General features: G+C 36.8%; 9 protein-coding genes across 10 annotated transcripts; 3 read left to right on the top strand and 6 right to left on the bottom strand.

Moving 5' to 3' along the window:
• Nucleotides 1–3905: 3905 nt before the first annotated feature.
• Nucleotides 3906–8212, top strand: LOC126368315 (androgen-dependent TFPI-regulating protein-like). The gene is made up of 4 exons (XM_050012223.1): nt 3906–4115; nt 4794–4934; nt 6124–6344; nt 8002–8212. Exons 1-4 carry the CDS (start codon nt 3906–3908, stop codon nt 8210–8212), a joined length of 783 nt encoding a protein of 260 aa, XP_049868180.1.
• Nucleotides 8213–10774: 2562 nt separating this feature from the next.
• On the top strand, nt 10775–12196 carry LOC126368314 (uncharacterized). The gene has a single exon (XM_050012222.1). The coding sequence runs from the start codon at nt 10775–10777 to the stop codon at nt 12194–12196; it is 1422 nt and encodes a 473-aa protein (XP_049868179.1).
• Nucleotides 12197–24218: 12022 nt separating this feature from the next.
• Nucleotides 24219–28270, bottom strand: LOC126368466 (lipase member I-like). The gene is made up of 6 exons (XM_050012480.1): nt 28202–28270; nt 27731–27812; nt 26191–26336; nt 25712–25960; nt 24850–25192; nt 24219–24403 (listed from the first exon to the last, which is right to left on the bottom strand). The coding sequence occupies exons 1-6, from the start codon at nt 28239–28241 to the stop codon at nt 24310–24312; spliced, it is 954 nt and encodes a 317-aa protein (XP_049868437.1). The 5' UTR covers nt 28242–28270; the 3' UTR covers nt 24219–24309.
• Nucleotides 28271–32244: 3974 nt separating this feature from the next.
• Nucleotides 32245–35533, bottom strand: LOC126368463 (endothelial lipase-like). The gene is made up of 6 exons (XM_050012476.1): nt 35398–35533; nt 34911–34995; nt 34233–34378; nt 33710–33955; nt 32725–33091; nt 32245–32379 (listed from the first exon to the last, which is right to left on the bottom strand). Exons 1-6 carry the CDS (start codon nt 35435–35437, stop codon nt 32280–32282), a joined length of 984 nt encoding a protein of 327 aa, XP_049868433.1. The 5' UTR covers nt 35438–35533; the 3' UTR covers nt 32245–32279.
• Nucleotides 35534–38069: 2536 nt separating this feature from the next.
• Nucleotides 38070–43297, bottom strand: LOC126368472 (pancreatic lipase-related protein 2-like). Its single transcript, XM_050012490.1, has 6 exons — nt 43190–43297; nt 42829–42910; nt 41550–41695; nt 40999–41244; nt 40092–40431; nt 38070–38383 (listed from the first exon to the last, which is right to left on the bottom strand). The coding sequence occupies exons 1-6, from the start codon at nt 43230–43232 to the stop codon at nt 38326–38328; spliced, it is 915 nt and encodes a 304-aa protein (XP_049868447.1). The 5' UTR covers nt 43233–43297; the 3' UTR covers nt 38070–38325.
• Nucleotides 43298–44338: 1041 nt separating this feature from the next.
• Nucleotides 44339–50163, bottom strand: LOC126368469 (pancreatic triacylglycerol lipase-like). 2 transcript variants are annotated; one of them, XM_050012485.1, is made up of 6 exons: nt 50011–50163; nt 49095–49173; nt 48291–48436; nt 47368–47613; nt 46516–46855; nt 44339–45699 (listed from the first exon to the last, which is right to left on the bottom strand). In XM_050012485.1, exons 1-6 carry the CDS (start codon nt 50051–50053, stop codon nt 45612–45614), a joined length of 942 nt encoding a protein of 313 aa, XP_049868442.1. In that variant the 5' UTR covers nt 50054–50163; the 3' UTR covers nt 44339–45611. The 2 variants fall into 2 exon arrangements, with proteins under 2 accessions (XP_049868442.1, XP_049868443.1); XM_050012486.1 differs by having other exon boundaries at nt 45582–45699; nt 46547–46855.
• Nucleotides 50164–55100: 4937 nt separating this feature from the next.
• Nucleotides 55101–60994, bottom strand: LOC126368473 (lipase member I-like). Its single transcript, XM_050012492.1, has 6 exons — nt 60908–60994; nt 60329–60398; nt 58855–59000; nt 56223–56468; nt 55430–55769; nt 55101–55251 (listed from the first exon to the last, which is right to left on the bottom strand). Exons 1-6 carry the CDS (start codon nt 60945–60947, stop codon nt 55206–55208), a joined length of 888 nt encoding a protein of 295 aa, XP_049868449.1. The 5' UTR covers nt 60948–60994; the 3' UTR covers nt 55101–55205.
• Nucleotides 60995–65196: 4202 nt separating this feature from the next.
• On the top strand, nt 65197–249442 carry LOC126368430 (neural cell adhesion molecule 1-like). The gene is made up of 11 exons (XM_050012428.1): nt 65197–65393; nt 241641–241753; nt 242076–242268; nt 242692–242823; nt 243104–243256; nt 243931–244030; nt 244116–244215; nt 244412–244570; nt 244967–245084; nt 245342–245434; nt 245723–249442. Exons 1-11 carry the CDS (start codon nt 65345–65347, stop codon nt 245911–245913), a joined length of 1401 nt encoding a protein of 466 aa, XP_049868385.1. The 5' UTR covers nt 65197–65344; the 3' UTR covers nt 245914–249442.
• A 142-nt stretch (nt 249443–249584) lies between these two features.
• Nucleotides 249585–256900, bottom strand: LOC126368424 (Down syndrome cell adhesion molecule homolog). The gene is made up of 10 exons (XM_050012420.1): nt 256753–256900; nt 256003–256145; nt 255546–255747; nt 253140–253271; nt 252523–252705; nt 252096–252156; nt 251495–251750; nt 250915–250996; nt 250554–250670; nt 249585–250143 (listed from the first exon to the last, which is right to left on the bottom strand). Exons 1-10 carry the CDS (start codon nt 256805–256807, stop codon nt 249857–249859), a joined length of 1518 nt encoding a protein of 505 aa, XP_049868377.1. The 5' UTR covers nt 256808–256900; the 3' UTR covers nt 249585–249856.
• Between the last annotated feature and the right edge of the window lie 6363 nt (nt 256901–263263).

The following is a 263263-nucleotide window of genomic DNA, read 5'->3' as shown; positions in this document are numbered from 1 at the left end:
ATAAGGTAATGAGAATTAATTTAAATTTTTGTTGTTCTTCAAATGTTTCTAAGTATATTAGCTACCAAGATATTAGAAGTTATACAAGAAGTTAGAAAATTTGATAATTAATGAATCAGAATTCCTGAAATGTTTGTTGTCACGAGCTGATTAGCCGTCTCTACGTGTATAGCTAGAGTAGACGGGTTATTGAGATCGTATTATTTCGTCCCTTGGGAGCCGATATTTTTCAGTACAGGAGGTAGGTGGCGGGAGGCATTCGAAAGCGGGATCTATATATTTGCAATATATACGTGGCGGTCAAACGCATAACTCTCATTATTGCTTCGACGCAGTCGGGTAAAAATAGTGACTACACCACCATGTTTTACTAGTAACAAAACTGTTTTGTTAGATTTTATCAAAGTTTATGAACTAAAGAGTTTAATTTTTAGCAATTAAATTACACATTAATATGCACTTTTTTGTAAATAATGACTAAGTAATCATTTTTTTTTCGATATGGCAGCTGGACCATCGCCCAATTATTATTGTCCATGACGATCTCACAGCTAAACATGAAATAAAAAAAGCTTTCATATAAGTTTAAAGGTCATAGAAGCTGAAGTACTTCTAAAAACCGTAGTGGAAAACCATACTACCTCATGCTGTAAAATCACATTTGAAACCGCCCCTCTAAAACCTTTGTGAGCTGAACTTTCGCTTAACGCCCTGCTAGTTCTATCCAAAGTGCTTGTCTATTTGAATATACCTCAAAGTTTTCTTTTTAAAATATCGACTGGAGTCTGTTTTCCTCGAAAATATTAAGGTTAAATGTCTCATCTTTTATCAATATGGAATTATTATTTATTTGAAATGCTAAAGCTTGTCACTGTTATGTTCAACAGATGTATTATTACTAACCTAACCTAAACGCTAGATATACCGATAAAAAGTTTTTGAATTTAGTTTATCGGATTTAAAAGTTTTATAATACCGAGACTTGTTATCACAATAATTCAAAATATTTATGGCACTAAAATACAGAATAAAAATATAAAATATAGAATTTAAAAATAAGTTTTTCAATGCCGAGACATAATTACTGTTAAAATGGTGCTAATTCCTGTAAACACCATCTAATTTTATTTTAAGTTATATCTGTCATTTTCTTATCCGCCGAAAAAGGAAAGCGACGGGTAATCGACAAGCATAAAATTTATGGAACACACGTCAATTTTAAGCACAAACCTAAACCAACCGTCTAAAAATTTTACATCCGTCAATAACCCGACACAGGTAAGTAGACAGCACGTCAAACGGATTGCATACCAGGGACGTACCTTTTGATTCGCCCGGGTTATTCATTCATTTACTCATTCTTCCTAAAATTAAGAGCTGTGAATCATCCGTCCCTTTCCTTTTCGACGGATATGAAAATGACGGATATAACTTAAAATAAAATTAGGCGGTGTCTGCAGGAATCGGGGCCAATGTGTGTATAATATAAACACACACACATTTTAACGCTTATTTATGACGATAACAAAAGTGATGTAGCATTTTATTTTTGTAGCATGTAGAAGAGTCGTCTCGGCATTAACTTCGTTGAATGTCGCGCACATCCTTGCAATTGGACAGTGTAGGCCTAGAACGAATAAAAGTGTCCAATACTTCTTTTCATAGAGCAAAACGGACCTCCGTTCATTCGACGCAAGAATTTCGAAATTTAATATTGGAAAAGGCCATTGAGGGATCTGTGAGTAGTACACGTGACGAAGACAGTTTTCCTGAACATGCGACCTTATCACAGTGCCATTTGGTATCTACAAAATTACATTGATTGCAGATATCGCACCAATACGCGGCCTCAGGAAATGTACCAGACAATAGCAAACGTGTCATAATACAAACGTGCGATCTGAGGAAATCGCTCACAGATATACAGTCTGTTAGTGACACCGTACAAAATATTGAAAATAATATTATATGCGGAAAATTCCACCCAAAATAATGACCTGAATCATCGACCTCAATATTCGTTACGATGTCACTTACACCCCGTACAGTTTATAAGTGCGCAATGCAAACGAATCTCAAATAGCAATATTGCTTTCTTGGATGAATTGCTTCGATGTGCCCATTTTAAGTAATTTTATCCCCCCAATTTTCGAGTTTGTTTTCGAATTCATGTATGGATCATAAATGATTATCACCTGCTCAGCGGTGCAGGAAAACATCGTGACGAAACCCACATTCCTGAGAAATGTATTTCGGGGGTATGTGACTTAACCTACATTGTGGTGGTTTTCCTTTCGCAGGTTGGAAGGTCAGACAGGCAGTCGCTTCTGCAAAAAACTTTACCTGTCATGTGTTCAGGTTAAGTAAGCGGACCCCGTGAAAAACGGGATAACGGGAGATAATGATTATTTCTTTACATAAGCAATAGTATGGCAATAAGTATTATAAAAAAATATTATTTTATTATGATTACTATTTATTATAATCATGACGACAGAAGAGATTTTTCCATCAATTTATCAAGCCTTTGCTATCTCGCTTAAAAACACTCGTACGTTTTGTTTTTGATATGATTTGTTTAATTTTATATTGAATGCAATTCATTCGTTACCTTGCGGTTTACTAGACTAGAAGTACCTAAAGTAAATACCTGAAATACTTCCATACATAGGTACAAATATAAACAGACGTCTATTTTCCACCAGGGCAAGCCCAGACTACTTATGGCTCCCAAAATCCATTTGCTCCCAAAATACTTTCACACACATCAGTAATTTAAGAGCCACGCTCTTGTCGGTGTAGCATTCTCCATGCTTCTTTTTTAGGGAAAAATAGGGCAGTGGTTTCCTTCTTGATTTGCGCCCGAGAGTCGTGAGACGCGAGTGGGATGGCGCCCAGAGTAGTCTATTTCAAAGCCGTACTAGGACTCTTGACCTCCAAAATAATGTAATTCTGCATTATAGTCTCATGCGTGTCGTCATGAAAAGTCCTCTTAATATCAAATCAACGAATGACCCAAAAAGGCCCATTTCATTATTGCTGCGCATCGTTACGCATGCTCGTTTTGCTCCTTATCATGCATGGAACATAAAACTGTAATCTTATAATTATTGATATAATGTAGGTAGTAATGATTTTTAGGATTCCCTATTCATACCAAGGGTCTTACTAAGCATACACCGTCCACCTATTCATCTGTCTGTCTGAACTTAAGAAGGTTCTTGGGTAGTAAAGTACAGTAATGACGAAATATGTGTTATTAAAATGGTTAATAACACATTATTTTAAAGAAGCATTTTTTTATTATAGTTGTACCAGGAGGTAAGGAGCCCTCTGTGCGTGATTCCAACTCGCACTTTACCCGTTTCTTGAGATTATTGTAGGTATTTCCATTTCTTAAAAAGTTAAGCTGTCTCTACCTGATAACAAATTAGATTTATACTCGCAATACTTTAATATGATCGCGACAGTAAACCATATAGGTAGGGTCAATTATTGAAAGTGCGTTTAACGAAATTTTAGTGGCGAATTGTTCGCGTATTTTTTGGAGTGTTGTCTACAAATAAGGACTCTTGATATACAATTCTTCTACCATTACCATTATACCAAACCATACCATCCATTACCATACCATACCATACCATTGATGTACCATTTGAAACGATGGAAAAAAAATTACCTTGATCCGCAACTCGAGTCGCTTTATATTGGAGAAAATAATATGCGTCACTGAAGTTACACAATTACGTTCAAAATATTCATACGATCTTTTTTGCCGTGACTTATTGTAGATTTGTCGCAAATGGCATTAACTACTTGGCCGGACAAATGGAGAGCGCTGAAGGCTCTCACCCGATAAACTAATATTCATACGATTCTCTCTTAGATCCAGTAAAAAAATAAAGATGATGAATTCATATTGGGAGAACAAAGTTCCTGCAAAATTTGAACACAGTTTAATAAAACTTAGACTTTGGTTCTACATTATAGCGTTAGTTCATTTGGCTTTAATATCATGGTATTTGCTTGTGATTGTGGACTTTTCAACTAGTGATGACCAAAATATAAGAAAATATAACCAGGTTAGATGGCGACTGCTCACGACATGGTTTAATGTAAGTTAAAAAATATTATACTTATAAAACTGGGAAATATTTGCGTCTTTCATTCAGATAATAGGTACCCTATTTTTTTCGGATAAATTATTTATTTATTTCTTACTACCACACACAAAACAGTATTACAGTAAAATACTAAAGCGCTATACAGGTGTCAAAAACAAACCTAAACGCCGCAAGAGGCTACCCAAGTTGCAAATGCTTGGCATAGATGAATTGAGAAAATAACAATTGAGTACCCTATATATTGAAATAATTTTGAGGCACACAATGGCCCTGATTCCTGCAGTCACCTTCTATGTTTATTTTAAGTTATACCCGTCATTTTCTTATCCGCCGAAAAGGAAACGGTTGATTGACAACTGTTAATTTTAAAACGAATGAGTTAATGAATGAATAACCCAAGCGAATCAAATAGGTATCTTGCTGGTATAACTTAATTCTGTCGGATTATTGGCCGATGTAAAGTTTTAGAGGGTTGTTTTAGGATTCTGCCTAAAATTGACGCGTGTCCCATAAATTTTATGCCTGTCGATTACTCGTCTTTTTCAGCAGATAAGAAAGTGACAGGTATAACTTAAAATAAAATTAGATGGTGTGTAGAGTAATTAGTACTTTTTAAGAATAATATTTTAGTAAAGCGTGTAAATAATAAAATATAACATTATTTTTCAGTTATTATTTTACATACATCTTCCTGTCAGCGTGTATTGCGAGTGGAAAGCGTTGAGAGGTGAAGCCAGTAGGAAACATGTGCAAATACTGAATGACATAAGGTCAACGAGCTTCTCCAGTATTCTTCTGCCAACTGCAACGGTATGAATATTTTGGCGAATCTCAATCTGCCTGTCGCGTCGGCGCGGTGAGAAGATTTTGCAGCAGTTCACCGCGCGACGAGGCAGGAAGCTCACTTGTCTGCGCGGGTTACTCGCCGTGCGGGTTGATTTTCTCATGGTATAAGAAGACCAGGTATGCTCAATCCTATGTCAAGCCGCCATTGCTAGCCCTAGATGACGTAAGTGTTACCATTAAACTGGTATCTCCAACATTCCAAGAACGTATTTTTTTTTATTGAAAATAATGTGAATTACTGACTAATGTATTTAATTAGTATTATTTGTCACATATACAAAAATCTTTAAAACCTTGCAAAGTAAATTAAAAACATTGGAAGTGGGTAATTACTTTTTTACGGCAACGTAGGGTAGGATGACGTCAGCTCGGCTAACCTTGAAATGCTAGCTGTCAGTTTTGAGCATACCTCATTTTCTTATACTATGGATTTTCTTGTGTTACGAATCAACGGATTTCATAGAAGTCAGCGACTTTAAAATCACTTCATCGCCAACGGCGTCGGTTCGCGGTGTCCTGTGAGAATCACTTTTCTCTCTCGACGATCGACGATACAACTTCTAGACTCCTAACAGACGGACGGGTTCTATCAAAACATCTGACTACATCTGTTTATGGACTACGACGTGTTTATGATTTTGAATGAGCCAATTAAAACGCAGCCGCCGTCCCTTACCTCAGCTAGTAGACAAAATGAATTCTATGCGTAAACTCAGGCATTACGCGTCTATTTGGTTGTATCGTCGATGTATTTAGCAAGCAGGCAATTAGATCAAACAAACAAATAAATTACCACGTATGACAATAGTTCAAAAGTTTAATGCGGTCTACTCTGAACGGTGCGTGTAAGAATCGATTTTTGAATGTGGAGGAAGCAAGAGAAGTGTGTCAGGATCGAAGCAAATGAAATTCCATAGTCTTTGTTTACCCCGGTGGGAAAAAGACGTGAGTTTATGTATGTATGTATGACAATAGTAAGATGACAAAATTATCTGTTAATAATTTTTAGGACATTAAAGATCCCAAAGTTAGGTCCCTAAGTGTTTAATCCAAGTACAAAAAAACATACTAGGCGTTTGAGAATCAGCCAAACAAAATAAGCACAATAATTTTAGGCGTTTCAATGATCACCCATTGAATTGTTTAATTACAGTTTGCAGATTTGTTGTTCTGGAGGTTGTGGTACAAAAATCCAGTGTTGTTAGCACCAATGGCCATCCTTGATGCTGTACCATTCTGGTCACAGCACTGTACACACACCGTGTCCTTAATTGTGGTCATTATGGACATTCTCCTCGTCCCACGTCAAACACCAAGGAGTCTAAAAAATGGATCGATGCTACTAGCAGCCTTCGTTGGAACCTACACGTTAATGTAAGTCAACCACTGACATCCTATAAACAAATAGAGTCACATTCACTATGGAGATTTTCTAAATAAATATCCGAACCGTGTTGTAAAAAGTATACATTAAGTTATGAGATTATTGACAATTACTTCCGCACAATATCCCAGGAAGGAGAAATGACTGAAAACCAGCGCTGGATGGCGCCATAGCATGGCTCCATCACAGCACAAGCTGAGCCATTTCCTTTTGCCCGTATTCGTAATATTCATAATTACCTAGTTCTTACAGCGAATGTAAATTGTTACTGGCAATCAATTTATTTTATTCTTATTTATTCTTATTAGATAGTATAAATTCCCTCAAATTAAGATGTTGTGGCAATTCAAACAATATCGGTTGTACAGTGTAGTTACACGCCGTAGCTTGTGACCAGATGCGTCGTGGACACGTCTTTACAGTGGTTGGATGTCTATTTGTGTTCTATTTTATAATAAACGTTTCTTTCTTTCTTTCTATTTGTTATACGAGGTCTAATTCATCTTGAAGTTCTCAAAGATAAAATGAATAGGCATTAGTTAGGTGAGTATGTTCTACCTTCGTCACATCGTAGCTTACCATCTTGGACTTTAGCCAAGTTGCAGACGATTATGAAAAACGTCATTAACAACAGTCTGACAGCCATAAAAATGGATGGGTTTGACAGTTACATACATAAGGTGACAGTCGCTTTTTCACTAAATACTAGTCGAAGGGGATAAAATCCCTTTAATCGATATTTATGAGAATAAAATATAGTGGCATTATGTTCATTCATATTACTTTCAGTCCAGTAGCAAAAAATAAGGAATAATACTACGTATAAAATGTTAACTCTCCGCTCCCCACTAGCGGCTGAGCTAGGTTTACCTCACCCCCTCTCGGTCTTACTTCAATCTGCAATCGCATGGGCATTAGACGTCACACACACAGATATGCGTGTACGATAACGTCAATGTGTAGTGTCTGTGTAAAACGAGGATTTTTGTATTAAGTGTCCGTGATGCGCCAGTAGTCACTTGATACCTATCTATGTTACTATAGTCTGATGCATCACAGTGAAGGAAAGTATCGTGAGATAACCTAATTCTATGATAGATCATTAGCAACACGATAACTTTGTCATTTATCGTCGTGATGACTGACGTTATAGATAAAAATACTAATTATATTAGAAAGGATTTGCTAAGATAAGATAATAATTTTTATTAAATGTTACATAAGAAGGAAATAATCGAGTCTGTTTCCGACTGTCCGGTTCATACATAATTATTGATTGAGTTTCACAAGTAATGGAATCCAAAACTGTGTTATCTGAAATAAATAGGTATTACGAGTTGTGTGTAGTAATAATATGATAAACATTTTATCTTTATTAATTATAAATATTTTGGCGCTAAAAATAAATATAGACTTTGAAATCGCTTTTTCATTAAACTATTTTTTCTAACTAATACTGTTTTGGATTTGTTATAATAATTTGACAGACGCAGAGACATCCACACTAATAGACTGTCTGTTACCATTGTAAAACATGGGATAGTTTTAATCCCAGAAATCACTCACACACAAGCAGATGAAAGTAATGGTGGGCAAAAAAATACATTTAATAAAAACACCATCTTAACCGTTTTTTTTTCTTTTCAGGTTTTTGTACAGTATAGCAATCGAAGACGAATATATTTATTCATTCACCAAAACATTTTCATATTACCAACTGGCGACGTTTGTGCTATATATGTTTGCTGAACATTTATTTTACTTCACTAGCCAGTGGATAATTGTAGACATGCTTTGGGGAAATGAGAAGAATAGAGGAATTTACAAACGTTATTTGGAAAAAGTGAAGTTATCATAGAAGTTTTAAAAAACCGCTACCACGCACAGTTTATTTTTAATTTTATGATTAGATATTTTTATTTTTATGATTTGGTAATGATTAGGGTGAATATCAAAATGTGCCAAGTTTCGTGGCGAACTTTCATATAATTTTTTCGTGAAAAATTGGATCCTTTTGGACCCAGGATCCTTTTGGATCTTTTTCATGTCGGAACCCAATTTTTCACGAAAAAAGAATATGAAATTTCGCCACCAAACTTGAAATTTTGATATTCACCCATTAAGGTAAAGACTATTACTACCTTTCAAAAAGGTATCATACTTACTATACATGCCGTTAGTGACATCGTGACGAATACTGAGGGGAATGATTCAGACCATGATTCGCAAATATCAAGTGGAATATCCGTCGCAAAATTCATGTTATTTTTAGTTGTTTTTTTTTTTTAACTCTTTTATACGTTTGCGATAGAAAATTCCACTTGAAATTAATTCAGAATAATGAGCTGAATCACAGCCCTCAGTATTCGTTACGATGTTACTTATACCCCATATAAGTATGTAGTAGCCATACAAGTTTATGGGTGTTAGTGACACCGTAACAAATACTAAGGGGAATGTTTCAGACCATGATTCTGAGTTGTTATCAAGTGGAATTTACCGTCGGAAAATGCATGAAAATTTTAATATTTTTCTAATTATTTTCAAAATTTCACTTGATCTCAACTCAGAATCATGTTCTGAATCATATCGTTGCGATGTCTCTACCTTCCTGTGTAATAAATTAAAGTCGTTTCAAAATGACCCGGACACGGTGTCCTTGAACGTGTGGCTATAATTTGAAATTTCAATGTAATAGGTGTGGGTTGAAAGATCAATGACCGACACCATCAACCATAGTGTCAAGGTCGTGGTATAAGTAATAGACCTGTATGTTAATATAGCGTCCCCATGGAAATGAATGTTTTTCTTTTTAAATAAGAGCAATATATCACCATATTACCTAATAAATAACTTAAGTAATGAATTTAAATACTCTGTAATGATTATATCAGAGGGGCTGTCCCGAGGTTTGGGTCTGATCGGGGTGGTTAAAAAGGCCACATCGAAGCATTCATCTAAAAAGCAATATTGCAATTTGATATGAAAGTAATCGCGCAATGTCAAGAAATGTCTAATAGCAATATTGCTTTTTAGATGAATTGCCTTGATGAGCCTTGTTAAACTCCTGGTCTAATGCCTATCAGTGGCTGTACCACGCGGTAAAGCTGCTCGTTCATTTAGTTTGAACCAGCTTCGGCTCAGAACTCTTGAACACCCAACAAAAATGTGATGTAAGTAGTTAGATTTCTGATTATTTTTAATTTGTATTTAATTATATGTATAGGTACTCCATTGTGTCCAAGGTGTGTATCTTGTGAAATAAATGTTATTTCAAACAGTTCAGTTAAGTGAATAAATATGTTTACTCAAATGTATTTCAAGGCCCAAGACTATGTAATAACTAGGCTTGTTGTAACATTTAAATGATCGTATTGTCATATACTTAGAATATTTTCGCGCTTAGTTAATCTATAGGCATAGGAATACATAGCAGTAGGTGGAAGTGGTAGCTTTTAAGTGAAATTTTAAATCCCCAAATTCTCAATCTTTTTAGACCCTGAAAAAAATAGTATAAACGACGAATAAAAATATGGTTTAAACTCTACTTTCACCTTTGATAGGAAAAACGGAATTTAATGACTGCTTGTTAAATATAACGATCGGACCCACTACGCAGTTTTACTTTTTTTTTTAATGAAAACGGTAGTTTATGAAAAACCTGTGGAAACACCACAAGTAAATTCTATTCAGAGAGAACTATAATTAGAAAGTGACGTAAGAAAAGATAACCAGGACCAATTGCAGATAATAACACTTCTACAGCACTTTACTGACTTATTATTTGTTACATTAATGTGAGTGTCAACTTGAGCTTGAGGGTGGACAAGGAAACAGATAAAGCTTCGAAGCTATAGAAAATTTAGAAATGATACACATAGAAAATGAGTATGAAGAAAGACCAATGCTTAGAAGGATGTCATCTCGATATCGTAACTTAATACTGCTGACTACTACTATATTTTTCCTCAGCACCTTTTTTATGTTTATTAGAATTTCAATTATCAATCGTGTCATAATTCGCCAAAAAAGTGATAAATATGATGTGTACGATGCAAAATTTTCTATTAAAACAAAGGGATGTGCCATACCTGCAATGAATCCTTTTGACGAATCTATTAAAGAGTTCATAAATTATCCCGATAGCTTAAAACCGTGTCCCAACACTGGTTACTCATTGCTAGAGCGCAACAGAACACATATTCAGGTAACCAAGAATAAAAAAACTCTTCTGCACTACAAAATTAGAGATGAAAGAAAACTTATGTGTTGCTATTATGGATTTTATCGTCCAAATGAAGTTGAAAACATAAATGCGTGGATGATTGATAACAGGGTAAAATATACCGACTGTGTCTTGTTTAAAAGTGACATAAAAGTTGCAGATGAATTCGTTCGAGTTGCATGTTACTATAGACATATGAAAATATACGACCAGTATTACATGTTTGCTATTGCTAAGGAGTTAATAACATATGACGACATATGGGAAATTCCAAAACCCAAGTCTGCGTATAACGTTTTGGTGATGGGAATAGATAATTTATCAAGACTAAATTTTCTTCGCACAATGCCAAAAACTTATACATACCTGAAAGATAATGGTGCTATTGAGTTACTGGGTTATAACAAAGTAGGCGATAACTCACTTCCAAATATAGCCGCTCTTCTACTAGGACATCATGAATCAGAACTAAAGAAAATGTGTCATCCAGTGAAACACACAAATTTTGACGATTGTCCTTTTATTTGGCATTGGTATAAAGAGGCCGGTTACTACACAGCGTTTGGTGAAGACAGCTCTTACCTCGGCACATTCAATTATTTTGAATATGGATTTAGAAAAATGCCTACTGATTATTATTTACATCCCTATTTTGTTGAAGCAGAAAATTACGCTGCAGAAAACATGGTCTTTAGCTCGTACTTATGCATGGGAGAGCACTATTTTTACAAAATTCTTTTAGAATACATTGAAAACCTAACCATTACGTTAGAGGATAAGAAGTATTTTGGATTTTTCTGGGAAACAACTATGTCACATGACGACTTGAACTACCCAATGGTGATGGATGACAGCTATGTACAGTTCTTTAAAAGTTTAGAATCTAAAAATAAATTGGATACCACAATCATATTTCTAATTAGCGATCACGGTATGAGGTGGGGTCCTATAAGGTCAACAGAACAAGGTCGCTTGGAAGAACGACTGCCTTTTGTATACTTTCTGGCGCCAGAATCTTTTCGAAACAACTATAGCTTAGCTTTTAATAATTTGAGATATAATGCTTTACGATTAACTACTCCTTTTGATATGCATGAGACGTTGCTTGATTTAATTGATTTAGAAAACATTGAAAATGAAAGCATCGAAAAGCGAAGTAGAGAAGATTATGAAAATAATCGAGGAATTAGTTTATTTCTGCCCATATCAGGTAATAGAACATGCAGATCAGCGTCAATTGCCGACCACTGGTGCACTTGCCATAGAGGTAAACAAATTCCTAACTGGAGTGATGTAGCTGTAAGTGCCGCGTCTAATTTGATACAGCAGCTAAACGCATTGCTTCAGAAATATCCGCAGTGCGCTCGATTAGAAATAGAGAAAATAGTGGGAGCGTCAGAAATAATATCTGAAACACTAAAGACAAATGAAAGTGATTGGCAAGATTTTCTAGTAGTTGTTACAACAAAACCTGGAGGTGGTATGTTTGAAGCCACACTACGTTTTGATAAGAAGACGTGGACACTTACGGGCACGGCAAGTCGGTTGAACCTATATGGAGAGCAAAGTCACTGCGTGCAAGATGCTCATGTTAAATTGTATTGCTACTGTAAATAAGACTAAGTTTGTTTAAGTGATTTTGTGAAATTTATTATTAAACTATAACACCAAAGATTGTGTATATTTGCCTAAAATATTAATTTGCTATTTTTAAAATAAAGGTACCTACTTCTTATGGTTATTTCTGTATTACACGATCCGTCACCATTAGTATCTCCTATCCAATTTTAGGGAAGATATTTATAATGTAAAATGTACAAGTAGGAAAATATTTGAGTTTAGGTGGTCGTATATACATACAGGATGTAAATGACGTCGTACCGAATACAGAGGTGAATGATTTAGCTCATAATTCTGAGTGAATATAAAGTTGAAAATAGAAAAAAATGCGTCGCAAAAGTATGGATCTGAAAATAATTAACATTGTATTATGTATGTTTAATTCACTTCGTATAGAATAAAATCACACCTGAATCACCAAGAAAAATTGAAGTACTTAAATGGCATGACTTCTTAGTAATTGTTAGGCCTCTGATATGACTCCTAATGTTGTGTAGTTTAGTATTTGACCGTAATTAAAAGGTGTAAGGGAAGCAAAGTTATGTACATGAATAGATTAATTACTATTTCGAAACTATATTGCAGGTATAACATAATATACATAAGATTGAATTAGTGTCATGCAAAACATTCGAAACTACTATTATGAATTAAGTATTTCATTGTTCTGATAACGAATAAAATTATTGCTATTTCTAAAAGCAAAGAAAAGTGAACATTAATCAACTCTATACTAAGATCCACTATCTAATTTAGGTAAATAAATGTACCGCTATAATTCCGATCTATAAAGCAGTTATATTAACTCGATGTAGGGTTTTTTTTTACGTGACTTATTGTAGATTTGCCACAGATGGCATTAACTAGTTGTCCTGGTTTAAGACAACAGGCCTGAGGGTGCCCAGTTGGGCGCGAACCTCGGATCAGGGCGTCGTCTGAGAGGAAAAATATTTGAAAGAATTAATCGACCCTAGTGGGTCGATAGCGATAAGCTCTGATTGAGGGAAATGGTTGACCACGCCGCCGGCGGGGTCGGTATCGGGGTCCTGAAGTATTTGGTGTCGCGGGCTGATTGGCTGCCTCTATGGCCAGAGTAATGGGGTCGACGGGATCGTATCTTACGTCCTTCGGACGCCGATACTTTTCAGTACCGTCCCTAAGCGGGATGTATTCGGAAGCCGCAACTACCAGGGGATTTGGGTGACTCGATGTAGGCCACAAACATTGCATTTGCATTAATTATTATTATTATTGTCTTTATTATAACTAATTTGTTTTTATTTAATATCAAAATACTTGAACACCATTATTGAACTCAATAACAGCTTGTCTTAACGCAAGTAGAAATACAATACTTCATCATACATCATTAGCAGGCAACATTAGAAACATTTGTTCCAGGCAAGTACAAACATTATAATACACTTAATTGATAAAAAAACACGTGTGGAATTATAAGTACGACTAGATATATAACTGAATACCTATGGCGTAAGCGTGAAAGATTAGCCGACCTTACCGATCTCCGTAAAATTTCTATTAGCCATGCCTCTACCGTCCAGTAATACCTAATTACTTATGAGGATAACAAAACTCATATGTCTCAAATGTAAGTGGCAGTGTCTTCGTGAAGTTGCGCGAGTGATGTAGATATCTACAAATATTATCAGAATTAGCAGATGTGACCCTCCAGTTATGAAAATCGTTTTGGTGTTACAGTGACGTCTGAATTTTGAAATGGTGCACATGAACATTTTTTATGAAGAGAGATCTATCTTTAGAAGGATGTCGTCCCGACACCGCTATTTGATAGTGTTGACTACTTTGTTGCTTCTGAGTACCTTCTTTATTTCCGTCAGAATAACAATTGTCAATCCTGATTTTTTTCACCAAAACAGTAATTCTTACGGTGCATCCGATGCAAAGTTCGCTATCAAAACAGAAGGCTGTACTATACCTGCTATGAAACCTTTCGATGAATCGATTAAAGAGTTCGTATATTATCCCACTAGTTTAAAACAGTGTCCCAACTCTGATTATTCGTTGTTAGAGCGCAATAGAACACATATTCGGGTTACCAAAAATAAAAACATTATTCTGCACTACAACATTACAGATGTAAGCAAACTTATGTGTTGCTATAGTGGATTTTATCGTCCGAAATTTGTTGAAAATATCAATTCATGGATAATTGATAACCGCGTAGTATATAACGACTGCGTGTTTTTCAGTAATGATATTACGGTTACTGATGAATTTGTTAGAGTAACATGTTATTATAACAGTGCGGAAGTATATGACCAGTATTTCATGTTTGCAGTTATTAAAAATTTTATGACATATGACAACATAAAGGAAATTTCAAAAACTAAACCTGCGTATAACGTTTTAGTGATGGGAATAGATAATTTATCAAGGTTAAATTTTCATCGCACAATGCCGAAAACTTATACGTATTTGAAAGATAAAGGTGCTATTGAATTATTAGGATATAATAAAATAGGTGATAATTCTTTTCCAAACATAGTCGCTCTTTTACTAGGACGTCATGAATCAGAACTAAAAAAAATGTGTCATCCGATGAAATATACAAATTTTGACGATTGTCCGTTTATTTGGCATTGGTATAAAGAGGCCGGTTACTACACAGCGTTTGGTGAAGACAGCTCTTACCTCGGCACATTCAATTACTTGGAAGGTGGATTTAGAAAAATGCCTACTGATTATTATTTACATCCCTATTTTGTGGAAGCAGAAAATAATGCTGGAGAAAACAAAGACTTTAACTCGTACTTATGCATGAAAGAGCACTATTTTTACAAAATTCTTTTAGAATACATAGAAAACCTTACCATGACTTTAGAGGAGACTAAATATTTTGGATTTTTCTGGGAATCGACAATGTCACATGACTTCTTGAACTACCCAATGGTGATGGATGACAGCTATGTACAGTTCTTTAAAAGTTTAGAATCTAACAAATATTTGGACACCACTGTTATATTTTTAATTAGCGATCACGGTATTAGGTGGGGTCCTATAAGGTCAACAAAACAAGGGCGTTTGGAAGAACGACTGCCTTTTGTATACGTTCTAACGCCGGAATCTTTCCGAAAAAAGTATACATTAGCTTTTAATAATCTGAGATATAATTCTTTGAAATTAACTACTCCTTTTGATATGCATGAGACTTTTCTCGATTTAATTGATTTAGAAAACATCAAAAATGAAATAATTGAAAACCGAAGTAGACAAGATTACAAAAACAATCGAGGCATTAGTTTATTTTTGCCCATACCAAGCAACAGAACGTGCAAATCAGCGTCTATTGCTGACCACTGGTGCACTTGCCATAGAGGTAAGCGAATTCCTAACTGGAGTGTTGTAGCAGTAAGTGCCGTGTCTAACTTGATACAGCAACTAAACGCATTGCTTCAGAAATATCCGCAATGCGCTCGATTAGAAATAGAGGAAATAGTGGAAGCGTCAGAAATGGTACCTGAAACACCAAGGAAAAATGAAAGTGATTGGCAAGACTTTCTAGTCGTTGTTAAAACTAAACCTGGAGGTGGTATATTTGAAGCCACACTACGTTTTGATAAGAAGACGTGGACGCTGACGGGCACAGCGAGTCGGCTGAACCTCTATGGGGAGCAGAGTCACTGCGTGCAAGATGCTCATGCTAAATTATATTGCTATTGTAAATAAGACTTAAATTGGTTTAGTGATGCCCATTCATGAGATATTTTGTGAAGGTTTAGTATTAATAAATTGTAGCACCAAAGATAATGTATATTTTATCAAAAATTTAAGATGTTGATTTTTTAATATAAGAACAGTGTCCATCTGATGGTTATTTTTACGTTTCTTGACCCGACACCATTATTCATCTTCTATAATTAGGAAGATATTTATAGGTCGAATGTATAAGTAAGTATGTAAATATTGGCCTTAATGTGTTTGTGGTTAGTACCTAAATATTACTTAGCTTGTATAGTGTAAAATTATGTAAAACAGTGTTACTGTCCTAATTTTTGACTGACTTTCAATCTCTCTGGTTTCCCCGTATGTTTATGAAACTAATATTGATTTTTATTTGTCAGTAGCTATTTTGTTTAATTATATTACCCTTAAAAGACACAAAGGCCAAAATATTATTTTTGGTTAAAAAAACATGTTGTTAATAATATCTTGGATTAATGATACCTCAATGTCAGATTTTCATAAAAATACAATAAATAGAAATTAGAGAGATTTGAAACAATGATTTAATGGATGAATAGTTATTGTATCTATTCACGTAGTGAGTACCTATGGAATTCAAATTCTTTCAGGTTATATATAAAGTTATTAATGTCATTGTGTTTTATTATAATTATGTACTTATTAAAAAAAATGTTGTGTGTTCTAAACTTTATTTTCCCTTACTTTCTATAAAAAATAATAAATAAAATTACACTTACTTCATTCAAATTAACAATCGTTTCTATGCTTTCTATACGAACATACATACATACATAAACTCACGCCCGTAATCCCTAATGGGGTGGGCAGAGCCACAAGTAATCAAAGACAACTTGCAGCCACTGTTGATACGAAGTCCAAAGATGGATATGATGAACCTTATGGTGATAAGGGATCAGCCTATCGCCCATAACATTAGTCCATCATGTTTCTATACGAAATGGGTGCATTTTAGTCTTGCCCGTGTTGGGCTAGACTCATAAATGAAGACAACCTGCAGTTATTCTTGACATATCCCAAAGTGGATAAGTGTGATCAATAAACCGTATGGTGACAGTTTATTTTGGAAAAGGTAAGTACCTATTTCTAGCTAAATTAACTGTATATTAAGCACGTAAGTTATTAATACTACGAAGTAAGTACTTCGTAGTATTAATCAGATAATTGACTCTGTATAGGTATCTATACCTACCAAATTTATTTCTCTGACGTGACTTTTTGTATGGCATCAACTACTTGGCCGGAACCTACACCAATCGATGGTTCGACATCAAAGTAGAATATGAGTTTATGCTTTTTATCATCAATGTTGAGGAGCGTGGCGGGAGCGCCGCGGGGTCGAAGCGGAGTAACCGTGCCGCGACGTCGCTTCTACCGTGCCGCGACGTCGCTACTACCGTGCCGCAACGTCGCTTCGACCGTGCCGCGACGTTGCTTCTACTGTGCCGAGACGTCGCTACTATCGTGCCGCAATGTCGCTTCGACCGTGGCACGACGATGCTTCGACCGTCTCGCGACGTCGTTGCTACGACCCTGACAATACAAGCTGATCACCCGATTGTCCAAAAGTAAGATTTTCCGAGCTTCACAAGCATTCAAGTGTTGCTAGCACGTCAACCCGTTGGTCCCGTTAATAAAAGGCAACAGGTACTAAATAAAGATATAAATTCGCAGTCGTTACATGAGCCATAGCAGGACCTTTGGTAGCTCAATAATAACCCTGACACCAAGGTTGCTAAGGTTGGTCATCTACCCCACAACCAACACGATAGATGTATAAGCGGTTAAAACATAATCAGTTTCTGATAATAAATTAACATAACTAAATTATAGTAAGGATAGTTAACTACTTAATCGTAGGTCAGACATTGCAACTGACATTTCATTAAATTCATTTGCAATCAAAAGCTTTGTTTACGCTTTTGAAAATGTTTATCTGTTTGGTCTTTGGCCTGAAATGAATTCATTTTCATAAATTCCTCATTAAGCGTCTATTGTGCGTTTCATATTGATAGTTGATTCATTTTATTGTCATACTGAGTTTTAAAGAATTTTAATAGAAAATTAAATCGAAAAATTCTGACTAGGATAGGACTTGAACCCGTAGCTTTTGTCAGGCAAATTACAAATTATGAATATTTCCAAGGCGAGGCATGTCCTTCTTATTTTAGAGCAAATAACTGTCATAGACACTTTCCAATTTTTATTTTTAAGTATAACATTTTAGGTCTACTCTGTGTAAGAAAATTTCATAAAAGTTCAGTGATCAGCTGTTAAGGTCAAGTAATATTAAGTTAAATTTTCGATCGCAAAAGTATAGAATTGAAAATACCTAATTAAAAAATAATAAAAAAAATCATGAATTTTGCGACGGAAAATTCCACTTGATATTAACTCAGAATCATGGTCTAAATCATCCCCCTCAGTATTTGTTACGATGTCACTAACACCCAGTATTTATAGTCTATCGTCTATAAAATATAGCTGTTGTAAGCAAACGAACGCCTGAAATTAATATGAAAGCAATAACGTCATTCATTACATTATCCTCTATAATATGTGACAGTATTAAAAACACACTTCCGCTGGTTGACTTTAAAGTCTACAAAGTTTCAATAATGTAATAAGTTTGCATTGTTGTTTAATTGTGGTTTTTAGAAATTAAAAGATTGTTAAATAAGAAAATAAAATTGTTAATTGTTGTGAAATAAGATTGTTATTTAATAAATTCACTTCTAAATATTCACCAAATAATGTTGGTACTTAGAAATGTATAGACGGGCTATTCCTATGTAATAAGTGCACTAACGTAACATAAATAAGTAAACTTACATATTATAGTAAAAAGAAATCAGTTAAAAATATTTCCATACAGAGCGGCAAACTCGCTATTTATGACTGAGTTCTAAAATAGTAAGTACCATAATAATTCTTAGTTTTATACAGAATTATTATTATTATGGCACTGTTAAAGTGTTGTTATTGTTAGGTTGTTATTATCTTTTTAAAACAAACGACAATGACTATTTTAGAACTCAGTCACAAATAGTGACCGTGTCGCTCTGGGAATATTTTAAATTAATTTCAATTATTTTTTGATTTTTGATATACTTATAGAATTTAATTATTAAGTTTTTACTTTTTTATTATTTTTTCAAACACAATTTTATTGTTAACCAATAATAAAATAAAATTGTCCCTGTTAATATCCCTTAGACTTAACTTGTAATCCACTTTTAACTTTATAACTTGAAAAATTCTTCACGTAGGAAGCACGAAACTCTTTACAAACTTGTAAGGACGAGTTTCACTCCAAAACTTTTGGCTGGATATTGAAACAATGACGTACAACAAAATGAGGGCCCATTCATAACCATGCCTTACCTCTTACGTGAGTAAAGTTAAACTTTATACGCGTATCAGTCTACGTGATATGAAAGACACTCGACTTATTTAAATATGTCATAGCAATTACAAAACTAAATATAATGGCAACAAATGTAGAATTTCGTTGCTTACATTCTCAATTGCTTTTAAAAACATTTTTGTTTTTAAAATAAATTTAGAAATTCTCATAACTGAATAAAGACAGATGTTTTTTATGACGTCACAGTGTGCTTTTTCATAAAAATTCCGCAGTAATTTCGTATTTTGACGTTTATTAAAAAGTAATTGATTTGACTAGTTGGAAACTAGCCTATTGTTTTTTGTTTCAATGATGAACTATTTATAGGGTCTTAGTGACACCTTATCGATTACTAGAGGGATGATTCGGCTCATGATTCTGAGTTAATTTCATGATTCAGTTCATGAAATTCTTTGCGTTTTTAAAATAATTTTCATTTCCGTACTTTTGCGATGGAAAATTTTACTTAGTAACAAAAACATTCTACCAGGTCTATGAGCTGACAACCTGTCATTGTCACTTGTCATTTTTCATACAGCGCATTGGCTTACACTGTAATGTTGTAAGTATATTTTTTTTATAAATAAATAAATATTGTACGGGCGAGTGCCACGCTCTTACATGTTATAAATATATGTGTATAGCCATGTATATTTTAAATCATCTTTGATAAATTTTCGATAGTAGAGAGATTTGAGATTTTACTTCAAGGTTGATTAAATATTATTGTGACGTTTTTAGTTAGGACCATCATTCGTCACAGTGAAGTTACAAAAAATCAAGTTAAATCTTCCAAGCCGTTTGAACAGTTGTAGGTCAAGTACAAGATCTTTACACAGTTATAAATGTGATAAAATGGCAACAGAAAACGTAGAATTAACAGGTCAACTTGCATTGTTTTAAGTTTACGCGGTTATTATCATAATTAAAGCACATAATAACGGGTTCTTACCGCGTTTGTGTTTCTCATCAGTCATCCCGTGATCATGGCACTTGCAACAGTGTCGAAATATCGGGAGTCTCATATCCCCATTTAAATGCGGTTAGAACCCGTTATTATGTGCTTTAATTAGGTCAACTTGCTCCACTCGACTCGGCCTCACCTGAGCATTTTGGTATTTTAAGTTGACATTTACATTTTTGACTTGAGGAGTTTTCTCACTGGAGTCAAGCATTTCATAATGCCAACAAAATAAAACTAAAATAAAGTAAGTAAAAGTAGACTCGGTATTCTTAGAGAGCTAAGAATACCGATTTAGAGCTGAGTTCTAGCTGTTCCTTAAGATCGCCTTAATTTGGGACGACGTCGAGGAAGGTTTGAGAGAATATCTTAGAATACGGGTTTAAACCCGTAACCCTTAATTGTTCCTTTTTATAAATAACAAGTTCAGTAACAGAGTTGCCATTCAGACTACCAAATTTAGAAGTAATCTTCTTCTTCTTATCGTGTGGGTTGTGAGCTGGAATAGCAACCTCATCAACCCTGGTGTCATGGTTATTACTGAGCCGCCAAAGGCCCCTGACAAGGCTCATGTAACGACTACAAACGAGCAGTAACTAATAACCGGGACCAACGGCTTAACGTGCCTTCCGAAGCACGGATCATCTTACTTTCGAACAATCAGGCGATCAGCCTGTGATGTCCTAACCAAAGTAGGGATCACAAAGTGATTTTTGTGATATGTTCCGACCGGCATTCAAACCTGGGGCCTCCGGATCGTGAGCCCAATGCTCAACAATTGGACCACGGAGGCCGTTTTTAGAAGTAATTAATGAATTAATATGGATGGATCGTGGCGTTTGGCGATAGGTACTGTTATTTGTCCCAGTGCTGAACAAACAGCACTGGGACATATAACAGTATTAGTACCAGCCTTTGGGCTGCTGCTGGATGCTGTGCTGTATTCATGTGTTATGTCTGATTGTTGAAATTTAGCTCTGTGCAATAAAATATATTTGATTTGATTTGAAAGGCTTCCCCTTCTCCTTGCAGCTGCCTCTGTCTCTTGTACGTGTGAGGCATGTGTTATTGAAGTGTGAATATCATGTTAGTTTAAAACCAAGTTGAAGGGCCGATTGAAGGCTGAAGCCACATTACCCTATCATAATAGAACCAAGATGTCACCCTAACGATTGTTCTAAATTGTACTTGCGAACTATTCCAATCAAAAACACATCAACCCCTATAGTGATATTGTCGCAGACTATCACACAATTAAATTAATCTTGTTTACCTTATACATTTGATTAGTTTGTATGTTGGATGGGGAAGGGTAAATGGAGGATATCGAAATAGATTAGACTGTAAGTAATTATAATAATAATAATAAAGGCGTAGGGATGTGACGACTCCATCGACCCCTGGTGTATTCAACAGTGCAGTCAGTTTCCGCAGGCCAGCTTGTGGCGAGCTGTTGGTGAGAAACGACACCACGGAGCTGTGATCTCCCGAGAGTCAGTCAGGCCCTTTGTCTCCAGCTTACCTTTACTGGCCGGTCGGAGCAACTAGGACAAGAGCCATCTAGCGCATATTTTAGGAAACAATGAGATCGCTTCTTTCGTTCGTTTTTATCTCAATGTCAAGATATTTGAAAATGTAATTTAGTAACCAAAAAATGTAAATGATGTCGCCAATAACTGACGTCATTGAAAATAAATACCAAGATGGAGTGACGCCGAAACACGGTTTTTATTTTCCGCTCCCGATTACTATTACTACGAACCAATCTATTTCTTCATCTACCTTTGATATAAATTAACTTAGAAAACGGTAACAGAAGCTATCGTGGCTTGTCGCACCTAAGTACTGTGAGAAAGAAAACCTTACGCCGCCGTTCCTTTAATCCTTACGGGTAAGTTTACTCACTTAACCTGGCTTCTTACTTATCTCACTTAATGCCTTTTAGCTGGTCACTGAACTGAAGGTGGAAATTCTTGATATTTTTATTCCTCCAGCTAACTCCTTAAGATCTAAAATGAACTTTTCAACTAAGATGTTAAGATATATTTGTAAGGTAAGTTTTCTTTACGTGGAACTTAAAAAATATCCAAGTAAGCAAGGTTTGAGTAGTTTCACTAAGTGTTGGTAAAATCTTCAGACTATAGATTCCATTTTTTATTGCCTGAATAGAAATTCTTAAAGTAACTGACAAGTTTATGTTCACTCCACTAAATATATCAATGCAATATAAGAATTTCAATATGTAAGTATTGTCAGGATATTTATCTAGATATAATAATTTCTGGGGCGATATAGTGACTAAGATTGAGAAGGAAATGTGAAGTTGGTTTAGACATATAGAGCGAAAGTTGGTGGTAAGGCTGACAGTGGAAGACCTAGAAGGACATACATTGACTAAATTCAAAATCTCCTCTGAACCGGCATGCGTGTATGAAAGGATTGATGAATGTGGAGGGATCAAGAGAAGTATATTAGGATCAGTTACCTCCGAGCAAATGAAATTCCATAGTCTCTGCTTACCCCGGTGGGAAATAGGCGTGAGTTTATGTATGTATATGTTAATTATTAGATTATTCGGGTAATGGAACTATATTGTTTATCTTCGCTTTCTTATTATTCATTGTAAAAATTAACAATAGGGGGAAAGCTTTAGTAAAAAATATAAAGAATCAACCTGGTCCTAGGCCCATGACGCCGTAGACAATAAAAATTGCTTGTCTAAAGGTCAGTGAAAGAATTACTCACCTGATGCCTAGAGGAGGTCACATCATCACAGTATCATTGTTTAAGTTATAATTTTCCCTCTTTTGATCTGTGTATCATAATGATACGCTTACATGTAAGTACGTAGGTACCTAAGTATTGTCTAAGTAAAAATATAATTTGGTACTAAAACGAACTCTATCGGATTTGCGTTCTGGAATTTTGTAGAGAAAGAAAATAATTATAAATAACTATTATTACTTGTATGTTGTTTGAGGTTTACACGGTTATTATCATAATTAAAACACATAATACTGGGTTCTTACCGCGTTATTATCAGGGATATGATACTCCCGATATTTCAACACTGTTGCCATGATCAGGGGACGACTGGATGAGTCTCATATCTCTGATAATAAACGCAGTAAGAACCCGGTATTATGTGTTTTAATTATTTGTATGTTGTTTCATAAGCTCAGGCCTATGGAGGACTATGGAGAGCCGGACTTTCGGGAGGCGTATGCGGAGCTGAAGCCAACACGGTTTAATTTAAATATAGTGTGACATCAACCGGCGATTAACCCTGTGTGTACATTGATAGTGCATCCAATGGTAATCCCACGTACGTGTCTTGCAGATTGTGGGAATATAGTGAACTGGGTTAATGGATTGGGGTTTGTAGACCAGAATACTGGGGTTATGGGAGACCATGGCGCCTGCTCGACCATTGTTAATAAACAAAGATATAATGGGCAGGCGGCGACTATTACACATACAGGGTGTTAGTGGGGCATGATTCAGATCATGATCAAGTGGGTTAAAATGGCCACATCGAAGCAATTCATCTAAGATAGCAATATTGCAATTTGACATTTGTGCATATAAAACTAAGTGCGCCTTGCAAACAAATGTCAATATTGCTTTCTTAGATGAATTGCTTCGATGTGGCCATTTTAACCCCCCCCCCCCCCAGATCATTCAGATATTCGTCTTACTACTCATATCTATCAAGCATGCCATGTTCATGATCATATGTATGTGTAGGACTAAGAATAACTTGTTAACAATTCTTTCAGCATTACAGAGTCCTGTACATCTGTCAGATGGCACCAATCAGTCGTGAAAGAATTGTTGAAATTGTAATCTCTTGGTGCTCTCACTTCCTTTAAATATTTTGAAGGGCAACACAAATACGCTGTTTCAGTTGTTTGCGATAATTTATTAACCAATACAATCGTCAAAAACTCTAACACAATTTTTTCTGTTAGGTGTGTGAGTCATAAGTAGTTATACATATTATGTACTTTCGGAGTCTGGTATTTCCGGTGTAAGAAGATAGAGTTGTTCGAATGACGTGATATTAGATGTGTCTACATAGAATGATCCTGATCTGTAAGAGAAAGAATTAAAATTTAAAAAAATTAAAACAAAATAAAAAATAATTATATAATAATCTGTTTCCCAAAAAATTCAAGGGCAAAACAGGAGTGAATTTCTAGGTGAACGTGTAAGTATGTGAGATTGTAGTCAAATGCTTGAGTTCTACCATTAAAAATATCTATCTATCTACTATCTACTCAGCCTGTATTCACCAACTGCTGGGTCTATCTATACCCAGCCTCCTCACTTTCACGCTATCCTTTCCGGTCCTTTTGCAAGTCTCATCCATTGCTTTCCGGCATACGTCACAATGATATCCGACCACCGGGCTGGTGGTCTGCCTCGATATTGCATACAAGCCCTTGGACGCCATTAAAAGAATATGGATGTTTGATTCTTCGCCTAAATTATTATGATAAATTAAGTACTTAAGTATATCGAAATAGTAATCCTTACCCGTATTTGATCAAAACATTTTCACCCATCGCTAGGTCATACCCGCGGCAATTTCCTGATGATATCTCCACATTTTGAGGGCATCGTTGTCCAATCAGGCTTACGCCGTGTATAGAGGCAGCGAATAGTTCATAAGCCCTTCTGTGATTGCATTCGTTATCTATAGTACGATGACCGCATCCAGGCTGGAGAGTTCCACCATTCGGGAAGAAGTCCACATTGCCAATGGGTGTGCCCATACCAATGCCATCTCCATCTGTATGGATCACTTCAACGTACACTGCATCACCGCGCTTCAAATAATCATGAAAGAAAGCTCCTTGAAGAACAGACGGATTCAAGCCTGAAACGTTTAAATTACTTAGGGCGCTTAACTAATGACAGTCGGTCGGCATAGCCTCCGACAATCTAAGCCCTCGCGGCACGGCAACTGCGCCGCGCGCGGCGCGAATTATATCGAGGGCTTCGATCAATAGCTGTAGGATATTTATTAACGTAGATAGCATTCGAGTGGTTCGACTGTCATGCAGACCCTGCTGATGTCTCTTGTGAAGTGACGTAAATTCAAATAACGTAAAATTGACTTTCACCGAGTTTATCTATAATAACGTTGAATAGATTCTGATTTATTATTTATTTGCTACATAAAGATTTGTTTAATTTATATATTATGTGAAAAATAAATGTTTTAATTAAACTGCTACTAGAAAAAATTTGCTACTTTGTAGTCCGTAGATAATCTTCATGTATTTCTTTATATTAAAAAGACCTAATTTCAAGAATATTGTACAATTTTGATTGCACATTTTGGAACCAAGATATTTGTTAGGATTTTAAATGGCAGATTTTTTTTGTAACTTACCGGTTATCCTTGCGACAACGCCGCCATCTATTTGCCTAGCAGCAAAAGCAACGACATGAGCACCAAGGCCAAATCCAATCATGTGTAGGTTGGCATATGTGACTCGGTTGTGCACAAGCAGGACTCGAATGAGTTCAGCTATGTTGAGGGCAACACTATCAGCTCGAAAAACAGAGTTCCAATACTGCCATCCCGCAACAACAGACCAATCAACCACTATGATTGTAACGTCCTCAGCTGCCAACAGTGCTGCAACAATAGAAGCTGACGTTACTCACTGTTTTTTTTTATTATTTCACTCCGTAACATAACATAAGCTTAATGAATTTAACACTGAATAACCCAACGGGTTCAGTGTTAAATTCATTTCTAGATGAACTAAGTACCCACACCTCACCGAGCTTTCTGTTAGACCACCGTGACACCGTGGGGCTAGTGAATTTTGTTTCTTTTTTAGGTATATTTATATCAAAACATACCATATCTGATAGTAGCGTCGAATGAACTGGCGTGACTCTGCCCGTGGTCATGTACAAGGATCACAACCTTGCTACGGAAGTCGCGAGCGTCAACATCCGCAGACTCCAAAGTCGGATAGATCCTTTTTGGCACAAACGTGTTATCACTAGAAAAAAAAAGTGTTCATAGCAATGGAAATGCATTTAAATCGACAGCGTTACACTTTTTCAATGCAAATAAATTACTTTAGCCTCCGCAGCACAGCAACCGTGCCGCGCGCGGTGCGAATAATTGAAAGCTTCCACCAATAGCCGTACGACGTTTATCTATGTAGATACCATTCGTTGCGTCTATAGGTCGTGCGCGGTTGCTGTGCCGCAGGGGCAGAGGTAATAGATAAGTATTATTTTTTTTATAAAAACAAACTTTTTCTTTGAATTATGTGGTTACACAAATTACATGATCTTACTAATCAGGACTATAGTAATAAAAACGGAAGAAGAGAACACGAGATATTATCTTAACGAGCTGATTGACCTGATTACCTCTGTATAGGTATGCCTAGAGTATTCAAGGCTTCATGGTTGTAGGATGACATTTTTTATTACCATTTGCTTTGTTATTTATTTTTTAAGTCTTTCTAAAGTATTCCTTACAATAAGGCCCTCCACTCCATTCCATACTCCATTTTATACTACTCCATTCGATTTTATCGTCAAGAAAAAGTTGCTAATGCGCAATTATTGTCATTTTACCGTTCAGAATATATCAGATTTCTGAATGTTCAGAATGTTCAGATTATTTGGTATCCCAAATCACAGGACCTTCCTAGTTTTGGTTCCTATCTCCCTCATAATGTAAGCTAATGTTAACTGATGAGAGCGAGAAACATAAACTTCTTTTTACATTTTACTCTTTGCTTATATATCTATAAGCAACAGACGTATAAGGCCAATGATGATGATGATGATGATATATCTATAGAGGCACCGGCACTTTCAAAAATTTAACCAAGTAAGTTTTGATACTTAAAAACCGTAAAGCTTCATGGCCTTAGTTTAGATCGATCAACAACTATAGTAACATTATCAATGAATCATCAATGGATTGACTTATGAAAATTGACATAAATATACAGCACAAGTTACTCAGGGACTCTCCAATCGGCGTTCCCCAAAAACACGATAGATGGCGTTGTTAAGTTTTTCTTAGTTTAAACTTCTAATTTTATGGATAAAAGATATATGCATCTTTTATCTTTGTTTTTGGGTATAAGTAAATGATGGCCCTTTTTATTACACCAAGGTACAATTACAACTTCCACCCATTATTATTCTGATCAAAATAAAGTGAAGCAATATAAGTAGCATCATCATTCTATACATAATGTGATCCAAATATCAAACAACAATTAGATTTATGTATGCTTCTGCCATTATATTACATTTTTGATTAATTATGTACCCCTAGCAATGAGAAAATAAGTAATTATCACGTTAAAAGTGAACAATGCCATCTATCGTGTGTTTGGGGAACGGCGATTAGAAAGTCCGTCCTTACCGTGAGTAAACATAATACTGATTTAACTGCCCCCAGCCACTGTCTTTTGTTCCAAGATCCGTCCCATAGCAAGTGTAGCAAGCTGAAAAGGTAATTCATACGGATATGGTAACCATTTTCTTTGAAAATAAGTCAACAGTAGACTGTAAGTATTATAATAACAAATTAAATTTGGTGTTAAGTGTACGTTTTTACAATAAAATACCATACTTACTACAATTTTACAAGATTAATACAATTTTATTATAAAAATGCCTGATATTGAAATATGTTCCTCTAGTTATTAAATAACTTGTTATAAATTACTTATACATTGACTTAAAGCTGTGTTGCTTTTGCAGTTTCTTGTCATTTCTTCTCCTCAGCCATAACACCGTGGGAAATGACTTACATAAAAAAAATACCTACAATAAGTTACACGTATGATAAATTATGATTTTAACTTTGACATTGAAAATAGTACTTACTTACCCAAGAAGATGACTGCCAAACACAAAAGTATTTTGCCCATTTATGTTTTTTATTCTTAACAACAATTTGATATGTAAGAAGTGACATACTTTTCAATTAAATCAGTATCTTATATACCAATAGTTAATCATACGCAACGATAAAGAAAAGTCCCTGTAGAAAACTAGCCTTTACAAAAATATAATATACCTATGCATAATGAGATAGTGATAAAAGTTAATACCTTAATCCGTTTTGTTAAGTCACTTAAAAGCCGGATAAGATTACAATCAATCGTTTGTATATGTCACCGTAAAATTGTAAATAACGTTAGATTATAATCTATCGATTTGAATCTCGAATAATTATGAATCGTATCATATTGCTTACAATTTAACGTATTATTTTTCGGTAGATTATAATTTATCGAAGTGAAACCGTCAAATTGTGATACGAAACGCACCTCGCGTGCTATACCATAGAGTTACAAAACTATTAGAGTGAGCATAATGTTAATTTGGGATTCTCTTAAAATGCATAAATGTTTTTGTCATAATTTTAATTATCATAATCCTTTTTGCATAACGTTTTTTAGCATAATAGTTTTACTTTCCCATAATGACATCTAGGAATACTGGTTTGTTAGGTATAACTTATTTTTGGGATTAATAAATAGATATCCATAATTCTTTTTTAGAATAATAGTGTTTTGTCATAATTTTTACAAGGCATAACAGTAGGTTAGGGTGCGGCGGGGGTGGCCCTTGGGCCACCCCTATGCCGCCAGCATGTTTATCTTACACACGAAAAGTATACTGAATGATACGTTTCAGATTTTTTAATTTTGATACATTTTTTCTTACCATGTGATGTCAGAATTATTGATTACTTACTAAATAATTAATAAATACGTACTTGATTTCACAATCTTGAAGAGCATTTATTTTATTTGACTGACACCTGTGTTTTATTCCTAACTCTATGGACACAGAACGGTCTACTGTAAGGCCGACCAATCAGGGACAGCCGTCGGACAGTTGAAAATTTGACAATTGTAAGATTGTGATTTAACAGTTTTACTTCGATAGATTATAATCTGACGAATAATAATACGTTAAATTGTAAGCAGTATATTACGTTTCACAATTTTTCGACAGTTCACAATCTCGCGAGATAGATTATAATCTAACGTTATTTACAATTTTACGGTGACATATATATTCTTAGATTAAAAATATTGATTACGTAGGCCATCGATGTTTTCAATTTGATGTAACGGCCTCCGTGGTCCAGTGATTGAGCGTTAGGCTTATTTAATCCCGGTGGGGAAATATCACAAAAAATACTTTGTGATCCCTAGTTTGGTAAGGACATTACAGGCTGATCACTCATTGTCCGAAAGTAAGATGATCCGTGCTTTGGAAGGCACAAGGCATAAAAAATATGTCTGCGCAAGTAGGTTGATTTGCATGTTCCACTTAAAACAGTCCGGAATGTGCAGGGATTGCTAATTACGAAGATTATACAGAGCGTTAGAGACATCGTAACGAAAACTTTGGGGGATGATTCAGTCCATGATTCTCAGTCGATGTCAAGTGGAATTTTCCGCCGCAAAAGTATGGATCTGAAAAAAAAAAACATGAATTTTGCGACGGAAAATTATTTTTGATACTCAGAATCGTGGTCTGAATCATCCCCTTCAGTATTCCTAACGATGTCACAAACACCCTGTATTTTATTAGCTGTGCTGACTTTAGAACTTAAATTGTAATATTGTAATCAACAAACTAATTTCTTTTATTACTTTTTATTGGACAGATTTATAACAACATAACACTAAGCTCACGACTACATCATTCATTTTTTTTTATATCCCAATTGGGATAGGCAGAGGTACGAGAAGAGAAGACAGAGGGGGAGGAGTGTTATTTTTTTAATTTATCTTGAAAGTATCATAATTATATTATTTTGGAACTAAGTAAGCGACTATGATGAAACTTGTACTGTTTCCTAATTTGAAAGGTACTTTTAACCACCAATAAAAGTCTTCTTATCGTGTGCGTTGTGAGGTGGAATACCAGCCTCATCAACCGTGGTATCAAGGTTATAATTGAGCCGCCAAAGGCCCTATAAAATCACCCCTAGGCGAAATCACTTTGTGATCCCTAGTTTGGTTAGGACATTACAGGCTGTTCGCCTGATTGTCCGAAAGTATGATGACGGATCATCGCTTCGGAAGGCACTGTTAACAACCCGTTGGTCCCGGTTAGTATTTACTGATGTATGTGAGTAATCGTTACATGAGCCATGCAAAAGTATAACTGCCATTGGGTTGTGTACTAGGTTGAAGATAAATTATGATATTCTGATTACTAAATAAAGACAGATCTAGTACTATCGGAAAACATTTTCTTTTTTTATTTAACTTATTTATGAATTTTAATCAAGAAAAACGTAATAATAAGAATAAGTCCGACATATTATCACCTTCTTCTATGACGTCACAGTGTCCTTTTTCATACAAATACCAAAGTAATTTCGTGTTTTGACGTTTAATAAAAATTAATTGTTTTGATTGGTTGGAAATTAGCCTATTCTATAGTAGTAGTATAGTTCCTTTAAAATATTCTTTTAACATATGTGCTAACAACCCACCCCACATAGGTTAACACTCAAATATTGTATAATTTCAATAAAATTTGAATAGGTCAAATTGATAACCTAATTTTTTGATGTCGGTTAAAAATGAATAACTTATGTTTAGTCTATTCTCCGTGAGCCGTGGTAGCCCAGTTGGTCTCTCACATTGAGGTCGCAGGTTAGAATCCCAGCACAGGCCTAAACCAATGTATGTTGAAATTTTTTTCGAATTCATGCTCGGATCATAAGTGCCCACGTGCCCAGCTGTGAAGGAAAACATCGTCAGGAAACCCCTATTCCCGAGAAATGTATTTTCGTAGGTATATGACCTGACCCGTATTGGGCTGGTTTTCCCTTCGCGGGTTGGAAGGCCAGACAGGCCGTCGCTTTTATAAAAAAACGGTCCGATCAATTCTTCAGGTTAGGTAAGCGGACCCTGTGAAAAACGGGGCAATGCTAGGGAGATGACCAGATGATGATGAAGTTCTGTCAAATCTTTAGGTCATGTACACGGAAAAAAACCGCCGTTCCCCGTTCACACCATTTACCTAACGGGACGATTTGACGGGTCTGGGTTTTTACAGAAACGACTGCCTGTCTGACTTTATTTATGTCTGGCTTGTCTGAATACTCATTCTGCACATTAATCGTTCTCGTTATAAGTCTCTAAGTATCTCAGTCTTCAAGGCTACAGTGAATAGGCATTTGCTAGGTAAGCGTGATCCACCCTCAACCACATCGTAACTTACCATCAGGTGAGATTGTGGTCAGACGCGAGCCTATATTATTTAAAAAGAATTTCTGTATGTGGGATCGTCGGTCGAAAATGAAACACTGTACCTTTGAATAGTGTTTAGGTATTTTAATTTTCCCTTGTATATTTAACACACTATTTTACTGAATCGCAAAAAAACTCCTATTCACTGTAACTCTCACCCAACGTCTCCTTCTTTCAAAGTCACTCTTCCCAATCCGTAGACTCCGTTCATTTCAACTCAATCATCAATCTTTTCTCTATTAGTCTTCGTTCAAAAACCTACATTCAGCCTCTTACTTATCCCACATGTATCAATATCATGTCAAATAAATTCATTTTAACAATGGTCTGCCTCAACTGACGTTATAAAAGATGTAATTGCTGAACACTGCTCCCTGAGATACAGGTCTCCTAGTTCAGGTAGCAGGGTTATACTTCTGTAGCATTTGTGTGTCCTAGCTATAGTATCCATTGTTGTGTCGATCTTTTTCTTAGACAATAAACAATTTTTAATTTAAAAAAAAAACAAAAAAAGTAAGTATAATAATATGTGATTGTGTTACTATTAAACTATTGAAGTGTTTGTTTTTATTTATAAAGGGTTAGTCTAAATACGCTGTTTTCAATTGCTTACTATTTTATTTATTAAGTCAAATAAGCAGACAGGTACGGTATAGTTGTAGGTTTATTTATTGTTAATGATTATAATATAGTTTCGCCGTCCGGCTTAGATTCGAAGTGAAGTTTTCCAATATGATAATCAATATCTGCTATGTCCACTGCAAGGAAGAATGACCCTTGTCTGTAAATTAAAAAATATAACAGTAAATAATCACAAGTCATTGGTGGTTGATGACCAAATAATCAAGTCATTTTCGGCCAAGTAGTAGAAATTATACCGATAGTCCAGCGGCAGGTATGGGAGCTTACTCCTTCCAGTTACAATCCATAGATTATAGTCCACCACGCTGCTTCATTGCGGGTTGGTGACATAGGACAGTCTCACAAACTGATTTCGACAATGTCTCCATTGGGAATTGAACCCGTACCTCCAGTTCATGAGCCCAACCACTAGACCACGGAGGCTATTAAAGACTCTAGGTACTTTTAAAAATTGTGTATTAAATAAAATACCGTTTATGCTTACCCAAATTTCACCATATCATTTGTACCCATTCGCAAAGAATATCCTCTACATGTCTCCTCACTCACTACAGTTGTGGTGCACGCTCTTCCGAATAGATTTACATAAATGGAGATAGCGAATAGTTCAAAAGCTCGATTATGGTTACACGCTTCATCAATTGTTATTGGAGCAACCGTTGTTCCACCCTCGCTGTCGTCACTACATCCAGGCTGTATTATGCCACCATTTGGGAAGAAGTCTGCATTGCCAATAGCTGTTCCCATTCCCATACCATCTCCATCTGTATGGATGACTTCAACGTATCCTGCATCGCCGGGCTTCAAGTAAGAATGAAGCAAGCTACCTTCAAGCGGAGACGGATCCAACCCTGGAAGGTTAAAATTTATATTTTAACCTATTATTAATATTTATATTATTTATATTTTTACCTTTTTTTTTTATTTTTTTTTTTTTATTTTTATTTTTTAGATAAATATAATGCTCTAAATATTGTCTTTTTTCTTTCTTGACATACATAAACACAAGCTCGTGATTCCTAATCGGGTGAGCAGATCGACAGGTTATCTAAAATGAACAGACGTAACTAGCCACTTTTAATACAAAATCTTAACATGGAAGTGATGATCCGTATAAGTCACATGTGCAAAGAAAATAATCACTGGCGGTTTTTACGACATGCAGACAAACAGTTGAACGCGGTCTTTATTTATATTCGCTCCCAGTCCGGCATAAAAGTTCCTTTTTCACTGTATTTTTATTTTCAATGAAACCTAAGTTGCACGCACTGAGAATTCTTATTTAGAACACACTTATTATGTTCAGGTTTATTTGCCAATGCAGTAGGTTACTAGGGAATTCGACTTACTACAATTCTGGCCCCCCTCTTCGCCTTTTCACCTCTCATCCAAAGCTTCATAATAATAATATGCTCGTCGTTTTAGAGTACTCCTATTCCTTTAAAACAAGTAGAATATTCACAACGTACCTGTTATCCTTGCAACTACGCCGTTAACACTCCTAGCAGCAAACGCAGCGACATGAGCGCCAAGGCCAAATCCGACTATGTGTAGGTTGGCCAAGGTGATTCGCCTGTATTGGAGTAGTAGCCGAATGAGTTCAGCTATGTTGGCACCAACATTGGGAACACTACTAACAGCGTTCGAATATGCGAGACTGGCGGGTAAAGACCAGTCAACCACTATGATGGTAACGTCCTCGTTGTTCAAAAGTGCTGTAACAATACAAAAGAAACATTATCTTTCGTTATTTTAGTTACTTCCATTTTTATTTGCTATTTGGAGTTAATAAAAAAAAATGTACTTATGGAAATAAAATACTTTACTACTTAGTGAGTGTACCACCCTTTGTATTTTGTGTGTTCTCGCAAATAAATTGATTTGATTTGATTTAATTTTTAGATATATTTTATGTTTTAAATATTACATCTGTCGTGTTTTCTAGTAAACTTTTCGTGAATGTTTGTCCAGTTGTGTTTTTATTAAACATACCAAATCTGACAGAGGTGTCGAATAACGAGCCGTGTCTCCCCTGATGATCATGGACAAGGATTACAACTTTGCTACGGAAGTCGCGAGCATCAAGATTAGCAGACGCCAAAGTTGGATAGATCTGTTTCGGTGCATACGGGTAGTCACTGCAAAGAAAGTCATTGTATTATAATTAATGGCAACAATACAGGGAGTTAGTGCCATCGACTAAAACTTTGAGGGATGATTCAGACCATGATTCTGAGGTGATGTCAAGTGGAATTTTCCGTCGCCAAAGTCCTCACAGATGATGTCGCAGACTGAACGCTGCTTTACAATAATTTAGATCAACAGAACATATCAATAGTCTTCAACAGATATATCGGACCCTACAAACGTACTAGAAGTCCTCAGCCAGCAATACCATGTCTCTAACAAAAGAGGTTAACCATGCGTACCCTCCGTGACAGAATGTTTCTTTTCACTTCCATTTTTCTTCTCTTATTTTGTTGTTATGTAGTAATTAACCACTTTTTAGCATTTAACTGCGACTAATTTCACGTTACACGTTTTGGGTTTCAATCTAGTTATTACCCACATCTGCAACCTTTAAATTTCTCATGCCATGATTGATACCTGTTGTGTGTATCTTTTAAATAAATAAATGAATAAAATAGTATGTATTTTACAGTAACTTACCGTGAGTAAACGTAATACGCGTTAAATGTGCCCCAATTGCGAGTTGCTTTTGCGCCTATTTCTGCACCATCAGTTAAGTAGCAAGCTGAAAATATATTTTTTAGTAATATCATAGATGCAATAGTAACTCTGCCTGTCTTTTAGCTTTTTACGCCTTCATCGTTGAACGGATTCAAATGAAAGTTGGCATATATAGAAGGACAAGGATGGATAAAGGGTACTTTCCATAACCGGACTTAAAATAAGACTTGCTAATGTCCGAACCGAAGGCCACACGGATGGGAAAGAAGTATATAAATAGTGATTTCAACAATTTTATTGCCTTCATCGTAAATATAACGGACCATAAAATTTGAAGAAAATATACAGTCATTCAGATTTATTTTAATTTTTTAAAGTCATTATAATGCACCCAGTGATAGGTAGTCACAGTAACATACATTTAGCACATAAATACAAAATAGAAAAAGAAAGTAGCGACACGTACCCAATATGATGGCCGCCAAACACAAGAGAAGTTTTCCCATATTTTTATTCTTACCAATAATTTGACAAGCCGGAAATGGTATCCTTTCAAATTAAAACAGTTTCTTTTATACCAATTTCTAATCACACCCTCAAAGATCTATAAATGATAAAGGTAATGTCCCCGTCAAAAAATTGTCTTCATATAAAATGCATCTGATTAAAAGATATCAGATAGTGATAAAAGTTATTTTTTAACGTTTTAATTATAAAAAACATTGATTGTCGGATAAGATCACTATCGGAGGGTAGATAGGATAGTACTGCCATATAATAGAATAGCATCCGAAGCAAAACAGCAAGTCATAAAGCATATTACTGAAAATCTAGTCGATACCGTGAGTGCATACGTGATTTCAAATGTTTAATCAGGTAAAACCCATTACGTACTTAACTTATTAATATAATATTCCCGACGTTACAATTAAGCGACTCGAGAAAAAACCGCACATGTGCGACTCGGACTTGGGTACCAAGGCTTCAATAACACCAAAAATCTCCGATCGATCCGGAGGACCTGGGTTCGAATCCCGGGGGGGACATATCGCAAAAATCACTTTGTGATCCCTAGTTTGGTTAGGACATTACAGGCTGATCACCTGATTGTCCGAAAGTAAGATGATCGGTGCTTCGGAAGGCACGTTACGCCGTTGCAGCCGGTTACTATTTAGTGATGTAAGTGAGTAACCGTTACATGAGCCATATCAGGGGCCTTTGGCGGCTCAGTTATAACCCTGACACCAGGGTTGATGACGCTGGTATTCCACCTCACAACCCACACGACAAGAAGAAGAATACCAAACAGAAACAGAAATATAATAATTTCATTAATTATTTATTAAATAAAAAAACTAACTACTATCATTTTAAATGCGTAAACCATTGAAGGAGCATGTCGGAACTTAAAGGTTCTTAATGCATCAGGAGTTAGTTAAAGTTCTCAAACGACTGTAAATCCATCCGATAATTTGTAAAACTAGACACTCAAAGGTTACAACCAGTCTAAGGTGGTCCCTCAAACGAGCATAATAGACGACTATACCTCATAATCTAACGAACCTTGACAAGAACTGTGAACGGTTATTCTTTGTAAAAAAAATGTGAAAATATTATTACCAAGTATCGGGTCCGTCCGTTTAATTACTATCGAAACATTATGTATTTTTCTTCTTGCTCACTTATAAGTACAATCAGAGGGTAAAAGATCAATCACAGTCTAAGAATCATATTGGAGTGCAGAATGCATCGTATTTTTTCAAAATTCAATTTAGAATTTCAAAATTCTAGATTACAAAATTAAATTCATCTTTTTTGCGGTTATGTACACGTTTTTACAATAAAATTCCAGATAATGGTTGGTTGCCTGGAAGAAATTGCTCTAGAGCAATAAGGCCGCCCAAATTGTACTGTATTCATGTGTTATGTCTGATTGTTGAAATTTTAGTTCTGTGCAATAAAGTATATTTGATTTGATTTGATAATATTTCTCATAAAATAAATTTAAAGCTCATGTGAAGCTTATTTTATGTAAAAAAGCTTATTATAAGATTAATGATTACCTAAATGATAAAAATGTCTGGTATTGAACGTGTTCCTCTAGTTATTAAATAACTTGTTATACTGTATACCCTCATTGATTTAAAAGATGTGTTGCTGTTGCAGTTTCTTGTCATTTCTTCTCTCGTAAAAACATGCGAAATGACGTAAATTCAAAAATGTTTACAGATACCTCATCTTCCTAGCGTAATCGTGTGTTTTATTGTGTCCGCTTACCTAACTTGAAGGTATAAGAGGTCCAGTTTTTTACAGAATTTGAATTTACTCACGATACGTGATAATTATTTATGATTCAAACATGAATTCGATTCGAAAATCATTGGTTTAAGTTCATGTTGGGATTCGAACCTGCGACCTCGCAGTGAGAGTCTACGTGCTTCCAACTAGGCACGCTCATTTACTATCAGTAAATGTAACTGTTTCCAGTTATCGGAAAATGCAATAAGTATATTAGTTTTTGGTCGACAGCAGCTGCCAACGCGCTAAAGTTTGCTGCCGAGACGTCTCGATGTTTTCTGTGCCGGCCTACGTTTCAAATGGCCACTGTAGTTGACGAGCGCTGCGCGTTAGGTCGACAGCAAGTGCAGCTCGTGTGTAAGAGAGCTAACACTCTCTCTTACTCAGTATAAAAGTAGCACTAAGCGGAACATAAGCTCACGACTGTATCATAATTAGGGTAGGTATTTAGAGGTCCATCGCAAGATACCCCGACGTGATAGTTGAGCCGTACCGCCGTCTATAATGGTCGTGCCAATTGTGGAACTGCACACGACTAATCTCGCGAACTGCTAAATGAATATGCTTATGGTAATTTTACTTGTGAGTTCCTCTAAGTATTCTTAAGTGTCAAAAATTTCCTAAGCTATGCAAGACAAGTAAGTAAAAAAACATAACATAACATAAACTGCCTATATACGTCCCACTGCTGGGCACAGGCCTCCCCTCAATCAACCGGAGGGGGTATGGAGCATACTCCACCACGCTGCTCCACTGCGGGTTGGTGGAGGTGTTTTTACGGCTAATAGCCGGGACCAACGGCTTAACGTGCCCTCCGAAGCACGCAAAAAGTAAAAAAAATCGATGAAAAATATTTTATTGCGCAAAAGAAATAAGTACCCATAAAATGCAATAATACAGATAAAATACAAATAAAATAAATATCAAACAGGTTGTAAAATATACAGCTTTACCGATAAGGTAGAAAATTCTTGGATGTATAATACAATTAGAGTATGACAATATACAAATAGGATAGCAAATCTCCCATTACACCCAACCCTATTTCTTTTTAATTAATATCACCATCATTACCATCTATACGATCATCGTCATCTTAATCAAGTTCATCATAAGGATATGTGCTGCCAGTTTGTAGAAAGAATGACCCAGCGCTGTAAGCAAAATGAACAAAGATATTTAATTTACTCACCCAATTGGAAGTCGCAAGTTTATGTAAAGTACCCATTTAAGGTTGCACTCGACTTGACCCAACCGCTGGATTATGCGAAATAACTGATACCTACACGGAATAAGGAAAAATAGGGCAGTGGTTTCCTTCTTGCCTTCCACCCCGCAGTTCTCTGTTTAACGCGAGTGGAACGCCCAGAGGACTTTTCATAAGATAATGCATACAAAAGTATTTTTTTGATAAATAGCCGATCATACTAAGGTTTTTAGCTTTCCTGTGATGAGAAAGGAACTCCTTGCATGATCGTCAATATTTGACTTATTGCTCTGCAGGACGAGCTTTTAATACATTTATTCGCAGAGCTCCTAGTGTCGTAAAGTTTGCGGAGTGGAGTGCAAAGCTGAAGTATGAATTATTTGCTCATACATGTGTATGAGCACTTAGCCCTTCCAACGTCTTTCTTCTAACCCCTGGATACCAATACTTTGATATTTAACGTACAGATGTTATCAGCAGCTTCCACTTTGGACTGGGAGCGACCAAACATATCTATCATCTATCTACCATGTCCTAAAATCCGACAAAGGGATAACGTATCTCCTTTTTTGAACCATTATAATCAAGCATTATAAGGCGATCATCTGTCTGTTAGGACTTCGTATCAAAAATGGCTGCAATTTGTTTCCCAAAATCATTTACGGCTCTGCCATGCTCCTGGCAGCGTCATGCTACCGAGATGATATAAACCATGATGCAGCAGAATGAATTTCCATTAAAGACTATCATTGCCTCTGACAAATGAATGAATAAACACGTTGTTGTACCCACAAACACAGAATAGGCGGCCTTATCGCTGCGAAAGATCATGTCAAGAAAAATGGAATGAGCGTTGAAATTCCTTGTTTTATACTGTTATCTTGACTATATATATTATCGCAATGCCTACTACTCTAAGAGGTGGCGCATATCCACACTTTATCGTGATATACATAGAACATGTCCACATCTTCATGTCTATCGCTTTCACGCCCTCAACGTGGAAATTCACTGCACCATGTGGCCAGTGTAAATTGCCATGTTTCACGTTGAGGTTAATGTGAATTACTCTCAACGTTATGACACTGTGATGTGAAGATATTTTTCTTGTTACCAGCCTTGGCATGAAACTTATACTATCATGTCCAACCTATTTCACTCGTGTGCCTTTATTATCTTGTATTAATTGAAAAAATAATAAAAATAAATGCGCTTTACCATCATTATCTTCTTATTCGTCGCTTTATCGTCGGGTTTTTTATTATTAGTGTCCTAACCGAACTGAGGCTACGCACATAGTGATTTTGACGGTTACCCTTCTAGGAATTGAAAACAGAATCTCTTCTTCGTAAGATGATCCGTGAAGGCACGTAAAGCTGTTGGTCCCAGTTACTACTTACTAATGTAAGTAAGTAGTCGTTACATGAGCCATGTCAATTACATGAGCCTTTGGCGGCTCAATAGTAAGGGTTACTATTGAGCCGCCAAAGGCAGGTCAGGGTTGATGGGGTTGGTAATCCACCTCACACCCCACATGATAGAAGAAGAAGAGAATCTCTTAATCACAGCCGATGCTTCGGTCATCACACTATGGAGCCACGAATTCTTAAATCAAAGAATGTTCGATGGTATATTTGAAAGTCAATAATCCTTACTTGTATTTAATCAATGTATTTGTGCCCAAAGCAAGTCTACTTCCAGGACAGTTTTCTAATGATGGCTCCACATTCAAGCGGCATAGTCTTCCGAATAGATTTCCGTCAGATATAGAAGCAGCAAACAGTTCATATGATCTTATGTGGTTGCAAGCATTATCGGTGCATCCAGGCTGATTAGTGCCCCAATTAGGGAAGAAATCTACATTGCCAATAGGTATTCCAATGTCATTAGCGTCTTCGCCTTCTCCATCAGTGTGAATCACTTCCACATAAGCAGCATCACCAGGCCTCAAATATGCATGATTCAAAACTCCTTGGGGTTTAGATGGGTCCAATCCTGGAAGATTTGAGTTTAAATTTAATTCATTTTGTTAACAATATATTTTAACAATATTATGTGATTTATTTAACATAACACATATAACATATGGCAGAGGTACGTTTATCGCAAGATGAACTTAGTACCCACACCTAACTGAGCTTTCTGTTAGACCAACGTAAGATGTGGTGAGTCGTATCGCCGTCTATAACGGTCGAGTCAGCTGTGTTAGCGAATACTGCGAAGGAATTCAGTTTAATGAACCTTAAACTGAAAAAGGCCACATCGAAGCAATTCCTTTAGAAAAGCAATATTGCAATTTGAAATTTGCGCATATAAAAGTGAGTGCGTAATGCAAACAAATGTCGAATAGCAATATTGCTTTTTCAGATGAATTGCTTCGTTGTTTTTAAACCACCTGATCTCCGTGTTTGAGCTTGGTTGATTTGTCTTGATGAGCACTCCGGATTAATAACTCATTGGTGCAAGTCCGGTACCGGGATTCGAAGCATGCGAATGTACCACATGCCACAGTGAATTTTAAAATATCTTTTCACAAGATTATGTGGTTTATTTGATTCTCACCAGTAATCCTTGCGACTACGCCATTTACGCTTCTAGCAGCAAGAGCCACGATGTGAGCGCCGAGGCCAAAACCAACCATGTGCAGGTTGGCCAAGGTGACTCGTCTGCGCTGAACCAGGACTTGAAGGAGTTGAGCTATGTTTTCACCGACACTGGGCGCTTGCGCTACAGCGTTCGCATATGACATACTAGCAACCAATGACCAGTCGACCACTATGATCGTGACGTCCTCGGTAGACAATAGTGCTGCAACAATAGTGAATACATTACATCAGTCTTTGTTAATTGATGAATTTGTATGACATTTTAAAGAGAGGCCCTCATACGTATAATATGTATGGCTTTCTTTAAAACACCCTGGAACTGATCGCGGTATTTGATCAGCCTGTAATATCCTAACCAAACTAGGGATCACAAAGTGATTTTTGTGATATGTCCCCACCGGGATTCGAATCCGTGGTATCCGGAACGTGAGCCCAACGCTCAATCAGTCAACCACTGGACCACAGAGGCCAATTAAGTAAGATTGTAGTAAGACTTGTAAAATATACCAAATTTTACATAGTTGTCCAATGCAGTTCCATGACTCCCCCCATGGTCATGCACCAGGACTACAACCATGCTACGGAAGTCGCGAGCGTCAATGTTTGCCGACTGCACAGTGGGATATACCCTAGTGGGCAAATGTGGATTATCACTGGAAATAAAAAAAAACTTTTATTTACCTACTACTTAACACAATATAAGCTCACGACTTCATCCCAATTGGAGTAGTCAGAGGCACATCAATCGTAAGATGCACTAAACCCTACCTACTAAACACTTAGCTTGAAGAAAACCTTCGTAATAAAATAGATAACAACGGGGAAGAAGCAAATACTCCTCCTCCAAATATTACAACATACATAAACTGCCTATATACGTCCCACTGCTGGGCACAGGCCTCCCCTCAATCCTCCCGGAAGGGGTATGGAGCATACTCCACCACGCTGCTCCAATGCGGGTTAGTGGAGGTGTTTTTACGGCTATTAGCCGGGACCAACGGCTTGACGTGCCCTCCAAAGCACGGAATCATCTTAATTTTTCGGACAATCAGGTGATTCAAGTCTGAAAAGTCCTTACCAAACAAAGGACAGTCGCACAAAGTGATTTCGACAATGTCCCCATCGGAAATCGAACCCGGACCTCCAGATTGTGAGCCTAACGCTCTAACCACTAGACCACGGAGGCTACAACAATAAAATCTTTATTTAAGAGCTATTTCTATTCATCGAAAATCGCTCTAAAAGTAGGCAATATAAATAAGTGATTTTGCCAGCCTACGTAAAATTAAATTTTGCATCAAACTACATCTAAAACTCGATTTGCATAAAAATTAAAGATACGAGTATTTGTTTCTTCCCCGTCGATAAGTCACATATTTATATTTTTTTTATAAAGCAGTCTCTTTAGGGGAAATTAGGTAGGCTGACCCTATTATGTTTTAGTACAGCTGTAAATTTTATTATTATTTTTCGATAGTTACAAAGAAAAATGCTACATAATTCTAAAATTAGATATTGAACAAAGCCATGAAAATATCTCGTTTTGTGTTAAAAATAATACAAAATTAAAGAAAAAATAATTGATCAAATAATAAACCGAATGAGCCAGAATATTCAAAATCAAATTATAAAATATCTTTGTTCAGTAAGTAACATAGTTATACTTAGAATCGTCAATTTTTACATAACATAAAACTCATTTATTTTTAATGTAATAAAAAATCGCAAAGAAATACATAGAAATATGAACAAATATAAATAAATAGGTATTAATATGGCAACTGACCGTGAGTAAACGTAGTACATGTTAAACTCGCCCCTGCGAGTTGCTAATGCGCCAATTTCTGCTCCATCACACGAGCAGCTAACTGAAAATAGTATTTGTACACAAATTATTTTTTTATAAAGACAGAGACAGACAGTCCACGCGCGCTCCCTTTCTCATTACGTGGCCCTCATCACGGGATACGGTAAATCAAGCTCGATCCCAGCTCCTATTTGGTGCGGGGCAGAGAGTGTACCCTCTACACGTAGAACTATTGCATATTTTATGCCTTCAGTGACACCGATATTCTAAGGACAATCATCAACAACTTTGCCATGACGACGCGATATGGGCTTGTCTACGAAAAATTAATACAAGTTACCAATGAAAACCGCAGCCAAACATACGAAGAGCACTTTTCCCATATTTATTAGTCTGACAATATAATTAGATATGTTATAAGCACTATGAAGGAATGGATTATCAACAAAATGAGCGATATGGAATACTTTTAAGTTAAAACATGCTCTTATATACTTATACTAAAACTTATGACTAATAAAACATGAATGCCAAGATAAAAATAAATATGTACTTACCTAATCCTGGATAAAATTAACACCCATAAAAAGTACAATCTAGAGTGGTTTTATTTAATTTCTGATCGTTGGATAAGATCATTATCAGTGTGCTGTTATTCAAATAAAATGCATGTAAGTATTATTTATCTGTAGCAGCGTGGTGGGTAGTAATGAGCCGTTCGCGGGAATGGTCCCATTTAGGCGCAAATCTTATGTAAAAAGAGCTTTATTATCAAACTTTTACGCAGATAAAACCAGAGTACAAGAAAGAACAATTTGAAAAAGAAAAGCAGCTAGTGTCCTTGCTACTAAAGGGTTTTGCAACGGGAATATTGCCACTTTAGTCACATTCTCGGAATCGGAACGTCACTGGTGGTGGGGTATGAGCCATACTCCCCGGTTGGTTAAGGGAAGGCCTGTGCACAGCAGTAAGTATACTTTCATGCTGCTTATGTATGTTATGTAGGTCTATTATTTATCAAAAAGGTTTGGTTTCCACTCTTACGATACATTGTCAGGGAAATGTCCCACAATGTTTGAGCTTATTATCACTAATATTCACTAGTGTCCACTTAGTTAGGCGCTATGATCTTGACACACAGAGTTCGCTTATTACTCCTCTTACTTAGGCGTGGCCTTATGTATCTATGCGCTATTGTACCTTGGGCCTTTCGTCACTTTTACTCTTCTATAACAAGTGAATTGCACTCTGGTCTTTCTTGTACCCTATAGTCTAATCTACAGCGCCAACCTACCTTTAGAAAGGTATATTCTTTTATTTATTTAAGTATTAAACTACAACCACATTATGATGTGGTATAATGTTATAATATATGTATTATAACATTATAATTTATCATACAATAGGTAACGGTATTTTAAGTAATATATGTGACAATTACGGCGTACATAACATTCACAATTAGGGGGTAAGTAATTAAAAGTAAATATAAAATTTAAAATAACTTTAATTTTACAAAACACAAAATGTTAACACAAAATTATGGCTTATAAAAATAAATAATAATAATATAATCTTCTACAGGGACCTACGATGTTCGCGTCTGATCGTAAGTTATTTAAAATACCACTATCATGTACAATGAAGGTAAGTAAGTAATTATAGTCTAATCATATTTTAATACTATTAGGAAGTATATAGTTATTATGTTTTATATGTCTTGACCAGATACGATTTCCAATAAAACAATCGGTTTATTTGTAGATAGATATCAGAATGACACAAGTGATTATAAAGATAAAGTAAACGATAAAACTGATTTCAATCTTGTTAGCGGTACTTATTTTCTTTATTGTTTAACACGTTAAATGATGAGACAAATGCACCAGGACCAAAATATATTGGGTAAAACATGGGTGGAGGTCTATATTATATATTCGTTCAAATCCGCACACACACTAACTCGAAACACATTCTAAGATTTATAACATTATTTATCTTTTATAGGCATTATAGGATGTATTCATAGTAGATGTTGCATTTGTGGAAGATACGATTTCCGTGCCTCACTCAGCAGGGTCCACAGAATTCCAGCGTAGTGGCTCGCGCCGCGGCTTATGCTGAGTGAGGCCCTTTTATAAAGGACACCACCACCATTGTTGACCAGTCTATACACTCAATTACAATTTGCCTTAATGTTAACTGTCTATTTATTTGTACTTTCTTGTACAAGTTGTTTTTGTTACGTGTTTTGATTGTAAGTTATGTGTTATTCCATATTTTGTTTTTTATCTGTTTTGTACTGTCCCTTTATAATAAATGTTTCTTTCTTTCTTTGTACATATACGCAGGTGGGTTCCCCGAAGAGGTAGGCCTCAGTCTGCGATACAGGCGTGACGCCATTTTATGTTGTTACGGCCTCCGTGATTCAGTGGTTTGAGTGTTGTTTGAGCGCTCACGATTGAGGTCCCGGGTTTAACTTCGGGTGGGGACATTGCACAAAAATCATTTTGTGATCCCTAGTTTGGTTAGGACATTACAGACTGATCATCCGATTGACCGAAAGTAAGATGATCCGTGCTTCGGTGCACCAAAGTTTTCGTTACGATGTCACTAACACCCTCTATTATTATCTTTTGATTAATAAGTCAGATATGTTGTCAGAATTGCTTTGTCGGGTATTCGGAGTGAAAAGGTTGGTTGATAGGAGTCAATAATAAATTAAAACGATATTGAAATTGCTTTTTGTAATTTACCAGATTCTACAACTCGTCCGGTACATCGGGTATCAAGTCTAGAGTTATACTGTAAGGATAAGTTCGGCCAGTTTCTAAGAAGTATGATCCTGATCTGCAACGAAAGAAACAGATACATTTTAATACACATAAATACAACATAAAGGACGATTACAAAATGACAGCAGAAGTACAATCGACGACCTTATTGGTAAACAGCAATACTTTATACAATACAAAAACTCTTTATAGCACTTAAATCATATTAAAATACATAAGGTATTATAATTAATTAATTAGATAGGTAGTACAACAGACGGCTTTATTGCTAAGGTAGAAATCTCATTCAGGCAACCTTTAGGTATAGGAAATGAATTTAATAAAAAGCGTAGCGGAATATACAGTGCAAAATAAAAAGTTGATAAATATAAGTACGTATATACCTAGATAATAAATTATATAAAAACAATACATAGGAGACAGATAGGTTCCTGTAGGTTGGTATATCCAACTGGACAATATGGATAGAGCTGAGAACTCTCGCCTGGTACAAAAACGTCCGTTATATACAGGGTGTTAGTGACATCATAACGAATACTGAGGGGGATGATTCAGACCATGATTCTGAGTTAATATTCAGTGGAATTTTTCATGATAAATTTTATTGTTTTTTTTATTGATTTCAGTTCCATACTGAATTATCCCTCAAAATTTTCGTTACGATGTCATTAACACCCAGTATAATCGATACTGGTGAAATTGTGTTTATTTTATCACTTTATTCATATTTATAGGTATACTATTCGTCTCGTATTTCCATTATGTTTTACAGCGAAATTGCAATTATTCGTAAACTGTTATTATTTACAGAAAATAATTTTAATAACACCACTCACTCCGGAGGATCCAGGAGGTAAAAATCATTGCTTACCCATATTTAACCAAATTGTTTGTGCCCATACCAAGAGTGAAGCCGTGACAATCATTCAGTGACGGTACCACGTCTGAAGGGCATCGATTCCCGATACGACTTTCGTGAGTTATAGAAGCAGCAAACAGTTCGTAAGCTCGTCTGTGGTTGCAAGCGTTATCACGGCAACCAGGTTGATCAGTGCCACCATTCGGGAAGAAGTCTACATGGCCAAGTGGTATTCCTACACCAATGGCTTCGTCCCCCTGTCCGTCTGTATGGATCACTTCAACATACGCTGCGTCACTCGCTTTCAAATGACCAGTGTTCAAAATCCCCTCCATACGAGATGGATCCAGTCCTGGAAAATTAATATTTATTTATTCCGTTTTAAGTTACAGTTATTCAAATTCAAATTCAAAAATATCTTTATTCAGTAGGTAACATAGTTACACTTTGAATCGTCAATTATATATTTTGCACAGGATCCCGATTGGGGTAGTCAGAGGTACATCCATCGCAAGAAGAACTAAGTACCCACACCGCACCGAGCTTTCTGTTAGACCAACGTAATAGGTGAGGAATCGTATCGCCATCTACAATGGTCGAGTCAACTGTGTTAGTTAAAACTGCTGAGATAATGTAATTTGGTACATTTTCGGTACCGGGATTCGAACTTGTGCTCCCCGATTGAGAAGCAAACTGGTGTACCTCAGGACCACAGTGACTATAAGATGACTGATTTCACACTAGACAGACAAACGCTTCACGTTATTTTTAGTAAAAATGTCTTCCAGCTGAGGAACAAGATATTATTTTTGTTTCGATCGAAATAGTTTCATAGATCTAACATTAACATAGATCATAGCTCACCGGTTATCCTTGCGACATCGCCATTTGTACTTCTTGCAGCGTATCCAACGATGTGAGCGCCAAGCCCAAATCCAACCAAGTGTAGGTTGGCCAAAGTGAACCGTCTGTATTGAAGCAGGATTCGAATGAGTTCAGCTATATTGGCACCTATATTGGCAACTTGTGCTACAGCGTTCGCGTACGGTTGACTAGCTACTAAAGACCAGTCGACCACTATGACTGTAACGTCTTCTGTTGACAAAAGTGCTGCAACAGGAAATTATTACATGAATTACCAGATTTCTTGATTATAACCTATAATAGGTATAAATTATTCATAATCTAAGCTTGAAGGATTAGTTGAAGGTATGTGCTTGGTAGCTTGGTAGATATTTTCTCTTAGTTTAATCTGGTTTCCAAGAGTTACTACGAAAATTATTATTTAAAAATGACTAAGTATAATAAGGCATCCGAGGCATAAGTGGATAAATTCACGATATGGTGTGAACGTGTATATTTCTGTAGAGTAAATTCACTTTAAACCCGCAAAAAATGCGCCACCAAAATTACAAGTATTCCGGTGCTGTAACTTCACCTGAGCATCAGCAGTCAGTAATTCTATCGTGTGGGTGAGAAGCGGATTACCAACCTCAGCAACTCTGGTGTCAGGGTTATAACTGATCCAACAAAGCCCGTGATATGGCTAATGTAACGACTGCGTACTTGCATCAGTTAATAGTAACAGGGACGGATAATCTTACTTTCGGACAATCGGGTGATCAACTTGTAATGTCTTAACCAAACCAGGTCTCACAAAGTGATTTTTGTGATATATCCCCACCGGGACCTTCAGATCGCGAGCCCAACGCTCAACCACCAGAGGCCGTTACTCTATTAAAACATCTTGTTATGTAGAAGTATAGAAATGGTCTGGTTTATTTTACCGTCAGTAACAACAGTATCCAATGAAGTTCCGAGCATCTCCCCATGGTCATGAACAAGAAGAACAACCTTGCTACGGAAGGTGCGAGTGTCAAGGTTCACAGACTGCACAGTGGGATAGATTCTAGTAGGTTGCCTCGGGTTATCACTGGAAATAAAATAAGTTGCCATAGTAAGCATAAGTTAGAGGGAGCCGCGGCATCACTGTGTAACATCGAAGGTTGGAATTGGAAAAATCATTGGTTGAAAAAATCAATGATTTTTGAGTCACATGTCCAGCAATGAAGGAAAACAATGTGAGGAATACGATATTCCCAATAAATACGTTTCGAAGAAATGTGACCTAACCTGTATTGGGTTGGTTTTGCCTTCGTATTAGAAGTTCAGACTGAGCCACTCTGGCCTCAGTAAAAAACTGGATCTGTCAAATCTTCGGATTGGAAAACGGACCTTGTGAAAACGAGATAATGCTAAAGACAGTTTTCACTACAAGGCGATGAAATGTGCATGCATTTTGCATTTCAACAAAGACCAGTAAATGCACATCGATGAATAATGCACATTATTTACTTAAATCGTGTGGGTTGTGAGGTATATTGCCAACCCCATCTACGGCGTCACTATACTAGTCGCCAATGTCTCGTGTAACGACTACTAACTTACATCAGTAAGTAGTAAACGGGACCAGCGGCTTAACGTGCCTTCCGAAGCACGGATCATCTTACTTTCGGACAATCAGGTGATCAACCTCTAAAGATGTATATATTATATAAGATTTGGTAAAATAAGTTTGTAGTACAACGTACCGGGAGTAAACATAATATGAATTGAGTTCCCCATAGCGACTAACTTGCTTGCTTATTTCTATTGGACTGCTGGAACAACCTTAAATTAGAAAAAAATAGCATCATCTAAATATATAAAAGGAGAAACTGACTGACTGACATATCAACGCACAGCCTAAACGGCTAAACGTAGGCACTTGAAATTTGGAAGGGACGTAGCTTAGGTACCGTAGAGGTGCACTAAGAAAGGAATTCCCGAAATTCCCACGGGAACGGGAATTAGCGGGAAAATCCTTTTGTATGAAAAATCTAAACCACTCAAGTTAAACATTTGAAATTTGACATGCAGGTACCTTAGTAAACTTAAAGCTTAGTTGCAACAGGATATTGCAAAATTCCCACGGAAACGGGAGTTAGCGGTAAAAAACGTTTGTATGAAAAAATCTAAACCGCGTAAGATACGAGTAGATGTTTTTAATCTAGCATGCATGCATACCTAAGTTTAGTTATGGCTGTATTTTGAAAAATGGGAGTTAGCGGGGAAAAAATGTTGTATGAAAAAATCTAAACTGCATAAGTTAGATGCTTGAAAGTTGACATGCACTCCCACACACACAAAGATCTCTCTTTTATAACACGCCACGCGGACGAAGTCGCGGGCAAAAGCTAGTAGTAGATAGATAGATAAAGTATTAATTTACCTACTAGCTTTTGCCCGCGGCTTCGTTCGCGTTAAATTCGGGGTAGCACAGTTTCCCTCTCCCAATATATCAATTTTCTTTATTAAAATTCATAAATTGGTTTAATAAAAAAAAAGAAAACGTCTTTTGTCACCTTAAGATCAGAATTTCATAATTTATCTTTGACCTAGGAATCTTTCCAATTATGACTGTATAGGTCTTATTTAAGAATGTTAAATATTGATATTAAAACTTACTTGATAAGATGGCAGCCAAACACAATAAAAGCACTTTGCTCATATTTGTCTAATTAATTTTATGATACTTAACCAAATAAAATATTCCAAAGTATTTCTATACTTTCCAAATTAATACTAGGTAATCGCAGACGCGCATACCCCGACGATAATAAGTACCTACCAGGAATCGTTAGTCAAGAATTTGAATATTTAAAAATATACATAAAAGCCAAGCGCGAGATTCATTTATTTATTTTTAGTGTTCCGTATCATGATAGTTTTTATATTAGATATTATCTCGGGTTTGAATCCCGGTGGAGGCATATTACAAAATCGTTTTGGATCCCTAGTTTGACTAGGACATTTCAGACTGATCACCCGATAATCCAAAAGTAGGATGATCCGTACCGGAAAGCACGTTAAGCAATTAGTCTCGGCTACTACTTACTGGGAGGTTAAAAAGGCCACATCGAAGCAATTCATCTAAAAAAGCAATATTGCAATTTGAAATTTGCGCATATAAAAGTAAGTGCGCAATGCACACAAATGACAAATAGCAATATTGCTTTTTTACATATAGGATATTTGCAAAAAATAGCGATCGGCACATTGTTAATACCAGGAATAAAAATAAACTTGCTTTACAAGTCAGTCGATTACATAAGATTACTAAATCTTTTAAGGGGCAATGTATACGTTTTTACAATAAGATTCCCATTGACATTCAGAATTTGCCTTTCAACTGTTTTAAGACAGTAGTTAAACAAAAACTTTACAAAAAAGCTTATTATAAAGTTAGTGATTATTTAGAAGATATGAATGCATGGGATTAACTGTCTGAGAACTGATATTAGGCAGCTAAATTATTCAATTGTATACCAATATTTTATGTTTATTTTTATTTTTTTAAAGAACGTCTAGGGCCCTGTGCCGAGGTTTTTCTTGCAGCTTCTTTTCCCCGGCTATACAGGTTGTGAGAAGCTGCAGTAGTTTTAGGCGGATGAGACCATCGTTATGTAAAATTGACGATTCAAAGTGTAAGTATGTTACCTACTGAATAAAGATATTTTTGAATTTGAATTTGAATTTGAATTAGATGAAATGCTTCGATGTGGCCTCTTTAACCCCCCTGATGTAAGTATGTAGACGTTTCATGAGCCATGTCAGGGACCATTTGCGGCTCAATAATAATTTTCAGATATTAGCTCCTTACAACCCACATACATGAAAAATAAAGGTGCTATCACCATATTTTTCGTTCATATGGTGCAAGTAACTGTACGTAGTATTTCGATGTTATATTCATAATTCACCTTGTTTACTATCGGTTAATCTATACCACCTACCTTATTGATAATAATCTGATTCCAATGTTATCTGTATTTTTACTTTCGAAATCCTCTCCTCTCCTCTTTTTATTTTGGTGCAATAAAATGTATTTGTATTGTATTGTAAAACATTGGCTACGCTACGTCATTCCTTGGTATTGGTCGCGGGTGTGGGAGTGTACATTCACCGTGTCGACACTCACTACGCATTGATCGCTGCTTTCTGCAATTGTATCTGCTTAGTAAGCAGGCGTCACGCCGTCACACGTCTCACAGGATAAAAAAAAATCACGGGTGTTTGTTTATCAGTGTCAGTTTCAAAGGTTTTCTAATTTTGATACGGATCACCAAACAATACTGAATGACGACAGCAGTAAATCTTTTGAATAGTTTTATCAAATCGCTGATATGATCTTGAGATAAATAATTAAGTTATCAATTCTTCTTGAAACGTCACGCGTAAAGTAAATGACCTTTGTAAAAGTATCGTAGTTTTAACCGACTTCAGAAAGAAGGAGTTTTTGTGCGATTACTTATATGATTTTTTCGTTTACGTATGTACATCAATTTCCACCACCCCACGTCAGTGACTGAGAGCTCGGTGAAGTGTGGGTACTAAGTTTATCTTGCGATGGATGTATTTCTGCCTACCCCATTGGGATATCCCACGTAACGTCTATGCCTATACTTGTGAGCTTATGTTATGTAATATTCACCAATTTAATTTGAAGGAAAGTGACACTTCTTATGTTTAAGTTTTAGTTCATAAACATAAATTTTCTAGTATCCCGAATTCCCGAGACACAGATAATAATAAAAGATAGGCTAGTTTCCAACTAATCAAATCAGTTACTTTTTACTAAACGTCAAAACACGAAATTACCATGGAATTTGTATGAAAAAACACACTGTGACGTCATAGAAAAACGTGATAAAATGTAGGACTTATTATTACGTTTTTCCTAATTAAAATTCATAAATAAATTAAAAAGAAAAACGAAAATGTTTTTGCCAGTTTTAGATCTGTCTTTTTGAAGTAATTTTTATGAATTTCATAATTTATATTTCACCTAGGATACTACCCAATTTTAATGTATTAATAAGAGGTACATGCGATGGATGTACCTCTGCCTACCCCAATCGGGATATAGTAGTCGTGAGCTTATATTATGTCTTATAAGAGGTGGATGTGACATTTAATAAAAAATCTTCCTCCAATCTTCAAGACGTGTAAGTTGTAATAACATCTTTTCACGAAGAAATCTTTTTATGAAAGTCGCTGGGCGGTCGTCATTGGGGACCTAAACTTCCCTCGTGTGCCATAATGGAAACTTTTAACTGAAATCCACTCCTCCCGAATGTGTTATAATGAAGTTTCTCATTTAAATTGAACGGAAACTATGCAATAGAGCCCTAAATACCATAGCGCGTTAACAATGTCGAAAGCAATTTGTGTCCGAATGAATTCATGAATATTAAACCCGTATTCTGTTGGTGAAACGTAAAACGTAATTTGTTGAAATTAAAACTAATTTGGTATTAAATGTATTTAATTTGCGAAAACTATTGAGATATAATAATTATAACAACATAGTATGAAAGAAAGATTTAAAGCGCGGTAATCTCCCCAACCACTGAATGACCACCACCATCATGATGTGGTGGCTATTTTCCGTGTGGTTTGTGTCCTTAAATGTAATGTAGGTACCTGTCTGTCTGTGTCTGTTGTGTCCGAAAATAATATTTGTTACTTTCTTTCTTTATTTGAATGGTCGTATGTGTTTCTTTAACTGTTATAATCTGCATTTAATTAAGAATCAAATAACTACAACTCTTAGTATTACTTGACATTGTAATATTATAAAAAAAACTATATAGTTGTAATCTGGGTATTTTTTGGGTTTAGCCATAGTAAAGGCCAGCGCAGTATTTTATAAATTATAATGTTAATAAAATTATGTATTTTAGGTAAAGGTTTATATTGTATCGGTCTTGTTACCTGATATTCTACATATACCTACATAATTTAATACGTCAAATCTTGTTAAAAAACATAACATTCTTAATTATTTGCATCAGTCTAGGTAGTCTGGTGCCTACCTTGCAATTCGCCTACTTGTTTAATGATATTTATTTTCTAAATAATACTATTAGCAAATAAAATAAAAAAGAAGTAGGTACCTCGTCTCTAGCGTATCATTGTTATCAATGTTTTCTGATAGTCATCATGAAAATGTTGATAATAATTATTGATTACCTCTAAGTGATAACTGATAACGCACCTACTCGTTATCAATCGACTATTGGTTGCCTTAAGTAGTTTAAGTGTTTCTTTTAGACCTTTTTTATGAATATTTTGGGCGCTAACCTCCCCCACTTCGGATCATACTTTGGTCATAATATGGCCGTAAGACGCTAAGGATAGCGAGGGAGAGCACGCAGAGAGTGTCTCGCGCGCACATTCGCGTTACACACGCAGTATAAATCACGGCATAAGAAAACCAGGTATGCTCAATCCTATGACAAGCCACCATTGCTAGTCCATTGATGACGTTAGTGTTACCATTCAATTGGTATCTCCAACATTCCAAGGACGTAAATTTAATTATTGAAAATTAAGTGAATTACTGACTGATGTATTTAATTACTATTATTTGTTACATAAATCTTTTACTAAAAGTTCTAAATTTCCTTGCAAAGTAAATTAAAAACATTGGACGTGGGTAATTTATTTTTTTACGAAATGGCAACGCAGGGTCAGATGACGTTTGCTGGGCTAACCTTGAAATTCTAGCTGTCAGTTTTGAGCATACCTGGTCTTCTTATACCATGGTATAAATTACATGTGTGTATGGAGTGTCCAGGGTGTGCCTGCGGCCATACCCAGAATAAGGAAAAATACTACGTATAGAAAGACAACTCTCCACTTCCCACCAGCGACTGAGATAGATTTACCTCACCCCCTTGGACTTACTTTAGTCTTCAATCGTATGGGAGTCAGACGTCACACCCAGATGCGCGTTTAAGATAACGTTAATGTGTAGTGTCTGTGTAAAACGAAGTGTTTTGCATGAAGTTTCCGGGGTGTGCCGTGGCCTAAATTAAAAAAAAGCACGTACTTTGCTCTACCTGGACAGGGCCTTAGAGCTCACGTCGAATACGTTTAATCTTAGTTTGCCATCCTACAGTATAATAATATATGAGCGACTGAGCTTGGAAAGGTCAATCTTTTTAGGTCAGCGGTTTTAGTACAGACGGCTATGGTAAGAAATTTGGCAGGGCGTCCTCTTTCGCTCGTCCAAGTGGCACAACTTATGAACTCCACTAGCTGACTCAAAATTACTTGGCAGAAGATCTCTATATGCCTTCTATGTTATACATACGTAATGACCTCACTCCCGTAACCCCCATTGGGATGGACAGAGCCAAAGGTTATGTAAAAAATATTTGACACCATACAACTTTCCCAAAGAATCGCACGGAAGGCATTAACTACTTGACCGGACAAATGGGGAGCGCTGAGGGCTGTCACTCTGTACAAAAAAATTAAGATAACAGGCCTGAGGGTGCCCAGTACGGCGTAAACCTCGACTTAGGGCTTCATCTGGGAGGATTATATTTGAAAGAATTAAAAATCTATAACCGCTGAATGAGGGAAATCGTCAACAACGTGTCGGTATCAGGGATTGAAGTGTAGTTGTCGCAAGCTAATGATCAAGTAGATGTTAAAACATTATTACAAGGTTGCAACAACGTGTAATCTAAAAAGGAAAAGATCTATTATGGATATACCATTTATTATCATAGTAATTTTTAAAAAGTACTCTTATCTATTATCGAAAAGATTTTATAAATAACAGTCAGTTTGGCTGTATTACGTGGAAATTAATAAGGAAATGTTCGTCCAGTGTTGACACGGAATATTCCAGATCTGTAAAAAAGGAAATTTAAATCAATGCATGTAAATTTTTGCCAATACGCCCCAGAGAAAGAAACACGGGAATTGACGTTCTGTTGCGTCGTCACAACGTTATGATTTCACCGAATCTATAAATTTTATGTTATAATCGTACCTATACCTAACGACGCGAAATTTTTTGAAGTCTCACCCGTATTTGATCAAGCTGTTGTTGCCCATGTGCAGAGAGTACCCGCGGCAGAGGTTCCAGTTCAACTGCGAACTGCTGTTGCACAGATTCCCGATGAGGTGGTTATGCAAGAGACTGGCTCCAAAGAGCTCCCATGCTCTGTTATGACTGCAAGAATGCGTGAGGCAGCCAGGCTGGCTCCCACCACCGTTGGCGAAGAAATCCACGTCACCAAGAGCTGTTCCGATCCCGTTGGCAGTCAGACCATTCCCATCTGTGTGAATAAGTTCGACGTATTCGGCGTCAGAAGCCGTCAGACGCTGAGAATTGCTGCCCCATTGGCTGCCATTTGGATCCAGTCCTGGAAAATAAAGCAAGGAATAAGTAATTTCGAAACTGTGTTCTTTCCTAAAACATAAACTATACTAAAACCGTAGCATGTGCTAAAACTAATATTATTATGTTGCAAAGCGTCTCATTTAAATACATGATGCGCTTAAAAAATTGAAAGAACTAGGTATCATCATCAGCCTTTCATATCTTTATCAGTAGTTCATACAGGGTTCTGCTACCAATGTTTAGAACGGCTGTTTAATCTGATGCGGTACAACTGGCGTGGCGTGGCGTGCGGTGCAACTGCGTTGGTGGCTTCCAACCTCTTCTTTGTCTACAATGTTGCTGATCTGAGAAGAGCGTCACCTACTTACTTAATATGTATGAACGACTTTAATATTTTTTGTAACATACAATAAATTAATATGAATAACTTGTTAGGCATTGGTGCTTGCTTAAAACGGCATCGTATATCAATTACCTGTGATCCTAGCAACTTGTCCATTCAACGATCTGCCCGTGAAGCCAACAACGTGTGCGCCGAGATCAAAACCAACGAGGTGCAGCCTGTCAAGGGAGATCCTGTTGTATGTGACCAGGAGTCTGATCATGTCAGCAATAGCAACGCCCACGCTCGGCACGGCATTGACAGCATTGGAGTAGCTCTGCCCGGCGTAAGTAGACCAGTCCACAACAATGACGGTCACGTCTTCACTGGATATGAATGCTGGAATGTTAAAATATAAGTAGTTTATTGTTCTCATTATATGTTTTGTGCAAAGTTAATAGATAAAAAGAAAAATGTTGAATGTTCAATTGACTAAATGTATGAAATTAATTTATTTTTGACGTGACTTAAAGTAGATTTGTCGCAGGAGGAGCGAGGAGCGCTGAATGCTCTAACCTAGTACAACATTTAAGACAACAGCCCTGAGGGTGCCCAGTTGGGCGCGAACCTCAACTCAGGGCGTCGTGTGAGAGGACAATATTTGAAAGAATTAATCTACCCCGACTAAGCCGGCGGGGTCGGTATCGGAGGTATGAATTTCTATCGATGGCAAAACTTGGCTTAAAGACATTCCTTTCTATAAATCTAGTGAAATGTTTGCGTAGGGATATGTTTGTTTACATACCATTGACAGTGCGCATCCACTATTTAGAGAGGTAACTGGTTAGTGTGTTTATTTTTATGTCTTATTAAATGAATATTATAATGTGTAGGTACATGGTAGATGTTCTTTATTGATACAGCAACGCGGTGGTGTAAGTCCTTTGAGAAGTCCTTTCACTCAAAGAAGTGGCTGTGCAATTCATTTACCAATATACGGTGTAATCTGAATTGCACATTTACAGATAAATAACTAACTCTTAATCGCACAAACGGTTACACAACATCCACAGGATCCAAGTTAAGAATAATGAACCAAAGTTTGCGCATTCATTTCACTCGTTTGTTTTCATTTAAAGTGAGAGAGCTGAACTAACGACGTCCTGGAAGACTTAATATGTAAATAAGGATTACCTACTTAGTAAGACGATACGCACACAAACTCACGCTGCTATCCGTCTAAGCCTTAGCAAAATAACAATGTATTACCATTCATCAACAAAGGATTACTATTCAATGGAATACAATTTTTCTTGTCTAGTAATCTCTTGATCTGCATAAATAAACTCTATTTTTATTCAAATCGTCAATCGATATATTATATTTTGTTGCAAAAATGACATAGTTATAAAAATGTTTGGATTGATTGAAAAAATCCAAAGGTTTATATCAATTATATAGGTTCTAAAGTATAAATTTAAACGTGATTTTAAAAGTGAAACGCGAAAAGATACATCTAAGCCTTTTATTTTTTCATTTACTTTAGATCCATTTTGCTTTCTTGTAATGAAACTATTGACTCAAGAATTTATATAGCTTTCATAATGATACCGATAACGCGGATTATCGGGGTTCTGAACTAGCACAATGTAAATGGTCACACAGACAGTATATCTATAATAACTGCCCTTTGAGTCGGAGGGTAATGTCCAGTGAGGTGTGAAGAGCGGTACTAACAGTGTCATATTAATATTATCTCGTAAGGACGCGAATAAAATTTTTGTTAACTTATTTATGTTTTAACCATTAAATATATAACATTTATTTACATTTGATTTTGTTGTTTTAGCACTTTCTTTGCTTACGGAAAACTTTCAAAGAAAACCATCTGAATTTTTAAAATGTATTTTCTTTGTGTGTTATTTTCTCTTTTTAAACGATTTAGCTAATGGCTTACTGATGCTAGAAGTAGAAATGTTTTATTGCGACCATATCTTCGTATAAAATGGTAGTGTTATAAAAATACAGAAGTTAGTATTACATTATCAACATGGATCCGGTAAGGGATATAGCTTAAAAAGTAATTCATTCCAAATGCTACTAATGTTATAAATGCAAAAGTTTGTTATTCTTGCACGCTAAGCATATTGAACAGATTTTGATAAAACCTCACAGTAATACATCAATAACAATAGCACAGAATTGGGTCTATATTAAAATCCATAATTGAAAATCCGTAATCATTTAAACACATAAACATTAAAATCCATAACTTTAAAATATATATATTTGAAAAGTATATCTTTAATATACATAATGTCAATATAAATAACGATTAAAAATATATAATTAACACCCTTAATTTTAATACCCATAAAAGTTGAAACCCATACTCTTAATATAATTTATAAGCAAACAAGTGCCTGACAAAACGTTAAAAGCAACCATCCACATTTAATAAAATAAATAATATTATTCATTCTAATTAGTATGCAAATTACAGTTATGTCAAGTCTGTTATGGATTTTCAAAATAGAGTTATTAATTTTATGCAACGTAAAGGACACCCCACAGGATTAATATTCATATTCGTTTGCGCGCGTTACCTATCGCGGTGATGTAACAGAGAGCTCGGTAAGGTGCGGGTAATCTTACAATGGATGTAGTTCTGGCTACCCCAATTGAGATAAAGTTGTGAGCTTATGTTATATGCGCGCGTGCACTATTTAGTCGCTGGCGACCGCTAGTACAAACATAACTTTTCTTTGTGTTGAAAAATACTTACAATCTTTGACAACAGGGTTTAAACTGGTGAAAGCACTTCCTTGGTGCCCATGGACTATGATAGCAGTATAGGGACGAAAGAGTGCGGGGCTTTCAATCACAGAGTTGAAATCGGGCTGGATCTGAATAGGTTCTCGAGGATTATCCCTGTAACAAAGAAGTACAGATAATTATGGTGTGATATTACTTATAATGTATCTCGAATATGTTTTAGAATACAATTTTGGATCATACATGATTATCACGTGCTCAGCGGTGAAGGAACATCGTGAGGAAACCAGAGAAATGCATTTTCGGAGGTATGTGACCTAAATTGTATTGGGCTGGTTTTCCTTTCGCGGGTTGGAAGGCCAGACAGGTAGTCGCTTCAGTAATAGATTCCGATCAAATCTTCAGGTTAGGTAAGCGGACCCTGTGAAAAACGGGAAAATGCTAGGGACATGACGTTAGTGATGAATCATGGTGTGACATTATGATATCCCTAAAAAGAGTAATAGACTAACCTTCATAACTATGATATTTTTATCATAATTTACATAACAAAACATAAGGTCACAACTGTCTATCTATCAACTATATAATCCTAATGGGTATAGTCAGAGGTAAACCATCGCAAGATGAACTAAGTACCTGCACCTCACCGAGCTTTCTTTTAAAGTAACGTAATAAGTGGTGAGCCGTATCGCCGTCTATAATATTATTATTTAGCTTACAGAGAACATTAGGAGCCCTGTGGGTTTTCATATTATTGTCTTGTGGCTCTGCCTAGGAAGGGATTATATACAATGCATAATTATGATGCAGAAAAACGTTTTTTCTATTCACAGCTCTAACGGCCGTATACTCTACTATAGTTTACGTTTTGTAATATGACCGTGTTACAAAAAGTAGACTAACGATAATACCAGGTTAAAAATATAGACGAAATAAGTTTTTTCGTTGGATTTCAGTATTCAGTGGAGCTAATTGACAAGTCATAATAATTCTGGATGCTGAATCTGCGGTATTAGCGATCGTGGCGCAGACTATATTTTAAACCTGATTTATCTTTAGTCTTCGTTTTGTAATTAGACGGTTTTAAGTCCAACTTGTATTTGAAAGACCAGTATCATTGAAGGATTGGAATTAATAAGGCAAGCGAAATAGAATTACGCTAGTAATTAGGTACCGATCTAGGTACAGTTCCGTAATTAGGCACCGATCTGGGTGCATTTCCGTAATTAGGCACCGATCTGGGTGCATTTCCGTAATTAGGCAACGATCTGGGTGCATTTCCGTAATTAGGCAACGATCTGGGTGCATTTCCGTAATTAGGCAACAATCTGGATGCAGTTCCGTTGATAAATACTTTTATATTGTTTGTAATTAACAATATCACAGCATTTCGTAAGAGAGATTGAGCACTTACATTTTTTTGACGTGACTTATTGTAGATTTTTCACAAATGGCATGACAAATAGGGAGCGCGCACTTACCGTGAGTATATGAAATAGAGATTGAGATTGCCATGACGAGCGTCTTCTGGTGTAGCGATAACTTGGCAACCTGAAAAAGATGATTATCCATACTAATATAATTATAAATGCGAAAGTGTGTGTGTCTGTTTGTTTGTCCATCTTTCAGGGCAAAACGGAGCAAGGAATTGACGTACATTTTAAGTGGAGATAGTTGAAGTGATGGAGAGTGACATAGGCTATTTTTTATTCTATGAAAATTCTACTTGATATCAACTCAGAAACATGGTCTGAATCATCTCTCAAATATTTCGTTATTATGTCACTAACACACACTAAAATACGTTAAAACACATAAAAACACACAAATGAATAAGTAAAACATATCAGGCGTCAAAAAGCCCTCCAGAAAGCGAGCCCTGTCCGAACGTATCCATTATGCTTGCACCGTTGCCTCTCTGGACCGCAAGTGACATACGCTGAGCGAGGAAAAAGCCTGCTCAAGGATCTCCGTTTCCAACCCTTATACGTTGTTTAATTATTATATCTGGACATCTCGGACTTAGCAGGTTAAATCGAAAATTAAATTTAGGCACTTACCGAAAAAAGCAGCAACGAATAACAAGATGATTTTCAACATGGTGAATTTTTAACTAACTGATTGTGCGTGTAGTTGACACCAGCTATATATTTTGCGTGCTTTATATATTAGTATTGAATAATCTGATAAATATAATGGGTTACAAACAAAGTGTTTTAGTACATTGTTTTCGTTTATAGTCGTAGATGGTATCTTTCAAAGCGATTGGATTAGTTCATTGATAGTTTTAAGTCCTTGCTAATGTATAAGATTGCAAAAAATATGTTTACTGAGAAATCTTTCAGGGAATGTCAGATGCAAAAATATGGTTGATAATGTTATCTATTTCCTTGTATTTTATTGTGAAATTAAGCGACCTTTACGCTTTGTGACCTCTGAATGTTACGGTTATTTAATATTTTTTTCTTAAATATAGATCAACAAAACCGAACAGGGAGAAATAACCAATAAATACAATTCGTATTCTTCACTTGCCTTCTTTATTTATTTATGGTCAGTTGCTACGAGCCTATAATGGCGCTGATTCCTGCAGACAACTTCTAATTTTATTTTAACTTATACCTGTCGTTTTTTTATCCGCCGAAAAGGAAAGGGACGTATGAGACTCCCCATTTAAACGCGGTAAGAACCCGTTATTATGTGTTTTAATTATGACAATAACCGCGTAAACTTAAAACAATGTATAAGGGACGTATGATTGACAAAAGTTACGTTATTTAATTCTACCCACCACCATAATAATATTACACTACAATTACCTACACTCTTACTGCATGTACATAGAGACAGACTTTATGTACACGTTATATTATATCTGTTGGAGATGTCCTTAGAAAAAGTTTATACGATCTACTCTGAACCGGCACACGTTTACGAAACGATTGATGAATGCGGAAGAAGCAAGAGAAGTGTGTAAGGACCGAAGCTAATGGAATTCCAAACACTGCTTACCCCGGTGGAAAATAGGCATGAGTTTATGTATGTATGAACGAAATCATAATTATCCGCGGAATGCAGATTCACTCGCGTCGAAATGAAGTCCAAGTTCAATGAACGGTTTAATCATTTTGGAGTACCAGATTGGCAAGGAATTGCCAAGATGACTTAATAAAATTGGCGCATTTCGGAGGCGAAGATCCGCTTCGACTCAGTGAGCTAACGAAATACTTGGGTACCAAAGTCAGTAAGTACTGTAATACTTGTCAAAAATTTAGATACTTATATAGAATATCCTCAGAAAACTTATTCCTAATGGGGTGAGCAGAGTAATCAGAAAATAACTTCTAGCTACTTTTGATACGAATTCATCCGGTCACTTATCCAGCTCACTCGTCTATTACCAGTCTTTTTTGTTATGTACGGGATAACATACAACCACCTGAATGCACTCTGTCTTTTTTCTATAATCCCTTTTGTAACGTGAGTTATTGTAGGTTTGCCGTCATATATCTTTAACTACACGGCTAGATACTTCCATATCACCAGTCTTATATTATCTAGCCTGAGGTGTTCCACTGCTGGGCAAAGGCCTCCCTCCATTTCTTCCAGGATTCTCTCTACATTGCTTCTCCGCCTCGGTCTGCCACGCTTGCGTCTGTCTCTACTCGGAAACCATCCATATTCCTAGATCAGCAGATAAATAGGTAGTTATATAGACAACGGGGCATGCATTGCAAAATCTTGTAAACTCCAAGCATTATTACATTTTGCTAAGTAAGCGTCTCCTAAACTAAACCGCATCATTACTTATCAGGCAGTGTGGTGGAACACGAAACTGTTGCAAAACAATACAACATAACATAAGCTCACGACTATATCCCAATCGGGGTAGTCAGAGCTACATCAATCGCAAGATGAACTAAGTACCCACACTTCACATATACCTGAAAATTGAAAAAAATATATAAAACAATATGGATTTCGAGACGGAAATTTCCACTTGGTATTATTCAGAATCATGGTCTGAATCATCCCCCTCAGTATTCGTTACGATGTCACTACAATCCTGTATATACATATATCTATTTCAATACACCTACTTATTAAGGTAAAGTAAGAATACAATCGTGACTAACTGTACTGACCTTAAAATGAGTTACTTATAATTATTCACACTTTCTAGTAGGTAAATAAATGAGTCACAATCACTTTAGATTTTTATCTTTTCATCACATTACATGAGACACTAATTAATTTTACATGTAATATTCTTATCCTGTCTATTCAATTCTTATCTTGTTTAGTAAATTCTTTGTTTCAATGTTTCATTTATCAGTTTCTAACCCAGGAATAAAATAGTTACCGATATAAAACAATATTTTAATATATCGCGGAATAGAAGAAAGATGATGGAAAAGCCTTAACTCGCAATTTTGTATGAGAACCGCTGTCGCCGGTTCAATCCCGCTCTCTTTTACTACTCCGAAAACATATAACTACGATAGCTCTACTGCTTCTCAAATTCCATAGCCATTTTACCGGCAATATAATTATATATTTTATGTGATATGCTGCAATTATATTATCATGACTTTTCATATGAATGCATACAAAAGTATTATTTTTGGTAAATAGCCGATCATACTAAGGTTTTCTGGTTTCCTGTGATTGTAGGGAGCGCTGGTAAATTGTAATAAAACCCCACACAAACAATTGAATGAACTGTATTACTTAGGATATTAATTAAATTACAAGATCCAAATATTGAGACGCGTTGGCTTGCTCGCGCTAGAGATGTGACTGACCATAAATGGTAGACTATTAGGTATGTCCCATACAGTGATAAGGAGGTAGGTTGTAATTCACAAGACGACCTTTTGATATACTATCGGGGAGCTCTGTGTGTCGTAAAGTTTGTGGATGAGCACTTCTAAAGTGGAAGTATGCACTATTTGCTCATATGGCATGGCGCGAGTTTTACGCTCACTTGGCCCTTCCAACCTCTTTCTTTTATTCCGTATAATATATTTATTTATTTATTTATTGTTACTTGCATACTTTACAGCTAACATAATTTATATCATTACAATAGCTTAAATTCTTGTTGGCCAATTAAAAAGTATGACAAATCAAATTTTACATTATAATAAGAGCGAATACATAAGACTTACACTTAATTAAAAACAGCTGATAAGATGAGATGAAATGGAATAAAAAAAATTAAAAAGAAAAAAAAATACAGGAATACACATGTTGCACAAAGAGATCGGTGTGTGAGATAAGATATAATGTGGCCCTTATGAACTAAAGCCATATCTCACCTTGTAACTTAAGAAATCCAATTTTTATGACTGCAAATCACTATTGACACTAAAGTAGGTACAGCTATTTGCTTCTAAAACGTACTTACATACAAGATAAACAGCCTATATACGTCCCATTGCCGGGCACAAGCCTCCTCAATCAACCTGAGGGGGTATTAAACATCAAATCAAAATCAAATATACTTTATTGCACAGAACTAAATTTCAACAATCAGACATAATACATGAATACAGTACAATTTGGGCGGCCTTATTGCTCTAGAGCAATTTCTTCCAGGCAACCACCAAAAGGAAAAAACATTTACAAACCACTTGGATGTGGGATGGCAGCATCTACCACGCTGCTCCATTGCGGGTTGGCGGATACATTTCTCATCAGAGTTAACCCTTTAACGCATTAATTAATTCTAAACTTGATGAGTGGGCCAAATGTCATAATAGCGTGTCGCTAGTAGCTTTCAGACATGCCCAATGCCCCCAAAAATTTCAACTAGTATTAAAGTATAAGCCATCGGAGACCATAAATAATGGTAGAGTAGACCAGGCCACATCAGAGGCACTGTTAACCTAGTATTCTGTTTGCCAATAAAGTTACAAGCCCCTTAACGCCCTAGTTCTTTCGGCGCCGTCAGACAGACATTCTACATTTTATTGTTATTACATTTAAACCCTTATATCCATATTAATTAATTCGGATGATATAGGTTATTATCTATGGTTGTTGTTATATAAATGTAGTCTTGTCCATACTAACTTTATAAACACGAAAGTAACTGTTTAAAAAAAATGCGAAAGATTGCGAATCAAAATTGCGAATATCAGACCTGAGTACCTATTCGTAGAATTACTAAAATTGAATTATTGCAAGTTTGAAAATAATTTTATTATTATTAAAATAACAGATTCAAAATGGAACTCTATTTGAAATTAAACAAAATGTTTTAACTAAGTAGAGGTCGCGCACGCATGCGCTTTGGGGTCGCCTGTTGTATCGCGGCTCCAACTGACGGTAGTTCGTCGTTTGAACCCGATCCCCGCTGGCGCATCGAACGTTTCTCATTAGAGTTCCCGCGTAAAAGTTTGCACTCTCATCCATTGCTATTAAAAAAAGTAAAGTAGTTTCTCAGTGAATCTATGTTTAGTGGTGTGCAAGTTTCGTGAGTAAACAGCAGAATGCGGTGGGTTACGCTGGCCGTTGTATTCTTCAGCTTAGTATGTTCAGGTAAGAAGTATTTACTATGACTGTTTAGAGTTATAAAAGGATTAACAATAGATTTTTTTGCATGCAAAATACGTTCCTATTTATTGTCTGCTTACGTTTACGAGAAGTACCCAACATTTACCAAGTACAACCAAAGCGGCATAAAATGTGTGTACATAAGTAACTGGTTTTCTTATTAAAATAGTTTTTAATATTAAGTAATTAGGTATATTGCATATTATGTACTTATACTTACTTAGGTTAAGTCTACGATACGCAACAGACAAACGCAGACAGGCAGATTAAAAATAGCAATTATATCATACGTCAATTTTCTAAATACCTATTAGCTGCAAGGAACGAGACCGAAACAAACGCCTATTTAATAACAATGTTATATTGAAACATTTGCGAGTATTTAATATTCTCAACTTTTTATAGAAATTTATCTCTTTTGATACCTCCACCAACCCGCAGTGGAGCAGCGTGGTGGAGTATGCTCCATACCCCCTCCGGTTGATTGAGGGGAGGCCTGTGCCCAGCATTGGGACGTATATAGGCTGTTGATGATGATCTCTTTTGATATAGTTTTTTATTCTTTTTGGCTTCGTATTTTGATATATGACTTTGTATTTGGCTTCTTAGAAGAGGTCTTTGGATATAGTTTCTTTTCAGCAATAAAGTGCCCGATTCTCGTGCAAATCATAATATATTAAATCATATATTATATATATTTCTAGACAGCAGAAGATAGCACAATTTTTTATACAAATCTAGGTAGATTACAATGACAATGACAATGTACGTCTGTGTGTACTATATTATATAGAGTAGTCTTGACTAGCCCTTTCTTTAAAACATCCTGGATTTGATCGCGTATCAACTTTAACACTTACACCCGCACCATATTATATTTTCCTACGTACTAATACACCTAATTACAGAAAATTAAACACATTTATCACAATTACTGGTCCTAGTATAATAAATAGGAGCACTAGCATTCAACGCACGCCTCTGGAAGCAATGTCCCGGCAATATTAAAGGGGAAATCTAGTTCCATTAAGAGGCAAGAAAAATCTCAGCCTGAACCTAATGGGTAAAGATAGAAGCATTCTTCGGCTTTTCGCTTGTTTAAACAACTAGAAAAGTGTAATAAGTCTGCTTAAAAAAATAAATGTTCGGAAAATGTTGGCCATTCATAATGATGCAACCATAGAGCAAGAAAAACGGTCTGTTTTTGTGTCGCTATAGTCTTTGTAAAACAGAATAATAGTTAAAAATTATAACTTCAAATAACTTTTTAATTTAAGTTGTTTATGACAGCAGAATTGCTACTTTAGAAAGTTTAAATGGTCTCGTAGGATCGTAGATACAACTTTTGTAGAGCTCCTAATAGACTCATCATTTTTTTTCTACCCTTAACTTCATAGATGAATCTATAGGAATAAAACGTTATTTTCAATGGAACTTTCCCTTTTGTGGGGTTAATTGGACGTGGAATTTATGTGTGGCAATATCTTGAACCGCCATACAGTAGGAGGTAGGATTGTTACGTGTTTCTTGTCAGTTTATCCTCTTAGTCTCCGGAGGGTTGCAGGGAATTGTAACCACAATATAGTTCTTAGTACGAAATCAATCCGTATTCTTATATCCAAATAGATATAAGAGCCAAAAGTCAATAAACTTTCAGACACTCTGGGTATTGGCGTCTCTAAATAGATTATAAAGAACTTAACACAGAATCAAAGGAGTAGGAAGAGGTGTATAGTATATGCACCCATTCCTTGCCAGCTATGTTCAAGTCGTATGTAATACGGGGCGAGCCTATTGCCATTAACCGGGCACATGCCCTGGAAACCACGTGATTTCAGGTTGAAGAAATCTTTATTCTCAAAAGAAATTTACATTTCACTTCAACTCATAAACTAACTTAATGTAAACAAAATATAAACGGTGAGCGTGCAGGAGTTGTAATAGGCTACTTGACACTCAGTGACACGATACACCTTGAGTAATTTAAATAAATAACTCAAAGGAAAAAAATCAATTATCTATGATGCTAACATGAATTCAAACTCGTAACGAAATTATGGAATTCTGATTACTAAGTAAAGACAGATCTAATGGTGACAAAAAACGTTTTTTTTTTGTTCTATTTAACTTATTAGAATTTTAATAAAGAAAAAAGTCTTTACCCAACAAAGGACAGTCTTACAAAGTGATTTCGACAATGTCCCAATCGTACCCGGACCTCCAGATCGCCAGCCTAACGTGTATAAAATAATAATTTTATAATTATTTTATTATTAATTTTATAATAATTTCATTAAATTCAAATTCAAATTCAAAAATACCTTTATTCAGTAGGTAACATAGTTACACTTTGAATCGTCAATTTTTACATAACGAACGTCTCATCCGCCTAAAACTACTGCAGCTTCTCACAACCTGTATAGCCGGGGAAAAGAAGCTGCAAGAAAAACCTCGGCACAGGGCCCTAGACGTTCTTTAAAAAAAATAAAAATAATCATAAAATATTGGTATACAATTGAGTAATTTAGCTGCCTAATATCAGTTCTCAGACAGTTAATCCCATGAATTCATATCTTCTAAATAATCACTAACTTTAACCTTTTTTGTAAAGTTTTTGTTTAACTACTGTCTTAAAACAGTTGAAAGGAAAATTCTGTTTATTATTTTATACACCCTATTTTAAGTCTTGTTACCAAAAAAAGGCATTTCTGATATACATCTGCATTGTATTTAAACTATATTTAACACAAAAAATAGCTATGACACTGGCGCAGTCTTCCGTTTAATTGGCGGGTCAGCCGTTGACTCAATTATGGCTCGTTCAACTGATGAGGTTACGCATCAATAAGCGCACACTCCACGTAGTGTGTCCACTATGTCATCTATCTGAAAATTATGCCCTAACATGCTCCACTGTAGTTTGATATTTGCTCAATTTACAGGAGAACTGCACGAAAATTAGGTTTCATATGATTAAGTAAAAATTCAGGGGCGCATCCAGCTTTTATGTCATTCACTACGTTGCAGACAGCCTATCTCTGTAAAGAATTAGATAGAATTTGCAGTGGCCACCCATGACACAACCATGGCCCAGGGAGGGGTTATGACCCCAATGACCATCGTACGAATACGTGAGTCATAGTTTTCCATCGAAAAGTATAAAATTGAAATTAATTGAAAACAACATAAAAAGAATATGAATTTTGCGAGGGAATATTCCGCTTGATATTAACTCAGAATCATTGTCTGAATCATACCCCTCAGTATCCGTTACGATGTCACTAACACCCTGTATACATTCAAAAGAACTCGCCTATTTTCCACTTTGTCCTTTTTTACGAATTTCCACTTACTAAGAGACTGAACCACTTTCGCTTCGGGCATTCTCATTAAAATCTTACTTGCTTGCTGGTTTAGAATATTCCTGACCTTTCTGTAAAGAAAGCCTTTTTGAAACATTTATGTAGTTACATACTCTATGCTTTTTAGAATCTAGAAAAGTTCGTATGCCACAAACATAAAGCAACACGGACCTCCGGGGACCGGGGCACAAATCGCAAATGCTACTCTTGAATTTATGTGTTTTAAATTACTTAGGATAATCGAGGAACAATGAGTAGATTTCGCAGGTAACACTAAGAAAGTAGAGAGAACTAAGAAAATAAAGAAAATAAACTAGATATCCTCTTCCCGTTGTTATACTCGCACTGTGAAAAACAAACTAAACAATGAGATTTTATCAGCGTTGATGTTTAGTTATTTATTATTAGGTAATTACTTTTTACCTAATTAAAACACATAATAACGGGTACTTACCGCGTTTAAAGTAGGGATACACTCCAATCTCATCAGTCATTCCGTGATCATGGCACTTGCAACAGTGTCGAAATATCGGGAGTTTCATATCCCTACTTTAAACGCGTTAAGAACCCGTTATTATGTGTTTTAATCATGATAATAACCGCGTAAACTTAAAACAATGTACTTTTTACCTCTTTCACAACTCTAAACATTTCCAGAGAAAATTAGACACTTACCTTGTCTTGTATTTATGAATTTGAATTTGTAGCTTGGCGTGCCTCGTATTAAATAAACCTTCTATAAACTTCTGTCTACCGTTTCGGGAATATTGGCGTGATGCTATGTTAGCCAAGTATTTTATAAAATTATTCAGCAAAATAAATCTGCGACGTCGTCGAGAAATTCATAGTTTATTTTACTAGAGAGGAAAATCTCTATTCACTCTGGCATGAAAACACTATAAAGTAGTGGACTAAAACGTAAAACAAGTTCTATCCTCGTCCATATATTTCATTGGTCATTAAATTCTTAAGAGGCAGGCAAGATGAATTTCCTGGTAACTAATAAAAAAATCAGAAATATAAATAAGGAAGACTACAGATAAAACCAGGTTTATACGAAAGAAGTTTACGAATTTGAAAGGAACTAATTGACAAGTCATAATTTGATATGTAAGGTATTTTTGAACCTATTACAAAAACTAATTTGAATATTTCTGCTTTTCATGCAGTTTTTAATTTAAGAACTAGTAATCTTCATTATTACTGAAGTTATTTCATTTTTGTTAACCGCACACTCGTAGGACACCCTACCCGAGTGAGTGATGACAAAATTACTAACTAACAGTAAATTATGTTTTTGTTTAAAAGAACTTCATAATCCACCAACCCGCATTGGAGCAGCGTGGTGGATTATGCTCACCCCCTCCGGTTGATAGAGGAGAGGCTTGTGCCCAGCAGTGGGACGTATATAGGCTGTTTATGTTATGTTATGTTAAAAGAACTTCTAGGGCCGTGTGCCGAGGTGTTTCTTGCAGCTCCTTTTCCCCGGCTATACAGGTTGTAAATATTGCAATTTGACATTTGCGCATATACTATGCAAACAAATGTCAAATAGCTTTATTAAATCCCCTGATATCAGGTTCATTTCATTTAACTTTGTTTTATATTACTTTGTTTTGTTGAGTTGATCCACTATATGGTCGGAAATTAATTTTACTGTAAGTACAGACCTTTTCACATGCCCATCTCAGGAGTTCAATATCAAGAGAGGTAACCTCCTGTTCTATAATGATTATTATCTTGTTACCTAAAATTCTGGACACTTTTCTCGTTTGATCAAATTGGCAGTCGACCGAGAGCGCAAAAAAACGTTTTTCCTTCGTCAGTTTTATCTTCGCGGACAATCAATTAGGTTTCCATTGGAAACTTTTTTAGGAACTTTCATGTTGACTTTTATTCCGAGGTTTGTCATCGTCATCACATTTTTAAAGTTCCGCACCTATAATTGTCAATTTGAAACTCGTAAGTTGGTACTAAAACACAAAGAGTGCCTAATTAAGATTGATAGTGATCATTGTCGTCTTATATGTTAATTGATTTTAATTGTTTTATCTGATTCTATTTTATTTTATTTATTATTTTAAGTTATTTGAATGAATGTTTTATTATGTAAATTATGGATCAGTGATATCTGAAATAAAGAAATTTTAATTTTAATTCTTAATAGCCTTCTTCTTCTTTCGTGTGGGATGTGGGATCAATGACCGACCTGATCAAATCTGGTGTCAGGGTTACTATAGAGCCACCAAAGGCTCCTGAAATGGTTCATGTAACGACTACATGATTAAGTAAATTGCATCTGAGACAGACTGCTTTCCCTCCGAAGCATGGATCATCTGATGCGCGGTGATCCAGCAATATCCTAAACAAACTAGGGATCACAATTGGAATTTTGTGATATACCCCCACCGTGATTCGAGCCTGATACCTCCAGGCCGTGAGCCCAAAGCTGTCCCACTGGACTACAGAGGCCATTAGATTGATAGTAGAATAAGGATAACAAAGTACAGTATAACAAATTGGTACGGAACCCACAATAGGCGACTCTGACCTGTAGTACCGACTTGGCTGGTTTTATTATTAATAGGGCGCGGGGACCAATAGGTATCAAAACGGAAATAAAAGAGATAGTGCCGACGTAAAATGTGTTCGGTACTGGGATTACATTTATCACACTTTTACAACGTTTCGCGCGGCTAGGGGGAATTGGTCGTATCATGATAAATTCCATCGGTCGTAATGTACTGTGGGCGTGGTAGCGGCGAGCCCTCAAGGACAATAATGGTTAAGTCCGAGGGCTAATGACCCTGTGCAAACTGGCTAAGTAATTGAAACTTCAATTAGCATTCTTCCAATTAAGCTCGCGTTCCTGGTGCAGCGCACCTGCCATCGCCAATAAAATGCAGTTGCGGCTTATCTATTGCCGTAAACATTTTAAAGTCAGTCTCGAAATTAAATTTACAATTTAAAACGTTCGCTCCAAAGAGAAATTGTCTTTGTAAAATGTTTCCGGGCGACAAACTTTTTTTTGCTTTGCAAAATGGTTGTTTGCCTTTTCTCTACTAGTTATGAGCACAGTTTTATTAAATTGCTAATTACCTAATGTGAACCAGTAGATTTTATATTATATTTAAGATTGTAACATAAGTTAACCTTTTGACAAATCGGTTATTCGTCAACCTACTTACTCTGGATTTTTTTATGTGTTTCTTAACACTTTCAATGACCCCAAGTGTCATACAATTATGAATTAAAGGTCAATGGCTCGTGTTTGGTGTCTGTACAATTGGCACTAGCAAAGCTACACTGATGCAGCCGTAAAATGCTTCTGAAATAGTATACCTATTGAGGGTACTTTTACAATTTTTACAAGAAAGTATATTTGTTATGTTCCTTACACAAGGAAACCAGTACTTTAACAACATTGTATCAGACGATTCTCTGATTCATTCGTGCAATCAGATCATATTATAGTCTCGTTTCAACTTTATGAAATCTGAGGGTTTGGATACATTGAAACAATTCATCTAAAAAGCAATATCGCAATTTGACATTAACTGACTTAAACTTTTATATGCATAAAAGTTAGTGCGCAATATCAACAATTGACAAATTTAGCAGTGTAATTCCTTTCAAATCAAATAAATTTTATTGCACAGAACTTAATTTTAACAGTCAGACTTAACACATAAATATGTACAGTAAAACACAGTACAGTACAGGGGGGTTAAAATGGCCACATCGAAGCAATTCATCTAAGAAAGCAATATTACTATCTGATATTTATTTGCATTGCGCACTTACTTTTATATACGCAAATGTCAAATTGCAACATTGCTTTCTTAGATGAATTGCTTAGGTTTTTTAACCCCCAGATCTTTATGACTAATGAAGAAGCTGGTTGCTTCAAATGTGGTAATGAAAATAACAATAATCTTTATTAAGGCATAAAACACCCATAAAATTTCATCCAATATTTTACATTAATGTTTAATGTTAATAAATATAAATGAATGTTTTTTTTGCCGTGACTTATTGTAGATTTGCTGCAGATGGCATTAACTACTTGGCCGGACAAATGGGGAGCGCTGAAGGCTCTCACCCGGTACAACATTTAAGACAACAGGCCTGAGGGTGCCCAGTTGGGCGCGAACCTCGGCTCAGGGCGTCGTCTGAGAGGAAAAATATTTGAAAGAATTAATCGACCCTAGTGGGTCGATAGCGATAAGCGCTGAATGAGGGAAATCGTCGACCACGCCGGCGGGGTTGGTATCGGGGCCCTAATAAATGAATGAGGCTGCAAGTATAAATTCTGAGAAATTGTGGCTCTACTTTTCTCGATGAGGATTTCTACATAATGTACAGTCGTGAGTAATATTATTATATACCCACTTTAGAACTCTGTCGCATTAACTTGTCATTTTAGTGAGACTGTCAGTTCAATTTGTCAAATAAGTGAATATGACATGGTACTTAACTACCGTATGTGCTACAGGTTCATCATTGTGGCTATTTTCAATTCTTCCCGTACAGCCGCCAAGTTAAAATGGGGCTGGGATAGCCACGTCTCGGTAATGCCAAATGATTTGTGGTCAAAGATTACCACAGAATGGCCGCCTGTAAACTGAGCTAGACAGCGAACCCAAATTTACGCCTTTCTAAAATGGCTTCGCGATGCAGACAGAACAAAGAATTAGAGATTCTGTATTGAAATACAAAAGAGAACTTTAACTTAAAGTACTTAGAATTTACTTAGAAGTTACTTTTGGCGCTATTATAATACATTAACGCCTAAAGACAAAACTGGCATCTGCATGGTGGCATGGTGCCTGCGTGATATGTGACCGAACCTGTATTGTGCTGGTTTTCCCTTCGCGGTTTGGAAGGTTAGACAGGCAGTCGTTTCTATAAAAACCGGACCTGACAAATCGTCAGGTTAGGTAAGCGGACCCTGTGAAAAACGGGATAATGCTAGTGGGACGATGATGAGTTAGGTACCTGCATACCTACTATAATAGTGACAATAAAATACGTCTTCTAACACTACCATTTGTCAGATCAGTACTTCCGTAATTAGGTCCAGTAATTCAGCTACATTCATTTACGACCCGAATACTCTGGCCATAGAGGTGGCCACTCAGCTCGCGACAACAAACACTCAATCCCAATATTGACTTCGCCGACGTGGTCTACGATTTCCCTCAATCATTGTTATACGGTCGATTAATTCTTTCAAATTCTATCTGACGACGATGCTCGCGCCCAACTGGGCACCCTCAGGCCTGTTGACTTAAACATTGCACCTCAGCACTCCCCATTTGTCCGGCCAAGTAGTGAATGATATGTGGCAAATCTACAATAAATCACGCCAAAAACACAAAAGCTACATTAATTTACATTTTGCTTAATAATGTGTTGCGTTAACATAGCCGAGTCATTTATATTTTATGCTCTATTAGAGACTGGCAGAACTATTATTACAAAGTTATTACCTATTTATAGATTACAATAGGTAGATCAAGTTTGAGGTTGTTAACTTGCTCATATATAGTAGGAATATTGTTCAAATAATCCACACTAATTACTTATTTCAATGCGAAAAAAACTCTGTCTGTCTGTTACCTTTTTACGCGTAAACCACTGAACGGATAAAGAAGGAAATATAATATTTTTTATCCCGGAAATCACCCACTGAGGGAATGAAACAACAAATAAAAATCATTCAAATTATTATGAAAAGAGTCAAAGTTGCGGGCGGAAAGTTAGCAGGTTGCCTGGAAGAGATTGCTACTTAGCAATATGGCCGCCTATTGTACTCATTCTATTTCTCTTTTGTTTTTTTCCTGTTTGTGCAATAACCCGGTTGCAGTATTTGTTATGTTATGTTAGGTTCCCAGAAATGATACGAGTAAGAGAGTAAGGTAATGTGCTTTTGAATTTCAAGGAGTCTCTTGCGACTCTTTTTCTTCTAAAAAGGCCACAACGAAGCAATTCATCTAAAAAAGGAATAATGCTATTTGACGTTTGTTTAACCGATGGCCGCTGGGGCGGAAGGGTTCTGGAGTGGCGGCCGCGTGTCGGACGACGCTCAGTGGGTAGGCCCGCTACAAGGTGGACCGACGATCTGGTGAAGGTCGCGGGAAGCCGCTGGATGCGGGCAGCGCAGGACCGATCGTCGTGGAGATCCTTGGGGGAGGCCTATGCCCAGCAGTGGGCGTCATACGGCTGATGATGATGACATTTGTTTGCATTGCGCACTTACTTTTACGTATATGTGCAAACGTCAAATTGCAAATTCCTTTTTTAGATGAATTGCTTCGTTGTGGCCTTTTAACCCCCCAGGTTCGTCTTGCTCTATGCTCATAATAGGTATTGTGGTGTGAAGTTAATCCCTTTTAAAAACAAAATTATTTCCTAAAGACTCTTGTTAATAGGTCGCTTAAATTTAAAACAAAGTTTTCTAACGTCTGGCGTGATCGACCATTAGATGGATGATGGTTTAATAACTTTAATTTTCAAGCTATTTAATCCTTTCGGGATCACGTAATACCATCGTTTTCGGCTCCTCACGCACGAGTGACCATTAACGAAATCACTAGTATTTTGTGGTGACTTTGAAAAACTTTCAAACAGATGTCATGTTTCGAAGAATATATCATAAGTATTTTCTCTTGAACCTTGACGTTGGCAGAATCATCGTTTCTGAACGATGCAGCCACAAACAAAGAAAATAGAATAGAATAGAAGAATATATCATTACCCATACAAGTAGCTATATAACCTCTCAAACAACTGCACATCTTATCATTTAGAAGAGATCTTATTTTGTCTGACTATTGCCTGTGTTGCCAAAAAAGGCCCGGATTTTCCTGGAATTTGAACTTTTATCCGACTGTAGCGAAGCAAAAAGGAGAGTCATTTTTCTATAAGTAAATCTTAAGTCATTATTGTCCTTTGTGTCACCAGCTTGTTCTCAAACGGGGACCACCGGTCTATCCCCGGTGGCGGACTTGCACCAATATGTTGTTCATTTACTTTACGTGCAATTTTCAATTACACAGTTGGCTCGGCCATTATAGACGGCGATACAGCTCACCACTTATCACGGTGGTCTAACAGAAAGCTCGGTGGGTACTTAGTTCATCATGCGATTAATCTACCTCTTAGTTGCTGTTATGTTATGTGTATGTCTCTCTTTGTTTATTTTAGAGCTGCGCTCTTGTCGGCGGAGTAATTGCCTTCATTACTCCATAGATAGGGCGTGTAGAACGGCGGTTGCCCCAATCGCCTTCCGTTCCGCAGTACATCGACCAATTTCTCAATCGGTGATGTTCTAGCTAAAGCCCTACCAGAATCCACTTCCTCGGCCTCCAACCAGTACTGATACCGCTGCTGCCCGGCATCAGGGGTGCGCTTTTGAAGTAGCGGCGCCTACTCGCTAAGCCTAAGTAGCATTTTATAGGTTAACCCATCCAAGTGAGCTACCCACTACGTTCTGCTAATCCTGTCGTTGTTTGGTCGGGGACTGCTTATTTTTATATTCGCAGCTAACCATCATATCTGATGACCGTTCCACTATCCGCCATCTGTGGACCCCGTAGATGGCCTACAGCTCAGCCTACTACATAATATGTGTGTGTACTATGTGAATTATTTATAAAATATGAAGGTAGACGAGGTAGTTGTACTGTAAATAATTTATTTGTTTGAAACACAGATATAATCCGAAAGCTTTTAAATGAGGAGAGAACGGATTTCCAACGAAGCTCTTAATTTAACGCTCTTATAAAAATAAATCAAAAAAGAAATACTAGTTTATTCATAGAACATCCAATTTATAACATAACATAAATATAAACAGCCTATACCTACACGTCCCACTGCAGGGCACAGGCTTTCCCTCAATCAACCGGAGGAGGATATGGACCATCCTCCACCACGCTGCTCCACTGCGGGTTGATCATTTAGTTCAATCATCCAGTTTATACTCTTTATTTATTTATCAATTACACATAAATCCATAAACTCACGCTTATTTCCCACTGGGGTAAGCAGAGACTGAAATTCCATGTGCAGATAAAGTACGACCTACTCTAAATCGGCGTATGTATAATGCAACGATTGATGAATGTGGAGGAAGCAAGATAAGTATGTCAGTTTCAATTAATGATTTAAATTGTAAGTATGTTTCCAAGGCGCGACATGTTTGCAAATCATGAAATATGGAATAAATGTTATAGAATATGTGATATCGAGCCGTAGATCAACACGGACCTCCACGGAATCAAGCAGATGACACAGTGCATTTTCCATTAGAATATCTTGGGCATCTAGCTGGTGGCGGCTAGTGGTGGTGGCTGGTGGCAGGAGGTGATAAATCTCTTTTGATTTTTTTTTTATGCTTCTCACAGTGTGTTGATATAGAATAATACAGCCGGACAATGTTGTCGACAACACTTTTATTAATTTTAACACACGATACACCTTATCGCAGATTGTAAAAGAGACAAGTATTGCCATACTTAAATATAAAATAATATTTTGTAATAGATGGTTTATCAACTTTTTTATTGTATGTCTATACATACAATCACCATCCCACGCATACATCGACTTCTTTCAACCTAAGGCTGCGTGGGAGAAATTGCTGTTTAGCAATAAGGCCGCCTACTGTGCTGTTTTTTTTCCGTTTGTACCTGTCTTTTATGTTATTTGTGCATTATGTCATATTGGCCACAACCCATCAGTCGACTTAACTTACACGGTATAAAAAGCAGCAAAACGCATTATTTTTTTCTTTACTCCCACTAGTCCTGGTACATCAAAGATGAGAGAAATAAATCATAAAACTTTGATTTCCGTAGGCCCAAACTCCAAGTGCCTACTAACATGTAAATGATGCTTGAAACATGTCTTACACATAAAGCAGACGCAAATGTAAACACTCCACCGACTGCGTCACAAATCTTCACATGAAGCCAATCACAATATAGAGTTCGAAGCGTACTGACGAAGTTTCCTCTATTGGTTGCATAAATATTAGTTCCGACTCGGTACAGTCGAACTGTGTTCTGCAACACATACTGAAGCGAAGTATCAATTCCTTACATAAATTCTTGCATGAGTTGTTCAAAGTTTGTTATTTATAATTATACTAATTATATGTATAACTATACGCGTCTTCGTCCGCGTGGCGTGTTATAAAAGAGAGATCTTTGTGTGTGTGGGAGTGCATATCAAATTTCAAGCATCTAACTTATGCAGTTTAGATTTTTTCATACAAATGTTTCTTCGCTAACTCCCGTTTCCGTGGGAATTTTGCAATATCCTGTTGCAACTAAGCTTTAAGTTAACTAAGGTACTTGCGTGCCAAATTTCAAGCGTCTAACTTAAGCGGTTTAGATTTTTCATACAAAAGGATTTTCCCGCTAATTCCCGTTCCCGTGAGAATTTTGGGAATTCCTTTCTTAGTGCACCTCTACGGTACCTATGGTACCTGCATACCAAATTTCAAACGTCTAACTTAAGCGGTTTAGATTTTTCATACAAAAGGATTTTCCCGCTAATTCCCGTTCCCGTGGGAATTCCGAGAATTCCTTTCTTAGTGCACCTCTACGGTACCTAAGCTACGTCCCTTCCAAATTTCAACTGCCTACGTTTAGCCGTTTAGGCTGTGCGTTGATATGTCAGTCAGTCTGTTTCTCCTTTTACATATTTAGATTTTTATCAGAACATTGATTTAATTAGTTTGGTGCTCAGTGGTGGAAAAAACATAGTGAGGAAACCTACATTCCTCGGAAAATCGGATGTGACCTACAATATATTTTTGAATAGTTATGTACTAACCCGAGTAATGAGAAAATAGGTAATTATTACGTTGAATCTGTACAACGCCATCTATATTGTTTTTGGGGAACCTAGCCTGGAAAGTTCCTCATTTAGGTTGTAGGCTAACACTACGTAATTTCGCGATTACGTACCAACTTGCTTACTCGGTACACATGCCACGTTAATGTACTCGCTAACACATGCTTTTGTCGCGGGCAACAATGAAATTAGCTCCACTATCGTCCTCTGTTAAACAGAGTCCCAAACGGTGCTCTCTGTCAATAGACGACACTAATTTGACCTACGATATTACCCTAATTCCGCCCCTTTTAGAACCAGCTAACAAAACGTTGCTTGCTCTGACACTAATTACTTTTGAGTTATTTTTTTAATATATATTTTTTCTCAAGCTGTCATATTCAAGTGCTTTTAGTATCCAGCTATGTTGTTGTGAGATAGCAATACTTTCTCACGTAATGCATGAATAGCTTAGTAGTAGTCGTTACGTGAGCCATGTCAGGGGCCTTTGCCGGTTCAATAGTAACCCTGACACCAGGGTTGATGAGGTTGGTACTCCACCTCACAACCCACACGATAGAAGAAGAAGATCAGAACATATCGTGGCCTTATACTGAAAACCACGTAAGCATTTTTTTTATTAAATCACATTCTGATGTGTGTGATGTGTGTGTGTTTTCAAAAACAAAATCTAGATTTCTTTCAATGTATTTCATTCGAAGTAAAATTTGAGGCCACGATTTTTTACCTGCGGGCTTAGCACCGTAAGCGCGCGACTCTTTCTCGCTTCGACATACGTCACCCGTCACTCTCACACAGTACTGCACAGAAAGTGACAGACGATCTCTGTCGCGGCGGAAAAGAGTCGCGTGCTTACGGTGCTAGGCCCGCTGGATTCAAACTAACTTGTCTGTTGCGAGGTTTTATTAACAAAAATCACTTCTGAATCCTTTTACAAAATGGCGCTTACGTATATTTCACTTTAGGCTGATAATAAGCAACCACGTTACTTGCCCCAATAGTGCCATAATGTGTAATATATTTATGTTAATATGTACTTAGGTACATTGACTGTACCTACGGAAGTTCAACATGTGCAAAAGTTGTTTGAGGATAAAGATCAGATTACGTTCACTTGTTCTCTACACCCTGAGTTTAGTAACTTGTTAGACATTGTAAGCTTCAACCGTTGCAATTAGTTTGGATAAACAAAGCGAGGGATATACAGTGTCATGATCTTAGCACGTCTTCTATCGTATCACGATGTAGCTGTGATATAGTAACACTAAGGGCCGTATCTCACTAGGACACCATGGTGGTGCCATAGTGATGCATGCAGTTTGCGGTGAAGTAGCGTTTATAGAATTGCATACGCTTCGTTGATTACTTGCACCTAGTATTTGCGGCTTCCAAATACATCCCGCTCAGGGACGGTACTGAAAAGTATCGGCCTCCGAAGGACGTAATATATGAACCCGACGACCCGGTTACTCTAGCCATAGAGGCGGCCAATCAGCTCGCGACAACAAACACTTACAGAACCCAGATACCGACCTCGTCGGCGATTTTCCTCATTCAGCGATTATCGCTATCGACCCACAAGGGTAGAATAATTCTTTCAAATATTATTCCTCTCAGACGACGCCCTGAGCTGAGGTTCGCGCCCAACTGGGCACCCACAGGTCTGTTGTCTTAAACTTTGTACCAAGTGTGAGCCCTCAGCGCTTCCCATTTGTCCGGCCAAGTAAGTAAATGCCATCTGCGGCAAATCTACAATAAGTCATGTAAAAAAAAAGTTGATTACACGATGTACTAGTTAGATAGGGCCCTAACTGCAAATAAAATGTGAAAAAACATAATTTTAAATGCTAATAAGTATAGACTTTTGTGAAGGTAAATTCTATTTTCCAAAAACGGCAAAGAAATAATTATTACTTATGAATTTAACAAAATATAAAATTCAAAACGTTGGCAAATATTCATTATTAGTGATAAATAGGTATAATAGGTATACTTATCCAATATTATTCATTTAAAATTTATTCAATTTCTAGTTTTCAAAAGTTATAATGAGAGTTCCGTAACGAATTTTCACGGGTCCGGATAAACAAGAGAACATACGTTGACCGCGTGGTCTCGTTAAAATTTCTGCACTGTGTCATTGAACTAACTGTGCTGACGCATTGGTTCCATTGCTAGCGAATAGGAGTTATCACCTAGATGCCATGCGGCGAGACTCTAGCCATAGAGGCGGCCAATCGGCACGCGACAACACTTCGAGACGGGGTAGTCTAATATTTCCATCATTCAATCGGCCCACTAAGGTCGATTAATTTTTTTAAATAATATAATCTTCTAAGACGACGCCCCGACCTGATATTCGCGCTCAACTGGGTACCCTCAGGCCTGTTGTCTTAAATTTTGTAAACTTTGTTTCGTAGGATTTAGCTGCCGTACAAATAACTTTTTGTTGTTGTATAATAAGTACTTAAGACTACTTTCGTCGATTCTTGACAACGTTGCGTATTTCGTACGCGTTGTATAATGTGCTAGAATCCGGATTAAAATCTTAACGGCAAATAAACCCTCTGTCTTAGCATACCATCCTGGTCTAATTCATCTTACAAGGTTGTTTGCCAGTAACCTCTGGTGCTATAATAATCCACCATCACTAATTTAAGAACCACGCTCTTGTCGGTATAGCATTCTTCATGCTACTTTTTAGGGAAAAACAGGGCAGTGATTTCCGTTGAGGTGTTCACCCGTATCCCTGGGCAAGGGTTCTACGTTATACCCCGTAGGTAAGAGGTGCTCACCCCCGTGGCAAGGAAATATTTATTTATATAATAATCGCCAAATCGCTAGCAATAGAACAGATACCAGACATAGAATAGAACGACTATAACGAATAAAAGTTGAACACAACGCTCGGACCAGACGGAGCGCGCCATTTGAATCACACGTATATTGGAAATATCAAACGAAGTTGAACCACAAACGTGAGTACTAGCAGACGTATATTAATACTGAATTATTTAGAAAAAAAAAACAGAAACGATTCAAATTATTTATATTTGGATGAATTTTCTGTCTATTTCAGTTCCTAATTTTCCTCTAAAGATTCGCTTTACAAAATTTGAAGAACATTTTCTGACATTAAAATAACGTAAATTATTAAACAGAAGTAATGACGGATAAGTAATTATTATAATTTATTACATGATTTTATTATATTCTAATTATTAAGTATATTCAAAATAAATTGCAAACTTAGAATAAATAAATAATTGTAAGATTTATTTATAAGGTGTTCTGCAATTTTCCTTAACACAGTTGGGTCGATCATTATAGAAGGCGATACGACTCACCACCTTTCACGTTGGTGCAACTGAAAGCTTGGTGGGATATAGGCGCTTAGTTCATCCTGCTATCTACGCCTGACTACCCCGGTCGGGATGTAGTCGTGAACCTTATGTTATTAGGTAAGTATTAATAAGGAAATACCTCTACTAAACTAAATCCCTATACTTATAAGAAATACATCCGTTTGTAAAGAGCATTTTTTCAGAAACTGCTACCAATTAGTATTGACTTAGGATTTGTGTTGTTTATATTTATTCTGTCTAAAGGGGAAGTGGAGGAAAAACATTCAAAGCGTTTAGTTGCATGAATTTTTCTCAGTCCAGTTTACAAAATTTTCTGTGCGCTGCGTTTTGAATCGCTGTGGGCTTTAGAAATCATAATCCTCTGGTATTTCGCCCCCAACTTTCCGCTATTATTTACACTTTTTGGCGCAGAGCTCCACTGCCACAGACCGGGGACTGTGAATTAATGGCGTTTTCGGTTTGGTTTTGACATCGTCCAACGTAAGTTTATCTCTGTCTGTCGAGTTGACGACATTTCACCGATTGTTCTGCTGTTAAACGTCATAAATACTAACGAAAGATACTTAGTTTATGTTTAGTAAAGAAGAATATTATGCTATTTTCAAGCCCGTAAATCGTAGTTACGATATGAAAGTCTGTCTGTCTTTTTCTATCTTACTTTGTTATCTTTTCTTTATTTATCTTTATCTTAAATGTTATCCAACAGTCGGTACTCTTACTATGTAGGTACTCGTATCGATTCGGGCAACCACCAATTTAATTTTAATTTAATTTGACAGGATTAAAACGAATCGCATCATTTTCTTGCACGTATTGTGAAGGACGGCAATAATTTAAGAGCTGTCAAAGTAAAATTAGGTTAAGTTAGTGTGCACCCGAATAGCTCCCACTGCATACCTAATAAAGGTTACCCGTACTTTCGTCCATTAGACATAAACATAAACAGCCTATATACGTCCCAATGCTGGGCACAGGCCTCCCCTCTATTCGGAGGGTATATGGGGCATACTCCACCACGCGGCTTCACTGCGAGTTGGTGGAGGGTTTTTACGGCTAATAGCCGCGATCATCAGCTTAACGTGCCCTCCGTAGCACGGAATCATCTTATTTTTCGGACAATCAGGGGATTCAAGCCTGCAATGTCCTTACCAAACAAAGATCAGTCTCACAAAGTGGTTTCGATGATGTCCCCGTCGGGAATCGAACCTGGACTTCCAGATCGTCCGTCAGCCCATTAGATGTCTGTTATAAATAGTCACAAAGTAACGCCTCTCTTGTCTTAGATTCGTATACAATTGGACGTTCACTACATTAATTGACGGCAAAAATCTTAATTTAAAACACGCGCTGAAACGAGTCAATTCGATTTCATTAGTATTCCCTCTCACATTCTATAAAGACCCAAAAAACAGAAATGTCTGTTGTTTGTATCCCTAAAAGCGCCCCGTCCCATTTTAGCAGGAAATTTACATTTATAGGCATATCTACCTATAACGCTATGTTCGTGTTTCATACTAACTTAAATCGCTTTGATGTTATAATTAAGGAGGCATCTATAACTAAAGGAATCTTCGGCCTAATTTTATTAGACCGGGTCGGGAGGTTAAGTGGCGATCTGACTCTCTTAGACCGTACCCAATTTCTCCCAGTGGTTATTGAGTTAAAATAATTTGATTACGAAGCACGTAGTACGTAGTTTATGATAACTGTTACCGACTAGATTTCAGATTAAGATTTTGATTCTAGATTTTCGCTCGCGGCTATGCTCCCTTTGCGAAGTACTTAATAGGTAGTAGTGTTATATGAGATAGGTGTTCCACTTTAGAAGAAGTAGAATTAGTTATACTATGAGAGCAGATCTGCAAATATTTCTAAGAAGTTTGTATAATTTCGGTACGTAGGTGAGCTGGAAGAAACGTGTATTTGTTAAAGAATGTTTTGGTTCTTTGGTCTTTGGTTCTTTCTTTTGTCTGACTATGTGTAATTGACTCCTAAAATATCTAACGACTTGATCTAATGCAGACGTGCACAGCATTTGCACTTAATATGCATACATTCAGATGACAATACTTTAAACAATTAGGTAACAACTATTAAAATGCACAATAGGAAAAAAACACAAGTTAGAATACGTATCACACATCCATCCGTACATTATACATCTGTTCAACACATAATATTATACTAAATAGATATGCCAAATGTACATTAAACTTAATAAATCAAAATTTGCCTCACCAGATATTTTGAACTAAAAGTTCACAGATAAATTTGCAGCTTGACCGGTTTTACGTCTAACTAATGCCGAATTTCTAAAATCAATAATGAGGAAAGTTGTACATATTTACTCATGTTCTGTTAGAACTATGTATTGTAAAATTGTAGTACTTACTACTGTTTCAACTATAATAATTTTAGACACTACCAGGCCAATGCTCTTCCATTATTAATTTAGATTCAACTATAATTGGTGAAACATCAGTCGATTCAAAAATTCAATGTATTCTCAATATTTCGTAGACATACGTATACATTACATACCTAATATAAACAGCCAATATATTATGTTCCACTGCTGGGCACAGGCCACCCCTCAATCCACCGGAGGGGGTATGAAGCATACTCCACCACGCTCCACTGTGGGTTGATGGAGATATTTTTACGGCTAATAGCCGAGACCAACGGCTTAACGTGCCTTCCCTTTAGAACAACGCAATCATATTACTTTCAAGCCTGCAAACTGCTTACCAAACAAAGGACTATCTCACAAAGCGATTTCGACAATGGCTCCGTAGGGAATCGAACCAAGACCTCCAGACCGTGAGCCTAACGCTCTAAGTACTAGACTGCAGAAGCTATTTTCATATTTCATAGACATCTATGGTATTTTTGTAGTCTATTATTGTCAGAAGTTGGGGTAGGCAGGTACCATGAAATTCCACTCACTCACTGCCTCCTCTTCGATCTTATATATGTATGTATTATTGTCTTGCAGATTACCAACTAATGTGTGGTTATTCTCTCGCCTACCCTATCCTCCCCACACGCCCGCGAGGGGAGATAAGTACTTTTAAGTTTCCTCTTTAAGCACTCTAGAGCTCACCTGGCCTAAGTAAGTGTATCTTAATTAGCCCCATTTCGCCTATCACATACTTTCGCATCGTACACTCTCTGATGCTAAGACATAAATTTAAACTTGGAAACACACCCTTGCATAACAGCACGTGTGCATTGCCTTTAGGGTGAACTTATATGGCGTAAGACATCTGTCAAGTTGGCCTTCTTTGAATAAGTACATTTTTTACAAATAAGAGCTTTATTACTAAAAAGTGACCGACCTGTTTGAGTTTCCATAATCACTTTTAAAGCCACCCTAAACAATAGGACCTAAACTTGAGTGAAAATGTCGACACCTAATTGTATAAAAAATATTTATTGAAGTTATAAATAAAATTTATCATTCCAAATAACCCTTGTTGATGTTTTCAGCAAGATCCAAAATTACTCTAAATATTTAATGATTTTTAGCTTACAAAAGGATTTGTGTCCAGTCAAATTTATTCTGCGCAAACTTAATAAAGTACGATTTCGCCTCTTCCGAAATGCAATCTTCCTTGAATACGGCATAATTGATAACGATTAATTTTTAATTAATTAAATTGGATTCAGAGGTGAGAATATTTGTTTTACACAAAGCTGCTCAGAGGGTCGTAATTAAATTTGGGTGTCTTAGCATTTAGAAAAGGGCATTATGTAGGATTAATTTACTTACTGAAAATAGAAAAACTTGAAAACCTTTTGTGGATTTCTGCGAAAGTAATCGTGTAGCTGGTTTTTATTACAAAAGGGAAATTACAGAGTAGCAGATTAGTCTAGTTGAAGCAGCTTAGAGGAGCAAGCTTCATACTATCTACATAAATAAACTTTATCATCAATCATAACTTTCGCATCTCTGGCTGCAGATCGGAGGACGCTTGTGAGATAGTCACCAAGGCATTTGTAACAGTTTTAAACCAACTTCAATTTGTAACTTGAATCTGCCTTTAGCTAGTAAGTACCACTCACGCGCCCATTGTAGCGCAAATGAGTTCAAAGAAATCTCAACTTATGAAATTTGAATCTCATTTGAAGTCTCAAATTATGTAAGTCTCAAATTATATAACTTGGACAGGATTATTAAAATGGTACCTATGTACCTCCAGCGGTGGAACGTATATATAGGCTGTTTATGTTGTGTTGTGTTGGGTTACCTACGCACCATTTTAACAACCATTAACTAACATAGAATAACTTTTAGAACCGTAATCACTTTCCCAATCCCTCCTAAGCTCCCAGCTCATCTCGTAAGATAATTGTGAATGTTTCATGCATATCACCACTAGAATTTGGTAAGTATAAAAAAATACTAAAAAAGCTGTTACTAAAAACATTAACCATCTTCCCTTCTGAATTCTATGCAAGAATTCAGTGAAAAAACTCGACGTGGATAATATAAGAGCATATTCGTATTTCGTAAACGGATTGCGCATCTTAAACAGAGGCAGAGGGCCGGAGCACCAAGTTATCGCTTACTCCAGATGTTTTCGATGGTGATGCCAGATGCCGTCGATAACAATAAAAAAACCTTTAAAAACTTACGTGATATACATAAGATCTCTTTTTGCACCAAATTTTGTGTTTACTTCGGAAACGTGGTTTTTACTTTTACAGTGGGTCATCATCATCATCATCAGCCCATTAACGTCCCCACTGCGTGGGCACGGGCCTTACCTATGGATAGATAGGGAGATCGGGCCTTAAATCATTGCCGACTGCCAATGCAGCCGGGACCAACGGCTTAACGTGCCTTCCGAAGCACGGAGGAGCTCGAGATAAAAACTTTTTTTTTTGTAGTCACCCATCCTATGACCGGCCTTTGCGAAAGTTGCTTAACTTCAACAATCGCAGACCGAGCGCGTTTACCGCTGCGCCACCGAGCTCCTCAGTACAGTGGGTATTATACTTAAAACTCGTATAAGGTTTATATTAATAGCCATGGGAAATAGTGCATGACTCTGCGACAATGATAGTCATGAAACGTCTGAAACAGACGTGTGAGGATTTCTTACCTGAATGTTGCCCTGACACCAGGTTTGATGAGGTTGGTATTCAACCCACACGATAGAAGAAGACCTGAATGTTAAAGATCTAAATTTCAAAAACTTTATTCAACTCGTGTTTTGTTAAACGAAAACTCTGAAAAGTGCGTAAATTTTTATGATGCAAAGTTTTTATATGGATTAAACTTGACAGTTATCTTTGAAGACAGACAAGAATCCGTCGTTGACAGTTCGACGGCTAAAGTTCGGGCGAGTTGCTTTGACAGAATCGTATAGCAGGTCGCAAACATCAAGAATAGCAGGTCCTAAACCGCTTACTAGTCTCAAGTTAGTCTGGGATGGCTCCAGACAAGATTGATTACTTATTCTTGGAAAATTGTTATAGGTAACATCTTGTCCGGCTTCGTTCTCCGTTTTTCATTATAAAATACTGACAATTTAGTAAGACAAGTAGGTACGTACAAGTAAGTACCTGTGAAAGTAGTAGTGCTTGACAAACAGACTTCACATTACGGCTTAAAATCCAATCTCCAATGAATAACTATGTGTCCGTAAATCTCGGCCTTAGAAACTTAAGCGTCACGAGCTGATTGGCCGCCTCTATAGCTAGAGCTATCGGTCTGATTCCACTATAAATAAATCGATTGAAAACTCGTCATGTGTAACTATCCCATAAAAAAAGGGAATGGATCTAATTATGATTGTTTCAAGTAAGTATGTATTAAGAAATACAATCAATTAAAAACAGTCAATTGTAAAAAAATGTATTAAGTACTGTACTTATTTTTAATAAATAAAATAAATAAATAAATAATCAATAATCTCTAAAGAAATCCAAGAGTGATTAACATCGAGACACAATGTAAGTTCCCTTAAGTAGAAGTAGGTCACCAAATTAATTTCTTAGCACAATAGAACGGAACATTGTTTCCCATTGCCCTGCCACCGGGAAGTTCCTTTATTCAAGTTTTGAAAACGTTATTCGAAATTGAATTTTAATATTCGTATTTCGCAATAGAAGTTGTAATCCGTCAGATAGCTTAATAGCGAAGGCTCGGGCAGAGCTAAGCTGGGATAGCGAGTTGTACGCAAAACGGAGGCTCAATAATTTGAGAACCACTTTGTAGAAGCTGAAGTGAACCACAAATAGATTAACATTCTGGTATTTGCTGAGTGACAAGTGGATTTGAACAATGTTAATGAATTTATCTCAAATGTCAACGATTACATGCTGAATATGTAGATATAAAATTAATACCTATCTATATTTTTTAAGGCTGTTAAAAAGCCAGTTTGTTTAAATGAAAATATTGACCTTACAATTGTTGATTTCTAGAATGGTATACATAACATGCATAAACCGGCTATATAAGTCCTAATGCTGGGCACAGGCCTCCCCTCAATCAACCGGAAGGGGTATGGAGCATACTCCACCACGCTGCTCCCATGCGGGTTGGTGGAGGTGTTTTTACGGCTAATAGCCGGGATCAACGGCTTAACGTACCCTGCGAAGCTTGGAATCATCTTACTTTTTCGGACAATCAGGTGATTCAGGTCTGAGAAGGCCTTACCAAACAAAGGACAGTCTCACAAAGTGATTTTGACAATGTCCCCATCAGGAATCGAACCCGAACCTCGAGATCGTGAGCCTATCACTCTAACCACTACACCACGAAGGCTGTTGCGTGAATGGTATAAGATGTATAAATATGTATGTTTAAATACGAGTAGTCATTTAAAAAAGGTACTTAAACGAAATACTGTGATGTCTGATGAAGGTGTCGTTTTGTCTGAACGTGTGGTGATAAGCAGCATGGATTTTAAGTTACGACTTTAAATAAGTATTACGAGTATATAACATTGAGTGTCATGCTCTAGAGTATTTCTGATACAACGATCTACCTTATTGGGAAGTTATGTTGAGATTGCTTCTTATCCAGCTGAGATGCGGCAGCTCCTGAAAGGGATTCTTTGATCAAACATTCAACAATTCATTTCAACATTCTATTGGAGAACAGGCAATATCGATTTTCTTTAAGTATTTTGATCCGTTTCCTGCTTTGGACAAAAGTAATATAGAGTGTTGTTTGTGATTTAAATTAGATTAGTACAAACAATTACTTGAGGGATGTTTGTTCTTTATTTAAATGTCTTACTAAGAACTTAATGTTTATACAGGGTGTTAGAGACATCGTAACGAAAACTTTGAGGGTTGGTTCAAACCATGATTCTGAGTTGATATCAAGTGGAATTTTCCGTCGCAAAAGTATGGAAATGAAAATAATTAAATAACACAAAAACATTGTCATTAATTTTCCGACAGGAAATTCCACTTGATATTAACTAAAAACATCATCATCATCTATCATGGTCTGAATCATCCCCCTGAGTATTCGTTACGGTGTCACTAACACCCATACTTACTTGTTTGGCTACCTGTATGTACTTGGACGGGTTGCAAGTGACATCGTAACGAATACTGAGACGGATGATTCAGCTCATTATACTGAGTTAAAATCAAGTGGATTTTTCCATCACAAAAGTATAGAATTGAAAATATTTAAAAATAAAAATAAAGAAGTCATGAATTTTGCGACGGGAAATTCTACTTGATATTAACTCAGAATCATGGTCTGAATCATCCCCTTAGTATTTGTTACGATGTCACTAATACCCTGTATTTATGTGTTTGCTCGATTTGTAACTAGCAGCAACGATCTCATCGGGAAGGAAAACTGAATAAAATCAGCTTATTGAAAATAAACTGGCCAAAGCTTTGACAAACTATCGAAACTCAGAAAGGTAGAATGTGGAATATGAAACTCGTTGAACATCTCAAAAGGACTTACGAAAAGATTTTTTATCGTAAATATGTGGTAATAATTACCAGTAGTAAAATAAGTTGGAAGCAAATCTTAAATGGGCAGCAATTTCTGAGCACCATTTCAACCTAAAATACGCCGACAAAATACGAGTGACCGGCGATTCTGACGGACATTATACTTTTGTCAGATAAGTGATCAAGCCATAATAATACTTATCTTAAAGAATTTAGATTTTAAAACTAAGCACACAACTTATAAGATATCTAATTCGTAGAGCAAACGCGTTGTGTCCAACTTTTTCCGCGCACGAGGAAGGCAAAGTTTATATTGCGTCTTAACACACCCGACCTGTGTTAAAAACTTATCCAATAAGACTGTCGTACAACTTGACCCTTATTCTTTTTAAGACCCCAAGAAGGCTCGAAGCTAATATCCGCTGTCAATAATGCAGATGTCTGTGTCTTTGACGAACCCTTTGAAGCCAAGCATTATATTTTCACAAACACTTATCTACTGTTCTATTTCTGGCGTGCAAATCTTCCTCATTTATGAGGATAACGGAGGATAAGCATCTCTTATCCTGTATCAGAAGGGTCAGATTATAAATTATAATGTAGTAGCTGGCGAGTAGCGTCTCTTGAATTCCTTTTTTTGTAAGTACATTTATTTATATCTTATACGAAGTTATATCACAGAAAATAATTACACGTACTTACAATTAATTTACCGTGTTCACTGTGTATGAACCACATATGAAGCAATACATTAGAAACTCATACGTGAATGTCCCATATGTGTCCCACTAGGGAAAATGGGAAAATACGACGGGAGGCTTTTCAGATTGTTTTTTCTTGCTATAGTGTATAATGTCTATGTACATTATGTTTATCGAAAAATATCATTGCATGTGAGGGGACGATATCTAATTTCCAGTTACACAGTGAACTTGTTAAGTTTCCGATACTAGTTGCCAACCATTATTAGGTGCTAGAAGCCATTTTTATAAACAGACTTAATTACATGATCCGCAGTGAAACATGATTATGTACGCGCATGCTTTTTAATTCATTCACGCACGAGTGTAGTTGGTAGGGTGTGTTCTATATTACCTCACTATAGAAGTTTTTCCATCTTTCTAGAAGAACGAAAATAGATACTGTGAATAAATAAACCGTTGTAAATATCATTTCATTAAAATATCTGCTAATTAACTAAAGATAACATAAAAAGAAATTTGCGCGCCATTGCAGCCTATTTTCACAAATATTCAAAGTTCTTATTTTGAAATTGTATTTATTTAATTAATTATTTATTAAAGACAAGATAATACAATATGACAACAAGAAGAGAGACTAAAGACAAAAAATATTTCTAACAAATATTTCTTCTATTAGGCCTTTGAGAGCGGAAGATTATTATTAAGATTATGATTATATTACATTTTATTAATTATTTCAAAAATATTTTGTTTCTTTATCTTACTATTTTTAGATAAGCATTTTATAATTTATTTTGGACCCTCTCAAATACCCAATCACTCTAAATGCGGCTGCAAATAACCTTCTGATAATTTGTCCCTCTGTCGACCTCGTGCGTTTATACACCTGCCTATTTTATTCTTACCTTTTATCGTGAGTTTTTCTCAAAGGTATATGTCTGAACGTTATGATCATCTGTTGGTATCGATCGTATGACGTCACGGCGCCAGTCAGTCGCGACAGGCCGACGCCACATCCCTTGGCTCTCTCCCCGGCCTCCAACCTAGATTTCAGTTTACGATTCACTGCTGCGGGCCATAAATCCAAGCTATTAATGTTACTAGAAGTCTCTGTCAATACTGCAGCAGACCTTGGACACTTCATACAAAAAACCTTGTTTTACACAGACACTACACATTGACGTTATCTTACACGCGCATTTGTGTGAGTGACGTCTGACGCCCGGGTGCGTAAGGAGCCAGCTCAGCCGCTGGTGGCGAACGCAGAGTTGCCGTTCTATACGAAGTGTTATTCCTTATTCTATGACTGCAGTATTCAATTTACAAGTGATTTATTTATTTACAGATAACATAAAATCACGACTATATTTCCAATATGGCCTAATCAGAGCTGCATAAACCATTGCAGGATGAACTGAGTACCTACCCACTTATAGCTTTCTGTGAGACGAACATGATAGTATGCTGGATCGCCATCTATAATGGTCGAGTCAACTGTGTTAGTAATTATTGCACTGATAAATTAATTACTCTTGGGTGCAAGTCGCGGCGCTTTCCGACTAAGAAGCAAACCGGTAAGTAACTGGACCATAGTGACTTTTTTCACAAATAAGTATTAAAATAAGTTATATATACACGGAACGGAACGGAACGGAAGGCGATTGGGGCAACCACCGTTCTACAAGCCCTATCTATGGAGTAATGAAGGAGATTACTCCACCGACAAGAGCGCAGCTCTTAAATAAAGAGAGAGATATATACATCACGCCTGTCTTCCATTGAGGTAGGCAGAGACCACACAACAACAACAAGCAACAAGTTATATAGAACCGTTTAAAAATAGGTACCTACTAAACAGCTTCAATGACTATAAAAGCAGGTACTTGTCTGCACCGCTATTCATTGACACAGGCATATGATCCTGACTACGAAATTACTCCAGCCTTACGATACGACACCTAATTACGACCGCAAACAGTTGATATCCACATATACCGTGGAGGAAGACGTTTAGTGTTTCAACGCTTATTGTAATCGGAATATTTCAGATCGCTTCTGTTGGACTACCCTTTTAGACAAATGGGTAATTTCCTAATCCAAAGATAAATTATGAAATTCTGATTACTAAATAAAAACAAATCTAAAGATGACAAAAACGTTTTCTTTTTTCTATCTAACTTATTTATTAATTTATTATTATTATTATTAATAGCCCTCAATGTCCCATTTATTAATTTAAAAAAGAAAAATGTAATAATAAGTGCGACATTTTGACACGTTTTTCTATGACGTCACAGGTTGCTTTTTTGTACAAATTCTATTGTAATTTCGTGTTTCGACGTTTAGTAAAAAGTTACTGATTTGACTAGTTGGAAACTATCCTATTCCTTGAGCCGAGGTTCACCGACTACCTAGGCACAGTCAGCCATGCTATATTGTTTTAACAAAGTGGCTTAGCGCGCAGGTCCCTTCGATGCAAAAATGGAATTAAGTTTCAGCCATACCTCCCTGGACGTCTTTCAACCTCTGACATGCCGCAGTTCGCTGGGGCTTATCGATATAATTAGATCTGCCTTCGCCTTCGCATCAGCAGTTTCCCAATCGTCAGCTTGTTCTGTGGCTTTCGGTTTATTACCATTGACGTAATCCCATGCATATTCTTTATAAGTAAAGCTTCGACCTGTAGACGCTAACTTTCATAGTTTTCATTATTTAGGTATTCGATTGTGCCTTCTTGTGCCTTGTGCCTTCGACGCTCTTCTCTACGTTCGCGCACACACTACGTTCGTACACGCAATTAACTTTATTTTCATATCAAAAATACACTCGCATTTCTACTTTTATGGGATTTTTATTCGCCTGTAACCATTGTTAAGATAGAAACACGGTTGGTTGACAGAAAGTAAATAAAAATTCAAATAAGTACATGACCATAAACTATCTGGCCAAATACAGTTTCATTATTTCAGGCGTATATTTACGAGGATTTGCGCCCACTAAAAATACTTAACTGCCTAGTGGGCGGAGAGCCTTAAAATGAAATTTCACCCGGCAGTAGGTAATTAGAGTAGAAAAGAGCAATCCGTTTAAAAAATTAAACTTCTTGTGTTACTTAGTTAACTAATTAAATCTGTTCTATTTAATTATTTTTTTTATTTTCACTAAAGAGGTCACTCATTTATTTACTCTCATTTCAGTAGAGTAGCGATATAAAATAAAGTGTATGTGCTAACAGTTAGACGGAGTGATCGATCGACTAGGAACGTCACCAATCACCAGTGACTATCGGTCGAAGAAATCGTCGCCCCGTGTCGACCAGTGTTGTCAACTTAGTGGATATTCCACTACATCTGGTGGTTTAGACATGTGGTTCGGCGAAAAAATATTAGTTTTAGTGGTTAGTGGATTTTTTTTGTGGATCAGAGTCCTTCCAGTTAGCGGTAAGTGACGAATTTAACCACTAACACTACCGAATACTTACTCGAGCGAAAGAACCAATATGATGTTTATTTATTAGTAATACATACAATTAGTTTCATATTGAGTAAGATCAAGATGCCTAAGCCATAAGTACATCCAAAAGTTTCGTGATTGTTGGTTACGTGACCCAGTTTTAAAGGATTGGTTGCAAATAGTCGAAAGCACTGGTGGTCCAGTTGCTAAGTGAAAATTATGTGGTAACATTATTAATAATAATTGAATAATTTACCCTGTCTCTAGCACGTCTTTACCTACGACGCGGCGCTAAAGAGGGGGAAAAAACATCCCACGATCTGATTGCACTGATTCGGCTTTGGGTTATCTAGTAAAATTCTGGTGGTTTCAGAGACCGCTCAGTTTTAGTGGTTTCTGGTGGTTTGCACGGCCGCATTTGGTGGGCTGGTAAAAATAAAGTTGGCAACACTGGTGTCGACGATGCAGTCGACCGAATGTCGTTGGTTTGTAAGCGCCCTAACGCGTGACCTTACAATGGGACACTGACTAATGAGGGACTGTCCAGGCTACGTTCACCAAAAACAATATAGATGGCGTTATACAGTTTCAACGTGATATTTACCTCATCATCATCAGCCGTACGACGCCCACTGCTGGGCATAGACCTCCCCCAAGGATCTCCACGACGATCGGTCCTGCGCTGCCCGCATCCAGCGGCTTCCCGCGACCTTCACCAGATCGTCGATCCACCTTGTAGCGGGCCTACCCACTGAGCGTCGTCCGACACGTGGTCGCTATTCTAGAACCTTTCCGCCTCAGCGGCCATCGGTTCTCCTCGCTATGTGTCCTGCCCACTGCCACTTCAGCTTTGCAATTCTCCGAGCTATGTCGGTGACTTTAGTTCTCCTGCGGATCTCCTCATATTTACCTACTTTCTCATTACTCGGGTACATAATTAATTATGCAATGTAATGGCAGAAGCAAAAATAAATGTTGCTTGACATTTGGATCATATTACTTATATATAGAAATACGTTGCTACCTATATTGCTTCTCCTTATTTTGATCAGAATAATAATGGGTGGAAGATGTAATTATGCCTGGGTGTGATAAAAAGGGTCATTATTCTTATCTAAAAACAAGGATAAAGGATTCACATGTCCGTTATCCATGAAATTAGAAGGTTAGACGAAGAAAAATATGTACAGTGCCATCTATATTGTTTTATTATATTGAGGAACATAGCCTGGAAAATCCATCATTTGTAGGCGATATAATAATAATATTATGTATCTACGAACATGTTCAAAGATACAGTTTAGTTTTTGATGACCCTTTTTATTACACCAAGGTACAATTACAACTTCCACCCATTATTATTCAGACCAAAATAAAGAGTACCAATATACAGGGTGTTAGTGACATGGTAACGAAAACTTTGAGGGGTGATAGAGGCCATGATTCTGAGTTGATATCAAGTGGAATTTTCGCGCAAAAGTATGGAACTGAAAATAATTAAAAAAATACACAAAAAAATCATGAATATTCCGATTGAAAATTCCACTTAATTTCAACTCAGATTCATGGTCTGAACCATCCCCTTCAGTATTCGTTACGGTGTCACTAACGCCCATACCTACTTGTATGGCTACCGTATGTACTTTTACCCACACTTCACCAAGCTCTATGAAAGGTAAGATTTTTAAGGAAATCCCTTTTCAGAAAAGGATGGTCAAATCGGCAAATTGATTTTACATCATGTATATCACTCAACATACACAGATAAATGCACAAACCATTCTCTTTGTTCCGATATCATATTCACTAAAATTACCTGGGCTACTTCACGAACCAAACAGTTGTTTTTTAATTATAGGTAGACATCCACCCTAACAACTATAAGCTACGCTCAATTTACTGCGATACGTATATTTTCTCTGAACAAGGTTTTATATACAGGGAAAATACGTTGAAACAAAACTCAGGCTTTATTTATAAAGAGACTTATGAACAAATAGTAAATTGACCTAGCTTGACCTGCGTCATAGAATAATGAATATATTACGTATAGAATGGCAACTCTCCGCTCCCCACCAGCGGCTAAGCTAGATTTACCTCATCCCCCTCGGTCTTACTTTAGTCTTCAATCGTATGGGCGTAAAACTTCACACACAGATGCGCGTGTACGATAACGTCAATGTGTAGCGTCTGCGTAAAACGAAGCGTTTTGTATGAAGTGTTCGGAGTGTGCCTGCGTATAATTTTTAACCTTTAATTTGGAAATACTTAGATCGTGCTACTTCGCTAGATAAGCCTGAATACACAAGAGCTATTTACAAGACTGTATCTTATAGGTAAGTAAGTATTATGTATTGATGAGGTTCTATGCTGTTCTTGGAGCGAATAATAAAATAGAATACATTCAGTTGCTTGTCTTCCCGGGCATGTCCTTTCTAATTTGACAAGTAATTGGGTAGTTTCCTAGGTCAAAGATAAATTATGAAATTCTTACTAAATGAAGACAGATCTGAAGGTGACAAAAATATTTTCTTTTTTCTATTTAACCTATTTATGAATTTTAATAAAGAAACATGTAATAATAAGCCGGACATTTTATCACGTTTTTTTACGGTTGATTTTTCATACAAATTGCACGGTAATTTTGTGTTTTGACGGTCAGTAAAAAGTAACTGATTTGACGAGTCGAAACTAGTCAATTGATGGGCGATAGGTTGATCCATGTCATCATAAGGTTCATCATATCCATTTAGGCCTTCGTATGAATAGTGGCTGCAAGTTGTCTTGTAATTACTGAGTTCTTTAGGGGTTACGGGCGTGGATTTATGAATATATACAGGATGTTAGTCACATCGTAACGAAAACTTGAAGGGATGATTCAGACCATGATTCTGAGTAGTTATAAACTGAATGTTTCCGTAGCAAAAATTATGCAACCGAAAATAATAAAAAAAAAAACTAAAATTTTCATGAATTTTCTGACAGAAAATTTTATTTGATATCAACTCAGAATCATGATCTGACTCATCCCCCTCAGTATTTATTACGGTGTCACTGACACGCATACGCACTTGTATGGGTAAATTGTACACTTAAATTATTTTCTGACAGGAAATTCTACTTTATATCAACTCAGAATCATAGTCTGAATCATCCCTCTCATTATTCGTTACAGTGTCACTAACAAACCATACGTACTTATTTGACAACCTGTACGTACTTGTACGAGGTGTAAGTGACATCGTAACGAATACTGAGGGGGGTGATTCAGTTCATAATTCTGAGTTAACGTCCAGCGGATTTTTCCACCGCAAAAGTATAGAATAAAAATAATAAAAGAGAAAACCAAAAACAAAAAATAGTTTAGCGACGGAAAATTCCACCTCAATATTTGTTACGATGTCACTAGCACCCTGCGTATTGATGATTAGTATTGATTGATTACGTATCCCATATTGTAAGGTCAGTGATATAACTTATTCTTGACGTAACCTATTGTACCTCCGATAATGCATTTCTCGTGAATATGGGAATCCTTACGATGTTTTCCTTCACCGCTGAGCATGTCGAGGGTTGAAAGGCAAATGGGTTTAAGCGACATTTTGGGCGAAATTGACTTATATATATATTCGGAATCAGCGAATTTTTCCGCGTCGACTGATCTTGGTTTCAGATCAATCGAAGCTACTTTTTGGCGCTTCAACCAATTAGCACTTTGGGTACATTTTTAAAAACCCGTGCTTTAACCGACAAAAAATTGCACAAAATTCTGGGCGGGTGGCATATCAGTCGTATTCCGGGATATGAGTCGGTCACATAAGCTGTTATGTCTTTTCATTTTCATGATTCGAAGTCTGTTAAAGCGTTTTCCCTGACAGTGTTTTGTTATAGATAAGTCGGTTAAATCATTTGTCCTTAGACGAAACGAAAATAGATTTGGCGCTTAAATCTTTTTGCTTTAATCTAGATTTTATAAATATTGTCGCTTCAACCGTTTTGCCTTCGACAGTTTATAAGTAAAATTGGCACTTGAACTGTTTTGCCTTTACCGAAAATATTCATAGAATTTGACTTCAGCTATTTATGCTACATTTTTTTTATGATTTTTGTCGTATAAGACAACTATAATTTTCTTTTGAAAGGACTTAATACGTTTTTCCAAAACCAAAAAGAAATAATGTTTACATTTCAGTCATCGCAAGTTTGTATGAAACCTTGTGCCCGCATCACTTCAACATATCAAAATAAGTATGGGCAGGTCCTGGTTGGGCGGTTCACACAGCTAAAAATTACGATTGGGAAGACCGGGAGTGTGCGTGTCATCATGTCACCCAAGCCTTATCCGTTGATGGTGACTTCTATTTGTGTCTATCCCGAGTCATTGTTGTGGTAGGCTTTGATGTGGCTAGCGGAACCGAACTTTGAATTGAAGATCAGTCACATGGCATACAATCAAGCTGGCCAGCAGAGTTTACCGTGTAATTGTAGGAAGGTTTCCGTTGAGTTTTCCGTATTTGGCGTCTTCGACTAAGATTTTCGAGGACCATATCACGCGCCATTCCAAGTTCAGACACGCTCATCCCAACTCTCAGTTGGCATGTCGAAAGCCACATGGTTGCGCTTGATTACTTCTTTGTACCGCAGGTCTTGTCCACCTTGTTTACATTTCCTTCTAGACACCTCGAAATAGAAAACCTTTCTGTCATCCATTCGCATGACGTGACCGCACCATCTTAAGTGATGTCTTATGATGTGAGCTTCTATTCCGAATATGCCAGAACGACTTAATACTTCTGTTATTGGAAAACCATCTTGCCGCTTTATGCGAAGGATGGACCTTAGACATTTAAAGTGTTACGTAGACTTTGTACACTAATATTTTAAGTTTTCCAAAGGCTGTCACCGTATCTATTATCTGGGCTGGCAACTCCGATGACTTTGGAGTTATTTCATATTTTAATTTTGAAACTTACTCCAGCTCAGCGCCCTTTAAAGCAACATTAGAAGAAGCTACATCCTCGGACCATCCTCTGGATGGTTATTTTAAGAGGGTCTTGCGGATGCATTAAGAATTTCTTATAAATGTCACAATACTATGAATATTCTGGTGTGTGACTCAATTGAATTGGCCATTCCTCCGCAAGTTTGGTTAACTGACACATAGATGTGAGACGTGAGAGATCAAAAATGATCTTATTCATTTTAGCCTTCATTTCAATTAAGCTATAAATTACAATTCCACAGAGCATCCCACTTATGCGTGATACAGAAGCGATATATAAGGAAAATAGACTAGGAACCATGGCTCCATGTGTTATGATACAGCCTTGTTTCGCGCCGTAGGTAACGACGAATAGGTCTGAAAAGTTACTTCTAAATCAAACTGTCGTCATCATGTCGTCATGATATTGTCGTATCAAGATAAGTTATAACTTTGCAACACAATCTGTTTCCTTTAGAGCAATCCACAAGCCGCGTGACGCCTCACGCAGCACATAACAAAGGCCAATGTTGTTCAAGCCTAAAAAGGCTTGAACAACAAAAAAAAAGCCTGAATCTGTTTAATAACAAAACCGTACGTACCCCCATATCTCTGTCCGGACAAAGTCATCAATGGGTTTCCGGGAGTACCATTTCTGCATCACGGGATAGAATAACGTTCAAAGAAGAAGAAGGCTAAAATCATTCCAGCAGCTGACTCCCATATCTTCAGGATGAGTTTGTAAAACAAGTTATTAATGTGTAGGCATATTATACAGTTCAGATGGTATTTTTGATGTGTTGGTATTCGTCATCCTTCTTAGCGCGGTAAGAAGTTCTTCAAAGGTCGGGGGTGCCGCTAGATCTTAAGCGAAACCCTCGAGCTTGTTGTAACAAACTAGACCTATTTGTTGTAACAAACAAGTCAGTGGTATTACTATTGGGATTTAAAACATCGTCAAAATGTGCCCAAAGCGCTGCTAATAAGTCTTTTTGATCAGTGAGGCGTTGGGTCTTTTCCTTGTTGTAGATTGAAACTCTCTTCAAAGTTTGTGGCCGAAAACAGTCTTGAAGCTGTCGAAATATAGAGCTGAATTTCACAAGCTTATTCCACCCGGCATTTGTTTTTGAGACATATGGTGACAGAAAAGCCCGCCTGTAATTCCCCACGAGCTGATTTTCACGTTGGAACCATCGCACCAATCTTAGTTTTGCGGTCTGGTTTACCAACCAATAACTTTGGTAGAGCAGAGCATAGCTATGGAAATGCTCGGCAAAAGAACACCATCTATTTATTATTATTATCATCTATATTATCTCATCGACAGATGTGTCTGCTGCGATGTCCGACGTATCTCGGCTCTAAAAGCATGATCGAGATCTGTTATTGTTTGTCGCGGATTAACTTTACACAAACCAACTTCGACGGTATCTTATGGCCAGCTGGACGTGGAGGTCTTAGGCGCAAATGTAACAGAAATTTTGATCAAACAAGTCGCTGATCAGTCCACCCCTGGCTGCCTCTTAGTATGAGAGCAATCAGTACTTCACTGAAGTCTCTCCTAGTACCGCGTACCATCTAGTAGGAGCCAGTGCTTGGAACTTGCATCCAGCCACGTGGTCTTAAATTTTTCAGTGAATCGGAAACAGGTTGTGATAGTGAGATTAAACTTAACACAGAGTATAAGCATATTAAGACTTTTTCAAAAGCTATTTGTTTCTTTTATTGCCCGCATTCAGTTGGTGACAGTCATCTGTCATCCGCCATCATACGCTGTTTACCATTTGCTTGAAAAGTCGAATTAAGCATGTGTAACAATCTGTATGGTTATAGTCTAGATCCTGTTTCTTAATGAATTCGATTTACTCATTATATCCGCCGTGATTTTTCCTAATATTGTAAGGTACAAAGATCTATAAATGCCTTGCCCGAATAAAATCTCTCCCAGGAAAAACGGCTTAAGGACCGACTTTATTTCCGATCTTACTAATATTTGGATTTCATACAATTGAAATTAGTAGCGGATGGTCACTTAAGATATTTTCCTTCCCTGTCATACAACCTTTTATGGAGTTTAAGCTGCTTTGCCTCTAGTCTTCTTTTTTTTAAGAAGTCGTTTAACTCATTTAGCTTTAGTCAAACTAATAAGTGAAAGGTTTCTTAAAGCATTTTGCTTTTAGCCAATATTTGGCTCTAGTGGATATCAACCGTTTTCCTTCAACTGTAATTTAGTTCAATTGAGGCATTTTGTATTAAGCGACTTCTAAAATCTATAACTGATGTATTTTTCGAACCAAATAAATACAGAATTGTGCAACGTTTAATTTAAAATCATACTTAGCATTTTGAACACTTTTGATTCAGTAGTTTTTTTTATATAATTTTTTTTCGAAAAAATAAAACTTTAAATGGCTCTCCTGTAAAGTTCACAAAATGTCGCTTAAACCCATTTGCCTTTCAACCCTCGATGTGATAATCATTTAAGATCCAAACATGAATTCGAAAAAAAATTCGACAATAATTGATTTAGGCCTGTGCTGGATTCGAACCTGCGACCTCAAAGTGAGAAGCAAGCGTTCTACCAACTGGGCTACCACAGCTTTTAATCTTTGAATAAAATGTAAAAATAAAAAGAAAAATGATTTGATCTGAAACCCTTAGCAATTTTATCTAACTTTCACCGTGTACCGCGTAGACCTTGAGTCCGCCCCAGTAACCCAGGGACTTTCACCGTGACGTCCCAGGCGCCATCTTGCCGCGCCTGTCTGTCGCCTGACTCCAGCGACCCCCTTACTTCTGCAACTATGGATAATGGCTTTACTGCGGCAATATAAAGACCATCCACCCTACCTATTCTGAGATTGCAATAACCCATTTTTTTGAGTACCTATAGCGATAATGTGTTTTCTGTTGGCATTTATAATAGATATTATATTACACTTAATAATAAGTTATAGGGAGATAAACGATCTTAAGCTATAATATAGATATTATAGCTTTATATTATAGCGTGACGATTGTTAGAACAAACGCTTAAAATTTAGTACAATGATCAATATCATTACTCTGCCAAAGCAAAATCTTTATTCAAGCGTCAATTAGTAAAATTACTTATTTACTTATTTTGGAAATTACTCGTATGTATTTCGTTTCTAATGTAACACGATTATTAGTCGACAACCCATCAGGTTGGTCAGTAAGGTATACACTTTACTTGAGCATATATGAAATAAAGTTCAAATTAATAAATAAATCTATTTCCATCTCTGAAAGTTTATTTTATAATAAAGTCAAAGCAAATTTAAATTTCGTATTACGGTGCCGTATTTTCGAATTAAGACTCGGCCAATCGTTGGATTCCATTTTTAAATTTTGAATAATGGCGACCATTAATTATGGAACGGGAAAGTTTTAGTGGAAACGGCTTTTTCGTTCATCTGTTGCACCCGATCTTTTCAACGGCTGTTTATCTGACTGAACTTTGGGCATTACGGATGGAAAATTGAAAGTGTTAATTTGCTAAAGTGTACTTTTCGTTACGAGTGTGTGCGTGTGTCCACTTCGGCGACCTTTAGGTATAGAACTTCTCTACCGAATATTAAAAGTTACATTAGTGGAATTAGTTTAGAGTTTTTTATTGTTTTAAAGAATTTTTGCAAGAAAAGAGATACCAGTACATAATATTACCGCAGTAAGTACCTAAGTTTTTAACTATGTACTACCAATGACTGATTTATTACCTGCCTAATACTAATAAATACTTAAAGACAAGTAAATAATACTGCTTTTTTTAAACCAAAGACAAATGATTCATAAAATATTCAGGGATTCACGTAAAACATAAAATATTTCCATTTAGAAGCAGGTATTATCAAAAAAATATGATCCAGTCGTGGCGATTGTTAATAATGAATTCCAAATTAATTGGATTTCCAAAAAGGTATCTGCATTCTACTGGAATAATGCAATTTACCTCACTTATGTATCTGGGAGGGTGAAATTAAATTACCTCTTATACTTTCTACCATTCTATTTTGCGCTGGAGCTCGATAGCTATTAACCTCTCATATGCCGAGATACCAGACACAATAGATTTTACATTGTGTCTGGTCGAGATCCGCGTTCCGGCGTTTAAGGGGTTAAGTTATAGTCAAAATAAAGCTGATTGTAAACCCAAATTTCCGTATACAAAAATAATCGCGATCTAAAAAGCATGAAACAAGAACACATTTATCTGAAATTCTTCCGAATAATAATGTTTAGGTGATAGCCGTGGTCATAATATGCCGTGGTAAGAGAACTCTACGAACAGATTGGCATACAACCATTTTTGCTTCCCCGCAGGGTAAAAAGGAAGTCTGCGTTCGGGCTAATCTTTAGAACTCAATATGGCTTGCTTACGGCTTCTACTATTATGATTTGTATTTCTGCAATAAGACAGAGTAAACTACGTTGAATCGGATCACTTCGCTAATACCTAAATATAAACAAAGGTCTTGTGGCCTTATGTTGAATCGCTTGCGTCCAACTCACGGGGCATTGCAGACTCAATAAGCACCTAAACAGAATGGAGCTGACCCTTTATGCAGATTATGCTTAAGGTAGGATGAGACGCCACTACATCTGTTGTGCAGCGGTGAGGCTCTCATACATAGTAGAAGCCGTACACTTGGGGGCCACATAATGGACCCCCGTGAAGTCATAGAGCTTTCTCCCAAAAAGACGCTGGATCTCTTCGAACGGATTGGCCTAGAGGAGGATTTTTAAATTTAGGGATTTAGGGCAAAATAGATCTGACAAGGTCGCAGTGATCTCGCGGGCTGTATCAGTTCGGCCCTCACAATTCTCAAATAATAATAATAATAACTCACGTGCGAAAATATGTACTGTCTCATCTTGCAAATGACAAATTCTGATATGTTACGTGAAATGTATTATTTTCGAGCTTGAGTTGAAGGTGATTCAATTCAAAAATAAATCCCCTGTACTTCACAGTCACTTCATCGCATGAAGATAAAGCAAAGTACCTACTCTACAAACCTATTAAACAAGGGATTGGTGTAGGTGTCTGGCCCTCTAACCAGTTCTCCAAAAAGTCTTTAAGCCTCTCAGGACTTATAGACTAATTACGTCCATCGGCGTCGATTGCTAGGCTAAAATGAACGTACCATAGAAACAAAATAAAACTATCTACATGACCTTATCACAGGCAATGAACCTTTTTTAGTCAATTCGTCTAAAATATACGTCAGGGTATAAGAAAAGGTCGATGAAAGAGAATTAATTCCATTTTGAATTTAATAATTGTTATTGTCTTATAGGTTATGATTCTGCCAACCTCGCCGGGATTACAGGCGTTGTTTCCTTTTTTTATATGATGTCAATTCCTAGTCTATTTTTTATCATGTAGATCTTCGAAATGTGAATCATAAATAGGTATACAATACTGACTTACAGTTAACGGCCTCCGTGGTCTAGTGGTTGAGCGTTGGGCTCACGATCCGGAGATTCCGGGTTCGAATCCCGGTGGGGACATATCACAAAAATCACTTTGTGATCCCTAGTTTGGTTAGGACATTACAGGCTAATCACCTGATTGTCCAAATAGTAAGATGATCCGTGGTTCGAAAGGCATGTTAAGCCGTTGGTTCCTTACTTACTGATGTAAGTAAGTAGTCGTTACATGAGCCATGTCAGGGGTCTTTGGCGGCTCAATAATAAACCTGACCCCAGGGTTGATGAAGTTGGTAATTCACCTCACAACCCATACGATAGAATAAGAAGACTTACAGTTAATACCATAACAACATAACATAGCATCACGTTTGCATCCCCAAAGGGGTAGGAAAAGAGTGTTTACAATTATATAAATGCCTGACAGACAAATATTGTTTTCTATATATTAACATAAAAAGCAACCAACGCTTAGGTACAGATGAACAAACTTTATCTTACTTTCATTACTTACTGCCTCAACACACTCGAAGTAGTCGATTGAACAACACAGAGCAAATAGTACTTTATTGAAGAAAACAAACTGGTAAGTGTAATTTAAACTTAAACAATATTAACAATGGAGAGATATCAACTCCCTCTATAGATACACAAGTTTAGGATGTCGCGTTTAAATGCCGGTTTATACAATATCTGGGTTTATTCAACGCCATTTCTGAATTGATACAGAATTCACGCGGCCAGAGAGATGGCTGATTATTCTTCTCTTTCTATCAGGTTTCTGGTGTCAGGGTTATGAGCCGCCATAAGCCCCTGACATAACTCGTGTAACGACTACATACTTACATCAGTAAGTAGTAACCGGGACCAACGGCTTAACGTGCCTTCTGATCAGCCTGTAATATCCTTACTAAACTAGTAATGGATGACCAATCTCAGCAACCCTCGTGTCAGGGTTATTATTGAGCCGCCTAAGGCCCCTGAAATGGCTCGTGTAACGACTACATACTTACATCAGTAAGTAGTAACCGGGACCAACGGCTTAACGTGCCCTGCCAAGCACAGGTCATCTTACTTTCGGTCAATCGGGTGATCTACCTGTAATGTCTTAACCAAACTTGTGATCCCTCCGGATCGTGAACCCGACGGTCAACCACAGGACCACGGTGATTATTTAGTAAGAAGAAATGTCATTTGGCCCTAGAGTTTATCCCGTTTTCATAAATTCAGCTTACTTAACTAATCTTCTAACCCGAAGCGCAAACCGGCTCAATTAATTGGTTAGGCCCAGAAATCCTTTCTAGAACAAAGGTGCATTTATGTCCAGTTCACATTACAGATCACACATTACCATTAATATAATAAATCGTCATGACAAACAATATAAAATTAACAGGTTTTTTTTATTTAATTTGAAAAATGCTTTTATCAAAGGCGAAACTTTTTCATTTGTAACTTATTCAATTTGTTATCCTTTGTTCTCTAGCCAGGTTAAGGGCGTCATGTGTCACGTGGGATATACCGAGTGTTAGGGACACTGTACCAAATACTCAATTTTCCATCGCAAAATTCATCTTTTTTTTCGTTTTTTTTATATTATTTTCGATAGGCTAATTTCCTACCTGTCAATCAGTTACTTTTTACTAAACGTCAAAACACGAACGAAAGTGGAATTTTCCATCGCAAAAGTATAGAATTGAAAATAATTTTAAAAAACTAAAAAAAAAACATGAATTTTGCGACGGAAAAATCCACTTGATATTGACTCAGAATCGTGGTCTGAATCATCCCTCAAAGTTTTCGTTACGATGTCACTAACACCCTGTATATTATGAAAAAGCACACTGTGACGTCGTAGAAAGATGATGAAATTTCGGACTTATTATTACGTTTTCTTGATTAAAATTTAAAAATAAGTTAAAATAAAACTAAAAAAATCTTCGAAAAAATTAATAGTTTTAAGCGTTAGTTTTAGATCTGTCTCTATTTAGTGATCCCAATTTCATAATTTATCTTGTACCGCGTACACGACCCGATTCTACTTGAAAAAAAAAAATCTACTTGACATTAGTAACTCAGAATCATGATCCCCGAAAGTTTTCATTACGGTGTCAATAACATCCTGTATATTCTGACAAGGATCTTTAGCGTGTTGATGGCATTGTCAGGAGCCAGTGTACTCCATCTCCACACATTCTAATTAAAGGACTATAAACATAGGTACTATGTCTTGGTCGTTCGTTATTCCACTGCGCACAATATGGAGATATAACAGCCCTTGGAAGGAAGGGTTCCACCTTCGTCTTGACACAGATTACTTAGTATGTAGCGGTAAACTACACTCTTGTGATAAATTATATTTAATATATATGATAATTGATAAAAATTATATAGAAAACGGCGTTTGAAGGAAATGATATAAAACGACCGCTCGATAGAGAGCGTCTAATTGCACTGATTTTAAAGTGATATAATATGATACATCAAACGATAGATATTTCAAACAAGATTCAGCAATAAAATAGTACGGTTGTCCGTACATAGTATTTAACATCTTAATGACATATTCATTCTCAAATTACGCGCAATAAAGATACATAAGTATTGTATCTACTTATTGTGCAAATATACCAACCACTTTATGACTGGCATTCCCTGTTAATACCAACTGTGTACCTTTTCACAGCCTTAGTTCCGATTTCAGCCAATCACCGCCCGGACACTAACTTCATACAAAACATTTCGTTTTACACCGACACTACACATTGACGTTATCGTACACGAGCATCTCTTGTTGTGTCGCCTGACGCCCATATGATTGAAGACTACAGACTGAGGGGGGGTGAGGTAAACCTAACTCACCCGCTGGTGGAGAGAGGGGAGTTTCCGTTCTATACGTAGCATTATTCGTCATTCTATGGCCATAGCATATTTGTTGGTCTATTTATTTATACTTCATAAAGCTTTACAAGTTACTAAGAATCTTGAGGCATCGTACCTATGCAAACTACCTTCAAGTGTACAACATACCCACTTCATTCGTTTTTAGAGCACGCGGTAGTACGTGAACTTTGAGACTATCTGCTTTCCAGTGCTACCCTCATAAAATTACCGTATACGAAGTTCCATTAGTGAAGTCTATTCAAGGCGATGATGGCGCTTAATTTCAGCAAAGTGTTTCACTTTGTGGTGCTAATTCCCAACGGCCTTGTGCCATAATGTACGGTACAGATATCCACTGAAAATTGAAATAGTTTTTCGAGGGCAGGGGTGCGGGAATATTTATCAAATCAAATCAAGTATCGTATATGGCACACAAACATTTATAAAACATTTAACAACAGTACGAATGGGCGGCAATCTCTGAAGCAAATTCTTACAGGCAACCACTACCAGGAATCAGCCATTAAAAAAATTGGATGCGGGATGGTGCAACAATAGTTAATATAATAACTACAGTTAATATTTACATAAACACACTATACGAGTACTTACATAATAAAACGTATATATTCAATATATTTAATACATATTTTCTAATAATACCTAACCATACTAAGAGAAAAATTATCAACTAAGTATACATAGACACACAGCAGAATAAGTAGGGAAATATACAGGGTGTTTAGTGGCATCGTAATTAAATCGTTGAAGGATGATTCAGACCATGATTCTGAGTTGATATCAAGTGGAATTTTCCGTCGCAAAATTATGAAACTGAAAATAATTCATGACTATTCTGACAGGAAATTCCACTTGATATTAACTCAGAATCGTGAGCTGTACCATGTCTCTCAGTACGAGTATCAGTTACGATGTCACTTATACCCTGTATACATACATCTGTCAATATACCGTCTTGGTTTTACAACATGTAATAAAGGCAGCAGTTTCCGACGCAGTACATTGAGTCCAGCCAAGACGTAAAGTAAACATCACAGTAGTATTCTCTAAGGAGAGGTAACTGCTAGGTAGTGTAAACATTGCCACCCCCTAGCCGTTCATAAAGACACGACAATAGAAGTTTGACCTACTGCAAATGTACCAAGCAGCGAGATGCCAAATTAACATGCCACAGTATACTAAACTTGCTCAGATTAAACAAAAACACACCTCATTCGTGACAGAAGCAAAGCATTAAATACAACATGACATAACATAACATAACAAATACTTTATTGCACACACAACAACATGCAACATGGTACTTTTTTTACTTATTGCAGATTTGCCGCAGATGGCATTAACTACTTGGCCGGACAAATGGGGACCGCTGAAGGCTCTCACCCGGTACATCGTTTAAGACAACAGGCCTTAGGGTGCCCAGTTGGGACAACTTGCTACGGAACTTAGACAAACTTTAAAAATATTCATACTTAATATAATCGAAACATATTCCTTGCCTACTCTAAAGTAAGTCTTCTTCTTCTTCTATCGTGTGGGTTGTCAGGCGAATTACCAACCTCATCAATCAAGTAAGTTGTAACCGGAACCAACGGCTTAACGTGCCTTCCGAAGCACGGATCATCTTACTTTTTGGACAATCAGGTGATCAGCCTGTAATGTCCTAACCAAACTAGAGACCACAAAGCGATGTTTGTGATATGTCCCTAACGGACTGTCGAACCCAGGTCCTCCGGATCGTGAGCCTAACGCTCAAGCAATGGGCCACGGAGGCCGTCTAAAGTGAAAAGGAACCTTTGTACCTAGTTCAGCCGCTAGTGGGGAGACGTGAGTTGCCGTTCTATACGTAGTATTATTTCTTATTATATGCCAGTGGTGCTCCTTGGTTTTGACATTTATTTATGTTTCAGTTAATCAGTGACCTTTAAAATATAATAGGTATATATTTGTTAGAGACATCATCGTAACGAATACTAAGAAAGATGATTCAGACCATAATTCTGAGTTGATATCAAGTGGAATTTTCTGTCGCATCGATGTATATTATAGATACTAATATAATGTAAATAAATAAATAAATAATATGTAAGATATCACTTTTCCACTCTTGTAAAGTTCATTTTGTCGCGATTTAAAGTGTATCTGTTAGGCTTTAAATCGTGAGCTATTCCTTTGAAACGTTTCTGTGAACTATCGTAAAGTGGACGTCAAAGAACGTGACTTTCCATCAGATGCAAATGGGATGACCGTTGAATGCGTTGTAGAATCAAGCGTGCACTTTCATTTCCAAAATTTTCCAAGATATCAATTTTAGCACTTCATTCCTTTGAGGGTAGAAACTGCCTATTTCTCCCATCAGGTGTCATTTCTGTTGAGTGTTCTTAAATTTTGACAGTTCCCCACACTAACAAACAACTAACAAACATTTGATGTGTTGCTTATATTTTTACACTATAGTTTTGCTCAGTGTTTAACTGCAAAATCTTATGTTATATTTTTATTCACTAAATATCGGAAAGAAAAAAACTTAGAAAATCTTATTTTCAATCAAACTATGGCAGTTTGATTTTTTCAACTGTCTGCTTTTCTTTCTTCAGAGTAGATCGTATTGAACCTTTTCTAAGGACATCTCCAATTTGATCATCGTAAGTCCTTCTCGGTCTTCCTCTGCCAGCCCTACCATCAACTTTCGCTTTATATACCGCTTTTGCAATTCTATTATCCTTCATCCGCTCAACGTGTCCAAACCAACCTAACATTCCCTTCTCAATCCTAGTCACTATATCGTCTTTTACACCACATCTCTGTCTTATCACACTGTTTCTCACTCTATCACTCAACTTCACACCGCAGATGCTACGCGTGTATGATGAATGTGTGATGAATGTGGAGGAAGCAAGAGAAGTGTGTCAGGATCGAAGCAAATGGAATTCTATAGTCTCTGCTTACCCCGGTGGGAAATAGGCGTGAGTTTATGTATGTATGTATGCTTTTCTTTCTCGTAACTTACACTTCACATTGCTCTATATTTTATAGCAATTTATCACGAATTTTAGCGGGACAGTATGGAGAACTGTCAAAACACACTACACTCAATAGTGTTGCCACCTTCATTTGAACTTCTAGTTTTTATCCCCATTCAAACTACCTACGTATTTTCTCTCTCTCTTTATTTAAGAGCTGCGCTCTTGTCGGTGGAGTAATCGCCTCCATTTTCATTACTCCATAGATAGAGCGTGTAGAACGGTGAACGACGGCGGCCGGAACGTATTTTGAAAAACGAAAAATCATCACTCGCTCGCTTTACATTATTATCACGGTGAATATTAACATAACATAAACAGCCAGTATAAGTCCCACTGCTGGGCACAGGAGTCCCCTCAATCAACCGGAGGGGGTATGGAGCATACTCCGCCACGCTTCTCCACTGCGGGTTGGTGGAGTTTTTACGGCTAATAGTCGGGACCAACGGCTTAAAGTGCCCTTCGAAGCACGGAATCATCTTACTTTTTCAGTTACGGTTATTCAAGCTTGAAAAGTCCTCACCAAACAAAAGACAGTCTCTCATAGTGATTTCGATAATGTCCCCATCGGAAAGCGAACCCGGACCTCTAGATCGGGAGCGTAATGCTCTAAACACTACACCACGGAGGCGCTAAATACTAATTATAATTTTTTATTTGTTCACAGGTACATATTGAAAAGGTCTACTATCCAAAATACACATCATTTTCACAATAACAACACACACTTTGACATATTCAACTCATGTACAACTGGGTAAGTTTTACAGTCTTATATTCGACAATTTAACACGACGATAAGATATTATAAGACGTAATAATACCTTAAGCAAAACACAGACACAAATGACGATCAAAATCTTATTTGGTTATTTTTGAGCAACAATACAAATAAGGCTTTTCCATCTAGTACCCACTAGTAGTAGTGGTGTTTCACTAACAAAGTCGTCTCACCACTTAACACGTTGGTGCAAAAGAAAGCTCGGTGAGGTGTGAGTACTTAGGTCATTTCACAATGAATGCACCTCTGACAACCCCCTTTTGGGATATAGTCGTGAGCTCATTCATGTTACCAGTATCTGGAAGGCTAATTCAAAAAGTGATCGTGGCAAACAATTATTAAACAATTCTATAGTCAAATCACTAACCAAGCCAGTCCAATCCAGTCTAAGCCAGTTAATTAATAAACGCCATTCGAGCTAAATCTAAAATAGTAAGAGTTAAAAAAAAAACAGGTAAGTACTAGATGAAAAAACTGCAAATTGCTGTTCTAACATCCTTCGTAGAATTAAGCTTTACTCTTTATTTCTGCTTCGACATAGTGTTAACGACTGCTTTCAATAAAATAAAACCTGACAGTGCTAGCCTTGTCTATGGCCCGTATAATCCACTGAAAATAGCCAGCGGGTGTTCTCCAACGTGCAGTACACACATACACACTATATACACTGATATCAATTCATGTGTTGATGCACCCGATCCATCTACGAGTATACCTGAAGTTTTTCTTTATTTGGGAAACACAGCTACCTACAGGTAATATTATAATCTTCTATCGTGTGGGTTGTGAGGTGGAGTACCAACCTCATCAACCCTGATGTCAGGGTAACTATTCAGCCGCCAAAAGCCTCTGACATGGCTCATGTAACGACTTCTTACTTACATCAGTCTCGTAATTTTCATATATATTAGTCACAATACCGTAACCTTATAAATGTAAAATGTTTAAATATATGTGATGTGGTTGTACTTTATAAATAAATAAATAAATCAGTGAGTAGTAACCGGGACCAACGGCTTAACGTGCCTTCCGAAGCACGGATCATCTTACTGTCGGACAATCTGGTGATCAGCCAGTAATGTCCTAACCAAACTAGGGACCACAAAGTAATTTTTATTGATATATCCCCACCGGGAATCGAACCTGGGACCTAATAATTACTCCTTACATCATAAAATAATAATGATGATACAAGGTATGAGAGTCTACAAAAAAAAACGAAAACGTAAAATAGATAAGGGTCTTAAGGTTGCATAAAATAATAAAACACTACAAAACGTATTAGTTCATAACGTGTGTATGGAGTGTTCTGTTTTCCATTCCATACCCGCATAACCAGTGACAGAAATAAATCTAAGAATTTTCCAAAATATTTATCATCCCGGGAATTCCAAGTCATACAAAGTCGAATTATATCTTGCAGAGTTGATAGTTGTTTCAATTCCAAGAATGGTTATTAATTTCTGCCTGATGAGATTGACACACGAGTAAATTTTATTTCAAGTTATAAGCACCTTTAATTTTCCTAACCGCTGAAAAAGAAAGAGACGGGTATTAGACAGGCATAACATTTATGGAACACACGAAATTTAAAAAACCCTTCCAAAATTTTATATTGCCCAATAACCCGACCCGACCCAACAGAATTAAGTTGACAGCACACGTCAAACGGCTTGCCTATGAGCGAGATGCCTATTTTATTCCCCCGGGTTTATCATTCACTTTATTTGTAAAATTAACAGTTGTTATACATCCGTTCCTTTTCGGCGGATAAGAAAATGACAGGTATAACTTAAAATAAAATTAGGATGTGTCTGTAGGAATCGGAGCCATGGTAATTTTAGCGAAAAACCCGAGACACCCGAATACCCGAGAAAAATAAACACTGACATGTCATATAACCCGTACCTGTACCTAATTGGACAGAATATGCCTTCAAGTGAAAAGATCAGATGGCAATCGCTTGTTAAGAAACCGTTGGCCGGAAACTTCAGGTTACGCTTATATACAATTTGAACAGCTTTGAGATCCCGGTAACGGGTTATACGGTTATATATTATGTTAAAGCAAATGTGTATACATTAGGCTGCGTGCAGGTTTAGCGTATGCGTCTGTTTGCGAAAGCAGCGGGAATCAGGCGTGCATTACTTAGTACCCCTGTAGCATGCTGTTCATATATCTTGCCAATCATCACATTCATTTAAAAGCCACGCTAAGGGCAATTTTATGACTTCTTTGCAAGACACGACGTTTGTCTTCTCTTTAATTTGTTCTCTTTCCTCTCTTCCTTAAAAGACTTATAAGTGACCTAGAAGTGACCTACATCGATCAAATTGGAGATTTTCTTAGAAAAGATTCAGTAAGATCTACTCTGACCCGGGGAGTGCGTGTATGAAATGATTGATGAATGTGGAGGAAGCAAGAGAAGTATGTTAGGATCGAAGCAAATGGAATTCCATAGTCTCTGCTTACTCCGATGGAAAATAGGCGTATAAGTGTCCAATCATTTTGCCTCTTCTGTTCTTAACAACTTTTGTGAATAAAATTGTATTATTTATCGCGTAGCTGAAAGAGTTGGTTTATATCGCGTACGCGTTACAGACAGTGTTACGGTTACGGATACGACTGATCGCGCTGCGCTTGAATACCGTTCGCATGCATTCTACGGTTCGCGCTTGAAGTTCGTTAGCGTTGCTGCAAACATTGCTTCACCCGCTTAAAGCGGGTATTACATTTGCCAGTCCATCCTGCCCGATGCACCTTAAGGTGACGGGCTCGGTGATAGGAATCGTGTAGTATAATAGCAAATTAGTGGACGTAACTATGGTAACCACGATCGAGGGAGTCTAATAGCGTTGGTTTTCATGATCTCGATAGACGAGCCCGTGACCTTGACGCATCGGTATGAGTGAATTGACTAGTATAGTAACCGCTCTGATTGTTTTAACTACCCGTTATGCGCAGTTTGTACACGGACGGATTTTGCTAGCCTTGTGTGAGCTGCGCTAAAAGAAGCGACCCAAACAGTTTCAATTGGCAGGACTCACGCGGCCGTCCGTAGTCTGCAGCCCATGCTATAAACGACAGATATGTATATGTATGACAGAATCAACACGTATGTACTATAGATCTAGACGAGTAGGTGCAGTTAGTACGGGGTGCCGACCTACAGAGCCGCTTAGGTATTCATCGCATGTTCTACCGTTATGTCCGCGATGTTCGACAGCTACGTTCAAACGTGCTGATGCATTCAAACCATCAGCGCAGTTCACTCCTCTAACGGGGTAGGTACCTACTAGGAATACAATAGTTTATTACCATTAATATTCATGAATCAGTCATGTCTTTTAAATATCAGTGAATATTACATATCGAAATAAAAGCACGCCTGAAATCCATAGCGGAGTGAGCAGAGTCACAGGTCAGCAGCGAGACAAGCATTAGCCACTTCGTCTTAAGGTGAATAGTAATATCATTAGACCATTTGGTGACAGGTTAAATAACTAAGTATAGTCCATAATTTTATTAAGGATTTTGTAAAGAATTTTGCATTTTCTTCAATATTTCAGTATTTAAAAAAATACAGAACGCTTTTTGACGTCAATATTCTATTTTAGTATTTTAAATTTGTACGTTTTTTATTTACCTACATTTATTCCTGTGTACAAATTAATTTTTAAATTATTATCCTTTATTTTTAAATTTCTGTCTACATAAATATTATTGTTTGTTCTTTTTATTCAATGCCTAAAACAAAGAACAGAGAACCCGATAAACGAACTGGGGAATTAAGGATTACGATAGAACTAAAAAATATATTTTTGAATTTCAATAACTGAACCTACCCTAACGATCTTTGTTGAAAATAACCAATTTTCATTTCTGGTTCAACCAGCAGTAATTTGCAAATTATTCAACGTGCCCAGTTATATTGTATAACATATTATTTTAATGATGACGTAATGAATAATGCACGAAGCATGGCTGGTTCAGTAAGCTTATAGGCTAAAGAGGTTACGTGACCGAATTATAGCGCTACAAGATACTTAAGTACCTAACAAAATACGCATATTGAATATAATGAGAAAAAATATCAATTTTTACACCATTGCATATTTTTTTTTACATTTTATGACACATTGATACTTATATATGTACCATACCTGTTACCTTATGTACGTACGTATTTTATTAGCAAGGGCGGAGACACAATTCACTCTAGGGCAACTTGAAGCAGTTGCAGCCTTTCTTGTCATTTAGACTTCATAGTGTTCAAACAGTCAGATAGTTTAGACTAAATTAAATGGTGAGTACATCCCCCCTTACCCCTTCGACCCTTCTCGATGTTGCCATTATAAATCATAGAATATCTACAATATGCCGCGTACATTAACCGCACGATTCCCCACAGCGTAGAATAGCAATTTTGTTTAAATTAAGTTCGTAGCTGTAGAGTTGAACCAGAGATACGATTAAGAACGTACGTATGCACGTATTTTCTTAATGAATGCAACAGGATGCACAAAGCTGTAATTATAATGTAAAGACAAGCAAGACATGTCTCTTTGAAGTAAGAACTACATCCTTACTTAAACATTATGTATAAAACACACGTCTTTATTTTCACTATTTACGACGACAAAAGACTTGTATTCGGAAAGTGAGTTGAATCTGTCTCCCTTTGTTACATTGTTTTCATATTCACATTTCTCTTTTTGTATCGATCCAACTGAAAAACCAATTCCGCTGTACAAAGGCCGCCAATTTATGAGGCAATGCGCGCGAGTCCGCCGGGGACGAACACTCGTCGGCTAGAGAGGTTAGAATCTAAATTAATTTCAAGATGCGAGTAACGCCGCGTCTGATCTCATCCCAACACAAATTGGGCGAATCATCCCTCAATTTTTGAAATGGGAATACGACAATTTAGCCTCTCCAACTTTGATGTGTCAAACCTCGATTTAGTTGCGTAGGTAAACCTCGAAGCGAAATTAATAAACGGAATTGGTCTGACGCATGAATGCCTTCCGCTAAATATTGCCGACTGTTTCGGTGGCAGCGTTAATTTACCCTGAATTCGTATAATTTTCCTTCTATTGTGCGCACGTCGAAAATAAATCTCGAAGAAAATAGGATATTTTCCTCTTGAACACGATTGACTGAATTTGTATGTCAGCGTCATGACGATTGATTCGGGTCGCCAATGATCGAAAACCTTAACAATATAGAGTTTTATTGACTGCCTGTCAGTACGCCTTGCTAATTATTTCCACCAGTCTAAGCTTTGACTGGATCTAATCAAATTATCGGAATGATTTGTTTGAGTTCCAAGCAATTTGCTTAAAATCGCCATTTCGGAAATTGTTTGTGTTTTTTTTAACGAAGTAAACAGAATTTTTAGTTAAAAACGTTTTAGGACCACGTTGTGTGAACCGGCGAATTTAATTTATAAATGGATTTACGTGTGGGCTTTGTACTGCCTGTGCTTATTTATAAATGTGTGGAGCTTTATCATGGATCCAAAAGTAAATCTGCACGTAACATTAAGCTAATATAAGAGTTAAACATGCGAGAATATTGATGTATTTATTTATATATACACAATGAAAGTCTCTCTTGTCACGTAGGTCAGCTGGAAGAAATCTCTTTGTTTAGAGATAAGCTTGCCTGTACTATCTGTTTTCTTTGTATGTTTCTTGTGTCTGTTTTATTGTGTACAAATAAATAAATAAATACAATAAAACAGATACAAGGAACGTACAAAGAAAACAGATAGTACAGCTTATCTCTAAACAAAGAGATTTCTTCCACCTGACCTACGTGATGAGAAAGATAGTCAACGTATAATAATATATAGATAGACATAATAATTATAGAGGTAATAAGCTTCGGCCTTCTGACACGCCTTCGAAAATTCCGGGACTCCATAGGCCCGAGATATGAAAACGACATTCATAATAATAAAATAATTAAACACAGACATATATACGCGTATAATTACGTAGTACGTAAGTGTTGTTCGAATTATTATATTTATTTCTATTACAGGTTTAAATGCTCGTTTGTCATCTTTTATACATAGGTAACATAAATGACGTATTATGTCCTACTATTGAGCCTCCGCTCAATCAACCTGATGAGATAGGGCCCTTACAAGCTTTGATTATTTTTGAAAAATATATAAAAGTAATAAAACACTTAGCCAAGTTGCAAACGATTATAACAATCGACAGTGACAATAAAATATTTGTGATTGACGGCTCATGTCTACCACAAACATTTTTATTTATTTATTTAATTTATAATTATACCAACAGTACACATATCGTAGTGCTATAAAATACAAATGGTAAGGTAATGATTGTTTAAGAGTACTTACCTATTACAGGGATACACAACATTTACGATTAGAACAACAAATATACAAATTTATCCCTGTAATAGGGACACTTAAACAAACATTACTTACCTATAATATACAGGGTGGTAGTGGCATGGTAACGAAAACTTTGTGGAATGAATCAGACCATGAGTTCATATCATCATTCTGAGTTGATATCAGATTTCTTTGTTAGTCAATAATATACCAATTTTTAGCTTTTTATCTTGAAAATTGCTCCATAAAACAATTCAGCGAAGTGGGAGGGGGTTGTAAAGAGACAAAAGTAGCCTATGTCACTCTCCTTACCTTCAACTGTTTCCATTCCAAAATCACGTCAATTCATCGCTCCGTTTTGGCGTGAAAGACGGACAGATAAACAGACAGACACACACATACACTTTCCCATTTATATGTGGTTTCAACTGCGTTTTTGTAGTACAATTTGCAGACCATTTTTGCTTGGAAAATTTATGGCTCTGCACAGTTCTCGTTATATGCAAGGCTATTTGTTATGAATTCGACAATTTTATTGAAATCCACTTGCTTGTACAGTTTAGAATTGCATTCTAAACAGATTTCTGTAAAACATCGTTTGCTATGAAATAATTGAGTTGAAATCCACTTGCTTGTACAGTTTAGAATTGCATTCTAAACAGATTTCTGTAAAACATCGTTTGCTATGAAATAACTGAGAATTAAATCGAAATTATTATGTATAAGTTATTATACAAGTAATTGTACGGAGGCTGTTGTGTTGTGGTCTTCGGGTTCGATTCCCGATGGGGAAATTTTGAAAATCACTCTGTGAGACTGTCCTTTGGTAAGGACATTGCAGAGTTTAATTACCCGATTGTCAGAAAAAGTTGGTCACGGTTATTATCTGGTTACTTCCACACCCGCAGCGGAACAGCGTGGTAGAGTATTCTCCATAGTCCCTCCGGTTGATTGAAGGGTGGAATATGTCCAGCAGTGCGACGCATAGGTATAGGTTATGTTACGTAGGTATGTTATGTTATTATATAGACGAACGACATCTTGTTTTTCCTGAGCATAGAAAAATTTTATACCCAACATAATTACGGTGGCTCTAGTTAGCCTGTTACCCTATCCACACTAGTATGAATTATAATTATATGTAAACTTAAAAAAAATAACATATTCAAGATAAAGAAGAAACAAACATATTTAAGATTGTAAGCTTATTCCAATAACACCATACCTGCTTCTGCAGGACTTCACACACGAATTACTTCCACAACTAAGACTACATTGATGATATGCTTCGAAGGGGATTAAATATTAACTCCATAAATAGTTACAAACACGAACTACGAGACGAAGCATCCAGAATTCCAGATATAATAGTTGGCAATAGTTTTGCGGTAAACTTGATCAATATTCCGTACAGTAAAGCTCTCAAACCAAAACACACTTCAACAATAATTGTACGACAGATTAGTGGGGGTAAAATAAAGCTATATCTGTCAGAGGCAGGTTGTGTTGTGTATGGCTGTGGATCAGCCCTTCCGGCTCCGTAATAGCGCCTCGTGGCTTTAGACCAGTGGTTCCTAACCTTTTTAATTTCACTACCCCTGTGAACAAGTATGGAAATTGAGTTTTATACCCTAAATTAAAATAATTAAAACCACACAAAACGAATAAATGTTTATTATGTAAGTAAGAAAATGCATGTTTAGGTAACTAGTAAAGTAATATATAAATTTCGGAGTTAACTAGTGTGAAGGTTGAAATTGCTTTGCATTCGCAAGTTTGACAATATTAGGTTCGGTTTCACTCAACGCGCATCTCATGTCATGCTCAACATTCAGACGGTTTCTGGCTTTTTGATGTAACAAGAGTTATAATACTATTTCGTGCCATCCCGTGTTACCCCCCTAGAATCTCCGTTTTACCCCTGAGGGGATAATTACCCCTGGGTTAGGAACCACTGCTTTAGACCAATAGACGCTGCGAATGCTAATTAAACGCGTACGGCTATTGGTCGAAGCTTTTGATATAATTCGCGGCGCATACGTCACGATTGCCGTACAAACCCTGCTGGAAACCTCATCTGGGGAGTTAGCCACCTTGCAAAAAATTACGACTTTCAAATATATAAAATTAACGTAAGGTGACATGACACGGAAAATTCTACTTGATGTCAACCCAGACTCATGGTCTGAAGTTTTCGAATACGTTTACAGTGTATGAACCGCATATGGGGCAATACATTTATAACTCATTTAGGTGCTTTTTAGATTGTTTTTTTTCTTGCCATAGCATGTCATAAATTCCAATGTGTTTATCGAAAAATAACATTTCTCGTAAGGTCGATATTTAATTTTCAGTTATACGGTGAACGTGTTAAAGTACTCGTTACGATGTCACTAACACCCCGTATTGTCACTGTTTGTTTGTAACTTGGCTAAGGTCCCTGCAGAGAACGTAATAAAAATAAACTTTTGCCAAAAAATTAAAATGCCTCGATAAAATAATAATTTATTTATTTGTACTCGATTTATTTAGTCCAATAGTTTAATATTTCGAAGGAGTTTTAAATGATTAGTTCAATTATAGATTTTGGTAACCCACAAGAAAAAAAACTTCAAACAGTAGGTTTTTCTTACGTGTTTCAAGTTGCAATAATCTACGAATCAAATTATTTCTAAGTTTATTGTTTGGTTTATATCGGCTGATTTCCCAGTAGGGCTTCTGAAAGGCAATTCGTCTTTCACTTTTCTCATTAAAAAACAATTTATCTGTTATTCTAATATTACTTTTTGAAATTTTCTTGTCTTGAATTTTATTTTTAATCATTTTTGCGCTACTCTTGTATGCTTTAGGAGATTATTTTTTTAGTAAACGGTATGGATTTGGCAGCAATCGGGAAGTTATGACAGCTAATTTACAAAACACGCAATTTGCATTTGGTTTATACAGGATGTTAGTGGCATCGTAACGAATACTAAGGGGGATGGTTCAGCTCATTATTCTGAGTTGATATCAAGTAGAATTTTCCGTCGCAAAAGTATAGAATTGAAAATAATTAAAAAAAAGACAAATTTTGATTTTTCACTTGATATCAACTCAGAATAATGAGCTGAATCATCCCTCTCAGTATTCGTTACGATGTCACTTACACCCCGTGCAAGTACATACAAGTAGCCATACAAGTAGGGTGTTAGTGACACCGTAACGAATACTGAAGGGGATGTTTCAGACTATGATTCTGAGTTGATATCAAAAGGAATTTCCTGTCGGAAAATGCTTGTTTTTTTTTTATTTTTATTTCCATATTTTTGTGACGGAAAATTCCACTTGATATCATCTCCGAATCATGGTCTGAATTATCCCTCAAAGTTTTCGTTACGATGTTAGTAATATCCTGTATAATATTGGTATAAGTATTAATCATAATTAACTGGATCCACGTCTATAGATAAATCGTGTTTGTTTCCGTTGTATCAGTGCCTTCCGTTCACGCTATTGGGCGGATAGAACCACGAGACATAAGTGAGATAATCCGCAATCACTCATGATAGTCCTATATAAGTCATAATGGTGAAAAAACGAAAATTGTACGTAAAGTTGTGTAGCGGTGTGTTGCAAAATATTTGACTCATAACACAATAACTTAATCTCACAACTATATCCCATAATGGCGTAGTCAGAGGTAAGTACATCCATCTCATGATGAACTAACTACCTACACCTCACCGAGCTTTCTGTAAGTCTGAAGAACAAGAGAAGACTCGTCTTCAATTTTAAGAAGTTTTGTTAATCTTTAGAATGTATTTTTTAAATCTACACTGAGCTTATCGCTTCGCATCAAATTAGTAATTGGTTATTGTCTACATGTAGGTATACCTACATCCATAGGTACTATTAAACAGTACAACTAGTTTAGTACAACTATTAATTATATTTCAATAAGATAACATCGTCTCAATGCGCGGTAAGAATAAGATCTATCAAAGTACGTAAGCTAGTGTTGTGACGTTTATGAGCACAGTGACGTGTCAGGCGATATTAGGTCGATCGATGCTTTTCTATCTAACATTACTTTAGTACTGCTTGAAGTTCCGTCCCTAAGCTCGTTACAAAACCCAATCTTCGGTTTTCCGGATCACTATAATAACTAACTATAGTCATCTACTGCGATGTAAAATATAATAGAACAGAAATGTACTGAAAGTGGCAGTATAATAATTCATCTGTCGACTAATCAAAATTCTAATACTGTCTGCCCCCACAGAGATTATTGGCGTGGGTGTATGTAAGGTATGTATTTATGTGCTGTGCATATTTGGAATTCGAAATTTCCAATTCAAAAATTGCTACGCAACACTGCAAAACCGAAACAGTTAGTTTCAGCTCAGTGCATAAATCAAAATTGTAACGAATGAACGGATTTTAATATTGTTTTATTGAAACTACACTGGTGGATTACAAAATCGACGCATTTTTGGGGCATTTAAAAACTGTCTATAAAAATCAAAATATTATGCCATTAGGACGATCTACAATTAAATAATGCGGAGTAAGCAAGAGAGGTCCACCAACCCGCAATGGAGCAGCGTGGTGGAGTATGCTCCATACCCCCTCCGGTTGATTGAGGGGAGGCCTGTGCCCAGCAGTGGGACGTATATAGGCAGTTTATGTATGTATGTAAGCAAGAGAGGTATGTCAGGATCGAATACCATAATCTCGGCTTACCCCGGTGGGACATTGGCGTGAGTTTATGTATGTATATATATAGGTATAATACCTAGGTATAATTTTATAAGGGAAGGTATCCAGAGTATGAAAATAAAAGTAAACAATATTTATCACAAAAATAATGGGTGCAGAGCCGAATATTTTTCCAAATGCCCAGGCTAACTTGTGTCGAAATTATTTGTCCACCGGTGTAGAATAATTAAGAACTTTTTAAATGAAGGTGACAGGACAAAATATAATTCTCTTTTTACATGAATATTTGCCAGGATACAAAACATTATTCCACTTCTTTGTTGTTACAGCTGAGGAAGCAGCGCAAGGAAATATTCATCAATATTTTGTGTCTTTTTTTTTATTTGGTAGGTATACCGTCGTTCCTCCGTTTTGTATTTAAGCGAAGAAGTGAAATAGTGCCCGCGGAGCTAAACAGGGCTTGAACATTAAGTTATTTATCAACAACATATTTTATTGCACATATTATCTCCTAGCATCATCCCGTTTTTCACAGGATCCGCTTATCTAACCTGAAGATTTGACAGACCGGCTTTTTACAGAAGCGATTGCCTGTCTGACCTTCCCACTCGCGATGGGAAAACCACCCCAATACAGGTTAGGTCACATACCACCGAAAAAGCATTTCGCGGCAATGTGAGATTTCTCACGATGTTTTCCACAAACATGAATTCGAAAATAAATTCGACAATCGATGGTTTAGGCCTGTGTTGGATTCGAACCTGTGATCTCAAAGTGAGAGGCAAGCGTTCTAAAAGCTGGGCTTCCACGGCTTTATATTGCACACATATAAGAAATAATTTTAAAACATACACAAGAAAGATTACACCGCAATTGGCGGCTTTATTGCTCCACATCATAATATTACCGTCGTTCCGTTTTGTGTCTAGGGGAAGAAATGAAATAATACCCGGTACCAAACAGGACTTCCACGTTATATAGGTAGTTACTGATCCTGTAACAATAGCGACACGCCATCCAGATGTCTTTTAATTAAGCGCTGTTTTTTATCGATACTGCTGAACAGGTGTTGTCGTCTTGAATTACCATATTAGGGACAACATCGGATAAAAAGTACACTCGTTTGCTTCTTGTTAGAAAAAATTGTAGGAAAACCCGAGCATTACCCATATTTATGGAACACGATGTTCGTGTCTCACCCGACAGGGTCCACATAATATCAGCGTCGTGGTTCACGCCGCGACTTGTGCTGAGTGAGGCCTTTTTATCTCAGGACGTCCACCACCACCTTATGGTCATTCCGACATACACCCGTCTTGCTTTTTTTTTGTAATTGTTTAGTGGAAATTTGATTATGATGTTGTCTTTTTTTAGTGGCGCCCATTTATAATAAACTATTTATATTCCATTCCATTCCATTCCATGTATATCATGCTTGGGGTAGAGGTACATCCATCGCAAGATGAACTAAGTACCCACACCTCACCGAACTTTCTGTTAGTCCAACGTTATAGTAGTGAGCAATATCGCCGTCTATAACGGTCGAGGCAACTGTGTGTTTTCTAATAAATTACAAATATAAATCAGACACACCACTTCCCCTTACTCGTATTCATTCCAACAGAACAACGCAGTACACTAACAAGAAATGCCCTCTAATGCACTGAAACATATTACGTACGTCTAGTGTATGAGTGGCTTTAGTACGTTGCAAGTGCTTCATCCGATTACATAGATGCAGCTCGAGTAATCTTGACACACATTGTGAACTAAGTGGTATTCTAAATAGCCTGTATTAGTAGTTTGTTTGAGACTACGAACGTTAAATTTCTACCAAATTCTAGTGTTCGTGTTCTTTTCTCGTGTAGGCTGTGAGTCAATGACTAACCCCATCAACCCAGTGTTAGCAAAATATTTTATTAACATGCATATTATCATTACGAAAGACTAAGTATACGATTTGTTGATCATTATAATTATAACTAGTAAACTAATTTTTGTATAATTCTAAGGATCACATATATTCATCCTTTAAGTGTTTTCTGTTTTTTATTTTTTCTGTTTCAATGCGATGAATGGGTGCCGAGACAAACCTCTGTGGTTTAACCCTTTCACGGACAGAGACCATGGGTCAATGATGGTTCATAAAAGGTATTATGACACATTGGAATCGGAACGTCTGTAAACGTTCTGTTCTTAAAAGTGTTAACGGCATCATTCAAACCATATATTTAGATGAAGGATTATAATAAAAAGAAAGACGTTTGAAAATACCCCTATAAAACTGAACACTAATCAAACATCATTCAAAATTATAAACCTAATAAGTACCTATATTGTTTTTCTTTCATAGGGGTAAAGAGATCAAAATAAAAACATTAAATTCGCATTATCTCAATAATTGAGGGAAAACAAGAATTTTTTTCTCCTCAGTATTGTAATTGTGATTGATGTGTAAATAAAGTATTATTACCTACTTTATATTGTAAATTGTAAAAAAATAAATATTGTGAGGCTCTTAATTGTTTTGTTTAACTATAATATTATATAATCTATAACACATTCTGAAGTATTAATAAAGTTCTTTGGTGAACCCTGCTAAATTTGTCTTGTTCAATGGGCCAAAATAACATAATAATGATGTACACTTAATAATTTGGGGTTGGCGATAAAAAAGAGAATAATCTTTGCAAGTAAACTATGAACATATGGGTACCACTAAACGCGATACTAAGTTTAAGCGATAAAAAAGTATAATAGCCTAGTTTCTAACTAGTCAAATCAGTTACGTTTTAATAAACGTCAAAACACATTTTCTATGGTATTTGTATGAAAATTCCACTTGATATTACTTGCTTAGGTTCGTTTTTACTTGGTCAGGTAAGCGGACTCTGTAAAAAACCGGATAATTCTAGGGAGATGATGATGATTAACTCAGAATCATGGTTTTTTTTTTTTATTCGAATCATCCCCCTCAGAATTCGTCACGGCGTCACTAACAGCCTGTATTGTATGTGCATATTCGACATTTTACTACTCCATCTAGGAATATAAGTAACTGGCGTAATGGTGTTTGCAGGTGGCGCCACAATATAATGTACTTTTTCTCCTTAAAGAACTGCTGGGCCGTTCTCCAAGCAATTATATTGTTTACGGTCATCGTTAACTCGGCTTAATTGTTTTAGTCTTGTTACTTTGTCGTTTTACTGCAAGGAAGAATAAATTGTTAAACCGGGTTGGACGTGGTTTACATGCAGTAATCTTTGAGCCAGTATCGTGTCCAATTTGCTAAGCGCATTTTGTAAATATAATATTAAGTATAGGTATACAAAGAGACCCTCTCCAAACCCGGTCAAGTAGTGAAAAGTAGTGAACCTACAATAAGTCAAGTCATAAATAAAAATTGCAACCATTAATTTATTTTCTTATTTTCCTTTTAGATTGAATATTTTTAAATGATTTTTCTTAACGAAGTAATTGGATCTACCAACATTTTTACTTCATTTTATGAGCCAAAGAATTATTTTTGCACAAAAGAATTTCTCAAATATTCTGAAAAGGCCTACTTATTACTAAACGTACTTATTCAATTATTCAATTGCCTTTTAACATTAGAATTTGTCATTGAAACATACTTTTATTCCGTCATAAATAGCGATACAATTTCGTTTTATTCGTAAATTGCAAAGATATAAATTACAATATTCATACTTATTTTTAAATAATTGTGAAGTGAGGAAGAATCACAACACTTCATGAGTAAGTATTTCATAAGTATTTACATAACATAATCAATACTTTAATGCACACAAAGAAAATAGGTACAAGACCTACCTACCTAACGAACTTCTTTATTTAAAAGCTGCATAGCTTGCTTTGGCGGGGCTTCGTATAAAAAATTGTTTGAGGGCCCAAAGATCTCACAAAAGAAAACAAATGCACAAAATTAAAAGCGATATTTATTCATAATAATTATTTATCTGCTGTCAGTTTGGCGACAGAATGTTATGTGCAAAAATGTATAATTTTATGAGTCAAATAAATTAAAAAAAAAAAAAATTATCTGACACTTTTTCCTTTATAACAATCCCCCGTTGAAGAAATCCCGCAGGCCGCGATGTTGGGTGTTGCCAACTTTTGAACGCACGTTTTACGTGGGAAAAAAGGAATTGCTTTTTTACTTTTATCAGAAGTTTTTATTAATATTTGGGCATGCACGTGTATAATTTATATGGCAAATACGGCGGTAGCTACGCCCCTGCAAAAAAAAGCTCAAAAATCGACCTAATGGCTTACTAGGCCCACCCTACCAGCAAAATACATTATAGATATATACTGATATACGGTGCATACAAATTACCCAATTATTGATGATGGAAATTACTCGATGCTAATCATCAAACCACACCAAATACTGAGGGGGGGATGTTGTAGCTCATGAGTATGGAAACGAAAATTATTTTAAAAAATCAAAAATTTTGCTACGGAAAGTTCACTAACACCTTGTTAGTACGCAAAAGTCTTAAACTGACACCAAATAGAATATAAGCATTAGTAACATCACACTTGAACGCGCGCATCGGGATTTTCAGGCTTGAATCACCTGATTCTCCGAAAAAAGTAAAATGATTCCGTGCTTCGGAGGGCGCGTTAAGCCGTTGATCCCAGCTATTAGCCGTAAAAACACCTCCACCAACCCGCAGTGGAGCAGCGTGGTGGAGTATGCTCCATATCCCCTCCGGATGATTGAGGGGAGGCATGTGCCCAGCAGTGGGATGTTTATAGGCTGTTTATGTGTTATGGGACATATAAGGACTGGGTGTTACAAGCTATGTATGACATATCACGATGAGGCGTCACGACACGGCGTCGCAACGTGGGAATTCCCGTCGACAGACTGAAATATAAAAGAATGATGCACTGTAACTATACCTGCCACATGTATAAGTCTATCATGTTAGAAAATGTAAAGTTTCATGGTTTTGGAAAAATTGTGAGTGGTACTATCCTATTCCAACGCCTCGCCGCGTACCCTAGAGACAAACAGCGCAACGAACACTTATTTGAAATAAACATATATTACACCGTGCATACTACGTACTTATATTTAAGTATAAAATCGTGCATCGTGGCTTTGGGGACTGTCACTCAATGTGCATATACAATTGAATCTCTAACCTAACCTAACTAACCGGCGAGCATGAAAACTTTAGATAATAAAAGTAGAAGAAGCGAAAGTGGTGTGTCCGGATCGTAGTAAGTAGGATTCCGTGGCCTCTGCTTACCCCAACGGGAAATAAGGCGTGATCATATGTATGTATGTGGTTAGAATACATCTTCTTCTATCGTGTTGGTTGTGAGGTGGATTACCAACCTCATCAACCCTGGTGTCAGGGTTTCTATTGAGCCGCCTAAGGCCCCTGACATGACTCATGTAACGACTACGTACATCAGTAAGTAGTAACCGGGACCAACGGCTTAACGTGCCTTCCGAAGCACGGATTGTCTTGCTTTCTTAGATGAATTGCTTCGATGTGGCCATTTTAACCCCTCAGATTATATTTTATTTTTGAGTTTTAATATGTGTTCATATAGGACTAAGGACACAATTACTATGTCGTTTTTTGCGACATGGCGGAAGGACAAGCGACTAAAGGTATTTTTAAAAGAAATAACAAAACATTTCCATTTTTGAATAAAAGAAAACACCTATTAAATGTAAGCACTAAAAATATTTATAAAATATTTGTAGGCATTGTCAAAACTTAAACATTTTCAGCACTTAGTGCTCTGAATGTATCCGTTTTATTTTTATTCAAGACTGAATAAACTTCTGAGCATCACCGGGACGAAATGGCTTTTCAACTAAGTACCTAGACAGCCTAATGTTAGACTACTGAATACCTAACATCACTGGGTAAGGGTTAGCACACACTGTAATGTCATGATGCAACTGTAACCTACCTCTTTCAGTACAAAATCTTCTTCTTATCGTGTGAGGTGGAATACCAGCCTCATCAACCCTGGTGTCAGGGTTATGTTTGAGCCGCCAAAGGCCCCTGACATTGCTCATGTAACTATTACTCACTTACATCAGTAAATAGTAACCGGGACCAACGTCTTAACGTGCCTTCCGAAGCACGGATCATCTTACTTTCGGACAATCAGGTGATTAGCCTGTAATGTCCTAACCAAACTAGGGATCACAAAGTGATTTTTGTGATATGTCCCCACCGAGATTCGAACCCGGGGCCTCCGGATCGTGAGTCCAACGCTCAACACTGGACCACAGAGGCCGTCTCAGTATAAAATGATAGCAATGTAAGTAATCCTATTTTTTCTAGGTGTCCTGTTTTATCTGAGCAAGTCCCAATCATAGTCAATTCTTCATCGTCTTGCGATGGATGTAAGTACCTCTGATTATCCCAATTGGGATATAGTCGAAAGCGAATTTTATGTTATTAATCTTTTATAGTTCTGTTTCTGCATTGAAAGATAATTCTTGTTGTTCTTCTGTCCTATCTGAGTTTGGTACAATTGTGTCGCGTTCTATGTTCAAGATAAATTATAAAATTCTGATTATTAAATGCTTAAAAACAGATCTTAAAGTAAGGAAATACATTTTCTTTTTTCTATTTATTAACTTATTTATGAATTTTAATCGTTATCCAACGGGGTAACACTGCGAGCGTGATGGGCACATTCGGCCGAGAGGTAGTAAAAAGGGGGCATTTTTAAATGAGTTTCTTTTTGTTTTTAGTTTTAGTAGTTTATTTTTAATTATTTGTAATGTTCAGTTTAAGCATATTTAAAAAGTTTTTGTAAAAATTTAATGTTTAACACAAGCAATTTTTTAGTTAGCCTGGATTGTCCCACTGCTGGTCAAAGGCCTCCTCTCTGAGCTTCCATTTCTGCCTGTCCTGAGCGATCTCTCTCCAATCCGTCTGAAACGCATCCAGGTCGTCTCTCCATCGCTTCCTGGGTCTGCCTCTGTCTCTGCGTCCAATTAATAAAAGTATAAGTTACGCAAAAAAAAAAACAACAAAAACGTAATAATAAAGAGTAAGTTTTCTATGACGTCACGATGTGCTGTTTCATACAAATTCCATAGTAATTCCGTGTTTTGACGTTTTTGATTGAAATGGTTAGAAACTAGCCTATTATACGATAGGATGTTTTTTCCGCAATTCCAATGTAAACGTCCCCTAACAGTGAGATTCATGAATACGTCAGCAGCGGTTTGAAACTATTTAACTGCGAATACGTCCTCCAGGCTCTTAATAAGTTCTGTTCGAACTCAGGCCAAGTTAACGCTTCCTATGAGGTTTCTCATGCAATTGCATTTAGTCTCAGTTGCAATTTGTTGTGTACGTATTACATCATAATACCTCATTTTTTAAGTTCTCGTGTATATATTGAGCTTTGACCCAAAACTTCTTCTTCTATCGTGGGGTTGTGAGGTGGAGTACCAACCTTAGCAACTCTGGTATCAGGGTAATTAATGTGGCGCAAAAAGCCCCTGACATGACTCATGTAACGATTACTCACTTACATCAGTAAGTAGTAACCGGGACCAACGGCTTAGCATGCCTTCCGAAGCACAGATTATCTTACTTTCGGACAATCAGGTGATCAGTCTATAATGTCCTAACCAAACTAGTGATATGTCCTCACCGGGATTCAAACCCGGGACCTCTGGATCGTGAGCGCAACGCTCAACCACTGGACCACAGAGACTCAAAACCACATTATGCATTCCTGTAATACACCACAGGCAATTAGCGGGTTAGTGACTAATTAGAAAACAGAATTGCTTGGGAATAACCATCTGGAAAGCAAATTGTAATAATGTTTCCTATCCACTGGTTGCCTGGAAGAAATTGCTGCTTAGCAATAAGGCCGCCAGATTGTACTGTATCTATCTTCATCTGTGTGAATTTGTTTTGTATGTTGTGTGCAATAAAGTATATTTGATTTGATTTGATCTGGAAAGCAAATTACTGAAATTATATTACAACAAAAAAATTTTTAAGAACTTTTTTTTTCTTTTTCCCCGAATGTATAAGTATCAATACTTACCGGAAATTCCAATAGGCATTCCAGCCTTATGCAAACATTTTACAAAATGAAAGTCGCAACTAAAAAACGCTTTGTTGGACCTATTTGGTTTTCGGTTTTAATTTTTTGCTTTGCTGTGGTCTGCCGGAAGCCCGTCGTGTCTCTCTACGGAAACAACAATGGCAGAGTTCGTTACGTCATGTTAAGCCCATTGTTAACCATCCAAGTATTAATACCGTCAATCAAAATAACAACAATAAAATTACGTAATCTTCTTATCGTGTGGGTTGTGAGGTGGAATACCAGCCTCATCAACCCTGGTCTCAGGGTTATGATTCAGCCGCCAAGGCCCCTGATATGGGTCATGTAACGATTACTCACTTACATCAGTAAATAGTAACTGGGACCAACGGCTTCACGTGCTTTCCGAAGCACGGATCATCTTACTTTCCGACAATCAGGCGATTAGTTAGTAATGTCCTAACCAAACTAGAGATCACAAACTGTTTTTTATTTGATATTTCCCCACCGGGATCCGAACCCAGTGCCTCCGGGATTGTGAGCCCAATGCTCAACCACTGGACCACAGAGGCCGTTACGTATTACATAATAAATGCCGCCTTATACCGCTTTAACCATTAATGTGTCAATGCCAATACAAATTATCTAATTTTATTTAAAGGTATACATGTCATTTTCTTATTCACCGAAAAGGAAAGGGATGTGTAATCGAAAGACATGAAATTTGTGGAACACACGTCAATTTTATGCAGAAATTTAAACAACCTTCTCAAAATTTTACATTGACCAATACCCCGACAAATTAAATTGACAGCACACGTCAAACTTCAACACGTCAAATGCCACCCATTTCATTTAAAATTAACAGATGTCAATCATCCGTCCCTTTCTGTTTCGACGGATAAGAAAATGACAGATATATGATTTAAAATATTGTTTTTATATCATAATTATATTATATGGTATCTGCAGGAATCGGGGCCATTATCTTACTATCTTAACTGTATTGCATGTGTGCAATCAGTGCAATCATACCTCAGCGTGATAAGTATGTCTTTATGTTCATGTTTATCAAAAAATAACAAAACATTATCTAAAACATCACAAATGAAAACACATTGTCAAGAAAATAGATTATAAAGGAAGGAACAAGAAAAAATACGTCTCAGATTTTGTGATATATGGCCTGAGGAAAATGTAAGCAAATATTTTATGCGGCATTTGGCTCGTTTTCTCCGAGTTTCCAGTCCGCCTCTAAGTGCAACTTGATTATGATATGTGTGCGCCATGTACTGTGGGAATAACATACTGTATCTTTGTGTAAATATTACAGATTGACATATCATAAGATTTCATCTTTGGGGAAATGTCGAACAAAATAGACTATGAGAGACTGTCCCTAGTTTAGTTAGGATATAGCATAGGCCGAATCACCTTATTGGCTGGAAATTACATGATTATGAGCTTCACAAGCAGCTAGCGATTAATCTGATCGATCTAAGGACGGGAAAGGAGAAGATTTTAAAGACATCTCCAATTTGAAGATGGAGAATAAAAGACAACACTGATTCTAAATTCGTAGACATTATATCACTCATTTGAGGGCCTTTGGAAGTTTAACAATAACTCTAACATCACAGCTGGTGAGGTCGGTGTTTGAACTTACCCACGCAAATAACCTATCGACTACAAAACGGATTACGGGCTAGGCTACAAATGGGAACGTGTAAATTCTTTAGCCACTCCTATTTTTTTAGCGTAACTACAACTTAAGTCTGTCTAAGGCTTGGTGAACAGGCAAATTCTGGGGAAATGCTCTTTTCTCGACGGCGACCGCACCGTCACTTTCCATTAGGTTAGACAGCAGTGAAATGCAAAACTATTTTCTTAGAATTCACAACCGGCAAGTAGAACTTCGTTATTCAATTCCATTTATAACCGTCTACTCTTGAATTTGTATCCAGATCTTCTTTTTTTCTCTCTTGGTGTGGAGTTGCCTGGCAGAGATTTCTACTTAGCAACAGTCTTTTGTCTTTTTTATTGATTTTTTTCCTATATTTATATTTATTTTATCAATTATATCCCCACGCCATTGCTACCAATCTCACTTTACTGTCTGTCTATCTTACAGACAATTTGGTTCTTCTCATAACAAACCTGACTTACAAATTCAGTACAGCATATAATTTATTCACTCTTTAGTAAATACTCGACTCATAACTTTCTCAAATACAAAATTAACACAAACTTGTATTTGAGTAAAGCTGGAACTAACATTTCTTTATGGAATTAATTGTCACCAAACGAACTCATTCAGCAGAATTTTCTTTGACAAAAATAAAATGTTCATAGGACCGGAAAAAACCCGCTCCTTTATAAAACGTAATTTCAACTATTGTTCGTAATTGAAAAGGGGCAGATTGTATCAGGTAACTGGAGAAATATAGATAGGATGTTACAAAAAGGGATATTCAAACATTTGGAACTCAAATATATTTCTTTTTTCTGAAGTCAAAAATAATGGTGCCGATTTTAGCACACATCAACTTCATTCGACAGTTCTGAAACTAGCTCTATCCCTCTTGCATTCATCGTAAGTGAACGACGGCAGACTATTTTTAGAGCTGCCAGGCAAAAATTAAATGAAGTTTTGTCTTCCAGAGAACTTTAGGGCTTATTAGACCTACCTATGGTGGTTACCATGGTCAATCCCCACCAACTCCCGTTTCCCGATCAGATCGTGTAGTCTAATAGTAAATCGGCGAGTCGTAACCATGGTAACCACGATCTCGAGCGAGTTGCTGGGGAGTAACCATGGTAACCATCGTGACCTTCATATAGCCTGCCATGAAGCTACTATGGTGTGCTATGGCTCACCTTTTGTGCTGTCCTAAGTGCCCTAACTCCTGCACTATTAAGGACCTTTACGAAGCCACTGACAATGCCGTAAGCGTGGCCAATTATTGGTCAGCAAGGATTTAGTATCGATCGCCATCGACTCGCAAAGAAGAAGATAGCCTGCCGGACAGGTAAGTGTAATACTAATAAGCCCTTTTGTTAGGATTATAGCAAAGTGATGAGAATTTCTCTGAAATGCTTCCGTAAAGTGATGTTTATGTGATAGCCGTGGTAAGTCAACTCTTAGGACTTAGAACAGATTGGCATGCGACCACGGGTATCTTCTAAACATCACTATTCGGAAGAATTTCAGAGAAATTTACCTATTTTCTTGTTTCATACTTTTTAGAGCGTGATTTTTCCATAGTCGAGTTTTTAAACTTATATTTTTATTTATTTTATTTTAGTGTCTTATTTATTAAGACAACGTGCTTCCGACACGTGTTTTATGCAAGATTTGGAGATAAAACCAATATCTAGAACATGTCTGAGCAGCCATGTTATGTTATTCAATGTAATTATCGACTAAATATAAGAAACCCCGCTAGCCAAAGCTAGTGTTTTGTACATATTTGAAATGTACAAATTAAGCCCTTTCATTTGATACCCAACACACTACCATTTGATTTTTTTTTCATCTCTCTTTATGTCCTCTAGAGTGCGTCACATTGAATTTAGTTTGACGTCACATATCCCATAACCACCGGATACACAAGACGCTTCTATAACATTTCTTAAATTCTGCTTATATTTCTTAACCCTTTCACGGACAGAGACCATGGGTCATTGGTGGTTCATAATAGGTAGTATGACACCTTGAAATCGCAACGTCTGTAGACGTTCTATCCTTGAAAGTGTTAAATAAGCTTAATTTGTTAAATTCTGACAGGTACATTAGAAGTTATGTTGGAACAGACGTGCATACACACATACATACACATAACCCTCCTTGTTACTTCACCGCAGTCGGATAAAAAGAGAAGCAGCCAGCGTCCTTACTAACCCTGGGCGACCACGTTTTTCGAGATAGTGGTTGGTCATGAATTCTGAATATTTTTTCATTTAATTTAGACTATTCTTGATACACGTGCCTTTAGACATTTTCAGAAGTACTTACCAATGTAATTTGAAAACGGCAAAGATTTTCCTTAATTTCTTTAGACATTTGAGACTAATGCAAAATGTTTAGAATTACTCTATTTTATTTTTGAAGTCTTATTAGATTACTTACGTTGAAATTTGCTTCTTTCAATACTACGGGCTCTTTAAAACTAGAACATGCCTACATACAGACGTAAGTGTTAGCAAGCCGGATAAGAATTTCGATCTAAAACCAAGCTTTTAAAAAAATAAATGTCAGTCGATCGTGTTAAGAAAGTGAAGTATGTCGCGTGAAGTACCGCGCAAGAACTTTAAAAACGAGATAATAGTCTTTTAATCCAATAATCTTGATTACCTCGCAGTCAGAAGACAAGAAATATTTACGTAAGAAATCCTACCTTTATGAGTATTTTATTATTTGGACGATATTGGTGCTAATTTTATTTTAAGTTATACCTGTCATTTTCTTATCCGCTGAAAAAGAAAGAGATAGGTAATCGACAGGCATACAATTTATGGAACATACTTACGTCAATTTAAGCAGAAATCTAAAACAACCGTCTAAACATTTTACATCGGCCAATAACCCGACAGAATCAAGTTGACCGCACACGTCAAACGGTTTGCATACCAGCGAAATACTTTTTGATTCGCCCGGATTATTCATTCATTTACTCATTCTTTCTATTTACGACTGTCAATCATCCGTCTCTTTTCTTTTCGGCGAATAAGAAGATGACAGGTATAACTTAAAGTAAAATTAGGAGGCGTCTGCAGGAATCGGGGCCATTATAAAGATGCATTGATCTAATTTGAGTTAATTTGTGTAAATAAAGAGTAATTATAAAAGATTTGAGTTCTGTCTAGGCGGAATATATGCGGGATATTTAAACGGGATTAAAGCTCTTTCTTTTTTTTTGCTGAATTGCTCAATATAGAAGAGCAAAATCATGAATAAAAATCTCACTACTTACTTATAACGTCAAGTTATAACTTTCTTATAATCTTTCATAAAATTATTCACCTGCTATCGCAGTTCATTTAAATATTATGTGTCGTAATTCAATGACTATATTCCGAATGGCGATATAGAAATGTAGAATTTATGATGTCACACGAAAATTGAAAATGGAGTCATGTTATTAAATTGGTATATGCAGGTGCGCTCCGTATTCGGCATGTTCGAGAACATGGAAATATTGGCACGTGCCTGTATTACAGGACATGTTTTTGGCAATCAAACATGGTAGACCGTTAAGAATCTGTTTACAGGAAAGTACATCTTAAATAATAACGAATGAAATACAGATTCACGCTCGTAATTCCTAACCGTGTGGTCAAAGACGTAAGAAATTAGGCAACAACTTGCATTAATTTTTGAGACGAAGTCCTGAGAAAAGTTTAGAATACAGTACGTACATAATTATGAGAATAAAAGCATGAATTACCGTATGGTGACCGACCATGAGAGAATGATCAGCACATCGCCCAAATAATGGTCCTGATTCCCGCAGACATCTAATTTTATTTAAGTTATACCTGTCATTGGTGCTAATTCCTGTAAATACCATCTAATTTTATTTTAAGTTATATCTGTCATTTTCTTATCCGCCGAAAAGGAAAGGGACGGGTAATCGACAAGCATAAAATTTATGGAACACACGTCAATTTTAAGCACAAATCTAAACCAACCGTCTAAAAATTTTACATCTGTCAATAACCCGACACATTCATTTACTCATTCTTCCTAAAATTAAGAGCTGTGAATCATCCGTCCCTTTCCTTTTCGACGGATATGAAAATGACGGATATAACTTAAAATAAAATTAGGCGGTGTCTCCAGGAATCGGGGCCATTGTCTTATCTGCTGAAAAGGAAAGAGACAGATGATTGACAGGTGTTTTAATAACCTGCGAATCAAATAGGCATCTGGCTGATATGCTACCCGTTTGACGTGTGCTGTCAACTTAATTATGTCGGGTTATTGGCCAATGTAAAATCGACGTGTGTTTCACAAAGTTTATGTCTGTCGATTACGCGTCCCGTTCTTTTTTCGAAAAAGAAAAATCTGGTATTTTAAAAAACACGCAACAAACAAATAGGTAAAATAAAATTGGTTGGTGTGTACTGAAATCAACATAGGTATACCGCAACATAATACGTAGTAAGCTGGCCTCTACTATTAGCTGTGCTTAGTACAGAGATGGCCGCTTATCGGATGTAATTAGTTATGTTTACTTATTGTTTCTGTGGTGAATGTGTTTATAGTAAATCATATTATATTCGTATTTGACTACACTGCGGTTTTCACTAACACAGTTGGCTCGTACATTAAAATCGGCGATACGGCTCACAACCTTTCACATTGGTCTAACATGAAGTTAAGTAGGTAGGTAAGTACTTAGTTCATCTTGCCATGGATGTACTAACCAAAGTGGAATATAAGTATTCCGTATTATGTTATGTATCTGCCTACCTGGACTGCTAGCCTCGTCCGCTAACTTGCAGCAGTCGTGGAGTACAGTCTTCAGTTGATAGTGGGGAGCCTAGTGCCCAGCAGTGGGACGTATACAGGTCTAGATCTTTAGGTAATAACACTAGATGGTACAATGTTAAAGCAGCTTCGTATCAATACTTTATTGCGGCCATCTTGTTTTTCCGCCATTTTGGTTTTTCTGCCAGCGATATAATTTTACAAATAATTATGGTTCGTGAAAAAATGGTTCAGGTGCGATAGTTTTGCCAGGCCGTAGGGTATATCCCTGATACGGAGTAGTTTTCGAAGATCGGTAAGTATTTCCATATTCAACATGACGTTCCGATCAAAATCTACATAGTGTTTTATGTTTATATTTTCCTAGTGTCTTCGTAGTAATTCGTCTACGTGTGTATTTTTATAAAGTATAGCCTTCTATACCATGGTATAGATTATATGATTTCTAATGTCAAATACCAATAATTAAACAATCGACTATTCGGCAACGGTTCTCGGTACTTTCTCCAAGCGGAATAACGCGGGAAGTGGGCTGTAAAAGCAGGCAGCATTTTGGCATAGGATAAGGAATAACACTACGTATAAAACGGCAACTCTCCGCTCCCCACCAGCGGCTGAGCTAGGTTTACCTCACCCCCGCTCAGTCTTACTTTAGTCTTTAATCGCATGTGCGTCAGACGTCACAAACAGATGCGCGTGTACCATCCGTGGTACAAACTATATTACTGTGAAGTTTCATGATCAGACTCCAATCTGTTCAGTAGTTTTTGCGTGAAAAATTAGCAAATGTCCTCACTTACTTTCGGGTTTATATTATTAGCAGGACGATGCTAACTACGTCTACATACGTTAAATTAACATGTCACGGTTTACGTAAACCTCGTAGTGCTGGTTCAGAATTCTTGACCGTATAGTATTACCAGAATTACAATGTGATTCTTATTAAAAAAATCGGCCAAAAGTGATTCGGAATCACAGAGTTAGTCCGTATTATATACTTAACCTACCAAAACTGCATTGAGATCAACTTTATTAAAACCGAACCGATATTTCGAAGTTTGAATATTTTATTCGCTTTTTAACTTACGTAGGTAAGTGTCAAAAAGATTGGGTGTTCTTACAACGTTTTCCATTTAAGATACGGAACCTTGAAAACCGTGCCCCAGGATGATCTTTTCTTATTTTAGTCTCTACTTAACAAAGAGGGTGCTGAAAGAACTCCCATTCGATAAATACGCCACGAGAGACTTTTTCATTGCAAAATAGATTGTAGGAAGGCAACTGCTAGACGTCGTAGAGATATTTCCTCTAAAGCGATATTTTTTCTCGCTTTCTTTATCGCCAGTCCGTGTCTGTTCCATCGATACGTATTAAAAAACGTTGGAAGTTTATGTATTGCAAAACTGGGACGCCGATGTTAGTGTTCCATACGATATCGCTTATTATAAACTTTATTTTATTCATTGTTAGTTCAATTGAATAGGTTGTATGAAGGCATTGTTAAACTTCACACAAAACCTCACTTTGAGGTGAGCGGCAAGCGTTCGAATTTGTTTCCAAATTCATGTTTGGACTAAAATGATATGATGATATGTGATGTAATGTGATGATTATGTGCTCGGTGAATGAAAACATTGTGAGGAAACCCACATTCCCGGGAAATGCATTTTCGGAGGTATGTGGCCTAACCTGTACCTATTGGGCTGGTTTTCCCTTCGCGGGTTGGAAGGACAGACAGGCAGTCGCTTCTGTAAAAAACCGGACCTGTCAAATATTCTGGTTAGGTAAGCGGAACCTGTGAAAAACGGGATAATGCAAAGGAGATGGATTATCGAAAGAAAGAAAAAATCACACACAGCAGTATTGGTATCGTAGTTTAGACCGCATCGTCATTTACTATCAGGTGAAATTCTGGGCAAACGAACGAACGTAATAAATGGTTTTTCCTCTCTTTCAAACGCGAGCCTATAGTAAATGAAAACTTGCCGTACGCCATAAAGCGTGAAAGCGACGAATGACTTCTACAAATTCCAGTAAGAACACACAAACACTTTCAACTTCATTAAGCTATTACAACTGAAGTCTCGAACAACGTGTTGCAGACATACAATAAATTAAAATACTTGTACAATTAATAACTAACTATCTCGAACTTTAATATTCTCCGTGGAAAAACCGGTCGGACGGGTAAAATTGCTGGCAAGTTCCAACAAAATGTGTTAAAATATTGCCGCGAAGTGTTTTGTATGTGGTTCAGTGGGCAATTATGAAATAAAGCCAGCCCGCCTGCGGGTAAGTGCAGTGCTGCGCATTGAATGTGAACCCGTATAACTGCATTTCCTACTTATATATTGTATGTACTAGGTATATATATATTTTGGAAGTGAACTACATTTTAGTGGCGATCACGTTCGGTGGTATGGCTGCCGTTGCCGTAACTAAAAGCAGAAATAATACTGTATTGCCACTATCATGACAAAATATCATCAATAATTTTATTATCACCGTCACATCAGTGATGTGATGATGAACGTAGGTATCATCCTGTTCATCCGCCGCCGTTCCAACTTAGGTCTGATATGTCTTCAGGTTGACACTAATCATATTAAATATTTAGGATTAAGCGAGAAAAATCTAAGTCTATAGAACACCTTATTAAGACCTTTTAAATATTCAAGATAATGTACTTCTTTATTCTGCTTCTATCGTATGGGTTGTGAGGTGGATTACCAACCCCAACAACCTTGGTGTCAGGGTTATTACAGAGCCACCATAGGCCCCTGACATGACTCATGACATTTTTATTGTGATTTCAGTAGAAATCGTGACATTGTCTAGTTTTTATAGCAACTCAATTTTGTAGTATAACCCTGTGACTTTCCGACATATGGGATTTGACAATCCTATTAATATTTGGTCCATGTGGGCTCAACTCAAATTACGACAGTTTCAGTGCTATCAACCACCTGCCAATTTGCACTCCGAAGAGCTTTTGCCTATCACGAATGTATCCAAAAATAAAACCAAACTTGTTTTATTACTTTCGAACTGTAGCTATCAATCAATCCCTAATTCTACGCCTCCCATCCTGAGTTTCCGTACTTCTTAAATTAATTTAATAATCTTATATTACACTTTAAATGAAAATTATTTCTGAATTGAAATAAATTGGAAGTACAATTATTATTGTCCTATTGCATTGTTTTATAAATGTTAAAACTGAAATAATTTTCATAAATTGAGAATTGCGCCTTTTTAAATATGTTTATTCGTCAATGTTTGTAAACGGATTAAATTCTCATTTAAATATTTTCATATGAAAATAACTAGGTTGGTACACACATGTACTTTATATTATGTTCGTCTGGTTGAATGAAATGAAAACATAAATTTCGTACTTCTGAAATACTGCAAGCGCAACGGCGGTTTATCTTTTAAAGTAATTTGTTTTAAAAACTTGTACTCATGTTACACGCTTTTTTACCTTAACTGGTGTAGTATATAAGTATTTATTGTACGAATTTTTTACATACTTGGATAATTAAACCACATCTGAAAGTGGACTTTTGACGACGCTGATATGATAACCTAACGATGAAATATTTCAAGTACTCCTCGTTGTTTTAATTTAATACTTATTACGTATTTTGTAGTTTTGGGAAAGCTGATTTAAAATAAAATCGTTACAATTTTTATTTTCTAGTTATTAATTACATTTTCGCTCGGGCCACTATCATTACACAAAATGGATGATCCTTTTCAACTCATCCGGTGTATCTTCAAGCACACTATATGGAACTCGTCAAAATTAATCAAATGAATACAAACTCCACGGTATAACTAGTAATGATTGAAGAGTTCTACTATCCACCTCTTGACTCCATCATCAAACTCTCGTGAATCTACGTATAATGATCTTGTAAAGTAACGGACACTCAGTATGTGTGTAAAATTTCATAAGAATCAGTTCAGTAGAAGTACTTATTAGTTGAAAATCACGTCGGAAGATTTGAAGAATCAAACACAAATACTTAAACGGTATCGAGCTAAGTAAAATCGTTTAATAAGTTGATAAAACCTTTGAATAATAATAAAGATTGCGTACCTTTATAACGAAAATGTGAGTACCCACCCATGTATTGTAGTCTTTCTCGGTATCGATAAAGAACTGTAACAAACAGGAAAATATGCCAAATATATCATTTTTGTAGTATTTCTTACCAGTTTTTTTTTTTTTACTTGACTTATTGTAGATTTGCCGCAGATGGCATTAACTACTTGGCCGGACAAATGGGGAGCGCTGAAGGCTCTCACCCGGTACAACGTTTAAGACAACAGGCCTGAGGGTGCCCAGTTGGGCGCGAACCTCGGCTCAGGGCGTCGTCTGAGAGGAAAAATATTTAAAAGAATTAATCGACTCTAGTGGGTCGATAGCGATAAGCGCTGAATGAGGGAAATCGTCGACCGCGCCGGCGGGGTCGGTATCGGGGAATTTCTTACCAGAATCAATCTGACCCCTAAATATTTTCCTACACATGCCATGAGAAGAGATTTAAGGACTTATTTTATTAGGAACCAGTTTCGATTCGTTTTACTATACGAGTACAAAGAGAAATTTCCATCTATGTATCGTCATTATGCCGACGCCGGTCCATTCTATCTAGAATATTGACTACTAATATTACTTTAAATGGACATTTTTTTAAAATAGAAAAAAACTACTCTGTAAAAGTTTCCCTAAGCACGGGTTAGTGCTATAAAAACAAAAAAGCATTTATAATGACTATCTGTATAAACAACCAAATTCGTAAAATATTATCGACTAATTGGATAGAAAATAGAGGAAACAATTGATTTATATATAATAAACCACTGTCAATGCTTTCGCAATACGAACAAATCATAAATACTAATTCAATGTTCACAGAAATATATTATATCCAAACGTGTTCAAGACATTTTTTTTTTGTCTTTCAGTTTAATTGAAGCTTAAGAATTGAAAGGTAAAGTAAATAGACACATCTTTTACTCCTCTATACCAATATTTATATCAAGTAGGTATCTAAGCGATAATACGCGTTATAAGAAAATATTTGACATGCCAAATATCGCTTTAGACTTCTTTCTGTGACTCCTAATTTTCAACATTGATTCTACGTTTAAACATACCATAACATAAACTTTATTGCACAAACAGGAAAATACAAAACAAAAGATAAATAGAAAGAGTAAATAAGGCGGCCTTATTGCATCAACGTTACACCAACTAACACAACGTTAACGTTACATCAACTAAAATAAAATAAAAATCTTAGATGTCTACAGTCAAAGCTTATAAATCTAAAAATATTTATCCAACTCCTAATTACAGCTTGTCGAAATAGTTTATATCTGTGTTCGTTTGCGCATTCGCCAGCGCTTTATGGATATTTATTTAAAAGTGTACTTTAATATTTGTCTCAAACCCCAGCCTACCCCAGCCCGGGGCCCGGGTGGCCCGGTGGGAGCCTTGATGTCCCAGTAAAAGAAGGCGAATGTAACAAATTCAAATCCATAAGTACATACATACAATATACATACATACCGGGTGTTAGTGACATCGTAACGAATACTGAGAGGGATGATTCAGACCATGATTCTGAGTTAATATCTAGTGGAATTTTCCGTCGCAAAATTCATGAAATTTTGAGTTTTGTTTTTAATTATTTTCAATTCCATATTGTGTTTTTAGCTGCATAGAACCCAAATTTCAATAAAAAAAACAATAATGACAAATTATCGAAAATTTTCGATGTAATGGAGACAACAGCTGCTCGAACGGGTCAACGGCCACACGCACCGAGCCGCGCGCCCCGCTCCGCACGCCCCGCTCCGCGCGCCCCGCGCCGCACGCCGGCGGCGGCGCGGCGGCGCGGGCGGCGCGGCCTACAAAGTAGGCACTACGAACCGATTCTATTTCTTTCTCTGTCTATCGTAAATTTATAAATTTATTTTATTCTTATTCTTAAATGGACGGATAATCAACAGGCATAAAATTTATGGAATACACGTCAATTTTAAGCAGAAATCTAAAACAACCGACAGAATTAAGTTGACAGCACACGTCAAACGGTTTGCATACCAGCGAGATACCTTTTTGATTCGACCGAGTTATTCATTCATTTACTCATAGGAATCGGGGCCATTATCTACCTAAAACAGTTGAAACAGTAAATAATTGTATTCTTTGTTGTCATTAGAATAACTAACAACCAACTAACACAACCACCACAGATTAGGTAATTAGTTACCTACTATGTCAACCATCCACCAACTTAGTATGTAAGTACCTACGCAAAACCTCGCTACACAAAAATCGAGCGAGATCGCGTCTAGAATTGGGCGGACACTCCGCCAGAGTGTTGCCTATCGATATTCTATCGATACCTAGTTAAAAAAAACCAATAGTAGGTACCTATCGATAGATCTTTTAGATCAATACCCATTATTATTACAAAGCAAGACCTATCGGTACTATCGCTAGTATCGATCTAAATGTACTATCACTACTTTCGATAGTTTAGACAATTTTCAAGTTCAACAATTGATAATCTACCTATCGATAGTTCGGCAACTCCGCCGCGTAGGCAATGTCGGCATGTTCAAAGAAAAAAATTGTCCGAGAGGAGTGATCTTATTTTTCTTGTTACATGTTGGTACCGAGGTACTAAGTACTAAGTTATTCGTGGTTTTAAATCTCATTGTTAAATCATCAGTAAAGAACTAATTAAACCTATCCTGTTCTGTGTACAATATTCATGTAACGGCTACGTGCTTACATAAGTACCTAGTAGACGGGAGCAACGACTTAACGTATCTTCCGAAGCACGGATCATTTTACTTTCGGACAATCAGGTGATCAGCCTGTAACGTCCCAACCAAAGGCCTTATAAACAGATTTTTGTGATATGTCCCCACCGGAATACGAACCCGGACCCTCCGCATCCCATCGCTCAACCACTGGACCACATAGGCCAAGAAGGTTCTAAGACATAATTAAAGGATCCTGGGACGCAAGACCTCCGAGTTAGGGCTTGTTTGATCTGTCTTGATGGATACTCGGACGTGAATAGCCTCACGGATCAAGGGCAACGCGCGCCAATAAAGTAGGCATTACGAACAGATACTAGGTATTTCTTTGAGTTGATAGGTATCAAGTGAAGTTTCCTGTCGCCAAATTCATAAAAAAATTAGATTTTTTTCAGTATGGATTGTGTTTTAAGCTGCATAGAACGCACATTTAAAATAAACAAATAAAAATTACTAATTATTAAATTTTATCAATGTCATCAATAATAATAATAACGTATCTACAACTTCAGCTATGCGCAGGTGAATAGCCGGCGCACGGGTCAAGGGCAACGCTCGCCAATAAAGTAGGCATACGAACAGATACTATTTCTTTCTCTGTCACTTGCACCATAAACATACTTCTCTCTCTCTCTCTAGTCGTCGGCTCGACTCGGCCGCGGCCGGTGCGTCGTCGGCGCCCTTAGTCGGCGCCTTTGATGCTTTGCGCTAACGCCGCCGCGCGCTTCCGCTCAGTCGAATACTAAGCTTGACCCGAATCGCGTGATGTTTTTCGAGGATATTTTTTTCGTGTTTGTGAGTGTTTGTTTCATTCTGTAAATGAGTAGTGTCGACTATGATGATAGATCATAGACCATTTACTGCGCAAAAGTATGGAAGATTGTTGATGTTTATTAAAGAGCAAGGTGTTGTGTTTGTGAGTGCGTGTGATACCTACCTACCGCGGAGGAAACGCGATGTTGCATACCTACGTGACGTGACATGTTCTAGGGTACCTACCTAGGTACTTCATCCGAAGGAATAACAATTAAGGTAAGGCAAGAGTAGGGTTTTTATTGTTAATAAGTTAGGAACGTTTTAATAACTGGTAGGTAGGTACCGTGCGTGAAAAATCGTGGCAGTAGGTGTTCTACTTCAACAAACAACATTTTTAAACGTTGAACCACTAAGCATCTAAATACAAGAGAATGAAAACTCCTACCTAGATATCAACATCGTATCACGCACGCGTAACGTAGCCGCGCGTAAGTTTAGCGTCTGTGTGGCGCGTTGTTCGACTTACATTGCGGCACAGTAAAAATTGAAAATCTTAATTAAACATTTGCGACAAGAAAAACACCCACCATCATTTTTAGTACAATAAAATAGGCGTTCCATTTTTTTTTTTCGTTACGATGTCACTAACACCCTGTATATAAGATCCTATGGCACGCATCTAAGTAATACTACGAATAAATCTTATTAAAATGTATCTAAACATATAAAAGGACAAACTGACTGACTGACATATCACTTGAAATTTGGAAGGGACGTAGCTTAGGTACCGTATAGGTGCACTAAGAAAGGAATTCCCGGAATTCCCACGGGAACGGGAATTAGCGGGAAAATCCTTTTGTATGAAAAATCTAAACCGCTTAAATTAGACGCTTGAAATTTGGCATGCAGGTACCTTAGTTAACTTAAAGCTTAGTTGCAACTGGATATTGCAAAATTCCCACGGAAACGGGAGTAAGCGGGAAAAAACATTTGTATGAAAAAATCGAAACCGCGTAAGATAGATGTATTCAATCTAGCATGCGTGCATACCTTAGTAAATATAAAGTTTAATTATGGCTGTATTTTGAAAAATGGGAGTTAGCGGGAAAAAAAATTGTATGAAAAAATCTAAACTGCATAAGTTAGATGCTTGAAATTTGATATGCACTCCCACACACACAAAGATCTCTCTTTTATACACGCCACGCGGACGAAGTCGCGGGCAAAAGCTAGTTTAATATATGTTTAGAAGTACTACGATCCTGAAACACCACTTTCGCGTTTTCCACTCTCATAAGAATCATTATACTTGCTCGCCAGTTTAGAGTAATCTTGATCTGGCCTATCCTGAATTTGATCGCGATATGTTCGACTGAGGCTTCCTATTCCGACTCTTCCAAAATCCAGAAATCTAAATCTTTTAAATATTTTTTTTTATTAGTAAACGACGGTCATAACGTTACGGATTGGATAGATACTTACAAATGACATTTTTAACAATAACGACAGATTCACCGGCACATTAGTTTAATTACGTTATACCTATTTTGTTCTTGTCTTCTTTGGCAGTGTTTAATTTTAATATATTTGCCGGTAAAATGTATATTTCTTATTCATAAAGTGATAAAATTTTATATACACCATAATTCCACCGAAGAAAGCTCGAGCTTTGAGAGCGATAGCGATATGGCTTCTTAGGTACCGGTAGGTACACAAGTACTTGTCAAATTAAGTTCAGAAATCCTTCTCTTTCATAATTAATAATTTGATTAGCTAGAGAACCCGAAATTAATTACAACTTTCTGACAGATTTGTCATTTAAAACTTGCTTATCAACATCGGTTTTGATATTGTAGGTACGGTACATACAAAATGAAATGATCCTTTACCAAGAAACATCCAATTATTGAGTAACTTATAGAGAACAGCACAGACATCATTTTTGAGTAATTCAATATGCAATATCGTTAATAATTCAAATACCAAATACATTATTAATTTGTAAATTCAAAAAAGTAATACAGTTATCAATTATTAATAATTTTATACTTACCATTTACATTTGCAAACTAAAATGTTTTGGGTAAAACTGTACGTCATCAGGACACGCCTGTCTCGCAAAATGAAACAGAAAACCTGACAGCATAAATTTCCGACGTCAATAATGCATATTTTGAATGCAATTTTAGTTCAGCATTCACAATTTCAAGCTAAAGCAAAGAGCCTTGAGGCGTGGAATAAGAATAGCATAAGCTGAGCGACTCCCGAGTAAATATTGATGGAGTGCGAGCGAGCAAAGGCGGGAGGTGTGACAGTAATTACTACTGATCAATACTGTATTTGACGCTAGCAAAAGCGTGAGGTGTGATACTGTCAAATACTGTATTTAAACCAGTAAATATTTTAACACCTCACGCCTTTCCTCACACTCTATCAATATTTAAGTATTCGGCAGTCGATCAGCCTATACTCAAATCAAATACTGTACTTGACCCATAAGCAGATTGTAAGGTGACCTTAATACACAGCGTGATTGTTCGTTTCGATCTGGTGTTTCATAGAAACGACGGTGTGTGTATGGTAATATCATTAATAAGTTACTTTCCCGACGACGATATCGGAGATCGCAATAAAATAAATGGGTTTCGGGATTGGAAAGAAACTCACTAAGTCCAAGGAAAAACGAATTTATTCCCTTTACACGCGGTATAGCACTTGCACAAAGCTACGCGGTTCAACTCCGACACCGTCACTTCACTTTATTTCGCGAGGTCCTTTTTACGTCAAATCCTTAGAATAAACAATCGAAGGATACAATATTTGCTATTTCCGCAACTGTCTGAAATCTTCGTCGTATCAAAATAGTTATCTCTAATGAGGAGGTCAGTTTCCGAACTCTGATGCCTGTAATAGTTTCGAATGAATCTAACAGTCTAAAATTAAACCTGGTAGCTGGCGCTAGCATTAATTCGATCGCTAACCTCACCGTTCTTCAGTCTTCAATAAATAATAAATAAATAAAAAAAAATCTTTATTATCAGACAAAGAAGTCCATAGTTTGACAGAAAAATTAATTAATTAAATAAAAATAAAATAAAATAAAATTACCTAACTAAAAATATAAAATGCGGAACCCTAAACAGAAACGGCAGCCAGCCCACCATCAATGGCCATAAGCCACCAAGAAGTAACGGGGAGCGCGCGAACTGGGTCTCGCTCCCACTTATGCGTTAAACAGCACATGGTAATAGAATTTTTTGTATGCAGTGTCCGAGGTGTGATTTAACCATATGTAAATAGACCTTATGATACCTTATAATAACTTTTTAATCCCAACAAAAACATTTGCATGTAAAATGTTGCCTAGACGAGATCATAACTACCGCAATGTCAAAAAGTTATCAGATCTCACCTGGAGCCAAGCTTCTAACTCTACACGCCCTAACTATACAAACTCTAAGTTTACAGACTCTACATGTTAAGTAAAATACGGGGCTTGTCCGCTTCGTTGCTACAAGAACTATATAACTAGCAATGAACAGTCAATTTTATTGCCCATGATGACGGCATGAAAATAGTTTTTTCACCTTACGCTTACAAATAATATTGACACCTCAGATACTATAAATCACACCTATTTATAGGTATAATATTTTCTACGAGTCAGAATCCACTGGTCCGCTGACATCCGCACCATGACCACTCGTCCCCTCAAATAAGTGTTTCAGGTTCACATTCGTCCCCTGACTTATTATTTATTTGAAAATCATATTTTTGGCCTCTGTCATTGTGGTGCATTCACTTACACTAACGATGTTGTACGTTGCAGAACATGAATAGCCATTTTGATTATCGATAATCTGTATAATTATAACATGTACAATAGTAGGTAATATGCACATGTCATGAATATGTCAACAAATTTTATAAAAATATTTGGATCCAAAAGTAACCTAAGCAGCTGCTAAATCTATATTTTTAAGGTACAGAACGGCAACTTTCCACTCTCCGGGCCTACTTTAGTCTTCAGTCGTATGGGGGCGTCAGACGTCGCACACACAGTTGCGCGTGTATGATAACGCCAATGTGTATTGTCTGTGTAAAACGAGGTTTTTGTATGAAGTGTCCGGGGTGTGACCATTGGAGCTATGTGTTTATTCCTTTAAAGGGGCCAAAGGGGACGCCTGGTGCTATATGTTTAAAGGGGCCAAATCTACAACTTTTAATCTGGGGGACGAATATTAGGGGACCAGTGGGTACTGGCCTTTTTCTGCTCAGGAAGGACGTTTTAAAGTATTTGCTTTGCTATCTCAAGGGCTTCTTTCATGGAAAGTCCCAAGAGGCAACCCAAGGATCTGAAATAGGAAGCGGACAGCAGCGTCCGCCATTTACTGAAAATAAATACTTATCTGCCACTTTCGTACGGGAATCTTTAGGAAATAAGCAAGTAGAGATACTTTAAGAAAATATATTGTTAAGCCGTTTCTGCTACTAATTACTTACGTAAGTACGTAGTCGGTACAAAATATGCGAAGTATGGGAGCTTTGTTGGTACCAGATTTCGTGAGGTGGGCCATAGTGCAAAAAAAAATACTTAACCAATAATAGCTGTGGAGGGCAGCGTCAATTAAACTAACTAGGGAAAACGCATTCTAACCAAAAACGGAGTTTGACTGGACACATCACACGTGTAGTATATATATTATACTATTATAATATTATATACTACACGTGTGAGCTTATAAATGTGTTGATCGTAGGTTTATGTATATTTAAATACAGATTTCGTGGAAAGGGGAAGCGTATTACCCGTATTGTGAGCGACATCAAGGTTGTAAGGCAGCACATTACTCTTACTATCCACAATTGGCAGCTGACAGGTGACAAGCAAAGGTTCCCTATAATCCTGTCAATAAATGCGTTTATTAAACACATCAAAACACAAAACATGAAAACAAAACACAACAACTACACAACATAAAAATAAACAAACAACAAAACACAACATGAAAATAAATTATTGGTTTTCTTTTAGTAGTGCTTGGCCGGCACGCTAATGAGGTATAATTATATTTTTTTTTTTTGTTTTTTTAAAGATGAAAACGGATGCCATTAAGAATAATGATTAACGATCATTTAATTGTTCATGATGAGCCTGATGCGACTAAATCATATCTATTCTATTGCGTCTACTTAAATAAAAATATGTTTTTGCTTATAAACATATTCATAACATGCTTGTCGTTTTGACACTTTTTTTTGCCTGGTTTTTTTAGTTATCTAAATTCTTCTTCTTCTATCGTGTGGGTTGTGAGGTGGATTACCGATCTCATCCCACCAAAGCCCCTCATATGGCTCATGTAACGACTACTTACTTACATCAGTAAGCATTAACTGGGACCAATGGCATATGGCCGGGAGATAGGCGGAGAAGAGCGGAGATGGGCGGAGAAGTGCGGATTTGACCAATCACAGCGTTCGAGAGAGCGAAAAACGAAGACGCTCTGTCACTCTCTCTCTCTCTCACGGTGATTGGTCGATTCCTGCATATCTCCGCTCATCTCCGCACAGCTCTGCGTCAATGGAAACGCAGCCTTACGTACCTTCCGAAGCACTAGTCATCTGACTTTCGGATACTCGGGTGATCAGCCTGTAAACCAAATAAGGGCTCACTAAATGGCTCAGGGCTCAATATTCTGAATTTCATCGCGGTATGTTAGCCTAGGCCTCCCTATTTCGACACACCGACATGTTATAAAAGTCGTTAACTAAACCTACTCGATAGAATAGAATAACTTTATTCCCAAAACAGTGAAGGTTACAAAAGCATTTGCATAAATTAAGCATTGTATTTAGCCTATATTGATACGAATTCTCATTCGAAGCAATTTTATCTTGAACGTGTCATGTGCACGATCGTATTACAATCTAATTACCAATATATTCCCATGTTTTTGAATTCGTACAAACACGTCCTTTTCGTGTGTATATCAAAAGTGTTTACTTTAACAGTCAAAGGGAAATACGGAAATTCAGCCTTTCACCGAATCGTTACCACATAGCTTACCTTATTAGCATAGCTTACCTTATTATTGCTTTATTTCCAATAGTATTGATGTCGTTTCCATACAAATAGCATAGAATGGAATGAACAACTAATCAGGTACTGATATTTTCGAATGCCAAAGGACTATGGGAGTTGGAAAATTCGGGAAAACACAGAGCGTATCATTTCAGTGCCAATTGAAAATGTGTTATTAAGCATAATTATACAAATTAAATTAAAGAATCTGAAATACTGGTTATATTCGGGAGAAATTAATTATTTATTTCACTTCTGTATTGGCAAATTAAATTTGTTTAATAAATGTATCATGTGGCGAAATTTATGTTTCCTGTTTCGTATAGTAGAAATATATTTTAAATGTATTCTTTATTTACATTACTGATGCACATTTTCAATATTCATTCGCTTCTCGTATTTCCTGCTTTTAGATAACTCACCTTTTTTTATCAAAATGTCTCGTACATGTTTTAAAAATGTGAAGTAAATTCTTCCATCTCATTTGTGTCTTGCCATCTTACTAACGCCCATAAAGCGCGAGAAACACCATATTTATCTCAAACAACTTCTGGTTTCAGGTAATTCATCCTATTTTGGTGTGGAAGGAAGCAAGATCATGTGAGTGCATTAATGTTGTATACGGCAGGCTAATCTCTTCGCTAATACGAAACGTGACACCCGAGAGCCTGAGCTTCTCTCGCAACATAATAAAATAATGCCTGTTGTGTTTTTTCATCAATTTCGAGTATAAAAAACTCAACTATGATAAAGTGTAAAGTGAGAAAGATAGCAATGACCCTCGCGGCATGGCTGGACGAGACGGAGAGACGAACAGACAGACAGACGAACGGACGACGGACAAAAAATATCCTACAAGCGTTTCGTTTCTCCATTTGAGGTACGGAATCCTAACAATTCTGATACCAAAATAAGTAGAAACAAGTTCACCTGCATACATACTTACCTAACCAACATGGCTGTTTAACGGAAATACCTTTGCTTTAAAGCTTATCTAGGAAAAACGAAGGTTCTACAGGTTTCTGTTTACAAAATAAATTTTTAGTTGAAATTGCAAAAAATGCTTGCTACATGGACGTGTTTTGGAACTAAAAGTAACGTTAACATTTTTCGTTGGAATAGACTGCTTGTAAAATAACCGTATCTCAATATTTATCTAACTATTGAAACACAGACTTAGCATATATATGTCACCGTAAAATTGTAAATAACGTTAGATTATAATCTATCGATTTGAATCTCCCGAGATTGTGAACTGTCGAATAATTGTGAATCGTATCATATTGCTTACAATTTAACGTATTATTTTTCGGTAGATTATAATTTATCGAAGTGAAACCGTCAAATTGTGATACGAAACGCACCTCGCGTGCTATACCATAGAGTTACAAAACTATTAGAGTGAGCATAATGTTAATTTGGGATTCTCTTAAAATGCATAAATGTTTTTGTCATAATTTTAAATATCATAATCCTTTTTGCATAACGTTTTTTAGCATAATAGTTTTACTTTCCCAACAATTCGTATCAACAGTGGCTGCAAGTTGTCTTTGATTACTTGTGGCTCTGCCCACCCCATTAGGAATTACGGGCGTGAGTTTATGTATGTATGTAGTTTTACTTTCCCATAATAACATCTAGGAATACTGCTTTGTTAGGTATAACTTATTTTTGGGATTAATAAATAGATATCCATAATATATCAAATAAGTATGTCAATGCGACATGGTTCTATTTATTGTGCTATTTATTTCTCTTAGTTTTCTTATATAACAGAAGACGTAATTAATTAAATCTATCCCTCATGATGTGCGGAGAAGAGCGGAGATCTGCAGGAATCGACCAATCACCGTGAGGGAGAGAGTGACAGAGCTTCTTCGTTTTCCGCTCTCTCGAACGCTGTGATTGGTCAAATCCGCACATCTCCGCTCTTCTCCGCCCATCTCCACGTCAGTGGAAACCCGGTCTTACTTTAAACTAAATGGCCATTACCCGCTAAGGAGTAAGGGAGAACGCGCGCACTGTGTCTTGCTCGCTCTTACGCGTTAGGTTGAGCAAGGTAAGAATGAGAATTTTGTATGGGTGCCCTTGCTTTGCCCTGTGCCTTGTAATCGTTGATGGCGCGCCTAATTTGGAAAGGTTATATGTTTGACCGCTATGTATGTATGTGCGACTGTTCCAACCTAACTTCTACCTAACCTAACCACTTGACAGAATTTGACAAATGAAGTGTTACTAGAAGCGTTTTGATTGTCCGGTGGTTATAGGCTATGTGAAGCCACGCTAAATAATTCAGTGTGGCGGCCTCTAGAGGACATTAATTAAGGACGAAATTTTTTTTTTTTCGGATTGTACCTATATAATGGAATTTTGAGTATTTATTGAGTAGGTGTAATTGTGCACATTTCAAATATGTACATATTACTGGCTTTTCGGATAGGTTTATCTTCAAATCTAGCATAAAACATGTATCGGAAGCAAGTTATTTCAATAAATTATACCCCATAATAATATAAATAAAATATAGATTTAAAAACTAAAACCTGGAAAAATCACGCTCTAAAAAGTACAATTTAAAAACGATTTTAAGCTTATATTAAGCCGTTGGTCCCGGTTACTACTTACTCATGTAAGTAAGTAGTCGTTACATGAGCCATGCCAGGGGCCTTTGGTGGCTCAATAGTAACCCTGACACCAGGGTTGATGGGGTTGGTACTCCATCTCACAACCCACACGACAGAAGAAAAAGAAGCTTATATTTTCTATTATGGAGTGTCTGGGGTGTACTTCGGCGTACCTGTCTGTCTGTCTGACTGTAGGCGACAGTGTCTAGAAACTCAGTTTCACAATATCATATAAAATCCCCCCTGTTCCGCTTTCCTATTCTGGTCAAAGCATAATACAAAATATCTGCAGCAATTTCCTCTGCCTTAAAAGACGATCCGGTTAATTTTTTCCTCTGTCAAAAAGCTCACATATCCCGAATGCACGTGCTCGGTGAGTAAATAATAGAACAAAGCTTTTCCTAATGAGGACAAGTGTGCAGAATTCTAAATTTTCTTTCAGTTTCGAGTTCCGTACTACCGGGACACGGTTCTTTATACATGCACTTTTTTTCTTTAGTTAACTCAATTCTTTTTACTTTGTAGGTGGTTTTTTAGACTGCAGAGGTTTCGTGACAATTCTAACTACATCCTAACCACGAGATGACTGTGCAGCTCAAAAAGTAGGTGGTGTGAGCAGACTAAAACTCCACACATCCATACATAAACTCACGCCTATTTCCCACCGGGGTAAGCAGAGACTATGGAATTCCATTTGCTTAGATCCTGACACAATTCTCTTGCTTCATCCACATTCATCAATCGTTTTATTCACAACATCGTTGGATATACTAAAACTCCACCTCAGGTATATTTGTTTTTAACTATCGCTATACAAACTTTTAGCTCATGTCATAATAGCCTTACAGTTAGAGCCAAACTTCCATGTTTAGCAAATGAGAATTGATTTCCGCACACATTCATGTACTTTGAGCTCTATTTCATAAACATGATAGACAATAGACAATTATAATATCAATTTGGTGGTCGTTGCTTACCCAATACATACATACATAAACTCCCTCGAATGGAAAATAAGCCGGGGTAAGCAGAGACTATGGAATTCCAATTTATCCAATGAAATGCGACTTTTTTTTCTAATAGGTACACATTCCGTATATTCCGTAGGGACTGTAACCTGGAGCCTGACAGAGGGCAGCAGTAACTGTCAGTACTATTCAGAGTCAGAGGACAGGACTCCTAGTACGGCTTTGACATAGACTTCTCTGGGCGCCATCCTACTCACGTCAGACAGAGTACTACGGGGCGGAAGGCAAGAGGGGAAACCTCTGCACTATTTTTCGCTAGGAAAGTAGCATGGAGAATAAATACTACTTAAGAGCGTGGCTCTTAAATTAGTGATGATGCAAAATTCCGTAAAGTACCCTGAATTGTAATTATACAATAATATTTGTCATATACGTATATTATTATACAATGGGGTCGGAGAGTTTTAAATTAATATTCCACCTCAAGAATAAAATTAATCTTTCATACTCCATTTAAAAGAAAATTAATTGGAAGGAGATAAATTGAGCTTAAAAAGAAAAATTGTTTAATCAGATTCTATCATATTTTAAAATTGTAATGGTTTAATACGCTAAAACTGCTTTCCCAAATATTACAACATTTGCAAAATAATGAAATATCTGCAAAACAATGTAAATAAACAGATAATCAACCAATTTACGGGTACAACACGGCTGAATTTAAAATAAATAGTAAATTTGTTTTTTCTGAATAAACAATCAACGTCAGTATTAAAATTTAATGCTTCTGCTGCACAAAATACTAAAATAAACATTCCATTTCGACTGATCGCTAAAATCCGGTTTATTTTTGGTAAATACATACATCAATCATAGTTATATTGAAAACCTACACGAATACGCTCTTCATTGGCAGTAATATTTTTGAAAACCCGATGGAATAAAAGCTTTGATTCCTTAGATGACGTCACTAAAACAAATTAAATCTCACAATCATATTCGTAAAGGGTTATTATTGAGCCGCCATAGCCCTGACACCCGGGTTGGTGGGGTTGGTAATTCACCTCACAACCCACACGATAGAAGAAGAAGATTCATATAGGAGTGCGTAAAACTACAAACAACGAGAAAGCAACTTGCAGATACTTTAGATTGGAAGTCCTAAGGTGAATATGATATAACATAGCATCACAACTGCATCCCCGAAGGGATAGGCTGAGGTGTACGGTCACGAGCATCAATATGTATACACTTTGGTACCATGTCACATTAACTTTTTTGATTAATTGAATAGTAAGTATCACTAAATGTCAAATATGTTAGTGCAACAGAGTCCTAAAGTGGGTACATTATATTGCTCATGACTGTACAGTAAATATACCCACTCCACGCCAGCTATCTTAAAGTCCCGTATCAGGCACAAATCCTGGAAACCACGTGATATCAAATATATGTTATCCAAACATGAATTCAGACACATAAAATTCGAGTTCACCGAGATTTGAACCGGTGACACTACGATGGGAGTCGTGCGTTCTCCGACGTTATTGTCTGTCTTAAGTTAAATAGGTATAAGAGCTAAGACATATTGTGTGATTCTCGGATTCTACGATAGATGACGCGCGATTTAAATTTTGTTCTATTCTTTGTTTTAATTTTAACCGACTTCAAAAAATAAGGAGGTTATCAATTTTTACTCCCTACCACTATACATGAAACTAAAAATCTTGTACGTAGATTACTAGCGACTCGACCCGGCTTGTTAAAGAAATGCAGATCATAGTAGTGAAAACTGCATGTAAATCAATTCAGCCAAATCATAAATAGGACTTTAATTTGTACTGTATACATAAATACATAAACTCGCGCCTATTTCCCACCGGGGTAAGCAGACACTATGGAATTCCATTTGCTTCGATCCTGACGCACTTCACTTGCTTCCTCCATATTCATCACCTACACTACTACTACACCGTACACTTAGTTTATACTGTATACTTAGTACCTAAAAAAAAACATTCGAAGTTTAACTTTACTTCGTGCGCATTGCAAGGTCGATATAAAAAGTTTACTCATTAACACACCTCTTCTTACCGTGTGCCGCCTATCGCGTGGCTGCGAATGAGACAGATAGGCTGCGCACTCCCTCTAACTTGTTAGCGGCTTACGTCCATTTATGACTAAAGTAAGACAAAGAGGGGGTGAAGTCTACGCCCGATACGAATTGGTGCGGGGCGAACAGTTACTGTTCTATACGTAGTATTATTCTTAATTTATTTATTTAATAATTCATTGTACTCAGGATAACACAGGAACACAATGTGACAACATGAGGAGAGACAAAAGCCACAATTTATTTCTAACATAAATTTCTTCCAGTAGGCCGTAAGCAGTAGGCAGATAGCGTGTACAAGCATTCACAATAATACACTAATCATAACAATAATATAATAGACTTACTTATATCTACAACTTATTATAAAATATGCAAACATATATAAACACAAATAAATGAAATAATAAGAATAATAGGTATTTACTATAATAAATACTTATTCTTTATTCTGTCGGTAAAGATAAATACGAACACTTTTGTACCGAACTTTTTCGTAAGCTAGAGGCAATTCACAGCCTCACAGGAGAATGTCGGACATAATTGCAGCACACTCGAAATATAGCATTTTAAACAGCATAAATCTAGATACAGTCACATTGCTGCCCGGCCAGCCGCCGTAACATCAAACATCGCACTGACGCGGCAATGAATGTCTGTGTAAATTACAGTTACACCATGCCACGACCAGCGCTTCTCTTTATTACACAGGCTACATTTACTATGATAGTATCACCGTTTTATGTGTAATCGTGCTGGATGCAATATTATTATAAATAATATCCCGTAGATGGTCAGAAATGTAGAAAGAACTTAGAATTATATATGGGAATATTATTATAGGCAGATTCGTTATTCTAGAATTTAGAAGAGATCCTATTTATAGTTGCTCTTTATAAAAATAAAATAAAGAATATACAACAAATGTATTATATCGTCCATCTTTGATTTTCAAAAGTACAGATTGTATCAAAATGTTATTTTATTAGGTCTGTGAATAAAATTAGCACAATAGAAAGAATGAGGGGAAGACCTAGAAGAGCTTACATGGAATAGATTAAAGAGAAGGCGAACGAATTGAACTAAAAAGAAAGAATTGGCCTTTGATAGACAAGAATAGAAAATGCTACACCGACAAAAGCGTGGTTCTTAAGTGATGATGAGAACGAAAGAAAGATTATGTTTATTATGTGAGGACGTCACAGTGGCAATATGAAACAAAACATACACATACAATTTAACACAAGAATTCAATACAATAGATATACTGTAAGTACATATAGGTGTATGCCTTTTCTTCTAAATGATAGAACGTTACTCATAAATGTATTTTTGTATTCTCCAAATAATAAGCTCATTTCACATTGTTTAAAAAGGTAATATAATGAAAATACCTTCATAGCTGCTACTTCACCACGAGTATAACAAACAGAGAATGAAATATGCGACGTAACTTATAACCAAATGTTGTTTTATAGTAAGATAACATTTCCTTGGCTCTGCTACGTATTTCGTAGTCCTGCTACGGTCGTAGCTTGCTACGTGGTTTTCATTTAATAACATTTGCTTCTTAAAATATTTTAAATTTTAAGACGACAAAATAGCGGGCTGTATTTATGCCACTGAAACTTTTGATGTATTTCTATAGAGTTGGCTGCAAATGATTTCATAAAAAATATGATTAACAAAAAGATGTCTTTATGTAATGTAATCAAAAGATAATTGCGTGTAAATGACGTGTGTATAGTGGTGGCTTAAATTCGCTCAACAAAGAAAGCTGCAAGTTGTATTCTGACAACAGACGTGACTTTGTGGATACACACTTTGTGTTGACCCAATAGTGGTAGCAACTTAAGCTGTTAATAAGCGAGCCGCCCTAGATACAAGGCCTTCGAGGTCCATAACTCTACAGGTCCGAAGCAAGATTAGTAGCTCTGTTCCCTGTTGGCAACGTGCGGGCCAAATTAATTGCCTCTAACGTCAATTAATAACGCCTTCGACTTAAAGGGACGCTGGGGACAGTCACGGATAAAATATTGAGTAGGTACTAAAGTAGTTTGGAAAGAAAACTAATGCGTAGGGCCCAGAGTGCAGTGGGTTTGGGCTCGTTATCCGAAAGTCTTGGGTTCGATTTTGGGCGGAAACATGTCAGAAGAAATATCTTTTAGAGACTGTCCCTAGTTAGGTCAAGACGTTGTAGAGTGATCACCTGATCAACTGAAAGGTAAAATGATCCCGTCCTTAGGAAGGCACGTGAACCCGTTGGGCTAGGCATTACTTATTTAAATAAGTACGAAGTCATTACATGAGCCATGTCAGTGAAGAAAAGGCCTTCAAATTAATCACGTCGCTGCAGAGTTGCATCCTAGCAACATTCACGATGCAAAATAATTCAATACAAATTGTGCCCCAACTCTGACACTGCGGTTGGTTAGGTCGGTGACTGACCTCTGACTTAACACGAGTGAAGACAATATGAATTAATCGAAAAGCGCTACAAATGCTCAAACAAAGGCATATTATTTATAACATTCTTTTTCTTAGATCTTTTTGTATTTTTTAAAGTAAAAGAAGCCTTGTTATTGTATTGATATTGAATAAAAACATAATGTTAAAATTTTCGTCTTCTTTCTCGTGCAAAATCATACGATAATGGAAAAAAAATATTCCTCAAAGGATTTGAATATGTCTTATAGTCAATCGATTTGTGTCATCTAAATATTATTTTACCCTGGTACCCGACATGCACCAATGAGTTATTAATATAATTTTAAGCGCAGTGTTCACTAGCACAGCTCAGTGAGGTGTGGGTACTTAGTTCATCTTGCGATGAATGTACCAGTGGTGTTAGTATTATTTTAAACGTTCATCATATCTATCTTGGGACTAATATCAGGAGTGACTGCTGGTCTTATTTAATGTCCTGTATCTCTGCCAACCTCGGTAAGAATACAGGCGTGACTTAATTGTATATTAACTGTGTTATTATGTTTTAACCACCAATTTGTACGGTAACAGCTCTTGTATTTGTTTAAAGTGTGGTGTGCAATTTGTATTTAGTATTGAAGATTAAGATGAAGGCTTTGATTTTATTTTTGGGCTTTATATTCGTTTCACACAATTATATCACATGCTTGAGATTTTTTTTAATCTTTAGGGTTGCGCGACTTTACCGTCAAACCACGTAGAATTAATTGCGATCTAAGTATGTGTTTATAGTTTAGACGGAAAATCGAATTTATAATTGGTTTCTCAATATAAAGCGTGCGCAGTACCACTCTAGACTAACATCTTTGGCACTTGTATATGCAACAGTTTAATTAAATACATGCATAAACTGAGGTTTGATATTTGTAAGCGCATTCAATGCTTCCAGTATCAAGTTTTGAGTCAAAGTTTGCACTGATATTGTCTAGCTCAAAGCTAAGCGATGTAATATCGTTTTGCGTTGAAGCTGGCGGTACGTGGTACCAACTTGTACTTACCTAGAATTTAATTAAACGTCGCAAACACGCGTAAACGTGCCAAATTGATATTATTATGAACACGTTTTCTGTGTGTTGACTCAACAGACAGCCAACCGTAACAAATGGGGACCTCAAGTGTTTTGACTCAATTGATAAATCTTATTAGAACACAGTGTACATACCTTCACATTGAAGTACGGATTTCGTAACTATGTTTATTTAATTGAAGGTTGAAATTGTCTGAACATTTTTGCTCAGAATTTTTCAATACCATTATTGAAGTGCGTAATACTGGGATTCTAGAAAAGATTCTAGAATCTTATCTAGCCTATTCGATCCCACTGCTGGGCAAAGGCCTCCCCTTGATTTTTTCACTCCTCTCGACTTTGTGCGATCTCTGGCCAATCCCTCCGATAAGAATTGAGGTCATCACACCATCTTTGATGCGGTCTGCCTCGACTTCCATACCCCGAAATTAGCAATTTTATTTTATCTTTATGACTAAACGAAGTGAAATTGTTTGAGGGAGTAGAAATCTTTGCCGTCTTCTGTATTTCTGAATGCATATAACCCGGGTGCTTTCAAGGCTAGAGTGAACAGGCACCTTCTGGGCGCTCCATCTTAGGCCTAGTCCATTTGGGCAAGTCTGGGACCAAACAAACCCATCAAAGGTAAAAAAAACATAAAGTCAAGCGTTAGGACCACGAACCTTTTCCACAGAAGAACTTCAAACCAACATTATAAAATGACACAATATAAATAATTAGGTACACACAAGTTTCCAGTTCATTATCCAGAATTTCAATATTTCCCATTTATTTACCTTATAATTAATATTATTGGAATACGTGTATGAAACAATTGATGAATGTGGAGGAAGAAAGAGATATGTCAGGATCGAAGTTATGGAATTCCATTATCTCTGCTTACCCCGGTATGAAATATTATGCCTGTATATGTATAGTAAACTCATAAAACTACTTATCTGGCATTCGCATTAAATTATTCAGGGAATATTAATGTAATGTAAGTGGAGATTAACTTGTGGCGAATGAATTAAAAAATAAATCGCGGTAAACCTCATTCGTTGCGTATTACTGCTTATTTTGTTAATCGGGAAAATAACCTTAAAAAGAAATTGGGTATTTCAGACTACGTACCGAAATTCAAAACGAAATAATATTAGTTTTGAGTAAACACCACATGTACTATGAATGTTCTAAACACCTTCATCATTTATGTCCTATTTTATACAAATTAATAACAAAACTAACTACTTACTTTCTATTCAAATATGTTGATATCACTTTCATTGGCCACTGGTTGTATGTTAGAAGCTCTAGAGAAAATAAATAAAATACTTTCTTAACACCTTGGAAAAAAAAAGAAATTATGAAATACAATACAATACAAATACAGTTTATTGCACCAAAATAAAAAGAAATAATAAATTATTGAATTATAAAATTAAATTAAATTAATTATTAAATTATATTATTGGTATGGGTGTTTTTCCACCAACCCGCATAGAATGAAGAATAATACTAAAAACTGTAAATCTCCACCCCGCACCAATTCGTATCAGGCGCCGACTTCACCCTCTCAGTCTTTCTTTAGTTTAAATGCTAGGAGTAAGAGTGAGCACGCGCTAACTATCTCGCTCTCACTTACGTGATAAGGCGGCACACGGTAAGAATAGGTAACGTCTCACTGTAAGACACAGGGTGTTTTGATGATAAGTCAAAATTATAATTGTGATAAATGATTACGCAATATTTATATACTTAGTAGTGACTTATCGTCGCCATGGTGATAATCCCTTATAGAATAATAACAAATTAACGCAATTAACATGCTATTTTTAAAACAGGTACATTTTAATGACCACTTTTACTCTGAGTGAAATTAGCGAGTATGATTCGAGGTTTGGTTGAAGAAAACCACAGTAAAATGTGATATTTCCAACCTAAATCAACCAAATAAAAAAATATCAAATGCGTTTATGAGGTTTGCGCTTTCAAGAGATGTTAATAAGACTTTTAATAGTTTTACTTGTATACTTTTACTTAAATTACCACCTCAGAAGGTTCCATATTATTTTACATCAAACTCGGTTTGCTGATTACAAAAGTTGAGTCATGAAAGTATAAGGGGCGGTCATGTTTAAAATTTCCATATTTTCCATACTGATGCTTCCATTAATAAATTTCGAGCCGCGTAGCCGACATAATGGTTGTTTAATAAATTTAATGGATTCCAAGGATGATACGGAGCGGGCGAGTGGCAACCGTTGATAGATAGTCGCTGAATTGCACATTTCTGTACGACAAAATGTACTTAGATATATATTTATTATTTACAAATAGAAACAATCGTCTAACATACATACATAAACTCACGCCCGTAATCCGTACGGAGGTGGGTAGAGCCACAAATAAATAAACTTGCAGCCACTGTTAATACGAAGTCCTAAGATGATGTGATGAACCTCGCCAAGAGATCAGCCTATCGCCCGTAATAATTGGTGAGGAATAAAATTGTTATAATTATATGAAAGAAAGAAGAAAGAGTAGGGAGATGGAAAGAGATCTTGTAGGCTAGATTAGACTGGATTGGATTAGCCTTATATGAACTATTATTATTTATTATTTACCCTAGTCAAGGCAACGGTATTTGTATTTTTATAGAATACGCTTTAGTAAGTGTCCGTATAAATTACCCGAGAAGAAGATAGAGTTTTAAAAGAAAATTCAGTTTGTGTCAGAAAGAATTGAGTCCTTTGAGTATAAGCGACGCGATGCCTCGGCATTTCGTCATCTCCCTAGCGTTTATCCCGACTTCACGCAGTCCGCTTATGTAAGCTAAACTTGACAGTTACATAGAATATACAGGGTGTTAGTGACATCGTAACGAAAACTTTGAGGGGTGGTTCAGGCCATGATTCTGAGTTGATATCAAGTAGAAATTTCCGTCGCAAAAGTATGGATTGGAAAATAATTAAAAAGAAAAGAAAAATTTTCATGAATTTTTTGACACGAAATTCCACTTGATATCAACTCAGAATCATGGTCTGAACCATCCCCCTCAGTATTCGTTACGGTGTCACTAACACCCATACCTACTTGTATGGCTACCGTATGTACTTGTGTGGGGTGTAAGTGACATCGTAACGAATACTGAGGGGGATGATTCAGCTGATTATTCTGAGTTAATGTCAAGTGGAATTTTCCATCGCAAAAGTATAGAAATGAAAATAATTTTAAAAAACTAAAAAAAAACATGAATTTTGCGACGGAAAAATCTACTTGATATCGACTCAGAATCATGGTCTGAATCATCCCTCAAAGTTTTCGTTACGATGTCACTAACACCCTGTATATAAAACTATTTATAAAATATCAAGCTATTTCTGACATACAAGTCTTCTATCGCGTTCATTAATTACAAGTCTATGCTCGCGGCTTTGCTCGCGATAAATTCGGGGTAACATAGTTTCTCCTTTCCTAATGGAACTTTTATCTTCCTACCTTAAAAACTGCGAAATATTCCAAATAAAATTTCACCCCCTCTTTGAAGGGCTAGGGGCAGTTTACCAAAAAAAATGATCCACGATTATTTTGTTAGTCTCAAAAAATCCGCAAACTATTGCTAACTTCAGCTTTCCACCTTAAAAATTGCGGAACTTCCACCCCTCATTTTAGGGAAGTGGGGAGTTAAAAAGAGACAAAAAGTGGCCTCATGTGTCGTCTTCATGTCTTCGACTATCTCTACTTAAAAATCAGGTCAGTTCATCGCTTCGTTTTACTGTGAAAGATGGACAAAAAACAAATAGACAGACACACACATACACTTTCCTTTTATAATATTAGTATGGATTTATTTCAAATTGGGAAACAAACAGCTTAAATAACAATTTGTAAAATGAAAAAAGTTTATAAGTACATTAAGTTTTCACTTATGGCTAATACATGCAACACTGAGAAGCAGACAAAAAAAAATTAGTTATTAGCAATATTATATATTTGTTATATTGTTATTGAGGGGAGGCCTGTGCCCAGTAGTTGGACGTATATAGGCTGTTTATGTTATGTTATGTATTAGCAATAAATGAGTTATAGAAAAAAGGTAAAAAAGTTGCTGATTTAGTAAAATTTCAGATTAAGTTTTCCATTAGCGTAATGTAACATGGTTCTAACATGCTTGCAGATTTATTTCTCATAAACGAGAAAATCTGATATTAGTACGTTAGTATTAGTACCATTATTACCCACTTCCATTCCATAAACTCAGTCTTAACAAGTTGCTTTAGTTAGTGAGGTCATATTACGATGTTAACTTTACTTCTATGGCTACACGGAACTTGTAAAATCTCCTAATTAAACTTTATTGCAAAAACCTTATAAAAACGTGTTTATCTTAGAGTAAACTATGGAGTAACTAATATAGGTACTATGTAAAACAACCAATCGGGATACTAGTTTTGCCGCTAAAATGCGCGGAAGTGGACCGCCTGTAGCGAGCATTAATAATGACTGTCAAAATGTTCATAATGATGCACACACTGTTACTATAATAACTTACTATACATCAATGCGAGATATTTATTTCCGTTATGTTAGCCTATACATTTAGCGAGATCTAGATACTCCAAATAGAGTAATAATATACTACGGCCCCTACCCATAACCACACATGACTAAACCGTCAATAAAAAAACTCATACAATACATTATAAAGAGTAGTCAATACCGACAAACATAATTATGAAGATATTGATCGGAATGGAAGGAGCGAAGTGTTGTAGAAGTCAGTGGAATTACCTGGGGGGTTATTAGATTTGTTTACATTGCGCATTAGTAATTGCGCAATGTAAACAAATCTTCCTATCGTGTTGATAAGAAAGAAGGCAAACTAAATATTATCGGCCCAAAATTTGCCAACATACTTGGCGCTATCTACAGCGCTCATCAATGTCAAATAGCAATATTGCTTTTCTGGATGAATTGCTTAGATGTGACATTTTTAACACCCCTTTTCTCTTCCTACTCCAATGAAAAGGGGTTCAATTAGAAATAGGTGTGAGTTAACGTGTGAATAACTCCTATGCCCCGACGTGACAAGCAGCTTTTCCATATGTACCTAGTAACCACTTCATCTGCTATATTAGTGCCATAATAGAGTCAATTCGGACAACCATCAAGTTAATTTTAACTTAATTTGACAGGGCTAAAACTACCTGCATCTCTCTCTTGCAGTTATTGTGAGCAAAGGACGGAACTAGTTTAAGGGATGTCAAATTAAATTAGGTTAAGTTTGTGTCCGCCCTAATAGGCGCCACCAATAAAATGTATGCAGTTGAAAATGTATGTATCGCTCATATGTACAACTGCATACATTTTGTTGGTGGCGCGACCATGGTGTCTTAGTGAGATAGGGCCCTTTTTCCAACGACAATCCTCCCGCCTCATCACAGTGTCTAATCGCCAATCGATGCGATTTGCAGCCAATCATCATCTCTCGTTATCCCGTTTTTCACAGGGTCCGCTAACCTAACCAGAAGATTTGACAGGTCAGGTTTTTATAGAAGCGACTGCCTGCCTGACCTTCCAATCCGCGAAGGGAAAAAACAAATGGGAGGGATGGTTTGGAGGGGTTCAATATTCTTTATTAGCATACTATGCAAATAAAATCGAATATTGAAAACCAGCCCAACACAGGTTAGGTTACATCCCTCCGAAAATGCATTCCTCGGGAATGTGGATTTCCTCGCTATGTTTTCCTTCACCACTGAGCACGCGATAATCATTTATGATCTAAACATGAATTTGGAAAAAAATCGACAATCATTGGTTTAGGCTTGTGCTGGATCCGAACTTGCGACCTCAAAGCACACTCCGGGCACTCCGTACAAAAATCTCATTATTACCGTGTGCCGCCATACCGCGCAAGTGCGAGCCAGACAGGCAGCCCTCGCTCCCTTAATCCTTAACGACTTACAGCCACTTAGGGAGCTCATAAAACACTGTTTCTGTGATAACTCTTTATTTTTCATTTTCCTTCCACCGACTGTAATTGGAATACCATTGTATTTAAGTCTATAAATTATGTAATACAAACTGGATTAAAAAAAAGAAAAGAAAGGAAAACATGAAACAGTAGGACTAGGGCCCTGTGCTGGGAGGTTTCCTGGCCACGTCTTTCCCTCAGCGTTACAGATTCCGATGTGGTAGTAGTTTACAGCTAGTTACATAATATGTAATTTAATTTTTTGACGTTCAAAAAGCGCTAACTTTGTAAGCCAATTTTGAAAATTTTGAATTTTTTTTTGAATTTTTGAATCTTAGACTAAAGTAAGACACAGAGGGGGTGAGGTAAACCTGGCTCAGCACCAATACAAACTGGTGCGGGTCGGAGAGTGTCCGTTCTATCTGTAGTATTTATTATACAGGGTGTTAGTAACATCGTACCGAATACTGAGGGGGATGGTTTAGACCATGATTCTGAGATGATATAAAGTGGAATTTTCCGTCGCAAAATTCATGTTTTTTTTTTTAAATTATTTTCAATTCTATAGCCTGAATTAACCCTCAAAGTTTTCGTTACGATGTCACTAACATCCTGTATTATTATTTCAATCAATCCTTTCCTGACCGTATTCGGCCACAGCGACTCGGCAACTAATGAGAGCGTCGTTCGTGTGCTCTCATGTGACTGACATATCCGATCTTAGCATTAAATGTACGACCGCATTCAATGCACGTCAGCACTCCTCCTAAATAATTATAATTTATGGCAGCAGGTGGTCGCGCCTTGAGCTCGTCTCGTTTCGATTATTATTTATTCTATGCTCAAAGTGAGAGGCAAGCGTTCTACCAACTGGGTTACCTACCACGACTCTTTGCGATTTACAGCCAATAGGTACGCTACGCATCAAAAATATAAATTTCCATAGCAAACAGCTTTCATCAGACAAACTATGCTCTACTGATCATCGTCAATAATTTAAAAGCCACGCTCTTCTCGTTGGAGCATTCTCCATGCTACTTTTTTAAGGAAAAATGGGGCAATACCCGTTATTTAGGGCTATACCCGTGTATCGGTTAATTATTTTAATTAACTGATAGCATTACCACCCCGTGTATTCAGTACGTATCGGCTTATAGACAATTAACCTCAGTACGGATTGGTCTGTAGAGACCCACAAACTGTTGAGGCTACTCTGTCAAATAACGGGGACTAACATAAGTTCGCGACTATACTCCCCACTGGGCTAATCAGAGGTACAGTCAAGCAATAAACTAAGCACCCACACTGGTATATACACAAGGTTAACATGGCAAACGATTATGATAATCGACAGTCTTCTTATATCGTGTGGGTTGAGAGTTCGATTACCAACCCCATCAACCCTAGTATCAAGGTTATTATTGAGCCGCCATATGCCCCTGACATGTAACGACTACATACTTACATCAGTAAATAGTAACCGGGACCAACGGCTTAACGTGCCTTCCGAAGCACGGATCATCTTACTTTTTGGACAAGTAATCTAATCTTAATCTAATCGTAATCTTTTTGTAATATCCTAACCAAATTAGGGATCACAAAGTGATTTTTGTTATTTGTCCCCACCGGGATTCGAACCCGGGACCTCCGGATCGTGAGCACATCGCTCAACAACTGGACCACGGATGCTGCCGAGGATAATCGACAATGACAAATTGATTTCACCTCATGTTATGTTACCTTATGATTATCTACATAAGGTGTCATTTTTATCACTGTCACTGTTGATTGTCACAATTGTTAACAACTTGGCTAAGGCTCCTGGTACCAACTGCATACATTTTGTCGCGTCACCGTGGTGTCATACCGGGCTAACATTGCAATTTGATTGATTTTGATGATATATATGTCGTTTTCTCGACTGATGCGCTAACCAAAAAGTCATGTTCTGTCAAAATACCATAACGTGATATACTGTCGATGAAATCTAACATGGCACTATTTTTTTATCAGATTCTGTGGACCTTTGACACATCTACGTAATAATGTCCTTACTAACTGTCACGTTTCATCTTTTAATGAGGAAAAATGAGCTTGGACTACAGTCTTTTTTGCTTAAATTGATGTGGATTTGACAAAGGATTCAACACAAAAAGTTGCCAAATATATATTTTTTTTTTTCAAATGGCTACATCGGGTTTTCGATGTGATAAAAGTTTATCGTAACATGCATGTTAGGAAAGTTTACAAACTTATCGACTATGACAAAGTAAGTAAAGTAAAGTAAGTAAAATCTTTATTTCCTCTACAAATAATAAAACACATGGATACATAAATACATACAAAAATACAATATTTGTAGAGGCTGGAGCCTAAACTAGGATACCCTGTGTTTTAGGACTCCAGGCCTCCACCCCCAAAAAGTCATGGTCAAGAAAAAATAACAAAATATAAAAAATAAAGATTTTTTTTATCAACAAAACAAAACTTATCGACTCGATTGATAATTTTATCACGTTGCGCATGTTAGAAGAGCTAGTGAGATATATAGCCTTTAGTAGCAATAGGGGCTTTAATTCAATTGTGTTGCTACTTTAATGAGTTAGAGCAAAATGATAAAGGTATTTTATTAAAAAAATGTGGGTGAGCCCACAGACGTGAATTTGTGTATATATTATATCCAATTTACCATTTTTTTTTAATAAAATACCTTTATCATTTTGACAACACTCAAAATCAAAGATAATTACAGGGCGTTATACTGAGGGGGCTGATTTAGCTCATTCTTCTAAGTTAATATCAAGTGGAATTTTCAATCGCAAAAGTATAGAATTGAAGATAATTAAAAAAAAACTAAAAAAATCATGAATTTTGCGACGGAAAAGGGTATAGCGAGGTAAGGAAGACGAAATGGCCCCCACGGCCCATGACGGAATTATCATTTGTACTGGTATTGGCACTCTAAAAGAATACGAAATGTAAGGTCGTTGACCCCTGACCTTGACCTGTCTTTGAGATATTCGAGAATTCGAAAAATTCGAGAAGTTCGTACGCGCGCCGAGTTTTTTCAAATTTTTTTTTCCTAAAAACTATAAAAGCTAGAAGGATGGGACCAATTGCGTATAATTAGGGATACTTTGAAAAATATTCTGTATTTTTTTCAGAGTTCTGGTGAAATGACAACTGTGCAAAATAATTAAACAAAATATAAATATATTTTTTTAGTACTGTTCTATTATGTCTACCGCGCCAAAAAAAATATATAATACTCTTTGATTTATATACTTACACCACACAAAAACTGATCAAAATCAAAGAGGCGCTTCTTGAGTAATTATGAATTTACTTAGTGTGCGTACGGCTGGTAGGAACTAATTAAAGAGGTCGTTTTTAGATTAATTAATATAATTACATGTTAAACATAATTTTAATCATCATCATCACTATTTTCATTTATTACAACATTAATTGCATCATTTGAAAATATTTTCGACAGAATTTCAGCAGGACGTAAAATGCGAGATAGATATCTCGCATGATCTAAGTAATATAATTATTACACTTGCGACATATGAAAATCGACTTGCGAAAATCGTATTCTGAGCAAAAGAAAACCTATTTATGCAAATCGTTTACGATCTGTACTTCGAACGGGTTTATAGTTGATTTTGCTGGGCCACGATTTCGACGTAATAGAGTTTTAAGTTTAGCATCCTGTAACACTTTCTTCATAATAGTGGCATCATTTTCCGTACCATAAATTGGCCCCATTTAGGGTTTTCTTTTGCCCAGAATACGATTTTCGCAAGTCGATTTTCATATTCATATATTCATATTCATATATTCATATTCATATATTTATTTGTATTTGTCGCAAGTGTAATAATTATATTATTTAGCTCATGCGAGATGTCTATCTCGCATTTTACGTCCTGCTGAAATTCTGTCGAAAATATTTTTAAATGATGCAATCAATGTTGTAATAAATGAAAATAGTGATGATGATGATTAAAATTATGTTTAACATGTAATTATATTAATTAATCTAAAAACGACCTCTTTAATTAGTTCCTACCAGCCGTACGCACACTAAGTAAATTCATAATTACTCAAGAAGCGCCTCTTTGATTTTGATCAGTTTTTGTGTGGTGTATGTATATAAATCAAAGAGTATTATATATTTTTTTTGGCGCGGTAGACATAATAGAACAGTACTATAAAAATATATTTATATTTTGTTTAATTATTTTGCACAGTTGTCATTTCACCAGAACTCTGAAAAAAATACAGAATATTTTTCAAAGTATCCCTAATTATACGCAATTGGTCCCATCCTTCTAGCTTTTATAGTTTTTTGGAAAAAAAAATTTGAAAAAACTCGGCGCGCGTACGAACTTTCTCGAATATCTCAAAGACAGGTCAAGGTCAGGGGTCAACGACCTTACATTTCGTATTCTTTTAGAGTGCCAATACCAGTACAAATGATAATTCCGTCATGGGCCGTGGGGGCCATTTCGTCTTCCTTACCTCGCTATACCCTTTCACTTGATATTAACTCAAAATCATGGTCTGAATGATCCCCCTCAGTATTCGTTACGATTTCACTAACACCCTGTATATTTTACAGCATATGTAAGACAGTAGGTACGGCGGGTAACAAATTTAATATCGTTTCTAACATTTTTTAACAGGGACAAAAATCTAGAAATTTGAATTTCGTGGAATATTTAATTATAAGGATTCGTGACAAGAAATGATTTCAAATTATAATATTCCAGTAATAATGCTCTACATTTTCTCCGTAATTAATAAATTTGTTATTTTTGTTATTGTAAAGGTACACTACTACATTAATTTTTTTTTCTGTCTAGCGACCGTAAATAACGTCTGCCTAGTTGAAGACCGAAACCCACATCGATTATTCTACGTTTGACAGTTTTGTTATTCTTTCTATTACAAACAATGTTAATTTTGCGGTCGCTTTCATTAAACTTGTAATGTTGCGGTCGATGGGACTAAAGTTTGTGGCACGATGGAACACAGTGACTTTAGTTTGTACATTGATTAGGCAATAATTTACATTATATACAAATAATGTATTTTTCAGATTTCCACTGTCGAAAATTATTTTATGAGACTGTCCTTTGTTAGGATGAAGCACCTGATTGTCGAAAAAGTAAGATGACTCTTATTACATGGAACTTAAGCATAGCTGGCGAAGAGTTGGTATGTAAACTATACACCTCTACCTACACCTTTGAGAATACAGGCTTAATGCCATGTTATGTGTTGTTATAAAAATATTCAAAAAGCGTGTACATTAAATAATTCATCGATTTTTAACGATCGAACAAAGACTTTCAACGTAGATTGCCATTTCAATTATCAAATGCTTCACTTTACGAGTTTCCGACATAAGCCGTGATGATGAAGTAGCTATTGAGGCTATCCACACTTCGTAACTCACCTCGACAAGAGTTGCCATCTAAAGAGGCAATATATCTTCTCGGCTATTGACATAATGGTATCTTATACGCTGGTATTTTATCAGAGATGGTTCGATATGAATAAAGATTAAAGTGACTTCACTAATACAATTGGCTCGACCATTATAGACGACAATACGGCTCACCATCTATCTTGTCGGTCTAACAAAGCTCGGTGAGGTGTAGATACTTAGTTCATCTTGCGATAGATGTTCTTCTAACTACCCCAATGGGGATATAGCCGTGAGCTTAATATCAGCTGTAACATATTATCAAAAGTGATATCAGGACAACAGCTGATATTTACTTAGATAAGTAAGTCTTTACTAACCCAATTTTTATCTTTATTTTGTTCAGAGCCCGACTCACACTTGAAAGTATTTTTATTGCTGTATATTAAAGTTTCCACTATAATCAACCCAAGGTTTATTTTTGTAATACGACGGTAATGCGCATCAGTTTTTTTTTTTAAATGCAAAACAAAATAAAACGCTTTAACAATCATTTTTTGTATTAGACCCCAGGTACCCCAGGCAGAAAAGATAAAATTCTCTATCAACCTGCAGCTAGTAGAATGTGTGAGTATGTGAGAGGCTGTGTGCGTGGGTGTGTGGGTGTGCGAGGGTGTGTCAAGGTCTGTATGTGTGAGGGTGCGTGCACGTCTGTGGCTGCTGTGTGTGTGACAATGCATTTATATCCGCCAATTTATTTTTTTATTTCGTCCATTGTTACGGTTCGCGATTTTAAATATTTTTATGGGTCTCCAAAACTGCAGTTTTATTGCACTCATTTGTTTGATTTGCGGAGTGTACTGCATCCGGTACTTAGATTTACGAGTGCGTTGGCCACTGATGGAAACATAGTGAATGGGAACATTCCTATCACACGCGGCAAAATTATATTTTTTAAGTTTTTGGCACTTTAGTTTCAGGAATACGTGTGCGTTCAAAAACTGCAATCGCTGATGAAGAAAGCGAAACATCTGGCCTTAAATGCGACATGTTCATTTATTATCTTCTAATCTATATTTTATATCATATTCAGAAAAATAGTCACCCAAACCGTAAACGATACCACCAGCAAATAATTAATAAACATCTTTGAAGGAAAAACTACCTATCAAGTAGTTAGTGCTAAAATTATATAGTTCAGTTTACGTAGTCCAGCGGGGCACTCATCGCTTGTAAGTTTCTGCATCAAAGCATGTATGTACGCACCCATTTGTGACCGACGCTGACTGCGCCAGATGAGGACTCGTGTGGCTATAAAATACATACATTACATGAATAGCACATACAGATCTCACTGCGGGCATAGGCCTCTCCTCAAACGCTGCTCCTCTGCGAGTTGATAAAGGTGTCTGGGCTAGTAACCCGGGACCAAAGGTTTAACGTGCCTTCCGACGCACGGAATCATCTTACTTTTTCGAACAACCAGGTGATGACTCATTTTAGATTACTGTTATAGATTTGCCGTAAATGGCATTAACCACTTGGGCGGACAATTGGGAGACCGGAGGGCTGTCATCCGGTACAAAGCGCGAACCTCGTCATCTGGGAGGATTATCATATTTCAAAGATTTTTGATCGACTCTAGTTTGTATAGTGATAAGCGCTAAATGAGGGGAATCGTCGACCTTGTGGGTACTATTAACAGTTCCTTATAGATTAATCAGAATCAGAATCATTTATTCAACGTAATTATCATAGATAAACTTGTTGAAGGTCAATTTATCATTTATGAATCTACGTCATTTCGCAAGGTGTTATGGCTGAGGAGAAGAAATGAGAAGAAACTGCAACAGCAACACATCTTTTAAATCAATGTAGGTACACATTACAAGTTAGTTAATAACTAGAGGAACACATTTAACACCAGGCATTTTTGTCACTCATGTGAAGCTTAATTTATGTAAAAAAAATAATGAAACAACAATAATTATGATTATGAAAATTATTTGATCATTAATTATTATAATCTTTTTTGACATAAAGTAAGCTTCACAAGAGTGACCAAAATGTCTGGTATTAAATGTGTTCCTCTTCGAATTCTTCGATTATTATAAGACTAACGATTAAATAATTAATCTTATAATAATCTTTTTTTTACATAAAGTAAGCTTCACATGAGGTTTGAATTTATTTTCTAACAAATTTAAAATACTGTCCGGTATTTTATTGTAAAAACGTATACATGACCCCAAAAAAGATGAAATTAATTTAAGGGATACTAGTCGGTCTTCTTAAAGGTCATCGCTGTTGTTAATGTAGTTATTGAATATTAAATAATAAATAGATACATGTATTTATATTAAATCGCTGTTCTCATGGCTCAGCTAATGTCATAGGCTTCGCGAACTCCCGCTTATTAATAATGTTTCAATTGCATTTCTCCGTCCATTTACAGCACTGAAGTTGATCAAACTCACATTATAAATTGCTTGACTTGTGTAAGTACCCTATAATCACTATTACTTTAATTTATATAGTGGTAAGCAGAATCTCAAGTAATCTAAAGAAAACTTTCAGCCACTTTTAAGTGATGAAAGTCTAAGTGGAATATAATATACATAGGTACATAAACTCACCGAGGTAAGCAGAGACTATAGAATTCCATTTGCTTCGATCCTGACACACTTCTCATGCTTCCTCCACATTCATCATTCGCTTCATACACGCACGCCGGTTCAGAGTAGATCTTATTAAACCTTTTCTAAGGCCATCTCTAATTTGGTCATCGTAAGTCCTATTCGGTCTTCCTCTGCCAGCCCTACCATCAACTTTCGCTTTATATACCGCTTTTGCAATTCTATTATCCTTCATCCGCTCTACGTGTCCAAACCAACCTAACGTTCTCTTCTCAATCTTAGTCACTATATCGTCTTTACACCACATCTCTGTCTTATCACACTGGAATATAATATCTCTAGTGGTATTCCGTTTTTACGAGGTCGGCTTACGTAGAGATTTGACAGGTTCAGTTTTTCACAGAAGCGGCTGCCTGTCTGACCTTCCAACCCGAAGGTAAAACCCAGTCAGACCACATATATCCCAAACAATCTTCAACCCTGGGGTCACTATTCAGCCACCAAAGGTCCTTGACATGACTCATGTAATGATTACTTACAAACAATAATTCTCCAGTATGTGGGTTTCCCCACGATGTTTTCCTTCACCGCTGAGCAAAATATGATAATCATTTAGGAGCCATACATTTTTTTTGACGTCACTTATTGTAGATTTGCCGCAGATGGCATTAACTACTTGGCCGGGCAAATGGGGAGCGCTGAAGGCTCTCACCCAGGTGAAGGTGAAGGTGCCCAGTTGGGGACGAACCTCGGCTCAGGGCGTCGTGCGAGTGGAAAAATATTTGAAAGAATTAATAGACCCTAGTGAGTCGACAGCGATAAGCGCTGATTAAGGGAAGTCGTTGACCACGCCGGCGGGGTCGGTATCGGGGTCCTGAAGTGTTTCGTGTCACGAGCTGATTGGCTGTCTCTATGGCTAGAATAATCGGGTCGTCGGGATCGTATATTACTTCCTTCAACATTAGGAGCCATACATGAACTCGAAAGAGGTTCGAAAATCATTAGCTTAGATTCGTGCTGCACTTGAACTTGCGACTTCACAGTAGATTTGAGCGTGTGTCCAACTAGACTACCACGGTATGAAGGCGGCATGAATACGCAGGTAAAGACGGGTATGAATGTGCTGATGTGGAGACTTTCCATTAGTTGACATTTCGATATACATGTCCTGAAGGACAAGCAACTGAATCATGCTTTTCTCTAATTAAAACACTACCGATATTTCATTTTATTTTTTATCTTTTTCTCGTCTCCCACGCAATCAGAGAAGTTAATTTCCACGGCCTCCGTGGTCCAGTGGTTGAGCGTTGGGTTCACGATCCGGAGGTCCCGGGTTCGAATTCCGGTGGGGACAAATCAACAAAATCACTTTGTGATCCCTAGTTTGGTTAAGACATTACAGGCTGATCACCTGATTGTCCAAAAGTAAGATTATCCGTGCTTCGGAAGGCACGTTAAGTCGTTGGTCCCGGTTACTACTTACTGATGTAAGTACATAGTCGTTACATGAGTCATGTCAGGGGCCTATGGCGGCTCAATAATAACCCTGACACCAGGGTTGATGGGGTTGGTAATCCACCTCACTACCCACACGAAGAAGATGTTTAGACTCAAAAAGTAGCTGAGAAATTAAAAAATCATGCAAATTAAATTTTTGTAGCCGGTAATAAACAGATACCTTGGACAATATTAAAAAATATATCCTTTAATGTAACAAGTCCGGATAGGTACCCACTCCATAAACAACAGCCACTTTCCTTAATTGAAGTAGCTGCATATTAATATCTTTAAAGTAATGAAAACTCCGTAATATTATGAATAAAATGCTTTTAAGTGTTTCAACCTTTTCATTAAGAATAACGGAAAATTACTTTAACAAGTGGGCATCTTAATTAAATAGCAGCGGTCTCGGGTTTTAGTCCCGGTCGGGTCAATTTAAAAATCAATCTTTACGTTTTACTGGAAGCCTTTTATTTCTGATTAAAATTCGTAATAAAATTTCCTACTCCCAAAGAACAAATTATTTTAATTATGACAAACAGTCACTTAACAGTAACAATGTACTTATTAAAGTACCTACTAAAGAAGTAGAAATATAAAATAAGAAATGCAAGACAAGAACTCGAAACTTGCACCTTGAGTTTTTTCAATAGTTCTTGTTTCCAACGCGACTTCATACGACGGAAACAGTTCTTCACTTAAACAACTAAAGTTGGATTTAAGTAGAGCAAGCACTGAATTTAATAATTATATTTTCTTCTTCTGCCGTCACATAATTTCTGCTTTCAGTTTTTCTCTTTTTCTTATGTTGAAATAAGTAAAGGTATTATTTAATTTCAGCTTTCTTCTGAAGAAGTAAAGTGGAAGCACAATTTTTTAAAGTATGTTATCTTGAAAAATGAAAACAGCATGTTTACAGTTTGGACTTACGCAAATAGGGTGCGACAGGGTAGGGGAAAAAGGTCAATGACTTTCGAAAGTGAACTATGGATACCCTTACCACTAAACACGACTATACGCGCCAGCGTTAAAAAAGTGTTGTGCAGCGATAAATCTCATTATCATTTTCACACTCAGTTAAGAGTGTATTATATAGGCTATTTTAGGACTTCCTATTCAGATATATACTTAAGCTATACTTCTAGTGATTTTTATAAAAATCTGTTAAGCAGTTTTTACGTAAAAGAGCCACAAACTTATGTACATCCAAACATCTTCACAAACTTTTGCGTTTGTAATATTATTAGGATAGACACTGAGTTTGACGAACACCCTACTCACTATTATTTAAATCTTGCCGTTAACTTCTCAAGTAACTTTCAACCTATTTCCGTAGAAAGTCAGATCCATAACCTCTCTCATCTCCTTAACATGGTTTCTATAATCCATGTTCCCTCAAATAACTTGATAAGGCCATCTTAGATCACATCGGCATTTACGGCCTAAGCGATATTGCGGTCAAAGGCATACCTAATCTGAATAACAAATTGACAATTTACTGCAATACATCGTCTATAATTTACTGTATCATCAATACGTCTGTTGGGTGAACGTGATCCCTAGTCAAAGGCTATAAAGCCTTAGCTTTCAATCGGAAACCAAAATAAGTAAATATTTTACTTAGACGTTTACTTAGTCGTTATAATCTGGGAGCCGTCAAGGCTAGAGTGAATAGGCATTTCTTAGGTAAGCGTAATCCACCCTAAACCACATCGTTACTTGCCATCAGGTGAGTTAGAGGTCACGCGAGCCTATTTTATTTAAAAAATATACACATTTATTAATGGGCTTGAAAAGTCTCTGTGGTCCTGTGGTTCACCGGTTAGCTTCTCAAACGGGAAGCGCAGGTTTGAGCCCAGACTTACAGTAATGCGTCATTAGTTTATCTTAAGGCAGTACAGTTTTTAACCCCCGACGCAAAAACGACGTTTGACGTATGTGTCTGTCTGTGGCATCGTAGCTCCCAAACGGATGATCCGATTTTAATGCGGTTTTTTTTGTTTGAAAGGTATATCAGTCAAGAGTGTTCTTAGCTATGTTTGGTGGAAATCGATTCAGGTCTTCAAGGTCATCAGGTCGTTTGTTAAGTGTGATATGAATGTTACACGCTCAGTTTGCTTGCAAGCATAATATGTGGGATAAGTTATTTTTTTTTTTATTGGGTTAAGCATTACCGTTTGTCTAATTGAGTACTTTTTTAGGTCGGGAGTTTTTTAAATTTTTAATTTCCACTAACACAGTTGGCTCGATTATAGTCTGCCATACGGCTGCCTAAGTCTGTTGGTCTAACAGAAAGCTAGCATTCTAGAACTTAGTACCAAAAGAGACTAGAAGTTATATTCTAATTTTAGCTCTGCCTACACATTTAAGGATTATGGGCGTGAGCTTAACAAAATAACGGCAAGTTACCAGCTGCAGAGACGTACAGTCATGAGCAATAACTCTATATTAATCAATTCTAATGTACCCACTTTAGAACCCTGTCGCACTAACATATTTGACATTTAGTGAGACTTACAGTTCAATTTGTCAAAAAAGTTAATGTGATATGGTACCAAAGTGTATACATATTAATGCTCGTAACCGTACAGCTTGCTATTTTCAATCTGCTATACAATCAGTGGCGTCGTAGTTGAGTGCACGCCGCTCTAACAAGTTTTGTGTCTCAACAGGACCGTTTGATTGAATAACCTTGTTTTTGTAGCGACGTAAATCTCTTACAGTGTAGACATCAGTTTGTTAGGGACTTAATCACGTAACTTTGCGTCTTTTGTTTCTGTGGTCAACCATCCTCATCAGTAAAAAAATATAAGTAAGTTTAAAAACTCGACTACGGAAAAATCACGCTCTAAAAAGTATGAAACAAGAAAATAGGTATACATTTTCTTTTGAAATTCTTTCCAATAGTGATGTTTAAGAGATAGCCGTGGTCGTATGCTTATCTGTCCTAAAAGTTTGCTTACCTCGGCTTACCTATTTTCTTGTTTCATACTTTTTAGAGAGTTTTAGTTTTTAAAGTTATATTTAGTATAGTAATTATTCGGTCTATGACTGTCTACTTCTTCTATCGTGTGGGTTGCGAGGTGGATTACCAACCTCATCAACCTTGGTGCCAGGGTGTTAGTGACATCGTAACGAATACTGAGGGGAGTGATCCCCGTACAAGTATATAGAGGTAGCCATATACGTAAGCACGTATGGGTGTTAGTGACACCGTAACAAATACTGAGGGGGATAATTTATACCATGATTCTGTGTTCGTATCAAGTGGAATATCCGTTTGGAAAATTCATAAAAATGTTAGAGTTATTTTTAATTATTTTCAGTTCTTTAGTTTTGCGAAGGAAAAATTGCACTTTATATCAACTCAGAATTATAGTCTGAATCATACCTCAAAGGTTTCGTTGCAATGTTACTAACAAAATATAAATGCGACACTACGTAACGCTTTCAATAACTTACATTTTTAAAAATCACCCACGTTGCGTTCTTATACGTAAGTATAGCACATAGACACAATAATTATATCTCATTTATACATAAATAATAGAGATTTCGTTTTTAAATTATGTCTGTCTGTAGCGTGGCTCATTAAATCTATACTTATAATAAATCTGTAGAGAGGTCAATTCTGTACATTAAATATTTTTTCAAAATAACTATCAGGGGGTGATAAGTGATCGATACTGATGCCAAAAATGCAATCAGTAAAATTTTTGTCTGTCTGTCTGTCTGTCTGTCTGTCTGTCTGTCTGTCTGTCTGTCTGTATGTTCCTTATAGAAACAAAAACTACTGGACGGATTTTAATGAAACTTGGTACAATTATTCTTCACACTCCTGGACAGGTTATAGTATACTTTTCATCACGCTACAATCAATAGGAGCAGAGTAGTGAAGGGAAATCCTTTTGTATGAAAAATCTAAACCACTCAAGTTAGACGTTTGAAATTTGGCCTGCAGGTACCTTAGATACCGTAGAGGTGCACTAAGAAAGGAATTCCCGAAATTCCCACGGGAACGGGAATTAGCGGGAAAATCCTTTTGTATGAAAAATCTAAACCACTCAAGTTAGACGTTTGAAATTTGGCATGCAGGTACCTTAGATACCGTAGAGGTGCACTAAGAAAGGAATTTCCGAAATTCTCACGGGAACGGGAATTAGCGGGAAAATCCTTTTGTATGAAAAATCTAAACCACTCAAGTTAGACGTTTGACATTTGGCATGCAGATACCTTAGGTACCGTAAAGGTGCACTAAGAAAGGAATTCCCGAAATTCTCACGAGAACGGGAATTAGCGGGAAAATCCTTTTGTATGAAAAATCTAAACCACTCAAGTTAGACCATGCAGGTACCTTAGATACCGTAAAGGTGTACTAAGAAAGGAATTCCCGAAATTGATACAGGAACGGGAATTAGCGGGAAAATCCTTTTGTATGAAAAATCTAAACCACTCAAGTTAGACGTTTGAAATTTGGCACGCAGGTACCTTAGATACCGTAGAGGTGCACTAAGAAAGAAATTCCCACGGGAACGGGAATTAGCGGGAAAATCCTTTTGTATGAAAAATCTAAACCACTCAAGTTAGACGTTTGAAATTTGGCATGCAGGTACTTTAGTAAACTTAAAGGTTAGTTGCAACAGGATATAACAAAATTCCCACGGGAACGGTAGTTAGCGGGAAAAAACATTTGTATGAAAAAATCAAATCTAAATAAAAGGAGAAACTGACTGACTCAGTGACTGACATATCAACGCATAGCTTGAACGGCTAAACGTAGGCATTTGAAATTTGGAAGGTACGTAGCTTAGGTACCGTAGAGGTGCACTAAGAAAGGAATTCCCAAAATTCTCACGGGAACGGGAATTAGCGGGAAAATCCTTTTGTATGAAAAATCTAAACCACTCAAGTTAGACGTTTGAAATTTGTCATGCAGGTACCTTAGGTACCGTGGAGGTGCATTAAGAAAGGAATTCTCGAAATTCCCACGGGAATGGGAATTAACGGGAAAATCCTTTTGTATGAAAAATCTAAACCACTCAAGTTAGACGTTTGAAATTTGACATGCAGGTACCTTAGTAAACTTAAAGCTTAGTTGCAACAGGATATTGCAAAATTCCCACGGAAACGGGAGTTAGCGGGAAAAAAACATTTGTATGAAAAAATCGAAACCGCGTAAGATAGATGTTTTCAATTCAATTCAATTAAATTATTTATTGCATTCCATGTAGTACAATGGGGTGTTACATAGGCATAGGAACTAAAACATGGACCCTGTAGGGCACAGCAACGTTGAAGAGAAGAGAGGAAGTGTGTATTAAAATTAAAACCCAATGAACAATCAATTAAAAAAAAAACAATTCAATCAATTGATTCAATCTAGCATGCATGCATACCTTAGTAAATATAAAGTTTATTTTTGGCTGTATTTTGAAAAATGGGAGTTATTGGGAAAAAAACTGTATGAAAAAATCTAAACTGCATAAGTTAGATGCTTGAAATTTGATATGCACTCCCACACACACAAAGATCTCTCTCTTATATAACACGCCACGCGGACGAAGTCGCGGGCAAAAGCTAGTATTAAATACTTCTAATTAATGTTCCGACTGTCGAAATGTAGTATCGACTTCCAATTTGAAATAAAAACTACTTTATTAAAACACATAATAACGGGTTCTTACCGCGTTTAAATCAGGGATATGAGACTCCCGATATTTCGACACTGTTGCAAGTACCATGATCACGGGATGACTGATGAGATTGATCAGTCAATATGTTAACACACAATACACGTTATTGCGTGTTTTAATTATGATAATAACCGCGTAAACCTAAATAACAATAATAATAACAATCCATAACATAATACATAAAAATATAAAGTATAATAAAATTTAAATAAAAACAATAAAATAGAGCAGCTTACATCTAATGAAAGTTAAAATTTGCCATTTTCACACCGATACAAATTCACCCAATACTTCGCAAAAGGGTTGGCGAAGTCGTTAGCAACAGTTTCCAGAATAGTATTATCGCTATTTCTTATGCGATTCCAAAAGGATGCCGTCCGGGCTCTTAGTATGGCGAAGAAGTCGGGAACCCTAAAACAATGTAAAAACTACGTATCCTAGTAGCAACAGAATATTAGCAAAGAACACAATTTTTTAACTAGTCCGTGACTCCATCGTAGCCTTATTCGAAGACCGCGTGACTTACATCTATGTCGCAGCTTCAAAATCCCGCCTCGAGCTCTAAACCACTGACTTCCACTTTTTTTTTTAATTTGACTTCACGTGTGAATCATAGATAATTTATATCACGTGCTTTTCAAGACTTTCCGGCCAAGTAGTTAATGCCATCTCCGGCAAATCTACAATAAGTCAAGTCAAAAAAGAATGGTTTATTTATTTATTCGTATGGATAGTAACAGCTTTACATTTTAAGATTACAGTACAAAGATGAAATTTATAAGCCAATTATAACTATCCTCGGTTTACAAACTCAAGATTTGAGCCCGGATACTGGCAAGCCCCATTACAAGGAATTTAAACATAGCTAGCGGGGAGTTGGTGTATATATATTATTATTTTACACTTCTGCCTACCCCCTCGGAGAACCACGCGTGATGCTACGTTATGAATTCTTGGAAATAATACTATTTACATCTATATTATATATAGGTTTTCAATTCAAAGGACAGTACGTTATTGCAGGCAAAGCGCCTTTACTGGTGCATCTACCCTATTGATTGTTCCCTTAGAGAATAGGGTGGAGCGACCAATTGTGGACACATTGTCTTTATTCCTCCCTCGACGCGAGTTCAAAACCCGCAAATCAATCAATAATCGGATCTCGTTACACGTCGGAGTCATGATTGATTATCATGCCAAGGTAAGTAAACGGACTTTAATCCACTTGGTATGTTGGTACACTACGATGAACAATTCGTTTCGTTTCGATTCGTTTCATACTTGGTCGGGAAGTAACATACTGCAATATAATGCGGTTGTAATGTGGTTATATTGCAATTGGATTGCATTCGGTTTGAAGTTTCGGACCTCAAAATCCGCATTTAAGTTGCAATTTAGCAGCTGGCTTTAGTGCATTTTAATACACCTTAGCGAGGCAAACATTCTTTTTTGTCAGATCTCTATTCTATATTCTATTCTATTCTATTCTATTCTATTCACTTTGCTCTTCGTCAGACTTTCATTAGGTACCATTTTTTTATAAAGATCAATATTATGCATGAATGTCAAAGCGAACCAACTTGCCAGCGGTCGCAACTTAAAATTAAAAGAGTATCCGACTCAGAGGTAATAAAATGAAACAAGTGAAGTGAATTCTTTAGCAGTTTCCCACTTTGTAGGGGTATTTTATAGTTTCTACGTGAACTAACTACACTGTCGCAAGGCCTTTGAATCTTTGTTCTTAAAAAGCGCCTTACTTAATATATTTTTTATCAAAGCTGACTTGGCAATGGTAAAAAACGGAAGACCCCTGAATTAAAGATTTACTTAAGATATTAAGTATTTCATAAGTATTTATCATTTCATTTAGCTCAAGAAATGACCAGTATTCCGTCAGTCCCCGGTGGAACCATTCTGTGAGAAAAATTCAAGTTTCCACAGTTTCCTTTAAATTTAAAGCATAGTGGCTTTATTATTGTTGTGTTTTGAATTCTTCCGTACCTCTGTGGACTAGTCGTTAGGCTCATGATCTGGACGTTAGGGTTAGATTCCAGATGGGGACATTGTCGACATCACTTTTTGAAAGACTCTCCTTTGTTTGGTAAGGACATTGCAGGCTTGAATCACCTGATTGTCCGAAAAATAAGATGATTCCGTGCTTCGTAGGGCACAATTAGCCGTTGGTTCCGGCTATTAGCCGTCAAAACCAACCAACCCGCGGTGGAGCTTCGTGTGGAGTATACTCCATACCCCTTCCGGTTGAATAAAATGGAGGCCTGTGCCCAGCAGTGGGACGTATAAAGGCTTTATTATTTGAATACTTGCAATAATAAAAACATTCTACCTATGTTTCTCTTTAGACATTTATTAAAGGCTTAAAATAAAAAAGAAAGCTGTCATTCGCACAGAGGCCGCCTTCGCTCGTAGCGATGATAGCGAATTCTGCTGATACATAATATTCATTTTGTGAATACTAATGCTACTATTGATATAGAGCATTCGGATATGTAAACTTTGCAATTGTGCTGTTTGTGATAATAAAATAAACGTAGTTATCGGCCTACTATGGTCGATTGATTATTTCAAATACCTAGAGGTATAATCCTCTCAGTCTACGCCCTGGGGCGAGGTCCATGCCCAACTGAGCACTCTCAGGCATGTTGTCCTAAATTTTGTACCGGGTGTAAGCCCTCAGCGCTCCCCGTTTGTCCGGCCAAGTAGTTCGTTTGCGGCAATAAATCACGTCAAAAAAGTGCATGATATTATTTATCAAAAAAAAAAAGGTTGCATACTTGCAATGCAACCTTTTTTTTACGTAATAAACACACGGAATATTCAATTAATATGAACGATAAGTTTGTATACAGAATTGACGTTAATACCCATTCAGATGACCACTGTGTGCTTCGAAATCGCTAACATAATAGCATAGCATCAAACAACATCATTTCCATATATTCATCCCGCAAAATGTAGGCTTGGAAATTATACGCAGTTTTCACGTCACAAATTTAAACGTACCGGCTAGCGGCCCAAGTGCCTCCACAAACTGAAGATTATGCAAATTACTTAATTAATATGCACAGGACTTGTCCTAAAATACCCATTTGATCAACTAGACGTGTCTCGAAAACAGATGGTTTAACTTCAATACGACCAACAAACTTCAGATGGAAACCAGGGAAAACCACATTAAAAGTGTTTCAAGCAACTTTTTTAATTAATTTACCTATGGGAGTGAAAGTGAGTCGGTAAAAACTTTGTGGGATTTTTTCATGTTTTTTTTTCAGTTACGTGTTCTGCATGTTTGGGGTATTAAAAGTGGGTAATGGCTTCTTACTTCACACTAAAAACATAGACGCTGCTTTTAATCCTGGGTATTTGTTATGTTATATAAATATAATAATAATATTATAAGAGCAATGAATAGAGCGATTACTTGTGGCTCTGCTCACCCCATTTGGGATTACGGGCGTGAGTTTATGTATATATGTGTATTATAAGAGCAATGGAGAAGGACGTACATTGACCAAATTAGAGATGCCCTTAGAAATGGTTCAGTACGATCTACTCTGAACCGGCGGGCGTGTATGAAACGATTGATGAATGTGGAGGAAGCAAGACAAGTGTGTCAGGATCGACACAAAAGGAATTCCATAGTCTCTGCTTACCCTGATGGGAAATGAGTTTATGTATGTGTAGGGAGCGTTAGTAATTTCAATAAAACCCCACACAAACAATTGAATGAACTGTATTACTTAGGATCATCATCATCAGCCGTATGACGCCCACTGCTGGGCATAGGCCTCCCCCAAGGATCTCCACGACGATCGGTCCTGCGCTGCCCGCATCCAGCGGATATAGGATATTAAATTAAATTACAAGATCCAAACATTGAGACGCGTTGGCTTGCTCGCGCTAGAGATGTGAATGACCATAAATGGTAGACTATTAGGTATGTCCCATACAGTATGTATGTATGTGTGAGCAATGGGCTGGTAACCTGCCTTCACAAGGTTCATTACGTCCGTCCTGTGATTTAAACAATCTCTTTGTAATCCCTAGTTTGATTAGGACATTGCAGGCTGATCACTCGATTATCGGAAAGTAAGATGATCCGTTCTTTAGAGTGCACGTCAACCTCCTAAGGCCGAGATTTTCGATAACAATAGATAAACAATAATTTTAACAAAATATAAGTTTAAAAACTAAAACCTGACTACGGAAAAATCTCTCTCTAAAAAGTATGAAACTAGAAAATAGGTTTATTTCTCTGAAATTATTCCGAACAGTGATGTTTAGGTGATAGCCGTGGTCGTATGCCGTGGTAAGCCAACTCTTAGGACAGATTGGCATACGCCTACGGTTATGTTCTAAACATCACTAATCGGAAGAATTTCAGAGAAATATACCTATTTTCTTGTCGGTCCCGGCGTATGTAGTCGTTGCTAGCGCCATGCCAGGGACCTCTAGCGGCTCAATAGCAACCCTGACACCAGAGTTGATCAGGTCGGTCATTGATCTCACAATCTACACGAGGGAAGAAGAAGAATACCTGCATTGTATAACATTTTCAGGTGGACAATTGATAAATATATTTCAAAATAAATTGTTATTGTGACGAAAAAAAATATAGAGGTTTTTATAACTGCCTGTAACATTTATCTGGGGAAAAAAATACAAGGTTCAACGTTCACCCTCGTACGCAAGTGAGGACATAAAACATAATAAAATAATCCCTTAACCCTTTTTGTCCTCACGAGCATCACAAACAAAGAGGAGAACAAAAAGAATTCTGTCCCTTACGTGTTTTTCAAATACTTACCTACTGTTGGTTTAAAGACGGCTTACCTATATATAATTTTATTTGATATTCTGAAGACTAACAAAATAAAATAATAAAATAATTATTAATAATAAAATAAATATTTTCTAAAGACAGAATAATATTAAGTCATTTGTTATTTGTATTTTTGGTTTGATTTAATTTTATTTTTGTTTTCTTTGTGTAATTTATTTCTGTACAAATAGGCAGTAGCTTTCCTGTAAGTAATGAATCATTCTGGGCTGTACTTAATAAACAATATTTAATATTAGCAAACTATACGGTTTTTAATATTGAATACAGCTTTCCAAAATTAAATATACAAAAAAAAAACATACAGAATCTCTCGAGGATGATAAAGCAGTAGTTAATTTTTTTTTAAATCATTGTACACAATTTGTATTATTGTACATGCTTGTGTTACCTATACAAGGTACCTGACATCGTAACGAAAACTTTGAGGGATAATTCAGACCATGATTCTGAGTTGATTGATATCAAATGGATTTTCCTGTGGAAAATTCATTAAAATTTTGAGAGCTTTTGCGACAAAAATTTTGCCTGAATCATCCCCTAAAGTATTCGTTAAGATGTCACTACACCCTGTAAGTAATATTGATGTGTACTTATTATTTACTTTGTATGTAGTTTAGATAGCATTCTAATAAATACTTATTTTCTTTTTATTCTTCAAAACTTTTGTGAACATTTTGTATAGTCTAATTTATATAAAATATTATTATGACATTAACTGCATAACGTAATAGTAATTTTGCTTGGCAACAGTATTAACCTTACAAATCCAGTAGGTATATTGTTGACCTACATCACTTAGGATGAATGGTGTATGTCTGAAAAGCAGCCAAATAGTTCAGGTCAAGTCGGCGACGCTGTGTCTGGGTAAGGAACAAATACGCAGTAAAATATATCTACATAATACCGGGTCCAAGTAGTATATCTCTGTTTTGACCTTTGCTGTGTTGTTTTTGGCACGTAATTCCATGTCTCTTAGGTAACATTTACATTAACATTCACTTTATACATTCCATTCAACTACAATTGTAACAACACACACATTATTATAAACAAAATTTAAAATAAGAATAAAAAAAATATAAATCAAAAAATGTCCTCCAGTTGTTTTTATGATTTTGGTTTGTTTTTCTTTTTGTTATGTTTTTTTTTCTGTGTACTTTTTGATTTCCCTGTAGTTTCTGTCCTGTGTTAAATGTAATGTACCTGTCTGTCTGTGTCTGTGGTGTCCGGAAGTAATAAATGTTTCTTTCTTTCTTTCTATTAACATGAACCGTACACAAGTCCTGCCAATCCCGTGATATCAAATTATGTATGATCCAAACATGAGTGGTTTAGATTCCGAACCGAGCTAATACATGAATATTTATCTAACACCATCCAAAAACCCGTATTTTATTTACTAAAAGCCTATCAATACATTTTACCATCCACCAAATCAAAGCAAAAAGAATGGATTTATATGCAACTTTTTCCCCTAGTGATTTACGGCATGAAATTCTCGTACATCACATATGAGTTGCGAATGTCAGAGGAGATAGAGACAATAGTTGAACGGATACAATATACCTACACAAAGGCTGTGACGTCATTTTGGTTGCATCGGTAAGCTTGCTATGATTCACAATATAGTAGTGCAGTAGTAACCTCTCTAATAATCTAATCTAATACCTCTCTACGAAAATCAATGTTTTTTTTTATTGGACTACTCACTACTACATAGTGAATCATAGCAAGTTTACCGATGTAACCATAATGACGTCACAGCCTTTATCACTGTCAGTATTTATGTATCCATTGTTACACATCAATATATCACATGTTCTTCTTTTTGACGTTCAAAAAGCGCTGACTATGTAAGTCAATTTTGTAAAAAATAATTATAAATTATTTTTTTTCTCTATGCAGCAGACTCTGCACGGCTGTCGCCTCGCGCGCGGCGCGAAGTATATCTAAAGTTTCAACCAATAGACGCAGCGGCTGCTATCTACGTGGATAGACGTGGTACAGTTATTGGTCGAACACACACACAGTGGCGTTTAGGATACCCCTCATTAGTGGGCTGACTTCATTACAGTGTTACGACCTCCGTGGTCCAGTGGTTGAGCGTTGGGCTCACGATCCGGAGGTCCTGGGTTCGGTGGAGACATATCACAAAAAAACACTTTGTGATCCCTAGTTTGGTTAGGACATTACAGACTGATCACATGATTCTCCTAAAAGTAAGATGATCCGTGCTTCAGCAAGCACTTTAAGCCGTTCGTCCCGGTTACTACTTACTGATGTAAGTAGGTAGTCGTTACATGAGCCATGTCAGGGGCCTTTGGCGGCTCAATAATAACCCTATAACCCTGACACCAAGGTTGATGAGGTTGGTAATTCACCTCACAACCCACACGATAGAAGAAGATTAAAGTGTTTATATTATATTTATATATTTCAGATATTATCCTATGTGTGTGTCCTTTTGAGGCGTCTCATGTAGGATTCTCACTTAAACTCTGGGCCAGTTTGTTCTGGTACTGAGTAATTCGATCTTTGAATAGCCTTATTGTGGTGGCAATAAAGTAATATAATACTTTATTAAATTATTTATTACCCAGTGTAGTGTATTGTCAAATACATTCCTCTGGATTGAAAACACCAACAACTATACAGTCTGGAAAGGATTAGTCTTAAAGTTGATATTAAATTGTACTTTACTACGAAAACGCGAAGAGGATTTTAATCAGTTACCGCAAGCTCATTTAAAGTGGTAAAGAATTTATGTTTATCTTGTACTATGCAGGGACCCCGCCGTATAAGAGTGAGACTACACGATACGCCGTGGTCCGTTGCGTTGCGACGCCTTATTTTATGAGAATTGCATTTTTTACGATAATACATAAGTACTCATTATATACATAAACTCACTCTTATTTCCCACCGGGGTAAACAGAGACTATGGAATTCGATTTGCTTCAGTCCTGACACATTTGCTTCCTCCACATTTAACAATCGTTTCATACACGCACGCCGGTTCAAAATAAAGCGATAATACAACAAAAAAGCCTATATACGTCCCATTTCTGGGTACAGGTCTTCCCTCAATAAACCAAAGGGGGTATTTAGCATATATTTCACCACGCTACTAAGGGTTGGTAGAGACTTTCTTTTTAAGATGTCGTATTTATTTTACGCCGTTTTCTATCAGTTCCATGTACATCCCAACAACATGCGGCACCACGCGTTGTCGTACGTGGCACTCATTACGTTGGCATCACAGTATTGCAATAACGCAGCGGACCGGCAAAGCCCGTGTGACCTCACCCTAATGTGTATTACTGTGGGTTTAATCATAGCAAAGTCACAACCTTCAACGAACCGTCGCGTCGTGCGCATACATTATCATTATGCATAAACGAACCATGCGTCGTGGCGGGAAAATGTTTTGTTTTCTGTAAAAAAGCGGAATCAGGAACTAATTAATTTTGATTACAAATACGTTTGCGTTTTACTGTTTCTAACTGAAAGTAGGTATCTTATTGTCATAACTACATTATCATTATTAGTAGTTTGAATTTTATGCAAAACTCAGACTTGTGGGCATCTTGCAAACCTCGAACACTTCATACAAAAAACCTCGTTATACGCGGACAAAAAAAAAGAATTAATTGTATTTTGCAACGGAGGATTCCTCTTGATATCAACTCAGAATCATGGTGTAATCATCTCTCAAAGTTTTCGTTACGATGTTACTAACACCGTGTATATGTTTTACTTAGCAGACGAGTAGAAACGTTTATGAAGGGAAGGGGTAGAAGTTGTAAAGTACACACCGCACCCTTTATTTGATGACACCGCACCGGCCTTGAGTCAGTAGGGGAACTTAGGGAAATTAGTTAATTATGATTATACGTATTATACAGTCTTAGCAAAGGTTAAGCTAAATTATGCCCAACACAGCTATTAAAGTTCAGAAGTTACGCAAAGGTATCTTTGGTCGGTTTAGCAACTACTGTGTAAGATATTATTAAGTACGCAAAAAAAAAACATTTTCATGTAAAAATGTTGCCAAGACGAGATCATATCGATCACAATGTCAAAAAGTCATCAGATCTCATGTAGCGCCAAGTTTCTAACTCTACACGTCCTAATTATATAAACTATAAGTTCACAAACTCTACATGTTAGGCAAAATATGGGGCTGCCGTACATAACGCCTTTATTTTTTTAATATTATAAATTCGACCATAAAACACCTCGCTGGCCAGTGCGTCTAGGTGAGTGTTTCTTCAGACCCTCATGGTGTTTAGAAAGGTGCACCGCGTGCAAGTGAGTTCGACTTGGGCGACTAGGTGATATTACTTGGTCAAGGGTGCTATGCGATATCGAGGCAAACCGGAGGTCAATGAATGCCGCCGGAAAGCAATGGATGAGACTTCCACAGGACTGGAAAGCATGGCGTGAAAGATAGGAGGCCTATACCCAACAGGGGGTGGATACAGGCTGAGTAGATACACAGTATTTATACAGAAGAACTTCTTTTCATATTCGACCTCAGTAATCTGATGATTCAAAAATGAATGGGTGTGCAGTTCTTACTTTACAGTGTTCGTGTTTAATTGGATTGTACTTTATGTTTAAGTCGTAATTTATTAGTGTAATAACTTAATTTTGGGATGTAAACAATTTACTTTGTTAAGTTTTTTTTTTATTGTTTGTTTTTTGGAAAGGGGTATGATGTAGTGTAGTGTAACCAAACGCAACATATAGAAAACCGAAACGCAAGTGGTACAGACGGTTATTTTGACAGCTGTCATTGAGTAACATAACAAGGATATAAAAAGGTTAACCTATAATGCGCGCGAAAACACTACAGACGTTTCTAAAAAACTTTAACACTTAAGATATAGCGGGAGGAAGCCTATTTCAGCGGGCATACAGCGATCTTCGCGTTCAGTACAATAATGCATTCAGGGTGCTTTTGGGGTTGCTGAGGCGTTGTAGCGCGTCTGGGATGTTCGCGGAAGCGTGCGTTGATGGGTTCGCCGCGATCATTCGAAAGAGATGCGCTTCCATGACGGCGCGCTTGCGCTCCTCCTCCAATGGCATCCTGAATGTGTTTACAGACCGGTGGGACTCTCCCCTCGTACGGAGGTGGGTAAGTGTTCAGACGCACCTATCCATATAGTTACACTAGTTTTTAGTTTTTATTGTAAATTTAATTTGTAATGTAAATTTAATTATTATTTTATACTAATCTTAGGCTGAGTATTCTACTACTAACAATTTATGGATGAAAGTTTGAATTGAAATATTTGAATTTGAATTTCATGTTGTGACAACTGATTGTTATATTAAAATAAACCCAGTGCTTCCTTCTTATTAGTGTTTAATTAATATTAACAAGTCCTACTACAATACCTATCAGAATATACTACTACTACTTTTTTTTGTGCAATAAAGATTATTATTATTACTACAGATACATACATTAATACTTGTAATCTCGTTCTTGTTTTTGTAATCTAATTATTTGTAAGTCCGGCCCTTGTTGTCCGGCTAGATAGGTGGCCCATCCAGTGAGTGGCGAGTCACCGCCTGCTCATTTATCCATGTTTACCAACATTGGTCGAGCAGGCGCCATAGTCCCCATAGCCCAGTTCCCTTTGTTCCCATAATCTGCAATAGTCCTACACGAACCGGGGATTGTCTTTGGGTGCACTCCCATAGTGCATACAGGGATAATCGCCGGTTGGTGTCACACCACATTTAGATTAAACTGTCTTAAGGGGCCTCTACGTGTTGGCTTCGGCCCCACGCACGCCTTCCAAAAGTCCGGGCCTCCATAGGCCCGAGATATGAAAAAGACATACAATAATAATAAAGTTTATTTAAGTATATATAAGTCAATGCTTCTATGATGTTCTGGGAGCAAATAAAAAACATAGAAAACGTTCAGCTGCTTGTCTTCCCGGGCATATCGTAAAAACCGACAGAGGGATTGTGTCCTCTAACATGATGGACTAATGTTATGGGCGATAGGCTGATCCCTTATCACCATAAGGTTCATCATATCCAGCTTACGACATCGTATCAACAGTGGCTGCAAGTTGTCTTAATTACTTGTGGCTCTGCCCACCCCGTTAGGGATTACGGGCGTGAGTTTATGTATGTATGTATATATAAGTCAATAAGAATACGCCAGTATTAACTTCTGAGTATTTTGTTGATTTTAATGTCTTAAATTATAAATTCTGCAAAACGATTATAAAGTTTAAAGTAAACTGAAACGAACAACTGAAACTACCGTGAGCTCATAAACATGCAAAGAGGATTTAATTATTAAACGATTTAATGACGAATACGTATCCACCTATACCTAGGTAGATAATACGAGAAAATAACAGTTCATAAACATTTCTAACCGACTTCCAAAAACGAAAAAGGTACTCATTTCGATAAATATGTTTTAGAACATATTTCGGACACATATCGTGTTCTGTCGTAGATCACTTACATATATTATATCCTACCACAGGACATAGGGTTTTCATCGCCACTAAGATAAAGTGATACCATTATCTATACTCCATCATGTTACTCCTTCTTCTTCTTTCATTGCCGTGTCCTACCGGAGTTTGGCGACCATTACATTTTCCACAGCAGCATAAAACAGGGATCTAGTGCCCAATCTATACCATTCATTTAGATTCTTAAGCCAAAAAATGTCTTTACCTACCTGAACTACTCCGTCCTTAGATTTTCCCCTGGATTATGAGGTTACTCTACTACAATCAATTCAGAAAAGTTCGTGATATTATAAGTTCTCAAATCCAATATAACTTCTTTTTTTTTCATTTTTATAATCACGTCCTCAACGTGATTGTCGTGCGCCCTTAATGATTTTCGAATACTTATATCAAACATTTTTTATCCTTTAATCTTATAAATCACTATGATTCAGATAACAAAGAAATCTGTATTTGATATGTTGATGGCAGAAAATATTTTTGTATTCATGACAAGGAAAATATCTCCTTTGAAAATTTTGACAGGCTAAACTAGTAATAACCGACATAGCGCTTTATCTGCGGATTTTCCTGAGAAAAATACAGATTTAATATCCTCTCTCTAGAGTTAACTGCCAATTCCTTATTTTGTTAACATACTAAGGGAAGAAGCCTTTATATACCTATATGAATACTTTAATTATACAACAGTTTGGTACAAAGAAAAACAATATAAGAAATAATTCAAATATAAAATAATAATTCATCTTTGTTTGGATATAAAATAATAATTCAAATTTTTTTAAAAGGATAAAATAATGTTTTTAATCTTTGATAAGTCGTTTGTGTGTTATTTAAAAATTAAAAATATTTTACATTTTTAAAATATGTAGACGGCTTCACTACGGTTCACCATCTAACTCCTTATTCTATCAGAAATCTTAAGCGTGGATAGGTACTTACTCAATTTATCTTGCGATGGATGTACCTCTCAATATAGTGGAGTCGTAAGCTTCTATCATGTAAAGACCGTTGGACAACCTGGTCATTAAGATCCCGTTTTCATACAATAAATCATTTTCAAATTCTAAAGAAAAGCATGTCATAAAAACTAACGTACGAATTCACCCTGAATAAATCACTCGGGTAAATACTTGCACCTAACTAACCTTGCTTGCTTTTATTACGTCTAAAAAATTGGCTAGTTGATATGGAATTTTATGACTTGAATGAATATTTTCAACAACAATGATATTTAAAATTGACAAATGTTTATAATGTGACAAATTATTAGGTACTTACTTAATTCCTTGATGCTCAATACTGACATTATTTGTAATATTGTACGTCCGACATGGACATGCTGTTGAGACAATTTTATAATGTTTGACACCTGCATGTATGTACCTACACAGCTTCTCAATAAATGTTTCTTGTTTCTTGTTTGTTTCTTGCACCTGTTTTTTCCAACCAACAATATAGTTTCCAAAAAGATTTAACCTACACCTTTTACGTCCAGAGTATGTCTAAGGCGGTCCTTTCATAGTACTCGCAATATTCATTATGTCACCTGCTGTGGTTTTGTGAGACCATGAATTAAGGTGGCGCCCATTAAATGAGACAGGAAATTTGCACACCCACAGTTTGTATGCGTCGCTACTATCATCGCGTGGTTATAATGCTGCCACTAAGGCGGAATTTACTATACTTGTATTAAGGTAAGGTTGAAACTGTTGAAAGTATGGGTAGTTGCGCAGCTGTGAAGTTTTAGCATGTTTTTGTATGCCGTTGGTCCCGGTTATTAGCCGTAAAAAAACACCTCCACCAACGCGCCGTAGAGCAGCGTGGTGGAGTATGCTCCATACCCCCTCCGGTTGATTGAGGGGAGGCCTGTGCCCAGCAGTGGGACCTATATAGTATGTTTATGTTATATTATGTTTGTTTATAAGAGTTATCTTGTATCTCATCATCATCATCAGCCCATTAACGTCCCCACTGCTGGGGCACGGGCCTTCCCTATGGATGGATAGGGAGATCGGGCCTTAAACCACCACGCGGGCCCAGTGCGGATTGATGGTTATTAACGACTGCTAATGCAGCCGGGACCAACGGCTTAACGTGCCTTCCGAAGCACGGAGGAGCTCGAGATGAAAACTTTTTTTTTTGTGGTCACCCATCCAATGACCGGCTTTTGCGAAAGTTGCTTTACTTCAACAATCGCAGACCGAGCGCGTTAACCGCTGCGCCACCGAGCTCCTCATCATATCTTGTATCTATTTTTAATTAATATAAAAAATAGAGTTAGGTAGAGAATGATTCTTCAAGAGAATGTTGTTCGTTGTTTCTTTTCTACGACTGGTCACAAGTAACCACTAGTTGCAACTTACGGTACGATGAAGTTATACCTACGATTTGTAACTGTCATTTGTAATATGACAGATATATGGAATCCTATGGTAAGGGGAATTAGGCATAATCTTATAATAATAATAAACTGCCTATATACGTCCCACTGCTGGGCACAGGCCTCCCCTCAATCAACCGGAAGGGGTATGGAGCATACTCCACCACGTTGCTCCATTGCGGGTTGGTGGAGGTGTTTTTACGGCTAATAGCCGGGACCAATGGCGTAACGTGCCCTCCGAAGCACGGAATCATCTTACTTTTTCGGACAATCAGGTGATTCAAGCCTGAAAAGTCCTTACCAAACAAAGGACAGTCTCACAAAGTGATTTCGGCAATGTCCCCATCGGGAATCGAACTCGGACCTCCAGATCGTGAGCCTAACGCTCTAACCACTAGAACACGAAGGCTGTCAATAATGAATTACCTAAAGCTTACTCTTGATATGCTTGCTATAATTGTAGGTATTATCGTTTCCATATATGGAATATTTTATGTAGTATACGTAGAGCCAAAAAACGCCGATGCTCGGTTGACCGAGAGTTGTAAACTCTTGGCATGTCATAGGAGCGAGCTACAGAGGCTGCAAATGGTCGCAAGCAGTGGAAATCTGTTATTCGAGCCGTACATCAAGGGATTAGAAGAAAAAGAAGAGGCAAAAAAAGAAAAATATCTTCGCCAATGACTAAATTGACCAATCCGCATTGAAACAATCTGGTGCAATGTACCGTATTCCCGAAGGTATTTCAGGTTAATGAGCTTCCAAAGGAGTCAGTAAAGTGAACTTTTAAAAACTAAACACGGAACTTTAAACTAGAAACAGAAATGTAAGCTTAGGCAGGAATTGTACTATAATCATGTTATCTACAAGAAGTATATTTTGCCCCTGCGGGCATAGAGGCGTGATGTTATGTTATGTTTTTTTAAGAAAAATAGGTTTATTCATATTTCTATTTCTGTGTTATAAAAAACGCTGACGTCACTAATAAACGTGGTCGAACGAAAACAAAACACGGGTACCTACTTATAAATACGTAAATAAATCAAAATGAAAAATGAGTTCCTACCCTATTGTTATGTATTATCTATACTTATAATAAATCTGTAGAGAGGTCAATTCTGTACATTAAATATTTTTTCAAAATAACTATCAGGGGGTGATAAGTGGTCGATACTGATGCCAAAAATGCAATCAGTAAAATTTTTGTCTGTCTGTCTGTCTGTCTGTCTGTCTGTCTGTCTGTATGTTCCTTATAGAAACAAAAACTACTGGACGGATTTTAATGAAACTTGGTACAATTATTCTTCACACTCCTGGACAGGTTATAGTATACTTTTCATCACGCTACAATCAATAGGAGCAGAGTAGTGAAGGGAAATCCTTTTGTATGAAAAATCTAAACCACTCAAGTTAGACGTTTGAAATTTGGCATGCAGGTACCTTAGGTACCGAGGAGGTGCATTAAGAAAGGAATTCCTTACGGGAACGGGAATTAGCGGGAAAATCCTTTTGTATGAAAAATCTAAACCACTCAAGTTAGACGTTTGAAATTTGGCATGCAGGTACCTTAGATACCGTAGAGGTACACTAAGAAAGGAATTCCCGAAATTCCCACGGGAACGGAAATTAGCGGGAAAATCCTTTTGTATGAAAAATCTAAACCACTCAAGTTAGACGTTTGAAATTTGGCACGCAGGTACCTTAGATACCGTAGAGGTACACTAAGACAGGAACTCCCGAAATTCCCACGAGAACGGCAATTAGCGGGAAAATCCTTTTGTATGAAAATCTATACCACTCAAGTTAGACGTTTGAAATTTGTCATGCAGGTACCTTAGGTACCGTGGAGGTGCACTAAGAAAGGAATTCCCGAAATTCCCACGGGAACGGGAATAAACGGGAAAATCCTTTTGTATGAAAAATCTAAACCATTCAAGTTAGATGTTTGAAATTTGGCTCGCAGGTACCTTAGATACCGTAGAGGTGCACTAAGAAAGGAATTCCCGAAATTCCCATGGGAACGGGAATTAGCGGGAAAATCCTTTTGTATGAAAAATCTAAACCACTCAAGTTAGACGTTTGAAATTTGGCATTCAGGTACTTTAGTAAACTTAAAGCTTAGTTGCAACAGGATATTACAAAATTCCCACGGGAACGGTAGTTAGCGGGAAAAAACATTTGTATGAAAAAATCAAATCTAAATAAAAGGAGAAACTGACTGACTCAGTGACTGACATATCAACGCATAGCCTGAACGGCTAAACGTAGGCATTTGAAATTTGGAAGGGACATAGCTTAGGTACCGTAGAGGTGCACTAAGAAAGGAATTCCCGGAATTTCCACGGGAACATAAATTAGCGGGAAAATCCTTTTGTATGAAAAATCTAAACCGCTTAAGTTAGACGCTTGAAATTTGGCATGCAGGTACCTTAGTTAACTTAAAGCTTAGTTGCAACAGGATATTGCAAAATTCCCACGGAAACGGGAGTTAGCGGGAAAAAAACATTTGTATGAAAAAATCGAAACCGCGTAAGATAGATGTTTTCAATTCAATTAAATTATTTATTGCATTCCATGTAGTACAATGGGGTGTTACATAGGCATAGGAACTAAAACATGGACCCTGTAGGGCACAGCAACGTTGAAGGGAAGAGAGGAAGTGTGTATTAAAATTAAAACTCAATGAACAATCAATTAAAAAAAATCAATTCAATCAATTAATTCAATCTAGCATGCATGCATACCTTAGTAAATATAAAGTTTATTTTTGGCTGTATTTTGAAAAATGGGAGTTATTAGGAAAAAATTGTATGACAAAATCTAAACTGCATAAGTATGCACTCCCACACACACAAAGATCTCTCTCTTATATAACACGCCACGCGGACGAAGTCGCGGGCAAAAGCTAGTTAGAAATAAAACTATCCACAAAACTCTACACGTAAGGAAACGGACGAAAACTATAACACAGACCTTTTAAAAGGACAATGCAAAGACGGCTCACCTTATCACGTCATACTATTCTATAAATAGCGGTTCGTCATCGCCATAGGTGTAGGTGGTTACTAGGCTAAGCTAACATGACTGGGGTCAATTTTTAGGGGCATGGCATCTTAAATTAATGAGCGGGTCACGCGAATACCGCGCTGTCATGAAATGTGGTCGAACACGTCCTTGAGAAATAGAGCTTTGTGTCTAATAGGCCGCTTTTTGCTAAGTATTTTTACTGTTGTTAGGAGTTTTCTACCGTGACTTATATGAGCCGTCGTAGCCTTCCCCGATACCGACCCCGCCGGCGTGGATTTCCCTCAATCATCGATTAATTCTTTCAAATATTTTTCCTCTCAGACGACACCCTAAGCCGAGGTTCGCACCTAACTGGGCACCCTCAGGCCTGTTGTCTTAAACGGTGTACCGGGTGAGAGCCTTCAGCGTTCCCCATTTGTCCGGCCAAGTAGTTAATGCCATCTGTGGCAAATCTACATTAAGTCACGTCAAAAAAAACGTCGTACCAAAGAAAAAAACTGGTATTGAGAGGTCGCTGGTTCAAATCCAGTACGGGCCTAAATAAGTGATTTTCCAATTTGTTTTCGAACTCATGTTTGGAACTTATGTTTCGGGTTGAAAGGAAGGTCAGACAGGCAGTCGTTTCTGTAAAAAAATCGTGACTGTCAAATCTTCAGGTTAGGTAAGCGGACCTCGTGGAAAAAAATAACGGGAAAAGCGGGCTAAGGAAAAACTGAAAAATAATAGTGGGGTCAGCACAATTTAGACTTTTTCCCACCGGGATAAGCAGGGACTATAGAATTCAATTTGCTCACACACACACGTAACAAACACTGATTAAAGAAACTGAAATTCAGTTTAAGGCTTTAGTATTTACTAATTTCTGGTTTCCGCGATTAGTCCGAAATACTTCCTTACAGAGGGCAGATTTCCTTTTAACACTTAACAATTTGGACACATAAGAAAAATACCTAATAATCTTCTTACTAAAATCCCTCGTGTGGGGCAGAGTTGCCGTTCTGCACGTAGTATTATTCTTTACTCTATGGCATAAGCAAGCTCTTGTCATATCACTGCACTAATAAGTATCTACTTTTTTATATTTATAAGCACTAATAATTTAAGTAGTAAGACGACCTCCGTGGACCAGTGGTTGAGCGTTGGGCTCACGATCCGGAGGTCGTGTTCGATTCCCGGTGGGGACATATCACAAAAATTACTTTATGGTCCCTAGTTTGGGTAGGACATTACAGGCTGATCACCTGATTGTCCGAAAGTAAGATGATCCGTGCTTCGGAAGGCACGTTAAGCCGTTGGTCCCGGTTACTACTTACTGATGTAAGTAAGTAGTCGATACAGGACTGAAGCCATGTCAGGGACCTTTGGCGGCTCAGTAGTAACCCTGACCCCAGGGTTGTTGAGGTTCGTAATTCGTAATTCGTATGTAATAAGTATCTATAAGTACTTAAGTGAGTGCTATCCTGAAACTAGTTTGGTTAGGACGTTACAGGCTGATCACCTGATTATCCGAAAGTAAGACGATCCGTGCTTCGGAAAGCACGTTAAGCCGTTGGTCCCGGTTATTACTTACTGTTCTAAGTACGTAGTCATTACATGAGTCAAGTCAGAGGCCTTTGGCGGCTCAATAGTAACCCTGACAACAGGGTTGATGAGGTTGGTAATCCACCTCACAACCCACACGGTAAAAGAATGTAACTAACGTATTTTTCATATTTCAGGTACCACCAGTAACATCTTGGAGTGGAGGTAAAAACACTCGAGTGCGTCAAAGGCAGCGTTTATTGAATAAGGCCGCGATTGAATGTGTGACCGCCCATTTAGAACAGGGACAGAGGGTCCAAATAATTTATAGCATCAAGATGGCGAACACTTCAGCGAGCCTACTTTATTTTAACTGCTTTTCATCCGAATACTCTCGCGAGTATAAAAATATATTCACCGTAATAAGTTTTGTCTAGGCAAACAGACAATCCAGACAAAGGAAAGTCTACAATAAGCCACGCCCGGTCATGTTAATACCATGTCACATTAAATTTATTTGACAAATTGAACCCAAAGTCCCACTAAATGTCAAATAATATATGTTAAAGCAAAATAGTTGTATAGTGGGTATATGATGGTTGTATAGTGCTCATGACTGCACGAGTAATCGTAAAAGTTGGTTAAGGGTAGTCAATGAAGGTTACTTACTTACAAGTTGTCTTTCGATGTGAGTTTCTGTAAGTATGTCTTCTTCTTCTTCTAATCCATTTATCCCCTGTTGGGATGTAAGGCTCGAAAAACAGATTTCCACTCCTCGTGATCTTTTGCCACCTTTGTAGCTTGCTCCCATGACTTGCCAAGGGTTTTTAATTCCTGGTCAAACCGCGTCGTCGCCAGGTCTCTTTGGGCCGCCCCTTCTGTGTTTTCCACGCGCACCAGGTCAGAGCTCGTCGGAACGGGTGTTCCACAGGTCTTCTAATGACATGACCAATTCAGCGCAATTTCCGTGTGCGGATATCAGCATCCACAGTATTTTACCCAGTCAATCTCCACAGTTTCAGTTCAGTGAGTTTGTAATAGTTTTAGGTCGGAATTATGTAGATAATTATAAAATTGCCGAATGTTTTACTACCCTTTTAATGAATAAGTAGGTATTCTTGTTAGGCATTCACTAACTCTAAGACTCCTCACTTGCTAAGACAATTGGGGCGCAGTGGAGTTGGTCGTCTGACTGTGTCTCAACATCGGGTGGTGACAAAACAGATTTCACGAAACAGTAAATTTCTCATGTAGGATCCTACTATATTCGAAGGTAAGACCCATTACAAGCCCCAACTCGTAAACCATTACAATTTATATGAATTTGCTGAAGTGACCCACGTTTCCACCTGTAGGAGTAAAATAATGGCGGGTCGAACAACTCGAAATTGATACGATAACTTTGAAGGACGCCTAGCTTGTTATAATTATGTCGATATTGTTAGCTGAAGTATTGGATAATGTTTTGATTACTTTTCGAGGCGCGTATCCCCACCTTGGCTAATTGAGTATTTAAAATATTCTTCCCAGCGTTCTAGAGGTTACAGCGGTTCAGCTCTCGATCTTTATTTCATCGCCTTATAGTGACATCCTCGTTAGCGTCCGGTTTTTTTACAAAAGCCACTGCCTGTCTGACCTTCCAATCCGCGATGGAAAAACCAGCCCAATACAAGTTAGGTCACACACTTCCGAAAATGTAACAAAACCTCAAAGCAAACACTCTTACTTAATTCCAGTGCCGTGTTTATCAAAACTTACAAGTCTACACGTTCACAAACTACAAGTACGTTGTAAATTACGTTTATCAAAAAAATACAGGGATTGTAAAATATACTTTTGAAATATATAATGACACTTGTAATATGTAATTGAAATGTGTAGATTCTTGTAATGTTAAAATGTTTACAAGAAATTTAACAAACTTGACTTGAGACTTGTGAAAAATTTTACTTGTAAGTTTTGATAAACAGCGCACAGGTATAAAGTAGCCTCAGTTTTTACTTGGAACGAAACTAGCATGCCCATTTCGAAGTTATTTTTTCCAAAAGATTTTCGGCAGACCAAATACTTGATATACATAGATGTGGGGACATTGACAATAATCACTTTTTGAGACTGACCCTGACAGAACAAACTGCGGGCTGAATCACCCGATGTCCTGTAAAATAGGATAATTTCATGAATCAGAACACTTATGAAGCTAAATGAAATGTAAATGCGCTTACAGACCAGCTTTTTTTTTTTTTTGACGTGACTTATTGTAGATTTGCCGCAGATGGCATTAACTACTTGGCCGGACAAAACTTACAGACCAGTGACGACGACCGCGTCTTACCGATGACGTCGTCAACCAATTGTCGTTGTCATGTAAGCGCCCTAAGTGGTCTAGTTTTGGCCTAAACTGTAATGGATGTGATTTTATTATAATCTAGTCTTAAAGTGTTAAAACACAATGCGGATTTATACAACTATTATAAATACGTTTATCGTACTCATAATACCTACTAAAGTACTAATCCTAATGAAATGTCTACCAAAAACTCCTCCCTTTTCCAGTTCCCTTTTTAAGCTTTTTGTACTTTTTTGTCGAAGGCATTTATCTACGTCGTCCTTATTTGATTTCAAGCAATTTAGCAAAAATGTTTTTGTATAATTTTAAACATTTTCTATACTTACGAGATGAGCCGTCTCTTCTGAAGACCTAATCACCCCTTAACGACAAAAACCTGAAGTGACTAACGTCCCTTAAAATAATTTGTTAGTTTACAGTTTTACCTGTTTTCACAAATATTAAATATTCTCTTACATTTTAAGAAACTAACTTACTGAATTCGTGATAACACCTACATACATTCATAAACTCACGCCCGTATCCCACCGGAGTAAGCAGAGACTATGGAATTCCATTTGCTTCAATCCTGATACACTTCTCTTGCCTGTAACCCATAACCTGTAACCTAGCACCTAAATGTAAGAAATACTTTTCTTACATAACCTAAAAATAAATTTGACTCGCAAAAAGTCGTCGAAAACGATTCCGTTTCCCTCAAACTTTATTCATTATACTTATTTTGTTACGAAACCTGTTTACACGATTCGTTGTGTTGCCACATACAGTAAAGAACATTTTTTTACCCAGACAAGCCCTTGACGGGGTTGTAAATCATTTTAATTTATTGTACCCGAGGAGCCTGTGTTTCTGTTTCAGAATTTAGAATAAATTTAGGCAGATTACTTTTTATGATAGAGCTTATTGCAAATTATTATTCACGCTTTGTTGTCCCGGATATTAGAAGGTAGGTAAATATCCTTCAGAGCCAGTAGATTCTACGTTAAATTGTATTTTTGTAATTTGATTTTATCATAAGAGAATATTAATAAAAGTCTCCGTCATTTCATACTTCAATTTGCTCTGGTAAAATTGCCTTTTTATTCATTCTCACCGAATAATGGTCCAAGAGGCAGGTTACAAAATCATATATGTACAAACATATAAATCGTAAGTAATAGCCATTGCCGCGGCGTATAAGTTGAACAAACATGGCGGTCGTCCGCGCAGGTAGCTTCCTTGTGTTGTCATGGTAACGCGTTGCTTTCGCGTCCCACCTCATACCGCACTTCGATTGAGACCCAATAATTTTTCACTATCCATTCAAGGTCATTGTTCAACTGTACTGATGTGACGAAGTAGCTGGACGCATTCTATTATTTTATTGATGCTGCGATTCCATTAACAATCATTATCACGATTAGAATAACAATATCACAATGTAAGTGCACTTATGACCTACATTACGTCGCTAACATTGCATCTGACTCGCGTATTCCCTATTGGAAGCTGCTCTCTCGGTTACGCTAGCTTTACTGAATACTAGTCACTAGGACATTGTATGACCTGGTTAGTACGCTTGCTTTAAAGTTTCCACATGGTGTAAGTAACTGGAGCAAATAACTGACGAGTCACTAGAGTACTATACAATGCTGCTATACTTAGAGCTTGATGCCAAGCGCGACGAATTGAAAGCTCGACCACCTGCGGCAATCAATTATACTTTTTTAAATGGTGTGAGGATCTTTCCCAACAAGATTGGTTATACAGGGTGTTAGTAACATCGTAACGAATACTGAGGGGGATGATTCGGACCATGATTCTAAGTTGCTATCAAGTGGAATTTTCCGTCGCAAAATTCATGATTCAGTTTCAAACTTTTGCGACGGAAAATTCTACTTGATATCACCTCACTATTTTATTTTGTCGTGACTTATTGTAGATTTGCCGCAGATAACATTAACTACTTGGCCTGAGGGTACCCAGTTGGGCGCGAACCTCGGCTCAGGGCGTTCATCTTAGGGTATCATAGGTATTTGAAAAAATTAATCGACCCTGGCGGGTCGATAGCGGTAAGCGCCGAAAGAGGGAAATCATCGACCACGCTGGCGGGGTCGGTAACTTTAATGGTTGGCAGACCTAGATCAATGTGCAGATTTTCATTGCGAAGGAACCATAGAGCTCCCGTGGCTTTTCGTATGAAACTATTTTGGTATCACTTGGAGACGATGAATTTGAAAAAGCAACTCAGAGTCATGGTCTGAATCATTCCTCAAAGTTTTCGTTACGATGTAACTAAAATCTTCATTTTTCAACATATATTGTAGGCACTATGACTGCGAGCATACATACTTTGTTTTATCTAACCTATTAGATCCCACTGCTAGTCAAAAGACACCCTTTTGGTCCTTTCACTGAGCGAACTCCATTCATCCAATCTCTCCGATAAGCTATTGAGGTGTTACACCATCTATTACGGGTTCTGTCTCGACGTACGTACCCGTCTTGAAGCACTCAGTAAGACAATTTATTACAATCCGTTCCCAGAACATGAGCATACATAAATACTTCAATCTGGTAAAACCGAGTATCTAAAGGTATGAGCGATAGGCTGGTAACCTGACGCCAAACGGTTATATTACAATACCAATAGCGGCCATAGACTATTGTCTTTTATCTTGTAGATCTGTTTATCCTGGTGTCTGTCTGAAGAGAAAGCAGGTGAGAGGAAAATAATAAAAAGAGATATAAAATGTGACCCAGAGACGAAATCAAACAAACTAATGTTACTTGCTACATTTACTTCCATCGTATATAAATGCCACTGGTAAGCTTCATTTTATTCCCATTCTCCAAGCCATCGACGTGTTTCTTGCCGGCTATAATGGAATTTTCTTTCGTTAAAGTTTTCTGTTTACTTCAATATATATTGGCACGTGTATGCTTACCTACTACTTACTGTTGAGGTTACCGCTTTTCATTGAAGCTCAACTAAGGTTTATATTTTTCTTAAAATAAAATATTAAACTTTGTATCACATTGTAAAGAAACGGATTATTATTTTCAGTATACTTAACTCAAAGTTATACGAATGTTGCTGAATGGCCACCAATCCAAAGATGATAGCTTTAACGTAAATCAACACCTCATTTATTTAACAATAAGGTGCATTTACTACATTTTATAGAATCATTATCAATCTCATTTGATTTTTTTTTGACGTGAATTATTGTAGATTTGCCGCAGATGGCATTAACTACTTGGCCGGACAAATGTGGAGCGCTGAAGGCTCTCACCCAGTAAAACGTTTAAGACAACAGGTCAGAGTGTGCCAAGTTGGGCGCGAACCTCGGCTCCGGGCGTCCTCTGAGAGGAAAAATATTTGAAAGAATTAATCGACCGACAGCGATAAGCGCTGATTGAGGGAAATCGTCGACCATGCCGGAGGGGTCGGTATCGGGGTCCTGAAGTGTTTGGTGTCGCGAGCTGATTGGCCGCCTCTATGGCTAGAGTAATCGGGTCGTCGTCGGGATCGTATATTACGTCCTTCGGACGCTGATACTTTTCAGTATCGTCCCTAAGCAGGATGTATTCGGAAGCCGCAACTACCAGAGGATTTGGTTGGTGCGAATCTCATTTGAAGGCAATCAATGTCAAGTATTAAAAAAGACAGTGATTTTTCCACCAAGAGACCAACGTTTCAACTTGAATCTCGGATTCAGCTCGATAAACGAATATTTATGCAAATTCAACAGATCCCGACGGCCGCATAAATGGTCCCTTATTTCACTCTGTCCATGTTTCTACTTACTGTCCAAGTATCTGCCTTAATAGGATCATAGTTAAATAATATGGGTGCCATATAATTGTTTCTATGTGTAAGTAAGTAAATTATTTATTTTTATAGGCTACAAAAAAGTATAGGTACATTAAAAACCCCACAAAACCGATTCCTCAGTCTCAACTCTCCGCTCCCCACCAGCGTCTCAGCTAGGTTTACATCACCCCCGAACATAGTTTAGGCTTGAATCGTATGGCGTCAGACGTCACACACACAGATGCGCGTGTATGATAATGTCAATGTGTAGTGTCTGTGTAAAACGAGGTTGTTTGTATGACGTATCCAGGGTGTGCTTATAACTTAAGAAGTCGAAGAAGTCTTTTGCATAAGATGTTTAAATAAAGATTTAAGTAAGTACAGAATTTATTTCGATTACACTCCTATATTTCACTCCGTGACTGGGAACGAATAAAAAACCATAGAACGCGTTCAGCTGCTTATCTTCCCGGGCATATCCTAAAATCTGACAGAGGAATTGTGTCCTTTCTAACATATTGGACCATTATTATGTTCGGGTCATGACATGATAAAACATAGCTAAAGTGGATCTAGTTTGTTTTCTGGTCCCAGATTTATAAATAATAATAATAAAATACATTTTTATGTATTTTCTCACAAATATATAATGAAATTTTTTAAACTAAGCAATGGAAATGTGAATAATAACAAATGTTTGAATCTTAATTATTTTGTGAGATTGGTACCTAAACAAACAAGAGTATCTATCTGGTTTATAAGGTCACTTGAATTGAATGATGTCCTTCTGAGCAAGGCGAACGTTAGATCCTTTAGTTTCAGAGTGTTACTATAAATTCCATTTCCCTGTTAAGTTTTCAAACAAAACATTTTATTGAGTGTTGACGTAGACATTTACATTGAAGACACAAACAGTGCAGTAGCGACAGGGTTCGTTAAAATAAACGAGCTCACATGTTCGTTTTAATCCGATTCAACCAGATAACTTTATTCGACACCCAATGCCTGACTGGTTCATTCTATATTTAAAAGATTCCATCAGTCTATATGTCAATTACATCCTGTTTAAATTGCGATTCAGAAGTGTTTACTAGAAATAAAATTGAAGTCACGATTTTAAATTTTATATTCGGAAATATTAATGATTCGATTCCCAGTAAAAAAAAAAACTATAAAAGTCGATAAATTCTACCTGCCAGTGTCCTATTAGTGGAATGTGTACGAAAGACTTTAGAAGTTCTTAATAAATACTGTAAAGTTATAATAATGTTTTAAACTCTACGTATAGCGAAAATGAAAACGAATAGCAATACTGAATCAACTCTCTTACTGCTACGTGATCGGAAACTCGCAATCATTTTCTTTCGTACATCCAACCTTCATGCTCCAACGATAGAATACAACGAATTATACCTTCAATAAAACTACTAACAAAAGTAATACTTCTACGGGTTAGTATATTATGACATTCATGAACAGATTTATTTGTACACAATAGGAAAATATTTGGACAGAAAGCTACTACTTAAGTATTTTTAAATATTATAACCATATTTTTTTTAGGCTGATCCCTTATCACCATAAGGTTCATCATATCCATCTTTAGACTTCGTATCAACAGTGGCTGCAAGTTGTCTTTGATTACTTGTGGCTCTGCCCACCCCATTGGGGATTGCGGGCGTGAGTTTATGTATGTTTATGTATGTATGTATATTTTTTATTTTGATTTTCAAACACCAATAGCAGCTAAACTTTGGACTGGCAAATTAATGTTTATATTTAGTAGAATAGCCTTAGAAAGCGGTTACAAAAAATGCAAGTGGCTTGTAAAGTTGTTGTTCGCCTATCGCTTTGTCCCCCGCAGTAAGCTGAACGCTTATTGAAATATTGCACAATAAACTACTTATATATAGGAAAATGCCGATTGTTCTTTATTCGTTAGCAAAGAATGAAATAGCTCGAGTTTGCATTCTAAAGGAAGTAAGACAATTCTAATAACTGATTTATTAAACCACTATTCCGTGAAACTAATAATCGTAGAAGAAGGAATAATACTACGTATAGAACGCCAACTCTCTGCTCCCCACCAGCGGCTGAACTAGGTTTACCTCACCCCCTCGGGCTTACTTTAGTCTTCAGACGTATGGGCGTCAGACGGCACACATACAGATGCGCGTGTAACGTGTAACGCCAATGTGTAGTGTCTGTGTATAAAGAGGTGTTTTATATGAAGTGTCCGAGGTGTGCTGGCTATAATGTAGCACAGTGGTAGAATATTGCTCCTTATTATTATTACCTGTTTATAAAGAGCGTTTCATAAGTTGTGAACATACTATTTAGACTTGTTTATTTTGAATTTAGAATCTTGCACTGCATAATGTAGACAGACAAAATAAACAGTTGCAAATCAAGACATCTTAGAACTTACGCCAACAGAAACGGTGCCAACGTCTTCGCTTCAAAATCATTAGGATCTCGCCCATTGTTCCTGGAACATAATTCACCGCATCGAAGCAATTCATCTAAAAAGCAATATTGCAATTTGACATTTACGCATCTAAAAGTAAGTGCGCAATGCAAACAAATGTCAAATAGCAATATTGCTTTTTAAGATGAATTGCTTGGATGTGGCCATTTTAACACTCCTGTACTCTATTGGGCTGGTGGCGACTATCGAGATATCTGATCTCTCGAGTCTGAGTCTGCTCGAGGCCCGGGGGTGGGTATATACAACCCATACATTAACTTTAAATTAAGCCACGATTTGACGCACGCACATTTGCTATTAGGAAGCAATTGACTATGTTTATACTTTTCAACAAATTGGATTTGTTCACGGCCTATCCACATTAATGAACATTTATTCGAGAACTTAATCTTTACGAAACAAACCACTACGATGATTATGTCACAATAGTGTTAAGGCTCCTGAATAGGCATAAAGAATAAGAATAGTAGGTTCTATACACATCACAACACTAGTTTAAGAGCCACACTCTTGTTGATGTAGCATTCTCCATGCTACTTTTTTAAGGAAAAATAGGGCAGTGGTTTCCCTCTTACCTTCCGTCCAAAGCAGGTTCTATACTATAAGTCATAATTAAAAAAGAAAAACGAGGCTTGTAGAAGTGGATTCACGTGACGTCAGGTTTTACATGATAGGATTGATGAACCGCCTCTGCCCAGTGGTTGAGAGTTGGGCTTACGATTCGGAGGTCCCGAAATGGAATCCCAGAGGGAACATACCGCAGTTTATATTGTAGGCTGATCACAAAGTGTGAAAGTAAGATGACTTGTGCTAAATAATAAAAAAAAATACTTTGCACGGGTGGCAGGCAACCGTAGCTTCGACCCGCTTATTCAAGTTTCCCGACTCTCTGTGCAGCTTTAGATAAGACAGTTCCTACTACACTAGGGGTATTATATGCCGAACCTCCGTTTGTATCTCTAAGCCGAGCTACGTGCCCAGCAGGCGCCCTCAGGCCTATTGCAAATTCCACTCTGTACGCCTTCCGATTATCCTGAACAACAAGCGCGCCAGTGAGAACCCTGCTACTGCATGTTTGTATCTAATCTCATGTCTAAACGATTTTGTGCAGTAATTTATGAGCTTATTCTTTGTTATAAAAAGACAACATCAATGTGGGCCAGATTTTGAGGTCAAGGTTTGTAAAGGCAGGAGAAATACGAAAAGAACGAAAATAGTCTGTGGGGTCTTCAGGAGCTCCAACGACTATTAAATTGGTATTTTACTAGAAAGGGTCTACGCCCAATTTTACATAAAATACATACGTAAAGTCACAAGTTATAGTTTCTACGGGGTGGGCAGAGTCACAAGTAAGTGGTAGAGAAATTACAGCCACTTTTGATAAGAAGTCCTAAGATGGATACCATGATGATACGGCGACAGGACAGATCCATCCATCTCGCAATCCCTGCATTATGTTAGAATTTCTTTCTTTAGGTAGAACCTATCGAAAACCAGCGGCAATTTGATTCTGAACGCCGCGACACACATGTCGTAATCGATAAATAATTATTCCCTTACTTTCCTCTTTGTGTTGTGACGTGCAAAAAAAATGCCGTGTTGCTTTCATTCCGTATCATGAAAATACAAAAGCGACAAGAAACAATGGTAATACGACATGCATCCATAAATACGGTCGCTTTCTAGGTATACATACCATCATGTCGTTATTATTAGGGCTGATTTTTCAATAAACGTATATTTATACTCAATTTTGTTTATCATTGGAAGAGCAAAAAAGTTGTACGAAAAAAAAATTTTAACATTATCACAATTAAAACACATAATACCGGGTTCTTGCGTTATTCAGGGATATGAGACGCCCCAGGACATAATAACATGGAACATTATCAGTTTTCTTCACATAGACCATATCTGACTGTAGAGAAATCTTCGAAAAGAATTAATTATCTCGATACGTAAAATGCAATCTAAAATAGTTCATTAATTAATCGATGTCTGAAATTGTGATTTTTTTTGACGTGACTTATTGTTGATTTTCCGCCGATGGCATTAACTACTTGACCTGACAAATGGGAAGCGCTGAAGGCTCACACCCGGTACAACGTTTAAGACAACAGGCCTGAGGGTGCCCAGTTGGGCCTGAAATTGTGAACTATTGCAGTTAGGTATGATACCATTCTTTTACTTGATTTACTACTTATAAACTTTTATTTTATCACAAACGTACGTAGACAGTAACTAGCAATATTACTTATTTGACATGATTTAGTTATTCAGTACATGACCAGACAAAATAATATTTCCGCCGCCGCCTGTTGTGCTTTTCTGTATATGTTGTCCTTATCTCTGTATTTTGTGTCCATTGTGCTCAATAAAGTATTTTATCTATCTATCTATTTCAGGGGGATAAAAAGATCAGACAGAGGCAATTCCTCTAAAAATAAATATTGCAATTTGATATTTGCGTACAAATGTAAGTGCGCAATGTCGAGAAATGTCAAATAGCAATATTGCTTTTTAGATGAATTGCTTCTATGTGGCTCCTTTAGCTGCTAAGCCAACCGATCAAGGAAAAAGGTACGAGAAATTATGAGCTAGAAAAGAAGTACTAAGAAAAGAAAATCTAAGGGTGGTATTAAAAAACTAATCTCAGCTTCGAGAGTGCTCTCAAGATCATGCCAATGTGACAGTTCTTATATAAATAGAGGGACTTGAGCATAGTCTTGAGGGCGGGCAGTCTCAGCTGAGATTAGTTTATTAATACGCACATTAAAGCCACGAGTCCAGACATTTTTTATCCTATTCCAGTAAGTATATCTATTTATGGTAATAAAACATAATGAGACTTTTATTCTAGTAACTTTGATAAGAGAATATTCCCAGGAAAGGTACCTATTGCTTTCACAAAGTTACATTGCACAATAAAGTTGCCGGAAATATGAATGCTCGATGCTAACCTGTGGGTGTAGCAGAAAGTATGTACCGTCTGAAATACAGGGCTGTCTGTTACTTGCGCATTCAAGTTGGGCGTAGGAAGCGGACGTGGCTTTCGAATCTTCGCAACCACGTTTTATTGTGCACGCGGAAATATTATTTCGTCGTTCGAGACGATCACGTATCCAGGTGGGAGAATTACGTGTTTTGCTTTGTACGCGACTGTTCCCAGAGAAATTGCGTACATTTACAGAACATGAAATGTTTGACTGCAAAAAGCATATTGCACAAAGGAATCGGATTGTTCTCGCATGAATAAAAAAGTGAAATGCAAAAGAGTTGGCACTGTCCGGACTCAGACATGAATAACCACTGGTGCCGCTTCAATCAAATGTTATTTCCATGAAGCTTTTATCTGACTTACTAGTAGAAACTAAGTACTTATATTGGTGCTAATTCCTGTAGACACTATCTAATTTTATTTTAAGTTATACCTGTCATGTTCTAATCCGCCAAAAAGGGAATCGACAGGCATACAATTTATGAAACATACGTCAATTTTAGGCAAAAAATTAATAACCACTCCCAAAATTTTATATTGGCCAATAACCCGAGAGAATTAAGTTAATAGCACACGTTAAAGAGGCATATCAGCGAGATGCCTATTTTATTCGTCCGGGTTTAGCATTTATTTTAATCATAAAATAAACTTAGTTCGTCAAGGCTGTAGGTACCGCTGCGTATTTCTTTTTGGAATATAGTCGTGAAATTGTATTTATTTTATAATATTTACTTATAGGAAAGAATTTCATGTTTACTGTCTGTGTTTGATATAGTAAGTTTACAAAGATTTCTTCTTTATTGATGCTCTGAAGTGTAAGCGATATCCGCATCTTTTTGTAGATTTTCGCATTACAAATATACAAATATTATTCTGGGTTTTCTTTTCCTATCATAAGAAGGTAAACTGTGTGAGTAAATAAAAGCTAAAACGATGCTGATACAATTCTCTGCGGAGGCACTTGTGAGTAAATTGTGAGGGAATAGACAAGAGTTATTTGTTATATATACGTATATTATGGATGTTGCACTATAAACCAATAGCATTGGAATTGGCCTATTTATACATATGTGTGTATATATGTATATGTACTAAAAATAGATAAAAAAATATTTTTACTTTTAGCTCCCAGATCAGCCCGACATTGTTTATTTTAGCAAAAATCGTAGATTCATTTGACCTTCATGTGACCTCTACAGGTTATCTGTTTACCCAAATTGTCGTTGCCTATGCCATTTATAATAAATAAAATTAAATATAATCTATGGTCATCACTAGGGTATGGTGTATTACGAGTGTGCGGTCAACAAACTTAATGAAATAACTTCAATAATAATGAGGATCAAAGCCCGTCATTTTTATTAGAAGCATAAACTATACAAACTTAATTATTATTATTATTAGCCTATATGATCCCACTGGGATACTTGGAAGAATATGGGGGAGGCCTTTGCTCAGCAGTGGGACAAACTTAATTAAAGAAATGAAAAATTAACAAAATATTATTTGTATTCTTATGGACAGCTCATAGCTTGATTTCTATTACCCTAACAGAATGTCAATATTAAAATTTTAATACAAACTAAACAAAAGTAAAAGTATGAACGTCATTCAGCCTACCTTAGGAGATATTTTTATTAAATTAAAAAAAAAATAAGAACTACTTACATGAAAAGCAAAAATACTCAAATTAGTTTTTTTATAATAGCATAACGTTTTATTTCAAAATATAAAAAAATCATACCCAATTAAACAAATGAAATTGAGGTTATGCTGACAAAAATCACAACAATGTGACTTTTCGAACTTTGTTAAGAAGTTCATTTAAGTTAGTTACCTACCGATGAAGATATTTTTGAATTTGAATTATAACAGTTTTTATAGCAGTTTAATTGTAACCCAAGGCAATTACCAATACGTTTTTAGACATATGTAAATACTAAGTACTAATTTCCTTCTGCCTTCATTACATTCTGTCTACTGAGCAACAATACACCCACGTGTACGAACAAAGAAAAGTAATTTCGTAATAATAATTACATCAAAGGAACATTTTCCAATCAACGATCTTAAACTTAATAACAAGTCACGCTGTGTAGTTTTAGATCATATAACATAACACTGAACTAATTATCATCATCATCACCAGCCCATTAACGTCCCCACTGCTGGGGCACGGGCCTTCCCTATGGATGGATAGGGAGATCGGGCCTTAAACCACCACGCGGGCCCAGTGCGGATTGGTGGTTATTAACGACTGCTAATGCAGCCGGGACCAACGGCTTAACGTGCCTTCCGTAGCACGGAGGAGCTCGAGATGAAAACTTTTTTTTTGTGGTCACCCATCCTATGACCGGCCTCTGCGAAAGTTGCTTAACTTCAACAATCGCAGACCGAGCGCGTTTACCGCTGCGCCACCGAGCTCGTCCAACTAGGAACTAATTATACGATGTGGAATTATATAAAATTATTGGTTACATTTCTCGCAGAGGTTCCTCTGTTTGCTGCCTTGTGAATTGGGAAGTCATTGACCGACTTCACCAGCCCTGTTGTCAAAGTTATTATGGGTCAGCCAAAGACTGCCAAACTTTATTATTATCCTACTAGTAAATTGTAGCCAGGACCAACAGCCAGCTGAAGTACGAAGACCGTAATATTCTAACCAAACTACACAGTCTCACAAAGTAATTATCAAAATAACGGGACGGCCCTCAACGGGAATCGATCCTAGGACCTCCGGATCTTGATTCAAACGCTCCCTGAAAACAGGACTTATATAAAATCATCGAATAAATACACAGTTTATTTATCAGCGATGTAAGATTGTTGAGTTTTGGGAAATTTTCAAGTGGGTTAATCCCATCTCGACAGTAGATAAGTAACGGAAAACGAACTTGGTGTAAGTTGAAAGGGATTGGAAAGATTTCAATTGAAGTATTCCCAGGCGATGCCTCAACTTTGCAGCGTTGAACCATGGCTGTGGAACTTGATTTCTGTGAAAGAGGATACAATTTTTTAAGTTTATTGAGATACCACCCTTTTCTCGCGCGTCCTTTTACTATATGTTGGCTACTAGCATAGAATAAAGAATAAAATACTACGCACTATAGAACGGCAGCACTCCACTACTCACCAGCGGCTGAGCTAGGTTTACCTCAATGTACTCGTATGAAGTGTCCAGGGTGTGCTTCTAGTGAATGCTTGTTAACTTTTCACGGCCAGTAGCTCATATTCATCTATATATATATATATATATATATATATATATATATATATATATATATATATATATATATATATATATATATATATATATATATATATATATATATATATATATATATATATATATATACAATAGTCAATATATATATACTACTGCACCTGACTACTGCATAGCTACGCGATATATAAACCAATAAACCAAATGGTTCAAATATCGTGTCGTGCTCTGTTTGCAATGGTCATAATAATGATGGCTAGCAGAAAATGCACGTTTATTTACTGTGGATAGAACTATATTGTGCTTCGATTGTATAGAAAATACAATGCGGGGTCAACATAACATAAGCTCACGACTATATCCCAATGGGGGTAGTCAGATGTACCCATCGCAAGATGAACTAAATACCTCAGCTTTCTGACGTTAATTTTGTTGCCAGTGACTTAAAGGGTTAATAATAAACAAATTACTTTATCAAAGGTTTAATTGTGTTTTTACAATTAGTTGACTACCCCATTTGCGGTAACTATTCTTCTTCTATCGTGTGGCCAACCTCATCAATCCTGGTGTCAGGGTTACTATTGAACCGCCAAAGGCCCTGACATGACTAATGTAACGACTACGTAATTACATCAGTAAGTTGTAACCGGGACCAACGGCTTAACGTGCCTTCCGAAGCACGGATCGTCTCACTTTCGGACAATCAGGTGATCAGGCTGTAATGTCGTAACCAAACTAGGAATCACAACGTGATTTCCCGGGGAAAACTATAATCAGTCACGTCAAAAACAGAATAAAGTTGTAATTACAACTTAGTTGCCATTTTCTGAATATTTAAGGCGTTTTACATTTATATTATTGTGCATAAGAGCATCTAGACTATGAGCTGGATGCCCTAGAGAATTTTCAGCGCTGGTATTCTATAGAAATTTCACTCGTTCCTTGAACACAATCTGCGACGAACGCTATGCAAGTGTTGATATGTACAGGAATATCAACTGTCTAGTTAGAAGGCACCGCTGAGAGAAGCATACCGTCACAGAGAATGGAATTTCCATTACGTGAATGAGAGAACTTGTTACATTTAGAAAATACATACGTAAACGTATGACCGTAAACCCTTATGGGGTGAGCTGAGCCACATTTGAAGCCGTTTTAGACGCAATATCCTGAGATAACATTTCATACAAAACACCTCGTTTTACACAGACACTACACATTGACGTTATCGTACACGCGCATCTGTGTGTATGACGTCTGACGCCATACGATTGAAGACTAAAGTAAGACCGAAGGGGGTGAGGTAAACCTAGCTAGCGGGGAGCGGAGAGTTGCCATTCTATGTAGTATTATTCCACATTCTCTGCAACAAGGCCTATATAATAAATACCTTAAGTAAAGCAGCTGAACGCGTATTGTTATGATTTTCACCTCAATTATAAAAACTAAAATTCTTTATTTATGTCAAATAACGCTAACTTAAAATTACTTAACCTAGAACCCACTCAGTGTAAAACTTGCCCCAGAAGTGCCCATGACACTAGCAGCGTTACCGCGCTGGATTGCCACGGACAACCTCTGAACTAAGTAAGACCCGGAGCGGGGGTCAAAGCCTTGCTCTCTAAGGCGACGGCCCACGTCCTTAACACTTAAATTAACATCTTAAATTCTTAATGTTATTGCAATTTACAGCGGTAATAAATAATTAATAGCATGAAAGTATAGAGCTTTTAATCTTTAATGAAACAAGATCTATTTGAAGTTGGGTCTATTATTGGCGAGTAGGCACCCAGAAACCTCGCCGCACTTAAAAATAACATACAAGACAAGTAACATACAAGTTTGTATTGAGGGCGAACTATCCAGACCATACGGTTGTTACAATTGTAGCTCAACCTGATATAAAGTCAGTTGCAGACACGTTCTTTAAATTTTAAATGTGTCTTTAAATACTAATGAACCTAAATAGGCTCAGTGTTGGTAATTGAAACGAGTCAGTGAACTATAAAAGAATATTTTACTTAAAACTACAGAAGAGCGTTTAACGGAAATAACGCGCGCGTGCGCGCGTCCTCGGAGGCGAAATCGGTCGAGAAGTGGCGTTGTTGGCGCCGCGCGCGACGCCGCGTGTCTGTTTGTCCCTTTTTATTTCCTGTCCTGCGCACGCGTGCGTGTTGGTGTTGCCAACAGAACCATTAAATTGTTGCACAAAACACCATTATTGTCAATTTTAATGCTCTCTTTTTGCCTAATGAAGTGTCACACTATATAACCCATATGAATTTTACCGTGATCGAAACTAGTGGCAAGTTAATATTTTTTTTTTAGGACTAGAGTTTTATAAATTTAGTACTGATATTTTCCAAAAAATATATACATATATCGTAAAGCTAAGGCTATTCTACCCCGGAAGACGTATATTACCGGCCTTTAAATGTTTTTTTTTTGTCTAAGAAAAAATCTATCTAGGAAACGAGTACTTTTGCAACCCTGATAAAAAACAATCCCAACTATCATCGCCGTAGTCTTCTATCCTTTGGGTTGTGAGACATCTACTCTATCATCAGGGTTATTGTACTCTACCGCCAAAAACTTTTTTTTTGTCGATTCCCGGTAGGGACATCGACAAAAAAGCTTTTGATGTCCCTACCGGGAATCGACACGTCGCCTTATGTTTATTCTTTTTTTTTATTTTGGGGTTCAGACCGTACTTCACCAGGCTGCTCTACAACGGTTTAGTGAAGAAATATGCAGGCTCGGTTAAGGCTTCTAATACCCATAAACACGCCGAATGATCGCCCATCTTGGTGTCAGGATCATCGGTCACCTTTAAATGTTATTTTATTTCTAAAATACGTTGGAAGCAAATGTCTGGTGATAGTCACTAGGCGGCACTTATTGAGCACCATTTCAACTTAAAATACGTCGACAGAATACGAGTGACAGGGGATTCTGACAGTCATAAACATGTATGTACGAGGCTACGTAACGAGGAATGTGTTTGCAAAGAAGTAATAGAATCGCTTCCTTATCGCAACCTCCTTCATCGCAGTTCCTATGAATAAATTCTATTAGTTCCTAACAAAGACACACCTTACCACGCATTCTCGCTCATCTTTTGTGGAAACGCAGCCTTCCTCATCATCTCCCCTAGCATTATCCCATTTTTCGCAGGGTCCGCTTACCTAACACGAACATTTGACAGGTCCGGTTTTCTGCAGAAGCAACTGCCTGCCAGCCCAATACAGTTCCCAACCTGTGCGTAACGTATCACATACCTCTGAAAATGCTTTTCTCGGGAATGTGGGTTTCCTCACGATGTTTTCCTTCACCGCTGAGCATGTGATAATCATTTATGATCCAAACATGAATTCGAAAACAAATTCGAGAATTATCCAACAAAACGCAGCGAAGGATAATTTTCTAAAATTTATCGCTACTGACGTCATTATGCTCAGCGTACACTTTGTTGTTCTAAGAGGTATCTACTATCTATGTAATTATCAAAGCATAATAAACTACCCCACAGTGGTTCGCACTATACGTAAAACCTCATAAAGGCTCAATACTGCCTCTGCTATGCCTATTAGTATACAGGGTGTTAGTGACATTATAACGAATACTGAATGGGATGGTTCAGACAATGATTCTGAGTTAATATCAAGTGGAATTTTTCGTTGCAAAATTCATGATATTTTCTAGTTTCTTTTTTATTATTTTCAGTTCTAAACTTTTGCGACAGAAAATTTCACTTGATATCAACTCAGACTCATGGTCTGAATCATCCCTCAAAGTTTTCGTAACGATGTCACTAACACCTGTATAGGATGATTATCATACTAGTAAGTACTCTAATAAACGCTTGTAATCTATAACGGGGTGAAAGATCTTTACCGGGTGAGAACCCTCAGCGTTGCCCATTTGTCTAGCCAAGTAGTTAATGCTGAGGCAAATCCACAATAAGTCTCGTCAAAAAAAATTGTAATCCATATTAAGATGGACAGAAGTAAAAGTAAAACTTCGTGAGGAAACTCACATACTCGAGAAATGTGTTTTCTGAGGTATGTGACCTAGCCTGTAATTGGGCTGGTTTTTCTTTCGTAATAGAAGTTGCGCCAGGCAGTAGCTTCTGTAAAAAACTGGTCCTGTCAAATCTTCGGGTTACGTAACCGGGCCCCGTGAAGAATGGGATAATATAATATGCGAGATGATATATCTTCTGCTCTAAAATTGAAGATGTAGCTGTTTAGATACACGAACATGATACTACCAGTGATGTGCCGTTTTGGGGAATATTCCCAAAGTAAGAATGTTCCCGTTGTAAAAACTCTTTAATGGTAAGGACTATGGCTGTTTTTCTTTTTCAAATTGTTCTTTCTTATATCCTGGTCATATCTCCCTTACGGTTAAGTAACAAAGCTCTGTTTAGATGAATTGTAAGCCTTTTTACTTCCCACTTTAGGAACATTACCGAGAACAGCACATACGTAGATACCACTATAGCTGCATTAACTTTGAGCGATTGTATTCGAGTAGACGATAGAAAGGAGTATCCATTACTCTACATTTTGCATCTTACATAGCTGATCCATAAAACTATTCTTTCTTAGGTAACTTCACATGAAATTCAAATATTAACTTTCAAAACGTTCCTTCTTAAATTTATTCTTAGTGATCTTTGTAATAATGTTGGCAAATAATCGATTATCGATTATGAACCCCCTAAATAACCTGAATATCGATATGCCGATTAAATCGATACTGTTAATATTGAAAATTCTATAATTATAATCGATTAATATAATCGATATTAATATTAGTCTGGGTTGACAACTTAAAGTTTTAATACCACAATATAATCAATTATTACAATATAATCGTCACTATTACAATTATTTTACAATCGATATATTCGATTATATTTAACAATTATTAGATTATAATTGTAGAATTTTCAATATCAATAGTATCGATACTATCGTAAGAAAATAATCGATTATTAATCGATATACAGTCGATTATCGGGCAACACTACTTTGTAAACTTTATTGTATGAACTTAGAACATTTTCTTCTGAAACACCTATATCTACATCAAAACATTAACGTAAGTCACTTACTAGGGTACCGTGTTACGTTATTAAGTTACCTTACTTAGCTGATTCGTACTATCATGTTACACTATCTTAATACTATCAAACTTTCCTCAAAGTTTGTATTTAATATGCAAAGTTACTTGCAGTGTCGTTGTTAACCATATTAATAATTATAAAACAATTATAATGCAATAATATGAGGAGATGCTTGATTGAGGGAAGGTCTGTGCCCAGCAGTGGGGCGTGTATGCCTATACATGTATGTTTATGTGATGTTATTATTTAAAAAAAGACCGGTCGAATTAAGAACTTCCTCCTTTTTTGAAGTCGGTAAAAAAGTGCAATGAATGTGACCGTACATTAAGCCTAAGACCGCATCTTAGGCTCTTCTAGATTGGTGTCTTGTAGCCATGGCTGAATACGGCTGGAAGGATATTGCATATGAGCGATGCCTACTTTATTGGCCCGGGTTATTCTTTCATTCTAAAATTAACAGTTGACAATCATTATTATTATTATTTGAGAATTAACTAAATCCCTACGTTTAAAAATCCTCCTCTAAACCGATGAGGTCGAAGAGATCCAGCGTCTTTTTGGGAGAAAGCTCCATGACTTCCCGGGGGTCCATTATGTAAGTGTACGGCTTCTACTATGTATGACAGCATCACAGCTACACAGCAGATATAGTGGCGTCTCATCCTCCCTTAGGCAGTTGACAATCATACGTCCCTTTCTTTTTATTTATTTATTTATTTATGGATCGGTTGATAAGAAAATGACGGGTATAACTTAAAATAAAATTCGATGTCTGCAGAAATCGGGGCCATTATTATATGAAATAGGTTGCGTCGTCAAGTTAACCCTCCGTTTATCATCATCATCATTATCATCAACCAACCCACATCATCCCACTGCTGGGTATAGGCCTCCGCTCCTCCATTTTGCACCACTTTTTCCAGTCCTAAGCTAACCTCGTTCACAACTTTCCCGCCGTTGCAACGACGTCATATTATATGACCGGGGCCGACCCTCCATCCACTTTTACTTTATTAACAATCCCAGTTTTAATAAGGTTAGCTTGTTATAACCCCAACTAAAAACTCTTCTTGTAAAAAGGATAGAAAATATTGCTAATCAGAGTCCAATTTGTATAACATAAACGACCATGTGAGATATATAACAGCTTTTTAAAAATGACAAGGAAAAATAGGTACTTATTATTAATGTATAAATTTTAAAAGTAGGTACTTTCCGCTTGACCAAAAAAAGTAATAAATAAGCGGTGAACATGGTGTTAATTAAATGACAGTCAAGCAAAATTAAATACAATTACGAAATAATTCGATTTAACAAACATAATGAGTTAATATGGAACTGTTTACCATTTGTTTCATTATGCAATTTTGACTTTACGGTTTGATTACAAAGGTATGCTGCGTTTTCAATTTGTACGACCAAAAAATAATGTAATAAAAATGTAATGTGATGGCGTGGTAGCCCAGGTGGTAGAGCGCTTTGAGATTGTCGAATTTGTTTCCGAATTCATGTTTGGATCATAAATGATTATCACGTGCTCAGCGGTGAAGGAAAACATAGTGAGGAAACCCACATTCCCGAGAAAAGCATTTTCGGAGGTATGTGACCTAACAGGTTATTGACCGTATTGGGCTGGTTTTCCCTTCGCGGGTTGGAAGGTCAGACAGGCAGTCGCCTCTGTAAAAAACCGGACCTATCGAATCTTCATTTTAGGTACCTGCGGACCCTGTGAAAATGGGATGATGCTAGGGAGATGATGGTGTATGGCGATGGTTTGTGCATGAGAACAGTATTATCATTGACGTCGAACCAAAGTAATACAAACTCAAATCTTGCAAACAAAATTAAAGTTAGTATATTATTTTAGTGGAAGTTCCGTGTAGAATGTCAATGTATCATAGAATAAGGAACAATATGTATAAAATGGCAACTCCCCGCTCTCCACCAGCGTCTGAGCTAGGTTTACCTCACCCCCCTCAGGCATCCATTCCTTTCAAGAACTACTAGTGGCTCCTTTCACCCAATTGAGGATCCCAGTATAAGTTTATTATGTAGGTATATCTTCTTCTATCGTTTGGATAGTGAGGTGGATTACCAACCTCATCAACCCTGACGTCAGGGTTACTATTGAGCCGCCAAAGGCCCCTGACATGATTCATGTAACGACTACGTACTTAGAACAGTAAGTAGTAACCGGGACCAACGGCTCAACTTGCCTTTTGAAGCACGGATCGTCTTACTTTCGGACAATCAGGTGACTAGCCTGTAATGTCCTAAACAAACTAGGGATCACACAGTGATTTTTGTGATATATCCCCACCGGGATTCGAACCTGGGACCTCCGGATCGTGAGCCCAATGCTCAACCACTGGTCCAGGGAGGCCGTTAGGTATATTATACTGGTAGATAGATACAAATGACGTCACTAAGTAAATAAACAAACGCGCAGTATATTAAGTTCACGCCTCTGAGATTTCATCAAAGGACAGCAATTAGCTGTACGCAGTGTTTACCATCCATCACACGTTCGTAATGTTATCTAAATAATAGGGATGGGATGTTCTGCTACTATTTTTATTTTATTTTTTATATATATACCAAATAAGTAACACTCCAGTACTCTGACTACTCTTGACGCCATTCCACTTGCGTCAGACAGAGTACTGCGGGGCGGAAGGCAAGAGGGAAACCACTGCCCTATTTTTCCTTAAAACAGTAGCATGGAAAATGCTGCACCGACAAGAGCGTGGCTCTTAAATGGATGATGATAAGTAACATGCAATTGTTAGTTAAGTATTCAAGGTTAAAAAGATGGAGTACGTTAAGCTGGCTGCGAAAAAAGTAAAACGCTGAAACGCGAACGATCGAAAGTGGTGTGTCAAGAATGTAGTAATTGGAATTCCGTGGTCTCTGCCTACCCCAACAGGAAATAGGTGTGATTTTACGCATGTATTTACCACGCTAGTACGACGGTGGAGACTCCTTAGTGGCTTACGGCCATTTAACACTGAAGTCACCAGGGGGTGACGTAGGCGCCCAATACGAATTGATGCGGGCAGGAGAATTCCCGTTCTATACGCAGCATTATTCTATATTCTATGACTAGAGTTAAAGTTCAATATCGTCCACTTGAATCCAACTGTTTAGACTATTATGGAAGATGAGTGTCATCGTCATCTCCCTAGCATTATCCTCTAGCCATAGAGGCCGCCAATCAGCTCGCGACGACAAACACTTTCGACGTGGTCGACGATTTCCCTCATTCAGATATTAATCTCTAATCTAATTAATACGACCTCCGTGGTCCAGTGGTTGAGCGTTGGGCTCACGATCCGGAGGTCCCGGGTTCGATTCCCGGTGGGGACATATCACAAAAATTACTTTGTGGTCCCTAGTTTGGTTAGGACATTACTGGCTGATCACCAGATTGTCCGAAAGTAAGACGATCCGTGCTTCGGAAGGCACGTTAAGCCGTTGGTCCCGGTTACTACTTACTGTGTAAGTACGTAGTCGTTATAAATGAGTCATGTCAGGGGCCTTTGGCGGCTCAATAGTAACCCTGACACCAGGGTTTATGAGGTTGGTAATTCGCCTCACAACCCACACGATAGAAGAAGATCTAATTAATTTTTCAAATATTATTCTCTTAGATGACGCCCTGAGCCGAGGTTCGCGTCCAACTGGGCACCCTCAGGCCTGTTGTCTTAAATTTTGTACCGGGTGAGAACCCTCAGCGCTCCCTATTTGTCCGTGCAAGTATAATTACTTGCACGGACAAATATTTTTTTAATAAAAAACCTAACGTTATCCCGTTCTTCACGCGGTCCCTATACCTAACCTGAAGATTCGACAGGTCCGTTCTTTTACAGAAGAGACTGCCACTCTGACCTTCTAACTATAAGATTATGGTAGATGGATATACAGATGATATGAAAAAATTACTTATAACGTTACTTGTAAAGTGTCCCATCACTAGTAAGTAGGTTCCCGTCCTGGACGCATGTCTAATTTCGCAATTTTCTTCCTCGTTAATCAAATGTCCTACTTTTATATATAAAATCAGATTATTTTTTTGTTGACTCAGGTGCAGATGGCGAATTTTAATAATCTTTCTTTTTTATCCACACGCTTTCAAAGAAAACAAATTGAATATTATATTGAATTTATATTTAAGGCGCTTTTTTATTTAACGGTAAAATCGTAGTCAAAAGTACATCCGTTATGAACTAAATACCCGTGCTTTATCGTGCTTTTTGAGGACTAAAGAAATAGAAAGGTGAACTGTAGGTAAGCATCGTTGATTGCCAACTGTTTAAACTTGTTGTTGTTTATGGACTTTTAACTACAGTTTCAACAGGAAAATCATCATGACTGTATGTGTCATTACAGTCATGATGATTCATACAGTCATGATGATTTCAACTCTCATTACTCTTCGATATTAACAAAGCCAGTTGCCATAAGTACTGGGGCTAAAAACTTCTTCTATCGTGTGGGTTGTGAGGCGAATAACCAACCTCAGCAACACTGGTGTCAGGGCTATCACTGAGCCGCCTCAGGCCTCTGATATGGCTCAAAGTAATGACTACGTACTTATATCAGTAAGTAGTAACTGGGACCAACGGCTTAACGTAACTTTCCGAAGCAGGGATCGCCTTACTTTCGGACAATCGGTCTTCTCTTCTATCGTGTGGGTTGTGAGGTGAATTACCTCAATACCCCTGGTGTTAGGGTTATTATTGAGCCGCCAAAGGTCCCTGACATGGCTCATGTGACGATTACTCACTTACATCAGTAAGTAGTAACCGGGACCACCGACTCGACCGGGTATATAAGAATCATCTTACTTTCGGACAATCAGGTGATCAGCCTGTAATTTCTTAGCCAAACTAGGGATCACAAAAAAAGTGATTTTTGTGATATGTCCCCACCGCGATTCGAACCCGGGACTTCCGGATCGTGAGCTCGATGCTAAACCAATGGACCACAGAGGCAGACAATCGGTGATCAGCCTGTAATGGCCTAAGCAACCTAGGAATCACAAAGTGGTTTTTATCGTTTGTCTCCACCGGCATTCGAACTAATAATCGGAAGACGACCTTACGGCTCGTTTTGGTTACAATTGCTAATATGGATACGATTAATCTTCCTGCTCATGCCATAGTTGGCGAAGGATATATACATAAACATTGAGGAGCTCGGTGGCGCAGCGGTTAACGCGCTCGGCCTGCGATTGTTGAAGTAAAGCAACTTTCGCAAAGGCCGGTCACAGGATGGGTGACCACAAAAAAAAAAGTTTTCATCTCGAGCTCCTCCGTGCTTCGGAAGGCACGTTAAGCCGTTGGTTCCGGCTGCATTAGCAGTCGTTAATAACCATCAATCCGCACTGGGCCCGCGTGATGGTTTAAGGCCCGATCTCCCTATCCATCCATAGGGAAGGCCCGTGCCCCAGCAGTGGGGACGTAAATGGGCTGATGATGATGATATACATAAACAAAATACCTACGTAATATATTTGTGCATCCATCAATCCGTTAACCCGTGTAACTGTTTAATAATCCTCCTTTTCGCGATATTCGTTTGCCGTCTGAGCCCAATAAGATCCTCTTAATAAATCATCTTGACGGGTATTACTTTGCACCTTGAGCGGAGAATTACGTCAGCAAACCCTAAGTAAGGGTAAATATTGAAAATACGTACAAACAACTTTAATGAAGAACCAATGTTACTTAACTTGTTTTGTTTGTTTTGATTATACCAATGACTATAATTATAATACTTTCTAAGTACTTAGCTTTATTTACATATTTTAATATGTTTCGATTAAATTGTCATTAAGGCCTACATTTTACTGACTTATTGTACAAATCGACGTAGATTAAAAAATGTGTTTAAAAAATAAAAGCCGACTACGGAAAAATGGCGCAGAAAGTATGAAATAAGAAAATGTATCTCCGAAATTCTTCCGAATAGTCATGTTTAAAATACATCCGTGGTCATATGATAAGTCGATTACCTACCACAAAGTGGTCAGGAATTTTCAAATAACAATATTATTATTTAATTAGTTCCCACTTAGAAAAACACACATCAGTATATCTCATTTTCGTAAATATGTTTGATGTATTACCTACGCAACATTCCTGCGCATCAATTCATATCGGGCGCCGAGCAATATTTACGTCTCTGGATCTTACTTTAGTGCCGTAAGCCGCTAAGGAGTAAGGGGGAGAGCGCAAGAACTGTATCTCGCTCGCACAAAGTTAATTTTAACGTCATCTAAAACATTTAATCAAAATATTACACCGATATTTCTTCGTACGTTCGCATAAAAAAATGTAAGTATTCAAATCTTAAGTAATAAATTCTTCGGCTAACATGGAACCTCGAAACGAGGAATTTCAATTACCAATTTACAAGATCTCTAGAGGAATGTTTAGTCAGCTTCCCGCTAAGGTCCTAAATCAACACAATTGTCTGATTTCTCCCATAGACATCCCGAGTTACCCCATAATTTAAAGGGATGATTCAGACCATGATTCCGAGTCGATATCATCCCTCGAATCGTAGTGTGACTCATCCTTTAAAGTCTTCGTTACATTATCACCAACACCCGGTAGGTAGCCAAAGGTTAAAAAGTAATAAGATAGTTATAGCCGAAATAAAGTAATATTCTATCCCTATATAAGTTTACTAAGCGGTTTAGATTTACTCATCTCCCTCACATTATCCCATTTTTCACAGGGTCCGCTGACCTAACCTGAAGATTTGACAGGTCCGGTTTTTTACAGAAACGACTGCTTGTCTGACCTTACAACCTGCGAAGGGAAAACCGCGGTTTAGAGTTACTGTTACTAGGAAAATGATGTACTCGAAATCCATGTTACGACCCGGCGTTTATGTGTAGGTTTTCTTAAAATATTTTCCTTTTAGCAAGCACGTGACACCCATGTAAGATCAAAAACCACACACGCACACAAACACACACATATACACATACACTTTTTGTTGTTAAAATAAGTGTCGTACACCTATTTACGTCGAAGGACGTAATATACGATCCCAACGACCCGATTACTCTAGCCATAGAGGCAGCCAATCAGCTCGCGACACCAAACAGGACCCCGATACCGACCCCGCCGGCGTGTTCGACCATTTCCCTCAATCAGCGCTTATCGCTATCGACACTAGGGTCGATTAATTCAAATATTTTTCCTCTCAGATGACGTCCTGAGCCGAGCCTCGCGCCCAACTGGGCACCCTCAGGCCTGTTGTTTTAAATGTTGTACCATGTGAGAGCCTTCAGCGCTCCCCATTTGTCCGGCCTAGTAGTTAATGCCATCTGCGGCAAATCTACAATAAGTCACGTAAAAAAAACTTATTTACGTACGTAGTATTATAGGTATATTACCTTCCTTGAAAACACTAATATATAGTTTAGGTAGATACAATCAAAGAGCAAAAGTGTAGTCACTGAGCACAGCGAATAATTTGTAGACAGTGGTGAAATTATGAACCATTAGTTGACATAATTATAAAAATGTTCTTGTAGGTGTTTTTGGCATATTACAGAAAAGACATGTAACCAGGTCTTAAGTGCAACCAGTTAATTTATTATTTTTCAAGAAACTGATATTATGCAGTTTATGTAGGCCTCCTACAAGGCATGCCTTCCCAAAAGGTCCATAAATAACTATTGGCTACGGGGCACATATGCATTATCACCCTTACGTGTAATATTCGTTTTTTCCGGGATAACCGGGAAAACGGAATTAGTATTCCGTACCGAGATCAGACGGGCAAATATCATGACGGCACATATCTATATTGACATCTCCACACATATGAAAGACGCTTACAAGTTTTCATATCAAACCGGTACATTTAGTTCTATGAAGAAAGTAATATAACGTTTGAAAAGGCAGTTGCAAATCCCAAGCGATATCAGACGACTGAAAATCAATTTTCAGGGTTGAAATCAATTCAAAAGAGGATATCGCTTCGGTTTTGGAGCATCAGGACGTGGTTTTTATAGAAAATGTCTGCTTCTCTAAGAATTTTAATTCTACTTCATTTACTTGGCGTTTTGAGCTTTAAATTACCCAAGTAGGTAGTACTTAGGTATATATTCTTAGGTACTTACCTCTAGCTCTTCGCATTACCTGGACGGATTTTCTTTTTGTTTAGAAGGGCGTCTTATTTTTTGTAATGATGGATTTGTTTTTTTTTTTATTGAATAAATAAATTTAAAAAAGAAACTACTTATAAGAAAACAAAGATTAACAATTTTCTCTTATCTCACCTATAATCGATTTCTAACATAATAGGTACTTAATAGGTAGTGATGATTCAGTTAGAATGAAATAATTTAAATATATTTTTAAATCTATTTTTTTAATAGTCTATGATGATTTTCAAACAAAATAATGAAGACAGGGGTGCTCCCAATTGATTGTGACCCAATTATGGTTGTAGATAATAATGCTATCTATAACAATGTATATTATCCCAACATAATACTGTAGCTAGAATGTTTATTATAAATTATAATTGGATTTGAGATAGGTTCAACTATGTTCACCTCGGGTAACCCATAAGCCTTTTGTTTCAAAATTAAGTTTCGAGAGATATAATGTAAAATCCTCGTTCCGTGGCGCAGGGCGGGGTATTCTCAATTTCGTTAGGTGGAACCACAGTCATTTGTTTGCTAGCACCGAAACGAGGTTCAACAAATTTCGGCACATCCCGGGCGTTTAACATTCTTCGCAGAGCCTAATTTTACAGCAGATGAATACAAAACAAAGCAACTCCGCTTGCTTGCCACGCATTTTTAAGGTAATCCCTATGCCAACGCGGCTAACCAGGCAATGTTTATACATTTAATTACAGTAAAAAACTTAAGGAAAATTTTCATTAAGAATACCTAATCCTAATAACCTAAACCTAATCCATTTCTTTGTCTTTCATTAGTAATTAGAACCAGCTTTCAGGACTTTTTAAAGTCTTATCAACTGAATAAATAACAAAGGTTGATAGCGCTCGGTCGATCGGGCTCGGTTTTATGACGTTTGCCCGAGATGATAATATGACATGATGCATCATGGGAATTCGAAGTTTGTAATGATTGACTTTCTACGCTACATTCCCCAAAAAAACTGTAGATGGCGCTGTACAGTTTTATCTTCGTTTAACCTTCTAATTTCATGGATAACAGACATATTCATCTTTTATCTTTGTTTTTGGGTATAAATGATGACCCTTGTTATTACACCCAGGCGCAACACATCTTCCATCCATTATTATTCTGATCAAAATAAAGAGAAGAAATATACAGGGTGTTAGTGACATCGTAACGAATACTCAGAGGGATGATTCAGACCATGATTCTGAGTTAATATCAAGTGGAATTTTCCGTCGCAAAATTCATGTTATTTTTTTAGTTTTTTTAAATTATTTTCAATTCTATACTTTTGCGATGGAAAATTTCACTTGATATTAACTCAGAATAATCAGCTGAATCATCCCTCTCAGTATTCGTTACGATGTCACTTACACCCCATACAAGTACATACAGTAGCCATACAAGTAGGTATGGGTGTTAGTGACACTGTAACGAATACTGAAGGGGATGATTCAGACCATGATTCTGAGTCGATATCAAGTGGAATTTCCTGTCGGAGAAGTCATGAAAATTTTAGAGCTTATTTAAATTATTTTCCGTTCCATACTTTTGCGACGGAAAATTCCACTTGATATCAATTCAGAATCATGGCCTGAATCATCCCTCAAAGTTTTTGTTACGATGTCACTAACACCCTGTATGTAGCAACATAATTCTATACATATACGTATGATCCAAATATCAAGCAACAATCATTATTTTTTATCATTTATGCCTCTGCCATTACAATATATTTTTGTATTATTATAATTATACCTCGAGTAATGACAAAATAGGTAATTATCACATTAAATCTAAACAGCACCATTTATGTTGTTTTTCGGCAACCTAGCCTGGAAAGGTTTGAACGACCCAGTTTTTTTTATTTTTAAAGTTGGAAAGACGTTCTAGACTGACTGTAAAAAAAAGCAGCTGGGAAAAATGAGTCTGTGAACTAAAGATAAAGAAAAAGGAAACCTTTCTTTTAGCTGTGGCACAATGTCATTACGTCATAAGCACTATATATTATAGACCGCCAATATAATCACAAAAGCCGATAAGGCCGCCATTTGCCATGTACTTAGTTAAGTTCATGTTTTCGGTTTTCTGGCAACGTCTTTCCCTCGGCGATACAGCTTCCGATGTGCTAATAGTTTTACAGCCAGTTACATAAATGTCAACAGCCTCCGTGGTCTAGTGGTAAGAGCGTTAGGCTCACGATCTGGAGGTCCGGGTTCGATTCCCGATGGGGACATTGTCGAAATCACTTTGTGAGACTGTCCTTTGTTTGGTAAGAACTTTTCAGGCTTGAATCACCTGATTGTCCGAAAAAGTAAGTTGTCTTTATAAGACACAACAGTCACTTTCTCTTTAATCTGTTCCATGTAAGCTAGAAACCCATTCTCCTAGTTTAAATATTACTTTACACATTTCGTAGTGATTGCTAATATAAAGTAGGAGGCGTTCAAATTAAGAATTTTCATTTTGAAATTTCTTTTAAACCTTTTGCCGCATCTGATTGTTTTTTTTTAGTAAGAGCACATTACCGGAACATTGCTACACTAATGTTTTTATACTTAGACAGTCAATAGTTTGCTCATATGGACTATACGCCCGCCATTTTGATATCAAGTTGGCGGCTCACTAACTTTTTGAAGTAACTCTAATAAAAACACATTGCTTGGAATTGTACGCACATTCCTCACATTGCTAGAACATTGCTTTCACGTGGATAGGATCACTATCTTTTGAGGTACACGCGCCATTCTGACGTACACAGCTATAAATAATATATAAAAATTAAGTGTTTATTTCTTGTTTTCAACAGCATAAAGTTTTGAAGCAATATCACGAAGCAAGGTTAATGCTTGAGTTGGGGGTGTCTCGCTATTACCCTAGCTGTTAACACTAAGTAGATTGACATGCAAAGCAAAAATAAAAATAATAAAACAAAAAGAAAAAAGGTATCAATTAAAATTAATGATAACATGTCTAAAAGCCAATAACAAAACTACCAACCTATGTCTGAAAACCCTAACCCATTAACCTTGATTATAATGTTTCTGTGCTTGTTCGTATGTGATTGTGTGTATATGTATATGTGTTTTTCTATGTGTGAGGGTATGGTAGCTCTTCTTGATCTTTCCCTTCCTCTCTTTCAAATCAAATCAAATATACTTATTCTTTCCTTGTAGCTACCCTTCTATGATGCTTGAATAATAAAAATTACCACAGAAGAAATTATTAATCAGCTAATAACAAGTGATGGATAATTTCAATTAAGGATATTGTTCGGGCGAACCAACATTTCAGGAATATTTCCGATCCATCAACCAAACCAAAGGCCGATAAGGGACTTGCCTCACGGGGTTATCAGATATCGCATTTTAGTATAAGGTGACACTGGCATGTAAGAATGTTTCACGTGGACCTTTTTTTTGACAATATCACAACTACTTAATTATTTCATAGAGGTCGTTTCCTAGGTCAAAGGTAAATTATGAAATTCTGATTTCTAAATAAAGATTGATCTAAAGGTGGCAACAAACGATTTCCTTTTTCTATTTAACTTATTTATGAATTTTAATAAAGTACGATATTTTGTCACGTTTTTCTATGACGTCACAAATATGCTTTTTCTTACAAACATAGTAATTTCGTGTTTTGACGTTTAGTAAAAAGTAACTGATTTGACTAGTTGGACTTTACCCTATTGGTATATGGAACCGAGCTTATGTTACGTTGGATAAGAATCGGATTTAATGCGAAAACGCCTTATTCAGTAGGACGCGCCACGTAGGGGATTTTTTAAAGGATTCAGGGAACAAATTAGTTGCGCAACTAGGTTACTCCCTTAACCCCCCCTATCCCCTTTGCACTGCATAATATTTATTTTTTTAGTAGCACAACCGTGACGTTGTGGCGCCATCCTAGTGAGATAGGGTCCTAAGATGAATGTGCATTCTATGTTTCTCAAGTCCAGCAGAAAAGCAGAACGGACTTGAATCTTTAACTTAATTTAAAATGCAGTTTATCTTTAACCTCATAAGTCTTTAACAGTGACCGACGAAAATTGGATTTGCCGCCACAACGGTCAGAGTTAGACGTAGCCTTGTTCACGAGCACTAGAGAGGCGGTTGGCGGCTACTACGGGTTGTTGTAGTGGTAACATAGAGTAAGGAATAATAATACATATGGTACCTGATTATCCGAAAGTAAAATGATCCGTGCTTCGGAAGACACGTTAAGCTCTTGGTCCTGGTTACTATTTACTGATCTAAATGAGTAATCGTTACATGAGCCATGTCAAGGGCCTTTGGCGGCTCAATGATAACCCTGACACCAGGGTTTATGAGGCTGGTATTCCACCTCACAACCGACACGATAAAAAGAATACTACGTGTGGTGGTAGCATGACAACCACCCCGCGCTACTTGATAAATTAACTAATAGGATGGGTTTGTTTGTCACGCATCCAAAATACTGACTGGTGCCAAACGGCGACTGTTATACAACCTGTGCGGCAACCGAGCATAATACGCGACTCTATAGCTAATATGCATACATTAATTATACGTATATTAGCTATTTTTATTGATTGATTTGATTTGATTATATGCTCAAATGTCAAATTGCAATATTGCTTTCTTAGATGATTTGCTTCGATGTGGCCATTTTAACCTCCCTTGTCGCGAAATATACGACAATAATACACTAATGGTCAAAGAAAATTTAAGTTTGGCAAATAACAGATAAATACCGATTTTGTTTATGGAGTTATGGCACAAGTGGAAAATGAAGTCATGATCCCTAACGGGTTTCTGTCTAAATAACGACTTTGAAGACTCTGCAGGTTAATGCAGGTGTTGTATAGACCACGCGACAATTAAACCAATTTCTATGTCTCATTTATAGCGCTGCGCGCGACATGCACGTACCGTGCTACACGTGCTGGTTAACTAAATACTTCACGGAAACAAAACTTGGTTGCTAATGGACGCCACTCAGTATTAAAGTTAAAGTTCGACTACAACTCACCGCAACTTTGACCACAGTACTTATAACTTTTTGTGCAAACATTAAACTTGACAGTTAAGTTGACTTGGAATTATTCAGTTAATTAACAAACATCTTATAAATTACTCCTAATTCCTTTGGAAGTCTCCGTTTGCAATTAGAGGCGTCGGGTTAATCGAGTGCTTAAGTCAATTTCGGATTACGCACATGTTTTCCGAAGTCATTAAGTTAAAGACTTGCAAATACAATAAAACGCCCTCATATTAATTATAGCTATACGTAAAATGTTTCGAAATTTAATAAATTTATTTTCTAATTATAGCTACGTAAAATATTTCAAAATTTAATAAATTTGTTTTCTCACCAAACTGCTGCTTGATGCTGAAAATGAATTTAAACTACATGCGCTATCAGAATTTTCAGATTTATAATAAAATTATAATCACTATTACAACACAGATAAATTTGATTTGTTTATTTAAAATAAATTGGTTTAAAAGTTCTGACAGTGCGTCCTTAGTGAAAGAATTATGGTCTGCTTTCAGCTAATAATAGAATCTTGGTTTTATATAAAATAAACTATTCCCTGATGAATGTGCAATGAAAAGAGTCCAAGCAACCAATAGTAACATAATTATACATCATTGGCAGTCCGGATCCTCTCAATAACGCTCAACCATTGTACCACGGAGGTCCCAGGTTCGCATTTCGGTGGGGACAAATCACTTTGTGATACCTAGTTTGATTAGGATATTGCAGGCTGATCACCTGATTGTACAGAAGTAAGATGATCCGTGCTTCACAGGCACGTTATGTAAGTACGTAGTCGTTACTTGAGTCAGGTCAAGGGCCTTTGGCGACTCAATAATTACCCTGACACCAGGGTTGATGAGGTTGGTCATCCACCTAACAACCCACACGATAGAAGAAGATCATTGGCAGTAACTATTGAATCCTTTACAACATATTTGAGAATCAATAATGTTACTATACCTGTACGATCTCTTGCTATGACGCATACTGCTAATTTGATAGTTCTTGACTTCTTGATAAATGATAAATCGATGTTGATTTGAAGACCTTATTTATTTCATTTTAAACTTGATACAAGAGTGCACGATTGGATGGTAACACGTGAACTAATTGATATTGCTGACACCTTAAACATGTGCGGTGTAATTGGACCGTACAATACCTAATAAATCTCTTTGTTTAGAACTATAACCCTTCTCATATGCATCAAGTACACGCTTCGTCAAACTTGGACAGTACAGACGGACAGATATGTACAATTACGTATTTCTGACCTCTGACGGCACGACATCTGTTACGGCTCGCGTCAAAATGATTAATTATTGCCATAATTATTAATGACGGCGCCTCCTTCCTTGACCCCAATCAGTTTATTAAATTAATTGCAATGCCATTCATTGCATTACTTGCACTTTAACAACTATGGAACTCAAATATCAGGTGCGGTCATTTATTAAATGGGTATTTCGGTAGTGGATTTACCGAAATATCCATTCAATAAAAGACCGCATTAACGGCCTCCGTGGTGCAGTGATTGAGGGTTAGGCTCACAATCCGGAGGTCCCGAGTTCGAATCCCGGAGGAAACATATCACTAAAATCATTTTGTGATCCCTAGTTTGGTTAGGATATTACAGGCTGATCACCTGATTGTCCGAAGGTAAGATGATCCGTGCTTCGGAAGGAACGTGAAGCCGTTGGTCCCGGTTACTACTTAGTAACCCAAGTAGCAATCAAGAATTGTGATTAAGTCATATATGTCTAAACTTTAGCTAAAGTGAGATTTATCCAAATCAAATAGGACTTATTAGGACTTCATAAATTCATTTCCTTCTTTAATTCTATATAGTTTTCAACAAATCCTACTTTAGATAATTTAGAATACACAAAACCAAGTTAAGTATTCACAAAACTATTTAGTCTTATCTCAGCCTACTGTTAAGTCTACAAGTATTCTTTTACTTTACTCAGATTATTTGAAGGCTCACTTAACACTAAATTGATTTAGTGAAGTATCAGTTTAGTCTTGTAAAGTAAAAATTGATTGCCTAGATATACTTAAGGCAACTTTTATTATTTGTTGCTCCTATACAAGACTGTTTTATTCGTTTTTGACTACAATAAGTAAAACATAAGAAAAGTCTATTCAATGGACGATAAAATCGAAATAGAAGCAAGCAGAAAGATGGATGAAGTCCAAATAATAAAATGATCTGGTGATTTTCGAAGGCAGAATATTAAATACTTACAGAAAATTAACCTGTGATAATGCACATCCCACTGTTTTTGTTAGCGATGCGATATCTTCTTTATTGCCATCATTTTTTTATATCGATTGGTATAACACAATCATTTAATTTTGGCAAAAAAATCGTAAGTTCCTGTTTTTCAAATCCGATCCAGCGTGTGGCGGCCCAGGTAACTACGTCTCGCACAAATCTTCTCAAAAATGACTAAGCTAGTCTAACCTAATCTAAGCGCACGGCAACACTACACCATGAAAAATCGAGTTTTATATTAAAACCTGCTAAGTTCAAATATAAAATTAGGTACCTATTAGTCTAATAATAAATAAATCCAATCAAAAACATAAATGTGAAATGAGAGCCAAGTTCAATATTATGCAATGCTTTGGTTGTTGACTTCAACGACAAAAGAAGTGAGATCTAAATGGGTGCCAAGTTCAATGGTCAGTCCTGAAATTTATTTATAAGTAACAGTATAACATATCATATCTTCTTATAACATAAATATATTGTAGCCTAAGGTCTGTCTTATTGTAGGTAAGTACATATCCTCGTAACGCGTGGGTCCTTTTAAAAGGACAAATTCAAAACTAAAAGTCGACTTTATAGATATAATACATTTGAATACCTATTAAACTCGTTTAAGATTCACGTTAAGTTAAAAAAAATAATATGCCAGTAAAATGGATGTGAGTTGTGTTGTATCGTGGGCGAAAAGCTGACAACCTATCACCGCTAAACACATGTTCCAACTTGCTTACCTACCCTTAAAGTACTTGTCGAATATGGCATCAAGTGGTTTTATGATCACTTAGTGCTCTGCCTACCCCGATATAGGCGTGATTGTATGTTATGTTAAGTTAATCCACATACCTACCACAAAAAGACCGGCTGTCATGAGTTTTGATTACTTACTGATTCTTGCATCTATAGTTAGGTACAGGCACTAATTAGGTATTTATGTTAAGCGTTCATAATAGAATTTAATTATTTATGCCAGTTTATTATTTTTTCCTTTATATTCATCTAATTACCTATCTTACCAAATACCAAATTTTAACTCTCTAGGATCATCTGGAACTGGGTTAGAGTTTTGATTTATAGGTCAGTCAGTCAGTGATAAAGTCATCGGGAATTGGGCCGCCTTTTTTAACAATAATGTTTTTGGTGGGCTTAGAAACTACCGCGCACACACACGACGTTAATCAAATTGCAAGGGTTCTTCGTATATACAATATTCAACGGATACTCGTAAATTTTTACAATAATCACATTGTTTCCGTTGGCAATTAGAAGCGCGGTGATCGTACCTACTTTGCGTCAGCTTTTTTTTTTTTTTTTTTTTTGACGTGACTTATTGTAGATTTGCCGCAGATGGCATTAACTACTTGGCCGGACAAATGGGGAGCGCTGAAGGCTCTCACCCGGTACAACGTTTAAGACAACAGGCCTGAGGGTGCCCAGTTGGGCGCGAACCTCGGCTCAGGGCGTCGTCTGAGAGGAAAAATATTTGAAAGAATTAATCGACCCTAGTGGGTCGATAGCGATAAGCGCTGAATGAGGGAAATCGTCGACCACGCCGGCGGGGTCGGTATCGGGGTTTGCGTCAGCGAACCATGTAGGTACCTATGAGAATGTATGCGCGGAGACTCATTAGCAAATTGAGTTTATGTTTGTTAGTTCCAATTGCGATAAATATTAAATAATTAAGTAAATCACATTCCTATCCAAGTAAGAACTCAGCATAACAATATTTTTTATCTTCCACGAGTCGAAAAACTTACCTCTCAAACAAACATACTTTCCATAGGTTTTAAAAGCTTGTTCGATTTTAATTGTTACTTGTTACATAGATGATTCTGGCACAAAATAAACAAACATGATTTTACGACATTACTTTACTAAATCAAAATAGAGGATCACTTTAGACATAAGAGTTTTAAGTAGGAATTCACTAAATACTTTTTGTCTTAAGTTGGTATACTCCTAGACAATTGAAGTAAAATTTATCTTAACTAGTACTTGATGAAGTGCAACTTGACTTTACTTTTCTAAACTGATTCTTACGAAATCAATTGTTTCTAAAGTCTTACTTCATTTAGAAAAATATTACTTAACGCCATTTTGCACTTACAGGAAGAAAACATGTAATATTTTTTTGCCAATATTATCGTCAAAAACTGAAGTAAATTAATATATATTTCTGTTGTAGTAACAATTACTGCGTTCAGCTGTCACATATTAATACAAAATGAATTTCTCTATACTATATGTCACCATTTTTTTTATTTGCTGAATAATCAATCCAAATTTTATTATTATTTTTCTGGTATATTAAAGGCCCTTCTGTTTTTTAACACTTTCTATCGATTTTACACGAGAAACAATCATGCGTTTATAATTTCCTGTATGTGAAACGGCAGAATAACCTTTTGTTAAAACAACTTAACAAATATTTTAGACGCCATTTTCTTACAGACTTCATTTCTTGTGTTAATGTAAATGTTCGCCATTATATTCTAAAATAAAGACGCGTGAAGTAAAAATCGTTTTAGTATGACCTGAAGTTTTACTTCGTTAAGTTACAATTGACTCAGTGCAATTCAATCCTATAGTCTTAACTAAGTATTGTAGATATCTTCAAGTATACATTTTTGGTATTAAGTGATACTACAAGAATTCTAAGTTTAGAATACGCAAGAACATTGTCTAAAGTAGGGTTTAAGTCTGACTTAACGTTGTCTTAAGTCTGTCTTGTATAAGAGTTAAAGTATGTGCCCACTTTTACTAAACTGTATCTTCAAGACATCTTGAGGGATATCTTGGAGACATATAAGACTTATCCAAGACAAGGGCTTGATTTAGTCTACTTGCCTTCAAGATATCTACAATTCTCTTTTAAGACAATCGGTTGCTACATGTAACTTAGTAGTTGTTATATGAGCCATATCAGGGGCCTTTGGCGGATCAATAGTAACCCTGACACCAGGGTTGATGGGGTTGGTAATCCACCTCACAACCCACACGACAGAAGAAGAAGAAGAAGATTGTCATAATTATTAATGACGGCGCCTCCTTCCTTGACCTTAATCAGTTTATTAAATTAATTGAAATACCATTGCATTACTTGCACTTAACAACTATGAAACTCAAATATCAGGTGCGGTTATTGAATGGGTATTTCGGTAATGGATTAGTAGTTAGCTTTCGTTTCAGTCTCCTTCGTGCTACGAAAAACACATAAAACCAACGGCAGCTATTTCTTAAATACAGTGCTTGCGGCTATTGCGATAGAATAAGGAATAATACTACGTTTAGAACGGTAACTCTCCGCTCCCCACCAGCGGCTTAGCTAGGTTTACCTCACCCCCTCGGACATAGTTTAGTCTTGAATCATGAAGTCATGAAGGCTGCACGCGGACCGTTGTTTTTATTTTTTATCAATTAACTTTCTCTCTCGTTATTTAAGAGCTGCGCTCTCGTCGGTGAAGTAATCGCCATTCCTCTCTTCTTCCCCTCCTGATACGACACGACCTGCTAGGTGCAGCAACCTACCTGCAATTAACTTTATATGTTTTAATTTTAAAATCCGATGGCAACGTTCTTTCGTCTAATATAAATGTGGGCATTTATTTAACATGGTGATTTTTCATCAAAACTAGCTAATAATTTTCAATAAAATTGAACCTAGGCTAAGTGCTTGATGCAAAAACAATGTGAATGCAATTAATTAGTAGAGTGATTTTTAAGTGAAGTGCAAAGCCTATATAATTTATTTAGTAAACTTGTGAACCTTCATTGTTCAAAATTGTTTGTTTGTAATTTGTGAGGTTAATAAATAAATATTAACTGATAATTATAAAAGATTCTTTCGTAATTCTTCTTCTTTTCTTCTTAAGAAGAAGAATGATGGCTTAATTATAAATTGTAATTGGCAGCCCTCAGACTTCACACACTCAGTTGCGCGTGTATGATAATGTCTATGTAAAACGAGGTTGTTTGTATGAAGAGTCCTGGGCGTAAGGCAATGTCACATGACTTAGAATGGCTTGAAAGTTCAAGGCAATTTATAGGATACTAACCCAATCCCAAATTTCCAATAATAGCACTCAATAGTCAAATGTGGAGGAGCTCGGTGGCGCAGCGGTAAACGCGCTCGGTCTGCGATTGTTGAAGTTAAGCAACTTTCGCAAAGGCCGGTCATAGGATGGGTGACCACAAAAAAAAGTTTTCATCTCGAGCTCCTCCGTGCTTCGGAAGGCACGTTAAGCCGTTGGTCCCGGCTGCATTAGCAGTCGTTAATAACCACCAATCCGCACTGGGCCTGCGTGATGGTTTAAGGCCCGATCTCCCTATTCATCCATAGGGAAGGCCCGTGCCCCAGCAGTGGGGACGTTAATGGGCTAGTGATGATGAGTCAAATGTAACTAGTATTTTGTTCATGTTAGAATAGTCTACGTCACAATCTAACTTTACCTTGGCTAAACACGTTTGCTCTACCGAAAACCATTCGAAAACCGCAAAGCGAAGCGGATGCAACCGGCCTATCTCCTCTTATACTTACAAATCCTAAAAGCTATATCGATGGCTATGTCCGACTAATCTCCACGTTTCTAATTTCATCCGCTTGAGGCAATCCGAGCCCAGCTCTGTGGGTACACATCCATATACCTAGTAACCTATACAGAGTGTTAGTGAAACTACAATACTGAGGAGGATGATTCAAAAGTATACAACTGAACATTATTTAAATTAATCATAAAAAATATGAGTTTTGCGACGGGAAATTCTTTTATTAACTCGGAATCAGAGCTAAATCGAGAATGATTTAGCTCATGATTCTGAGCGATATCAAGCGGATTTTTTCTCAATATTCGGTACGGTCGGTGTCACTAACACCTTATATGTAATGTCTAGCTACATAATAATTCCTAGATATACTTTATGTAGCATTATAGAATCGTTCAGTTCAGAAGCTTATTGTTAGAGTTGCCATAGTCTATTTCAAATACAAGACCATTCAACGCATGGGTTAGGCTGTTCTGTCTTGCATCTGATACGTCTAGCATGAGGGAAATATTAGTTATGTGTTCCATCTGGGCCATACGGCCGTTAATCTCTGATCTGTCAAGATACAACACAATGGATTCTATATTGTTTCTCGGGTAGAGCGTCTCGACATTGTAAAGGGTTAATTTGCTCTTCGTCTACATTGAACTCCACAGTGCATAACATGTTGACTAACTGGGTATCTGTGTACATACGTTCCACTTCCACTTACGACAAAGGCAACAGCAATAGGACTATAATAACCTCCACAAGGCACGAGAGAGTTATTGGTAAGTAGTTTCTAATCGAGACAAGCAATATTAACACGTTCACTGTGTATGAACCACATATGAGGCAATTTTGAAACGCCCACAACGCGTTTGAAACTCGTGCATGGCCCATATGTGGGGCACATTTTTTCTTGCCATAGTGTGTCGTTTCTTGCCATCGAAAAATAACATTGCACGTGAGGGGTTGATATCTAATTTTCAGTTACACAGAGAACGTGTTAATAACAGGAGCAACCTGTGTATATCAAGATCGCTTGAAACCCCAAGTGAGCTCCATATGGTTCCTGTTTTTTTTTTTCTAATTTATATCATCATCATCCTTCTGCCCTTACTCGACTATGGTAATCCACACAATCGGTAACAACAAAGATCAATGAGGGCAGCTACGTTCCCCAAAAATAATATAGGTTTCGCTGTACGGGTTTTCCTTCGTTTAACCTTCTAATTTTATGGATAACAGACATATGTATTTTTTATTACACCCAGGCACAATTACATTTTCCACCCATCAAAATACAGAGAAGCAATATAGGTACTATAGGTAGCAATATAATTCTATACATAATGTGATCCAAACATCAAGCAACAATTATTTTAATATATGCTTCTGCCATTACATTGCATTTTGGAATAATTATGTAGGTACTTACCTGAGTAATGAGAAAATAGGTAATTATCACGTTAAAGCTCTACAACGCCATCTATATTGTTTTTGGTGAACGTAACGTGAAGTCTCTTATATTACTATTTAATAAAGTTGGGTACAGTTGGGTTGGGTATAAATTTACTACAAAGTTTAGAGATTCGTGGAAATAATCCGTATCCATCTGGATCTGATCTGATCCTCATCAATCATCTGATTGAAATATAGGCCTTGCTATATTTCAATCTACACTTCGCTAGTATATAATCCAAAGGCGTAAGTTCTAATATAATTTTATATATTATTTCTATGAGAGTAAGAAATGTTTAAGACCTATTCGAAATTAAATTATTTATTCGGATAACATAAGATCCATAGGGTTAGTAACAAAAACTTACATACTAAGTATGTTTACAAAATAAGGTGGACCATATTCGGATTTAAATCCGCCCGCCATCCCAATCAGGTGGCACATTAAGGGCGAATCGTATTTATCGGTAATCGCATTCAGGATTATGTTAGAGCTGCCACGCACTCGTTCCAACAGTGAAGCAACTCGCTTACGCAAGATTGCATATTCAAATTCAAATTCAAAAATATCTTTATTCAGTAGGTAACATAGTTACACGTTGAATCGACAATTTTTACATAACGAACGTCTCATCCGCTTAAAACTACTGCAGCTTCTCACAACCTGTGTAGCCGGGGAAAAGAAGCTGCAAGAAAAACCTCGGCACAGGGCCCTAGACGTTCTTTAAAAAAATAAAAATATACATAAAATATTGGTATACAATTGAGTAATTTAGCTACCTAATATCAGAAACATAGAAACTTTCCACCGTCCATCCGTCGTCTATTCAACACATTATAATATTGATTGTCTCTTTCTATTTCAGCTTTCTCTGCCGACTCTAACGAAGAGCCGAGTTTGAGAATCAAGGCGAGGTCATCCATGTACAATGTTGGGGAGCAAAAAGGCATTTACTGCGTTGGGACCAACGTTAAAGACGTAAGTTCAAAGATCATTTGATTCGATTGATACATAATACCGTAACCAATTTTTTTTTTATATTTCTTGCTAAGTACCTTATTTTCATACTCGTAAGAGACAAGAAACTGTTGATGATTCTTTAATAATTTTTTGACATATGTTTTAGTTTGCTTCAGATGGCATTAATTACTTGGCCGGACAAAGCAAAAAAAGCTTAGAAACATTCGGATGTTCTATCTACTCAGCATGTAGCCTCCCACTGCTGGGTATAGGCCTTCTTTTCACGTAATCTTTTCCGGTCCTCACATGATACCTAAAACAATATATTTTCAAATTGCAGCGAGTGGAGTGGATCTCACCATCGGGAGAGATAGTCGGGGGCCGGTCTAAGAACAACAGGCTATATGTGGAGAGACGTGCCTCCGAGCCCCACTTGGCCACGCTGATCATCCACAGCACCAGACTGACTGACTCGGGCAACTGGACTTGCAAGGCTGGAGAACTTAGCGAGACCATCGAAATTGTTGTTGGAGGTTGGTATAATAAACTAGATGACAACTGAGTCAAATGCGATACTCCAAAGAGTATTTTAATTTAGTGAACGAAACATCTGTGCCCAGCAGTGGGACGTATAAAGGTTGTTTAAATGCTATGTAAACAAAACGTCTGCTGCATGACGTCATCAATAAACGTGATCAATATGATGTTACCTACGTCATTCTTAATACATTTCGTAAATAAGTCGAAATAAAATGTGACTTATTTTGAAACACCTAGATTATGAGTCGATGTACAATGCGAAGGCCTGGAGGGACCCATCTTGAGTTTAAAATGTATTTTAAACAGTAATTTGATAATAATAAAGTCAATCTTATTTCGTGCCAAATTTGGAAAATTTCCATATTGGCTTTCTGTCAACAAAACAATTTTATGTATAAAACATGTTAAAATTTCAGAAAAAGTAGTAATGGCAACTGACTTCGAAGAAGTTCAAGCTGACGAGGGGAAGTCAGTGAGGCTAACTTGCGAGGCTAAAGGAAACCCTCAGCCCACAGTCGCTTGGTACAAAGAAGGCGTTCCCATAACAGGTATGTTGACAGAAAAGGCAATCTACTTAAAAAAAAAAACTTGTTATACTGGTGCTGAAAATAAAGTTTAAAAAATTAAGACGTTGCGATGACTCATTCTCTCAATCCATAGATAAAAGGCATGAAAAACATCCAATATGATAAGCCAGTATATACTTGAAGAGGCTTAAAGTGGGAAGCCGAAGATCAGTGAAATGAAATGAAATGAAAGTTGCTGATGTTTTGGTAACCCAGATAAGGCAATAATTATAAAATACTTACATACTTTCCTAATTTACAGAGGACTCAAAGTACATAATAAAGAAAAAGGAGAATACCTACACTTTGGAAGTAAGACGGCTTACTCACGCGGACGCTGCTGAGTACATGTGCAAAGTCACGCAAAAAGCACTTTCGCACTATACACAGAAAATTATCAAGCTGGCTGTGCACCGTGAGTATACCAATCATAATCCTTTTAATTTTCCTGGATTTGTTGAACGACCACTCCACCTCATCTAATATACAGGGTGTTAGTGACATCGTAACGAATACTCAGGGGAATGATTCAGACTATGATTCTGGGTTAATATATTTTTTTTATTATTATTTTCAATTCTATACTTTTGCGATCGAAAATTCCACTTGATATTAACTCGGAATAATGAGGTAAATCAGCCCCCTCAGTATTCGTTACGATGTCACTTACACCCCGTACCAGTACATACATGTAGCCATACAAATAGGTATGGGTGTTAGTGACACCGTAACGAATACTGAGGAGGATGATTCAGACCATGATTCTGAGTTGATATTAAGTGGAATTTCCTGTCGGAAAATTCATGAACATTTTTGTGTTTTTTAAAATGATTTTTCATACCATACTTTTGCGATGGAAAATTCCACTTGATATCAACTCAGAATCATAGCCTGAATCATCCCTCAAAGTTTTCGTTACGATGTCACTAACGCCCTGTATAATGTTGATTTCTGAAAACTATTAATCGTTCAGCGTCATATGTGGTTGACGTTTCTGTGTGTTAGGGATTAGTGCTGGCATGCCTGTGGGTATGCAGAGCACCAACTAACGAAGACCAAAGGCCCAATAATGGTTTCTTTATTATACAGATAAACCAATTCCTTTTAACCCTGAGACTAAGGAAATCTACGTGATAGACGAAGGAGCCAAATATAGAACGGAAGAAGTTTTCGCAGTTTTAAATGAAACGTAAGTAATTAAGCGTTGTGTATATTGCTATGTTATAGATAGAACTTTGGAAAAGATTAAGCAAGCCTTTACATAAAATTTCCAGGAAGAACATTACGTGCAGCGCGTTGGCTAATCCACCTCCAAAATTTGAATGGTCCAGAAAAAAAGGCAGTTTCGATCAGAAAATCCGCGAAGAGGACTCGGTAAAATATACCTGTGTTTTAATATTACTGTTGATCAATCCCATTTTAGTAATTCCGAAGTAAACCAATATGAAATTGCCAATAAATCTTAAACGCTTGGCATATAAGAATAAGTTCATAATTATTCTCAAAGTATTATTGTAATCGTCTTTTCATAGGAAACCAATACTTACAATAAAATATTTTCTACCTACAGATCAGCACATCTGAGGACTTGATGAGTTCCACGCTAACTCTAAGGATGCGTGACGAAACTGACCAAGGGCAGTACAAGTGTACTGCTCGCAACGAGAAAGGGACTATAACAACTATATTCGATGTCAGACCTGGAAAGAAGCCTGCTGCACCTGATGGGGTAATGCGTTTTATAAAACACGTACAAAATATGACTCCGCTTCATGGGGTGGAATCTCGTCATAGATTTACGACAAAATAGTCTGCATTGGGTTATCGAATCTCAAAATATCTGGCTATAGTTACGATTTCAAATATCGTTGTAAATTGTGCTCGAAATACTAAAAAATTAGAAACCAGTAACGTCACCTGCGGTCAATGTCGTATCATACAGAGATGAGACAGCAATATGGGAACCACCATTGGTTCTCTTTTTATTACTTAACTACCTAGTTCGACAGTTAGCTACTTTGATTCGTGCTGTCGACTCGTGTCATGTCGATGTCATTGTCGACTGATATTTCCGTTACCATTCTACCGTGACTGAAAGTCATAAGTCATAATATTCCGTTTACAGATCACACTCATCAATGCTAACGCAACATACCTCACATTCAACGTGTCGTGTAGCGAAAACTGTACCTTTGCTGATGAGAACACCAAGGATGTCGACCCTGAAAACCTTTCTATTACTGGTGAGTCCGTTCATTTGTGAACCTTTGTGAATATTACACAACACGTTAATCCGATGTTCAGTTTTCAAATTATAGTTCTTTAAATTCACTTCACCACTATCGACATGCTGAAATAGACAGAAACGGTGTTGAAATTAGAATTTAGTTACCGAACCCGACATGCAGTACCTAATTGTCCTCTTTGAATTTGACCTTGGCGACTCCCTAAGCGTGCTCCCTAATAGCACTCAAACAGGCTTTTTAAATTAAAATTCCAGGATTCTCGTTCCTGCTGGTTCCTCATCGGGAGGAATATCCTGCAGATTGGGATAGCGGTGAGGAATTCATCGTACGCATTGAGGACCCTGAAGGTATGACAGTTGTGTACTTAATTAAAAGTAGTTAAAGTGCTTCAAGTCTAGTAGTGTCAAAGTCTTCAATTTTGGTAAGAGACCATTAAGCTGACTGCTGTTTTGACTTTTATTCAACCAAGGTTCTTTTTTTAAATGTACTATTAAGAAACTTTCACCTTTATTACTCTGTTAACTCGTAAAATTTTGATAATGAGTTTTACCTAGGTCTATCAAAGAGCCAGTTTTACTCTTTTTTCCATCAAACGTAAATTGTATTTTTTTTATGTCTGTTTTACTCTTTTTCAGTGTCGTTGTTCGACGTGGGTCCTTTGCCTAACACGACAGTATTTCACGTGCGCGTGCGCTCCATCAACGCAGCAGGCTACTCTGATTGGTTCGACATGCCCGAATTGCCCAGCACGACAGCTTCTGCCATCCGATTGGTCGCCACTATACTCCTATTGGCCGTCACTTTCATTGCCACTATGTGCTATTAGAGAATTCATTCAAACGTGGGGATTTTCGTTTTTAAGTATTTTAAGTTAGTTAAGTTGGAACACAAAAGACAAATATAACAACACTTCTTAATTTTTGATCCGAAACTTTTGAAGCATTTTTAAAAGTTCATTTCAATCAGTGATGTGTCGTTCCCGAGAATGCTCCCACTCTGGGAAAGTTTCCGGCAGTAAAAAGGCGCATAAGTTATATAAAAAAAAGTTTACTACCTAACCTTTAAGTAGTTAAGACCAGAGTACAAGAAATAACAATTTGAGAAAGAAAAGCAGCCAGTATCTTTACTATTAAAGAGTTGTTAAGACGGGAACATTCCCACTTTGGGAACTTTCCCGGGAACGGCACAGCACGGGTCCCAGTAGCCTAAATTAAGAAGGTAGTAAATATTGAAATATTTCTTTATTTGTACCAAACATTCCATTATTATAGCAATGATATGCAGGTAGTGAGAAATAGTGAGTCAATTTAATTATTATGAATTTTTCGACGGGCGCTATGTTGATTATGCTTTTATATAAATTGCTTACTTTCTGTGATGAATAGACAAACAGCCTCTAGATTGGTATTAAAATGTATTCGAAGAAACAATCGTATTTACTTACTTAGGCGTGTTTTTGACAATGACATTTTGGTAATTCATTTCATAGTTCATTTTTCGGATTTTTTTTCGAAAACTTATCACAGTATGGTAGGGGTGAAAAGTTATATACGTCACACGAGAGGAAATTAGTTTTATATGTCGAGTTTTTAAATCACTAACTACGATCGTGACTCAATTCTACACTACCTACTTCGCTAGTCACAAAAAACTTAAATTTCCTCTCTTGTTGAACACAACATAAACAGCCTATATACGTCCCACTGCTGGGCACAGGCCTCCCCTCAATCAACCGGGGTACTTGTTGAACAAATGACTACTAATTTGACTATGTATATCATGTTTCTGCCTTAAACTGTAGAATCTCATAGACAGAAACGTATATCCCCATGTATGTCCCATGTCATTGCGATTGTCATTTAGATAGGGATTATTTAATTTTAGAAAAAAAATTGTCGACGTGCTAAAGTGTTCATTCACCAATAAAAAGGGTCTCACTCATTATAAACTAGGGCCTTAGCCAAATTACAAACGATTATGACAGTCGACAGTGATAGTGATATATATGTATGGGATTGACATGTCACCTTATAATAACTGCCCTCTCGGCATAGCAACCCCGCCCCGCGCTGCGGGAATTTTATCGAGGGCTTCAACCAACAGCCGTACTACGTCTAGATAGACGTAGTCTACGTAGATAGTATTCGCTGCGCCTATTGGTCGAAGCGATATAATTCGCACCGCGTGCGGCTCGGTTGGCATGCAGACCCTGCTGCTGCTAATCCCATATTTTTTATCACTGTCGCTATCGATTGTCATAATTGTGTGCATCTTGGCTAAAGCCCCGGACCTTGTTAGGGTGAATGTAAATTATTGAAATTAATTAAATTAATGCAAAGAAATTGAATTGTTTGTGTTGCTGCTTGGCTATTGTTAAAGTTTATAATATTGCGTCCACGTTTTGACATGTGCTTTTTATAAGAATTTATTGTAATTGTACAACCGTTATTCCGTAAATATTTCATAAACAACATTAAATATTACTAACAATTAGCGTGATTTTAAATTAAAGCGTATTGGAAATACGCGAGTTAATTGTAAATAAAGTGAAAAAACAGCTATTATTACCTACCTATAGGTAGGAATTTTTTTTTATTCGTAACTGCAGTACATTTTTGAAATATCAGACACATACCTATCAACATAATTGTATTCGTAAGTATATATTTGCTGTGTAAATATTATTAGCTATGAAAGGATCTAGAGTAGGAGATAGGGTAGGTGGCGCAGTAATGGTCATAATTCGGAGTGATTTGGAGTTGAATAAATAATTTAATTGTATCTTCAATTATCTTCAATTAAATATTAATATGTATATATTCTACTTTGTCGTGGACAGTTAAAAAAAATCATGAAATTAATTTATGTTATGTGTTGATAAGCGATGTATATTTTTATTTTTAGAGTATTTAAAATAGTGACTCCAAACTCACCTCCCGAGCAGTATGTACGTATAGCTAGAACTGAAATTGCACTAAGCATGTTATGAGTAGGTCTATATATCTAAGAGTTTTATTTATATTATGATTAAGTTTAGATCGTGTTACAATTTGATCTATTGAATAATCTATGACTATGACAATATTTCGTGCAGGTACTTTACCATCTTCTAAACTTTATTCAAATACAAATGTCCTATAATGTAAACAAAAGCTCACTTTATAATTCTACTATACAACTAATCTTAAGAATACCTAAAACAATTAGTTTATGTTTATATTCTAGGACATTAATATTGGAATAGGTTTTAATTGTAACTTTTTTGTATAGTTTTTGTCGATAATGTGTAGCAGAAGAATTCAGTGCCTAGTCGTTTCCTAAAGCAATTACTCGTATGTATATGTTTGTGTCAAACTTTCTGAACTTAGGAAATGTTTGTAAATGTTTTCGCAGGAGTATTTGATAAAAAACCTAAGGAAGAACATGTATAACTTGTCCTGGTAAACGAAGACTATCTAGTAAGCAATAGGTATGCAAAAAAAAATGTGACTCGTGCCAGTCATTTGGCTCTACAGGTTTACTAAATATTTACCTTTCTGTATATCTTGTAATATTTACCTATGTTCAACTATAAGTTAATATTGTTTACTATAAGTCTTGTACTCTTCAATAATTTTTGAAGTAAGCCTACCTATGAGACGTCACATTGTCAAGAAACTAGGACTAAGTTAGTTAAGAACTTATTAGATAAACAATATTGCAAAATCATTTATGCACATTCCTAAGGACTTCCTAAGTGTCCTTTAATTTTTGAGCTGTTTACAGGAAAATTTTCATGAACTTACCTCGGTCAATGCAAGTACAGCAAATTACAAAATTCCGTCAATTTTATTATAATACCTAATCGTTATTTGTTGACGATTGCAGGAAGACTGATTTTCCTAAAAATATTCTGAGCTTCGGTCACTTTATTTGATCTATTGTTGCTATTAAACTGCCTAACATCATGAGCCTAACGACATAATCATCCTAAAATTCAATCAAAAGCTTTTACTACATTTCATTCAAAGACGTTAAACGCGTAGATAATATCCAAAAATAAAGTATAAATTGCTTAAATAAATGAAATATTTATAAATAACAAACTTACATCTACAAGCGTTGAATTCGTTGTATATGTTGTGTCATATTAATTTATTATCTAAATATAAAATTGTTGTTTAATATGATAGTTTCTATGATACATTCGGTGTGATCGACACATTTGTTCACGTTGTACCTAAATTTTATGTGCAGTAGACTTGACTCGCGATATAAGTAATACATAATGATCTACATCATCTACATATATACACAAATTGTTACGTTACTTAACACTGATGTTTCGGCCTCTAATAAAGGTAATTTATAAACAATAGCTGTTTTCTTTATTGTACTTACTATAACGCTTAACATTCTACACTTACGTTTTACAATTGAGGAACGACTATTTAGCAATGCTGTATCGCAAATTCGCAAAGTCTGGGAAAACCATAAACGACAAAAAAACTGCATTAATCATATACTTATTCGTATAATTTGTTTTATTTTATGACATCATTTAAATATCGAATATAACCAACAAGGACCTCCTTTCACTAATATACTGTTAATATGTGTTTAATGTTAATATACCTACTGACAACAAATATTTTTCAAATCGTTAAAATCATTAAAAGAAATTGGACCATTAACTTCAAGAGTCCCTTTTATAATTCGAAGCATCTAAACGAAAACCCAAAACTAATAGTGAAGCCATTTATTTCAAATAATAATAAAGCAACAATGCCTTACAATCTCTTAACAAAAAAGATGCAAATTGCGCCAGCGATGACAATTATACATGTGAGTAGGATACCGACAAATACACCAACAGACTGACCGAAAACAGGTACATTGCTTAGAAACGCGTCTTCTATAGGAAAATCATCTTCTTCTAAATTATCTAGTTCTTCTCTAGACAAAGTACTTGCAAGAACAGGAGCCGACCACGGAGACACTCCTAAGTCGTTCACAGCTCGGAGTTTAACCCAATATTCTGTTTCTTCTTCCAAACCGCTTAATGGGATCAGTAAGTCTGCAAAAGGATTTAACTTGAAGTAACAACAAAAAGCGACTGCATCCTTATTACCTATTCGACAGTGGAAAACGAAACTTGAAGAAAGGGAAGAAAAGAGCATAATATACCATAACATAAGCTCACGACTACATCCCAATTGATCCCAGAGGTACATCCATCGCAATATGAACTAAGTACTCACTCGTCACCAAGCTTTCTGTTAGACCAGTGTGATATGTGGTGAACCGATGCGCCATTATAATGGTCGAGCTAACTGTGTTATAACTCATTGGTGCAAGTCCAGTACCGAGGTTCGAACCGGCGCTCTTCATTTGAGAAGCAACCCGGTGTACCACAGGACCACAGTGACTGTGATGGTGACAGAAAAAAGACTTTATCAAAATATAGTACTTAATAATCATACTCACTCTCCATCTCAAATATATCCTTATCCGTAAGCTCAAAACTAAGTTTTTCCGCATGATTCCAAGCTCTGTCTCTCGGTTGTCCTGTAGTTGTCTTCTCCAAATATAATATTTGAAAACCTTCAACGAGAAAAGCCTGATAAATGTTTGAAGTCTCTTAGCTGAAGTTATTACTTATCAATAATAAGTCATCACTTTTATCTTTATCAATTTTGTTATAGGTGGAATAGGTTTAAAATAAATAATAATATATTATAAAATTAGTCTTTCTAGAGTCTAAATTGACTAAGACATTACAAAATACATTTTCAGTTACTTTTATTGTCTTCATTTTTATAAGATCAACCAAGTCATGGCGTTTTACCTTCAACAGGGAAATAATCATCTTCATCGTGCCAAGTGACATTAAATATGATTGTGTCGTCAGTTGCATTTACAATGTTTATCTGAAAAATACGGAAATCAATACAATACTCATTCTAATGAAAGTTCCACAGCTATATCTGATTACCAACACTCTAGTGTGAGTACTCATATTAACTATTCGGTCACGTAAATTTAGAAACTCTTTGAAAGTAATAAAAAAATAAAATACATACGGTCGAATTGAGAATGTCCGCCTTTTTTGAAGTCGGTATAAAACCAATAAAAAATGATTAAGAATTTTGATTGTACAATGGTCACTTTTATGTTTACCAAACTGAATGTCGATCTACTACTTCTTTGCAACCGAACCCATCTGAATGAGCGTGTTTAAGATTTTTTTGACACCAGATATCACTTCTTAGACTATGTACTTTATATTTTTTTATCCATGCAACTATTAATAATATCAAATAGGGAGGGGTTTACGAAAATTCTCGCCACTTAACAACATGCGGTGTCGAAACGTGACTTCGTTTCAAAAAACCCTCATAAGTAGCAGTTCGTGAGACATTCCTTACCTCGTTAAGTCTAGCCGGTTTCTGCAGCTCCAACAATTGAAATTGTTGAGCATCTTCACCATAAATGTTTTGTGCATGGCATCTGAACTTCTTGTCGAAGGACGATGAGTTGGCTATGAGGATCAGAGTGCTCTGGCTACCGTCATCTGAGACTTTGAACTCTTTGTCAGAATATTCAGTCAATATAGCTCCATTGTCACGAAACCACCTGAATTTTGGTGCCGGATATGCCTTTGGTGCACACACTAATTGCACGCTGAAACAATTAAATATTAAAGTAGAACCCAAGTATATTTTTAACGGACTTCAATAACGGTCTCCATGGTTCAGTGGTTGAGCGTTGGGCTCACGATCCGGAGGTCCTGTGTTCGAATCCCGATGGGGACATATCACAAAAATCACTTTGTGTTCCTTAGTTTGGTTAGGACATTACAGGCTGATCACCTGATTGTCCGAAAATAAGACTATAATAATAAGACTAGATTTCCCGCAGATGGAATTAACTACTTGCCCGGTTGACTTGTTCCTAGATGTAAATGAATATGCCAAGCTTCACATTTTTGAAAGTGTAGTAAGTAGGTATTCATGTTAAGTCACAAACCTTTTATTATATTGTGCAAAAACATACGTCGTTTCCAACTTCCTTTCAAAGTTAGGTTGATCTGAAATAGACAAAACCGTACGTAATACTTTGAAGCCAGGGAAGACTGGAAGCACACGCCATCTGTCGCAGAGATAGTTATATAATCAAATAAAGTAGGTAACTAAACACTTCAAGCATTTTACTGATTAATTACAATATGAGGTCGCTAGATGTCGCGTGCTTATGAAAACAAGCTTTTCCTTGAAGGATCAAGAGTTTTGTTGTGTATGCAGGGGCATACATAACATAACAAAGCTCACAGCTAGAGAGGTATATTCATCGCAAAATGAAATAAGTAGGACCCACGACTCACTGAGCTTTTTGTTAGACCAACGTGGTGGACTCTGCATAGCGATTACCTAAAAATGCATAAAAAATTACTTACAATTAACATTTAAAGTGATATCAGTCATTACACTATGACTGCAGGTATCTAGTTCTGGATACTCCTGAGTGGCTTTGCAGATATATTGCCCTCCGTCCTCAGGGGTCAACGACTTGATGGTCAGAAGACCTTCAAACCCATGGTGGTTGTATTTCGTACTTGTGTAAAGCTTTTCGTCATCACCTGCAATTGTTAAAGGTATAATAAAACATTGATAGCCGAAATCATTAGCTATTCGTTAAATTATTTTTGTATCTATAGCACTGACCTGTGCTTAGGGAAATATACAAAGAGAAAATTTAATTACAAAAATCTGACTCGAACTGGAGTTGAACCTGCAGCTTTTTTCGATTTAATTTTCTCTTTATAGGTATTCATTCAAACTGTCGACTGTCTGATGCATCTCATCATCTCCATAGCATTTTCACAGGGTCCGCTTACCTAACCTGAAGATTTGACAGGTCCAATTTTTTTATAGAAGCAACTGCCTGTCTGACCTTCCAACCCGCGAAGGGAAAACCAGCCCAATACCGGTTAGGTCACATAGCTCCGAAAATGCATTTCTCGGGAATGTTTGATGCATCTATTAACTAGGTAAATTGAAAGTTAAAAATTACCAACTATAAGTTGTCCATCTCTATACCACTCAATCTTAGGTTCAGGGTCGCCTGTGGCTTGGCAGGAGAGTGTGATGGAGCGTCCAGCATCTATTGCTATCTCGTTCTGAGTCTCCACGAACTCAGAGGGAACTGGGGAAAAAACGTCTGTATAATAAGGTATTAAAAACAAATGTCCTGATTCACTCACTAACAAAACCTTTGAAATACAAAATCGAAAAGGTTTCGCGAGGACAAAAAAAAGAGGACAAAATCACGGGCAAAAATCACACATACTAATCATAAACCATAAACATCCTACATACGTCCCTTTGCTGGGCACAGGCCTCCCCTCAATCACCCGGAATGGGTATGGAGCATACTCCACCACCCTGGCCCACTGCGGATTGTTGGAGGTGATTTTACGGCTAATAGCCGGGACCGACGGCTTAACGTGCCCTCTGAAGCATGGAATCATATTACTTTTTCAGACAATCAGGTGATTCAAGCTTAAAAACTCACTAAACAAAGGACAGTATCACAAAGTGATTTCGACAATATCCCCCTAGGGAATCGAACCCGGACCTCCAGATCGTGAGCGTAACTCCACTAGACCACAGAGGCTGTTATTATTATTTCACAAAGTGTACTATTTATTTATAGTATTTAAATACACTAAGCTGCAATGGAGTCCCCATATTGATAGGTTGTCCAAAAGGCTCAGCTCAGCAGCATTCGCGGTCAAAAAAATTCGTTTAATAAACGATGTAGAAACCGCGCGATTAGTTTATTTTGCCTACTTCCACAGTCTAATGTCGTACGGCATCTTGCTGTGGGGTCATGCTGCAGATGTGAACAGCATTTTTGTTCTGCAAAAGCGAGCCATTCGGGCGATTTACAAATTGGGACCCAAGATGTCACTTAGAAATAAATTTAAAGAAATTAATATTTTAACTTTGGCATCACAATAATATATCTTTGAAAACTTCATATATATGTAAAAAAACATATAGGATTATTTGCAAAAAATAGCGATCGGCACATTGTTAATACCCGGAATAAAAATAAACTTGCTTTACAAGTCAGTCGATTACATAAGATTACTAAATCTTTTAAGGGGCAATGTATACGTTTTTACAATAAGATTCCCATTGACATTCAGAATTTACCTTTCAACTGCTTTAAGACAGTAGTTAAACAAAAACTTTCCAAAAAAGGTTATTATAAAGTTAGTGATTATTTAGAAGATATGAATGCATGGGATTAACTGTCTGAGAACTGATATTAGGCAGCTAAATTATTCAATTGTATATCAATATTTTATGTTTATTTTTATTTTTTTAAAGAACGTCTAGGGCCCTGTGCCGAGGTTTTTCTTGCAGCTTCTTTTCCCCGGCTATACAGGTTGTGAGAAGCTGCAGTAGTTTTAGGCGGATGAGACGTTCGTTATGTAAAAATTGACGATTCAAAGTGTAACTATGTTACCTACTGAATAAAGATATTTTTGAATTTGAACTATTTAGAAACAGTTACTTAACTTCAGTGTGTTTAAGTGAGATTACGACTCTCTCTAAGAAAACTCGTAAGTAAACTCGTGTAAGAACACAAGTTCTATAAAACGATAGCACATTAACCTACTTCGTGATAAATAACAAATCATTTTGCCCCTGAAACTTCATTTTGATACAAGGAAAATTAGTTTAATTTTGCATTTTATAGGATGCTCGGTGATAATAGAGGCAATTAATTATATTTAGAACATTTTTGGCAAGTATATCAGAAATTCGATGCCGAAAAAAAACTTGTATCTAAAATACTCAAATATCTAACTTAATTCAGTTATCAAAACAAACAACTTCATTTAAAAAATAACTTAAATTATACCTCAACCATGCCCGTGTTGCTCTATGACCTCAACCTATGAAAAATTAGAAAACAACATAAAACATGATGACGTGAATATTGTGTCGTAAACCCGAGAGATAAAACCGTTGCCAAATGACTCATACTACAGTATAGAAATGAATCTAAATTCACAAACATTGTGAGTCACTTAAACTATGGGTACGTAGAGCTGTTACCAACATCCCGGAATTCGTCATGAAACAATGTAAACAATAAAAAAGTTGATCTACACAACAGCAGCTTCACGTTTCGATTTATAAAATGTTTTATCCCTTGGATTTTAGCCCCTTAACCTTAAAGAAGGTACTAGCACCTGTACCTGTAAATACCTGTTTATTTAAATTATGTTTTAGTATAGTTTTTGCCTAAAACAGTGCATACTCTTTTATAATGTCGAAAACGGATCGCCTAACGCCATTCGAAAGGTTACGTAACATGACGCTAGTCATTTTTTTCTTGACTTTTTCGCCTTCTTACGGGCTGAAAAAGGATGGATATATGTTGTACGAGAAAATGACTCACCCATGACACACAGAGGAACCTCCTGTATCATATTACCAGCTCTACATTCCCATACACCGCTGTCTTTCAGCAGGACATGCGTGAACACGAGGTCCAGGGTAGGTGAGCGTCTCTTTAGAAACGTGCCGATACGTTCCTGAACGTAAACCCTGTTAGAAGGCTCCTTTTTTACTAAGTTGCCCGACGGATCGTACCATTCTAGCTGCGAACAAAGTAAAAAAACTTTTGATGATCGGTTTTTATTTATTTTATGTTTTGCTGGATATATGTTTGTCTCATTATTTAAATAATAAAAAGAATAAAACAAAAAAATGAAAATAAATATGTGGATTTAATTTAATACTTATTAATGTTTAAGGTCGAACTTCATACGGAAAACCCCATGTAGAAAATTGCTAAGAAATGTTGAAATATGCTGATTTAACTCATCAAATTCTATAGTGATTTCAAAGTTTACCTTTTGAAATTCGTGAGATCCTTTGCAAGTTATTTTCTTCGTAACACCTTCTTCCAGAAACGTTTTAGACGGTTCATATTTCACTGGCTCTATTTCTAGACTTATTATGTCCTTCGCTCTACTTAACGGTCTAACGCCGAATACTGAAACAAAAAGATTTAAAAACATTATGCTACTGTGTATAAAAAGTCTAATATGTAGGCAATAAATACACACAAACATTAACTCACGCCTATTTCCACCTCTTGCTTGCTTGCTAATCGTCCGAGTTACTGAGTTAAACATATACGGGGTGTTAGTGACATCGTAACGAAAATTTTGAGGGGTGATAGAGGCCATGATTCTGAGTTGATATCAAGTGAAATTTTCCGTCGCAAAAGTATGGAATGGAATATAATTAAAAAAAAAAACTAAAAAATCATGAATTTTCCGACAAGAAATTCCACTTGATATCAACTCAGAATCATGGTCTGTATCATCCCCCTCAGTATTCGTTACGATGTAACTAACTAATTAAACATTTTGAAATGGAATTCCGTGGAGTCTGCCTACCCCAACGCGGAATATACATGGTCTGAATGTACTCGTATGTGTGTATCATTTTCTTTCACTCACATCACTAAATGAGGGTACAAACGGGGGACAAAACTAAAAAACACTACGACTAATGATCAAAACGACTTAATTTAACTTTACGATAAACGCTGAGCGAAAGGCAACTTCACAAAAGCCACAAAAATAAATACCTACCTGATCTTTGTGTGACGCTTAAAAATAAAAAACAAGCACTAAAAATCCACTTCATTTTTGAGTTGCAAATTTATAGGTAACAACTGTGTTGAGCTATGGACATGACTTTTGCGCTCTCTCGTGCTCTCCTGAGCAAATGTCAAATTAAAATGCGCTCTGCCCACTGGTATCACAATGGAAATTGTGACTTTAATGGTGTCACCAATTACTGGTTAATGCTAATTATTACGTTTTCAGCAGTTGCCCAGGAAGTTCAATAATTTCATCCGGCGATCCAAATGTTTTTGGTAAATTAAAAAGGTCACTTGCGCAATATCACATATTTAAATTTAGACATACATAAGATCTAGCCTATTTCCCGTTGGGGTAGGCAGATACCACGAAATTTCACTTACTACGATTCTGACACACCGCTTTCGCTTCTTACATTATTATCAAAGACTAAACATCAAAGACTCTCATCGAAGTTTAAATTTAGAAATAAATATTTAATTATAACATTTATCAACTGACGCCCGTAACCCTTAAAGGGGTAGGCAGAGTTTTTTACCATAAGTTTGCTTTTAACCACTAAGTAACATGCACACTGATAAGAGTAAGACTATACAGCCTAAGACGCACGCTTACCCAACAAATGTCTTTTCACTATTAGCTTTGAAAACTACAACATTTTAGAAACTTAGACTGCAATAGACTTTTCTTTTAACAACTTACCCTAGATTTGCCTCGAATGGCATACACTACTTGGTTGGAGAAATGGGGAGCGCTGAGTACTCTCATTAGGGGGGTTAAACTGGCCACATCGAATGTTTGCATTGCGCACTTACTTTTATATGCGCAAATGTCAAATTGCAATATTGCTTTCTTAGATGTATTGCTTCGATGGGGCCATTTTAACCCCCTGATCTGCAACAGCCTATTCCAAGCGTCTAGACAAAAATATGGCATAGTTACATAACAAAACGTCCACATTTGTGTATCACGGACGAGGTCAAGGCAACAATTCTTCCTCATTCTAGTTCATGTACGATACAGAGGTACATATTATCTTATCTAACACAACATTGTCGTAAACATTACCGATAGCGTCATACGCGTTCCCGAGAGCGCGTGTAGAACTACATCTATAATGTTGAATGGAGCAAAAAATATACAATAAGTACAACATGTTTTTATCAAGTTTAAAAAATATATATTATTATTTATTTGCACAATTTAATTTAATTTATATTTGTATTAATATTTAATTTGTAATTTATTTAATTTAATTTATTATTTAATTTATAATTTGGTATTATACGGGTATATTGTAATTTGATTAGATATTATTTGTAATTTGATGAAATGTTATTTTTATTGCTGTTTTAATAAATTATATTTTTATGCATTTTTATTTACACAAGGAACACACACAACATCACAGAATAAGCTATATCACCCAATAAGCTGTATGGCGAGACAAAATATAAACAATATTAATATGTAGCTACACGAAAAAGGAAAAAATTCCCGAAGCTAAGTAGGTAGACAACTTACCAACTTTTGTTGGTAGTTTTTCAGCCGTGACTAGCTGCCACAGTCCCTGAAGAAACTCTCAGGAAGAGGACTAATAAATAGCACTTGACAAATATAGGTTATACACACTGCCTTCTCCCTGTCTTTTCACTCTATGAAGCTATTATACTGAAGCTACTTTAAAGATTAAACATTATACAATTTTGCGACAGAATATTCCACTGGATATCCATTCATAATCATGGTCTGAATCATCCCTCAAAGTTTTCGTTGCGATGTCACTAACACCCTTGAATATACTTCATCTTACGGCGTCTGTGGTCCAGTAGTTCGAACATTGGTATCTCGATCCGGAGTTACTGAATACGTTCCCAGGTATGGACTTATCACAAAAATGGCTTTGTGATCCCTAGAATGGTTAGGGCATTACAGGCTGATCACCCGATTGTTCGAAAGTAAGATGATGTATGTTCCTTAAAGACATGTTAAGTGTGTAGGCGTTACGTGAGCCATGTCAAGGGCCTTTGGCGGCTCAGTAGTAACCCTGACATGACACCAGGCTTGATGAGGTCAGTCATTGGCTTCACACGGAAGACGAATCAACTTCATATTAAGACTGGTAGTTGTTAGCCTGATGAAAATGGCGTTAATCAACCTTAACTATAAAAAAAACATCAACTCCCTAGCATTATCCCGTTTCTCACAGGGTCCGCTTACCTAACCTGAAGATTTGACAGGTCCGGTTTTTTACAGAAGCAAACGCCTGTCTGACCTTCCAACCCGCGAAAGGAAAACTATACTAACTATAAAAACACGTGTACTTTAAACACCAAGTTTTTTGCACATAGACTGGAGTTATATAGACAATTATAATATTAATGGAGTGTAATGCAAATATTTTGATAATAAGTTTAAACATACCTAAGTATGATTATGATCATTGAACGATCTCTTACATCGAGGTCAATATTACAGCAAAGGACCCTAGTCAAAAGCCATGGTATAATATAAGGCTACAAACTCATAACTTATAAATATCTACAGTTTGTAGACAGATAAACTTACGCAGTTATAATTAGTATTATTAATAAATCAAATACTCGTACAAGCAACTCCTACGACCGATAGTATATTCGCTGCGTTTATTAATTGAAGACTCGTAGCCTGCGTTTTTGTCGCATCGTGTGAGTTAGTACAACTCATGCAGCGGAGGCTGACGACTAAAACACCTTACAGATAACTGACAATTATAACTGACAGTTACAAACAAACAGTTGTAACTACATGTAACTTTGGTCAATCATATATAATCAGTTCCTTGGACATTTCATTATATTACGTAAATAATTAAAGGATGGACAGGATAATACTGTAAATCAGGGGTATTGCGACTCAATTTACTTAGTTTATAATTAAAATAAATTATACAGCAAGTATTTATAACACAATAGGGATGCCATGATATATATAAAATTACTGTCATTTAACCTGACTCATTGAAATGGGAATTAAATGATGGTACCTTATAATTGCAGATTGTGGTTGTGACGTAAACGGATATCAGTAGCGTGGTATTTTTATCTATCAGTTACGGATAATTTTATCAAAAAATTAATAATGTAATGTAATTATAATGTTATCTTTACTCGTAACACCCGCCCCCGTGCCCGCATAATTATCTCGGGGACACTATAGTTAATCCAATACAATTTAACGCGTAGCTACCTACTCGTATAACGTACCTACGTAACAGACCTTCGAGGTATAACGTAGAACCCTTTCCCAGGGATACGGGTGATCACCTCGACGGTTGCAGAGGCGAAGATGGGAGCCATTGGTACGACAATGTAGGACGGAAGGGGCAAGTCACAGGGACTGTAACCTGGAATATGACAGAGGGCAGCAGTAACTGTCAGTACTGTTCAGAGGCGGAGGACAGGAGTAGTATGGCTTTGTAATAGACTACTCTGGGCACCATCCCACTTGCGTCAGACAGAGTACTGCGGGACGGAAGGCAAGAGGGAAACCACTGCCCTATTTTTCCCTAAAAAAGTAGCATGGAAAATGCTGCACTGACAAGAGCGTGGCTCTTAAATTGATGATGATGATACCTACTCGTAGTAGAGTGTTAGTTAATTTATCGCATCGCGTGCGATGTAAGTGCAACATCCTTTGGGTCTGTAAAATCTCGTTTCTTCCTTTTGAGCCTACGTTCGTGATACTAAGTAGATACTGTGATAATGTGACCTTCTAAGTCCATCATCCTGGCTTGCAGACGTGTTATTTTTAAAGTAAAGTAAATCTTTAAAGGGCGTCGGTGAAATGAGTGGAGAAAAGTAGGTTGTACGCGGCCGTGCGCCTAACACCACGTGAATTGTTTCACAAGTTTCGCAAAAATACAGGTTTTCCTAGTTTGGGGGACAGAGAATCACTATTTGTATCAAAACTCTGTACGATCAACTGCTATTGTAACTTTTCGTTTGTGTTATTTTTGGAAATAAAAATAATTAAAAAAAAAAAAAATTTTTGCAGCAAATAAAATTGTACCTAATAGCGGGATGTGTTTGGCAGTTTATAATATTTTTAAATGGCTTCCATAAGTGCCACACTCTTAAGATTTAAACACAGTTACAAGTGCGCAATGTTTACCAATAGCTCTTATCTATCAAAACAACTAATTTTACATACCCTTGTGCTTGAGCTTTTTGTTACAACATACCATCGTGACAGAAATTATACGTCTTAATAATATAGCAAGATATGTGTGTATCAATGATGAGCCATGAGCATTTTTTCAAATTGCCCTTTCTTGTACTCTAATCCTATCAGTAGAGAGGCTAGGTAGTAAATCTTTTTTTACATAACTTTAGAGAACATTTCCGGTAGCGGCACAAAACCGGTGTGTATGTTTTCATCCAGAAGGATTAAATATTGAAAAAAATGTTTTTAACCTGGATATACTTTGTCATTAAGTAAGAACCGTGCACTGAAACAAACAAAAGTTGTTATTTAAACTTATTTTAATTTACTCGTGCTTTTTGCAGGTAACTATAGCATTATAGTATAATGTGCTCATAACCATATCCCCAACATGCATTAAACATAAAATAAAATTGTATTACGGATATAAAAGTTTAAATTGTATCAAGCGGGTATTACTTGCTTAACTTTATAGCTTTAATGTCGTAATAAGACTTTTTTTTGACGTAAATAGAGTTGCCGCATATGGCATTTAACTACGTGGCTGGACAAATTATTATCCACATAGGAACAACGTGTGTCAACTGACGTCATGTAAAAAAAAAATATAACATATATTGTTAGGTACTTAACGAAAATAATGATCCCATCCTAGCATCGTTATCCCGTTGTCACAGGGTCTGCTTACCTTACCTGAAAACTTGACAGGTCCGGTTTTCTACATACACGACTGTCCAACCTTCCAACCCGCAAAGGGAAAACCAGTCCAAGACAAGTTAGGTCACATACCTCCGAAACATATTTTATGGTATCAACGAAAATATATGTCCACTATAGGTACCTATACATCAATCGTTACAATTATTATGACGTATAAAGTCAGTTAACGTTAGAATGAGCAATGATTGTTGAATAGAAATGATTGCTTATTAACTTGATTCATCATTTGTATTTAATTGATTGGTAATAACATTATCCATTGTCCTCAAGACATAAGTAGAGTTGTCAAATGAACATAACATAAAGCACGTGTTTTACTAAGATAAAGTAACGGCTAGGGATAAGCTTGGAGAAGTAAATAGAACTCAACACTAGAACAATAGAACTCATAGAACTCAAACTTTTTTTGTTTAACTCAATCAGACGCGTGACTTACATCGTTGTGTCACGGGTTCGAATCTCGGCTCATCCTATAAACCACTGAATTCGCCTTTATGAATTTGAATGCCAACAATAATCTTGACATTCATGGTCGCCAATGTTGTTCATCTACACGATAGAAGAAGAATGTAAAGTGTAATAAAACCTCGTGCATTCAGCTTACCAACACGCATCATTTTCTATAGTTTTTATTGTTTGACTGTATTCCACGATAAAATTACCTACAGGATCAAAAAGGTTAACAAACACGATCCCAGTGTACCAATGACTCTGTGTCACGCCGTTGTTGACATGTTAATGGTTCGTAAGGTTTGTCATAAAACGTGACGACAACACGTGGCCCATAAACTAATCCCATGTACCTAAACAGCAGTTTGAGTGCCAGCGACGAGCGGCCAAGAAACAAGGTATGGGTTCATACAAAAATACATGTCATCGTCCTTTGACAGATCATGTGGGGTATTGGCATGAACGTGTATATGATTGTTCCCAATTTCAATAGTGACGACAGCGGGAGTGCTCCACGAGAAGGGTTAAAACTTTCAAATTCTTCTGCATTGTGACTGTAATCGAAACTTTTATTTCCCTGTAGAATTTGAAACTGGAACAAGTAAATCTGACACATTTCAAAATTCTATAAATAATATGAGGAAGTCTGAATTCATGTTTTGATTGCAGATAATTGAAATCACGTGGTTTCCGAGATTTGAACGCGGTGAACGGGAATAGGTCGCCCCTATAATATGGAACATAATATAGCTGGCGAAGAGTAAGGTGTAATGCACACACTCCCGCCCACCCCTTTGAGGTTACAAGCGTGATGCTCTGTATGATGCTACGAAAGTTCCTACTACTTTACATTATAATACCAAAAGGTCCTTTTTTTCAAATGATCCTTTTTATATTACAAAAACATAGAAAAAGTTTCAGCAACATTTTCAAGTCCTGCAAATAAGACATTTTGCGAAATTGATAGATCAGATATTTTGGACCATTTTCGTAGCTGATGAAATCAATGAAAAGGAATACGAGTATTCTATATAATTAATGTTTTTTATTTGAAAAAATATACACCATTAGCAACCTGCTAATTTCGTAGCCACCTAAGTACAAATCTGAAGGTACATTTCTCGAG

The sequence above is a fragment of the Pectinophora gossypiella genome, chromosome 7 (assembly GCF_024362695.1).
Source record: "Pectinophora gossypiella chromosome 7, ilPecGoss1.1, whole genome shotgun sequence".
NCBI lineage: Eukaryota > Metazoa > Arthropoda > Insecta > Lepidoptera > Gelechiidae > Pectinophora > Pectinophora gossypiella.
Note: the sequence above shows the minus strand (reverse complement) of the source record. Positions and strands in the feature narration are given on the sequence as shown.

Bases quoted from the DNA above. Each gene is read 5' to 3' on its own strand.
- LOC126368430 (XM_050012428.1), top strand. From the start codon at position 65,345: ATGCGGTGGGTTACGCTGGCCGTTGTATTCTTCAGCTTAGTATGTTCA. The intron at 244,031-244,115 runs GTAAGTAATTAA...TAAAATTTCCAG, and splicing joins TTCGCAGTTTTAAATGAAAC to GAAGAACATTACGTGCAGCG. The intron at 244,216-244,411 runs GTAAAATATACC...TTCTACCTACAG, and splicing joins AAATCCGCGAAGAGGACTCG to ATCAGCACATCTGAGGACTT.
- LOC126368314 (XM_050012222.1), top strand. From the start codon at position 10,775: ATGAAAATATACGACCAGTATTACATGTTTGCTATTGCTAAGGAGTTA.
- LOC126368315 (XM_050012223.1), top strand. From the start codon at position 3,906: ATGATGAATTCATATTGGGAGAACAAAGTTCCTGCAAAATTTGAACAC. The intron at 4,116-4,793 runs GTAAGTTAAAAA...ATTATTTTTCAG, and splicing joins TGCTCACGACATGGTTTAAT to TTATTATTTTACATACATCT. The intron at 4,935-6,123 runs GTATGAATATTT...GTTTAATTACAG, and splicing joins TTCTTCTGCCAACTGCAACG to TTTGCAGATTTGTTGTTCTG.
- LOC126368424 (XM_050012420.1), bottom strand. From the start codon at position 256,807: ATGAAGTGGATTTTTAGTGCTTGTTTTTTATTTTTAAGCGTCACACAA. The intron at 251,751-252,095 runs GTTTGTGACTTA...TAATTGTTTCAG, and splicing joins TTTGCACAATATAATAAAAG to CGTGCAATTAGTGTGTGCAC. The intron at 250,671-250,914 runs GTAAAACGCCAT...TTCTCGTTGAAG, and splicing joins TGATTATTTCCCTGTTGAAG to GTTTTCAAATATTATATTTG.
- LOC126368472 (XM_050012490.1), bottom strand. From the start codon at position 43,232: ATGGGAAAAGTGCTCTTCGTATGTTTGGCTGCGGTTTTCATTG. The intron at 41,696-42,828 runs GTCAGTTGCCAT...TTTTATTTCCAG, and splicing joins ATGTACTACGTTTACTCACG to TGATAATCCACATTTGCCCA. The intron at 41,245-41,549 runs GTATATTTTACA...CTATTGTTGCAG, and splicing joins GGACAACTATGTAAAATTTG to CACTATTGTCTACCGAGGAC.
- LOC126368466 (XM_050012480.1), bottom strand. From the start codon at position 28,241: ATGGGCAAAATACTTTTGTGTTTGGCAGTCATCTTCTTGG. The intron at 25,961-26,190 runs GTATGTTTTGAT...CTATTGTTGCAG, and splicing joins CGACGCTACTATCAGATATG to CACTGTTGGCAGCTGAGGAC. The intron at 25,193-25,711 runs GTAAGTTACAAA...TAAACGTTTCAG, and splicing joins CGTTGTCGCAAGGATAACCG to GCTTGAATCCGTCTGTTCTT.
- LOC126368469 (XM_050012485.1), bottom strand. From the start codon at position 50,053: ATGAGCAAAGTGCTTTTATTGTGTTTGGCTGCCATCTTATCAA. The intron at 49,174-50,010 runs GTAAGTTTTAAT...TTCTAATTTAAG, and splicing joins TTTGGCTGCCATCTTATCAA to GTTGTTCCAGCAGTCCAATA. The intron at 45,700-46,515 runs GTAAGCAATGAT...CTTTCGTTGCAG, and splicing joins AACAATTTGGTTAAATATGG to ATCAGGATCATACTTCTTAG.
- LOC126368463 (XM_050012476.1), bottom strand. From the start codon at position 35,437: ATGGGAAAACTTCTCTTGTGTTTGGCGGCCATCATATTGG. The intron at 33,956-34,232 runs GTATGTTTAATA...GTATTGTTACAG, and splicing joins CGACACCTCTGTCAGATTTG to CACTTTTGAACAACGAGGAC. The intron at 33,092-33,709 runs GTACGTTGTGAA...TTAACCTTCCAG, and splicing joins CGTAGTTGCAAGGATAACAG to GGTTGGATCCGTCTCCGCTT.
- LOC126368473 (XM_050012492.1), bottom strand. From the start codon at position 60,947: ATGTTGAAAATCATCTTGTTATTCGTTGCTGCTTTTTTCG. The intron at 59,001-60,328 runs GTAAGTGCGCGC...TCTTTGTTACAG, and splicing joins CTCTATTTCATATACTCACG to GGATAATCCTCGAGAACCTA. The intron at 56,469-58,854 runs GTAAGTATTTTT...TTAACATTCCAG, and splicing joins AAACCCTGTTGTCAAAGATT to CATTCATATCCAGTGAAGAC.